The 288358-nt window shown below is 43.0% G+C and overlaps 1 protein-coding gene across 1 annotated transcript; it reads right to left on the reverse strand.

The window, feature by feature from the left end:
* Nucleotides 1-459: 459 nt before the first annotated feature.
* IL17REL (interleukin 17 receptor E like) lies at nucleotides 460-175393 on the reverse strand. The gene is made up of 18 exons (XM_077473408.1): nucleotides 175169-175393; nucleotides 154517-154544; nucleotides 152496-152645; nucleotides 149739-149848; nucleotides 146125-146239; nucleotides 143677-143721; nucleotides 138258-138397; nucleotides 131659-131730; nucleotides 129547-129601; nucleotides 102313-102476; nucleotides 77672-77716; nucleotides 73766-73823; nucleotides 73437-73582; nucleotides 66900-66965; nucleotides 35761-35818; nucleotides 29359-29472; nucleotides 11095-11160; nucleotides 460-1416 (listed from the first exon to the last, which is right to left on the reverse strand). Exons 1-18 carry the CDS (start codon nucleotides 175376-175378, stop codon nucleotides 1349-1351), a joined length of 1710 nt encoding a protein of 569 aa, XP_077329534.1. The 5' UTR covers nucleotides 175379-175393; the 3' UTR covers nucleotides 460-1348.
* Nucleotides 175394-288358: the final 112965 nt, after the last annotated feature.

Consider the following 288358-nt stretch of genomic DNA (forward strand, 5'->3'; position numbering starts at 1 on the left):
AAGGTTTAGTTAAAATTGCGGTACATCATATGGAAATGAGTACATAAAAAAACTGGTGATCACATTTTTGATCCGCACCATACGGAGCTTTTTCCTTTTTTTCCCATTTTCACCTTGGTCTGACTGACCCCTGCTCATATTCCGACCTCCTGAGGGCCTCCACACTGGGTGGAGGTTTTTGATATACACCGTTGAACAACAAGGATTGAGGAACCCTGCCGGGACTATCACTGTTGAAAAGTGGTTGCATCCTGTCTGGAGTGATCCCTCTCCTGCTCAAGCTAAAACCGCATGGCATTCGGCCCACATAAGCTCGATTGGCCCACTACCGCTGGTAAGTGGGTCCACCACATCTGGTAAGAGTATCCATCTATATATTCCTATGACAGAGGATTTCTTCACAACTTACAACTTCACTAACAGTTTATTTTATCTACACCATTTATATTTCTTGTTTGAAGACTCACCATTTTATTTTTGATGGACACTCTTTATTTCCTTTTGTTCATAACAGTGAACTCAGGATCTCATGTTTATTCTTCACATTTGTTATATGTCAGGTATACTGTATATTTCTCTCTGAGCGCTACACTATATCCCCTTCACTAATGTTAAATGAGCTGTTGTGTTTCAACAAATCTGAAAACACACTGCAAAATGCATAGACGTGAACCTAGCCTTAGGGTGTCTCCACTCCACTGGAGGAGTAACAAAAACACCTTTGAACAGCAGTATTATCAATCTGGGAGAAGGTAGAGTTAGATGTACTTAGCGGATTTAGGTGGACTTGACTAACAAGCCAAAGTCAAACGCCAGCTAACACATTAAAAGCAGTTACAGCAACACATTTTTTACCTTTTGAACTAAAGGTTTAATTATACAAACCTGACCATTATAAACACCCCTGTCAATGTTAAATGGTTTGTTCCAACCTTCTAACTGCTACTTATCTAGACAGCTTGGTTTTCTAAAGTTGAAAACAACAGACTGGTTGGATCACAAGGTGAAAATAATGGGGGGGGGGGAGTCTTAAAAAGGAAACTAATGCAACCACCACATCTAAGAATTGGTAAGTTGCAATTTAATAAAATGTTGTTTTGGATTTTAATAGAGCTTTAATGCAAACTATACTCGTAGGTCATTACCAACACACTGAGTTTACCCCTTCATATTTGTTCTTTATGTCTGGGTAAACCCGTTTCAGTGAATTTAAGCTTTTTGCTAAATGTACCATATCACATTGTATTTTACACTATGTATACAAATGCTTTATACTAATAGAATTGTGCTGCCCCTTTAAGATGACAATTCTCTAAAGTCTGTAAACTTGCTTGCAGAATGATATCTCTTAGTATGCCACGTATCTGTCACCTTCTGCTTTAGTTGACAAAAGAGTAATTTGTTCCAGTGAAGAAGCTAGTGAAGGAAGATAATAAAGGACAAATAGCAGTAAATGTAAATAACATCAATACATTTTTTCAGGATATATTTTGTTAAACTCATTTAAATAAAAAAAAATATATATATATACTAAATAATATGTGACTGGTTCAGGGCTGTTCCTATTTTGAGGTAAAAATGAGATCAAACCTTAACAGAAATGTATCCAAGGCTTCTCAGCTTGCTTTTTTTTTTTCTATCCTCCAGAAATGCACCCCACAAGCTACACACTTGAAGCACTTGAGAAAATAAACAAAGATTTTATCCTTTACATACTATTTAGCCCACTTCAGTAATTGCTAGATAAAATGCCAACAAATTTTACTTAAATTAGAAATAAAGGCAGAACTTTATTTTTCATTTTGGATAGGCTAAATGAGGGTTGTAACCCCTGTCAGTTTATTTTTTGCCATCTGTGTCCCATTGGGGAGATTTCCCTTTGCTATCTATCCCATAGCCAAAACAGGCAGTGAGAAGAAATCCCTGCAAGTTAAGGGAATCCCTTGGGGACCCCCCAGGTCACTAGACCTAGTGTCCCCATTGGAAGATTTCCCCCTCTATTACTCTTTTGGGGACAACGCAACATTTGTGATTTTCTTTTACTTTCACTTTCAATTATAATGGTAAATAGGACAAATAGTTCTAATCCATCTCCGCTGTATCCAAAACTCAAAAAAAAAAAAGTTTTGTACTTTAAAGCAAAATAAAAGAATAATTCCATCATACCCATGATGCAAATTAATAGTGAAGGGTGTTAAAGTGGTTGTAAACCCTCCCCCACAACTTTGTCCCATGTAAATCAGCATAAAAAACCCTAATGAACCCTGCTTGTAGATATCGCCTTACTTGCTTAGTATTGTTGTAATCCTTGTTGTTCTGTAGAATGAAGTCACTGAGCATGCCCAGATCTCCCCTGATTTAAGGCACACTCTCTATGTCTTATCCATCTGTTATCAGGACTTCCAATGGCACAACACTGAACTCTGCTAATCACTCAGAGCTTCCTCCTACACACCATGTGACCATGTGACCTCAAATACAGTCTAAACTTGGCCATTACTGCAGTCTTATCAGCTAAAGCTGATAAGTCTAACAAAGGGAAACATTAGACATCGGCACAAGTGAATACTATGAAATAAACAAGTAAGCTATGAACAGGGAAGCAGGGTTTCCATAGAAACGTTGGATTGAGAAGGAGGCTTGGTTAACAGTACAGGAAGTGCTCAATGTAAGGGCGGAAATAAATTCCACTGTGGACTCAGAAAGCAATACTTAAGATGGTGCTGTCTAACCCCTGGAAACAAGTTTTTTAAAGTTTCTTTAAGCAGTAAGTAATATGTGATTTGGGCTGGATTACAGCGGCTATAGTCTGATAATTACTTATTATATTGGACTAAATGAAAAGAAGCATCAGAGTGGGAGAGTTTGCTTCCTCTTTAAGAGGAGCAAAATGGAAATTTACGCTGAGTAATGTTGTTTTCTGGTCAAAAACAGTAGTTTGCCTAATTCTGCTTTATCTATAAGTAAAGAGGGTCATTCATGTGACTTAGCAGTAAAGCTCCCCATTCCAGGGACGTCATAGAGCCAGGCACCCCAAACCCACAGGAGCTTAATAAACGCCTGTGCTGAAAGGCCATTAAGCAACAGGAGTGCATCAAATTTATTGTTGTAAAAGTTGTATGTTTGATCTTCTGATCAAGATACTGTATAATTTTTTATACATTTCCTGAGCATTTAGATGTTTCTGCTTCCATATCAATGTCCATACCAAAAGGATGAATAGGGAAGGGAAGGGAAGAATAGGCACTATGGGGGTTTATGCAATACTTCACTATGTAGCCCCATTTGTTTTTCTCCTCTTGCTGGGTGCTATTTATAGTTGCTGGCTGAGGCTGGTGTTAGTTTAAAGCCACATCCAGGCTGTACCCAGATTAGATCATATGATATTACCTTTACTGATGTGCTGAAGACCTGAAGTGGTCACAATTTTCTGAATGATACTGGTGCACAGATTTTGTCTGATATAGGCATATTTTTATTATACCACAGAGTTTTCACTAGCTGATGCTGGACTATATATCAGGTTATATTGCTGTTCACAATGCAATCACGTAGGAGCTTATTGTTAATTACTTTATATGATTGATGCACTTTTTTCATTTAATTTAAAGCAGAGCTCCACCCAAAAAGGGAAGCTCTGCTTATCTGTTCCCTCTCTCCTTTTGATAAGTAACCGTCCCCACTTCTGGGAGACCTGGGTGCGGCAAGATGTGACGAGATCCCCAGAAGTTCGGCCCTCCTCCTCCTTCCCCAACCACCAGTCCATTCACAGAGTGCAGTGGGCTTCGCGCATGCGCAGTAGGGAACTGGCTGTGAATCTGAAGGCTTCATTGCCGGTTTCCTTACAGGAAATGGTTGTGACAGCAGCCAAGACCTGATGCAAACAATCGCTGGATTCCAGGACAGGTAAGTGTCCTAATATTAAAGTCATCAGTTACAGTATTTTTTCATGGGGGGGCTGGACCTCCTTTTTAACTACTTCCCACCTGGCCTATAGCAGAATTATGGCCGGAAAGTGGTTCAGATATCCTCACTGGGCGTCATATGATGTCCAGCAGGATAACAAGCCTGCGCACGCCCGTAGGGCCACACTGTTGTCAGTCTGACACACCCTATCTCCGATCTAGGTAAAGAGCCTCTGACAGAGGTTCTTTACCACGTGATCAGCTGAGTCCGATCACAGCTGATCATAGTGTAAACTGGAAAAGCCATGTATCAGCTTTTCTTCTACTCGTACTGACAGACGCGAGTAGAGGAGAGCCGATTGGCTGCTCTCCTGACAGAGGGGTCTGCACTGATTGATTAGTGCAGCCCTCTTGGATGCCCCCGGGACCACCAGGAATGCCCATCCATGGCCAGCAAGGATGCCCACCCATGGCCACCAGGGATGCCCACCCATGACCACCAGATAAGCCCACTAGAGTCCACCAGTGATGGCAATCATCGCCCATTAGGTATGGCACTCTGTGCCCATCAGTGATGCCTGCCAGCGCCTCTGATCAGGGCTGCCTAACAGTACCATCTATCAGTGCCGCCCATCAGTGCCCATCAGTGCTGCCTATATGTGCTCTTCAGTTCTACCCATGAGTGCCCATCAGTGCCACCTATCAGTGTCCATCAGAGCTGCCTATGAGTGCCCATCAGTGCAGCCTATGAGTGCCCAGTGCCACCTAGCAGTGCTGTATGTATGTGCCACCTATCAGTGCCCATCAGTACTGCCTCATCAGTGTCCATCAGTGAAGGAGAAAACGTATTTACAAAGTTTTGTAACAGAAATAAAGTAACAGTTTTTTTTCACAATTGTAGTTCTTTTTTTATTTGTAATGCAAAAATAAAAAACCCAGGAGGTGATCAAATACCACAAAAAGAAAGCTCTATTTGTGGGGGAAAAAATGATAAAAATTTTGTTTGGGTACAGTGTTGGATGACCACACAATTGTCATTCAAAATGTGAGTGCTCTGAAAGCTGAAAATTGGTCTGGGCAGGAAGGTGTATAAGTGCCAAGCATTGAAGTGGTTAAAGATAGCACAATACTACTTTTTCAATGGTGTCCTGTATTCAGATATAGGTATAGGTGCAGTTTTCAAGGCCGTTTTTTTTTTATGTTTGTATTTTGTACTTAGCACAGAGGTTTACACGTTTATATGTCTTTAGTTACCCCGAATAAAGACCATTTTGCATATGTCGTTCAGGAAAAAGAGACAGAGTCCTGTTTCAATTTTTCTAAAACATTTACGAAACTTCTTTGCAGCAACACACGGAAGCCCAAAGTTAGATTTCATAAGTCCAAAGATATGCTAAGCAAATCCAAAGACACAATAATAATAACACAACAAGCAATGGACAATAGACACGTGCATTTCGTTTCATTCCGAATCGAAATTCGGACGAATTTTCATTATTCGGACATTCGGATGCATCCAAATTACCGAATTACAGTGCTAACGAATTCAAACGAAATTCGAATCAAATTCGAAAAATGACATTTTGCGACCCGACTTTGGGGCCATGTATCTCGGGGCCACTTATAGCTAGGAACCCCAAATTTGGTACGCAAACACAGTAGAACTAGCACTACAACATATCATTCTCTCCTGCAGAAAAGTGCTTGACATTTTGCGACCCGACTTTGGGGCCCCGTAACTCGGGGTCACTTGGTGCTAGAAAACTTGGTGCTAGTTCTACTGTGTTTGCATACCAAATTTGGGGTTCCTAGCTATAAGTGGCCCCAAATTGGGGTCTCAAAATGTCATTCTCTTCTGCAGAAAAGTAATATAAATGAAATAAGATGTGTGTGTTTTTTTTTCACTGGTACACTGCAAGTATGAGAAGTTGATGTGACAGATGTATATAAGTAAGTAACTAACCATCTTCCAAAATTTCTAATTCAAATAGAAAAGATTAGAAAAAAATATAATTTAATAGAATAAAATAGAAAGAATATACAACCATCTTCTGAAATTCAAATTTCAAATAGAATAAATTTGAATTTCGAATAGTATGAATTCGAAAATTTTAATTAATTAATTTTAATTTTGGATAGAAAAGATTATATTAAAATAGAAAATAGACTAGAAAAATTATAGAACAGAACAGAATAGAATATATTATATTTTATTCTGTTCTATTGTCTTTTCTATTAAAATCGAAATCATTATATACTAAATTCGAATTTCGGAAGATGGTGGTTTTATAATATATATATATATATATTTCTTACCGACATTCGAATTTTGTATAGAATGAATTCGAATTTGAATAGAAAAGATTAGAATGGAAATAGAGAATAGACTAGAAAAACAATAGAACAGAATAGAATATAAATACTATCTAATTTTTTATTTCTTTTGCAGATTACTATTTGTTTCCATAAGATCTCCTGCAGACTATTAGCATCTATTTAATTTTTTTGCAGATCTCCTGCAGACTATTAGTATCTATTTTGTTTTCTAACCAGATCTCCTGCAGACTATTAGCATCTATTTTTTTAGCAGATCTCCTGTAGACCATTAACAGCCATTTCACTTCTTTTTTTTTGCAGATCTCCTGCAGACTGTTAGACTCAATTTCATATTTTTTGGAGATTACTATTTATTTCCATCAGATTTCCTGCAGTATAATAACATATATTTCATTGTTTGCAGATCTCCTGCAGACTATTAGCATCTATATCTAAAGGAAATGGCTGTTCTAATGCAAAAAAATAAAAATAAAAATGAAATAGATGCTAATAGTCTGCAGGAGAGCTGCAAAAAATGAAATAGATGTTAATATACCGCAGGAGAAATTATGGAAATAAATAGTAATCTGCAAAAAAAAAGAAAAATTTAATTAATTCTAACAGTCTGCAGGAGATCTTCAAAAAAAGACGTGAAATGTCTGTTAATAGTCTGCATGAGATCTGCTAAAAAAAGAAATAGATGCTAATGGTCTGGAGGAGAGCTGCAAAAAAATGAAATAGATGCTAATAGTCTGCAGGAGATCTGCAAAAAAATGAAATAGATGCTAATAGTCTGCAGGATATCTGGTGAAAAAACGAAATAGATACTAATAGTCCGCAGGAGATCTGCAAAAAATGAAATAGATGCTAATAGTCTGCAGGAGATCTTATTAAAACAAATGGTAATCTGCAAAAAAAATTAAAATAAAATAGATAGTATCTATATTCTATTCTGTTCTATTGTTCTAGTCTATTCTCTATTTCTATTCTAATCTTTTCTATTCAAATTCGAATTCATTCTATACGAAATTCAAACGTCGGAAATAGATATATCTCTGCCCATTTCAGAAGATCTTACACGGCCATGGCTCGCCTTGCTGACATTCAGCGGCGACACAATCTGCCGGTCAGACGTCTTATTTGCGATTGCCCGACGCGATGGAACTCAACCTTCTATATGCTTGATAGGCTGCTCCAGCAGAAACGTGCAGGTAACGTCCACCTGTATGAACTCTGCTGGAGCTGGGTTTTTTTTCACCGCGCCAGTGGCTGCTCATGCGTGACGCATGCAGACTTCTGCGGCCATTTGAGGAGATCACCAAACTGGTCAGTCGCAGCCATGGCGCCATCAGTGACATCGTACCTTATGCCTTCTTTATGGAGCGTGCATTGCGTCGTGTCATTGATCAAGCTGTGGAGGAGCAGGAGCGGGAAGATGAGGAAGTTGCAATGCTGGATGAATTCCCAGGGGGGGCTACTCCTATCTGAGACAAGTCAACAACAGGAGTCTGAAGAGGAGTCAGAGGAGGATGGTGCTGGGGCGGATGAGGAGGAGCAAGAAGAGCATGCTTTAAACCTTTCTGGGATCCCTGTTGTGCGTGGATGGGGAGAGGAGAATGAAGAGGACGACATTATCCTGGATGATGAGCAGGAGCCAGGCCACCACACCGCTTCCACTTTAGTGCAAATGGGGTCCTTCATGCTCCAGTGTTTTAATAGGGACCCCCGTATAAAAAGCATAAGGGTCAAGGACCAGTACTGGGTGGCAACGTACTTAGACCCCCGGTACAAACACAAAATGGTGGAAATGTTACTGCCGTCACAGAGGGCTGTCAGAATGCAGCACTTCCAGGCCTTGCTTCGAGAAATGCTGCATTCTGCTTTTGCGTGCGCTGGCAGAGGAGCAATTCCCACTCCCATTGAAGGAGTTGCGGGGTACCAATCCAACAGCGCCTGCAAGAAGAGGCCGGTTTGAAGATGTGTTGGTGACTTCGGATATGAGGTCATTCTTTCAGCCGACCCATCGACAGGTGTCATCCGGATCCAGCATCAGGGAACGCCTAGACCGTCAGGTGTCCGACTACATCGGGTTAACGGCCGATGTGGACGCTCTGAGGAGTGATGAACCCCTGGACTACTGGGTGGGCAGGCTTGACCTCTGGCCAGAGCTTGCCCAATTTGCAATCGAACTGTTGGCTTGCCCCTCATCCAGTGTCCTGTCCGAAAGGACGTTCAGCGCAGCAGGGGGGATCGTGACCGATAAGCGTACTCGCCTAGCTCACGACAGTGTTAACTACCTCACATTTCTAAAAATGAATGAGGCATGGATCTCGGAGGAATTCAACACATGTGACCAGTAGACCATGTATATGTCTATAAACTATTTTTTTAATCAAGCACAGAGACCTTCTTTCTTCATTTGGCTCACTTCCTTGTCCAAAAAAAGCACACCGTACTATATGCCCGTACCCTCCTCTTTGAAGAGGTTGAGCGGTGTCATATTTCTACTGGGGCTGCTTATTATGAGGGGCTCCCACCTTCCCTGTGCTGTGCTGACATGCTCCTGGGGCTGTACCTCTGCTGTGCATATTATGAGGGGCTCCCACCATCCCTGTGCTGTGCTGACTTCCTCCTGGGGCTGTACCTCTACTGTGCATATTTTGAGGTGCTCCCACCATCCCTGTGCTATGCTCATTATGAGGGGCTCCCACCATCCCTGTGCTGTGCTGACTTACTCCTGGGGCTGCTTATTATGAGTGGCTCCCACCATCCCTGTGCTATGCTGACATCCTCCTGGGGCTGCTTATTATGAGGGGCTCCCACCATCCCTGTGCTATGCTGACATCCTCCTGGGGCTGCTTATTATGAGGGGCTCCCACCATCCCTGTGCTATGCTCATTATGAGAGGCTTCCACAATCCCTGTGCTATGCTGACTTCCTCCTGGGGCTGTTTACGGTGCAGGTGTCAGTGCTGTATATCACGGAGCTGATGTCAGTGCTCTCTGTCACGGTGCTGCTGTCAGTGCTGTATATCACGGTGCTGGTGTGAGTGCTTTATGTCACGCTGCTGATGTCAGTGCTCTCTATCACGGTGCTGTTGTCAGATGACTCTATCATGGTGCAGGTGTCATTGCTATATGTCACGCTGCTGATGTCAGTGCTCTCTATCACGGTGCTGCTGTCAGATGACTCTATCACGGTGCAGGTGTCATTGCTGTATGTCACGCTGCTGGTGATCATCTCCTGCACCCTCTTCTTTGCCTACCCTGGTCCCTGACCTTCCCTCTCCTCCATTGCCTTCATGCGCTCCACAGTCCTGAATTGTCACAACAATTTCCCATATAAAAAAAGAATGCTTGTAGTTGTCGATCCCAGATTCCCCTCATACATGGATTATGTCATTGGCCATGTGGTGGGACTATGTTTGCACAGCTATTAATTATTTTGTGGCTGCAAATTTGACCTGTAGGTTTGCGAAGTTTGCCTCCCATTGAAGTCAATGGGGCCCGCCGCGAATGTTCCGGTTCGCGAACTATCGCCCGCGTTCGCGGTCCGCGTTTGCGAAACATCCCGTCGGAAGTTCGTCCATCACTACTGGCAATACACTAGACAGTTTTATATTATTTGTAAACAATTTCATCCAACTCCAACTGTGATCAAATGGATCTTCTATCCTACCACCAACAATTTTGTGTTTTTAATCATTACATTACAGAGAATACAGGTGATAAGTTTACCTTAAACCATTTGCCCATTTTTTTATAGTCAAAAGCTGATTAAAAAGACAAGCAAGGGACTTTAATTGGGCAAGGGTCTAGCAGGGGGCAGAGCTTAGAGATCTTGAGTCTCAAATTGGGGATTGAGTCTCAATAGTAAACGGAAACCACTCTGAGGGGCTTCTCTGGACAAGGGTGCTCTAGGGCCAAACCTTTTCGTTTTGTCAAGCCAGAGTTTCAGGACAGGGCCACTTTCAGTGAATATTGGCCCTTAACATCACTTTGCCGAAGTGCAAAATGTAAAACTGTCTTGTGATTCCTTAAAGGAAATTTACACTTTTGCAGTCATATTTTTGAGGGAGTGGACACCTAGTTTAAGCAGGTATCCCTTCCCACTTCTGCTTCAAACACCTAGGCATTGCAAGTGGAAGTTCTCCCCAAGCCCGTGACATGTCACAGGTCATGCAGGTCCTGGGAGGCTGCGAGTCCATTCACAAAATGCAGTGCGACTCGTGCATGCAAAATGGGAAGCTGGCTCTGAGGCTGCAAGGAACCACAGATGGATTCCCTTAAAGGGGTTGTAAAGGTAATTTTTTTATTTTCTACATAGGTTCCTTTAAGCTAGTGCATTGTTGGTTCACTTATCTTTTCCTTCGATTTCCCTTCTAAATGTTTTTTTTCTTTGTTTTCTTTGTCTAAATTTCTCACTTCCTGTTTCACCCCAGTAAGCTGTTCAGTAAGCTGTTCTGGCTGACTAACCACCGGCTCGGATGATGGTGAGAAGTTTACTGAGGAGAAACAGGAAGTGAGATATTCAGACAAAGAAAAAAAACATCAGGTTTACCAAAACCATGTAGTGCAAGGGCCTGCCTGATTGCATACACATTGAAACTCCTAAGGTTTGACCTCATATTATATGGTTTTGGTAAATCTGAAGGAAAAACTCAGCAGAAAAACTGATAGTGTGTATGGGGCTTAAGTAAACATTTTAGCGCTGGAGACCCGAAGATGGGTGAAAAATCCGCCCAGGCGAGGACGGCACTGGATCCTTGTCCAGCAGCTACAGTATTTGTAGTTGCTAACTTTTATTTATATTTTTTGAAGATCCTCTTTAAGGTTATACTGAAGTGTATATTTAAATATAACCTTATGCTCACCTATTTCTGACGTTTCTTTGATCTGAGACTTCAGTAAACGTTTTTGTTCTCTCTTTTGATGGCAAACTAGAAAGGAAATGTTAAACAGTAAGAGCAAGGAAAAAAAAAAAGCGAAAAGAGATACTAAATGTACAAATATAATACATACATGTACAAAAAAACAAGAGAAAATACTGCGCTAAAAATAGTATAAAAATGAAAAAAACTAATCCAAATACCTAAAAGCAGCGATTAATATGATGTGATACACACCCATAAACCATATAAATCAGAAAATTATAACCGCGCTCTCCCATATAACAAATTCTAGTGAGAAAAATTAACCCCTAAAGGTTATAAGAAAAAAAATAGAAAGTGAAAAAATAATAATAACCATAACGTGTAGACAAAAAACTGTGTATGAACATTTACAATCTAGTGAAAAAATATATACAGTATAAATTAATAAATAAATGAAATAAGAAATAAGTTGAAATAATTATAAATTCATGCAATCCATAAAGTGCATTAAATATACAAAACAGTCACAGGCACCATAGATAATACACAAAGTGCTCAAAGAAAATGTTTTTCATAGAAGTGTAGTCATAAACGTGAGTCCAATGAGCAAAAATATATCTCCAAAGGAAATCCAGTACAGGTGCAGTAACAAGCTTCCTTCACCAACACCGTGCTGATAAATAGTAAGAATGCGTGCTTACCAAATCCCAAATCAAATAGGCATATATTATCAGGGATCTCAAAGGGTCATCACACTGAAATCTTTTATTCAATCGTAGAAAACATACTCACAACATACTCACAAGCATAAAAGGTCAAATCAGCGTTAAAATGCCGGCCGACATTAAAGCTTTGTTAAATCCGAGTCCTACTGGTTTACAACATATATTTTGTAACATTATCTTCCTGTAATGTAACTCATGTAATATAAAGCACATGTTTGCATGACTAAACCAGAACAACACTGGACAGAGAATGATTGTGTACTCTGTGAAACCACTAAAGACATTCTTCACTGTTAGATCAAATAGATAAGACGGAGGAATGAATTGATGTTTGTTTTCTACGCATCTGTACAATTGTGTGTACCCTGTCTGAGTTGGAAAAAGTTTACAAAATCACTTTAAACACAGCAACCCACGAGTATAAGAGGCTCATACACAGGGGTTACCTTCCTCCATATCCCTAGAGGATGTATAAGCATTGCATGTTTGCAGGACAATTTTTTTTACCAGTGCCTCCAACAGGTGACATTGTAGAGGCAATAAGTTGCAGTCCAATTAATGTCTTACACTGCCCCCCAGAGACTGCCTTCTTTGTGTTATACTGCATTTTCAGAAAGAGTACCTCCTTAAAAAGCCTGCCATTTAGCTCAAGTGCCCACATCATTGGTGGTCCAGTGAGTAGCAATACAGTTTTCTCTACAGCAGTCATTATCATATTTACAGAGCTGTGCATTCAATCTCTCTCTTATTTCTTCACCAATGGCTTCACTTTGGCACTTCTCCTGGCGAGGTCATAGAAATCACATCATAAACAACATGCTAAGCTAGAGGATTCCTTAGAGGAAGCCATAACATGTAGCGTGGGGGTCAGCAACCTGTAGATCGCAGACAGGGGACTGGTAGTTCGGGGTCTGGGCTTGTTGACCCGCCATCCCAGAGCATCAAACAGAGTGCAATTCAGAGGGACTACAGTACTTGTAAAGTTGGAGCTGTGGTAAGTAGCAAGAGCCACATAAGCCAATGGAAAGAAGAGAGCTTCACGTCAGTGTGAAGCAATACACTGGGAATAATAGTATAGAGCTGCTTTATAGATACATAAATTCCATTACTATGCCAGAAAAATCTACACCAATGGTACACTGGGAGACAGAGTTAGAATACTCTTTTACCACCAAAATATGGAACGAAATGATGGACACCTTCTGAAAAAGCAAATCGCTTTTAGGGAATCCCCAATTAAATTGTGCTCAAGATGGTACATGGTACATGACCCCTACCAAAATACATTCCTTCTACCCTGAAACATCCCCCGACTGTTTTAGGAGCTGCTCAGAACTCACAACTCAAACCAATCTGGCAAGCCGCTATAGCCAGAATAGAAGAATCTTCCAAACAAAAAATTTCCCTTACCCCACAAACATGCATTCTATTTGCCAATATGCCAAACATACCAGTACCTTGCATCACACTGCTGCATTCATTGATCAGTTCAATCCAATGGATTATAGCATTTAATTGGAGAACAAACAAACTATCGTGGACACAGGTCCTGTCCTGGATGAAAATGCTTAGACTTTCCGAAAGGATACACCATACGCTTCATGATAACATGCATATCTTCAACAAAAAATTGAACTATTGGATCTTACCATAATTCCTCTCTGATACAAAAATTCCTTGATTTATCTTTTAAGAGATAGCATTGTTGTTACCTCTGAAAACTCAAATGATAACTATAATCCCTATCTCTTATTCATTATTCAGAATGATGTACTTCTCTCTCTCTATATATCTTTATCTATATCTATATCTGTAAATCCTCTACCAACGATTTTATATGATCAATTTTTACTTTTTGACTGTATTATCCACGTTTTATCCGCATACCACACTGTATTGTCATATGAAACTTCCTTTACTGCATTGAAAATGTATGTTCAAATTTTAAAATAAACTTTTGTAAACAAGTAAAGTGCTGCTTGCACACTAAGGAGCTGTTCCCTTTTGTGGGAACAGTTTGGCCCCTTCCTGTTGCAACATGACTGCACACCAGTGCATAAAGAAAGGTCCATAAAGACATGGATGAGCGAGTTTGGGGTGGAGAAACCTCACTGGCCTGCACAGAGTCCTGACCTCAACCTGATAGTACACCTTTGGGATGAATTAGAGCAGAGACTGCGAGCCAGGCCTTCCCATCCACATCAGTGCCTGGCCTTACTAATGCGCTTCTGGAAGAATGGGCAAACATTGCCACAGACACACTCCTAAACCTTGTGGACAGCCTTCTCAGAAGAGTTAAAGCTGTTATAGCTGCAAAGGGTGGGCCAACTCAATATTGAACCCTACAGATTAAGACTGGGATGCCATTAAAGTTCATGTGTGTAAAGGCAGGTGTCCCAATAGTTTTGACAATATAATGTTTATGTTTAGGGTATTATTTGTATATGCTTATAAGTCAAAAGTTTAGTTTTTTGTAAGTGTGGATATATATTTATTTCTGTGGTTGCTTAACTGGACACTTTTTGTTAACTTTTTATATATATTTTTTAAAACCTGTGCAACCTAGCGTTTTGTTTTTTTTCCCGTTTCAGGTGGATGCAGAATGTTGGGAAATTATAAAAAGACAAACTATATTCTGTACACTATTGTATTTGATTTTCTAAATATATGATTTATTGTGCCACGTATGATGGGAGGTATACATACTAAACCAAGCAGGTGCAAGGTGTCCTATTTTCTATAGATCCTCCACTTTTGTGGGAAAATAATAGCAAATAAAAAAAATGTATATAGCATATACAATTGCTGCCCAAGCCATACTAGTAATTGAATGTCATTCATATTACCTTTCCTCTTCAATCTTGTAATTTACTGCAAAATTGAATGCAACATGGCAACCTGAAGGCCTTCTGTACACAGTTGGTGTACAAAACTTCCCCAGAAATGTCATTTGCTGTGTGTGTGTGATTGGTTTGCTGATTTTCCCAGAAATCTGCACTAAGATACAAGTCAGATATTAGGCATTCTCTGCAGCAAAAATGTGATACGCCTAAAGGGTTAATAATTTCTAAAGGGATGTAGACACTGCACCTTCTCGTTAGTGCATCAGCTGATTAATAATGAAAAGATTACTCCCATTCAGATTCCATGATTCCTTCAGGGCAGGGCTGTGCAACAAACTTTGTTAACCTGTTCAGATCTGCACTGTAGTCAAATGATGGCTACAGTGCAGATCTGCTTTTCCAGGAGGCCGTCTATTGACGTCCTCCCCTTTCAAAGCTGGCCACGCCCCGCTGAAGGGGGCGCACGGTGCGTGCTGTCATCACCCGAGTCAATGAGACTCGGGTGATCACAGATCCGAATAAGAGGCCGATCCTAGCCCCTTACCACGTGATCAGCTGTCAGCCAAAGACAGCTGGTCACGTGATGTAAACACCAATGCCACCTATTAGTGCCACCAGTCCTGCCTTATCAGTGCAGCCTATCAGTGCTCATCAGTGTAGCCTCATCAGCGTACATCAATGAAGGAGAAAAATGACCTAACAAAATATAAAACGGCTTTGTATTTTTTTTTTTAAATCTGTATTTTTTTTAAAAATATTAACAAAAAATGAAAACCTAGAGGGGATCAAATACCACCAAAAGAAAGCTCTATTTGTTGGAAAAAAAATGATAAAAGTTTCATTTGGATACAGTGTTGTATGACCGCGCAATTGTTGTTCAAAGAGTGACAGTGCTAAAAGCTGAAAATAGGTCTGGGCGGGGGGCGGTTTAGGTGCCCAGTAAACAAGTGGTTAAAATCTACGCAATTTAATCTGATCACCCAGAGTGTATTTCTTTTCTTTTTTCCTCTACAAAAGTGGAGTTACTGTTTAAACCTTTACCTGGCCTTTGTCCATTGTCTCAAGTCCTAAGCCCACGTACACAGGGTCAGAGATTTTGCCAACCAAATCTGGGATTGTGTCCGAAACTGTTGCATACACACGGTCGGGCCAAGTTGTCTGATTTAGCGGTTGCCAAGAACGCGGTGATGTAATTTCGTTACGATGGGTCTACATTCAGGCTAGTAGCCAATAGCTTTGATGTAGGAATTTGATCTGAGCATGCGTGGCACTTGGTCCGATCAAAATTCGCTACACATGATCGGATTAGGTCCGACCGGCCCAGTTGGTCGGGAAATATTTCCAACATGTTGGAAAATTGGGTCCGACGGAGATTCGGACGGAATCAGTCCGATGCATACCACACACAGTCGGATTATCTGACGACACAGTCCGATAAGACGCATTTCGACGGATTCTCCGACCGTGTGTACACGGCATAAGACTTCCTGCTCCTGAAGATATCTAAATATGTAAAAAGCTATTTAAATATAAGTGGCGCACCTCCCTAATCTGTGACTTTCATTTCTGTGATTCAGGAAACAAAAGGGGTGAAGGTTTGATCTTGAATGCTCTCCTGGCCAGCCAGGTCAGGAGTCAGGAGAAATCTAACACAGTAACCGCAATAAGAAATTGCACAAGAATACAATTAAACATGGCTATGAGTAATAAAGGTAACGCATTGCTAGTTGTGCTGTCCAACAATGAGCAAGATTTTCCAACCATTTGTATTTCTTGCAACGATTGGGTTCCTTTATGCCAGGGATATGCAATTAGCAGACCTCCAGCTGTTGCAGAACTACAAGTCCCATGAGGCATAGCAAGACTCTGATAGCCACAAGCATGACACCCAGAAGCAGAGGCATGATGGGACTTGTAGTTTTGCAACAGCTGGAGGTCCGCGAATTGCATATCCCTGCTTTATGCAAAATACCTTTCCATAGTCAGCATGTTTTTTGTGTTACATAAGGATTCAATGACTACTGGTGCTGCAGGTTTAGTTTTGACAGTTTGATTGTTTTATCGTGAGAAAGAGAAGAACTTTTACAGCATTCATTAAAGAGGAAGGTGGAGTATGGGAGTCCCCTATCTGTGCTTGTGTTTAGGGAAGAATGGGGGTTCCCAGACTCTTGGTAAAAATGGAAAGCCCCTTTACAAGAGAACAGACAATCGTGTTGTGTGATGCAAAACTGTAAAATTGGAATTGTAATCTATAATTACCTATACCGTTCTAGTACCTGAATTCTCTTTACACAATTACAATACAGCTCCAATGATGTTTAATTGTTGTGAAAATTTCCATTTGCAGTTTACATATTTATGGTGTGCAAGTACTTAGGAACTAGGACAAAGTTCAGGCTATTAACATTGCTGGTGTTGTGTAGATTGGTATCTGTAATAATAAAGCAGGTGCTTCTGTTGCTGAAGGGAAACAAGCAATACATTGTGTGTTTTGTGACATAGGGAATTTCCCTGTGCTGGTTCATGCAAAATTGCTGTATCACAAAACAGGTAATCCTAGGTACATTTTTTCTAACACACCACAGGTAATCAGACACACCCATTACATATTTTAATGTAGATTAAAAAACAAACTGATTGGGAAAAAAATATGAGTTAAAATGTAATTTATAATCATCACAATGCTATTCTAATCACTAGTAGGAAGCTCAGCTGTACAGTGAAATATAGAAGCACGGGCTACCGATCTTTGTTATGGCTCTAGTAATTTTTATTGAAATCCATTAGTAGAGTAGTCGAGGAGCTAAAAGAAAACATTTCAAAACAAATTACACTATAAAGTAATTTTTATCATGTAGACAGCCCCAACATGCCTAGGTGTAAATTGCAATTGTAGCATCCTTGTCCTAAACAGGGCTGCTAGTAAATTTAGTTGTGCTGGGTGGTATTCAGTCTGGCTAATTTGTAGTCTTTGATCAAATGGGTCTTTCTAAACTTGGGTTTGACTGTGATTTCTCCCTTTTGTCAATAGGTGGCACTGTTGCCTTTGGCATTAGTATAATGAATTACAGTGAATTCAGGTTATGAGCGAGTATACTTCTCTCAGCCTATCAGCAGGAGTTTCTTTGGCCACTGAAAATGCTGGGTAAAGGTATTAAAGCGGTAGTAAACCCGCTAATGTTTTTTTTTTTCTCCCACCTGCAAAGGAAAAAAGGCATAATGATCTAGTATGCACCGCATACTAGCTCATTATGAAATACTTACCTTAGAACGAGGCCACGCCGAGGGAGCTGACATGCTCCCTCTGCGTTTCTTCCGGGTATCGCGGCTCCGACGCTGTGAGTGGCTATCGTCACTCCCGCACATGCGCGCGGGAGATTTCATCCCGGCCGAGTCCGGCCACTGCCGGACTTTCAGCCAAGAATCCCCTTGTGCGCATGCGCCGCTGCAGTCAGCGGCGCATACGGAGGGGAATACCTGTACGGTTTAGGAGATATTTTTTTTTACCTACAGGTAAGCCTTATTATGGGCTTTCCTGTAGGTAAAAGTAAAAAAAAATGAGTATACAACCACTTTAATTCAAAGGAGTTCAGATGATCTGGGTTCTTTCCACCCAGGCCGCAGCCTGGGTGGGTGGGTGTGTGTGGAGCAGCGGCAGAGGTGTAGGCCTGAAGCCTGAGGCCTAACAACGTGTAAAGGAGCTCAGCCCAAGGGGAGCCTGATTGTTGCTGGGTGGCATGGGAGTTGCCAGAGGGTCAACCACTCTTGTTGCCGAAGGCAGATGTAAAGGGATGGAGTTCTGAATGAGTGCCAGCCGGGGAATGTAAAGTGGCTGGGAAAGCTTCAGGAGAGAACTCATCCAAAGAGGTACAGCAGATCAGAGGCGGCTCTTTAATTAGGCAAATTAGGCGATTGCCTTAGGCCTCGCCCACAGGAAGGGCCTCGCCATCGAGCGATTGCCTAATTTGTCTCTGAGGTGTTGTGCTGCACTGTCTGCTGCTGTGTGGAGTGTCTCTCAAACGGCGGGGTGAGCGAGCGGCGGGCGCGCTGCACACAGCTGCAGACAGAGTGAGCTCCGCGGCGGTGGATGAGGGGGGTGATAAGAGTATGTCCGACTGTCTAATATGCATGGCTTAGGCTGCCTGTGTGTCCAATAGCAGCAGCGCTGTCCTCCGAGTCCTAGCCCTTCCTTCCCCTAACGGCGGCCCCATTGCATGCCGGGAATTGTAGTTCTCCCACAGAGCACAGGCACATAGACTTTAACATGGCCGTCTGGTGCCTGTGCTCTGCAGAGACTACAACTCCCAGATTGCACTGCAGGGCAGAGCTAGAACATCATGTGTTGCTTCTCCAACTGAGTCCTGCTGCCTTTACCAATTTGTCACCAAGGCGAGGAGCAGGATCATCAGGTACAGTTTATATATAGGTTTTTCATATATATATATATATATATATATATATATATGAAAAACCTAACAACAATGCACCCCCACCAAATCTAAGAGTCCAAAGGCCATATTAACTCTGCATTGACAAGACAGTTTTATTTTCACACATTCTAAAAATAACTTTTCATCTGCTTTACTGAGGATGCTTTACAGTGGCTGTGTTTGATGGCATGGTGGCTGCAATTGATGGCACAGTGGCTGGGTTTAATGGCACAGTGGCTGCAATTATTGAGCACAGTGGCTGCGTTTGATGGCACAGTGGCTGCATTTGATGGGCACGGTGGCTGTGTTTGATGGCACAGTGGCTGCGTTTGATGGCACAGTGGCTGAGTTTGATGGGCACAGTGGCTGCGTTTGATGGCACAGTGGCTGCGTTTGATGGGCACAGTGGCTGCGTTTGCTGGCACAGTGGCTGCATTTGATGGCGCAGTGACTGCATTTGATGGGCACAGTGGCTGAGTTTGATGGCACGGTGGCTGCAATTGATGGCACAGTGGCTGCATTTGATGGGCACAGTGGCTGAGTTTGATGACACGGTGGCTGCATTTGATGGGCACGGTGGCTGTGTTTGATGGCACAGTGGCTGCAATTGATGGGCACAGTGGCTGCGTTTGATGGCACAGTGGCGGCGTTTGATGGCACAGTGGCTGCGTTTGATGGCGCAATGACTGCATTTGATGGGTACAGTGGCTGAGTTTGATGGCACGGTGGCTGCAATTGATGGGCACAGTGGCTGAGTTTGATGGCACGGTGGCTGCAATTGATGGGCACAGTGGCTGAGTTTGATGGCACGGTGGCTGCAATTGATGGGCACGGTGGCTGCAATTGATGGGCACAGTGGCTGCATTTGATGGGCACGGTGGCTGTGTTTGATGGCACAGTGGCTGCGTTTGATGGCACAGTGGCTGCATTTGATGGCACAGTGGCTGCGTTTGATGGGCACAGTGGCTACGTTTGATGGCGCAGTGACTGCATTTGATGGGCACAGTGGCTGAGTTTGATGGCACGGTGGCTGCAATTGATGGCGCAGTGGCTGCATTTGATGGGCACGGTGGCTGCATTTGATGGGCACAGTGGCTGAGTTTGATGGCACAGTGGCTGCAATTGATGGGCACAGTGGCTGTGTTTGATGGCACGGTGGCTGCTTTTGTTGGCACGGTGGCTGCGTTTGATGTCGCAGTGGCTGCGTTTGATGGGCACAGTGGCTGCGTTTGATGGGCACAGTGGCTGCGTTTGATGGCACAGTGGCTGTGTTTGATGGCGCAGTGGCTGCAATTGATGGGCACAGTGGCTGCGTTTGAGGGCACAGTGGCTGCGTTTGAGGGCACAGTGGCTGCGTTTGAGGGCACAGTGGCTGCATTTGATGGCACAGTGGCTGCATTTGATGGCGCAGTGGCTGCATTTGATGGGCACAGTGGCTGAGTTTGATGGCATGGTGGTTGCAATTGATGGTGCAGTGGCTGCATTTGATGGGCACAGTGGCTGAGTTTGATGGCACAGTGGCTGCAATTGATGGGCACAGTGGCTGTGTTTGATGGCACGGTGGCTGCTTTTGTTGGCACGGTGGCTGCGTTTGATGTCGCAGTGGCTGCGTTTGATGGGCACAGTGGCTGCGTTTGATGGCACAGTGGATGCGTTTGATGGCACAGTGGCTGTGTTTGATGGCGCAGTGGCTGCATTTGATGGGCACAGTGGCTGCAATTGATGAGCACAGTGGCTGCGTTTGAGGGCACAGTCGCTGCGTTTGAGGGCACAGTGGCTGCGTTTGAGGGCACAGTGGCTGCGTTTGATGGCACAGTGGTTGCGTTTGATGGCACAGTGGCTGCGTTTGATGGCGCAGTGGCTGCATTTGATGGGCACAGTGGCTGAGTTTGATGGGCACAGTGGCTGAGTTTGATGGGCACAGTGGCTGCAATTGATGGGCACAGTGGCTGCGTTTTGGCACAGTGGCTGCGTTTGAGGGCACAGTGGCTGCGTTTGATGACACAGTGGCTGTGTTTGATGACACAGTGGCTGCGATTACTGGCACGGTGGCTGCTTTTGATGGCACAGTGGCTCCTGTATCATTGTCCGCCCACAGTCTCTGACCATTTCCTGTATCATTATCTGCGCACAGTATCTGACCATCTCCTGCATCTTTGTGGCATGATTGTCTGTCAGCACCCTGTCAGTGGCTCCAACTTTTCATACCGTGTTAGCCAGGTAAGAGTTTGCTTGTTATTACCATAATAAAACCGTCTCCTGTATCATTGTCTCTGCAAGTCTCTGACCGTCTCCTGTATCCTTGTCCACACACAGTCTCTGACCGTCTCCTGTATCCTTGTCCACACACAGTCTCTGACCGTCTCCTGTATCATTGTCCACACACAGTCTCTGACCGTCTCCTGTATCATTGTCCACACACAGTCTCTGGCCATCTCCTTATTCATTGTCCACACACAGTCTCTGACCATCTCCTGATTCATTGTCCACACACAGTCTCTGACCATCTCCTGATTCATTGTCCACACACAGTCTCTGACCATCTCCTGTATAATTTTCCGCAGTCTATGACCATCTCCTGCATGATTGTCTGTCAGCACCCTGTCAGTGGCTCCAACGTTTGATACCATGTTAGCCAGGTAAGAGTTTGCTTGTCATTACCATAATAAAACCATCTCCTGTATCATTGTCCACAGTCTCTGACCCTTGCCTGTATCATTGTCTGCACAGTCTCTGACCGTCTCCTGTATAATTGTCTGCATAGACTCTGACCATCTCCTGTATCATTGTCCACACACAGTCTCTGACCATCTCCTGTATCATTGTCCACACACAGTCTCTGACCATCTCCTGTATTATTGCCCGTACACAGTCTCTGACCATCTCTTGTATCATGGATGTGAGGTCGGTGACTGTCCTTTAGCTGGATTGGACTGTCTCTTAGCTGGGCTGTCTCTTATCTGGGACTGTCCCTTAGCTGGATTGGATGGGTCGGACTATGTCTATCAGCTGGGTTGGACTATGACTATATCCCTCAGCTGGGACTGCTCCTTAGCTGGATTGGACTTGTTGCATTAAACAGGTTATGTTTTAGAATATGTTGTAAAATTACTTTTTTTTTTGTTTTATACTTTGTTGACAAATTAATTTCACATTTATGAGACAGCACAAAGGATAATGAGTAGGCAGCTGCACAATTTGATCTATATCTGTGTGCGTGTAACATATATACCCACCCACCCTATGTTTAATGATATTTGATTAAAGAATAATTGGCTAGAGAAATTTATAGAAACGGTGAATTCATAGTTCATAGGAATTAAGTTAATATATGCATTCATACAGTTAATTTTTATCATTTTTATAATATTTTTCCCATTATGGGCGTGAGTGGGGCCTCATGTCTAAGTTTTGCCTAAGGCCTCAGAAAGTCTAGAGCCGCCTCTGCAGCAGATAGCTGTTAGAAAAGCTTGAGAAATCCAGTGGGTAGCTCTGAGCTAACCTTGAAGAAGTACAGCGGGTAGCTGTGAGAAAAGCTTGAGGAATCCAGCAGGTAGCTGTGAGCTAAGCTTGAAGAAGTACAGCGTGTAGCTGTGAGTAAAGCTTGAGGAATCCAGCAGGTTGCTGTGAGCTAAGCTTGAAGAAGTACAGAGGGTAGCTGTGAGTAAAGCTTGAGAAATCCAGTAGGTAGTTGTGAGCTAAGCTTGAAGTACAGAGGGTAGCTGTGAGTAAAGCTTAAGGAATCCACTAGGTAGTTCTGAGCTAAGCTTGAAGTACAGAGGGTAGCTGTGAGTAAAGCTTGAGGAATCCAGTAGGTAGCTGTGAGCTAAGCTTGAAGAAGTACAGAGGGTAGCTGTGAGTAAAGCTTGAGGAATCCAGTAGGTAGCTGTGAGCTAAGCTTGAAGAAGTACAGAGGGTAGCTGTGAGTAAAGCTTGAGGAATCCAGTAGGTAGCTGTGAGCTAAGCTTGAAGAAGTACAGAGGGTAGCTGTGGTTGTGTTGAGCTTGCCGCTATAGGAGACAACATTTGCTATGAAATACAGATTGCTACATTCAGCTTAAAGTTCATTTTTCTGTATTGCTGTCTGCCTAGTTCTATTTTTGTCTAAGGTCTAAGGAGTCTGCCTATTTGCTATTATATTTGCCTAGGGGTGTACTGTGCCCTACCCCTGTCTCCCACAGTTCCTGTTAAGAGAAATAAAACTCTTTTTGTTCATTTTTAAAAGTGACTGGCGCACATCCTTCCACCTTGCCTAGTAACCTGCACTCTGAAGAGGAATATCAGCTCTCCCTGACTCTGGGGTCACCACCAGGCCTCTGCAGGTCATGGAGAGCGCTACACAATAAAGAAAGTGGAGGTGTTATAACAGCTAAGCAAATGCTTCTATTCATTTTCAGTGAACAGTGAAAATTATTAGTTCCATAAACAAGGTTTGTTATAAATGGAGATATTTTTTATATAATTAAGCATTCATTTAAATGTTTTCCCCAGTTGCTCACATAAGGAGTGTTTCAAATGTGAAGTATATCTAGTACCATCTACAGTATACATACAGTAGCTGTGTCCTAGGTTTTTTATGGCTTGTACTTGCAGTCCCTGAGATCAGGGCCATCTTTAAGGCAGGGCAAAATGGGCAGCTGCCCTGGGCCCTGTCATTGTTTTGGGGCCCAAAGCAGCTGCCTCATACTTGCCAACTATCCCAGTTTAAATTCCCTTGTTCCTTGAAGTTTTAGTCCTGTGCTGTGTCCCAATATCTCAGTATTAAGTGCTGGTACTAATGCTGCCCAGCTCTGCCCTATTGCTGTGTACAGATGACTCACCTGCAGATCCTGCATTTACATGTAAATAACCAGCATTCATATGTAAATAGCGGCGGCATTACTGAGTAAATAGCCGCGGCCAGCGACATTGATATGTAAATAAAGGCGGCATTCATATGTATATCATGCTCCCCTGCTGTGAGAAGATGATGTACTGTATCTCTAGCAACCAATTAACAAGCAGACATCATTTGCTGTAACCTCTAGCAACTAATCAGTGAGCCATAATGTGTACTGTAACCTCTAGCAACCAGTCAGTAAGCAGTAATGATATGCTGCAACCGCTGGCAACCAATCGCAATTGCTGCCTGATCTAATACAGTAAAGTGATTTTAAGTCTAGCTGCTATTTATTGTATGTCTCAGAGCAGGTGGAGAGTGAAATTGCATGCCCCCAAGAACATTTTTGCCTAGGGTCCAATAAATATTAAAGCTGGCCCTGCCTGAGATATAAGTAAAACCCATACTGTATCTGGAAATTTTACAGCATAATCCAATGCATCTTTCCACAAATTAAAAGGTGATGTGAACCTATTATGTGCCTGTACTTAACAAAGTAACAGGTTTGTTTTACTGGGGGACATTTAAGCAGGTTGTCATTGCCTTTCCAGCACCTTAGCCAATCTGATCTATGGCCAAAGCCATCTCCTTTTCCTGCACCTTAGCCAAACTGATCTATGGCCAAGGCCATCTACCTTTCCTGTACCCTAGCCAACCTGATCTATGGCCAAAGCCATTTGCCTATCCTGTACCCTAGCCAACCTGATCTATGGCCAAAGCCATCTCCTTTTCCTGCACCTTAGCCAAACTGATCTATGGCCAAGGCCATCTACTTTTCCTGTACCCTAGCCAACCTGATCTATGGCCAAAGCCATTTGCCTATCCTGTACCCTAGCCAACCTGATCTATGGCCAAAGCCATCTGCCTATCCTGTACCCTAGCCAACCTGATCTATGGCCAAAGCCATCTACCTTTCCAGCACCCTAGCCAACCGGACCTATGGCCAAAGTCATCTGAGACCCCTGAGTTTTGAACTGCTGAGCTCACAAGGCTAAACACACTTCCCCAGCTCACCTGACACAGTGCTCCTAACCCCCCTGAACCACCCGCCTGAACAAGAGCTGAGGTACTGCCATCTAATGTGATCCATTCAAGTGATTGGGGTCATGCCCTTCAGCTGCCTACAATGCACTTGGTGTGGCTATGTGGTATTTTGATAGGTAAAACAGGAAGTGAGTCAATGACATATCATATCCTCATACCCTGTGAAATGCCCTGTTAAAGAAAGAATTTACAATGAATTGTTAAATTTTGAATCTGTTATTTTGTTGGATAGTGGCAAAGTACAGATTCACTAGAAGCTGTAGCGCACCTATGCCAAATCCAGTAGAAGCTCACTGATTAGTTATGTTTGGTGTTTGGATGTTCTCTTTAACCACTTGACCACTGGGCACTTAAACACCCTTAATAACCAGACCAATTTTCAGCTTTTGGTGCTCTCACATTTTGAATGACAATTACTCAGTCATGCAACACTGTACCTATATGAAATTTTTGTCCTTTTTTTCACACAAATAGAGCTTTCTTTTGGTGGTATTTAATCACCTCTCAGTTTTTTATTTTTTGTGCTATAAAAGAAAAAAGACCGAAAATTCTGCGAAAAAAATAATTTTTCTTCGTTTCTGTTATAAAATTTAGCAGATTAGTAATTTTTTCTTCATAAATTTTGGCCAAAATTTATACTACTACATATCTTTGGTAAAAATAAGTACAAATTGGTGGATATTATTTGGTCTTTGTGAAAGTTATAGAGTCCACAAGCTATGGTGCCAATATCTGAAAATTGATCACACCTGAAGGACTGACGGCCTATTTCAATTCTTGAGACCCTAACATGCCAGAAAAGTACAGATACCCCCCAAATGACCCCTTTTTGGAAAGAAAACATTCCAATGTATTTAGTAAGAGGCATGATGAGTTTTTTGAAGTTGTCATTTTTTCCCACAATTCTTTGCAAAATCAAGATTTTTTTTCCTTTTTTTTTTTTCCCACAAAATTGTCATATTATCAGGTTATTTCTCACACACAGCATATGCATACCACAAATTACACCCCAAAACACATTCTGCTATTACTCCCGAGTACTGCGATACCACATGTGTGAGACTTTTACACAGTGTGGCCACATACAGAGGCCCAACATGCAGGGAGCGCCATCAGGCGTTCTGGAGCACCCAGGACAATTCTGACATTTCTCTCCTACATGTAAAAATCATCATTTATTTGCTAGAAAATTACAGAGAACCCCAAAACATTATATATTTTTTTTAGCAAAGACCCTGGAGAATACAATGGTGGTCGTTGCAAATTTTTATCTCACACGGTATTTGCGCAGCAATTTTTCGAACGCGTTTTTTTGGGGGGAAAAAACAGTTTTGTGCTTAAAAAAAACAAAAAAAAACAGTAAAGTTAGCCCATTTTTTGCATAAAGTGAAAGATGAAGTTATGCTTAGTAAATAGATATCAAACATGTCACTCTTCAAAATTGCACATGCCCGTGGAATGGCGCCAAACGTCGCTACTTAAAAAATCCCCATAGGCGATGCTTTAAATTTTTTTTACTGGTTACATGTTTTGAGTTGCAGAGGAGGTCTAGGGCTAGAATTATTGCTCTTGCTCTAATGTTCGCGGCGATACCTCACATGTGTGGTTTGAACACCGTTTTCATATGTGGGCGGGGCTTACGTATGCGTTCGCTTCTGCATGCGAGCACATGGGGACAGGGGCACTTTAAATTTTTTTTTTTTTTATTGTTCATTTTACTTTATTTATTTTAGTTTGACATTTTTTTCCCCAAAAATAAATTTTTGATCACTTTTATTTCTATTACAAGGAATGTAAACATCCCTTGTAATAGGAATATGGGGTGACAGGTCCTCTTTACAGTGAAATCTGGGGGTCAATATGACCCCACATCTCACCTCTAGGCTGGGAAGCCTGAAATAAAAAAAATAAAAAAAAAGACTGCAGAGTATTGGGGGGTACTGCAGAGTAATGGCAGGGTACTGCAGAGTAATGGCAAGGTACTGCAGAGTAATGGCAGGGTACTGCAGAGTATTGGGGGGTACTGCAGAGTAATGGCAGGGTACTGCAGAGTATTGGGGGGTACTGCAGAGTAATGGCAGGGTACTGCAGAGTATTGGGGGGTACTGCAGAGTCATGGCAGGGTACTGCAGAGTAATGGCGGGGTACTGCAGAGTAATGGGGGAGTAATGAAGAGTAATGGGGAGTAATGAAGAGTAATGGCGGGTACTGCAGAGTAATGGTGGGTACTGCATAGTAATGGCGGGTACTGCATAGTAATGGCGGGTACTGCAGAGTATTGGGGGGTACTGCAGAGTATTGGGGGTACTGCAGAGTAATGGCAGGGTACTGCAGAGTAATGGGGGGTACTGCAGAGTAATGGCAGGGTACTGCAAAGTAATGGCAGGGTACTGCAGAGTATTGCAGGGTATTGCAGAGTATTGGCAGGGAATTGAGGGGTTAAATTCGGTGAGCAGCGATGTGGGCACTGCAGATGCAGCCCACATCGCTGCTGACACCGATCTCTTTCCCCTCCGCTGTACCGATCGGTATAGAGAGGGGGAGGGAGGAACTGGCGTCATAACATGACGCCGGTTTGTTTACAAGTGATCACTCCGTCATTTGACGGAGCGATCACGTGGTAAACGTTCGCGACGAGCGGCCTTTTGCCGTGATCCGTGATGCGCCGAGTCCACTGGAACCGGCGGTCACGGATGATCTCGTGTGCACGCCCCAGGGGGCGCGCGAGAGCAGAATTCTGGGAGGCCGTTAATTAACGGCCTCTCAGAGTTAAACAACCGCCCTGAAGCCGTTAATCGGCAATGGGCGGTTGTTAAGTGGTTAAAGGGATTTGTAAAGCTTGGTTTTTTTTTTTTTTTAATAAATGTCACCCGCTGTCTTAGCCACGCAAGCTATTGGCTACTAGCCTGAACGTAGTCCCGTCGTAATGAAATACCGTCATCACGTTATGTACAATCGGATTTTCCGACAACTTGGTCCGACCGTGTGTACTCAACAGTTTCGGACAAAATCCGTCGGACAAAATCCAATGGATTTGGTTGTCAGAATGTCCGACCGTGTGTACAAGGGCTTACTGTTTTCAAACTATAGTTTGACTTTGTGGCTATTTGCCAGCATTTACACTGAACTATTCAGATGTTGTGCGTTAATGCTTTTAGATACATTTGCTGACTGTTATCCTTGCACTGAGCTAGGAATTGTTTTATTTATTTAGTAAACGATCTATTAAGGCTACACTTAGATCGTTGTTTTCTTTGTTTATGCTGGTGGTTCCCTATTGCCGGATTGGTGCCACTGGATTTACACGTCAATCTCACCCCATGTGCAGTACAAGTGTATTTGACCACCAGAATATACAGTGGTTCATCGGATCTCATGGTTCCATGCTGTTGGAGGGATTTATCTGACTATATCCTGTCCATCCACATCCAATCTGTGGATTGATGCTGCTGGTCCATTCATCACCCTATGTGTGGTAATAAGCCTATCTGATCATTTGATTACTCAGTGGTCCATCAGATTATCTGTATCAGATATAAGTACCTTATACTGACGGTGGAAGGATTTGTCACTTTGAATATTGTATATCAGTTGAAGATCTCTTTCATGACGTGGTGGCTTCATCTCTCTTTTTCTGCACAACATCTTATTGTATATTGTATGGACTCATTTTGCGCTGCACCATTTTTTATATTTCTTGCTATATTCAGAGGTGTTGTGATTTTCTTCTTTTAGGTGTCCAGCTTGCAATCATTTGTTGTTTATGCATGTGCACTGATTGTCTTTCTTCTTCAATAACAAACATGTCATACTTACCTCCACTGTGCAGGTCGTTTTGCACAGAGTGTCCCCGAACATCCTCTTCTGGGGTCCCTCAGTGGCGCTCCTGGCTCCTCCCCGCATTGAGTGTCCATGTTGGAGAAACTCTCTCCTACAATGGACACCCATGTGGGCGCGCTCCCGAGTCCTGCATCTGTCCATTCACAGAATGCAGGACTCGATCCCACCCCCCAGTGCCACGTCATTGGATTTGATTGACAGCAGCGGGAGCCTATGGCACAATCAGGACACAAGACACCAGTTAGAGATTGTGTGCTTGTTCCTGGCAGGCGAAGGATCGGGATCAAGTAAGTAAAACGGGGGGTGGGGGGGGGGGCTGCAGCACCACAGGAGGTTTTTCACCTTAATGCATTCTATGCATTAAGGTGAAAAACCATGAGGGTTTACAACCCCTTTAAGGTTACAGCGTATACCTACATCAATATTTGCAATAAACCTTTGTAGTAACAAAAGAGGTATTGTCCACGTTGTGGTCTATATTTGTAATATGTTCAAAAAAATACCTTTAAATATTTTATATCCAATATAGGTAAAGATAGCCGCAGATAGAACCTGGACAGCTGTAACTATGATCATCTGCAAAAAGTTGTCTTCTTTGGACCCAGGGTCTTGTGAAACTGTTTGAAGGGAAATAGAGACATTCATTATTTGTTCTCTTCACATACCTTACAGAATTCTTGCAAAATGCAGGTCATACTTAAAATATAGCACAGCCTTTTTTACATCATCAAGGAATATAACTTCAGGGAATTTAGGTGTAGTGTTTGTTTTAGCTAAATGGCACATTTTTTACACATAATAATAAGATTTAGTCATGTTGACATGTGCCCAGTTGACTAACGTGAAATGCGAATTTTAATGACAATATAGAAATAAGTTGTTGAAGTCATTAAAGAAACTTAACAACTTAAAGCGAAGCTCCACCCAAAAGTGGAAGCTCCACTTGTCTGCTTTCTCCCTCCAACCACATTTGGCACTTTTTGGGGGGAGTGGGTTCCTAGTTCTGACAGGTACTTCCGATTCAGTTTGCCGTGGTGTACTGACCCAGAAGTTCAGCCCCCTTCCTTCCCCCACAGCCACCTGGGACACTTTACCGGTCCCAGATGACTGCGGTCCATTCACAAAGTAAAGGGCGTTTTGTGCATGCGCAGTAAGAAACTGGCCATGGAGCTTCACTGTCGGTTTCCCTTAGTTAAGATGGCAGCGCCAGCACTAGATAGGCGATTAAAGAATCAGTCCGGGTGAGGACACCTGGACAGGTAAGTGCCCTTATATTAAAAGTCTGCAGCTACAGTATTTGTAGCTGCTGACTTTTATTTTTTTGGGGGGAGAAACTCCTCTCTAACAATTGTAAGATAAAGCACAGGAAAATTGTGGCATAATCCCCTCCCTCCTTGCATGTCAAAGCCCTCTTGTTTTGTGGGAGTGTCTAATTTCTGTCTGTGCTGGCCCGTCATGGCTTTTTGATGTATACACAAGGGTGGCTTTTACAGTTAAACAACATGCATAAAATACATCAAATACAGAATACATTTTTTTTTGTTTACAAACTTTTATTTGAAGAAAAATTGTCCGATAGAGCCTACACACGATCAGATTTTCTGACAATATAATCCGATTGGACCTTTTCCATCTGAATTTCCAACCGTGTGTACAGGGCATTACATAGAGGTTTACAAAAAACAGAACAAAATAATGTCGTTCGTTTAAGCAATGAATTGCAGCACAAGGCAGCACACATTCACACATCACACCAGCGCACACGTGTTATGCACACAATAAAGCACACTGCTTAAACAAGCCTATAGAGGCATAGGAAATATGGCTGCTATAGACAAGTATTTTTAAAGTACAAAGTTATGCTTTTTTATGCCTTATACATTTCTTAGAAATAGTTCTGAAACACACGTTTATACACAAAGTTACAAGCCAATGAAAAATGAACTATTGTAACTCAAATTCTTTCTTCTGAGACATTTACCTTAGTAAGGCCTCTAAATGTTGATCTCATGTATTTTACAATAGCCTTTACCTTATAGCGTGTCAAGAAAAGATTGTTTTTTTTATGTGTATACTTGGATTGGAGCACAAAGATGTTATCGCTTAAGCCTAAGCAGTTAAAGAGCTATAGTCGAATATAAAAGTTTAATAATGTACAATTTAAGAGCTTAAAATGATATTAAAGTGTTTTTTTTGTTTTGTTTTTTAAATAAAAAACATGTCATACTTACCTCTTCTGTGCAATGATTTTGCACAGAGCAGCCCAGACCCTCCTCTTATTGAGTTCTTTGTGGGCACTCTTGGTAGGGTTGCCTCCTTTTCTTCAAGCCAAACCCAAACACTTTCACAGCGCATGGCAATTTTTTTGCAGTACACGCTATAGGATTGTAAAATACCTGGGACACCTTTTGGGTTACCCAAAGAGAGTAGTAAAGAGGTTTGCTACGGTAAACAGTGGCTGTGGCCAAATTGCATTAACAGTGGGGGGGGGGGGGGGGACTTAAAGGGTCATGGTTAAATAAAACAAAAGCATTTGTGTACCCATAAAATATGATTTTATTAATAAAAGAAATGTCAGTTAAAATATGAATAGTGGATGGTGTCAGTAGGGCAGTGGGCGGTGTCGGTAGAGCAGTGGACGGTGTCAGTAGGGCAGAGAATGGTGTCAGTAGGGCAGAGAATGGTGTCAGTAGGGCAGCGGTGGACGGCGTCAGTAGGGCAGTAATTGCTGAAATGATGTGTGTGTGAACCTGTTAGGGGGCAGAGTCTTTCTCCTGCAAAAGTGTCCCTGGTTGCTAGGACACCAGTCCAGTGGCCCTCCATTCACTGTCTCTGTTGGCATTGGTGCTGGCGGCTGGGTGGGAGAGAGAGAGAGAAAGTGCACAGATAGTGCAGTGTGACCCGGCTGCGGGATATTAGCCCTGCTAGAGTGGGGGAAGAGAGGGTGGGGTTTGCATGCTGTCTGGGGGTATCTGACAGAGGAGGGGGTGGCTTACAGAGAAGGGGAGGTTGCTGTCAGAGAGGGGGCTGACAGAAGGGGAGGGTTGCTGACAAAGTGGGGGCTGACAGAGGAGGGGGCTGGCTGACAGAGAAGGGGGCTGGCTGACAGAGGAGGGGGCTGGCTGACAGAGGGGGGCAGACAAGGGGGGGTTGATGAAAGATAGGGGGGCTGACAGGAGGTTGCTGACAGAGAGGGGGGCTCAGAGAGGGGGGCTGACAGACGGGTGGCTGAAAGAGAGGGGGCTGACGGGGGGATTGCTGACAGAGAGGGGGGATGACAGTGAGGGGGGTGGCTGACAGAGAGGGTGGCTGACAGGGGGGTTTACTGATAGAAGGGGGGTTGCTGACAGAGGGGGGTAGCTTACAGAGAAGGGGGGTTGCTGACAGATAGAGGGGCTCAGAGAGGGGGGCTGACAGACGGGTGGCTGAAAGAGAGGGGGCTGACGGGGGGATTGCTGACAGAGAGGGGGGCTGACAGTGAGGGGGGGTTGGCTGACAGAGAGGGTGGCTGACAGAGAGGGTGGCTGATGGGGGGATTTGCTGATAGAAGGGGGGTTGCTGACAGAGGGGGGCAGCTTACAGAGAAGGGCAGGCTGACAGAGGGGGGTAGCTTATAGAAAGGGGCGGCTGACAGAGGAGGTGGCTTACAGAGAGGGGCGGGCTGACAGAAGGGGGCTGACGGGAGGATTGCTGACAGAGAGGGGCTGACGGGAGGGTTGCTGACAGAGAGGGGCTGACGGGAGGGTTGCTGACAGAGAGGGGCTGATGGGAGGGTTGCTGACAGAAAGGGGGGCTGAGAGAAAGGGTGACTGATAGAGGGGGGTTGCTGACAGATGGGGGTGGCTTACAGAGAGGGGCAGGCTGGCGGGGGGGTTGCTGACAGGGGGGTTGCTGACAGAGAGGGGGGCTGAGAGAGAGGGGGCGGCTTACAGAGAAGGACGGGCTGACAAAAGGGGCTGATGGGGGGTTGCTGACAGAGAGGGGGGCTGAGAGAGAGGGGGCAGCTTACAGAGAAGGACGAGCTGACAAAAGGAGCTGATGGGGGGTTGCTGACAGAGAGGGGGGCTGACAGACTGGGGGTGCTGCTGACAGAGAGGGGGGCTGACAGGGGGGGTTGCTGACAGACTGGGGGGGCTGCTGACAGAGAGGGGGGCTGACAGGGGGGGTTGCTGACAGACTGGGGGGCTGCTGACAGAGAGGGGGGTTGATGGAGGTTGCTGACAGAGAGGGATGGCTTACAGAGAAGGGCGGGCTGACAGAAGGGGGCTGACAGAGAGGGGGGCAGACGGGGGGTTGGTGACAGAGGGAGTTGGTGACAGAGGGGTGGCACAGAGAAGGGTGGGCTGACAGGGGGGGTTGCTAACAGAGAGGGGCAGCTTGACAGGGGGGTTGCTGAGAGAGGGGGGTGGCTTACAGAGAAGGGCAGGTGGAAGAGCGGATGGCAGAGAGACCTTACCTCAGTCGGGACTCAGGAGAAACACAGTGCACCAGGCAGGGAGGCGGGACTACGGGGGCTGCGATCACCCCCGGTCCAGCCCCGCCTCCACATGTGACCACTTACCAGCTCCACCAAGCCAATCACAGACCTGAGCGTTGCACACACATAACTCATTCAGCCAGTCACAGGGAGCTGGCTGCCCAGCTCTCGCACAAGCAGTCTACCATCTGACGGTGTACATTGATGGCGGCGGGCTCGGGAATCGATGCGCCGCTCTAGATGTTGTGCCGGGGCCACCACAGGACAGTTGAACTGTTGCTATTATGTGTCTGGGTTTCAGGCGGGTTGAAACCCGGGCACATGTGTCAAAACCCGGACTGTCTGGGTCAAAACCGGACAGATGGCAACCCTAACTCTTGGTCCCTCCCTCCTCCTGAATGTCCCCACAGCAAGCAGCTTTCTATGGGGGGGGGGGGAACCGAAGCTCTGTGTGTCCATTCAGAAATAACCGTGGTTTGGCCCTGTCCCCTCTCTCTAATCATTGGCTCACCGACTTTGATCGACAGCAGCGGGAGCAAACTTTGCCCGCTGCTGTGCCTCAGCTAATCAGGAGCTAGAGTCATGGACAGCCGAGGCTCTCGTGCAACATTGCTGGATCAAGATGATGCTCAGGTTAGTATTAATGGGGCTGAGAGGGGCTGCTGCACATGGAAGTTTTTTTTATATTAATGCAAAAAAAGGAATTAAGATAGAAAACCTTCTGCCTTTAGAACTACTTTACACACAAACATTCTGTGCTTCAAGCTGCTCTTCTCCATGGCCACTTTAAGCCCAAATGTTGGGGCAATAAAAAATGTCCCAGCTCACAGGTTAGATGCTGCAAAAAGGAAGCTACCACACACTGAATGAATCACTAATGTCCTCATTTATTGCAGGGACTACCCACAAGCATGGCTTTGACAGTCCCTGCCCTAGGACCTCTCATCTAATGTGTTTCACTAAGTACTGTAGATTCTCTACAACTAAGCCTTGTTAGGTGAAATGTGTTAGAGGGGCAGTCATAAGGCGGGGACTGTCAAAGCCATGCTTGTGGATCTCCCATGCAATACATGAAAACATTAGTGATCCTACCAGTGTGTGGTGACTTCCATTTTCAGCATCTAATGCACATGTGTCAAACACAAGGCCCGTGGGCCGAATCTGGCCCACCAGGCCATTTCATGTGGCACTCGCTCCTCTCCTGCAGCTGTGGCATCCCCTTGTCTCTGCCCCCACCTTGTCTCAGCAGTCAGCAGCAACGAGGAGGACTCCTCCACCAGATGCTGTGCTCTTCCATGCAGCCACAGTGAGGATCATCTCTGCCCCCATCTCAGTGGATGGCAGCAGAGAGGACAGAACTCCTCCTACAGATCCTGCGCTTCTCTGTATAGCCACAGCACCCCCTTGTCTCCTCCTCCTGTGGTCTCAGCATTCAGCAGCTTCTTCCTGGCAGCATCACAAGGTAAGGGTTGTGCATTGTAGTGCAGGGAATGGTGGGGAACACTTGACTTCTGAAGATCTGACCTCAAGATGAGGGGGCTCTTGACATCTGATGCAAGGGGAGGTGGGGTGCGCTGGACACCTAGTCTTATAGATACAACTAATACAACTTTGAGGGAAACTGTAATGTTGATGTGAACCACAATATAATTGAGTTTGGTATCCCAGATCTAATATATAATTGAATACATAATTTTAATGCATTTTTTTTTTGTAGTTCAGTGATTACACCATGTACTAAATGCCCAGTGATCATGTCAGTGAAAGGACCTTTCTTCTCCAATGTGATAAGGCTAAATACCCAGTAGTAAAATCACTGCAGTGTTGTTATTCTTTGCAGACACTGTAGCCACAAGGACTAAAGAGCTACATGATTACATAGGTTGAGGTGGATGTTTGTCAACATTGCCACTTTTGCCTACACTTCCTGCACACAAAATGAGTTTGTAGGTTAGGACTCGTGGGAACTGTAGTCCCGTGGGGATACCTGTGTCCGCAGAAAGTGACATAGGGAACCTCCTTAGATCCCTCCTCCTGGCCCAAGTTGCATGAAGAGCCCTGCTGCATGAGGATGATATTGTAGCATCCTCTTGGACCCCCCCTCATGGCCCAAGCTGCATGAAAGTCCTGCTGCAGGGGGATGATATTGTAGAGTAAAAATAACATAAAAAGATACAATAAAATATTTACAAAAATGTGAGGGGTGTACTTACTTTTGTGAGATAATGTATGTTTATTGTCTCTACAGTATGTAATATAACAATATGTTATTTACCGTACTTTTAAAAAGGGTTGTAATTAGCACATCATATCTAAAGACAACTGTAAATGTTATGCCTTTTTCAGAACAAAAAAAATGCCTATAAGTTCTTATTATAACATTATTTGGAGCTTATTTTTATAATAAATTCATGTCACAAAAACTTACTGCAGGGAATGTCACAGATCTGGATAGGAAATGAGTAATTCACATCCTCTCTTATGCCCTGTGAAGTAAAGAAGTCAAGGAAATTTAGAAATGTATTGTATTAATGTATGCATAAAGACAAAGCCTAAACAGGCACATTGCTTATTTTCAGTACATTGTATTAATCTACAATGCATCCGGTAAGTATTCACAGAGCTTCACTTTTTCCATATTTTGTTAGGTTACAGCTTTATTTAAAAATGAATTAAATTTATTATTTTCCTCAAAATACTACAAACAATACCCCATAATGACAACGTGAAAGACGTTTGGTTGAATTCTTTGCAAATTTAAAAATTCAAAATTCAAAATAAAAAACCAAAGAAATCACATGTACATAAGTATTCACTGTCTTTGCCATGCCACTCATAATTTAGCTCAGGTGCATCCTGTTTCCATTGATCATCCTTGAGATGTTTCTGCAACTTGATTGGAGTCCACCTGTGATAAATCCAGTTGATTGGACATGAATTGGAAAGGCATACGCCTGTCTATATAAAATCACACAATTAACAGTGAAAGTTAAAGCACAAACAAAGCCATGAAGTCCAAGGACTTGTCTGTAGACCTCTGAGACAGGATTGTATCGAGGCACAGATCTGGGAAGGGTACAGAAAAAATGTCTGCAGCATTGAAGGTCCCAATGAGCACAGTGGCCTCCATCATCTATAAATGGAAGACAATTGGAACCACCAGGACTCTTCCTAGAGTGGGCACAGCACAGGGATGGTGGGAGCCCCTCATAATGATAAATTTATCATAACCAACTTTTGTTATTGTTACGAAAGTTGACGAAACTTAAGCCTCATACACACGATTGGACTTTGTACAAACTTTCCTGTGGATTTTTGTACAAAGGGCGTCGGCTGAGAACTTGTATTGCATACACACGGCAGGACTTTTTCAGCCAACTTTCACCAAATCATGTGTTTTTTCTGCTCTTTACCGCCACCTTTGGTCAACATCTGTATTGTTGTCTGATCTTTTGCATTGGTTCTGAGCATGTGTGTTTGTACTTTCTACAAAAGTCCTATGGTTTTCTGTACACACGATCAGACTTTGCTCCATCGGACTTTTGTTGCCAGAAAGTTTGTCCGTTCGCACAGCCAACAAAAGTCTGATGAAAACCGAAAAAGTTTGTCCGATGGAGCGTACACACGGTCGGATGTTTCTCCAAAACAGCTAATTTGCATGTTTGTTGTCAAAAAGTCTGATCGTGTGTATGGGCCTTACAGGCTACAAACCCAGGAAGTCAGCACAGTACAGGGATGGTGGGAGCTCCCTTATAATGATACATTTATCATAACGAACTTTCGTTATTGTTACATAAAGTTTACGAACCTTCGTAATTTTCCTATGAATCCGAATTGAATTTCGGACATGAATTACAAATTCATTTTAATACAAAACGGAACGAAACAAAACAAATTTATTGACGGCACACATGTCTAAAGGCCAGGGGCGGACTGACAACTCATGGCTCCCCCGGGCAATAGGAGATCATGGGGCCCCCCCTGTGTCCCAGCCACACTGCCCACATTACATACATTGGTCTCTACCCCCTTTAGCTGCAGAGGCAGCAGCTGAGGATGTACACATGCTGCGGCAGGAATTATACCCCCTGTTGCTTTTGGTGGATGATCATGACCCAATCAAGTGAATAGGGTCACTCTGCAAACACCCAGCAACAATGTGTAATGCACGCAGTAGCATCATGCTAGTGTGAGATCCAAGGGGTTAAAGCAGGTTAACCCCTCCTTATAGCCTGCTTTAGCCACTTGGTCGCTGTACTGGATAAGGTTGCACAACCTTTGCAGAGCAAGCCCCATGCCAAGCGTGGCAGGGTGTATAATTTCTGCTGAGGCTGCAACATGTGTAAACCCCTGGACCCCTAGGATGGAAGCAGAGAGGGATCCCTGGGATGGGGGCCAGAGGGGGATCCCTGGGATGGGGGACAGAGGTTGCGGACATACTGCAGGAGGTGGACAGAGGTTGCGGACATACTGCAGGAGGTGGACAGAGGTTGCGGACATACTGCAGGAGGTGGACAGAGGTTGCGGACATACTGCAGGAGGTGGACAGAGGTTGCGGACATACTGCAGGAGGTGGACAGAGGTTGCGGACATACTGCAGGAGGTGGACAGAGGTTGCGGACATACTGCAGGAGGTGGACAGAGGTTGCGGACATACTGCAGGAGGTGGACAGAGGCTACGGACATACTGCAGGAGGGGGACAGAGGTTGTGGACATACTGCAGGAGGGGGACAGAGGTTGCGGACATACTGCAGGAGGGGGACAGAGGTTGAAGACATGATCCTCACAGTAGCCTCCTCCTCTGTCCACCATCACTACTTCTCCACATGATCAGTGTGCTGTGTCCTCCTCCTGTGCCCCTTTCACCTCTCCACGGGTCAGGGCAGCACAGTGCTTCTCTGACCTGTGGAGAGGTGAAAGGGGCACAGGAGGAAGACACAGCACTGATGATGTGGAGAAGTAATATGATAGTTGACAGAACACATTAGTCTCTGTCCCTCCCCTGCATGCCACAGCTTCACCCTCCGCCACCTCCGGGCTCCCAGCGATGTCCTCCGCTCTCACTCACAGAGTTTACCCACAGATTTACTCTCCTCTTCCCTCCTCAGTACTCACCCCTGCTCGGCTCCTCTGCCAGTGTCCCAATCGTCTATTCGAAAATGGCGCCGGGAGGCGCCATTACGTTACTGCGCATGCGCCGCCCAGCCGAGCGCGTACGAACTTTCCCGAGCCCGGTCGGCTTTGGAACAGCGCATGCACCATTCCATGGTCGGCTCGCAGACATCTTTTTTGCGGGCACCGATGCCCATAATAGATTTTAATGGCCAGCTCCAAAAAGGGGTTAACTCTACGGGCGGTTGCAAACACCGTGGGGGCCCCTGCTGGACACCGGGCCCTCGGTCCGCGCCCGACTGCCCTAATGGTCAGTCCGCCCCTGCTAAAGGCCCATACACACGATCAGACTTTTTGACAACAAACATGCAAATTAGCTGTTTTGGAGCAACTTCCGACCGTGTGTACGCTCCATCGGACAAACTTTTTTGGTTTTCATCGGACTTTTGTTGGCTGTGCGAATGGATAAACTTTCTGGCAACAAAAGTCAGATGGAGCAAAGTCTGATCGTGTGTACAGAAAACCATAGGACTTTTGTACAAAGTACAAACAGGCATGCTCAGAACCATTGCAAAAGATCAGACAACAATACAGAAGTTGACCAAAGGTGGCGGTAAAGAGCAGAAAAAACACATCATTTGGTGAAAATTGGCTGAAAAAGTCCTGCTGCGTGTATGCAATACAAGTTCAGGGCCGACGCTCTTTGTACAAAAATCCAAGGGAAAGTTTGTACAAAGTCCTATCGTGTGTATGAGGCTTTACAGTGAAGCATGGTGGTGGCAGCATCATGCTGTGAGGATGTTTTTCAGTGGCAGGAACTGGGAGACTACTCAGGATTGAGGGAAAAATGAATGCAGCAATGTACAGAGACATCCTTGATGAGAACATGCTCCAGAGCGCTCTGGACCTCAGACTGGGGCAGAGGTTCATCTTCCAACAGCACAACGACCCTAAGCACACAGCCAACATAGCAAAGGAGTATCTAGCTCAGATTTGAACCCTATTGAACATCTCTGGAGAGATCTGAAAATGGCTGTGCTCCGACACTCCCCATCCAACCTGATGAAGCTTGAGAGGTCCTGCAAAGAAGAATGGGAGAAACTGCCCAAAAATAGGTGTGCCAAGCTTGTAGCATCATACTCAAAAAAGACTTGAGGCTGTAATAGGTGGTAAAGGTGCTTCAACAAAAGTATTGAGCAAAGGCTGTAAATATTTATGTTTTTTGGATTTTTTTTTTCATTTTTCTATTTTTAATAAGCTAGCAAAGAATTTAAACAAACTGCTTTCATGTAGCCATTATGGGGTATTGTTTGTAGAACTTTGAGGAAAATAATGAATGTAATTAATTTTGGAATAAGTCTGTAACGAAATTTGGAAAAAGTGAAGCGCTGTAAATACTTTCCAGATGCACTGTATCTTTATAAACTCAGCTGCCATTTTTCTTCTACAGCAATCTTGCTTGGCCCCACTGTTCAAATATCTCTTTACAAATATTACAACATTTAGCTTATATTTTCCATTTATTTTCAGAAATTCACCTGAGATGCCTTTCTATGATAAAAGCTGTTTTTCTCTTTGAAATTGGCAAACAATGCTTGCAAACATGCTTCTTACACATGTCTGCGTGACTCATAAAGGACAGATTCAGATGTGGTTGCATACCATTCATTCAGTCTCATTAGCAATGAAGGTAAAATTACAAATATTCAATATGTATTCGTGCAACTTTGACATTTGTTGACCTTGGCTCCAACCAAGTTTTTCAAGGCACTGGAACAAAGCAGTTGCCTATAAAGCACTTCCAGCTAGACTGGGTCCAAAGTAGAGCCAAAATCCTAAATGTAGGCATCGGTCATTTTAATCAAGTCATTTTGTAATGTACAAAAACTATAGGAGAATCGGGAGCCCCATTCTGCAGTCCAAAAAGATATTTATTTATTGATAGACGTTTGAAGAAAAAAAAAAGAACAACTTTGGATTTTGTTTGGACTTTTACAAATAAAAAAGGGCTTGTTCACACGTGACTAAAATTCTAATGCTTAACAAACGCTCCTATAGCATTAGCATGGGTTAGACTCATGTTAATGAGCTTTAGCATGGGCCTTAGGCCGCGTACACACGGGCGGACTGTCTGACGGACTTGGTCCGCTGAAACGTGTTTCAGCGGACAATCCGCTCGTGTGTGGGCTTCAGCGGACTTTTTCGGCGGACAGTCTGGCGGACTAAGTCTTTCGGAATTTCCGTAATATTGTCCGTCCAAACTTGGTTTCAGCGGACAGTCCGCTCGTGAGTAGGCTAGTTCGACGGACTAAGTATGGCGCATGCTCAGAAAGGATTTACATGGCGAAAGGTTGCATTGCAGTGTATTGGACGTCGTATTTCTAGTCCCGTCGTACGTGCTGTACACGTCATCGCGCAAGCTTTCGGCGGACTGTCTGTTCATCGTGTGTGGTCAAGTCCGTTCATTCGAAAGTAGGACGGACTGTCTGTCGGATTGTCTGACGGACTTAGTTGGCCAGACAGTCCGCCCGTGTGTACGCGGCCTTAGACTGGCGTTTTGCCAGCATTAATGATGAGTTAAAAACGCTTCCCAAATACCCTATCTGCAGTTTTGAAGCCTTTGACGAGAGTTAAGGCGTGTTAAACTGCTCCAATATGGAAAGTAATATTACAGGAAATAAACATTTTAATGTCCTGCAACCACACCGCAACCGCAGTGAATATGCCTGCCAGAGGGTTTGCGAGGCATTACCATAGAATTTAATGAGTGGCGTTGAAAGGCTTCAAATGCCTCCTGACTCGACATGAGGCTTCAATTTTGAAGTGAAGCGACGCTAAAGCCGCGTACACACGGGCGGACTGTATGGCCTACTTAGTCCGCCAAAACACATTTCAGCGGAGAGTCCGCTCGTGTGTGGGCTTCAGCTGACTTTTTCAGCGTGCAGTCTGGCGTACTAAGTATTTCGGAATTTCCGTAATATTGTCCGTCATACTTTGGTTTCAGCGGACAATCCGCTCGTGAGTAGGCTAGTTCGACGGACTAAGAATGGCGCATGCTCAGAAAGGATTTACACGGCGGAAGGTTGCATTGCTGTGTATTGGACTTCCTATTTCTAGTCCCGTCGTACGTGCTGTACACGTCATCGCGCAAGCTTTCGACGGACTGTTTGTGCATCCGTGTGTGGTCAAGTCCGTTCATTCGAAAGTATGACGGACTGTCCGTCGGATTGTATGATGGACTAAGTAGGCCATACAATCCGCCCGTGTGTACGCGGCCTAATGCTTCATGTTTTGATAATGTGAACAGCACTGTGTGCTGTCCATTGTACCATTTGCATAGGCGTTTGAGGGATATTTTTGTGAACTAAGGCCAAGTCCCCCTTATAGCCCACATCCAAGGAATGCAGTGTTGTCTGCTAAACATGCATTGTTTTAAGCAGCCAATACTTGGATTCAGCAGCCAAAGCTCCACAATAAACTGTCTGACTTCACACTAATGCATTTGTGTTTCAGCTCATTTTTAGGTGCATTTTTTGATGTATCGATGTGCCTTACCATAATATCAAAGCCTTTACAATGTGCATCGAAAGACGAAAACACAGACATGTTCTTTTTTGGCCAATGCATGTCAACACACTGTATGTACAAAGGGTCTTCAAAAAGTTTCTGCACTTTTATATTTTCCTTAGAAGCTGTGAGGGCGGGAGGAGTAGTAATTGCCCGTGTCTGAGAGTGTCATGTGACTTGTCTGTATTGCAAGCCAGCTGACCTTGCAGTTTAGTATGATTAGTGTAATTTGGTTTTGAATTTCTTAAAGTGGACCTTCAGTCATTTTTTCATCTCTCCATCTATTATACTGCCCTAGTTGTTTTAACTTTGGATAGTGAAACATTTTTTTTCTGGAAGTAAATACCTTATACAGCCCACTTTCTTTTTCTTGTCTGGTAAAAAGCCTAGGCCTATGACATCATACACAGCTCTCTCACCTGAGAGAGTTTTCCAGGAAGGGAGTGGGAATGAGTCATAAGAGAGCCAATGATAGCTGCAGGGCTGCAGAGTTGGAGGTGTGCCTCTGTGTGTCTGTGTAAATCCAGGAAGTGAACAGGAAGCAGCTTCAGCTGCCCATAGTTAAAATGGCTGCAGCCAGACTAAGTGGAGAGAGATTTCTGCAGCATATTTGCAAAGTACAGAATCACAGTATATATAAAATAATATGCAAAGTGCTTGAAGGGAAGCTTCAGAATCGCAAAGATGTTTTTATTACAAATTATGAGAGCAGACTGCAGTTCCTCATTTAAAAAAGTGTGGGAAATTATAAGAACCCTGGTATATGTACTAGCACCATAAAAGCCATGGCATACCTCTGCACAAGTGCATATTAACACCAATGCATGAAATCACATGTCAGTATATGGGTGCTAAAACCAGACATGCAACTTTTTTTTTTATTGCAGCAGACCGCAATGCACAGTTGTACAAATGTGAACCATCTGTGCATTGTGGTATGCTACACTTTGCTACCTCCCAACATTTTGAGTTGGGAATGAGGGACACCTATTAGCAAAAGTATGTAGGCATAGGACACACCCCTTGTTGCACCCCCTTAAAGGAGAATTATACAAAAAAAAATATTAGTTAAACCCACAAGTGTTTTTTTTACCACTATTATTCATTTATACTGGCTTCAAAATTTACAAATGCAGTCATTTAGAATTTGGGTGAAAGGTTTAGCACTGGGGAGCACTTTTTAAAAGATAAAAAGGACATTTTATATACAACTATATAGATCAGACCAAAATGAGGGACAAATGAGGAGGAAAGAGGGACAGAGGGACTTTGTTCCAAATCAGGGACAGTCCCTCAAAATCAGGGACAGTTGGGAGCTCTGCACTTTGCTATACATTGTGTTGTGCCATTCAAAAGGAACCTTATCTGTGTCTTACCACCCTGTGCCACAACCAATTAGGGGGAGTTGAGACATTACACATGACATAGACATGAAAGCAATGCAGGGCTTGTTTTTATACATCATCATCTTCAGACCTCAAAAAATCAATCCTAGGCCTCTTTCACACAAACGATCCGTTCAGGTCCACCTAAAAAAGATGCTCTATGGAGCGTCGGAATGTCAGCGGTGACATGTCCGATGACATCTAACCTGCTACGATCTGAATTAGTGTGACGGAGGAAAAATCTACTTTTCCATCCGTCATCGGATCGGGTGACGACGGACTCTGCGGTCCATCATCATCCGATCTTCCATAGGGGAGAACGGCGCTCTGACAGGTCCATCCCGCAGTGTGCAGAGACGGACCTGTCATCTTCCTGCTCAGCGGGGATCGATGGAGCGATGCCCACTGAGCAAGCGGATGTTCACGGGGCGGATCATCACGGATCTGTCCCGTGTGAAAGAGGCCTTATACCTTAGAGACTTCATCATCCTCAATGTAAAATATTAGTCTCGCTACTTATAGAGACTTAATCATCTTTTGATCTCAACATGAATATCAGTCAAGCTGCACATAGACGTCATAACTACTAGTGGCATCATTTTAATATATTATTCTTATTTTTTTACCCAAAAAGATCACATTTTAATAGGGGGATCATAGTGCTACACTAATTGTATTCAAGCAGAATAATTCAGATATTGGTCATAAATTCTTAATTAGAAATAATAATAGAAATGGTATGAAGAAAAGGGACCTTTCTATTTCCTTATATCATGCTAAATTATTTTGAAGTAAAGTAATGAAGTGGAAAATGGAAAAATGGAAGAAGAAAAAGAGAAAAGAGTAGGAAAGGAAAGGAAGGAAAATAGTGAAAAAAGGAGTGACTGTGTTTCCAAAGATCCACAGTACTTTTTAATCTTAGTTATCTATATCCCCATCTTCATCATTTATAGTCATAATAAATGTTCAAACTGCTGAAGCAGTGCTGGTCAGCAGTTCACTATCACTAATCAAATACAGTGCTGTTTACTTCTTATTATCTTCAGTGCATTGGCAATGAATTTCTGTGTTTAGCATATGTTACTGTTTTTCTTACAATTAAAATTCCAGGCATATCCATATTCATTTTGCTTATCTCATTTTATGGGATGTGAATGACATGTCATTGTCACACATGTGTGTTATCCATTTTAGGGTCTACTTAGTCAGTGATGCTCCAAAAAATATTTGAAGTAGCAGGGACATGGCTATCTGCCAAAATGTGTCTATGAATCCTGTTCTGGTGATGCTAAAATAGGTGCCTAGTATTACCGTTAACAATAAGAATAACATAGGTGTGCACAGCAAAGTGACATGGGGGGAAGCCCGGGTAGCAGGGGAGAGTCAGTACTGCGTGATTAGAGTGTGCCCAGCAGTGGCGGCTCGTCCATACGCACCTCATTTCATGCACCCAGCCCCTAATTAGAGCCTGAAGCTCTAATTGGCTTTAAAAAATGGTGGGCTCGGGGAGCAGAGCACTGCAACACAAGCCCACCCACTTATGTGACAATAGCAAATGAATATTCGCTATTGTCTTCCTGATTCTCCTCCTGGCTAATCGGGAAGCAGCTCCTGAGACCTGATTGGCCAGGGAGTCTTCTTAGGACTCCAAATCGTGTCTCAGGACACACTGTCCAATCGTTTCTCAGGACACACTTTGTGTAGAGAAGAATGTCTCGGCTTTTCATTCCCCCTGCCTCCTATGTGAAGGTTAGTCTCTACCGCCGCTTTCTTGCCTGTCTAACGCCCGAGGGAGGGGGCACTGGTGTGCTTGTGGTGATCGCTGCCTTCTTATTCACGATTCGTCTCCTGTGGGGGGGTTTCTTTCAGCGATCGTCCGGGGGGTGGATGGAATTAGTTCCCCCCAAAAAATATTTAGCAAAAGCCACCACTGGCGACCGGGCACACCTGTCACCAAAGCCCCCCCACCCTCCCACGTGCTCGTGCACGTCTATGAATAATTACAATCAAATGCACCACTGTCTTAATAGAAATACATAATCCTATGCTTAAACAACTCTCCAAACACTGGGCATAAGTGAAAATCAATACAGTATATTACTATAATAAACCTCAAACAAAGGAAACTCAATGTGCATAAAACATGTCTTGTTCAGGATATATTCATGAAGAAACAAAGCAAAACAAAAATGAACTGAATGAACCGCGACAGTTCAGAAATGTGCAATGAATCAGTATTCTATTGGGTTGTTTTACTAAAACTGGAAAGCGCTAGAAACCAATCAGCTTCCAGGTTTAAAAGCTTAAATGAACAAGCTGAAGTTAGAAGCTGATTGGCTATCATGCACAACTGCACCAGATTTTGTACTCTCCAGATTTAATAAATCAACCCCAATATGTCTCTTCTTTAAATCACAAAATACAGTACAAAATACAGTACCTTCACAATGATGAGAAACAAGCTGTCCTTTTCCCTCTGTGTACACAAACCAGCAGAACGATTGTGACTTCCATGGTATAAAGTCTAGATCATATTCATCATTCTCCATTCTTAGTCAGCAACAATTAAAAAACACACGGTCATAACATTTAACCCCCCTGGCGGTATTCCTAAGTCTGGCTCGGGGTGAAAATTTTGTACCATCAGTGGTAACCCCGAGCCAGACTCGGGGACGCATCGCTGAATCCAGGGAGAGCTTACTTACCTTGTCCCCTGGATCCAGCGATGTCCCCCCGCTGTACGAGCGAGCCGTCCTCCGCTCGATCTATCACGGAGCCGAGCTCTGTTCCCTGCGAGTGTTGTGACGCACGGGGACAGAGAACGGTGCCAAATTCAAAAAGTGAAACACACACATTACATACAGTATAATGTAATCTTACAGATTACATTGCTGTATGTAATTATTTCACATCCCCTTTGTCCCTAGTGGTCTGCCCAGTGTCCTGCATGCAGTTTTATAATATATAAACTGTTCTTTATGCCTGGAAACTGTAGATTGTCCATAGCAACCAAAACTGTCCCTTTACATCAAAAATGGTTTTAGACCAGCTAGAAAACAATGATAATAAATTGGAATCACTCACAGAATTGAGCGATAGCGATATGTGGGGAGATCCGTCATCAAATATTGAAAATGGTAATGACAGTGACAATTCTGCAACTGAGCAAATTTCAGTGTTTTTGATTTGATTACATTATTGAATATTTTTTATTATTGTTATATTATTATTTGGTATAATTATTTATAGTTATTATATTATAATTTATGATTTCATTTTTCAAACTTTATCATACCTGGGATGTCTGCTAGACTCTGGTTTGGACAGATTTAAGTGAGTTATTCCTAAGAATTACAGGACTGCAATATAAAACGCCAAATTTCCATGCAAAATAATGGTGCCGCTTTCAGCACCTAAAATCTGAAATAATCATACCGCCAGGGAGGTTAAAAAATGTTTAAGATCAGTAGCCGAGATACACCCACTTAGGCCCCATACACATTATTACATTTTCTGCAGATTTTTGTCTTCAGATTTACGAAAACCATATAATATGAGGTCAAACCTTAAGGCTACTTTCACACTATTTTTAGCAGTGCTCAACCATAGTTTTAGTTGTGCTATTCGGCCACTAGCGGGGCGCTTTTAACCCCCACTAATGGCCAAAAAAGGGTTAAAACTGCCAGCAAAGGTTTGTCGGATTTTCACAATTCTCTTCTCCTTTAATGGGATAGTAATGAAGCTGCTTTTCTGGCAATACTGATGGAATTATTGCAAACACATTTTAAAAGGCTTTTTTTTCTAGTGATATCAATAATATATATATATATATATATATATATATATATATATATATATATATATATATATATATATATAGTACTAGATTAATAAGTGGTGTTGCACTCCAAATAAATAATCAGTAAATAGATATATAAATAAATAAACTGAATAAATTATCTTAGTGCCAATAAATAGATAAATAAATAAATGAATAAATAAGTTACATACAATAACTAAGTGCCAGTGAATGCATAAGTGCTCAAAAAACTCAGGGTAATATATATATCCACTCACAATTAATTAAATCAAGATGTGCACCTTCTCGGTGCTAGCGATATCCAATCAAGTGCAATGTGAATAATTAGTAATCCAAGCATAAGAGCATAAAATAAAGTGCAGAAAATGTGCAAAATGAATAAATAAATAAATAATTGCAATGCAATAAAAAGTCCAATGTGTCTTAATCCATAAAGTGCATGGAGTGTAAAATAGATAATCAAAGTCCAAACAAGCATCCAATGTGTCTCAGAACTACAGCATCAGAAACAACTGTATTCAATCGTGCAGTCTGTGAATCTATACACAGCTGTAACTTCCTTATCTACTAGAGGGTTAAAAATCTGTTGAGCTATCTCTCCCAGGGCGGAACCGTTATGTGACTCCGGGAGACCTTTTATCCGTATGTTCTTCCTCCTACTTCTATTTTCTTGATCCTCCAACTTATATCTAATTGATCTATTTGACCTACGGAGGGCTGTTATCTGTTCTACAATTCCGTCTATCTTACGCTCTTGGTTCTCAACTCTATTTTGCACTAGAAGCCCCAATATCAAGAGGGGAAGTTGAGAGGGCGATTAAAAATACAGCTAAGGGAGGCTGCCCGGGGCCCGATGGTTTCCCGATCTCATACTATAAGCAATTCCAAAAACAGCTAGTCCCAAAACTATGCGACTATTTTAACGCAGTAGGGAAGGGCGGGGAATTCCGTGAGGAAACACTTTTGACGCATGTGGTCCTGATCCTCAAAGAGGGAAAGGACCCAACGGCAGTGGAGAGCTATAGGCCAATTTCCTTGCTAAACTCAGATATCAAACTGTTCGCAAAAATTATTGCTGAAAGATTAGGACCGCACGTGTCGGAGTGGATCCTGCGGGATCAGGTTGGATTTATTGAAGGGAGGGAGGGTCGGGATAACACACTAAAGACCATCATGTTATGCCAAGAAGCGGTAAGACGGGGAGCCCCCACGGTACTCATGTCAATAGATGCGGAAAAGGCATTTGACAGAGTGGGGTGGGGGTTCCTGTTTGAAGTGCTGGAAAGGTATGGATTAGGGGAGAGGATGAGGGGCTGGATAGAGGCCCTATACACCCACCCGAAAGCTAAAATAAGAATAAACGGAGCCCTGTCTCGCCCCCTTGAGTTGCTCAATGGGACAAGACAGGGCTGCCCGCTATCCCCATTATTATTTATATTGTCGCTTGAACCCCTGCTGATGGCCATTAGGAAAAATCGGAACATTCATGGGATATTGGCGGCCGAGAGGGAGTTCAAGGTCACGGCGTTTGCGGATGATCTTTTGCTCTATGTTTCTAACCCTGGGGCTTCTATACCAGCAATAATGGAAGAATTATTAAAATATGGGAAGGTCTCTAATTTCAAGGTTAATATATCTAAATCGGAAATTTTGAATTTAAATACGCCAATAATAGAGCAAAACATCCTCCAATCTAAATTTCCCTTTAGATGGTGTGGGAGGGAATTGGCCTATTTGGGAATAAGGTTGACAGCAAAGATGAGTGATCTGTTTGAGGCCAACTATATGCCCATACTAAATAAAATTAAACAACATTTGGAAAGGTGTCAATATAGAGCTCTATCATGGACAGGTAGAATAAACATAGTCAAAATGTTTATTTTACCAATCTTCACCTATACGTGCCAAATGATCCCAATAGTGTTACCACAGGCTTATTTAAATAAACTAAAAACTTTGATTAATAGGTTTATATGGAAAAAAAAAGCGGCGAGGGTGGCACTGAATACCCTGATAAGAAGTAAAGACAGGGGAGGGTTGGCAATGCCGGATTTTAAAAAGTATTATGAGGCCATAGCAATTTCACGAATCCCGGATTGGATACACAATAAAAAGGGAAAGGATTGGGTTGAATTAGAAATTAAGTTAAGCAGTAGGGAATTAGGGGAAATAGTATGGATACCTGCAAAACATAGAGAATTAGGCCATAGCACAAACACACTGACAAAAAATTTACTTCAGATATGGGACACAATAAATAAGAGACATAACTGGGGACATAACTCACCACTAATGCCACTATTGGACACTAAATTTTTTATCCCAGGGCAAGAGGAATACTTATATTATAGTAGATGGGTTAAGAAAAATAACATTAAATTACAGGAGGTGATGGAAGGAAATAGGATGTGCACATACGAGGAAATTATAGGGAAATGGGGTCACAAACCATTAGATAAATGGAGATATCATCAATTATATTATTTTATTCGGTCTCTACCACAGCCACTACGGGGTAAGGAACAACTCAGACCACTGGAGAAGCTATTAGTGAACCGTCAGTGCCTCGAAAAAAGGATCTCAAAACTTTATAAAATCCTAATAGAAAGAATAGAGCAAAATTACCCCCCCTGTCTAGAAAAATGGGAAAGTGAAATCGGGTTCTTAAGTAACGATTATCATAGAAATAAGATAATTAGACGTACCTACTCGGTTGCCGTAGACTCACAAACACGAGAGATGTCATATAAACTTTTAACAAGATGGTACATAACCCCACAACAAGGAAACAAAATATGTAGTGCGACCCCCCGGGCATGCTGGAGAGGCTGCTTGGGGGAGGGCTCATTTGCTCATATATGGTGGCTTTGCCCTAAGATACAGACATTCTGGGGTAAAGTAATTGAAACTATTTTTGAAATAACTGGGGAAAGGATCAGGAGGGATCCATGGGTATGTCTATTTCATGATATAGAAAAAGGGGAGAGGGAGTATGGGAATTCCTTGATCCCCTGTTTATTAAATGCTGCTAAATCACTGATACCGCTAAGATGGAAAAGATCGGATCCCCCCTCAATGAGGGAATGGGCAGAAAGACTAGAAAGGATACGAATTATTGAAGAGTCAATGTATAAACTGGATAATATGGAGGAGAGGTACCAGAATAAATGGCATCTCTGGGTATTATTTGGTAAAACTGAAAATTATTTGAAGATGGTGGAAGGTTAATTAAAAGAAATCCCATGGAGCAGGATCGAGTGAGAGAGGGGAGGGGGGGGGGGGGAGGGAGGGTAAAGGAAGATAACCTTTATAAGCACTGATGCTGTATTTATTATTATGTGGAATGGTTTATATATGTTTTATAGCTGTTTGTAAATTTTGGATAACTTCAAAAATAAAGAATTAAAAAAAAAAAGTACCGTATATACTCGAGTATAAGCCGAGATTTTCAGCCTCTTTTTTGAGGCTGAAAGTGCCCCCCTCGGCTTATACTCGAGTCATCGCTGTCTGCCTGCTCGATCAGCGTGTCGAGCAGACAGACAGCGGCCATTCTATCCTTCAAACGCCGCGCCTCCGCCTCCGCCTTCGCCTGTGATAGGCGGAACACTGAATTTCCCAGCAGCCTGTGTTCCGCCTATCACGGACATCGTCTCATCCTCGTACTACGGACGAGGATGAGACGATGTCCGTGATAGGCGGAACACAGGCTGCTGGGAAATTCAGTGTTCCGCCTATCACAGGCGAAGGCGGAGGCGCGGCGTTTGAAGGATAGAATGGCCGCCGAGGCGCCGACGAAGAGCGGCGATCCTGGCAAGGCACGGGACGGAGGCAAGGCACGACACGGGACGGGACGGGACGGAGGCACGGGACGGAGGCAAGGAGGCAAGGCACGGGACGGAGGCAAGGAGGCAAGGCACGGGCTCGGGACACAGGTAGGCTGGACACACACACACACACACACACACACACACACACACACACACACACACACACGGACACACACACACACAGGGATGGATGGATGGATGGAGACACACACACACAGGGATGGATGGATGGAGACACACACACACAGGGATGGATGGATGGATGGAGACACACACACAGGGATGGATGGATGGATGGACACACACACACACAGGGATGGATGGATGGATGGACACACACACACACAGGGATGGATGGATGGATGGACACACACACACACAGGGATGGATGGATGGATGGACACACACACACACAGGGATGGATGGACGGACACACAGGGATGGACGGACACACAGGGATGGACGGACACACAGGGATGGACGGACACACACACAGGGATGGACAGGCATGTCTCACCCTCGGCTTATACACGAGTCAATAAGTTTGCCAGTTTTTTTGGGGGTAAATTGGGGGCCTCGGCTTATATTCGGGTCGGCCTATACTCGAGTATATACGGTATGTATATGGCCTAAATGGGATGCTCAAACCACACCACTTAATAATCTGACTTCACCTACAGAATACGCTCAGTACTCCAGCACCTTCTTCTCTGACATGTAGGGATATCCATGTTTGCTTTTAGTTCCTCCCTAACAGGTTTCATTATAGGAGACTTTGTCACGGCATGTTATGTCATGTTGGCCAACAGCACGATATATTGAGCAATTTAGAGATTATCATAGCACAGAAAAACAAGAATAACTGCACTTTCAGAAAAGAAGCACAGAAGACGTCTATTTACCTACATGCCATATCTATGGCCAGCCAGCAGTTCCTAGCTGGGGGATGGTCCATAGGAATATTTGAAGATCAGTTGTATAGGTGCATACACATTAACTCTTTTCCTTAGGCACTCATACTGTATGTAATAGCATCCATCTGTATACCTACTCTGGAACCTGTAAATTGGGGACAGAGCTCTTCCTCCATGCATCAATCAGAACATGTTCTTTTTTGGCATCTTGTAACAGGATTTCTCCTACCTGCTCTTCCCACATGGAAGAGAAATATATTTCCAATATATTTAGATTTTTTTTATATACAGGTCCTTCTCAAAAAATTAGCATATTGTGATAAAGTTCATTATTTTCTGTAATGTACTGATAAACATTAGACTTTCATATATTTTAGATTCATTACACACAACTGAAGTAGTTCAAGCCTTTTCTTGTTTTAATATTGATGATTTTGGCATACAGCTCCTGAAAACCCAAAAATCCTATCTCAAAAAATTAGCATATTTCATCCGACCAATAAAAGAAAAGTGTTTTTAATACAAAAAAAGTCAACCTTCAAATAATTATGTTCAGTTATGCACTCAATACTTGGTCGGGAATCCTTTTGCAGAAATGACTGCTTCAATGCGGCGTGGCATGGAGGCAACCAGCCTGTGGCACTGCTGAGGTGTTATGGAGGCCCAGGATGCTTCGATAGCGGCCTTAAGCTCATCCAGAGTGTTGGGTCTTGCGTCTCTCAACTTTCTCTTCCCAATATCCCACAGATTCTCTATGGGGTTCAGGTCAGGAGAGTTGGCAGGCCAATTGAGCACAGTAATACCATGGTCAGTAAACCATTTACCAGTGGTTTTGGCACTGTGAGCAGGTGCCAGGTCGTGCTGAAAAATGAAATCTTCATCTCCATAAAGCTTTTCAGCAGATGGAAGCATGAAGTGCTCCAAAATCTCCTGATAGCTAGCTGCATTGACCCTGCCCTTGATAAAACACAGAGCACCAACACCAGCAGCTGACATGGCACCCCAGTCCATCACTGACTGTGGGTACTTGACACTGGACCTCAGGCATTTTGGCATTTCCCTCTCCCCAGTCTTCCTCCAGACTCTGGCACCTTGATTTCCGAATGACATGCAAAATTTGCTTTCATCCGAAAAAAGTACTTTGGACCACTGAGCAACAGTCCAGTGCTGCTTCTCTGTAGCCCAGGTCAGGCGCTTCTGCCGCTGTTTCTGGTTCAAAAGTGGCTTGACCTGTGGAATGCGGCACCTGTAGCCCATTTCCTGCACACGCCTGTTCACGGTGGCTCTGGATGTTTCTACTCCAGACTCAGTCCACTGCTTCCGCAGGTCCTCCAAGGTCTGGAATCGGTCCTTCTCCACAATCTTCTTCAGGGTCCGGTCACCTCTTCTCGTTGTGCAGCGTTTTCTGCCACACTTTTTCCTTCCCACAGACTTCCCACTGAGGTGCCTTGATACAGCACTCTGGGAACAGCCTATTCGTTCAGAAATTTCTTTCTGTGTCTTACCCTCTTGCTTGAGGGTGTCAATGATGGCCTTCTGGACAGCAGTCAGGTCGGCAGTCTTACCCATGATTGCGGTTTTGAGTAATGAACCAGGCTGGGAGTTTTTAAAAGCCTCAGGAATCTTTTGCAGGTGTTTAGAGTTAATTAGTTGATTCAGATGATTAGGTTAATAGCTTGTTTAGAGAACCTTTTCATGATATGCTAATTTTTTGAGATAGGAATTTTGGGTTTTCATGAGCTGTATGCCAAAATCATCAATATTAAAACAAGAAAAGGCTTGAACTACTTCAGTTGTGTGTAATGAATCTAAAATATATGAAAGTCTAATGTTTATCAGTACATTACAGAAAATAATGAACTTTATCACAATATGCTAATTTTTTGAGAAGGACCTGTATGTGACATACAGTATATTTACAATATATTGTAAATATGTGTGACATATAGGGATGGGCCAAACACCCCCCTGTTTGGTTAGGATCTAGCATCAATCTTCCAAACAGAAAAAACGTTTTGACCCACACGGCAAACCCTAATAAAGTATATGGGACCAGAACTTGAAAAATCAAAAGTCCCTATGCAAGTAATTGACCATAAAAATGTATCAATGCAAAAAATGTTTTCCCCCAAAATTATCATGATTGTAATGATGCTAAAAGTGCAAAAATAAAAATAAAAAACTCCTTTAAATATAGTGACAGGGTTTGGGGGGGGAGGGGGGGGGGGTCCCCTTAGTCTTTGTGTAAAGTGACGCATCTGTAGCTGCAGCAAAAATTAAATTTTAAACCACTTGCACACTGGGCACTTAAACCCCCTTCCTAAACAGACCAATTTTCAGCTTTCAGTGGTCTCACATTTTGAATGACAACTACTCAGTCATGCAACACTATACCCATGTGAAATGATTTTGATTTTGTGGGAATTTCAGAGACTTGGTTCAACAGCTCTCATTATTGGCTGACAACCATAAAAGGGTATTCCCTTTATTGCAGGGGTAGAGAGGGTAAAAAGGGGGAGGGGAATGCCTATATATCAAGAATAATGTACAAGTTAATGTGAGAGATGACATCACTAAGGGAGCTAGGGAGGAGGTGGAATCCTTATGGGTAGAGCTCCAAAGGGATGAAACTAAGGGGAAAATAATACTAGGAGTATGCTATAGACCCCCTAACCTGAGGGAGAACGGGGAGACATGCATAAAAAAAATGCATATAAAAGCAAAGGAGAAGGCCTTCAAAAAATACAAGGCTGAGGAATCAACATCAGCATTCAGAATTTAAAAGAATGCAATGAGATATGTAAGGGTGCAATTAGGGCGGCTAAGATAGAACATTAAAGACACGAAGCGGAGGAGAGCAAAAAAAAAATCCCAAGAAATTCTTTATTTACATAAAGAATGAGGAAGGAAATCTGGTTACAAAGGATGGGGAGATGGTGAAGGTATTGAATTTATTCCTCTCCTCAGTCTTCACGACAGAATTGGGGGGCTTCAGTAACCAAAACTGCAGTATTTATCCTCATGACACATCACAGATAGCACCCTCTTGGCTAGTGATGGACGAACTTCCGACGGGACGTTTTGCGAATGGCAGGTGAACCTTAAAAACCTCCAGGTCATATTTTCAGCCACAAAATACTTACTAGCTGTGCAGACATAGTCCAACAACATGGACACTGACATAACAAACGTATTAAGTGAATCTGGGAATCGACAACGACAAGCATTCTTTTATTATCTGTGACATTTTTACAATTCAGGAGCGCATGAAGGCCATGGAGGAGAGGCAAGGTCAGGCCAGGCTATGAAGGGGGTGCAGGAGATGATCAGTGCCACAGTCAGGGCAGCGCAGTCCTGTGCCAGTGTCCCAGTGTGCCAACCTGTGCTTGAGCCCCTGACCCCTCCCTCTGCCCAGCCCTTACCCCCACCTATGCAGGGCTCCACTGTGGTGGTCCGGAGGTGCCAGTCTAGTGCTGATCCTCAGCCATGGTGCTTGTACTGCTTGCTGATTTACTTCTCCGCTGCTATCTCCCTCACTGAAACCAGCACCACGATAGAGACTGAGCATTGACACCAGCACCGTGATAGAGAGCACTGACACCAGCACCATGACAGAGAGCACTGACACCAGCACCGTGAGAGCACTGACAGCAGCACCATGATAGAGAGCACTGAGACCACACAAGCACCGAGATAGAGAGCACTGACACCAGCACTGAGATAGAGAGCACTGACACCAGCACCGAGATAGAGAGCACTGACACCAGCACCGAGATAGAGAGCACTGACACCAGCGCCATGATAGAGAGCACTGACACCAGCACCGAGATAGAGAGCACTGACACCAGCACCATGATAGCGAGCACTGACACCAGCACTGTGAGAGCACTGACACCAGCACCGTGATAGAGAGCACTGAGACCACACCAGCACCGAGATAGAGAGCACTGACACCAGCACTAGGCTTGTGAAATTCGTTTCGTAACGAATCGAAATATGGCAGAATTTTGCATCTTTCGGGCATTCGGATGCATCCGAATGTCCGAATAAAAAAATAACAAATTACAACGAATACGAAAGAAATATAACGAATGAATTCGAATTAATTCGACATGATTCTAAATTATTTCAACCGCATTCGAAATTATTTCAACATGATTTGACATTATTTCAACTGCATTCGAAATGGTTTCAACATGATTCGACATTATTTCAACCGCATTCGAAAATATTTTGTGACCCAAATTTAGGGCCATGTATTTCGGGGTCACTTGGTGCTAGACACTTCAAATTTGGATATGTTGTAGTGCTAGTATTATTGTGTTTGCATACCAAATTTGGGGTTTCTAGCTATAAGTGACCCCGAGATATGTGGCCCCAAAATCGGGTCGCAAAATGTTATTAGTTATTAAAGCAGAGAATGACATTTTGCGACCCGATTTTGGGGCCACATATCTCGGGGTCACCTATAGCTAGAAACCCCAATTTGGTATGCAAACACAATAGTACTAGCACTACAACATATTCAAATTTGGAGTTTCTAGCACCAAGTGACCCCGAGATACATGGCCCTAAATTCGGGTCACAAAATATTTTCGAATGTGCTTGAAATAATGTCGAATCATGTTGAAATAATTTCGAATGCATTCGAAATAATTTCAACATGATTCGACATTATTTCAACTGCATTCGAAATGATTTCAACATGATTCGACATTATTTCAACCGCATTCGAAAATATTTTGTGACCCGAATTTAGGGCCATGTATCTCGGGGTCACTTGGTGCTAGACACTTCAAATTTGGATATGTTGTAGTGCTAGTATTATTGTGTTTGTGTCCCCGAGATACATGGCCCTAAATTCGGGTCACAAAATATTTTCGAATGTGGTTGAAATAATGTCGAATCATGTTGAAATCATTTCGAATGCGGTTGAAATAATGTTGAATCATGTTGAAATCATTTCGAATCCGGTAGAAATATTTTCGAATTTGGTTGAAATCATTTCGAATGTGGCCGATTTTTCGAATTTGGTAGAAAACTAAAAAAAAAAAAAAAACGAATTTAAGGAAGTTAACGAATATAACTAAACGAAATTAATGAATTAACGTATTAAAACGAAACGAAACTAAACAAATTTTTTCCTTTTGCACATGTCTAACCAGCACCAAGAGAGAGAGCACTGACACCAGCACCGAGATAGAGAGCACTGACACCAGCACCGTGATAGAGAGCACTGACACCAGCACTGAGATAGAGAGCACTGACGCCAGCACTGTGATAGAGAGCACTGACACCAGCACTGAGATAGAGAGCACTGATACCAGCAACTCGTTGTAGGACCCAAAAATATGACACCACTCAACCTCTTCAAACAGTAGGGTATGGGCATATAGTATGGTGTGCTTTTTTTGTACAAGGAAGTGAGCCAAAGGTAGAAAAAAGGTCCGTGTGCTAGATTAAATAAATCGTTTATAGAGTTATGCATATACATGGTCTACTGGTCACATGTGTTGAATTCCCCCGAGATCCATGCTTCATTCATTTTTATAAATGTGAGGTAGTCAACACTGTCGTGAGATTGCGCTTATCGGTCACGATACCCCCTGCTGCTCTGAATGACAGGACACTGGACAAGGGGCAAGCCAACAGTTCCATTGCAAATTGGGCAAGTTTTGGCCAGAGGTCAAGCCTGCCCACCCAGTAGTCCAGGGGTTCATCACTTCTCAGAGCGTCCACATCGGCCATTAACCCGATGTAGTCGGACACCTGTCGGTCTAGGCGTTCCCTAATGCTGGATCCGGATGAAACCTGTCGATGGGTTGGCTGAAAGAATGACCTCATATCAGTAGTCACCAACACATCTTCAAACCGCCCTCTTCTTGCAGGCGCTGTTGGATTGGTACCCGCAACTCTTTCTCTGGGAGTGGGAATTCCTCTTCTGCCAGTGCACACAAAAGCAGAATGCAGCATTTCTCGAAGCAAGGCCTGTAAGTGCCCCATCCTGACAGCCCTCTGTGATGGTGGTAACATTTCTGCCATTTTGTGTTTGTACCGGGGGTCAAACTACGTTGCCACCCAGTACTGGTCCTTGACCTTTATGCTTTTTATACGGGGGTCCCTGTTAAAACACTCGAGCATGGAGGCCCCCATTTGCACTAAACTGGAAGCGGTGTGGTGGCCTGGCTCCTGCTCATCATCCAGGATAATGTCGTCCTCCTCGTTCTCCTCTCCACATCCACGCACAACAACAGGGATCCCAGAAAGATTTAAAGCATGCTCTTCTTGCTCCTCCTCATCCACCCTGGCACCATCCTCCTCTGACTCCTCTTCAGACTCCTGATGTTGACTTGTCTCAGATAGAGTAGCCCCCCCCGAGAATTCATCCAGCATTGCGACTTCCTCATCTTCCTGCTCCTGCTCCTCCACGGCTTGATCAATGACACAACGCAATGCATGCTCCATAAAGAAGGCATAAGGTACGATGTCACTGATGGCGCCATGGCTGCGACTGACCAGTTTGGTGATCTCATCAAATGGCCGCAGAAGTCTGCATGCATCGTGCATTAGCAGCCACTGCCGCGGTGAAAAAAACTGCACGTTTCTGCTGGAGCAGCCTATCAAGCATATAGAAGGTTGAGTTCCATTGCAACGGCAATCCCAAATAAGACGTCTGACTGGCAGATTGTGTCGCTGCTGAATGTCAGCAAGGCGAGCCATGGCCATGTAAGATCTTCTGAAATGGGCCGAGATTTTCCTTGCCTGCTGCAAGATGTCCTGGACCATAGGGTATTTGACAACGAATCGCTGCACGACCAGACGTGTGCCATGCACGGCATGTGTGTAATTTTGCCCTGTTTCAATGCGCTAAGCAGATTGGCACCGTGGTCACACACCACTTTACCAACTGTGAAATTGCGCGGTGTTAGCCACTGATCTGCCTGTGAACGCAAAGCTGAAAGGAGTGCAGGGCCAGTGTGGCTCTTGGCTTCCAGGCACAACAGATGCAGCACAGCATGGCACCGTCTCACCTGGCATGTCGAATCGGTTCTTGGGATCTTGGGCGGCGCAGCGGAAGAGAGGCTAGCAGTGGGAAAGGAGGAGTCAGCCGAGGAGGAGAGGGAGGATGGAGTAGGAGGAGGAGAAGAAGAGGCAGGCCTGCATGCAATCCATGGCGGTAAAACCAAATCTACACAGGTGCCACGGTTTACATGCTTGACGGCCGTCAGAAGGTTCACCCAGTGGGCAGTAAAAGTTATATACCTTCCCTGCCCGTGTTTGCTAGACCACGTGTCTGTGGTCAGATGTATCTTGGCACCGACACTGTGTGCCAGAGATACATACACTTGCCGCTGAACATGGCCATATAGCTCTGGGATGCCCTTCTGTGAGAAATACTTCCTTCCTGGGACCTTCCATTGTGGTGTTCCAATGGCCACAAATTTCCGAAAGGCCTCCGAGTCCACCAGTTTATAAGGCAGTAGTTGGCGGACTATCAGTTCTGACAAGCCAGCCGTCAACTGTTGGGCAAGAGGGTTATCTGGCATCATCATTTTTTTATGCTCGAACATTTGGCCCACGGAAGCCTGCCTTTTTCCAGAAAAATGTGAGGATGGCATGATGGAAGGTGGAGTGGAGGACAATTGTGAGGAGAGAGGAGAAGGAGAAGTAGAAGACGAGGCTGGACGGTGAGAGCCTGGAGTGTGGCTTTGTTGGTTCTGTTGCTCCCACTGGGCTCGGTGATGGCTGCTCATGTGCCTTCTTAAGGCGGTCGTCTCTAGGTGAGTGTTGGGCTTACCGCGACTTATGCGTTGACTGCAAAGATTGCAGATGGCAACACTATTGTCAGCAGCGGACACGTTAAAAAAAGCCCACATTGAGGAGCCATGTGCCGGCGTCCTGGGAGCGCCAGATGTGACCATACATGGTTGATGCCTCGCTCCTGATGCATTAGCAGTCTGCTTTGTCCCTCCTGTGCAATCTAAGTTCCACCTGCCTTTCCTCCCTATCTGCTGGTCCATATCTCCCTCTGAACTCCCCTCCTCTTCCTCTCTTGTGGGCACCCACGTGACATCACTAGACACGTCATCATCAACATCACCTTCCCCACTGCTATAATTAGAGATCTTGGAGTAGGCAGCAACACCGGGGACCAACCTCCTCCTTGGGCTGATCTGGGTACTGTCGTCAGACTGCTGAGTGGTGGTTGTTGCTACCTCCTCTTCCTGATCCAATGCCAAGCAGGGCTGTGCATCGGCAATGTCTTGTGATGGATCAGAAAATAATTCCTGTGACTCAAGCGGAGGGTATATGGTGGTGGTGGTGGTGTTGGTGGCAGTGTCTTTGGGGGTGCACACAGCAGAGAGTGAAGAAGAGGGTGCAGATCAAGAGGATGAGGAGGGTGCAGAAGAGTAAGGCTGAGGGAGCCACTCAACCATGTCTGGTGCATCCTTTGACGTAATCGAACGCACCTTCTGCAATTTCCCACTTTGGCTCAAGCTTGCCTCTTCCTCTGCCTGTCATTTTTTAAATGACCCTGTGACAAAAGCCTCTAGAGAAGTGCAGTATGTATGTGGAAGAAGGTATATAACACCCCGCTTCAATTGGTCATTTTGGGGGGCCACTGGTCTATCACACCAGTTATAATTCTTTTTTTTTTATTGCGTTTGTCACTCTTTGTAGTATCGCTGCAGAACCGCTCAGCAGTCACAATGCTGCACAGTGGAAATGCACTATACTATGCTTTCTATATTTGCAAGTATTTTATACGTGTATTACACCCCTATATACTGCACACCAAATAGTACACCTATACCAGTCCTTAAAAAGATCTTTGTGGACCTAATAGTAGCTAGCTAGTAGCTAGTGAATTGCAGACTGTCCCTGCTCCAAACACCAAGCTGTCCCTCCCTACACCGAGAAACGTCAGCTGCAGAATCGGTCAGCAGCACAGCAGCGCAGTGTATTATAATATGCTTTCTATATTTGAAAGAAAGTATATTATACGTGTACAACCCTATATAATGTACACCTATACCAGTCCTTAAAAGGACCTTTTTGGAGTGATTTGCACACTGTCCCTGCTCCAAACACCAAACTGTCCCTCAGTCCCTACACTGATAAAGGACAGCTGTCAGCAGTGCACCATAATATACTTTCTATATTTGAAAGAAAGTATATTATACGTGTACAGCCCTATATACTGTACACCTATATCTGTCCTTAAAAGGACCTTTGTGGACCTAGTAGCTAGTAATGTGCAGACTGTCCCTGCTCCAAACACCAAACTGTCCCTCTGTCCCTGCACTGATAAAAGACAGCTGCAGAATCGGTCAGCACTCAGCAGCACAGCAGTCAGCAGTGCACCATAATATACTTTCTATATTTGAAAGAAAGTATATTATACGTGTACAACCCTATATACTGTACACCTATACCAGTCCTTAAAAGGACCTTTGTGGGCCTAATAGTAATAGCTAGTGATTAAACTGACTGTCCCTGCTCCACACAGCGTCCTTTCCCTACACTGACAAAAGACAGCTGCAGAATCGGTCAGCAGTGCACTCAGCAGCACAGCAGTCAGCAGCAGGGCACCAGAATATACTTTGTATATTTGAAAGAAAGTATATTCTAAGTGTATTACAACCCTATATACTGTACACCTATACCAGTCCTAAAAAAGGACTTTTGTGGAACTAATAGTAATAGCTAGTGATTAAACTGACTGGCCGCCAGATCAGGTCTATTTATAAGGTAGGGGGTATGTCCAATTGTCCATGTGCTGAAATGTCTCAATTGGCTGTCCTGTACCCCATGATGGATGTGTCATCATGGGTCAAAGTTCTTCACAATGTAAACGCATATGTCCGCCGCGCGAACAGCGCCAGAAGTCCACCGGTTTGGCGAATGGTGAACGAGCAAAATTTGCCACAAACCGACCGCCGGGCGAACCACAAGGCCATCTCTACTCTTGGCTAACAGAGGACAGAATTAGAGATAGACTTGGAAAACTTAACATTAATAAGTCACCTGGACCAGATGGCTTGCACCCGAGGGTCCTTAGGGAACTCAGTCAAGTAATTGCCAGACCATTGTTCCTAATTTTTACTGACAGTCTACTAACAGGAATGGTACCAGCTGATTAGAGAAAAGCCAATGTAGCATCGATATTTAAAAAAAGGGCCAAAATACATCCCTAGGAATTACAGACCAGTTAGCCTAACATCAATAGTATGCAAGCTCCTGGAGGGGATGATAAGGGACTATATACACGATTTTAGTAATGAAAACTGTATCATTAGCAGTAATCAGCGTGGATTCATGAAGAATCATTCTTGCCAAACCAATCTATTAACCTTCTTTAAGGAGTTGAGCTTCTATCTAGATAAAGGAAGGCCCGTAGACATGGTGTATCTGGATTTTGCAAAAGCATTTGACACAGTTCCCCATAAACGTTTACTGTACACAGTAAGGTCCGTTGGCATGGACCATAGGGTGAGTACATAGATTGAAAACTGGCTACAAGGGCGAGTTCAGATGGTTGTGATAAATGGGGAGTACTCAGAATGGTCCGGTGTGGAAAGTGGGGTCCACCAGGGTTCTGTCCTGGGACCAATCCTATTTAATTTGTTTATAAATGACCTGGAGGATTGGATAAACAGTTTGATCTCTGTATTTGTGGACGATACTAAGCTAAGCAGGGCAATAACTTCTCCACAGAATGTGGAAACCCTGCGAGAAGATCTGAACAAATTAATGGGGTGGGCAACTACACAGCAAATGAGGTTTAATATGGAAAAATGGAAAATAATGCATTTGGGTGGCAAAAATATGAATGCAATCTACTCACTAGGGGAGAACCTCTGGGGGAATCTAAGATGGAAAAGGACCTGGGGGCCCTAGTAGAAGACAGGCTCAGCGATGGCATGCAATGCTAAGCTGCTACTAACAAAGCAAACAGAATATTGGCATGCATTAAAAAGGGGATTAACTCCAGCGAAAAAGCGATATTTCTCCCACTCTACAAGACTCTGGTCTGGCCTCACCTGGAGTATGCTGTCCAGTTCTGGGCACCAGTCTTCAGGAAGGATTTACTGGAAATGGAGCGAGTATAGAGAAGGGCCAACAAAGCTAATAAAGGGACTGGATAATAATAGTTATGAAGAAAGGTTGCGAGAACTGAACTTATTCTCTCTGGGGAAGAGACGCTTGAGAGTGGATATGATTTCAATTTACATATACCACACTGGTGAAATCACGATAGTGATAAAACTTTTCTGCGGAAGGGAGTTTAATAAGACACATAGCCACCCATTAAAATGAGAAGAAATGAGATTTAACCTTAAACTACGTAGAGGATTCTTTACTGTAAGAGCAGCAAGGATGTGGAATTCCCTTCCACAGGCAGTGGTTTCAGCGGGGAGCATTGATAGTTTCAAAAAACTATTAAATAAACACCTGAATGACCCACAACATACAATATTATTCTTGATATCACTAGAAAAAAAAAGCCTTTGAAAATGTGTTTGCAATAACTCCATCAGTATCACCAGCAAAGCTTCTTCTTATTATCCCATTGAAGAAGAATTGTGCTTTGCATTTTGAGTTTTCATAATTTGCCATGTCACGAATGTTAATTCTGCATTACAAACGCTAGTTTACAAGACTGACCGCTTCTGGCTCGTCCTTGCTTCCGCGCATGCGTGTTTGTACTTTAGACTTTTGTCCGATGGACTTGTGTACACACGCTGGCAAAATCCATCAATAGACATTTCTCCGCGGAAAATATTAAAGCCTGCCATCCAGCATTTGGCCACAGAAAATATGACAACAATTGTCCGATGGAGCATACAAATGGTTGGATTTTCTGCCAACAGCCTGTCATCACACAATTCCCGTCAGGAAATTCCGATTGTGTGTACACAGAACAACAGAATGGGAATTCTTCAAAAAGACTGTATGCAAACTTACTGAAAAGTATATTCCCATGGGCAATATTTTTAAAAGGCTAAAAATAGAACCTATGTGGCTCTAGGCCAAAGTTAAAATGGTTATAAATAATAAGAAAATAACTTAAAATATAAAAATGAAGGAATGCTATCATTGTTTAAATGCTACAAAGAATATAACAGAATATGTAAAAACGAAATCAAGGATGTAAAAATTCAAAACGAACGGCAGATTGCAAAAGATAGTAGAACAAACCCCAAAAAATGTTTCAAATATATTAATAGTAAAAGGGTCAGGTCTGAACATATAGGCCCTTTCCATAATAATAATGAGTGGGTGACTGGGGACAAAGAGAAGGCAAATGTATTGAATACTTTCTTCAGCTCTTTGTATACAAAGGAGAAAGGGGGAGCTCATGTACATAATGGGGGTGGTATTGACACAGCCTCAAATGATCCAAAATGGCTCAAAAGTTACAAAGGTAGTAGGTGAGCCTGAAAAAAGACATCAAGTCCAACATATGGGTGTGATTATATGTCAGTATTACATTGTATATCCCTATATATTGCAGCCGTTCAGGTGCTTATCTAATAGTTTTTTGAAACTATCAATACTCCGCACTGAGACCATCCTGACCATTGTTGTCCGTTTTCATCCGATCTCCATAAAGGAGAGCGGGGCTTTGACAGGTCAATCTCTGTACAGTGAGCAGAGATGGACCTGTCATCTGCCTGCTCAGTGGGGATTAGCAGAGCAATCCCTGTTGAGCAAAGTGGAAGCCCATGTGAAAGGGGCCTTACTCACAAAAGTTAGTACACCCCTCACATTTTTCATTTTTGTAAATATTTTATTATATCTTTTCATGTGACAACACCTTTTACACTTTTCTACAATGTAAAGTAGTGAGTGTGCAGCTTGTATAAAAGTGTAAATGTATAAAAGTGCTGCCAGCATTGCTGCAGAGGTTGAAGGGATGGGGGGTCAGCCTGTCAGTGCTCAGACCATATGCTGCACACCACATCAAATTGATCTGCATGACTGTCCTCCCAGAAGGAAGCCTCTTCTAAAGATGATGCACAAGAAAGCAAGCAAACACTTTGTTGAAGAAAAGTGGACTAAGAACATGGATTACTGGAACCATGTCCTGTGGTCTGATGAGACCAAGATAAACGTATTTGGTTCAGATGGTGTCAAGTGTGTGTGTTGGCAACCAGCTGAGTAGTATAAAGACAAGTGTGACTTTCCTACAGTCAAGCATGGTGGTGGGAGTGTCATGGTCTGGGGCTGCATGAGTGCTCCCAGCACTGGGGAGCTACAATTCATTGAGGGAACCATGAATGCCAACATGTACTGTGACATACTGAAGCAGAGCATGATCCCCTCCCTTTGGAGACTGGGCCGCAGGGCAGTATTCCAACATGATAACAACCCCAAACATACCCCCAAGAGTACCCCTGCCTTGCTAAAGAAGCTGAGGGTAAAAGCGAGGGACTGGCCAAGCATGTTTCCAGACCTAAACCCTATTGAGCATCTGTAGGAGGAGACCAAGGTCTCTAACATCCACCAGCTCTGTGATGTCATCATGGAGGAGTGGAAGAGGACTCCAGTGGCAACCTGTGAAGCTCTGGTGAATTCCATGACCAAGAGGGTTAAGGCAGTGCTGGAAAATAATGGTGGCCACACAAAATATTGACAACTTGGGCCCAATTTGCACATTTTCACTTAGGGGTGTACTCACTTTTGTTGCCAGCGGTTTAGACATTAATGGCTGTGTGTTGAGTTATTTTGAGGGGACAGCAAATGTACACTGTTATACAAGCTGTACACTCACTACTTTACATTGTAGCAAAGTGTCATTTCTTCAGTGTTGTCACATGAAAAGGTATAATAAAATATTTACAAAAATGTGAGGGGCGTACTCGCTTTTGTGAGCTATTGTGCATGAAACTGGACCCCGCCTAACATGGTTTTACTTCAACTAACATGTTTTCAAAATTCAAAGATTGCGTTATGAAGATTAAGATAATATCTGTAATTATTTAGATCTCTGGTATCCATGTTGTATGAATGCATTTTATGAGGTGTACCCAACTACAACTTTAATGTATTTTTTTATTTTATTCCTGCTATTATCTAGTAATGTGTGCAGACATGCACATGGCTGATTATATATATATATATATATATATATATATTGCAATCCAACTTTGTACTTTTTTACCAACTAACATGTTTTATTTTATTCTGCTACACCACTAAAATTCATATAAAATAACAAATTGTTCTAATGTTGGTGAAATGTATTATGACCATTTACAATTTGTGGAAAATGCCATCATACACAGGTTGACAATTATTTTTAAAAGCAATCAATATTTGATCAGTGGGGTTAAGGCAAAGCAGTGATTAGTGATAATCAAAGTGCAGTGTTTAATCCAGTTTAGGGAATCTTGCTCAAATTTCAGGGAACATTAACCTTGAAGCAAACCCCATTGAAGTCTATAGGGGGTAGACACATGATTTAATTGATTAAAACTTTGTTAGTGCTCCCGCCGCGAGATGATAGGGCACACTAGCAGCCACTGATTAACATGCAAACTGCTTTAAAATTTTGGTACTAATTACTTTTTTCAAAAAATCCTTAGTAGAGGTCACATATCTTTTTTTCTTTTCTCCATCAACACGTCATTGGGCTGGGGGAAGGAACTAAGCCGGAGCAGGCCACGTGTCCTGTGATATCGTCTCAGTATTTTGAGGCCCTTGCCCCAGACTATGCAAAGCAGAGTGGAAGTATGAGTCAAGGATCCGATCCACCCACCAACGACTTCGGGTTGGTGGGTCAACTCAGTTTATCTCAGGTTCATGTCCAGCCCCCTATATGTAATGAAGTACTCAAATGCAATGATGCACAGTACATATTAAGTCCTTAAAAATATTCTGCATCATAAGGTCATTTGGGTGTACTAGTGCTTCTTAAGTGCTCCAAGCTTACCTGGATGCAAATATTGGAGCCGCAAATCTCTCTGGACATATTCAGTGTCACGGTCTCCAGTGCTTCCTTGTGACATGAGATAAAACAAAGCACAGAATATGTAGAAAACAACATTCCTCTTTCTTTTACATTTCATGTTAAACATTAGGCTCAATTCACATAGCTAGTTTTCTCTTGTTCTGTTATTTCCTTAATACCAGACCTTCTTTACTTCCTACCTCTCAAATTTTAACCCTTTAGAGCCTGAGCTTGCTGGCCCTTTAAGGGGTTTAGAATGTTGGGAGGTGGGACGGAGCTTATGGGTGTGTTACTGCTGTGATTGGCTGTCACAGTGGTCACATGATCGGAAAGTTCCTTATTGCAAACAGCGAATGGGAGCTTTCCATTAGCCTCAGGGTGGTGATAACTGGGAGAGGTAATATCTGTGTGTCCTTGGAATTGACAAAATAACACTTTCTGAGACAAACAAATAAAATAGAACTAAAGGCACATTTTTTATTTTTTTTTACCTTTTGGATAGAGTTTTAAAACCATTGACTTGTTATTTTTTTGCCATCTATGTCCCATTGGGGAGATTTCTCTTCTTTTCCTGTAACATAGCCAAAACAGAAAGGGAGAGAAAATCCCTCCAATGTGAGGGAATCCTAAGTTGTCACCAGGGTCACCAGAACTAGTGAAAAAAAAAACAGCATAAGGGATCTAAGTGTAATAAAAACAACAGGTGTTTATTCAAAATTGAATAAAAAACAGATGCACTCACACAAGGACAGAGGTTGCAGAAGCTGTGGGTATAACGAGACAGTGAGCCATTGTACCTCCCATCCAGCTGATCCAATGGTGAACTGTCCAGCCAGGCTGTGGATTGAGCCGCACTGCTCTCCTGCTGGAAGCGGCTGACAGAAGCCAGTTCTGACACTTGTAAAGCCGCCCTCTGGGATGTCATCTTCTGATGGTATGTGTCCATAACAGAGCGCGTCTCTGGGGGGAATTCCTCTTTCCTCAGCCTAACTAAAAACCTACCCGTGGTCTGATTTAAACTAACAGCAGTGACTAAATACCTGTTAAATGATTGATGAGCAATGCTACTCAACCAATAGAAGTGGGCAGGATCGCTGCTCAAAAGGAGCAACATAATAGAAATATATAGAAATATAATGTATATAAAAGATATATATGATAGATTCAATATTTAATAAATTCATATATCATGCAAAATTGTGATAAAAAGTCAGACGTTTACAAAAACCACACAATCGTGAGACTACCGGCATTATGCATTAGATCATGACTCTAATAAATTGTTTGTTAATAGTACTGGTAGTGGTAGTAATAGATTAAAAAAGCTCTAATACTAACAGTGGTAGAAATGATGATGATAGTAAAAAATAATAATAGGGTGTATCTGTGTGTGTGTACTATATGTTGTCCTGGTAAAAGAATGGTAACAAATCAAATTACAAAGGATGAAGTGTGTACCATATTGTATATGGATGTATAAAGGTTGTGTCTAAGCAGTAACAAACCCCTAAGGGACAAGAAATGGTGTATAGGGTAGCCACTAGCCAATCCAGAAGTGATGTATCTGGAAAGACTCCCTGTATGCCAATATATATAGAAACTATTGCTGAAAAGTGGAGAATGATGCCTGAATTGGACTTGTAAACTCTAAAATGTTGTTATTAGTGATTCATTGTGTCCAAGGGGAACCTCATACGTATGGGGGGGGGGAACTAGATGACCGGAAACCTAGATGTAATATCAGAGAATTCTAGGGGTGGAAAAGAATAGAAAACAGAATTAAGAATTAATTTATGGTATAAAATCTAGTTCTTCATTCAAACCATTGGGGTTAAACAGTCCAACTAAATATACAGAATGTTTCCTGTGCACACAACCTTTTAAAGCATTCTCCTTCCCGCAAGGACAAATGGCACACTCTCATTTTACCTTCAACCTCTGCAACTGGTTCTTTGTGAGTGCATCTGCTTTTTAGTCAACTTTCATTAACAAATATTGTTTTTATTACACTTAGATCCCCAGCGCTGATTTCTCTTTGTTTTATCTTTGCATGTATGCAGAGCTTCCCCCTCTGTTTCTCTGGCAGCATGGAACTTTCAGGGTGGCAAGATGTCTGACGCTTCTATTTAGCATTTAACCACCCATGCGCATTAATGTCTTCCATCACTTGCTATTGTATATATTGCCAATATTGTTTGCAGTTTATATAGACACACACATACATATCACCTACCACACATGCTAGTATCTCTTAGGTGTATGCCCTTTTATGAATAGCACACATTTTGAGGATTTGTGTTTATTTTTCAATTATTATTATCAATAAATTATTTATTAATTTACCATATTGAATTTATTTTCCTTTCCCCCTGTGTTTTGGAGCTTTCACAATTGTGTTGAGCGCTTAGGAAAGTTTTTACTTCGTTTTGTTCTTCCTATTCTGATGTCAATCCAATATGTGTGGTTTTCTTTTACTGTCATGTTCAATGTTAATGGTAAGAAAGACAAATAGAGAGGGTGAATCTTCATAATAGGGGCACAGGCAGCAATAAAAGGCTGATAGTGGTTTAATCCCCCTCTACTTTGCCCAAAATTAAAAAGGATGTGTTGCCTTTAGATATACTTTTTTGAGAAAATAGGGCTTTCACAGAGCAGCCCAGGTCCTCCTCTTCCCGGGTCCCTCCCTGGTGCTCCTGGCTTCTCCCTTCTGCCGAGTACCCCCACAGTAAGCTGCTTGCACCCAAGCAGGAGTGTCCATTCACACACGAAGTCGCCCCCTCCATCTTCTGATTGGCTCACTGGCTGTGATTGACAGCAGCAGGAACCAATGGCTTTTGTTGATGCCAAAATCCAATCAGGAGTGCAATTCCCAAGAGAGGCAAGGCACTCGTGGACATGGCTGGATTGAGAGGGGGCTCAGGTAAGTGTTAGGGGTGGGCTGGGAAGGCTGCTACACACAAAATGTTTTTAACCTTCATGCATCTGCCTTTACAGCCACTTTAAAGTAGTTGTAAAGGCAGAAGATTTTTTTTAATCTTAATGCATTATATGGCTTGGCTTATATGGATTGGCTGAGGCACATCAGCGGCGCCATTTGCTCCTGCTGCCATCAATCAAAGTCAGCGAGCCAATGAGAAGAGAGAAAGAATTGGGCCAAATTGCGGTTCCACGTCTGAATGGACACACAGAGCTGCAGCTTGGCTTGGGTGGCTCCATAGCAAGCTGCTTGCTATGGGGCATTCAACAGGAGGGTGGCGCCAGGAGCACCGAGGAGGGACCCAAGAAGAGGAGGATCTGGGCTGCTCTGTGTGAAACCACTTCACAGAGCAAGTAAGTATACTATATATGAATTTTTCAAAGAAAGAATAAAAAGAGATTTTATTATCACTTTTAGTTGAGATCAAATACGTTTTGGTGTTATAATAACTCCAGCTTAGTAAAATGAGCCCACACTATATGATTAATAATGAAATGCAGGATCCTTGTGTTTTTGTAACCCTGAGGACAATAGATACAGTTTTTAACAAACCCGGCTAATTGCTGTCAGGGTATATCATTGTCATATGTTCTGGTATTTATAATTCACCTCAATAAAACGTGGAAAATTTGCTTAAAAAAATCCATTACCACAATGTTACTACATTATTATAAGAAATGTTCACATGTTTACACCATACGCAATTATTTCTATCACTGCAGGAGATATCTGAATACATACTAGTGTAAATCTTACATCTAGCATTTTTCAACAAAAAGCCTTAATCATAGCTATGTGAATCTAGTGTAAATCCTACATCAATCAGGAGCTAGTCATAAAATGTTAAATTAAATTAGTATGTATCTTTGCAGTCATTAAATTCCTGATGATGATGTTATATGCCAGCCTCCGGTGTTCAGCCCTCTAATACAAATCCAACCAAAGAGGAGCCAGCAACTTTATAACATCTTTGGTAATAATTCCTTTATTGGCTAACATGGAGAGATCAAATCCAACAAAAAGAGGCAAACGCATTTCAGCAAAAACCTTTAATCATAGCAATAATGAAGGCTTTTTGCTGAAACACGTTAGTATCCTTTCTTGGGATGTTATCTTACTATGTAAGCCAATAAAGGAACTATTGCTGCGGACATTACCAGGTTCTCGGTTCCTCTTTGGTTGGATTTGTATTTGAGGGCTGAACTGCAATCCCTGCTTGTGTACCGGATTATTCCTTTATACCAGAACTAGGAGGTTGAGAACAGTTGTTCCTTCTATTAGCCTCTGTTGTGTGCTATTTTACATTCCTTAAGCCGCGTACACACGGGCGGACTGTCTGGCCAACTTAGTCCGCCGAAACACATTTCAGCAGACAGTCCGCTCGTGTGTGGGCTTCAGCTGACTTTTTCAGCGTGCAGTCTGGCGGACTAAGTATTTTGGAATTTCCGTAATACTGTCCGTCGGACTCGCATTTCGGCGGACAATCCGCCCGTGTGTATACCAGTCCGCCGTACTTTTGAAATGAGCGGACTTTTCCCACCCGGAGAAAAGTCCGCTCATTTCGAGCGGGTATCCAGGTAGGCGGGGCCCGCGAAGGAGACGTCGCTGGCCCCGCCGCCTGGTATGGACTTAAAGGGGAACCCCAACGCCAAAAAAAATCAGCGTGGGGGTTCCCCCAAGTCCACAACAGACCCTTGTCCGAGCACGCTACCCGGCCGGCCAGGAAAGGGGGGCGAGCGAGCGCCCCCCCTCCTGAGCCGTACCAGGCCGCATGCCCTCAACACCCCAAAGCACCTTGTCCCCATGTTGATGAGGACAAGGGCCTCTTCCCGACAACCCTGGCCGTTGGTTGTCGGGGTCTGCGGACGGGGGGCTTATCGGAATCCGGGAGCCCCCTTTAATAAGGGGGCCCCCGGATACCGGCCCCCCACCCTATGTGAATGAGTATGGGGTACAATGTAGGGTACAGCTCCGGAGGTCTTCCGTCTTTGGGGGTCTTCTCGCCAGACTCCTCCGCTATCTTCTTGTAGCTCTTTTGCTAGCGGAGGAGTCCGGCTTTCTTCCTCGCCGCCAGCCTCTTCTCCCGACTTCGGGGGTCTTGTCCCCCTCTTCGGTTCTTCTGCCGGGCCACCGCGCCTTCTTATAGCTCTTTTACAGGCGGTGGCCCGGTCTTCTGTCGCCGCCGCTGCCGCCGCCTTCCATTCTTCTTCTTCTTCTTCTCCAGGAGATGTTGCCTCGACGATCTCTCCGGCCGGAATGCCAGGGACGCACTGCGCGGCCACTTATATAGGACAATGGGGCGGTGTCACATGGCTTTATGTCACATGGGTTGGTGTCACATGGTGACCCCGCCCCCTTACGATGTCATAGTCCCCATGTGACATCAACCCATGTGACCAACCCATGTGACATAAAGCCACGTGACACCGCCCCTTGTCCCTATATAAGTTGCCGCGCAGTGCGTCCCTGGCATTCCGGCCGGAGAGATCGTCGAGGCAACATCTCCTGGAGAAGAAGAAGAAGAAGAAGAACGGAAGGCGGCGGCGGCGGCGGCGGCGACAGAAGACCGGGCCACCGCCTGTAAAAGAGCTATAAGAAGGCGCGGTGGCCCGGCAGAAGAACCGAAGAGGGGGACAAGACCCCCGAAGTCGGGAGAAGAGGCCGGCGGCGAGGAAGAAAGCCGGACTCCTCCGCTAGCAAAAGAGCTCGAAGACGGAAGACCCCCGGAGCTGTGCAATAAAGTATTTTATCTCGTGTGTTGTGTTTTTTTTGTACTTTTATTTTACAGGTGAATGGGTAGGGGTACATTGTACCCCATACTCATTCACATAGGGTGGGGGGCCGGTATCCGGGGGCCCCCTTATTAAAGGGGGCTCCCGGATTCCGATAAGCCCCTCGCCCGCAGACCCCGACAACCAACGGCCAGGGTTGTCGGGAAGAGGCCCTTGTCCTCATCAACATGGGGACAAGGTGCTTTGGGGTGGGGGGGCCGCGCGGCCCCCCCTTCCCCAAGGCACCCCCCCATGTTGAGGGCACGCGGCCTGGTACGGTTTAGGAGGGGGGGGGCGCTCGCTCGCCCCCTCTCCTGGCCGGCCGGGTAGCGTGCTCGGACAAGGGTCTGTTGTGGCCTTGGGGGGGACCCCCACGCTGATTTTTTTCGGCGTTGGGGTTCCCCTTTAAGTCCATACCAGGCGGCGGGGTCAGCGACGTCTCCTTCGTGGGCCCCGCCTACCTGGAGACGCGCTCGAAATGAGCGGACTTTCCTCCGCGTGTGTGGGCGAGTCCGTTCATTTCAAAAGTAGGGCGGATAGTATGGCGGACTTAGTACGCCGTATTAGTCCGCTCAAAAAGTGGTGTGTGTGGTCAAGTCCGTTCATTCGAAAGTATGACGGACTGTCCGTCGGATTGTCTGACGGACTAAGTTGGCCAGACAGTCTGCCCGTGTGTACGCGGCTTTATTATGTTTACCAGTAGGAAGGTCTGTATTGCTTTGAATCTAAGTAAGAAAATACATGTATGTTGCAGCCTTTCTGTACACTCACCACATACACCAAAGTGTACTTCTGAAGGGGCTCACATGAATTAAAGTTTGTCCGGTTACAAATAAACACAGAGAACTTAGCCTTAGTTGGTGATGTCAGTCTGATTTCCATTGATTTAGCCATAAGATATGTTTTCATATGCCAAGCTGCAAATATTAGAACAGAAAGTATACATTATGAATTACGTATTTACTTGTATCTAGAAGGTTAAAAATACTTTAAACATTACCCCCCCACCCCAAATCCCCCCACCCACACACACATCCTGAATGCAATGAACAAAATGTGCGACTTCTGTAATTGCGACATATAATACGTTTTTCTATTACCAGAAAATGGTCCAGAAGTAAAGGGACATTTCACCCAAGAGCCTGTTTCTGTAGCAAACTGTGAATAAAAAAAAAAAGAAATTAGTTATGTAATATATTATATGTTTAATACTTGTCATTTATTAAATATATATCAAGTTAATTAGAAAATAAAAGTTGCATAGGGTTTTTCAGAATAAACATTTGCAACTAGGACAAATTCCGGTATAACATAGTTACATAGTTAGTAAGGTTGAATAAAGACACCAGTCCATCCAGTTCAACCTGAGTGAGTGTCCACAATTGTCCCTAACCCTGCACATTGCATCTCATCAAAATGTTCCTCCATTTTATGTATATATATATATATATTTTTTTTTTTAAGGTACCCATATAGCACCATCAATTTATGCAGCGCACCAAACACATTGGTCCCCACACCCAAGGAGCCCACAATCCAAGGTCCATAACTCACATTCATATACTTGGGCCAATTTTGGACAGAAGCCAATTAACCTACCAGCATGTCTTTGGTGTGTGGGAGGGAACCCACAAAAGCACAGGGAGAACATGCAAACTTCAGGCAGGTAGTGTCATGGTTGGGATATGAACCAGCTACCCTTTTTACTGCTAGGTGAGAGTGCTAACCACTACACCACTGTGCTTCCCAGTTTGGCATACCCTGTTTCCCCCAAAATAAGACCTAGCGTGATTGTCGGTGATGGCTGCAATATAAGCCATACCCCCCAAATAAGCCCTACCCCGTTTCCCCGAAAATAAGCCCTACCCTGAAAATAAGACCTACAAAGACTTTAACTAGAGCTTATTTGGGGGGTAGGGCTTATATTACAGCCATCACCGACAATCACGCTAGGTCTTATTTTCGGGGAAACAGGGTAGTTGTATATTGGGTTTTAATACACACAGAGGAAAGGTAATTCCATGCAAATTTATTAAAATACTACAAGGTAAATCATTTCCCATGATTAATGACCAAAGCAATTTAGAAAATATTTAAGCCAAAACTTGCATATAATTTATTAGTAAAATGTTTAGCACGTTAGACAACATTGGTAAGCAGTTAGCATGTTCATTGAATTAGACTTGCCTTATTCTGTGATAAAAGAGGCAAGAAAATAATAACTCTAATAATAAACAATATGGATAATTTAAATGAGTGTTTCTAGTAAACTAAAATGATCACTAAGGGCCGGTTCACACAGCGAGGCGCGGCGAGGCGTCTCCAACTTACCTCGCCGCGACCTGCGGGGAGCTCAGCGGCGACTTGCAGAGGACTTCTGTATAGAAGTCAATGCAAGTCGCCCCCGAAGTCGCCCCGAAGTAGTACAGGAACCTTTTTTCTGAGTCGGAGCGACTCGAGTCGCTCCTCTCAGAACGGTTCCATTGTACAGAACGGGGGCGACTTGCGGGAGCGAGGCGAGGCGAGCCGTGTCGCCTCGCCTCGCCTCGCTGTGTGAACCGGCCCTTACACGCACTTCTATGCCCTCCTTTTCTCAGACCCAAGAGTCCAATCTCTTTGCAAGTTCCATGTCAAATAGTATTAAAGCTTACAGAGGGTTAACTATGAAAATTGGGTGCTTAGGATCAACCATTGCATTATGGAAAGAGATTACATGCTGTTCCATACCATCATGAAGGGCCTGATATCTATCAAGGGCTCCAACAGAGCAGCGGTGGAGAACTGCAAAGGTGGGCAACATTGTGTATTCCCCCAGAAACAACAAAATGACAGATTCTCAGTGAAGGATATAAAAAAGCCAGGAGTTTAGGTAACATGTTACTTATTTTGCAAAGCAAAGATACATATCTATACCTGTAGATTTCATAGATGCCATATCTAAAATAGTTTCTACATAAATTAAATACTCAAATTATATTGATGCAAGACGGATTCTTGACAGATGCCTCAATCCTCATTAAACTTGACATTACAATCAGCAGTCCCTGCCTCACACTCACTGCAAAGCAATTCTTCCTTTTAGTGAAAAAAAAATGCAAAGTATTCCAAATCCTGCAAGAGGGCCCTGCAGCACAGTGCTCAGAGCATCTTCTCAGTGAAGTTTGGGAGAACATATATTCTCCTCCAGTTTTGGCCAGACGGAGAATAATGTCGCTCTTGCCTTGAACCATAGACGGAAGCTGATTAAAATGTAATTATACTATCTACCCCCCCCCCCCCCCCACCCCCAGACATTGCATTTTAGTCTGAGGTTATGTTTGGAAGTTTACCATAATTAAAATTATAGTTCAGCCAAAACATTTCCTCTAGTTGTGGATAGAGAAGGAAGTGTTAGAATCCCTGTCTCATTTTCATTGCACTGAAGATATTTGCCAGCACACCACAGATCTCAATTTTTTTTTATTAAAGAAAGAGATGGCAACACTCACTTGGGTATAATTAGAACGTAGTGCAGCGCTCTACTACTACTACTAAGAATCTTATATAGTATATATAGTAACAATCATGTATAAATACAACAGTGCAAAATTCTACCAATGTGCTTAAAATGTAAAGAAAAAAATATATATATACTAATGAGCAAATATGTTTATTTGTCTATTTATTTGTCTATTTACTCATCTTCTGAACACAGCTAAGGCCTGTATCCCAGCTCTATGGAAGCAGGAATCACCCCCCTCGATCTCGCTGTGTCTTAAAAAAATAGCCGCCATATATGCTATGGAAAAAGCCACTGCAACCATGTTAGGTAAAGAGGAGAAATTCAATAAAAAATTGATACAATGGTCTCTTTTTGCCAGTATCAGGGAATATGGCTGTGCACTTGAAGAGGGGGATCAGGCGGGATAATTAAGGGAGGGATTTTCTTTTTTTTGTTTTGTTTTTTGTTTTGTTTGTTCGTTTTTATTATATATGTGTATAGGATGGACGTGAAGGTAAAACGTATATAAATGTTGTAATATATAAAATATAAGAAATGTGAAATTTCAAGACTTTATATATCTGCCAAAAATAGAATTGATCTATGTTAAAGATATAATTTGTGATACGCATGCAATTGAATTGTGTTTGTCTATATGTAAAAAAAAAATTGAAAAATAAAATATAGAATAAAAAAAAAAAAAAAAAAAGAACTTGTGGCTGCCAACTGCTGTGAATGATGCAATTATAAAATGTTCCCGGGAATAATTTGTGATTGCAGAATTCACAACTTCTCCCTCCGGCATTGTAATGGTGAGCAATCAAAGCACTATCTGACATTGATGCTGTGCCAAAGCACATAAAACTGGCAACTGCAGTGCTCTGCCATGTTTAAATATATTGGTTGTAGCAACAAGGTGCCATGTAGGACACATTTATTAATTAATGTGGAAAATAGAAGATGATAGCAGAATTCTCCCCCACTTTGTGCTATGTAATAGAAGAGATCTGAAGCATTTTTTGAAATATATTAATTGAAAAGTACAAAATAGTAACTGATGTACTGTGCTATGTGCTACATCTCAATTTAAATGGCTGCTTCAAAGGGCTAAAATCATGAGGTATCTGCTAAGTGTCCTCACTAGAGATGAGCATTGGCCTCCTCCTAAGTCATCTCTATCTGAACTCCAAAGTCACACTCCTATATTTTTACTCCAATAAGCTGTGGACCTGGTAATTCCTGCTGTTGGAAATCACTCAGTCCACAGGTCACTGGAGTAAAGAAAAAGAAAAAAAAAGCACAAGTTTGGAGTTTGAGTAGAGATGAGCCATGCTACACGCATTAAAACAAAGGGGTTGATTTAAGTAGTCTGTTCCCTTTGAAAGGGGAAAACAGCACTGAATTGTCATGTGCAGAGTCCAGAATACCATCACTTCTAAAATACTGTATATTATATCCAATAGTTTTTTTTAATATTTAGTATTTTTTACCTATGTTGTTTTTTTAGAAACATAAATATACTTACCTTCATGCAAAGTCTGGGGTGTGTATCTACATGAGAATATGAAACCTGAATTATGAATAAAAAAATAAAAATAAATCATAAACAAAAAAGTATAAAACATATAATTGTATTTACATCATAATTAAATTGCTGTAATAACAATGTGTTACTTGAACTTGAAATTATAAAATATTTTTAATTTTTTTTACAAACCAAACTGTTCCTTTATTGAAACTTTGGCATGGTACAGAGTTCAAATACACTCAATGGCACAGTAACAGTATAGATAGTGACAGTTAAGGATGAGCCGACCCCCCCCCCCCCCCCCCCAGTTCGGTTTGCACCAGAACATACGTGCTGGCAAAAAATTCGGACAAACACGCGAACACCGTTAAAGTCTATGGGGCACGAACATGGAAAATCAAAAGTGCTCATTTTAAAGGCTTATATGCAAGCTATTGTCACAAAAAGTGTTTGGGGACCTGGGTCCTGCCCCAGGAGACATGTATCAATGCAAAAAAAGTTTTAAAAACTGCAGTTTTTTCAGGAGCAGTGATTTTAGTAATGCTTAAAGTGAAACAATAAAAATGAAAAATTCCTTTAAATATCATGTCTGTGAGGTGTCTATAGTATGCCTGTAAAGTAGCACAGTTTTCCCGTGTTTAGAACAATGCCACAGCAAAATGAAATTTCTAAAGGAAAAAAGTAATTTAAAACTGATTGTGGCTGTAATGAACTGTCGGGTCCCGGGAATATAGATAAAACTCTTTGAAAAAAAAATGCGTGGGGGGTCCCTCCAAAATCCATACCACACCCTTATTCGAGCACGCAAACCTGCAGGCCGCAGGAAAAGAGAGAGAGTGCCCCCCTCCTGAACCATACCAGACCACATGCCCTCAACATGGGGAGGATGCTTTCTGGTTAAAGGGGGCTTCCAGATTCTAATAAGCCCCCCGCCCACAGTCCCCCTCAACCACCGGGCAAGCGTTGTGGGGAGAAGGCTCTTGCCCCCATCAACAAGGTGCTTTGGGGGCTACTCCAAAGCATCCTCCCCATGTGGAGGCCATGTAGCCTGATATGGTTCGGGGGTGCTCTCTTATCCCCTCCCTATTTTCCTGCAGCCTGGCAAGTTGTGTGCTCAGATAAGGGTCTGGTATGGATTTTGGGGGGCCTGTCCCAATTTTTTTTTTAAATGTGCACAGGGTTCCCCTTGACATCAGGTCTGGTATGGATTTTAGGGAGTCCCCTATGCCATTTTTTTTTTTAAATTGGCGCAGGGTTTCCCTTAATATCTATACCAGACCTGAAAGGCCTGGTATGGATTATGGGGGGGGGACCCCCACACAATAAAAAAAAATGGTTCAGGTTTCCCCTTAATATTCATACCAGACCCAAAGAGCCTGGTAATGGACTGGGGGGGACCCAACAATTCATTACAACCGCGATCAGTTTCAAATGACTTTCTTTCCTTACTAAGGACACCCCCGAGGCACGATATTTAAAGGGGTCAGAAACCATAAAATCAGACCAAGACAGAAGTACAGTTAAATCACACTTGTTTAATAATAAAAGTACATAGAACAAATGTAGTCAAACATAGCCAGAGTCCAGGAAATGGAACAGATATTCAGACAAGTCAAGCATCAGGGAGCCGGAGATGAGCGTAGTAAAACAGCAAGCAGGATCTGGAGCCAGAAGGGATGTCAGCCAAGCAAGTCTTTTAACAGGAATGCAGGAGAGCATCTCTGTGATGTTGGCAAAGGCAAAGCTCCTCTGGACTGGATGGCTTAAGTAGGCAGGACTGATGAGCAGGATATCAGCAACAGCTGAGTAACTGTGGAGAGAGATTGGAGCTGGCAATTAGCCAACAGCTGACCGTTTTTAAAACTTTTTTTTTGCATTGATACATGTCCCCTGGGGCAGGTCTTGGGTGCCCAAATACTTTTTATGGCTTTTGAATTTGCAGCGAACACTGCATAATATTCGCTGTTCAGCGAACAGGTGAACACCAGATGTTTGGGCTCATCCCTAGTGACAGTATTGACAGTACAATGTCTGCTCGGAATAAACAGAATTAACCCGATCCTACACAAATGCTAAATCAAGGCCCTCAGCCAAAGATAAGTCTTGAATCAAACAAGATAGGGCAGCACAGCCACCCAGCACCCAGTAGTCAAGATAGCCAGGTGAAAAAGAGCTCTGCCGGGGGGGCGCATGAGCAGACTCTGACAGGACGGACATGAACTGTTAGAACTAAGCTCTGTGTAAAGAGAAAAGCTGCCATATACATCAAGCCCACAGGCTTCAGACCCACTGGCTTCAGACCCACCCTAACACCAGAGACCCTGAAGCTTGGTTTGGACAGACAAATATGGTGCTGGGAGGCACCCGCACCAAAACAAAAAGCTCCTCCATTACTGAAGCACAGGCACGGGCCGCAGCTAAAATGGCACTGGTCCCTTCCTCCAACACCTCAGCATGCTCCCACAAAAAAAAAGCTTATCCCGCCAGACTCCACAGGTGAGTCAGACTCAGAATTATGCCTCTTTACAAGACTTTCCTACTCCCCCAGCTTTACTAAAGCAATTTGAACGAATGCTTCATAAAGCTCTGAGGCAGACATCTGAGCATATAACTAACAGCCTCACAAAACAATTAAGGGAGCTGGGTAACCACACAGAAGTGTTAGAACTAAGGTGTCCTTTTATGAAACTGTGGTAAAATACCGCTATTCAGTTCTCAGGCATTCTCAGAGGAGATCGCTCTCCTCTGAGTGCCTGTTTATGATGATCTGTAGATTGCTTCTCATGTTGAGTTGAGAAGCGAGCTACAAACGCCGGGAACTCCTGAGAACGGCTCCTCTCACTGTAATCTCGCGTGATGTAGCGGGATTACAGTATGAGGAGGTGTAAAATACAAACGTTGAACACAAATCAGCACACATTATTCCCCAACATATTAATAAAGTTAAATCCCCCCTACACACTATACTTATATATTTAAATGTGAATGGTGTAATATAACATAATTTTAATAAAGTGTACAAGTATAAATATTTATTAATAAATTAAAATAAAATATATTTCATAATTGAGAAACCCCCGTATAACTGTAATAGATCATGCCATAGGTAAAACCATATTTCAGTGTTTACAAAATTGCATTTACTAATAAATTAAAAAAGATATAAAAATGACATTAATAATAGCATTTAAATGCAGGTAGAATAATATATATACACATATATATATATATATATATATATATATATATATATATATATATATATATATATATATATATATATATATACATATATATATATACACATATATATATATATATATATACATACATATATATATATATATATATATATATATATATATATATAGACATACATACATACATATATATATATATATATATATATATATATATATATATATATAAAGAATTGTTAACAGTTATTTACAATACCTCACATTTTTGTAAATATTTTATTCTATCTTTTCATGTGACAACACTGAATAAATGACACTTTGCTACAAAGTAAAGTAGTGAGTGCACAGCTTTTATAACAGTGTAAATTTACTGTCCCCTCAAAATAACTCAACACACCACGCCATTAATGTCTAAACTGCTGAAAACTAAAGTGAGTACACCCCTAATTGAAAATTTCCAAATTGGGCCCAAAGTGTCAGAATTTTGTGTGGCTACCATTATTTTCCAGCACTGCCTTAACCCTCTTGGGCATGGAGCTTACCAGAGCTTCACAGGTTGCCACTGGAGTCCTCTTCCACTCCTCCATGACGATATCACGGAGCTGGTGGATGTTAGAGACCTTGCGCTTCTCTACCTTCTGTTTGAGGATACCCCACAGATGCACAATAGGGTTTAGGTCTGGAGACATGCTTGGCCAGTCCATCACCTTTACCCTCAGCTTCTTTAGCAAGGCAGTGATCATCTTGGAGGTGTGTTTGGGGTTGTTATCATGTTGGAATACTGCCCTGCGACCCAGTTTCTGAAGGGAGGGGATCATGCTCTGCTTCAGTACATGTTGGCATTCATGGTTCCCTCAATGAACTGTAGCTCCCCAGTGCCGGCAGCAGACCATGACACTCCCATCACCATGCTTGACTGTAGGCAATATACACTTGTCTTTGTACTCCTGACCTGGTTGCCACCACACACGCTTGACACCATCTGAACCAAATACGTTTATCTTGGTCTCATCAGACCACAGGACATGGTTCCAGTAATCCATGTCCTTAGTCTGCGTGTCCATAGGCTTTCTTATGCATCATCTTTAGAAGAGGCTTCTTTCTGGGACGAAAGCAATGCAAACCAATTTGATGCACTGTGCGGCGTATGGTCTGAGCACTGACAGGCTGACCCCCCCACCCCCACCCCTTCAACCTTTGCAGAAATGCTGGCAGCACTCATACTTCTATTTCCCAAAGACAACTTCTGCATATGACGTTGAGCATGTGCACTCAACTTCTTTGGTAGACCATGGCGAGGCCTGTTCTGAGTGGAACCTGTCCTGTTAAACCGCTGTATGGTCTTGGCCACTGTGCTGCAGCTCAGTTTACGAGTCTTGGAAATCTTTTTATAGCCTAGGCCATCTTTATGTAGAGCAACAATTCCTTTTTTTCACATCCTCAGAGAGTTTGTTGCCATGAGGTGCCATGTTGAACTTCCAGTGACCAGTATGAGAGAGTGAGAGCGATAACACACCTGCTCCCCATTCACATCTGAGACCTTGTAACACCAACAAATCACAGGGCATCGGGAAGGAAAATGGCTAATTGGGCCCAATCTGGACATTTTCACTTAAGGGTGTATTCACTTTTGTTGCCAGCGGTTTAGACATTAATGGCTGTGTGTTGAGTTATTTTGAGGGGACAGCAAATTTACACTGTTATACAAGCTGTACATTCACTACTTTACATTGTAGCAAAGTGTCATTTCTTCAGTGTTGTCACATGAAAAGATAGAAGAAAATGTTTACAAAAATGTGAGGGGTGTGTACTCACTTTTGTGAGATACTGTAAATAGAGAGAGAGGGAAAGAGACTGGCATCACAATTGTGCAATCACATGCTTGTGATACATTGCTGTGCATGCAATGTAAATTTAAATCAAATTGCATTTGCACCAAAATGGTGCAGGACCCTTTATTTGGTCTGTACTGGAATCGGATCACATGGGTGTTCACACCCATGCTATTCAATTCCTGCACCATTTCACGTTCACACTGCGATCTGTGAAATGATCTAGGGGTGTCATTAACTTTACATTGACACCAGCAGCGGTGCACAGAACCCACACAGGAATCACGCTGGTTCACGCATCACACAAGCGTGAACCCAGCCAGAGACATAAACATCTACAATATATATATATACATATATATACATATTGTAGACATGTCACTGGAGAAGTGGTTGAGGGGGTGTACATCTCACCTAGGTTGCTACACAGTGTGAGATGGTAAGTCCAGGATGGATCAGTTTCTCAGCAGCAATATGCTGCTGAGTTGTTATTTAATCTTGCCGGGCCTGGGTTTATATGGAATGGCAGGTAGGTTTGGTAGAGGGACCTGTCATTCCACACCCCCCATCCCTTGTTCCAGTTCTGGGTTTTGGATCAGGTGAGCTTTGATCCTAATTAGCCTGGGAAGGTAAAGGCTCTGCGGGCCTGCAGGTGTTCGCTCTCAGCCAGGGAAACGAACAGTCTGTGTGTTTGAGGAAGCTGCAAGCACAGCCACTGCTGGAGCTAAAATCCACCCTGCGATATCCAGGCGAAAGACGCTGTGTTTATAAGTGTCAGATAGGTGAGAAGAACCTGTTTAGTAAGCGCCCAGCCGGGCTAGGTTGTTTGTTTTTGTTATTATTTTGTTCCTGTTATACACAAGAAGCACGGTGTTGCTGTATATTTTGTTTGTTGGACTGTTTGTACCACGAATAAACGCCAAGGTCTGCTTTATCAAGTCCAAGTCTGCTGTGAACTGTCTCCAAACACACCCTACCCCGGGAAGATCCCTTACAATTGGTGGAGGTAGCGGGCAACACGGTTGCTAGGGGCAACGGTGTGGACAGACTTGGCTACAGCTGCTGATGTCCTGGGTGAAAGCTGCAACTACACTCCAAGAACAGTCCAGCAACATGGAGGAGATGCTGAAGCAGTTTATGCAAGTGAGTTTGCAACAACAGCAGGCGCAGACAGAGGCCAATAGACGACATGAACAGTCCATGGCTGCATAACAGCAGATGCATAAGGAAGAGTTGCAAGCTTTGCGCCAAAGCCAACAACAACTTATCGAGCACCTGATAGTAAATCGAGAGGCGCCTGTGGTTGCTAATCCACCCACAGTGATGGGAGCCGCTCCAGAGATTTTTTTTGGGAGAAGGACTGTGCAGAAAGCGCTGCAAAAGATGACTGCTGAGGACGATGTTGAGGCCTATCTAACAGTATTTGAGCGCGTGGCTGAGCGAGAGAAGTTACCAGCCGCTGAGTGGGCAGAGGTAATTGCGCCCTATTTAACAGGTGAACCTCAAAAGGCCTACTATGACCTCAGTGAGCAAGAGGTTAAGGACTATACTCGGCTAAAAGAGGAGATACTTGCCCGACTAGGAGTTACTACTGCAGTCCGTGCCCGGAGGGTACGCAACTGGAGCTACAGTCTGGACAAATCAGCGAGGTCCCAGATGTATGACCTAATCCATTTGGCAAGAAAGTGGTTGGAGCCAGACACTTCTACTCCTGCACAAATCCTAGAGAAGGTCGTGATGGATCGCTACCTCCGAGCGCTTCCTACTGACCTGCAACGCTGGGTGGGACAAGGTGATCCTAAGAATGCAAACGAACTTGTCAACCTTGTGGAGAGGTTCCAGGCGACTGAGGACTACCTCCGTGATGTTCCTGCAGCATCTTCACCTCCCCGGAGCGCCAGATCTGTGCCGTCAGCTGGTAAGAGACTTCCATCTATTGGGGGAGTGTGGAGGGGTGCTGATGGAGGGAAAAGGGCTCAAGTGGTGTCTCAGGGACAAAAGACTGGTGATGGTCCCGGGTGGCTAAGGGGCTCTGAAAAGGACTCCTTGCCAAAGAGACCAGGCCCTATCCAGTGTTGGAGATGCCATGAGGCGGGACACGTGTCTGCCCATTGCCCTCTTACCACTGAACCCATGGAGTGTGACGCTAGCCGGCGTCAGTCGCTGTTTGCGGAACCATCTTGTGCTGCAGTTCCTGGACTAGAGACTGAACCGCAAATCTGCAATATTACCATCAATGACCTTCCCGTTGAGGCGTTAATGGACTCGGGAAGCCTTGTAACCTTGGTGCATGCTAGCCTGGTGGCTGGGGACTTAGAGTCTAAAAAGCATATGAGTGTTGTGTGCATACATGGTGATACCAAAGTGTACCCTATAGTGCTGGCTAAAGTCGGGACTGAACAAGGCACCGTACAATATGAAGTGGGTGTGGTAAAAAACCTCATGCATAATGTAATATTGGGGCGCGATTTTCCATTATTCTGGGCTCTCTGGGAAAAAAGAAAAATACCCAAAAGGAGTGGGGATACCTCTAAGGGGGTTGCTTTGTCCCCTGTGAATGATAGAAGTGTGCAGGATGAAAATGATTGTTCTCCTTTGCAGGTCCTGGCTGGGGAGGAGGAGGCTCCTCCCACTGAGCAAAATATACTAGACTTAGAGGTGTCTAGGGATAATTTTGGCGCTGCACAATTACAGGACCCCACTCTCAAAAATGCGAGAGAGCAGGTTGCTGTTATGAATGGGGTACCTCAGGAACCAGATGCTGAAAAAAGATTTCCACATTTTTCGGTGACTAATGATCTTTTCTATAGAGTCAATAAGGTTAAGGATGAGATTGTGGAACAGCTTCTGGTACCTAAGCCGTACCGGCGTCAGGTGCTTGACATGGCACATAACCATGTTCTTGGGGGACACTTGGGGACTGACAAAACGCGAGAGAGGGTTCTCCAGAGGTTTTTTTGGCCGGCGATATATGATGACATTAAAAAATACTGCGAGTCGTGCCCCACATGTCAGGTTAGTGCCCCAGTGTCACATTTTCACAGTCCTTTGGTTTCGCTCCCTATTATAGAGGTGCCTTTTGAGCGTATTGCCATGGATTTAGTGGGTCCCGTGGTAAAGTCAGCTAGAGGACACCAGTATATTTTGGTAGTCATAGATTATGCGACCCGCTATCCTGAGGCTGTACCCTTAAGAAACACTGCATCTAAAACAATTGCACGTGAGTTGTTTTATATGTTCTCTAGGACTGGGATCCCCAAAGAAATCCTAACTGACCAAGGTACGCCATTTATGTCAAAACTGATGAAGGAATTATGCAAACTATTTAAAGTCTCACACATCCGTACCTCTGTATACCACCCCCAGACGGACGGATTGGTGGAGAGATTTAATAAAACTTTGAAACATATGTTGAAGAAAGTGGTGGGAAAAGATGGTCGTGACTGGGATCATTCATTGCCCTACCTCATGTTTGCTATTAGGGAGGTGCCCCAAGCATCCACAGGGTTCTCACCATTCGAGTTGGTCTATGGTCGTCACCCTAGGGGTCTACTGGACATTGCAAAAGAGACATGGGAGAGTGAGTCCACCCCATACAAGAGTGTTATTGAGCATGTAGCACAAATGCAGGACCGTATAGCCACTGTAATGCCCCTGGTAAGGGAACACCTCCAGAGAGCTCAAGAGGCCCAAAGTAGAATTTACAACCGGTCCGCAAGAATCAGGACATTCAACCCAGGCGATAGGGTCCTTATACTAGTCCCCACTGTTGAGAGTAAATTCTTAGCGAAGTGGCAAGGTCCTTATGAAATTGTTGAAAAGATCAGTGAGGTGAACTACAAGGTGCACCAACCAGGTAGAAGGAAGCCTTTCCAAGTTTATCACATAAACTTGATCAAGCCCTGGAAAGACAGGGAATCCTTGGTGGCGACAAATACTGTTAATAATTTGTCACCACCAATCCCTCCAGTCAAGGTAGGTGATGCTCTATCAGTGTCACAGAAACAGGAGGCTCTGGAATTTTTACAGAAAAACAAAAACAAGTTCTCTGACCTCCCAGGGCGTACCCACCTCATCCATCATCACATTGAAACTGAGCCTAGAAGCAGAGTAAACCTAAAGCCCTATAGGATACCGGAGGCACGTAGGAAAGCCGTATCTGCCGAGGTAAAACGTATGCTTGATCTGGGGGTAATTGAGGTGTCACAGAGTGAATGGTCCAGCCCGATTGTGCTAATCCCAAAGCCCAATGGAACTTGGAGGTTCTGTAACGATTTCAGAAAGTTGAATGAGATCTCCAAGTTCGATGCTTATCCTATGCCCAGGGTAGATGAGTTGATTGAGAAGTTAGGTAACGCCAGGTACATAACCACCCTCGATCTCACAAAGGGCTACTGGCAGATTCCACTTTCTGGCGAGGCTAAAAAGAAAACTGCATTCTCCACCCCTGATGGGCTATTCCAGTATGTAGTGATGCCATTCGGGTTACATGGAGCGCCTGCAATTTTCCAGAGGTTGATGGACTTGATTCTGCGACCACATCGGGATTACTCAGCCGCCTACCTCGATGATGTGGTCATTTTTAGCCCTGATTGGGAAAGTCACCTCTGTAAGGTACAGGCCGTGTTGGATACCATAAGTGATGCAGGGTTGACCATAAATGCCGAGAAGTGTGCTCTAGCCCTAGAAGAGGCCAAATATCTGGGCTACATTGTTGGGAGAGGATTGATTAAGCCACAGCTAAATAAAATTGAGGCAATACAGAATTGGCCTAGACCCCTGACAAGGAAACAGGTTAGAGCTTTCCTGGGTATTACCGGTTATTACCGTAGATTTGTGCCGAACTTTGCCTCAGTTGCTGCTCCACTAACTGACTTGACAAAGGGCGGAAAGACAGCAATGGTCACGTGGACCCCAGAGGCCGAGAAGGCTTTCCAAAGCCTTAAGTCTGCCTTGTGCCAACCACCTGTGTTAGTTACCCCCAATTTCAGGCGAGAATTTCTGGTCCAGACAGATGCCTCTAACACAGGCTTAGGTGCAGTACTCTCACAAGTAGTGAATGGTGAGGAGCATCCGGTGACGTACTTGAGTAGAAAACTAACCCCGGCCGAAAAAAATTATGCCATTGTGGAGCGAGAATGTTTGGCAGTGAAGTGGGCCCTAGAATCTTTAAAGTATTACTTGCTAGGCAGGAAATTCAAGTTGGTGACAGACCATGCCCCCCTAACATGGATGAAGTTAAACAAGGAGAGAAATGCAAGAGTGACTAGATGGTTTCTGTCCTTACAAAACTTTAATTTCACTGTGGAACACAGGCCAGGGAAATTACAGGCAAATGCTGACGCATTGTCGAGGGTGAGTTGTCTGTGGGGACAAAAGGCTCAGCCCTCCGGTCTGAAAAAGAGGGGGGGGATATGTAGACATGTCACTGGAGAAGTGGTTGAGGGGGTGTACATCTCACCTAGGTTGCTACACAGTGTGAGATGGTAAGTCCAGGATGGATCAGTTTCTCAGCAGCAATATGCTGCTGAGTTGTTATTTAATCTTGCCGGGCCTGGGTTTATATGGAATGGCAGGTAGGTTTGGTAGAGGGACCTGTCATTCCACACCCCCCATCCCTTGTTCCAGTTCTGGGTTTTGGATAAGGTGAGCTTTGATCCTAATTAGCCTGGGAAGGTAAAGGCTCTGCGGGCCTGCAGGTGTTCGCTCTCAGCCAGGGAAACGAACAGTCTGTGTGTTTGAGGAAGCTGCAAGCACAGCCACTGCTGGAGCTAAAATCCACCCTGCGATATCCAGGCGAAAGACGCTGTGTTTATAAGTGTCAGATAGGTGAGAAGAACCTGTTTAGTAAGCGCCCAGCCGGGCTAGGTTGTTTGTTTTTGTTATTATTTTGTTCCTGTTATACACAAGAAGCACGGTGTTGCTGTATATTTTGTTTGTTGGACTGTTTGTACCACGAATAAACGCCAAGGTCTGCTTTATCAAGTCCAAGTCTGCTGTGAACTGTCTCCAAACACACCCTACCCCGGGAAGATCCCTTACAATATATATATATATATATATATATATATATATATATATATATATATATATATATATATATATATATATTTATAGTCGGAGCCCTCCGCTCTAAGACATATGAAAGAACACATAAACACGTCACAAGACTAACAACATAAAACAGACCTGAAGTGTGCCCTGTCCTACTGTAAGGTAAGCCCTGGTGAACTGGGCGGTAAGCCCTGGTCTGCTGGGCGATATGCCAAGAGAAGGGCGCAAAAGATTAGGTTAGGGAGGTAATTATTCATTTATGTAGAATAAGACACTACAGGGCAAGGTTGCTGAACTGGGGATGTATCGAGCGAAGCAGGTGAATTTCCACCTGCCCACCTTTTTGATCACGTGGTCTGGGACCCCGTTTCGTGAGGCTGCTGGTGCTGCTCCAATGCTAAAGATTGTCCAGGAAAACGGCCTGGGTCAAGACCTAAGTTGCTCAAAAGGATCCTGACATGACTATTGAACTGGTTGCTGCTTATGGGGCTAATCTGGAATGGTAGTAATGGGCTGTCCTGCGAGGGATTGGACAGATGAGCTAATAACTGATCTAGAACAGACGTGGGGCACCGGGCGTTGAGAGTTTGGAAAGTTTGATATCAACCCCGGACTGGACTGTTGTGTTTTGGACACCCTGAGGTGCAAGATGAAGTAAGTCTGATGGCGTGTGAGGTGGCGACTACATAACAGCTTACCACTGGGACGGTGACTGGTGACTGGAGTTCACTGGGGCATAAGAAGCCGTAGAAAGCCAGGTAGATGGCTGCTTGAATGACCAAGCTGAAATTAACCGCAAGGATAATGTAACAGAATGAAAGACATGTCTTGGAATATGGCACTAGTGACAGGTAGCCGTTTACTACTGATTTGGGATTGTGCCTGTGAACACCATGCAGGATGGTCTTGAACGTATGGGCAGCAAACAAGATGGTTTGTTAGGATCTCGTAAGGGGATGAAATACTTGATGTCAGCTAAGCAGAGTCTAATGGTATTGTGTGGCAATGCCAACTGTGTGTGGCGGCATGACATGAAGGCCAGGATGTGATAGAGATCTCCTGATATTGCCCTGGGGTTTGAGGCTAGTAACCTGTCATAGACCTCCCAGGCTGTATGGTAGGCCGTCAGGGTGTTGTGAGATAATGATAGATTAACCCCTTCAGCTCCGGACCAATAAACACCTTAAGGACCAGAGGTCTTTTTGCAATTTCGGACTGCGCTGCTTTAACTGGTAATTGCGCGGTCATGCAATATTGCACCCAAACGAAATTTGCGTCCTTTTCTTCCCACAAATAGAGCTTTCTTTTGATGGTATTTGATTGCCTCTGCGATTTTTTTTTTTTGCGATATAAATGAAAAAAGAGCGAAAATTTTGAAAAAAAAAGATATTTTCTTCTTTTTGTTATAAGAAAAATCGAATAAACTAAATTTTAGTCATACATTGAGGGCAAAATTTATTCAGCCACATGTCTTTAGTAAAAAAAATGTCAATAAGCGTATATTTTTTGGTTTGCGCAAAAGTTATAGCGTCTACAAACTAGAGTACATTTTCTCACACATGCTCACACATGCCATGGTTATATGTGGAATTGCACCCCAAAATATATTCCGCTACTTCTCCCGAGTACGGGGATACCACATGTGTGGGACTTTTTGGGAGTCTAGTCGCGCACGGCACCCCGAAAACCAATCACCACCTTCAGGATTTCTAAGGGTGCAAATTTTTGATTTAACTCCTCACTACCTATCACAGTTTCGAAGGCCATAAAATGCCAAAATAGCACAAAACCCCCCAAAATGACCCCATTTTGGAAAGTAGACACCCCAAGCTATTTACTGAGAGGCATGTTGAGTCCATGGAATATTTTATATTTTGCCACAAGTTGCGGGAATATTACAAACTTTTTTTTTGTTGCACCAAGTTGTCACTAAATGATATATTGCTCACACATGCTATGGGCATATGTGAAATGACACCCCAAAATACATTCTGCTGCTTCTCCTGAGTACGGGGATACCACATGTGTGGGACTTTTTGGGAGTCTAGTCGCGCACGGCACCCCGAAAACCAATCACCACCTTCAGGATTTCTAAGGGTGCAAATTTTTGATTTAACTCCTCACTACCTATCACAGTTTCGAAGGCCATAAAATGCCAAAATAGCACAAAACCCCCCCAAATGACCCCATTTTGGAAAGTAGACACCCCAAGCTATTTACTGAGAGGCATGTTGAGTCCATGGAATATTTTATATTTTGCCAAAAGTTGCGGGAATATTACAAACTTTTTTTTTTTTTGCACAAAGTTGTCACTAAATGATATATTGCTCACACATGCTATGGGCAGAAGTCAAATTACACCCCAAAATAAATTCTGCTGCTTCTCCCGAGTACGGGGATACCACATGTGGGGGACTTTTTGGGAGCCTAGCCACGTACGGGACCCCGAAAACCAAGCACTGCCTTCCGGATTTGAATATAAAATGCTACCAAAAAACCTGTTAGCGATGGTAGGGATCAGGCCTGACTCTGCGATCGCTGCAGTTATGTGTTTAGTGTTTTGTAAGTGACAGTGATCGATCGATACTGCACTTGGGTGGGCTGGGCAGAGGGGCAAAACGCAGGTGCTAGCAGGTATTTGGGCTGATTCCGCTAACAATGCGTTTTTTTGGAACCCTAAACTGCTGGGGACGCTAGTATAGATCTGATCAGATCAGATATTGATCTGTTCAGATTCTATACCACTACGGGAGGTGTATGCTTTGCGTGTGGGTGTTAGCGGTACTGGCACTAACCTAGCGCTGCCTGGGGCGACGCAGACCCTGACCCTAAAACCTAATTGATATCACCCGCCGGGTGATCAGGGGGTTAAACCTTTATTGGGTAATAAATGGTGGGTGCCCTGATGCTATAAAAAACAAACTAACCAGAGTCACCCGTAACACTTATACGGTGATCAGTGGTGAAAGGGTTAACTAGGGGCAATCAGGGGGTTCAAATTTTTATTAGGTAGTATATGGGGGTCCCTGGCGCTATATAAAAACCTGACGGGGAACCTAAATAACTAACTGGCTAACCAGCGTCACCAGTGACACTTATACTGTGATCGCTGGTGAAAGGGGGTGAAAGGGTTAACTAGCAGCAATCAGGGGGTTAAAACCATTATTGGGTAGTATATCGGGGTACCTAGCGCTATAAAAACCTGGCGGTGAACCTAAAAAAATAACTAGCTACCTAGTGACACATGCAGCGATCAGAAAAATGATCGCTTAGTGACACTGGCAAAAGGGGGTGAAAGGGTTAACTAGCGGCAATCAGGGGGTTAAAACCATTATTGGGTAGTATATCGGGGTACCTAGCGCTATAAAAACCTGGCGGTGAACCTAAAAAAATAACTAGCTACCTAGCGACTGTAGCGACACTAATGCAGCGATCAGAAAAACGATCGCTTAGTGACACTGGCAAAAGGGGGTGAAAGGGTTAACTAGCAGCAATCAGGGGGTTAAAACCATTATTGGGTAGTATATCGGGGTACCTAGCGATATAAAAACCTGGCGGTGAACCTAAAAAAATAACTAGCTACCTAGCGACACATGCAGCGATCAGAAAAATGATCGCTTAGTGACACTGGCAAAAGGGGGTGAAAGGGTTAACTCTAGGGGCAATCAGGGGGTTAAATCTTTATTGGGGGGTGATAGGGGGCTACCCTGGACCTAACACTAACTGTCCTGACAGTTTTTACTGTCACAACTGACACTGAATGCATTGATCAGTAAAGAAATGATCAATGCAATCAGTGACACTGTGACTGGGGGGGGGGGGGGGCGGGGGGGATCGGGGGGCGATCGGGGGGGGGGGGATCTGGGGGGTTTGTGTGCCTGTGTGTACCTACATGTCAGTGTAGTGTTGGTGCACACTTACTATTAGTCTTCTCCTCGTAGTAAACAATACACAGTGGGAGGAAGCTTCTCATTGGCCAGGAGCGATCCAGAGGGGGTGGCCGAAAACCAACGGCCATCCCCTCATCACGGAGCGCTCCTGGAGCGAACCGGACCGCCGTAACCAGCGGGAGGGGGTCCGATCGGACCCCCCACCCGCTGGAAGGCAATCACGTAGATCTACGTGATTGTGCCTGCCTGTGCCATTGTGCCATTGTGTTGACGTACATTGGCAATACGGCGGTCCTGAAGTGGTTAATAAGGTAGGTAGCATTGTGAAGGTGTTGTTTGAATCCGAGGTTAGCTACGACCAATGTGGTCGGGTCTGTTCCAGGTTCCTGCGAAAAGAACGACGCAACGTTAAAACAGGCAGTGTGTCGGCCAGAGTATTGCATTGCCTGGGATGTAGCCGCGGAGGACATTAGATTGGTGCTGTGGGGATAGTCGCACCAGTCTGCGCCGGAAGGCTATGATGGCCAGCGACTTGGGCCTGCTTTATTTGTAATATTGGCTGTGGCTTGGTTGTCTGTGGCAACGTCATTGTTTGTCCTGCCCAGTTGCTGCACCAGACTTGAGCTGCTGCCACAATGGGATAGAGTTTGAACAAAGAGGAGGACTAACTGAACCCGGGAATCAAGAGGATTTCTGACGGCAATGGCCCTGTAAACCAAAGATGGCCCAAAATTGAGGCAAGGACCTGTGGAGGCTGTGGCATCCATGACTACCTGAGGTGAAAGAGGGAGATGCTGACAGAAAGAACATTGGAATGCCATTCTAGTACGTTAGAAATCCGTCTCACATGGGCAGATCTGTTGTTGCTGGCACATCTAATTTAAGGGTTTAGACAGGGTCTTGTACCTGGGAGAGAAACACTAAGAAGTAGGAGATAACGGATCACCCTGAGTCTGGCACAATACTGAGCAAATTGGTGGAGGGGATTGTGTATGATCATGCATGGATAGACTGAGAAAGTGAAACGTAAGTACTGCTGAATTCGTACTGTCGATGTGACTACTTTGAATCGGGCTGGGTGCAAGCACCGGTGGAATAGTCTGTGAAGGATTTGACTCATTTGAGTCGGTGATCCAACAGGATTCGGCTCGGTTGTTAGAGTTTGTGTTTGGTAAGGACTTGAATCATTGCGCCGATGCTGTGACTAGACTCTAATCCTCCGTAGATGTGACTGAGAGGCTCGTATGTCGGATCCGACTGTATCGCCGATGATATGGCTGGGTTCGGATTGATTGAATTGTGATAGTGGTTGAAGGGGCTTGTGATTGCCGAGGATCCGAAACATAGAAGCAAAGTTGCGACTAGATTTGAATCGGCCGTAGATGCGAGGTGACTAAGGGGCTCGAATGTCGGATCTGACCGTATCGACCGTGAAGTGAACTTTTCGTAGGGGTTGCAACTGGCTTGAGTAAACCTGCATTGGGTAGAAAGTATGAAATACATGAAAGAAAACTTACGGAGGCGTAAGTGCAACTTTTGCAAAACGAACATGATAACATAACGATTCGAGTTTAGCGACAGCGAGTGTATAGCGGTCCGAGCGTGGGACAACCAATGAAAATATACGACCGATCTCGAAAGTACAACTACGCAGACACGCAGTGAGTTGGCAGAGTCAACCTCTGCAATGCACCTGATATGAATCAGTTTGAAAAATGTATGAGATGAATCCGATATAAATTGGTAGTAAGAAGTATCTGATACGAATTGGTTGTAGAGTGTATGCCATTCCTTACTGTGAAACCGAACACCTATTAACCACCCATCCCCCCAGGCTAGTCAAGTGCAGGAAAGGCACCAGGTGGGTTTAATTACACTTCAATCAGTCAACCCCATGGACAGTGAAATTTATAACCAGTGAAGCCTATGGCAAGTGATATCGGAGAATGACCGACAGCGGCTCGGAGGCTTGGATCTATGAATGAATCGTATGTTTGGTAGAAGGAACTTACAAATGTACTACCTGTGCCGAATGATGTTGAGCGTTAACAATTCAGAGGCAGGTTTTTGTGAAAGGGGTGCAGGATAGTAAGCATAATAAACCGCAAGTTTGCACATGATACAAAAAGGTTCGGATACTACCTGCGACCGTAAGTGGGAACCGCCGACGAAGAGCATGAACGAAGAAGCCGGGTCTGCGATTGAATACACAGTCTGATGAACACGAGGTGAGCTGAGAAGAGTCAGCCCCCAGACATGCAATACCGTGCACTGGAACCGACACAGACCGTTGTGGGTGGTCTGGTTAAATACCCTCCGGGCTCCTCCCATAATTACAGGCCACCATACTGGCCTTCTTATATATATCTAGATAGATATATATCTATATATACAGATATATACGATATATATATATCCACTATAGGTTCCTAACCTGCTTGTTTTGAGGTGTGTAATGGTGGGGAAGAAGGAAATCAAAAAGACTTCCTGCTTTCTTCAGAATACTCAGCCAGCTTCATGCTTCTCTCTCTGATTCTCCACCTCTGAGATGGTGAATCAGAAAGTAAGAATTCTGTCACAGATCACCAGTGAGGCGCAGAGATCGCACCTTCATACACTGGCCGTTTCTGTGACACTCAGTTACAGATTCTCACTGTGCTGAGATAATCAGCGGAGAACATGTTCTCCGCTGATTACCTCAGTTTCATAAACTGGTAATGACCTGAGATCAGCTGTGAGACTTGGGATCGCAGCTGATCTCAGTTTTATAAAAGGACACCATAGAGTGGATGACGATGAGAATTATGCACATGATTATGTGGCTGAAATGGAAAATCTTAAAGAAGAAAATTTAACCTTACAATCTAGATTGGAAAATGATGACAACAGAGCCAGACGCTCCAACCTTCACATTAGGGGCATTCCAGAGACAGTAATTGATTTCCTTATTTCCGTAACTCCAACTGGCAAAAGTTAGTGCTTTGTCCCCTATTTCCACTGCAAGTAGCCTAAGACCCCTGATTACATAGGCTTGTCATAATATCAGACATATTGCTCTTTAATGTCTAAAGAGCATAGCTCACTGTCCTATCCAGAAAAATTGTTCTACCTAACCACAAATCTACTACATCTGTTCAAAATTTCAGTTGTGCTTTTTGAAAAGTTATGTTAGGGTTATTATTTTTCTTAAATGCACTGACCTATCTTATTAATCACAACTGACTAGCATATATGACACTTTATTGCTCCTGTATTAATCCACTAGTGTGATGTTACTAATTTAAGTAGATCCTTACATACCCAGACAAATAGAGTCTCAAGTGTTCCCCCTCCCCTTACCTGATTCCCACCCCTCTTTCTTTCCCCTCCCCTCATATAGTTTGCTATAAGTCCCCGCCCCCCCCAATCCTCTTTAGTCCAACTGGACTTAGTGAAATGACGGTTTCATATAAGCCTTACATTTTTAATTTCAAGAACAACCAGTGTAATAAGTTTAGCATTTATCTAATGTCTAGTAGTGGGTTGTATTAGTAAATATTCATCACAAAGATGTTTTATTAGGGCCTTTCTCCTGCACATGGAAGTTTAGTGTGTCCCAATCCACCTTCCTTGATCGCCCACCCATAATATGTGGACAATTGATGATGGCTCCATCTCCATTGATCGTTTCCTGCACTACAGGAAATTTTTGAATCTCTTAATAAGCTATTTCAAATAATAATTTATCTTACCTCTTATGTTTTCAGTTTTTCCTGTCTTTCCTTTATTTTAGACTGTCATGGACTCTCTTCCTATTCTTCCTCTTCCTCCTTCTTCAGGTCCACACAGGTTGATCCATCCAACCAGATATTCAGATATTAGCGGATAACAGTAAGTACCATTTTTCTAATCAAATACCATGGCACCTTTAAACATTCTTTCCCTGAATGTTCAGGGTATTAATGTACCGCAGAAACGAACTAAGGTATTCCGTTCCTTTCAGGCTCGGAAAGTGCACATGATATGCTTACAGGAAACTCATTTTACAGTGAGCTCCACTCCTAAATATATGAGCCCTTTTTATCCAAAAATGTTTACGGCCTCAGCTACTACCAAACAATGAGGAACCCTCATAGCTTTTCACCGCTCTATCCCATTCATCCTTCAATCTGAAATTAAGGACCTTGAGGGGCGATATTTAATTCTCACAGATCACATCATGGACACAGCAGTTACCGTTGTCTCATATTATGCTCTGAACAAACAACCAATACCTTTTTTATCGCATGTCTTGCAGGTAATATCTGCACATAAGATGGGAACAATTATCATATGTGGTGACTCAAACCAGGTCCTCCTCCCAGTTCTAGATAAATTACCCTACTCAAAGTTCAAATAATCAATCCTTATCTAAGCTTCTTTCCCAATACAATCTAGTATATTTTTGGAGAGGATGTAATCCAACTAAAAGAAGCTAACACCTATTACTCACATCCACATCAGACCTCCATTCGTATCAATCACATATTCCTAACTACTGGTATGATACCTGAGTTACATCAAGCATAATCCCAATCCCTTGGTCAGATCACGACACGGTCTATAACACCATAACTTCTACTATCCCTAAAGCTCATGACCCAACGTGGTACCTCCCTGACATAATGCTCAAAAACCTGCCCCATCGTCTAATAATCGAACAAGCCATAAATGATTATTTGACACATAATACCAGTCCAGATATTTCCCCATTAACCCTTTGGGAAGCACACAAGCCTCTGCTGCACAGAGTAATTCAACAACAATCTGCATTGATTAAACGCGAACATAAAATTCTTGCTCGCAAATTAGAATCTGAATTTAGCACTGCCTTCGCAACCTTCCACGCTAACCCCACTCCAACTGCAAAAACATTTAGAAAAGGCCCGCCTGAAATATGATTTATTCCTTACGAAATCCACTGACAAATCCCTGCGTGGATCAAGACACGCTTTCCCTTTCCATATGAAATCTAACAAACCAAACACCTTTCTGGCACGTGCACTAAAGTCCATAGACAAACAAATCAAACCTATTTGACTACTATCAAATGATATTTACACTAGCAATCCTCCTAAAATTGTCCACAAATTCCATACACACTTAACCTCTTTATACTCAGCATCAAAAGAATTTAACCATACTGAAGCTGACATCTTCTTTTCTTGATTAAACCTTCCTATATTAACACACACCCAAAGAAGCCTACTTGAAGAACCCATCACAACTGACGATGTTTCTAAAATAATTAAAGAGCTAAAATTGAACAAAAGTCCTGGCCCAGATGGCTGCTTATATTACGGAACATTCTCAGAGACCCTCTCTCCTATCCTAGCATCTGCATCTGATACAATACTAGATGGATATTCCTTCAGACAAGAATTACTAACGTCAATTATCTGTATGATTCCTAAGCCTGACTCCGAAAATACATCTTGCACAAATTATTGCCCCATTTCCCTTCTGAATCAAGATATTAAAATTCTAGCAAAAATGTTAGCAACTTGCCTTAACAAAATCATAGGCAACCTGATACATCATGATCAAGTAGGTTTTATGCCTACAAGGCAAGCAAGTGACAACGTGCACCAGGCAGTCCTTTTGGCACATATAGCTAAAACCCGTTGCTTTCCTTCTTGCTTCCTCTCTCTTGATATGAGAAGGCCTTTGATTTTGTGTATAGGCTTTATTTACAACACACCCTCCAGATATGGGGTTTTGGCCCCCGCTTCACTAATTGGATAGCAGCAAGCTACGATAAACCTCAATCTATGTAAAGTACGTGGGTTATAAATCCGACTCTTTCAACACAGGAAAAGGCACACATCAGGGCTGCCCACTTTCCCCCTTATTATTTGCCCTTTTAATAGAACCACTTGCTCAATTTATTAGATTGGACCCGGCAATAACCGGAATAGAACTCAATTCTGCATATTCGCAGAGCATATTTTACTATTTCTATCATCCCCTCAAGTTTCAGTTTGCCAGTATCTTCAGACTAATAATTAATCCAAATAAATGTTTAGCATTGAATATATCCCTCTCTAACACAGAACTTAGTTCAGCAAAAATAGCACTCCCCTTAATTTGGGCTGAGAAATCAATCCCATATTTAGGGATTCACCTTACTGCCTCAACCCTGAAACTTATCACATATCTAATGAAACATGGGTCCCATCTCCCACTATCCTGGCTAGGTAAAATAAACGACTTGTACAAAAAAGAGCAACAAAAAAATTCAGGAGGCCTCGGCGTACCCAATTTTGCTACGTACTACAGAGCAGCACAAATTGCTAGTTTATCCAAATATCATGCCACACAGGAAACTCCATTGTGGGTAATGATAGAAGAAAGTGAATGTAATCCTTTATCGGTTTCTAATTTATTATGGCTTCATCCCAAAGACCTCCCAGGCTTACGCAACCCTATAACAAAACACTTTCTAACCCTTTGGGATAGATTTAGGCCCCTTTCACACTAACGTCCCGTTCAGGCCCGCCTGTCAGTTTTTCAGGCGGACCTGAACGGGTGCTCCATAGAGCTCTATGGAGCGTCGGATGTCAGCGGTGACATGTCCGCTGACATCCGACCCGCTCCGATCCGAAAAAGTGTGACGGAGGAAAAAGCTATTTTTCCATCCGTCTGCGGATCGGATCGGACGACGACGGGCACTGCGGTCCGTCGTCATCCGATCTCCCATAGGGGAGAGCGGCGCTGTGACAGGTCCGTCCCTGCACAGTGTGCGGAGACAGACCTGTCATCTCCCTGCTCAGCGGGGATCGGCGGAGTGATCCCCGCTGAGCAAACGGACATCCACGGGGCGGATCAGAACTGATCCGCCCCGTGTGAAAGGACCCTTAAATTTAAATTTAAATTTAAATTTAAATGCAAATAGATTTAAATGTAAATGTCATCACTTACAATCTCCACACATCCCTCTTCTCTCCTTCCTTAAAAATCTTGCTTTATACCCTGCATGGATTTACCCCTTAAAGGTGTGGTCAACCTTGGACGTACTGAGATTGTACAAATTCATCACCTCTTCATCCTTTATCCCCTTCCTGACATTCTGCGAGACTCTAGGACTACTTCAATCACAATTGTTCTGGTATCTCAAAATTAAACACCCAATTTTTACATCCAATACAAATACTGATATACCCCTGAATCACTTAAATAGTTTTGAATCCATATGCAAGAATGACCCGCATGCTGAAGGGCTAATTTCTTCCCTCTAGTCCCAACTTCTAGTTAAATCCGACACAGATAAACCAATTTACACTCAGAAATAGGAGGAGAATCTGGGACACACCCTGGATATTACAGACTGTTCAAAAATTTGGTCAACAACGAAATAATCCTCCCCTAACATTATAGCGGTTGAAACCAACTATAAAGTGTTGACCCGCTGGTACTTTGTACCACCTAGAATAGCTAAATACATAACTACCTACTCTGCTCTATGTTTCCACGGTTGTTCAAATTTGGGTACGCTCATGCATATATGGTGGTCCTGCCCAATAGCCCAAACCTTCTGGAAAGAAATCTTTACATTCGCCTCCAAAATGTTTGTAGTACCCATGCAACCTGACCCTACCATCGAACGACTCAACCTAATACCAGATTATCTGACACACGCCCAAGTCAAGATCTTTATCCAACTCCTCACAGCAGCAAAACAAACATTGGCAAAAGCTTTGAAGGCCCCTTGATTGGCAGTAGCTGAGACAAAACACAGAATGAACAGTACCATGATTCACGCTGAAATGACAGCTATTGAACGTAATCAAATTCCCAAATTCCATAAAATATGGCATCGTTGGATTAAACATTACTTACTGTCATCCTTTAATGACTCTGTCCTAATGTCATGGTAGCTGATTTCTATTTATCTATCTTGGATCAACCTCGTGGACCCCACTCTGCTCTTTACTTATCTTCTCTGTATCCTTTATTTTAATCTCTTTTATGATTTTGAAGCTCTCTATTTTATATAATATAGCCTTCTTCCTTGGAGTTACATTATTAACTCTTGTTGGTTCAGACAAATATCTAATTTCAGAAAGTATTTTCTTAAAATGTTCTTACAATACATCAGATTCTATATAATTATCTATCATATGTTTTGTACTCAAACCAACTTATGTAATAATGAGCTTCACTGCCTTTGTCATTTTATGTTCTATAACGTATCTGTTATGTCTATTTTATTGTACTAAATAGAATCTTTTTGACAAGGAAAAAGAGGTCCGCCACTAGGCTGTCCATGACTGCCATACCCTATCAAACTTTTTAGAGCAATTCCAAACAATATAAGTCAACTTGTACAATGGAAGAACAGCATCAACAGAATTTTCCCATGAGACCAAGGAGGAAGGAGAATGGACATTCCATTTAAGTATGATTTCTTTCATGGCTTAACATAACAAATATGAGATTAAGAGTTTTGTACATCTATGTCTTTGTTCATCATCTGAAATACCCAACAATTCCAAGTGGGGGAAATCGGGAGGGCCTTCTGCAGATGGAAGTTAATTATACAAACATAACCAAGCCACCCCTGGACAGCTCCAAAATATGTGGAAGTATGTGCGAGTACTCGTCAAACAACGGGTGCAGTCCGGAGATCTGAGGGTAAATTCTATGTAACCTCTGGGGGGTATAGTACACTCTATGTAAGAATTTTGTCTGAATGGACCTGGCTCTAGAGGAAATCATCAATCTTGTGCTGTCTTCAAAACAGTCCTCCTAGTCTTCTCTGTGGAAGGTCAGGCAGATCTGCTCTCTACGCCTCCCATAGTCTAGGACTCCTGGATGAGAAGTTCCTCAATATCCATGGCTAATGTCAGGGGTCAGGGGGTCAGAAAATTGGGCTCCTCTAGCCGCAGTTGCAGGTAGCGCCGAGGTATTCAGAATTTTTGTCGAAGCTCAGGAAAGGAGAGCAGGGACCTCGCAGGAAGTATGTCTTGCAGGGTTTTCACACCAAAACGGTCCCAGGAATACATTTTTATTCAAATTATAGTATTTACATTATAATGAGGCTGAGTATTAATAATTAACAGAAAAATAAATGTTTTTGTTTTCCTGTGTTTGACCTGGGATTTATTCAGGAGTCAAGAGCTGTCTGCCACTCACTATTGCTGTGTGGGGGTGCACAGGTAAGTCTTTGAAGCTTCCAATTCCACAACGGAGGTTAGTACAAATGCTTTGTTAGCAGAATAACTTTATGGTATTGGATACAATAAGTTCATAGCCTCCAAATATGATGGCATCATGTGGTTATGTCACCTTGTGTACAGAGTACTTCTCAATAACCCACAACATTTACAGATTTCATCAAACATTACACTCAGGACTTCTTATGCTATACTGATGTAGACGTTTTGGCATTTCTTTCAAACAACTTCCCAAAATGACAACATGCTTATAACTGAGACCATTGCAGACATCTTTTGCACAGAGAGGCAGATCGCTTATCAATGATGATAAAGGATCTAATAATTATCTATTCTCCAAATAAACCCTAAAGTCTGGTACACACTATTAGCTTTTTTTTTTCCCGTCTTTTACAGTTACTCCTAAAAACCCTGTCAGTATTGATAAGTGATTTATTTTTTTTGCTCACTGATATTTTATTTGCTTACTTGATTATGAGCAGCACTTAATGAGTCTGGAATGTTTACGCATTTCTGTTTGTCATCTGTCATCCAACACAGATGGACCTTGGCATTCACTGGGCAGAGTGGCACCCAGGCTAATACTTGTTTTGTAGGATTATATGCAATATTGTCCCAAAGAGTGGAAATATCTGTGAAAAAATTAAAACAGTTGTTTATGTAGTATATAGCACTTTACTTGGTACTTGAAATAAGTCATTGGTAAATTAAGACATAATTTAGTGTTCAAGATTTGACATTTTGAGAATAATTGTAATATAAAAACACTTGTTTTAAAATATTGAAAAACCTTTATAATCAATACTGCCTAGAGGAAAGAAGATATCAAGCCTACCAAATCCACTAGTTGATCCAACAGTATTTCTTTCTTTTCCATTGGCCAGTGCTTTATGATGATCCAGTGTCTTTAACCACTTCCCGACCAGCGCACGACGATGTATGTCGACAGAATGGCACGGGCAGGCATATTGGCGTACAGGTACGTCCAATATTCAATGCCGCCCTGCCATCGGGAGCGCGCCGCCGGCGGTGCGCTCCCACGCTGGTTCGGGACCCCCGTCAGTCCGGTCGCGGGACCCGCGGACTCGATCGCCGCGGGCATCCCCACGATCGTCTCATGGAGCGGCCGAATGGAGGAAATGCCGTGTAAACAGCATTTCTCCATTCTGCCTAGCAACTAGTGACGCTGATCTCTGCTCCATGTGATTGGAGCAGAGATCAGTGTTCACTAAATGAAAGCCCAACCCCCCCACAGTTAGTAACACACCCCTAGGAACACTTAACCCCTACACTGCCACCCACTGGTTAACCCCTTCACTGCCAGTGTCATTTACACAGGAATCACTGCATTTATATAGCAGTGATTACTGTATAAATGACAATGGTCCCAAAAATGTGTCAAAAATGTCCGATGGGTCTCCCACAATGTCGCAGACACAATAAAAATCGCTGATCGCCGCCATTACTAGTAAAAAAAAAAAGAATAAAAAATTATTAATAAAAATGCTATAAAACTATCCCTATTTTGTAAACGCTATAACTTTTGCGCAAACCAATCAATAATCGCTTATTGGGATTTCTTTTACCAAAAATATGTAGAAGAATACGTATCGGCCTAAACTGAGGGAAAAATAATTTTTTTTATATATTTTTGGGGGATATTTATTATAACAAAAAGTAAAAAAATAATGCGTTTTTTTCAAAATTGTCGCTCTATTTTTGTTTATAGCGCAAAAAATAAAAACCGCAGGGGTGATCAAATACCACCAAAAGAAAGCTCTATTTGTGGGAAAAAAAGGACGTCAATTTTGTTTGGGAGCCACGTCGCACGACCGCGCAATTGTCAGTTAAAGCGATGCAGTGCCGAATCGCAAAAAGTGGTCTGGTCTTTGACCAGCAAAATGGTCCGGTCTGCAAGTGGTTAATGTACTTTTCAGAAAACTAAGCCTGACATAAGGGGATTAAACTTACGGATGCCAAGATTCACCCAAATTCAACAAACCTATTTTCTGCATAGAGATCCTTCATATATGAATAACAATGACACAGAAAATCTTTCAAACCAACTATTCAGTATTTTTATGAGCATTTCCAATATCATTTTTCTTTCATGTTATTCCAGATGTTTCATCCCCATAGGAAAATATTTTGTGTCAATGATTAAAGCCATCCTAATAGACAAGCGAAGCTTTGAATAGTGATGTTTAGATTAGAAACAGATGCAGTGTGTGGAGATTCCTGCACCATCAGGGTATTTAGGTATTGGAACAGTAGTTGCAATTAAACAAAAAAAAAAAACACATTTATTGTAACACTGGAACTACATTAAATATAATTTGTTTTGGCTGTAATAAAGCCTAGTTACTAAAATGTATCACCCTGTACTGTTTAACATTTTAACACTAATTAAAACCTGATAAAATCTGTACTTAGGCCATAACATTTCTTCTCTTTTCTTAGCTTCGTTTTTTATGCTGAAAATAAGCCTGCCTAGATTAGAGCCTAGTATTCTCCCCATACCTATCAGCACCAATCAGCTATGGACTGAAGAGCAGAGAAGCAGATTGACTCAACTGCCAGCAGAGCAGATTTTGAATTATTCGTTCATTTGTTATTTGAAGGTGGTTTAATATGACAGTGATGCCAGAAGACATTCTTTATATTAGTATTTATTTTTTGTTTTTTTTATTGCATACGTTTGCCTCATTTTAGTTCCTCATGAAACCCAATGCAAACCAATAGAAGAAAAAAATGTACACGTTATACCCAAAACCCAAAGGAAAAAAATTGTTTGCCACCGCACGCCACCTTCTACTACAAATCCTACATTCTACTAAAAATCCTACATCAATTCCCATACATTTCAAATAATTATTCAATTATGCCCCTTTCCACGTGTACTGATCTCTTTCTCCATTACTAAGAATTAACTATTAATTCGGCCATCTACCGGTATCCCAGATTTTATAATACTTCTGAGGAGTTCCTCTATGTTCATACATTCGTTTCTCATATAGAAGTATTTAATTAGCAGCTTTACACCATTAAGCACTCAGGGTAGGTACAGATTGGTAGGTATAGACTGCATCAATCTAAGCCCAATTTGTTTACGTGCAAAAAAGGTCTTTGGATATCCAGGCCAAGTCCCAACCAACCCCAGTAAACATACTTCTGGGGTTAATGAAATAGGGCCTTTCAACATAGCTAAAAATATATCTAAAACCGGGTATCTGTTGATGCCTGGACAAGACCACATCAGCTGCATAAATAAATTACACCAAGTCTGTGCTAACATAAGGAACTCCTCTTGGGGGTATTCTCATCTTGTCAGTATAATGGATTATTTTTACGTTACTTAATAAAACTTGGTCAGTGCGCCTTCTTTTTATTTTCCATTTTAAGACTGATACACCATACTAAAAAGGTAAGAATATGAAGGTGTTTGGGGTTTTCATTTCTTGGGGGGGTGTACACTTGTTTTAAAAAAAAACTGTATTTAAGCATTGTGTGAACCTAAGTCACTTCACATTAGATCAATCACATTCAGCACACACCAATTTCTTTATAGATAGATGAAAGCTAGACATACACAAGTTGGGCATATTTTGCCTGATTAAATCTATCCTGCTGCTTGCCAATATTACTGTGCTGTACCCACTGCAGTATTTTATTTCTTTTAGTAAAGCCTAGGCCTGTGATCTTTATTTCTATAAATGTGGACCTATATTACAACAAACCTAGTGAACAGACATCAAAGCCCCAAATCAAAAAACGCCATACATACAGTATATGGAAAAATGTAGACCCCCCCCCTCAAACAAAAACTACAACCAGAGCCCAAAGTAGAAAAACTCTAGAAATAACTATTGTAAAAAGATCCACTTTGTGGGGCTATCAAGGGAGGTAAAATATAAACAAAAAATACACAAAACACATATCAAAAACATAGGTATACCTGTTAAAAACAAACTCCACCCTAATTGGTGCTTCTAATAAATAAGGTACATCTATACATCCTGGAGCAGGGACATATACATAGTAATAAATGTGTTGTACATAGATATAAGGGATAATGAGTGGATGTATAAATTTCACACAAATAGTGGTGGTTCTCTCTCAGGATACAAAAGTTGCTTGGATACTTTTATGGAGGATACTATTGATCTTTACGGGAATAGAGATGACTGTGAAACATTAAGTAAATGTATAGGGTCATCCACTTAATCAATAGAGGCACTGCATTTTGAACTTCCAGGATCAATCAAAGGAAGGGCTCGCCAACACTTTCATGCACTTCTTAAAAACTAAGGAAATCCTCAGAAGCAGATACAGTATATAGAGCCATTTGATAGACCCTTTGGTGATATGGTCTTCCAGGCATGATGACTGTATAAGTAAACCAGGTCCAACACATTTGGGTGATATAGCCAAACTACGAATTCAGGAATACTATTACTATGCAAAAGTTTTCTAGGAGCCCTTGATACTCTATGTATTCAAAGGTCTCAAGGAGGATTTAACCTGTTATCTGTAGTAGAAAGGGAATGTACACACATAGGTTTTTACAGGGATCACCAAGACCACAAATATATGGATCGGGATATAGAGAATTGCTACCAATTTTCTAGTGTTTATAATTCAGCAATAATAACATCTGCTGTGCTTTTTTTGAATGACATTTTTTGCAAAAAAAATATTTAAAGGTATAATATGTAAAGGATAGCATGATATTGATCCAACTGCTTTTGGAGGTCAAGAAGTCTCTGTAGGCCAAAATATATAATAGTTACTAGATAGGATTTATGAAGCTATCTTTTACTACCTTTTGTTACAGGAAAACATAAATGCAACCAGTTTTTCCTAGATATTTGTTTGTTTGAATTTAGCATTATCTATGTGATATTCTCATTGAACTTAGCTGAAAATAGTGTTATTTCTGTAAGCACATATTTTGATGAATTATTGTGATGTTTACCCTAAAGTAAATTTTCATATGACTTTCATATTTTAGGTGCCTGCCCTTCCTTATATTTGTTATATTAAATATCAATATATTTAAAATGGTAAAAAATTATATATATTTCCGATAATTTACACATTAAAATTATCCTGTGGTTACTTTAAAAGGATAAAACAGCATGAGTGGGTACTTAAAGTAGGCACCCAGCAGCGTATGCTTACAAATTATACACAGAAGACATTGGCAAATGGTCAATAATATCATAGTTTTATCGAGAAAGCATGCATCATGCATGTTTCATTTTATGTTCTATTAATGACCAAATTAGCACAGCTCTGGCAACTTGCCTTAGTATCATGGCAAGAGAAAAGAAATCTAATGGGTATGCAATGTCATAATAAGAGAAAGCATCCAGGTATTCATTTGAGGAGTCATGTGTTTTTTTTGTTTGTTATTAGACACATTGGCAAATGTAGCACAAACTGCGGTGCATTTCCCAACTCTATGTACCTGAAACAATATAATTTCCTGTTTGATATAATTAAGATAATGGGAATGAGGTGAATGTTAAAATTGACTGTGTATTATTTCTACTGGTAGTAAATCTGGAAGTTAGGTTAGGGTGAAAGAAAACATCCCAAACACTATAAAAATAGTTATACCTTATTCATTTTATAATAAAGTGACCAGATTTGTAAAAGGAAATCCAGGGACATATTTTTTTTATTGGCAAATGTTAAACTATTTTATAAGCATATTTTCCTCAAAGTATATATATGCAGTGTATGTGGTATGTGTTTATGGAATGATTGTATGATATATACATTATTTCTCACATTTTGTCCATAAGATAAAAAATATATACTTCTTAGAATTTTTTGAGATATGACTACCAAATGTTAAGAAGATAAGATAGAGAAAAAACTTTTCAATGTATATTTTGTATTTTATTCCTACTAAAAAAGCGCAGAGGTGCGCTACGTACAGATTTCAGGGGTGTGCCAAGAGATGGTTAGAATCTTAGCTGGTTCCTGCTAAACCAGGCAAGATTCTAATCATCTATGGCTTGCTTAACTCACTAACTGACACTGACATCAACAGTGACACTAATTTAATCATTATCTAAGGGAGAGGAATGCAGAGTATATGGCAGCGGGTAGTATTTTTTTTTTTGGTTTATTATTTTATTTTTTTATTATTTTTACAACGTTATTTTTGTATTGTTTTTTACAAACATTTTGTGAGGGAAGTGGACATTGTCAGTATTTTTTTTTTACTTTCATTAATGTATTTGTTATTATTTTTAAAACATTTTTTGTTTTGAATTTTTTACAGTGCTTAGGGTGTAGGGGCGGAGGGCTGGAGACAGTTATGGCTGGACGGTGTCAGTAGAGCAGTGGACAGTGTCAGCTGTTTTTAATTGTTTTTATTTATTTATACATTTTTTACAAATATATATATATATATATATATATATATATATATATATATATATATATATTTCTTTATTTACAATTTCATTTATTATTTCTTTTTTTGGGGCTGTGGAGGGGACGATTGGACAGTGTCAGTGGTTATTTTATGTTTTATTATTTTTACAACACAGATTCCCCAGTCCAATTCTCTGCAGCCTCAGCTGTACTGAAATTGAATGAACAGGAGACAGAGACGCCTGTTCGTTCATAAAGTGAAGCATCATAAACACAGTTTACAATGCTCAGTTATGAATGGACAGAGGCAGTGATCAGCATTCAGAAAAGAAAGGAGCTAGTAAATGACAGATTTAACGGCTCCTTCCTTTCGCTCTCCATCCTGACAGACCAGGGATTGGGGGGCGGAGGAGCACAGAGGCGGCCAGAGCAGGACCCGAGGAGCCGGAGGAGGATGTCAGGAGCCAGAATAGCACAGAGGGGGATCAGAAGAGGACCCAGGGAGCCAGAAGAGGACATGGGGAAGCAGAGGCCCAGAGATTAGGGACATTTGATGGGCAGTCGGGGATGATCGGTGCGGTAGTGGGGGCAGTTACAATCACGAATCTCCTTGTATGGCTTTCAATGAAGCAGCTGAGAGCAGCAGGAGGAGAAGCAGCTGTCAGCTACTTCATGGAAAGCCATACAGCGAGACTTTGATTGTAACTCCCCCCACCCTCCCCCACCCTCATTTTTGGTGTTTGTTAAAAGTCAACAGCTACAAAAAGTGTAGCTGTTGACTTTTAATAAACAGCCACCTATCTCATGATCCAGCGTTGCACGTACTCCAGTCATTTTCACCCTGTGTCCTCCTTCGGCGGCACTGGCATCTTCACTATGGGCACCTGGCTGTGACAGCTTGCAGCTTCACAGCCGGGCGCCCACTGGACATACGCGAGCGGGACTGCACTCTGTGACTGGTCCTGAAGACTTCTGGGACCTGTCATGTGTCCCAGAAGACTTTGAGAAGGAGAACTTTTGCTTCCAATCACCTAAGGTGACCAGAACAGAAGTGGGAGCGGGTACCTGTCAAAATTGAGCACTCGCTCCCTGTCACATACCTGGTGGTTGAGCCCACGGATGCTGGGAGTGGCTTCTCGTATTCCTCTGGCTTAAGAACTCCTGGTAGAGCAGACAGATGTTCAGGAGCACAGAAGGGGCAAAAGTGCCTGGCAGGTCACAGATGCAAGGGCTGGTCCGGACTCCAAGAAGCAGACGGGTAACTGGATGCAGGCTGGAACTGGGGTCAGCGGTGAGCAGGAGCAGCAGGAACACTTACACCGGATCAAAGTGGAAGGTGTCTTGTAGATCAGGACACTCAGTGGATCTTCAAGCAGGCCAGGTTGGACACTGGTAGGCAGGAACAGCACCAAGGCGGCAGGCAAAGTGTAGTCGTAGTCAAGCCGGGTTAAACAGGGGCGGGCAGGTATGGTACCAAGACAGCAGGCAGAAAAATAGTCAGACAAGCCGGGGTCGTTGGCAGGTGGCAAACAGGGAGTAGTCAGAGGCAACAGGGGGTCTCTCGGGAACGCTGTAGACCGGACAGCAGGGAGGCAAGGTGACAGGTCCCTTTAAATAACTCCTTTGGCGCCAAGATTTATCATACTGCGCATCTGCGTGCGTTCAAGCGCACACGTGCATACTCATGCACGTACACGCGCCTACATTAACTTTACTGTGCACCCGCGTGTGCCCATCAGCATTAGCGTGCACCCACGTGCGCCAGACAGCGTTAGCACGCACCCGCGTGCGCCCAATGGTGTTAGTGCTCACCCGCGTGTGCCCGAAAGCATTATCGCACACCCGCGTACGCCAGTTGGCTCTTCTCCTGGGGATTCCGCAGGTAAGACTTCTGGGAACAGCTGGGTGTTCAGAACCTCCTTCTTGACATTACCCCCCCCCCCCCAAGGGGCAGCCTCCAGATGCTCAATTGAGCCATCTTAGTTGGGTGCGCTCTCTTGAAAGCCGAGATCAGTCTTTCAGCACGAATGTTGGATTCCGGCTCCCATGAATTATCTTCTGGGCCGTACCCTTTCCACTTCACCAGGTAGTGAACCTGACCACGTCTCTTTCTGCAGTCCAGAATTGATTTCACCTCAAACCCAACCTCTCCATCAATCAGAACAGGCTCGGGCGGACCAGTATTTCTGCCAATGAAGGGATCTGGGACAGTGGGCTTGAGTAGAGCCACGTGGAAAACCGGATGAATTCGGAATGACTCTGGCAACTGCAGTTCATAAGTCACACTGTTGATCTTCCTCTTCACAGGAAAAGGACCAACGAACTTAGGGCCCAACTTCCTGGAAGGACATGCCAGCTTTAGGTTCAGAGTTGATAACCACACTTGATCTCCAGGCTCCAAGTTAAGTTCCCCTCTCTTCTTCTTGTCAAAGATTTCCTTATAGTATTTCTGGGTCCTGGACATTGTTTCCTGGAGAAGTTTATTGTTGGCACTAAAAAAGGCTAATGTCTCTTGAACAGCAGGTACTGAGCATTCCAGAAGGTTATTTGACAGGAACAAGGGATGAAATCCATAGTTTGAAAAGAATGGAGTTTGCTTGGTGGCAGAGTGGACAGAATTATTATATGAAAGCTCAGCGAGAGGTAGGAGAGGAACCCAATCATCCTGGGAGAAAGAGGAAAAACATTGCAAGTACTGTTCCAGTGTTCGGTTCGTTCTCTCTGTCTGGCCATTTGTCTGAGGATGGTAGGCTGAAGAAAAGGAGAGGTTAATCTCCAGGGAACCACATAACGCCCTCCAGAATAAAGTGCACCCCTCGATTGGAAACAATATCTACAGAGATCCCATGAAGTCTCACAATCTCTCTGATGAAGACCTTGGCCTTCTTGGCAGCAGAAGGGGTACCCTTCATAAGGAGAAAATGCGCCATCTTAGAGAGTCTGTCCACAACCACAAAGATGGCAGAGTGGTTTTCAGAAGGAGGCAGCTCGACGATAAAATCCATGGAGATCATCCTCCATGGTATTTCAGGAAGGGGCAGAGGCTTCAGCAGACAACAGGCCTTGGATCTGCTGCCCTTGTTCTGAGTGCAGACAGTGCAAGACTCCACGTAATTATTGCAGTCCTTCGCCAACCGCGGCCACCAAAACGTACGCTGGAGAAGTTCAGATGTCTTGTGCACCCCAAAATGGCTGGCTAACTTGTGGTCATGGCAGGCACTGAGAACCGCAACTCGTACCTCCTGGGGTACAAAAATTTTATCCTGATGCCACAACAGATCACCCCTCACTTGCAGAGTGACATCAGATGGAGGAGAAGCTCGTTTGATCTGGGCCAGCAAGTCTTCCTGGAGCAAAAGGAAGTTTCCTGGAGACAGGATGGTGTCTGGGGATGAAGAGGCCTCGGAACATCCTTGAGAGGGCATCTGGCTTGATGTTCTTTGACCCTGGTCTGTAAGTAATGTGAAAAGAAAATCGAGTAAAGAAGAGTGTTCACCTGGCCTGACGTGGTTTCAATCTCTTTGCGACTTTCAAATACTCGAGATTCTTGTGGTCAGTGTAGATAAGGATTGGATGTGCTGCCCCCTCCAGAAGGTACTTCCATTCCTCAAGTGCTGACTCGATGGCCAATAGTTCCCGGTCCCCCACATCGTAGTTCCTCTCAGCTTCAGATAGTTTATGGGAAAAGAACGCAACTGGGTGTAAGAGAGCCTTGGATCCCTGTCTCTAAGAAAGTACTGCCCCTATTGCAATTTCAGAAGCGTCCACCTCTAGAATGTAAGGTAATGCCAGGTCAGGATGCTTCAGGACCGATGCAGAGCTAAACATGTTCTTGAGTGTTACAAAGGCTTTCTGGGCTTCAGATGACCAACGGAAACGACTGTCTTGCTTCATGAGTTCTGTAATGGGAGAGATGATAGTAGAAAATCCCTTAATAAACTTCCGGTAAAAGTTTGCAAAACCCATGAAACGCTGAACGCCCTTCTTATCCGTAGGGGCAGGCCAGTCCAAAATGGCAGAAACTTTCTGAGAGTCCATCTGGATGCCTTCCACAGAGATGATTAATCCCAGGAACTGAATGCTCTGCTGCTCGAACACACATTTTTCGGGTTTAGTGTATAAGCCATGGCATCGCAGTCTTGTTAACACTTTCTTAACGTGTTCACGGTGCTCGGGCAGAGAAGGGGAGAAAATCAGAATATCGTCTAGGTAAACGATAACGAACAGATCGAGGTAGTCTCTGAAAATATCGTTCACAAAGTGCTGGAATGTTCTCAAAGTGCTGAAAATTGCACAGTCCAAAGGGCATGACCAGGTACTCGAAATGCCCGAACCGGGTGCGAAAGGCAGTCTTCCACTCGTCACCACTCCGGATGTGGACTGGGTTGTAGGCCCCGCGAAGATCCAGTTTGGTGAACACTGCTGCCGTCCCCAGTCTTTGGAATAGTTCGGGTACCAAGGGTAGAGGATACCGATTCTTGATTGTAATTTTGTTGAGCTCCCGATAATCTACGCAGGGACGCAGCGAGTGGTTCTTCTTCTCTACAAAGAATATTCCGGCTCCTGCAGGGGAAGTAGAAGGCCAAATGAATCCCTTCTCTAGGTTTTCGTCAATATAAGTCCTTAGGGTCCCCAACTCCAGCTCTGTTAAGGGGAAGATTCTCCCAAAGGGAATTTCGGCTCCAGGGAGGAGCTCAATCAGGCAGTCGTATGGCCTGTGAGGAGGGAGAGTATCTGCACCTTTCTCGTTGAAACCATCCAGGAAACCGTGATAAACTTCGGGAACAGATTGGCGGATCTCCTTGTCTGCTTCCAAGCATAACAAAGACGGGGGGTCTTCAGCAGTCTTTACCAGGCAGTGTTGGTTACAGTAGGGGGAAGGGAAGCTGATTCTCCCAGTAGACCAGTCAATCTGTGGGTTATGGGCCCTCAGCCAGGGCATGCCAAGGATGATGGGAAATAAAGGGGATTCAATAATGTCTAGGCATAACAGCTCCTGATGGTTCTTGGAGATGGTGGTTAACAGAAGCATTGTTTCCTGCATGACTGGCCCAGATTTAAGAGCAGAACCATCGGCCAAGTGAACTGAAAGTCCTCTCGCTCTGGACCGCAAAGGAATATGGTGTCCGGTGGCAAAAGTCAAGTCCATAAAACCGCTGCAGGCTCCGGAGTCAATAATTGCGGTGACCTGGATATTTCCTCCTGGGAGCTGTAAGAGAGCAGAGACAGCCAGGTAAGAAGCATTGTCAGACAAAGCGGAAACAGGAACAGAGGTAGTGGTGAGGCACTTACAGAGCTTGGCGGGGCAGGTCATCACATAGTGCCCAGGTTCTCCACAGTAAAGGCAAAGATTGTTAGTTCTCCTGCGTTGCCATTCCTCTGATGTGAGAGAAGGACACAGAAGGCCTAGCTGCATAGGCTCGGAAGAGTCTGCAGTTGAAGTCACTGAAGCAGGAGGAGCCAACTGAGGGTAACTGGTTACACGGGGAAGCATCCAGACTGGGCGAGAAGGACCAGCAGAACGTTCTGATCTTCGCTCCCTTAGTCACCTATCTATCTGGATGGATAGGTTAATGAGGGCATCTAAAGTCTCTGGAATACACACTCGGCTAGTTCATCCTTCAGGGATTCAGAAAGACCCATGCGAAATTGGTAGCGCAGGGCGGCGTTGTTCCAGTTAGTATTGGAACTCCAACGTCTAAATTCTGATACATAGTCCTCCACTGGTCTGCGGCCCTGCTGTAAGGAGTGCAGAGCTGCCTCCGCAGTGGCTGTCAGTTGTGGGTCTTCGTAGAGCTGAGACATGGCTTGGAAAAAGGAGTCCAGATCGTTAAGTGAAGCATGCTTCTGCTCCAGAAGGTGGTGGGCCCAAGACTATGGTTCTCCCAGCAGCAACGAGATGACAAATCCCACTTTAGTAGATTCAAGTGAAAAAGTCCGAGGCTGCAGGGCAAAGAATAGTTCACAGGCATTACGAAAAGTCCTGAATTTACTTAGGTCCCCCGTAAACCTCTCGGGTGTGGGGACCCTTGGCTCGGGTGGCAGCATTACTACTGTGGGAGCGGAGGCAGTTCCCGATGAAGAAGGTGAAGGTGCAGACAGGGCCTGAACTTGCTCTTCCAGTCGGTTGTAACCTTCTTGCAGGCTTTTCACAGCTTGGGTAAGTCCAGCAAGATGGCGGCAAAGTTCGTCCATTGGAGAGGCTCCCTGCATGGGCTCAGACATGGCTGTCCGGTACTGTCACGTACCTGGTGGTTGAGCCCATGGATGCTGGGAGCGGCTTCTCGTATTCCGCTGGCTCAAGAACTCCTGGTAGAGCAGACAGATGTTCAGGAGCACAGAAGAGGCACACGTGCCTGGCAGGTCACAGATGCAAGGGCTGGTCCGGACTCCAAGAAGCAGACGGGTAACTGGATGCAGGCTGGAACTGGGGTCAGTGGTGAGCAGGAGCAGCAGGAACACTCACAGCGGATCAAAGAGGAAGGTATCTTGTAGATCAGGACACTCAGTGGATCTTCAAGCAGGCTGGGTTGGACACTGGTAGGCAGGAACAGCACCAAGGTGGCAGGCAAAGCGTAGTCGTAGTCAAGCCGGGTCAAACATTGGTGGGCAGGTATGGTACCAAGACAGCAGGAACAACAGGAATCAGGTAGCAAACAAGGTAGTAACAGGGGGTCTCACACGCCTGTGCGCACACGCACATACTTGTGCGCGTACTCGCACCTACATTAACTTCACCACACACCCGTGTGCGCCCATCAGCATTAGTGCGCACACGTGTGCACCCGACAGCGTTAGCACACACCCGCTCGTGCCTGACAGCGTTAGCGTGCACCCGCGTGCGCCCATCAGCGTTAGTGCACACCCGCGTGTGCCGGTTGGCTCTTCTGCTGGGGATTCCGCAGGTAAAGAGTCCCTTGCAATTCTACTTCCTCCTCTCCTCTTCCTTTCTCCGTCAGGGTCGCCCAAGGTTCTGTTCTAGGAACACTCCTATTTTTAATCTACACCTCCTCCCTTGGTCAGCTGATAGCCTCCCATGGCTTTCAATATCATTTCTACCCTGACGACACCCAAATCTATATCTCCACCCCTTTGCTCACTCCATCAGTCTTCTCACGCATCACTTATTTACTAACAGACATATCTGTCTGGATGTCATACCACTTCCTCAAACTCAACTTCTCCAAAACCGAGCTCATATTATTTTTCTCCCCCAAGTGCCTCTTCCTCTGACTTCTCTGTCAAGAGCATTGGAACAACCATCCACCCTTCCCCGCATGCCAGATTGCTATATATTATCCTGAACTCTGAACGCTCCTTTTGGCCCCACATCCAATCACTCTCCAAAATATGTCCCTGACTAATCCAATGAAACCACAAAGCTCCTGAATCACTCCATGGTTATCTCTCACCTTGACTACTGCAACTCCCTTTTCATCGGCTTACCTTTAAATAGGTTATCCCCCTTCAGTCCATCATGAATACTGCTGCCAGACTCATCTACCTTTTATACTGCTCAGTGTCTGATACCCCTCTCTGCCAATCCCTCCATTGGCTGCCACTCTCCCAACTAATTAAATTCAAAATACTAACAATAACGTAACAAAATCCACAACTCTTCTCCCAGCAACATCACTAACCTAGTCTCTAAGTACCAACCGAATCATCCTCTTCGTTCCTCCCAAGACCTCCTGCTCTCTAGCTCCCTTGTCACCTCTTCCCATATTTACATCCAGGACTTTCCCATCTTTTGGAATTCCCCACCCCAGTCTGACTATCTCCAACTCTATCCACTTTTAGGCAATCCCTGAAAACTTTTCTCTTCAGAGAAGCCTATCCTGCTTCTACCTAACAATTGTACTTTCATTTTCTTCATCAGCTCATCCCCCTAATGAGCAGGGCCCTCTGATTCTTCCTGTATTGAATTATATTGTAACTGTACTGTCTGTCCTAATGTTGTAACGCGCTGCGCAAACTGTTGGTGCTATATAAATCCTGTATAATAATAATATTGGCAAAATGATACTCTACATATGAACTGCTAATACTGCACCAGGATTTGGAGCCAAAATAATGCACAGTAGTATACTGTGAAATATACTATTGTTCTCAATAAAGAAGGGAAATGGAGCGTGTCACTGGAAATCATGATTTGTGGAATTCACTCTCTCAGAAGGTGTCCATTACCAATGCATGGGCGCCATAAGGAAGGGTTCTCAGACATATAAGAAAGCTCAGGGGGAATTCTGGTAGTTTCTGTCATGCAATTATGTCAGAGACAAACACTGCTTTGCTCCTGGTGCATGCATGAGGCACCAGACCAATAACACTGGACACGTTGATGCTAAATCTCATTACCAAATTCACAGTGTCAGAAAACATAGTAGACCATGGCTGTAACCCCTGAATGCCAATCAGTACCGAATAATGGGCCATAAAAACTTGATAACAGCACAATTTATTCACTTTGTTTGCTTTTCCTCATCCAGCCAGGCAAATTTCACAAATATGGATTGTATCTGAAGTCATTTAAAATCTTCTAAAGGAACTATCCCTAGGTTTCTTCAGTTAAGTATTCTTAAAATGTATCCTGAGATTTTTTTTATCTTTGGTCCCTGTGGCATGCATTACCTCCAATGATCGAGTTAATGCCCCCTCACCCTGCAAGCAACTCACTATGGGCCCGTGACTGAAGGTTGGCTTTAACAGTTGATAGTGGGTCAATGGAAGTGGGAGGCAACAGAATTAGGTTCACATGTGTAGCCATATAATTGGGCTACAATAATATGGAGAAGGAAACACTGCTCTTTATTTACTCTGCCCCTCTGTGTTGTTAATGTTGAACTATACAACTGTCCTCTGGCCAGCAGGGGGACATCCAGGTCCAGTGAACTATAATGACTATAGATTATAATGTGACACACTTAGAGCCCTAAGAGTTGTAATTCAAGGCAGCAACCATGTGTGGACACAACCAGATTTCTAAACTACAGGTCCAAGACCCTGTGTAAGCAGGAGGAGCCTGAGATAATTTTTATTGAAATGCTTGGGAAAGCCTGCTCTCTTGGCACCGCAGGAGTCAGAGCATGCAGACCTGTTGGAGTGATCGGGGGAAAAGAGACAGCCCATGAAAACCTGGGGTGGAAAGGAGATTGCTGGGATCAGCAACACTGTACACCCGGTCCACTTTTTAGGGCTGCCTCCAGGAGACCAGAGCATTAGCCAGACCCTCTGTTCCTGCTGTTCAAGTTACAGCTACACCAGAGCCAGACCAAAGGGGTCCCTTCCATTGCAAGATTTTATCACCATATCGGAGAGTTGGTGAGAGGGCCGCCAGCCCACCATGTGCTGTTAGCAGTAGATAAGCAACTGAGAGCAGGACAACTATAGCTTCCAACCCACATTTTCCCATAGCAATCGGGTACTCTGACATACTCGAGCCCATAACGCACCTCTACACTAGACTGTGGTCATACTGAATCATTATTCTTACCTTCTGCCTGCTTCTATTCCACCTTGCACTGAATTGTACTGCCCCTCTGGTTATCCTACTGCTCGCAGGATTAAAGGATTATCAAAAGTGATGCATGGCTCAGGTAAAGAGCACTCATGTAAGCCGGCAGAAGACTAACTTAAAGGACTGCCCCTACCATTCTCCCCACCAGGCCACACCCCCAAAGATTACTCATTGGGAACGGATCCTTAAAGTCTGTAAATCTTTTTTATTTTTTGGATATTCAATGTTGTTAATGGTTTGGTAGTAGCGTGGCCCCTATCTAATATATACATATTTCTATGTGGTCAATAATACAAAAGCACTACTCAATATTATCAACTGGTAATATCTTCAAAATCTCCACAAGGAATACATCCACTTTACTGCCAAGAAAAGGGTTTATTCCACAAATGTGGGAAATGAGGCTTAGCAATCAGGGGCAATAATTATTAGACATCCTCTTAAAGTGGTATTCCACTCAAAAGTGGAAGTTCTGCTTTAAGCACTTCTCACCCTCTTTTATGAGGGTTTTTTTTTGGGGGGGGGAGCAGGTACCTAGCTTTTACAGGTACCTGCACCCACGTCTGGTCACCTAGGCAACTCGAGCAGAAGTTCTCCTCTCCCCCGCCCTCACTGCAATCTTCTGGGACACTAAGATCCCAGACAGGTCCCAGACAATTGCCCGGCCATTCAGGAGGCACGGCATGACACTTGTAATACTGGCACCGGGGAGAGACGAGGGAGAGAAGCGAGTGTTCAGGTGGCTGCATCGGTGGATCTTGGATCGTGGGACAGGTGAGTGTGTGTTTATTAAAAGTCTGCAGCTACACTTTTTGTAGCTGCTGACTTTTTAATAAACACAAAAAACACTGGAACTTCACTTTTACTGAGGTGCCCATTACTTGATGCAAGAACGTGCTAGAAATTCTGAACTGTTTCATGAATTTACCATATTTAGGAACAAATGGATTAATCTGCTGGAAAAACTACTGGAATACCACTAAGAAGAAACAGAAAACGGGAGCTGTAACACTAAAATGATTTAATATTTAGTTAGTAATAGTTTGCAGCTAGCAGTAGGTGTTGATTCATGGTATAGTCAAACAATAACCCATGACTTACTGACATCATCAGGAGGGTAGATATGATCACATGGGCACTATAGTAATGGTAATATTATCCATATGCATGGATTCAAAAGTGGCCACAACAAGCCTAAAGTAACTCAGCTCGAATAGGACTTCAAGTTCTCAATGGGAAAAAAAAACGTGAGCACCCAAGAATTAACAGGGGGAAGCACATTCTGCAGCATGTGACCTGATCCCATCAGACCTCCTGTGTTGTCACCCAGTCATATTCACATCTCCTGGAGGCTGCAAGCTACTACACTTACACATTACCAATTTTGTCACTATCGGAAAGCAGGTCTAAGGCACTAGTGTGCAGCCCAATCTTAAGCAAGTTGTAGCAGATGGACAAGAAGTTAATTTAAAAGAAGCCAGAGGAGATCAACAGAACTGAGATGCAAAATAAAAGAAAAGAAAAAGCAGAACATGCAAAAACAGTGATTTATGGATGAAGAAAAATGACAATTGTTTAATAGGCAGTGTTTTAGCCTGCTAAATGGCATCTGATTTTATATGTACTTTAAGTGGGGGGGGGGGGACAAAAAGTGAACATCATGGCAAAAAACTGTAATGAGAAGTTGAACAATAATGTAACATTGTAATGTAAAAACATTGTCTGTCTGATGCACTAACAATTTTTGGGGGGTTTCTACAACTTGTAACACTGGCCTCCATTCTCTGAACATTGTCTATCATTAGTTGTAAGTTTGCTGACTTCAAACCCTGCTGAGTAAAAACAAACATGAATGTCAGGTATTTGGCCCATTAGGCAGAACTGGACTCCAATAATATTACAAATTTATGCTGCGGTCCTGTGTATCTGTGAATGAGTTATGTAAATTTTGATGTGCAAGTGTGAAAACATTGTATGTATTGTTCAGGGCTTAAAATGCTGTCATGGCAATGAATTGTTGTACCAGTTATAAGCTAATAAAAATGGTCACGGTGATCCAAAACTTGTTTATTTATGTGTTGCTTTCTTGTATCCTAAATGTGTGTTTTTTTAGATTGCTTTATTGTATGCTGTTGCTGTCGTAAGACTCTGATGGCATGCAATAGGAGTGTAAGTGATAATAACAGAGTTACGCTTGGTTAATGAAAGATAACTGTTAGATACAACATCAGCCCTGCTTGCTTATGTAAATTAAATATATTTATGTTTTACGTATTAAGTAAAAAAGTATTCTTCTAAAATTCTAATAAATAACACTAACAAAAAGATAGAAAGAATTTATTAATTTAAAATTCTGAATGTCAAAATCCTATTATTTACAATTTTACAGCAAAAAAACAGGCACAATTACTATTTACATTTTTACAGTGAAGGAGCAAACATATACAAATAAATATGTACAAAAATATATACAAGTGCTAGTGCAAACAGCTCCAATCAGGCACACAGATGGGACTCTGGCTGGATGAAATTCACAGGATCATTGAAATTACCTGCACCTAAAATAAGAGGAGACATTATTCTAAACATTTATTGTACCAGAAACAGTTTGTCTACAAAGAGGAAGCCACATTGCATTTCCATCTCTAGAAGTAATGTGGAAGTAATTCAGTGGCCATCCTTTATTAGGTGTCAGAACCATAAAGACCAATGGTGAAGCATAATAAGTGCTCGGTAAAATACTTTAAAATGGTAGACATTCAGAACACGAAAAGGGACACGACTGCTACTTACACTGTATGTTAATTCCATGAAAATATCTATTTTCAGTGAATTTTCTATTTCAAGTTTTAAGCAAATGTAAACTCAAGAACAATGATGTAATATATTACAGTTTACAAGTCCCTACATGAGTTAGCTGCATTTTTTTCTTAGTTCAGGCTAAGAATATTTTTAGCGAGTACAGAAAATACCTGCAGATCTTGCCAGAAATGCAGTGTCGCTTTCTGTGAGCAGGAAAGAAAGTGCAACCACCATTATCTTTATTGTGTAAACTACTTGTCCCAGCCATCTACCATAGAATGAAGATAAATATGGACAGAGATGTTTGAAATCCAGTCTGTGTGGCTCTCCTTTCATAGATACCATGGGAAAGTGACTTTAGCTTTGTAGGGATAGGATGTGTACTATTTGTAACATAATTAGTTGAACAGAAACAAAAAAGAAATCTGAACAAATTAATGCAGCTACTAGATCTAAGGACTAGTAAGCTTTTGGTTTTGAGTTTAGATATGCTTTATTAACAACATTTTAAAATACAGTTGTAATACTTGGCATCAATGCCTCCATTGATTCAAATCTTAAAGAGATAAAACCACTTCTGGAATCTTTGGGCTGCAACACTTTTAGGTGTATCACATGCCGCATCTCCCTGCCGCTTGCTGTGGGCCCTCATTGGCTACTATTGACCACTAGTTTGTCCCTGCAATTCTAAAAGGCTGCACTAGTGATGCAGCAATTAGAGGGTGGACCTTAGAAGAGAGAAGATTTTAGCAGCAACTCTATCTCACGGAAGGCATAGATTGCAAGTATTATAGTATTTTGAAATTATGTTTTCAATAATACTTTATTTTTAGGATGACCGTGTCTCTATCAAATCAATTTGTCATCTAGCTAAATGTTTATTTGATAGACATTGTCTGGGTCACAAAGGGCATACAAGTTCTATGGCAGTCATCTCATTTATGGTGATCCTGGACAAATGTTTCAACCCATTAACTAGAAACCTTCATCTGACAACTCTTTTTCTCAGTAACAGATTCTTCTAATATCTAATTTATTTCCCATGTGTCAAATAAGCCAGACTGATGTGACTAAAGCTGTCTTTTTTTTTTTTCTAATCCAAACTTTAGTTTTAATTTTTAATTTAATTTTTTTTTTATTAGTTTGTTTTGAACCCAGCTGAAGGAAGTTAAATTACATTTTCTCTGATCATAGTTTTGCCAGCTGACAGGGAAAATTTGTATATTTTACAGCTACCTAAAAGGTTACTTCCTAATCCTGTTTTTTGTGGCTTGTATAAACCTAGACAACAAGTGTAAAAGCTGTGTTCTTTGTTTCTGCATTCCGATGAGGTTCTTGTTAACCATTTTGTTACGAGAGCAATATTTGCTACTTTGTGGAGTTTAGGTTTAACTGCTAAAACAGACACTGGTCATTTCAAAAGCCAGTTTATTTTTATGATACAAGAGTTTGTAAAGGGTCATTCTTCTGCCCACTGACCATCAATTTGAGGGAGCATTCTGCTTCCAGCCGATATATAGTATCTCACAAAAGTGAGTACACCTCTCACATTTTTGCAAATATTGTATTATATCTTTTCATGTGACAACTGGGAAATGTCACTTTGCTACAATGTAAAGTAGTGAGTGTACAGCTTGTATAACAGTGTCAATTTGCTGTCCCCTCAAAATTACTCAACACACAGTCATTAATGTCTAAACCGCTGGCAACAAAAGTGAGTCAATAAACAATCATAAGTTATTTTTTTGTGAAAAAAAGGGAATGCTCATTAAAAAATCCTAGGAATTGCTTTTCTGTGAAAAAAAAAGGAAATGCTCATTAAACAATCGATCACTATATGCAGTTTAAAACGCTTCCATATGTTGTATGTTCTCATTATTGTTTTGCAGATTTGTTGCAAGACACGCTCAAACTTGTTGCATCTCTTAAAAATAATAGAAAGTAAATGAGCGATCTATAGCCCTCAGAAGGCCGTATATCAGGAACCCAAAAAAAATCAGTTCCAGTATCTCACAAAATTGAGTAGACCCCTCACATTTTTGTAATATTTCATTATATCTTTTCAAGTGAAAACACAAAAGAAATGGCACTTTGATACAATGTAAAGTAGTGAGTGTACAGCTTGTATGACAGTGCAAATTTGCTGTCCCCTCAAAATAACTCAGCACACAGCCATTCATATCTAAACCACTGGCAACAAAAGTGAGTACACCCCTAAGTGAAAATGTCCAAATTGGGCCCAATTAGCCATTTTCCCTCCCTGGTGCCATGTGACTCATTAGTGTTACATGGTCTCAGGTGTAAATAGGGAGGAGGTGTTTTAAATATGGTGTTATCACTCTCACTCTCTCATACTGGTCACTGGAAGTTCAATGAGGCACCTCGTGGCAAAGAACTCTCTGAGGATCTGAAAAAAAGAATTGTTGCTCTACATAAAGATGGTCTAGGCTATAAGAAGTTTACCAAGACCCTGAAACTGAGCTGCAGGTGGCCAAGACCATATAGCGTTTCAACAGGACAGGTTCCACTCAGAACAGGCCTCGCCATGGTTGACGAAAGAAGTTGAGTGTACGTGCTCAGCGTCATATCCAGAGGTTGTCTTTTGGAAATAGATGCATGAGTGCTGCAAGCATTGCTGCAGAGGTTGAAGGGGTGGGGGTTCAGCCTGTCAGTGTCCAGACCATATGCCACACACTGCATCTAATTGGTCTGCATGGCTGTCATCAGAAGGAAGCCTCTTCTAAAGATGATTCACATGAAAGCCTGCAACCAGTTTTCTGAAGACAAGCAGACTAAAGACATGGATTACTGGAACCATGTCCTGTGGTCTGATGAGACCAAGATAAACTTATTTGGTTCAGATGGTGTCAAGCGCGTGTGGTGGCAATCAGGTGAGGAGTACAAAGATAAGCATGTCTTGCCTACAGTCGATTTTTTTCATGTTTATTTGAAGTAATATCTAGTTTTGTTTCTGCTTTTACGATCTGAGAAAAGTAATCCAATGTTTAGCTCAGGGTCTATGCCACATGTACAATACTTTTTGTAGGGGAAGGGTTAGGAGGAGGCCATGAAGACCTAAGGGATCCTGCAGTCACTTAAGCCCCATACACTCTATCAGTTTTTCTGTTGAGTTTTTCCTTCAGATTTACCAAATCCATATAATATGAGGTCAAACCATAGGAGTTTCAATTTGTATGCAATCAGGCAGGCCCTTGTACTACATGGTTTTGGTAAACCTGAAGGAAAAACTCAGCAGAAAAACTGATAGAGTGTATGGGGCTTAAGTGACTGCAGGATCCCATGGGCTTTAGAGGTTAAAATAGACAGAGCTGAAACAAACAGGTACACCCTAGTTCTGTACTGCAGAATTTCCTGCACCATTGTTCTTATCATTTACACATACACACGTGAGACAGGCTAGTTCACACTATTGCATGCCGGGAAAGCGCACAAAATCGCAAAAGGTCCTGACAATGAGAGAAACCAACTACTGATAAGCAGACAGGCGGAGTGCCATTCATTCTTAATGCATCAACAAAATGCCTGCAGTTTCCGATGTGCAAAGCTGCAAAACTGCAATTCCGTGCAGCTTGATATTTGAAAAGCCTCTGGAAATGGTTCCCCATTTTTGTGCAGGTAGGGTCCATTCACACAGGGGCAACACGACTTTCAACACGACTTTTGGAGGCAACTTGGACATGACCTGAACATGACTTGGGGCGACTTACAACGCGACTTTAAGTCGCCCCAGGCCAGGCGACTTTTGCCGCGGCCAATCAGAGAATGAGCTCTCAAGAGAGAACTCCACTCCAAATTGATGAAAAAAATTTGGCATGAGTTCCCCCTCCGAGAGCATACCTTAGGTCTGGTATGGATATTAAGGGGAACCCCCTACACCAAAAAAACGGTGTGGGGGTCCCCCCAGATCCATACCAGACCCTTATCCGAGCACGCTACCCGGCCGGCCAGGAAAGGGAGTGGGGACGAGCGTGTGCCCCCCTCCTGAGCCGTACCAGGCCGCGTACCCGCGGCCCCCCCACCCTAAAGCACCTTGTGCCCATGTTGATGAGGACAAGGGCCTCTTCCCGACAACCTTGGCCGTTGGTTGTCGGGGTCTGCAGGCAGGGGGCTTATCGGAATCTGGGAGCCCCCTTTAATAGCCCCCTCGGCCCCCCTTTCCCAAGGCACCCCCCCATGTTGAGGGCACACGGCCTGGTACGGCTCAACCCCACCCCCTTTCCTGGCCGGCCGGGTAGCGTGCTCGGATAAGGGTCTGGTATGGATCTGGGGGGGGCCCACGCCGTTTTTTTGGCGTAGGGGGTTCCCCTTAATATCCATACCAGACCTAAGGGCCTGGTATGCTCTCGGAGGGGGAACCCACGCCAAATTTTTCAAAAATTTGGCGTGATGTTCCCTCTTGAGAGCTTATAATTCTGTCCGAGTCGCCTCCGTATAGACGGAGATACGACTTGGAGGCGACCTCCATTGAAATCAATGGGTACCAGTCGCCTACAAGTCAGATTCAAGTAGTACAGGAACCTTTTCTGAAGTGTGGAGCGACTTCAGTAGTGTGCATTAAGACGGCTCTCATTCACTTACATTGATTTTTAAATGTTGTCCGACTAGGGGCCTCCTGAAGTCGGATCTGAGTTGCCCCTGTGTGAACGGACCCGTAGGGCAGCCCACTGAAATGAATTGGGCTGCCCTACCCACAGAATTCTGCCCACACAAGTGTGACCTGGGCCTTAATGTGGTTTTAATGACAGGCCACCTGCTTTCACAGGTGCGGACAAGCACATGATATATATAAAAAAGCTCCTAAAATACAGTAGATATTTAACCACTTCCATATCGGGCCTATTCTGGCACTCCTCTCCTACTTGTAAAAATCATAATTTATTTGCTAGAAAATTACTCAGAACCCCCAAACATTATACATGTTTTTTTTTAGCAGACACCCTAGGGAATAAAATCACAGTCATTGCAACTTTTTATGTCACACGGTATTTGTGCAACAATTTTTTAAACACTTTTTTGGGGAAAAAAAAACAGTTTCATGAATTAAAAAATAACAAATCAGTAAAGTTAGCCCATTTTTTTTGTATAATGTGAAAGATGATGTTATGCCAAGTAAATTGATACCCAATATATCACGCTTTAAAATTTCGCACACTCAAATTTCAGTACTTAAAAATCTCCATAGGCGACGCTTTACATTTTTTTGCAGGTTACATGTTTCGAGTTACAGAGGAGGTCTACTGCTAGAATTCTTGCTCTCACTCTAACGCATGGAGAAGCACCAGAGGGTGGTGGGAAAGGGGGATGTCCCCTTCCCGTCGTCTGTAAGAATGAGCAAGCGCTATGATCGTTCTTACTGTGCACAGAAACGCAGACAGAAAAGAATGATAGCTGCAGGCATCATTCAGATATCCCCACTGAAAGTCAAGGACGTCATATGACGTGCTGCAGACGGGAAGTGGTTAAATCTACACTCTTTACTAGAAAACTATAACCTAACTTTCTCTCATGTAACAGATAACAAGCAATACATGGACTTTGCTGTAGTATAGCCCTGAAAATAACATACAAAAATAGATATTTCATATGAAAATGTTCTGAATTTTCCAAAAAGGCAAAAAGTATAATACAGTCAAGCTAAAATTGGATAACTTTTGATGTTTTAAGCCACAAAAATATAAATGGTTTCAATCACAAGATTACAAGCAAAAATATCTAAATTGTTAGTAAACCTTTTTTATTTTGGATAGCGTAGGGTCTGGTTAAAACCTCTTTGTCTGTTTTTTTTTGTCTTCAGATGGGAAAAATAATCTCTCTAATAATCTCTCTAAAGTGAGAGAAAATTACTCTTAGACAGTTGTTACTAGAAGTGTTGCCTCCATGGGAAGCAATACTCTCTATTCTTCACACTATTTCTCCCTTTTTTCCCTCAAATTAAGTCATTTTGCTTTGAACAGTGTTATCTGCAAAGAGCTTTGTGACCTCGCTGTACTCTCTGGCAGGGTGGCTGCATTACAAGACAGGTTAAACAAAATTGCAAATCCTTCCAATTGCAAATAAGACAAGTCATATGCCTGGTGAGGGTTCTGGAATCCATAGGCTTTACAGAGTACTGGACAGGATGTAGCTTCTAACCCTGGGTCTATATTTAGTGGTGACCAACACTTGCTTATTGTGCAACTGTGTACAGCCCTGGAATGGGTGCTGACTAGTGTTCCGGGCTCCACCCTCCCCAGAAGAATATGTGGCTACAAAGGAGCAGCCAGAGGTGCATGCATGCAACAGGGTTTGAACAGGAACAAATAGAGATGCTAAGTCTGAAATCCAGAGATGTGGCATGAGAAGCCAGGAGTCTCAGGAAGTACTTGCATCAGAAAAATGCCCAACAACCCATGCAAGGGTAACTAAAAAAAAAAAAAAACGGGTAAGAGAGTCCTAAAACAAAGATTTTGGAGAATGGCCTGTACCCTTCAAGTGCTATACTTGTGCTAATTCCTACGTATGATGGTGGATGTAATGGGCATAAATGGAGACTCCCTGCTAAAGAAGTTCAACTGTGTGAACTGTGTATCTGTCTGTTAGATAGAACACTTTGTGTGTATGCGGGTGAGCAGAGCCTACAGGAGAGAAAACTAGAAGTCCTTTAAGGAACAGCGCTTCATTTTTATTGGTAAACTGTGCAAAGTTGTCGTGGTCTGTGCAATGGAGTGACTGCAAGTGTGGGACGAACAAAGAGGACTATTTTGTGTTGAAAGTTTGGTGTTTAGAGGGGTGGTCACCACCTGTAAAAGCCCTAGGGGTGTTCAAAAAAATTGACACTTTTGGAGTCTGTCAGGGAAAAGTGCAAAGGTCTTTTGGCAGCAGTCATACTAGCTACTGCAACTGCAGAACTGTGAAGGAGCAAGTGGTCTACCAGCAGGTCAAGAGGGGTCCCTTTGCCCATGAGGTCAGGCCTGCTGGCCATGTGACAAAGATATTTGCCTACAGAGGATTGTGGCAAGGCAGAGATGTGAAGAGCAAAGATTCTTGGGTACTTTTGGAGGGAAGTCTCTATGAAAAGTCGCCCACTTCCTCGCTTGGCATGTGGAAAATTGGGGCAGGGTATAGTGATTTTCCCTGTTAGGTGGAATACCTCTGGAGATAATGTTGCTGACAACAAACCTGCAAGCCCAGTTTGTTGTGTAAAAGTGTCTGGTGTTGCCCCTGACAACAGTAGGGACATTTCATGTGAGCTTGCAGGGGTGCCAAAAGCCTGAGGTGAAAATGACTGTGTTGTTCTAGAACCAGCACATTCAAATGAGGATGGCAACATCTATAGTGATGGTAGGTAAGACTTAACTTAATGAGTTGTTTGCTGGGTCAGTCAATATAGTCAATAAAGAGACTAACAGTAGGTCTGTGAGGTGGGAGTGACCCTGAGTTAGAAGATCCCCTGTGTATCTTGAGAGAGATTTACCTCCTTACAATGCACTGTATAGCAGAGAGGCAAAATGTTGCTCCAAAGTAATGTTTAGTAGTGATGATCAGAATGTCAGTGTGAGGTTCACTGCTATTTTGGTGACCACTAAGCAAAATGTATTGTCTTAGCTAGCAACTGTGTCTAAGGATCCAGAGGTTTCCAAAAAAAAAAACTGCATTGGTGGATGAGAGTTTTTCTACACTTAGTAAAATTAATGTGTTACTGCAGTCTGTTAAAATTGAATATGTAATGGATGAAGATGTTCATGTGTTTATTGAGGCACCAACAGTCCAGATAAGGCTGTGGCATTGCAGCTTTACTGTATGTAAAAATGGGTTATAGCAATCTGGAATGGAGTTGGGGTACAGTGAGGTTGCCGCAGGAGATAAACACTTTGCTATGCACGATTCCCACACTTTAATGAGCTCCAGGGAGGTAGAAAAGGGCCAATCTGACCCCAAGTAAACGGTGCTTGTGGAAGTGTACTCAGAAATAGACTTGGGTAAGTCTTTTTTTGGACCCCAGACAGTTTAAAAGGGATAAAAAGAAAAAGTTCCCTGAGGCATGAAGAAAAAAGTCATGACAGGCAGGAAGGTACTCATGTAGGTGACAGTTGGCATAGAGGCTCCATAGCAAAGGTTACAAGTGTAGGTATTCCTTCCCCCACTTTAGAACAGGAGTGATATAATGACAAGGCTACACCAGGTCATGAGATAAAATGGCAGTCAATGTGCCGATCTGCAGGTAAAAATAGGATTTGGTGTCACCCAGGGTGTTTGTTCTGACCAGAGAAAACATAATTGCCCGTTTTCTCCAGTCTTGATAAAGCCTGGTCAGGGTCCTGGAGTATGGACAATTTGCAGCGTATAACGCACGATGAAGCTTCCAACGTTGAGTCTACATTTTGGTGGTGACCAGTGGACCTGTGTAGGTGTTGATACAAGGGAGAAATTGCTAAAATGACAACCCTGAGAGTTTCTTGGCTATAGTGCGCTTTCTCTTATTAACAGAATCACTTATGAAACAAAATAATTATTCAAATACTAATACTAGCATGATGTGCAGAAGGAGAGCATAGTGAACATGTTTTCCCCATCAAAAAATTTGATTCCAATTTAAGTATGTGCTTGCATAATCAATAGTCAACATTTATGCTACTGTGCTTTTTATAAATAATCACCATTGTTTACGTTTTCTATTTCACTCATGTGTACTGCTTACACTCCTTCCCATGTAGCCCAAACTTTTCAGTTTTGGATGGAGTATGGAAGGGATAAACCCCTATCAGTTTATTTTTTGCTGTCGGTGTCCTGTTGAGGTTTCCCTTCACCTCCTTTGCCAGAGAGACAACAATAAAGCAATTATCTAAAAAGTGAAGGGAGCTCCTCTCGATAAGACAAATGTCATCAAAGTAGGTGTTTCTACAGAAAGATTTCCCCTCACCTGAGGTGCAATTAAGCAATGTCTGAACAGGGTTAAAATATCATGGACAAACAATTTAACAATGCCTACTTGCCATCTTTAAAGGGGCAGAGCCGGGTCCTTCGTGCATCAGGAATTGCTGACCATCCCTTTAAGAGAAAAATTAGCACAAATTTTAAATTGTAAATTGTAGATAGAAAGACAAATAGGTAAATAAAGCAATTATATATATATATATATATATATATATATATACACACACACACTATTGGTACACCTGCCTTTACACGCACATGGAATTTAATGGCATCCAAGTTTTAGTCCGTAAGGTTCAATATCGAGTTATTTTTATTGTTTCACTCTGAGCATCATTAAAATTACTGCTCCTTTAAAAATGATCTTTTTAAATGTTTTTTTTTCATTGGTACACGTCCCCTAGGGCAGTAACCGGGCCCCCCATACCCTTTTTATGGGCATTAACTTGCATATAAGCCTTCAAAATGAGGACTTTTGATTTTTCAAGTTGGGGTCCCATAGACTTCAATGGGGTTCGCGGTTTAGGTCCAAACTTTTGAGATGTTAGAGTTTTGGCACGAATCGAAGCAGGGAGGTGTTTGGCCCATCTCTACTAATTACTACTAATGATACTGTTTTCCTCAGCAATGGTCTGGCTATCACCTGATTGAGTTCCTTAAGGGCTCTCGGGTCTAAGCCATCTGGTCCTGGTGGTTTGTTTATGTTAAGTTTTTCAAGTCTATTTCTGACACTGGCTTCTGTTAGCCACAAGGGCACATTCTGTGACGTGTTATTAACATTACAGTCTTGGTTACTATCTCCCCCTTTTCCTTTGTAAAAACCGAGGAGAATAATGCATTTAAAACCATCGCCTTCTTATTGTCGTTTCTAACTAAATTGCCCTGATCATCCTTTATGGTGCCAATATGTTCTAAAACTCGCTTTCTTACTGTTAATATATTTAAAAAATGCCTTGGGATTTCTTTTACTCTCCTCCGCTATGTGCCTTTTGTGGTCTATTTTAATGACCCTGATTGTGCCCTTACACTTCTTATTGCATTTTTTGTAGTGTTGGAATGTTGGAATGCTGACAATAACTCCTCAACCTTATATTTTTTAAGGCCATTTTTTTCTATTTTATATGCATTTTTACATTATAGTTTAGCCACCCAGGTTTAATCTTAGCTTTTTTACATTTATTACCCACTGGAATGCACTGTATAATACCTACAGCATATGTTGTCAATAAAGATGGTGTTATGTGAGGCAAAGTTTATTTTTGTAGCTGAATAGTTTTGTTTAATGTAAGTTTTGTTTTTCATCTGCAGTGGTGATTGAATGAGAGGAAGATGTGAAAAGTTAGCAGATAATCCCTATGACACTATATGTGGTTTGGAGTATTGAGTTATAGTTAATAGGGTCATTTTGATACATTATAGGGAATGTATCAAAACTGGAGCAGGCAGAATCCAGAATATGGCAACTAATCAGTTTCTATCTTTAGCTTGTTCAGTTACACTTTGAAAATGACAGATAGAAGCCTATTGGTTTCCATGTACATAGATACATAGTTAGTCAGGTTGAAAAAAGACACAAGTCCACAAAAAAAACACAAAAAAATTAAAATAATATCATACAATCCCATTACCCAGTTCTATACCCACAGTGGATCCAGAGAAAGGTGAAAAACCCCAGCAGAGCATGATCCAATTTGCTATAGCAGGGGAAAAAAAATCCTTCCTGATCCCCCGAGAGGCAATCAGATTTTCACCGGGTCAACTTTACCAAACCAACTTTACCATGTACATCTGCTCCATATTCTATCTGCTCGAGTTCTGATACATGCCACTCATTATGAAGAGTTAAAATATACACCTCTGAATGCATAATTTAACACCCACAATATAGAAGCAGGAAGAAGTTGTGTATGGTGGCAATATCGTATAACCATAAAGACAGTGAAAGATATAAACAGAGGTTCAATTTCCATTTTACATATTGTAAGACACAATATATGATTTCAATTGGATGTTTTAAGAGCTTGTGCATAGAACTGAACTACATAAAAAAAATGTAGGGTTTTGTAATAGAATATATCTCCTAAAACAAATATGTCTGGATGGCTCTGATAAACACAAGATAATAAAGAAAATTTGTATAAAAGTAGTGTAACAATCCACATATAACTTACCTCAATACATAAACAAGGTAACATCTCTGAATATGGCAGTGTAACAGATTTGGTTGGATCTTCCTTTCTGATCTATAACACATTATAAATATATAAATGGACTGACCTACATTTGATAATCATAATAGTAATACAATTTTTCCATTTATAAATAATGTGTATGGTCTTTTGAAAGGCAGAAGATCTGTAAGTTATACAAAGGGTTAATTATATTGGGGCCAGACACAGGTTAAATATCTATATAGACATACAGTACATTAGAAACTAATAACAGCTCTTGTAGCTTATCAGACAACAAAATGCTTCTTTGTGCATGTCACCTCTAGACCCCTTTCACACTGAGGCGCTTTTCAGCCATTTTAGCATTAAAAACAACACCCCCGTAAAGTGCCTAAAAAAAAAAAAACACAAAATTCCATAGCTCAGCTCACCAACCAGTCTGCTGACAAACCAAATTAACCTGTCCAACAGTCTGCGTTAAAAACAGGGGTTTAGTTAGCACGCATTTGCAAACGCATGTGTAAGCTGCAAGGCCTCTTCACGCCACCCTGTGTATGCTTTCAGTTGTAAACGCTACTGAATTCATGAGCGTCTCCACAGTAGGAGCACATGCATTCAATGGATAGATGAGGGGCAGGTGGGCTGAAGGCAGCCCAATCCCCCTTAAAGGAACAGTATCACACTGGACATCAAGCATGTAGCACAGTGGCAGCCAAGGTGCCCAGTGTGTCCCCAGACCATATTTACACCAGTGACAAACAGATGGCCCCTGCCCCCACCTATAACTGGCCTTTACATGGAAGGGCAAATGCATAAAAGACAAAAACAGAACATTCCATAGCTCAACTCACCAACCAGTCTGCTGAGCAACCAAATTAACCTGTCCAACAGTCTGCATTAAAAACCCCACTGTGAAAGGTGAAGTGCTTTCACACTGGGGTGGTGCGCTTGCGGGACGGGAAAAAAAGTCCTGCAAGCAGCATCTTTGGGGCCCATTGAAATGAATGGGCAGCGCTGCCAAAGCACCTGCAAAGTGTTTTGGCAGTGCCGCAACACAAGCTTTTAGCCCTTTCTTCAGCCGCTAGTGGGAGTTAAAAGTACCCAGTTAGCGACCGAAAAAGCGCCATTAAAACAATGGTAAATCTCAGCTAAAACTAGTGGCGCTTTACCGCTAATGCACCCCTGCCCCAGTGTGGAAGAAGCCTTAATGAGAAAAGACTGAGTTGCCAGAATACCGGTTCAGGGCTAGAAATGGGACAATTCATAAAGCATTTTTGTAACCCTTAGTAGAGAATAGAAACTTTTTTATTTTGATAGAAGCCGCCTGATTTCCAGATTTCCGGGCTGTATGTTGTCAAAACTAAGGGGGGTGGGGATTTTTTACTGAACATTTGTCAAACAAAATTGATTTCACCACTATTTGTATTTGTTTAAATGAGCTGATCCATAATATTATGTTTTTCTTAGATTTTTATTTGCCTGGCAGGGACAAATAGTTTTGGTCTAGTGCAGGGGTGTCCAAACTTTTTTCAAAGAGGGCCAGATTCGATGAAGTGAACATGTGTGAGGGCCGACCATTTTGCCTGACATTCTTTGAACCATTAAAATTCGGTCATTCGAGCACTCATACCTGGCCCAACAAAAATTCTCGTGCCTTTGTCGCGCTCGTTTGCCCGACACACAGACGAATGCTCTGTTCTTTAGGGGTACCGTTAAGTCTTAATGGTACCCCACACATTGGAAACATGGGGTGCTTTTGGTGCAGCGCAATAAAAAAAAAAAAAAAAAAAGCTCTGGGACTTCTTTCCCTGCATTTTTGTGGGTATGGAAGCCCATTGAAATGCATGGGCTGCCCTACACACAGCATGCAGCCATGCAGATGTGAACCAAGGGCTTATTGGAGGGGCAGTAAAACTACATGGTTAAGCTGTTTTTACCACCCCCAACTTCTCCCCCTTTAGCTGCAGAGGGAGCAGCTGGGGGTGTACACATGCTGTGGCTGCAGGTGGAGGTATGCTCAGGGTGAATGGGCCTGCACTGCAACTACCCCGCAACTGTGTGGACTGCACAGTTGCGGTATAGTGATGCTACATTTACGGGCTTAAAACAGGTGGTGAGGAAGCAAAATAATGCCTCTTTACCACCTTTCAAATGCCTCTGAAAAGCGATCTGTATATGGATTGCTTTTCAGAGGAGCAGCAATCCTGGCTGCTATCACACACACAAGCACCACAAAAGCAGTTCTGATGGTACAAGAATGGGGGGGGGGGGGGGGTCTGGATTAAAAGTAACACACATGCATACACATACACACAGACATACACACATACAGACACATGCATATACTTACATACATACAGACACATGCACACACACACACATACAGACACATGCACACACGTACATACATACATACATACAGGCACATACATACATACATACATACACGCACATACATACACGCACATACAGACATATACATACACACACACACACACACACACACACACACACACACACACACACACACACACACACACACACACACACACATACATGCACACACATACATACAGACACACATGCTGCACACACATACAGACACACATACAGACAGACATACACGCACATACATACAGACACACATGCACATACGCATACATACAGACATACATGGACACACACATGCAATCATACATGCACAGACACACACACACATGCACACACACACACAGACAGACACACATGCACATACAGACACACATACACACACATACATACATACATACAGACAGACATGCACACACACACACATATAGACACACATGCACACACATATGCACAGACACACATACATGCAGACACACATACATACAGACACACATACATACATACAGACACACATGCACACACACACACATGCACACATGCACACATACATACAGACAGACATGCACACACATACATACATACATACATACAGACACACATGCATACAGACAGACATACACACACACACATACAGACAGACATGCACACACACACATACAGACACACATGCACACACACACATACAGACACACATACACATACAGACACACATACATACAGACACACATACACATACATACAGACACACATGCACATACATACAGACACACATGCACACACACACACATACACATAAATAAAGCCTTTTTAAAACGAATCTAGCTTGTAGTACAGTACCTTTCCATTCCATTTCCTCATTCAGCCGGGTACTGCACTGTAGGGGGAAGCAGAGAGCACAGCACACTCCTCTGCACTTTACTTTCACTTTTGAAGCCGACGGAGCTTCACACAGTGCCGGGGATCGGCTCATTTGACAGCCCTGATCCCGCAGCACACCAGGCGAGCCGCTCAAAACTGGACTGCGGGCCGCGATTGGCCCGCGGGCCGGACTTTGGACATGCCTGGTCTAGTGGCACCAGTGCTAAAGACCTTATTATTTAAAGACACATATATAACTAGTGTTACGTGTGATTCTTTTAGCAGCTGGTGATAGGCATTAGGATGGCTGACCAATACTCAAGAGACCTAAGCCTGCCATGAAACACATGGGGTGGCAGTGTTTGGCATTGTTATTTAAAGCCAAATCGCAGACTTAAGCTGGCCATACACTATACAATTTCCTTATTCAATTTTATTTAGATTTACCTTTAACTATGTAGTGCAAGAGCCTGCCTGATTGCATACAAATTTAAAGTGTTTGGGTTTGACCTCATATTATATGGTTTTGGTAACTAATGGATGGTTGTACAAGACTATTGTATAATCTATGGCCAGCATTATTCTAGGTACTTATTATTTTGTCTTCTGACACATAGAGCAGCTCAACATTAACTTTAGTCTACCAGTTCTTCTAGCAAATTATAGCACTGCCAGACTACCGGTCTAAGTGTGCTCGGTTACCTATACGGGTGGGCGAACGGTTCGTCTCGAGCATAAGTTCGGGCCGAACTTTTGCTGTTTGGACGTTCGATGAACAGCCAAACATTGTGGTGGTAAACAGTTCATTGCAAGCCCTAATTGGCTGAAGCAGTGAAAGATTCAGCCAATCAGGATACAGAGCACTGTCAGAGTCATGATTGGACACTGTCATCATGACTTTATCCAATCATGGCTCATTTCCATCCCACAGTATAAAAGTATACTTTCAATGGCAGGCATTTTCAGTGTGATTTTAGCATGGAGAGAGATAGACCACTGCTCTGTTCAGTGCTATCAGTTAGTAATGCCCCGTACACACGAGCGGACTTTTCAACATCCAAAGTCCGAAGGACCGAGTCCGTCAGACTATCCGATCGTGTGTGGGCTGCAACGGACTTTTGATTCGCCAAAGTCTGACGGACTTTAGAAATGAAGCATGCTTCAAATTTTCCCGACGGAACTCCGCCGGACCCGGTCCCCTTCGAAAACTCCGCTCGTGTGTATGCTACTCCGACGGACTAAAACCGACGCTAGGGCAGCTATTGGCTACTGGCTATGAACTTCCTTATTCGAGTCCAGTCGTACGTCATCACGTTCGAATCCGTCGGAGTTTAGTGTGATTGTGTGTGGCCAAGTCCGTTTGGCCGAAAAGTCTGTCAGAACTCCTTTGGAAGTCTGTCGGACTTAAGTCCGCTCGTGTGTACGGGGCATAAGTGTGCTATACTGTGCTATTTTGCCTCAAGTGTGAGTGTAGTGAGAAGGACCATCATTCAGCTTTGCATAGTGTGCAGCTAGAGTAGGGACAGCTCAGATGGTCTCACTACACTACAGTGAAACTATGTCAGACTGTGACCGTAATCTTTACATTAGTGTATAGCTAAACTAGGGACAGTTCAGATAGCATCAGTGCAGTGATTATTTGATTGTGTTACTGACAGTTTAATGCCATTTACTTCTGTGTGCGTTAAATCTCTAATCTTGTTCCCAGTGCACTACTTTGTGGCCTCATCATACACACCGGCTCCCCAGCTGTTGCTGAGCAAAATAAAGGCAGCTTGCAGGGAAAATGTCATTTTTGTTGGCTTTATAAATGCAATTATTGTTGCAGCAGATTCTAGACATGGTACAGATCTGTCATTATACAGGTAGACTAAAGAGAACCCCCCCCCCCCCCCGGCACTATAATGGAAGTTTTTTTTTTTTTCACTTTTAGGCTTTAACTTCAAAAATCAAAAAATCACTGCTCATTTAAAAATTTTATTTTTCACAAACTTTCTTTATTGATACATGACCCCCAAGAGCAGGACTCTGACCCCTATAACCATTGTATGCCCAATTACTTGCATATAAGCCTTCAAAATGGCCACTTTTGATTTTTGACATTCTGGTCCCATTGACTTTAATGGGGTTTGTTATTCGGGTCCCAACTTTTGCAGTGTTCGGAAGTTCTGGTGCGAACCAAACAGGGGTCTGTTTGGCCCATTCCTAGTTACCTAATACGATTATGTAACTTAGCAGTGTCCAACTAATAATGCGTATGTTTCAGTTCCCTTTACAGATTTACAGGTTAGAGCTATAGATGGGCATACATTAAAGGTACTGACAGTTTGTCTAGTGTCGCTTTTTTACAATGCTTACATGCCTGTTTTTGGTTTATGTAGAATGAGTTGAGTAATGCAGTTGCATCAATTTGAAAGCAGATCATTTTCCCAGGTATCTTTTTGCAAAATAGATAACTATAGGGGGCAACTTCCTAAGACCCTGTGGGGTTAATTTACTGAAACTGTAGAGTACAAAATCTGGTGCAGATGTGCATGGTCCCCAATCATCCTCCAACTTAAGGTAGTTCAATTAAACTGACAAAACAAAACTGGAAGCTGATAGGTTTCTATGCAGAGCTGTACCAGATTTTGCACTCTTTTCGGTTTTAGTAAATCAACCCTTTGTAGTCCTGGGACCAAATTATAACCGACCCTCCCATCTACTGTTTGTTCCAGCTCTGTGCACACATTACATTTTGCACATACTTAAATACTGTATCATCCATGTGTCCTCCACATACACTTTTCAGTTTTGGTACCAAATAGTCCAGCTGCTACTAGAGTTATTGCCCATTATGAAAAAGAAGAAAGTGTACACTAATGTATAAACAATTTCTATCCCAGAGATTGAATATGAATATTAAGGGTTGTGATTTGGAATATAAGGAATATGGTATCCATTCCCATGTTACAACAGCCTTCCTATTAAATGTGGTCCCTGTTCTCTATTTAGTGGTCTTCAATCTAGCACTGTATATATGTGCATAGAGGAATAAAGTAATGTAGAACATTCTTTTTTAGTCTGAAACTCAAGTAAGATTTTTTTTTTAAGTTCAATGCATTTTCTTGACATCTTCTATTAATGTAAACAGTGATCTGTGTTGCCATGCTTTACAATCACAGTGCCCAGGCTAATCTCTTCATCAACTCCAGCTACAACTGCACTTTGCATAGCTAGAGTTCCAAAGGGCCTCACCGTGGTCTCAATATAATGTTACATCTGCTCTGAATTATGATTTATCAGTGACGTTAAAGGCAATAAAACCAATTTATAAAAGTACCTCTAGCACTATAATATATCATACTTACTACCGCATGAGCTCCAGTGTCATGACAGACAAAATGTTTCTTACAAAGGCGTACATTGTAATCATAGTCCTGAAGAATATTTGAAACATTGACAGTTATAAGTTTATTCTCCTTGTTGACCACGTAATCTAGTTTTCCAGCTGAAAAACGAAAAAATATATATTTGTGATGCAATCATTTTCTTCTTTTTTTTTCCTTGCTTGTTGTTTCATTTGTGTTACTTTGCATATGCCTCCATTTGTTACTCCTAATCTTAAAAATCCTAGTTGTACACACCAGCTTTGTGACATGTGTGTAATTACTGGCTTTGGTAGCTTAATTTCTAGAAAAATAATGAAGATATTCTATATTAGATATTTTATTTGGTTAAATAGAGAAAAAAGGATGTTCAGAATAACTTATTTGTACTTTGCTATCCTGTTAGTGATTTGTAAAAAAAACAAAAAAAAAAAATTGGCCAATATATGTATCCTTTTTGGTACTCATTTAAAATTGGTAGTAAATAGATAAATGGGTAAAACAGGGGATCATATGTATCATGCTTGACCCCCTGTTTATCCTGCCTGTAAATCAGCCTTGACCATATGCATGATGTTGGCAATGTTAAGGGTAGATCAGGTGCAAGACTGTTTGTAATTAGATGTAGGAAGATCTGTGTGAATATAATTGTGCAGTATTTGTATTTTTTTTTTAAGCAAAATTTCTGTCGGTGAGTTCTGGGTCAGTTTATGGTGGGTCACCACTGGGAATCAGCTAAAGGACTCATCTATCCAGTGGATCCTAAGGTTGTAGCATTACACTGTTATGCCAAAGGTTTCTTAGAATTGTAACTCATTCAACAGCAATATCACTACTGTCTATAGAAAATCTGTTCACAGCAAATTAGGAGGTAGATATGTCCTTTGCAGCACTGGGAGAGGTTTTTCTACATATTTTTCTGTAATTATATATATATATATATATATATATATATATATATATATATATATATATATCAGGAGAAAGTGAGCACTATTCACTCTGGATACTAAAAACTTGACTATAACAATACTCCTAGATCTGCTGCTGTCTTTTTTTTTCTATATTTGTCATTGTTAAATCTGCCCATGGTATTAAGTTTTTCTCCTAACCCTCTGGGCTGGTGACACCAATGTTAAGGTGTCACTTGCCCCTTAGTGTGCTTTCCATAAAAATATAGGGAGAATTCCCTGTAGAGAGAAGACTATAAACGTCTAGATCACAAAAGAGCCATGCCTGAACAATAGCACTACACTAAAGAACACTCTTCGTACCCATGATAATTTTAATGTTTATGTTATTGTGTCTTTGCCCCCATAGTCCTAGTGTACTGTGTGATATTTTCACTATAACATATTCAAGCCATAAGAAGTCATTGCATTTTCAGAACTGGTATAGCATTGCAGTTTATACAGCAGAAAGCCAGCATTGTGTAAGAAAGCTTTTTATATTAAGATGAATATACTACAGGAAATATAGAAATATAGGTACAACTATGACATAACAACTTTTAACATAAATTCCAGAACAATTAATATTTTTAGCTCAAAGCCAATATTTTGTTATAGAACATCAAAGATTGCATCTAAAAAGGTAATTATAATTGAATGGCCAAACTCAATAAAATAAATTTGACTGATTTATAAAAACTGGTTGTGCAGCTATTTTCAAACAAAAGCTATTACTGGAAAATTACTCAGTATAAAAAACAACTCTGGAAAACATAGTGGAACCTGTTGTAACAAGTGTAGTGAACATGCTTTATTATGCCAGGTAGAAACTGAAAACAAAACATTCACGTTGAGACTTCAAAGAGATTTCCAGTTTAAATTAAAAAAAAAACGTGTTGGGAATCCCTTTGTACAGTAAGAAATACTTGGGCTCACACAACCTGTAACAGCCTTGTTAACTACAAAAGAAGCCTATCTTTCTATTTTTGGTTTTCTTTTTTCTTTTTTAATTGACAAAGTCCAGATAAAACCTTACTGTATCTGTATGCCATACTGTGATACCAAATATAATTTTACATGAATGAGTTCATAAAAATCAAGAATATATATATATATATATATATATATATATATATATATATATATATATATATATATATATATATATATATATATATATATATATATGTGCACGTTGATGCAGTCACATTCATGCAAACTCTGTTTTTCATAAACACTGCATTGCAACACAGAGATATAAGCAAGTCTTACTGACTTCTATGACAAATCTTTGTTGCAGTTTCGTTTCAGTGTTAGTTTCTACTTTAAATGTAAATGCAGCTTAAACATGAGATTCTGGATAATTACCTTTGAATTTTACATTCTGCGTCAAACATGTTTTTTTTCTGTATTTATGTGTCCTGTATTTGATATGCAGATGCACTAATAATTTGAATGTAATTATCCATTGATATTCTTATGTTGCATGTAAATGTGTACACTGTATGCTTTACATACAGTGCCTTGAAAAAGTATTCATACCCCTTGAAATTTTCCACATTTTGTCATGTTACAACCAAAAATGTAAATGTGTTTGCAGCAAAGTCTCTGACATTGTCCAGTCTAATGAGAACTTTCCAAGCCAAAGATAGCTGACATCCTTCTGTATGTGGTGGGCTGTGAGGTATAGTGGGTGCAAGGTGAACACAGTTATTGGGCGCCAGACACTTCCTGGATGTAAAAGAGGTTTTTATTTCTCTTAAAAGGCCTTTTTGTATTTATGGGGGAAAGAGGGTTAGGGCCTGGACACCCTTAGATAGTTGCTAATTCAATTGGCAGACTCCAAGACTTTAATAAGAGAACAGCCATGCAGGCCCCAACAAGAAGCTACATCTGCATTTGCAGGAATGCTGCCTCCTATGGCAACAGTCTTTAACAGTTCTTTCAGCTCCACTACAACTGCCTCTTTTAGTTCAACACTGAGCTCCCGGGCTCTCACTAGACCCTCTGATTCACTGAATCTGAATCCCTTGAGCTCCCCCAAGGTTTGAGGTGGTATCTTCCTCAAGCGTCACCCCTGCTTCTCTGCTGGGTCCCTAGCTTGGCACTCCAGATACTTCTCAAGCTTCACCCCTGCTAACTGGGAATGTCCCTGGCTTGACTCATAAGGCTGCTCTTCAAGCATCTCCTCCGCTGTTTGGGTCCCTGACTTAATCACTGTCTGAAGTTTCCCGATTCTCCGCCATGCCCTTTCGGTGAGAATGTGATGTGGGTACTTGCTTCAGTTACTCCCTGTGGTCCCTAGTAAAGGTGGTCGGTCCCTTTGTGGCGACAGCTTCGCTTCTACCTCTGACCACTGACAGGTTCTCTGGCTAGCAGAACCGTTACTTCTGGTTCGGACTGCAAGCCACAATCCCAACCCTGCGCTGCTCTCTTTACTTCTGGATAGGCCCTCACACAGCCTAGCAGCCAGATGCCCTGGGATAGGCCCAATCTCTCGCCTAGCAGCCCAGGGCGTACAACATATGTTAACCCAGACAGCCATCCAGGTGGCACAGAACATAGATCACCTGACCTTACCCAAATATATAGGTTCTCCCAGTAGGGCAAGGAATTCAAGAAAACACTTGTCCATTGGCTGAGATATCCCATATACTCATAACCTGACCTTGGGTTGCCCTTCTCATATCTAGTACCACCAAGTACCCGGCCACCTAGTGGTAGAAGAGAAATGTGCAAAAAGGCCAAACTTGGAGGGAGAACTCAATAGATCTCTATCAACTAGTCTTGGCAAGTAAATTTGTGAGGAGCTCCCTGACTAAACCCCAGGGTGCTACATATTTTATTGAAATTTTATGTGATAGACCAACACAGAGCGGCACATAATTATAAAGTGGAAGGAATATGATAAATAGTTTTCCAAAATGTTTACAAATTAATATCTGAGAAGTGTTGCACGCATTTGTTTTCAGACCCTTTTTCTCTGATACCCATAACTAAAATCGAATGGAACCAATTGCCTAAGAAGTCACCTAATTACTTAATAGAGTCCACCTGTGTGTAATTTAATCTCAGTAGAAATACAGCTGTTCTGTGAAGCACTAAGAGGTTTGTTAGAGAACCTTAGTGAACAAACAGCATCATGAAGATTAAGAAACACACACCACACAGGTCAGGGATAAAGTTGTGATGAAGTTTAAAGCAGGGTTAGATTATAAAAAAATATCCCAAGCTTTAACCATCTCACAGAGCACTGTTCAATCCATCATGTGAAAATGGAAAAAGTATTACACAACTGCAAACCTACCAAGACATGGCCGTCCACCTAAACTGACAGGCCAGGCAAAGAGAGCATTAAGCAGAGAAGCCGCCAAGAGGCCCATGGTAACTCTGGAGGAGCTGCAGAGATCCACAGCTCAGGTGGGTGAATCTGTCCACAGAACATCTATTAGTCATGCACTCCACAAATCTGGCCTTTATGGAAGAGGCCAGAAGAAAGCCATTGTTGAAAGAAAGCCATAAGTCCTGTTTGCAGTTTGTGAGAAGCCATGTGGGGGACACAGAAAACATGTAGAAGAAGGTGCTCTGGTTAGATGAGAACAGAATTAAAATTTTTGGCCTAAAAACAAAACGCTATATGTGGTGGAAAACTAACACTGCACATCACTAGGGATGGGCTTTATGTTTGAGTTGAGCATGAGTTTACCGAACAACAAACAATTTTAGGTGTTCTCGGCAAATTTGAAAGCCACGGAACACCCTTTAAAAGTCTATGGGAGAAATCAAAAGTGCTAGTTTTAAAGGCTTATATGCATGGTATAGTCATGAAAAGTGTTTGGGGATCTGGGTCCTGCCCCCAGGGACATGTATCAATGCAAAAAAAAGTTTATAAAAAGGCAGTTTTTTTGGGAGCTGTGATTTTAATAATGCTTAAAGGGAAACAATAAAAGTGTAATATTTATTTAAATTTCATACCTGGGGGGTGTCTAAAGTATGCCTGTAAAGTGGAGGATGTTTCCCCTGTTTAGAACAGTCTGACAGCAAAATGAAATTTCGAAAGGAAAAAAGGTAATTTAAAACTTGTGGCTATAATGAATTGTCGGTCCAACAATACACATAAAAGTTCATGATAAAAACGGCATGGAATTTCCCCACAGGGGAACCCCAAACCAAAATTTAAAAAAAATGTGTGGGGGTCCCCCTAAATTCCATACCAGGCCCTTCAGGTCTGGTATGGATATTAAGGGCAACCCTGCGCCAATTTAAAAAAAAAAAATGCCGTGGGGGGCTATCACATAAAATCCCAATAAAATATATCTATATATTTATAATATATAACGTTTTTGGTTGTAGCATGACAAAATGTGGAAAATTTCAAGGGGTGTGAATACTTTTGCAAGGCACTGTATATATATATTTTTTCTTAGTAATTATATAATATTGTGACTTACTTAGACAGGACCATATGTGTCTTCCCACGTCCCTATTGTTACAATCTGAAAATAAAACATAAGTAAAAGTCAACAGAAATTCTAGACAATAATCTACTGTCTCTATTGTTGGCATAAACATTGCCTGATTATCTTACAGAAGCATATACATTGATTAACTTTAAATGTTGATTTTATTCATTGAAGAAGTAGGGAATGTGTACTTAGCAAAATGAAGCCGTGTTTACTTTAAAGTGATAAGTTATTTATTTATTTATTTTTTTCAAAAGAGGAGGTGCATTCATACCATAGATGATAGTTCTTGTTTCTAAAATGTGTCCCTTTTGGTCTTCTCCAGCCAGTCCTCGTGGCTGCTACACCCCCCCCCCCCCGCTCAATTGCCGGTGTCTACTTTAGCTGGTTGGGTGCTAAGGGGACTGCTGCTTGTGCCCTTTGCCCTTTGCTGATCTGTGTGCATCCATAGACACACACAGTGTCCAGCAAGTCATGCCCCTGCTCATTTCTCCTCTCAGTAATTTGACTGACATCAACAGGAGTCCATCGGTTCTCTACCCTCAGGACCCTCCTCTACAACCCATGGAAGTGGCATGGATGGTTCTGGAGCCAGAAGTGGTGAACATGAACCACAAATAAGTGTTTGGGAACTAGAATTGCCATCAAAGAGTATTCCATCTAAATGAACATCCGTAAACTGAAATATTAACATATGGACCTTCCCACAGCTATTACAGTCAGAAGTTTGTCTGTATTATACAGACATTTGGCTTCCTGTGTGTGCCAATATATTGTTGTGGTTTCTGCAAACTAAAAACAGCAATACAATCATTTTGAAATTAGGAAATCCACTCACGTAATAGCATGTGATACAAATAATGTAAATAAATGGTCTACTTCTATGCAATTGCTATGTGGTACTACATATTTGGTTGGGGTAGTAAAAACCACCTGAATGTAAATATACAGTATAATCATGGACTGTCTATTACTGGTACTGCTATTTGTTTGTATTAAGTGTAAGAATCCCTAAGTGTTTCCAAGCTTGAGGCTAATCACTCATTGTCAGTAGTATCCAAACAGGATGTTTTTGTGTTTTTGATCCATTATTCTTGAAAAGAAAATAAATTACTACCATCTCTGAAAAATGTGTTTGCCAGCAATGAGCTTAGTGACTAAAGACATCTGCATAGCATAAAAAAAAAATCCCTCAATGAATAAGTATATTTTCATATTAGGGGTGCACCATTGGAGTGTTGGCACAGTTAATGTGACAAAGTTTTGCCAATTTACTCTTCCAGTAAATGTCATATTGAATTTAAATACAACTATATTGTGGTTAATTGTAAGGTGACTCTCTCTTTCTGCTCCCTAATGCCCTAAAATGTGCATAAAATATATAGAAGCCAATTACATTGCAGCATTCACCATAGTTATGTTTCCTAAAGCATGTGCTTAATCCCTTCCTGCCTTAGGGAAAAACAAATGTTAATGCCTAAGCATAATTTTGCAACTTTGACACCTGTTAATAAACATACATCTGTTAAAGTTAAGAAAAATCGTACATATCATCAAAACTACTTTGTGCATTTAGGTGGATTATACCTTTTTTCAGGACAAATTGGGCTTTCATATTTTGGTAAATAGTAACGGATACCTCCTGTTTTTTTTTTTTATTATCGAAAAAAAAAACTGGCACAAAATACATTTTATTTTTAAATTTAGCTGTTTATTTCTTGCTATAGCCTACCACCAAAGAACAACCCAAAATATATTCTCCTGCTCCCAACAATTGCAGCGATAATACTATATTAGTTGTATGTACCCCTGGTACAGCCCAGAAACAGTAATGCGCATTTTGCTTTTTTGTTTAACCTACCTAAAACGCGTTGACACTAACTGATACTGATACTAATTAAAAAAAAAATAGGGCTCAAAATATACTGACTGTGAACTTTGACCCTGACCTTGATCTTTTACCCTTACTTGACTCGAACATTAACCGTGGCACTGACCTAGATCACACCTGACTAACTATGTAACACCTTGATGTAGATTTCTTTTTTTCACACACAGTTATGTTTTTTTTCTCTCTGCAAGGAACAAGAAAGATAAAGTATATCTTGTCTCCATTCAGAGAGAGAGAGAGATAACACAGGGTGATTGATCACTGTGATAGCCAATCAGAGGCTATTACAGCAATCAGGTGACTGGGAACCAAGTGTTTCAGTCCTGATCAGTAGTTTGGCACTCTCCTAGCACAAAGACAGATATGCATACAGTATATGCAGCCCCACAGGAAAAAAAACCCCAATCCAGTGAGGCCGAATATATATGCGTACTGTCAGCGTGAAGGGATTAAGCTACAGCATACCATTGTTATTTACATAATTTTGAGTTAGATAATTACATAGCATACAGTACTAAATGGTGGATTCATAGCTACATTCTTACCTTCTACATAATAATGTTCCTTTAACTGAATGCCACAAAAATCTGGGAATGTCTTCATTGATACATATACTTGTTCAGATACACCAACTTCAAAAACGTTAGCTTGAACCTGTATCTGTAGTAAAGAAAAAAACAAAAGAAAAAACACAACAATTAAGTTTGAGAATTACAGTTTTTCTGCTAAAATTTTTATATATGCCAACTAATGTGTAAGTTCAAAAGGACCACAGTTAGGACGGCCGAGGGGGACCAGGTTCTGGGACTGGGAGGTTTTATTTAACAGCTGTATGCTCACATTATATTTGCAACATATTATCAGATCTCTGTTTTCCTGATATTCCTTGTCAGCTGTTTGAACTGTACTGTTATTCAAATGTATCACAAAAAATACAACATTGAGGAACAACCACCCAAATGAACTAGACAATGCAGAAGTAACTTCCCTCTAGGCCCAGGTGGATTTTGCACATCTATGTGCCAACGATGATGTGATAATATGAGCAGAAGTGCCAGCTGTACACCAGTAAAAACGTGATCAAAATTAGGTTTATTTCCCAATATTAGCTACAACTGGGATTTCCCAAACCACAGCTTCCAAAAGACACTTCCTTAATTAGAAAACAAGAGGTAGAAGAACTTTTGTATTTTGAAATACATCATACATTTTTAAATATGTCATGTATTTACACACCCAAAAGCAGAAACGTCTACCATACATAAAAGAATATAATTCATTTAAATTGAATTGAAAAGACTTTATGTTATTACATTAAAGTGTATGTCAAGCCAAAGTGTTTTTTAGTTTTAGATAGATTGCAGAATATCTGGGTTAAACTGCTATCTGGGGCTCTGTTAGGGAAAATTACCCTTTCCTTCTATCCCTGTGACAACAGTTTTACCAGACAGGAAGTGGAGGAAAATCTGTAATGAGGACACAGAGCGAGATAAAAATCCCCAACTGTATACAGCTTTCCTTTATAGCGTTATGAAAATGTAAAATGTTAATTTCTGATATAAATGAGAGCAAGAACTTAATAAAATCAATATATGCATTTATTCTGCTTGTAACTGTGATTCTATGAGACAACATTGCATGACAATTCAGAAATCAGATATAAACTATATAATAGGTTTCATTATTAATTTACAATACATTATTTTTAAAAACATTTACAGCTTTTGATAATGCATATTCTTAATGTTCAAGGAGGTAACTTACTAAAGGTTCATTAACATCTTTATATCAAACCTTAATGGGTTAAAGCTTACCTGTTGTCGCTTGAGTAAGTTATATATATATATATATATATATATATATATATCTCTGATGCCTAGCTATGTTGTGAAGCTATTTTGTTACCTGTGAGTTACAAAGCTTTAAAATAATTACTTTTAGTTTCTCTTAAAGACAGTCCACGTAGGGCAGGAGTTTCTGTGGCCACCGTATGCTAAGTAACACTTCCATACATAAAATTGCAGCTCAATACTCATGAGATGTTTTATGGTCTCTTCCTATGGATTTTAATATTGTAAGCTGTGTATTTTATTATAATGTTAAGTTCAGAAGTGATATTATATTATATTATAAAAAGACATAATGCAGCTTGTAGCAGATATAAGGTAATCATAATAAGGGATCTCTGTTTCATCTGAGTTTTACAAGTCTGATGTGGCAGGTCCTACTTAGTTGGCATAGCATGTTTTCCTGTATCCCTCCCCAAGACCAGTGCCTGTATAACCAATTTGCAGCCAAACAGCTTGGCAACTCTAGGCATTTAAAAATAGATGGCTATAGTTAAACTATAGAAATATTCCTTTAATTGCAAGTTCTCAAACACTGTTACCTATATTCTTATAAATACTTTTTAGTAGATATGAGTTGGTAAAGAGCTAAATCCCAAGGTAGATTGAAGGCAGAAGCAAGAATCTAGATCAATGATGGCGAACCTTGGCACCCCAGATGTTTCCATGATGCTTAACTACACTGCAGAGTGCATAAGCATCATGGGAAATGTAGTTCCAAAACATCTTGTGTGCCAAGGTTCGCCATCACTGATTTAGACCCATCACCCAAACACAAACAAAACAGCCTCTTGACTAATAAATGGCTCAACACTCTCACCCTTCTAATGTTCCATATATACCTTTTGACAGGCAGTGTTATAGATCTTTTTAAAACTAAAAATATTTATGAATAACTAGGAGACCTACATGCTTGTACATGTTCCTTGAAATATATAAATGTATACTGTACATATCAATGATTATTCACAATAAGACTTGCCACACCAATGGATACTTAGTAAACCTTGGCTTTTTTAAAGTTACATCCTTTAATGTGGAAAAATTTTGCCTTAAGTCAACCACCTTTTGGAAGGAAATGTGATTTTTCTGGTCTATGAAATATTTCAATAATGCCGCGTACACACGATCAAACAATCCGGTGGAAAAGTCAATCCCCCCGTGTGTGGGCTCCGGCGGACTTTTTTTACCCAAAAGTCCGGCGGACTAAGAAAGTAGTTTTGCACCAAAATATGTCCGCCGGACTCGCAGTCCGGTGGACAATACGGCCGTGTGTGTGCTAGTCCACCGTACTTTTGAAATGAACAGACTTTTCCCGCTCTCAAGAAGAGAAGAAGAGAACAGAAGAACAGAAGAACAGAAGGCGGCAACAGAAGACTGGGCCACTGCTTGTAAAAGAGCTAGAAGAAGGCGCGGAGGCCCGCAAGAAGAACCGAAGAGGGGGACAAGACCCCCGAAGTCGGAAGAAGAGGGCGGCGGCGCCGAAGAAGAATGCCGGGCTCCTCCGCTAGTAAAAGAGCTAGCAAAAGAGCAGAAGATAGCAGAGGAGTCCAGCGAGAAGACCCCCGAAGACGAAAGAAGACCCCCGGAGCTGTGCAATAAACTATTTTAACCCTTGTGTGTTGTGTTTTTTTTTAAATTTTTGCACAGGTGAATGGGTAGGGGTACATTGTACCCCATACTCATGCACATAGGGTGGGGGGGCGGTATCCGGGGGGGCCCTTATTAAAGGGGGCTCCTGGATTCCGATAAGCCCCCTGCCCGCAGACCCCGACAACCAACGGCCAGGGTTGTCGGGAAGAGGCCCTTGTTCTCATTAACATGGGGACAAGGTGCTCCCCCCATGTTGAGGGCACGCAGCCTGGTACGGCTCAGGAGAGGAGGCGCTCGCTCGTCCCCACCCACTTTCCTGACCGGCCAGGTTGCGTGCTCGGATAAGGGTCTGATATGGACCTAGGGGGGACCCCCACGCCGTTTTTTCGATGCCTCCTTCACTAGTCCCGGCTACCTGGAGCCGCGCTCAAAATGAACGGACTTTCCTCCGTGTGTGTGGGCAAGTCCGTTCATTTCAAAAGTACGGCAGATAATCCGGCGGACTATGTGGGCATGTCCTCTCGTTGGGACAGTCCGGCAGACTTTATGGCGTTTTGTCCGCCAGACTAAATCCGCCGGATAGTCTGATCTTGTGTACACGGCATAAGTTATCTCCATATATAGAAGCAATACAATATTAAATACATATCCAATACCCAATATACAGTACAATGTATGGGTGAATGCTGTAAATAGTTGTCAATATAATATTTCTTTACTTTATGCATAAGGAATTTCTTTCGTTTAATTTTGGTAAACCTGATAGTCACGCACTGAGTCCGCTGTGTGCTTAATGTCATAGAGCAGATTTCAACTCCACGGATGTGTACTGAAAAGAAACAAACATTTGTTACTCACAAATATTTAGTAATCAACCTAAATATGTTATGTACATTTTCTTCATGCATCACAAAACTATGACTGAGTTTAAGGGAAATTATTATCTGCAATGATTAATTACAAATTAGATGTGCATGACATAAATGTTAGGTCTCCCTAAAATGGATATTTCAGGTTTAAGTATGGTAGATACTGGAAAGTTAAAACGAAACTTCACCTAAAAAGTGAAGTTCCATTTATTTTCCTCCTCTCTTATTATTACTGTTTTTTTAGGAAGTAGGTACCTAGTTCTGACAGGTAAGTGCTCCCACTTCTGCTCGGCGGATCTAGCCAAGAAGAGCAGACATTCGGGCCCCTTCTTCCTGCCTACAACCTTCAGGGACACTTCACATGTCCCAGGAGGCTGCCGGTCTATTCAGAAAGCACAGAGCAACTCATGCATGCATAGTGGGAAGCCAACTGTGAGGCCGCAGGAAGTCACAGCTGGCTTCCCACAAGCAAGATGGCGATGCCCGGGGACCTGAAGACTGGCAAAACCAGGACTGATACGTGTCTGTATATTAAAAAGGCATCAGATACAACACGTGTAACTGCTGACTTTTAATTTTTTCACAATGACCAGCGCTAAATAATTTTATGTCTCTGCAGCAGTGAGACTTCTGCATTTGAGTTCCTAGGTTGCACACCTTTCTTGTCATCTGTGATTGGATCCTGCTCCCTCTGTATATTTTTTGCTCTGTTTTATTGCTCTATGCAGGAGTAGCATGATGACATAGTGGTTAGAAATTTAGCCCTGCAATGTTAGCATCCTAAATTCAATTCCTTCCAAGAACTTTATTCACATGAAGGTTGTATGTTCTGCTGTGTTTTTTTTACTAATAGGTTAATTAACCTCCCTGGTGGTATGATTCAGTCTGGATTTAGGTGCTGAAAGCGGTACAATTATTTTGCATGGAAATTTGGCTTCTTATATTGTAGTCCTGTAATTCTTAGGAATAACTCTCTTAAATATGTTCAAACCAGAGTCTAGCAGACATCCCGGGTATAATAAAGTTTATAATATAATAAAGAATAATAAAAAATATTCAATAATGTAATCAAATCCTAAAACACTGAAAAAGGGACACTTTTTGGTTGCTATGGGAAATCTCCAAATTCCAGCCATAAAAAAAAACAGTATTTATAATATAAAAGTGCATGCAGGGCACTGCACAGACCACTAGGGACAAAGGGGGTGTGTAATTTTGTAATACAGCACTGTAATCTGTAAGATTACAGTGCTGTGCGTGTTTTGTGTACTTTTACTTTTTTGAATTTGCCGCCGTTCTCCGTCCCCGTGCGCCGTAACGCCGCAGAGAACGGAGCTCGGCAGCATTCGGCACTGTGAATCGAGCGGAGGACGGCTCGCTCACACAGCGCGGCGGCCATTGCTGGATCCAGGGGACAAGGTAAGTAAGTCTCACTGTGTCCTCCCCTGCATCCAGCGAAGCGATCCCGAGTCTGGCTCGGGATTACCGCTCCTATCAGTAAATTCCTAACCCGAGCCAGACTCGGGATTACCGCTAGGGGGGTTAAAGCCTCATACACACGATCGGACTTTCCTGTGGACTTTTGTACAAAGGGCGTTGGCCGGAAGTTTGTATTGCATACACACAATCTGACTTTTTAGGCAACAAACACGAACATAGTGGCGTTTCAACGTACTGACGACACTTCAAAAGAGGACGTTCAATTACTCCAGCGCCACCTTTGGTCAACTTCTGTATTGTTGTCTGATCTTTTGCATTGGTTCTGAGCATGCGTGTATGTACCTTGTACAAAAGTCTCATGGTTTTGCGTACACACGATCGGACTTTGCTCCATCGGACTTATGTTGTCAAAAAGTTTGTCCTTTCGCACAGCCAACAAAAGTCAGATGAAAACCAAAAAAGTTTGTCCGATGGAGCGTACACACGGTCGGATGTTGTTCCAAAACAGCTAATTTGCATGTTTGTTGTCAAAAAGTCAGATCGTGTGTACAGGCCTTAAGAGTCACCATGAGCAGATATTTGGGTTTATTTAGGAGTACATTCTTAAAATATCTCAATAAAGCTGTATTCGCTTTAGTAATCCAACCCCATGCATAGGAAATTACTTTATTTTGGTGTTTTTTCTTTATGATTTATTCAAGTATTGTACACTTTTAGTAGATTAATGACTTGGTCACTAGTATTCAGCACTAGACAGCGGGAATTAGTATACACAGAGAAAACAGAGCAACAAACTGGCAGGAAACTCTCTGATAAGGATCTCAAGATATATATATATATATATATATATATATATATATATACAGTATATAACAGGTCAGTGGGTGACTGAGCCTATCAGGTTCAACCCTTTAACTGAAATAGTACTTTACCCTTTAAGACTGGCCATGGCCAGTTCTTGAATCAGTCATGGCAATTGTGTGTGTGCACCATTTTACAGTTGAATATTGCCCATGAAACTGAATCATAAGAATCTTAGGGTAGCACATGCTTAGTCTATATATGCTGGGGTATTAAAATTAAATGAATGTATTTACTAAAATTAATCAATTTACTTAAATTGAAACAATAAAAATATATTTTAGTTGGTAAAGTCTACATTCATACCATCATAAATTACTGTTCCGATTATATTTAAATGAAGTGAGCATTGACTGGCTGGTGAACATTTCATAACTGTTGTAATTTTCATGTTCTCCAGAACATTAGGGTGTAAAGATTCAGGAGCATCTCGGCAAAACCTACTAAACAGATCATCTAAAAGAAAGAATGTGGAAACAGTAGTTGTTAAAAAAAAATCAGCACTAGTAAATGCCACGATTTTTAAATAAATAAGATACAAATTAACAAATAAAAAGTATACAGAGGAGTTTGTGTTTAAAAAGTTAAAAAAAAGTGTAGATTTGACACTTTTAGGGTGCCAATGTAAACATATTTGCTGAGAAGTTAGAAAATGCACAATCTAGTAAAGAAGTAATAAAAATCTCTGGCTTCCTAATACTGCACTGAATATAATCATGTATACCAGGTACATAAAGGGTATCATCGTTTTTTGCTGTAAAATAGATGTGTCTGGATTCTTTAATTGCTAGCATAGTGGTGGATGTGGATATGAGTGAAGACATTTCCAGGATCATCTTAGTAAATGGGCAAAATAGAAACACAAAAACATGTTGGCTGGGTTTTCTAAATTACTTGTAAATGCTATCATTATCTTCACATATAACCCAAAAGTACCTTTATCTCTAGGTAAAGGATAGTGGACCTAGAAACCATTGGTTATCAGTGCACCCAGAATATTGTGTATAGCACAACTCCAGGCTAACATGCAGGATACAGTTCTTTTTTTTCAGTTCAAGAAAAGGAAACCATGGTTGTGTAGGACTTGGGGAGCAATGGGACATGATATGGTGAGAGGTCTATAATGACATTGTATTTTCCTCTGGCTCCCTTGCCACATTAGAAAAGACAAAACATGCATTTAGACCACTTAAAATCAGGCCCACCAGGTAAATAAAATGATATTTTGCAAATCGTGGGATGCTGATATCAGCAACAGTCCTGAGCTGTGTGAACCACCTCCATTGAGAACCAGTCACACTCTCCTGTCATGCGAAATTGGATGCGGAGAAATCCACATTCAATTTGCATATAAGTGAACCCAGCATTAGGGTGCCTACACTCTGGATGAAGGAGCACAGGGCCACCTTTGGGCAGCAGCATTCTTAATCTGGGGGTAGGGGAGAGCTGGATGAACTAGCAAATTTAGATATACTAAATCATTTAAGCCAAGCTCCAGCTAACACGTCTTATGCAGTTACAACAAACTATTTTTTTCCTTTGGGGATAAAGGTTTTACATAAACAAATATACATAAAACTGAACACTGTAAGCTCCCCTGCCAGGGCTGAATGGTTTATCTCAACCCTCTAACTCCTATTTCTGCAGGGTGACTTGTTCTTTTGAAAAAACAAAAGACTTAGTGGCAGGATCAACAGGTGAAAATAAAAGAAAGGAATCCTAAAAACTTAACTATTGCACCCTTAGTTTCTAAGTATTGGTAAGCTGCAATATAATAAATGTTTGCTTTTGGCTTTAATACCACTAAATACATTTCAGCATACAAATTACATTCCTTTAACCACAGCTATGCAGACCTTCAGACCAATACTAGCCTGTTCCAATAAAGTTTGACATAATCTTCAGGATTACATCATAAGGTGCGTGTGTTTTATTACAATATAAACATTACAAATCACTCTCCATCACCTTACCTATCGTATTGCAGAATAGTCATAATAAATAGATAGGAACAAACTTTGACGTAGAGAGACTGGAAACAACTAATTATACCATCACATGAGAAAAGTAAATAGCCCAGGGAGTTCCCTTCCATTTACTGCATAGTTGTAACCTTTTCAATAAATCCGTCAAAGCCAACACATTCTATTTATAAACCAGTAAAAGACTGCTATATATAGATGTACAGTGCGCATGTGGCACGTTTATCTAGATAAGGGTAATTATATTCAATTACTTATTTATTTTTCCACATGGCCTGATAGTAATATGTTGTTACATAAATCAAAGATAAAAAAAAACAATTGAATTACAAAGATAATACTTACCAGTTTGTTTTCTTTCGCATTGAACACCCTAAAATGAAAATATTTTAATTTATGTTACTTTTGGATTTCAAAACATGTGCTTCTGCATGCAGAAAATGTCATAGAGAGTTCCAAGAAATATTTAATTAGGCACACATAATATACTTTGATTATTTAAAAAAATCTAAAGAATGAAAGAGCAATGTCAAACTGTTATTAATTCTTAATCTAAAGAAATATAATGTTAAGTAAATAAAATAAAAAAATAAGGGATCATGAAAGCAGATTTTTGGTTCTTCTCTTTCTTCATGTGTGTTAGTTCTCTTTTACAGTCTGAAGAATAACGATAGTGAACGCCGTGCATACTAAATGTATCTTATGGTTATTTGGCCATTTCAATGGACTTAAATGGGTCTTTTTCTTGTTATTATGCTTAAACATTTTTTCTTCTTCTATTTTGGAGTATTATACATCGCTGTCCTATAAACATCATATACATACAAACAAATCCCCTGAAGAAGTGGAGTACTGTCCACGAAACATGTCGAGCATGCTAATATGATTACTACGGGGTGAACTGGTATCACTACTTCTCTCAGTTATATCCCTTTTCTCAGAGTTTTAAAATTATATGTTTTAAATACTGTATGTTGTTGTAAAACGCAATAAAATTCATCTCTTTTTATCAATATGTGTGTATCCCAAGTATTATGGTACCATTAAAGTCCACTTCAGCCTTACAACCATTTGCTTCGATAGTGAATGTGAAGTCAAAAAAAAGTTTTTCTTCATTTTAAATGAGGGGAGGTTGGTAAGGATTAGAAACACTGTCTGGTTTTTACTGCTAGTTGGGATTCTGTTAAAGCGCAACTAAACCCTTCTATCCTTTTCAGCCATGGAAAGTTTTACCTGCAACTGCCATGGTGCTGCACATGTGATCAGTTATGTGATCAGTTATGACACCAGTCATTTGATGGTTTGACAAATTGCACAAGCAAATGTGACTGTTAGTGTTCCCGGCATGCCGAGAATGTTAAATTTTTTTTGAACTGTTAAATCGATGGGTTTAGTTGTGCATTAAACCAGACATGATGCTGGTTTCATGAGGAGACTTGAGGATACCTCCACAGCAAAGGTACATACTCTGTTACTGTTCCAAGCTCCTGGTCCTGCCCTCCATTCAGCACCATGTAGCTTATCCCTCCTGTGTGATGTACAGATGCTGTAAGGTAGGAGAGAGCTACCTACAGCTGTGTGTTGGGAGCGACTGGGGAAACGGCTATAGAGGGGCAGAGGACACTACTGGGGGGATAGACATAGAGGATAGTGCTATGCGGGGGGGGGGGGCAAAGGAAACTGCTATGGGGGAGGCAGAGGACACTAATTGGGGGGTTTGGTGCAGAGGACATTGCTATGGGGTGGCAGAGGGCACTACAAGGGGGGGGGGGCAGAGGAAACTATTGTGGGGGAGTAGAGGGCTGCAGAGGACACTGCTGTGGGAGGCACTACAGAGGGGGACAGAGGACACTACTGTGGGAGGGGATGCAGAGGACACTGCTATAGGGGGGCAGAGGGCACTACAGTGGAGGGGAATGGAAGAGGACACTGCTATGGGGGGGCAAAGGGCACTAGAATGGCGGAGGGGTAGAGGACACAGCTTTGGGAAGGGGGCACAGGACACTATGGTTGGGAGGGACAGAAGACACTACCATGTGTGTTTATGGGGGGAGGGGGGCATAGTATATTACTATGATGATGCGAAATGGGGCAGAAGACACTGCTGTGGAGGAGGGGATGGCAGAGGATAATACTGAGGTGGGGGTGAGTGATTTGAAGTGGGGCAGAAGACATTACTGTGACACACTATGGCTCGGTTCACAATGTAAAGATGCAGGAACCCGGCAAATCCAGTAGGGTTCCCGCATCGCATGTCTCCCGCCGGTGGTTCACACTGCCCTATGCAAACCGCTGGGAGTGTCAAAACAAAGTTAATGAGACCCTGAGATTGGTTCCATAACGCAGTGCGAACTGTCAATTCAGACAGGAATCGGATTACATGGGTGTTCTAGTGCGGATCAAAGAAAGGGTCCTGCACAAGTTTGGTTTGAATACGATGTAAATTCAGGCATACAATCTGTATGGCTGAATTTGCATTGCACAGACATTGCATGTGATTTGCACAGTAATCGCATGTGATGTCTGACATCACAGCAGTGGGAACTGACCCTTAGTGTTTTTATTGAATGCTTTATTTTTATTTTTTGAAGGATGACGCCAAAGCCCCAACCCCCCCTCCTGTCGGGGATCTTTGATTTCCTGCAAGTTGCCCAGGTAGATCTAAACCTCTGAAAGGTTGCCTACCTCTGATCTATACTCTCTAATTTGCATGAGCCACACACTGTTTTTTACCATGGGAGTGGGGGATTTACTAAAACTGGACAATACAAAATCTGGTGCAGCTCTGCATAGAAACCAATCAGCTTCTATTTTTTTTTCTGCCAAAGCTTAATTAAACAAGCTGAAGTTAGAAGACGATTGGCTACCATGCACAGCTGCATCAGATTCTAAATGCTGCAGTTTTTTTTAGTAAATCTCTCCCCTCTTCGTTTTGTTTTTGGCTTGACATACATACACTTTAACATAAAGCTATGCCAGTGATGGTGAACCTCGGCACCCCAGATGTTTTGGAACTACATTTCCCATGATGCTCATACACTCTGCAGTGTACTTGAGCATCATGGGAAATGTAGTTCCAAAACATCTGGGGTGCCAAGGTTCGCCATCACTGAGCTATGCTATCAGTTTTAGGCCCCTTTCACGCATGCAGACTGTTCATTTTATCAGTTCACTCATGTCAAAACTGCTGTTCTTCGGTTTTTCATCAAAACAGATGGAAAACAGACCAGTTTACATACATTTTATGGCCGATCCACTTTTTTTTTTTAAATGGAAGAAAAATAGAGGTTTGATCCGTTTAAAAAAAACAGATGTTGGCCGATGCGTATGTATACTGATGTAAATGAATGATCATCCATTTAAATACGTTTTTCCATAGAGATGCATTGATGTCCATTTTTCATCTGCCAATGGATGAAAGAAAAACAGACAAATGGGGGGTTATTTACGAAAGGCAAATCCACTTTGCACTGAAAGTGCACTAGGAAGTGCAGTCACTCTAAATCTAAGGGGTAGATCTGAAATCAGTGGAGGCTCTGCTGATTTTATCATCCAATCATGTGCAAGCTAAAATGCTGTTTTTTATTTTCCTTGCATGTCCCCCTCAGATGTAAAGTGACTGCACTTCCAAGTGCACTTGCAGTGCAAAGTGGATTTTCCTTTAGTAAATAACCCCCATGGTCTGCATGTGTGAAAGGGGCCTTACTGTGTTAGATAAATAAAGAGTAATGGAAATGCTGACTTTCTTGCTTCTTCTGGAGAACCTTCTGCTCTAGGTTCTCTTTAGTGCTAGCCACATGTCCACAGACCGGGAAGATTAGTAGAAATAATCAGCAAATGTGCGCTTGGATCCTTCAGTTAGGGTAATGGGGTTGATTTACTAAAGCCAAATAGGTTGTTCACTTTGAAAGGGAATTTTCTGCTAACTTTCATCGTCCAATCATGTGCAAGCACGAATGCTGTTTTTTTCTTTGCACAATATTGGGTATTCTTTGCAAAGCTTCAGCATATTCCCTCTGGGGAAAATTCCATAGTAAATTGAACACCCTATTTGTCTTTAGTAAATGACCCGAACAATTGAATTGCTTCCCAAACCAGTTATATTCAAAGCATGCTGTGAATGATAACTGTCACGGCTGCTTTTGCTCTTAACCAAACTGTCAAGCTATCAACTTACTGATGTCACAATTGATCACATGTGCAGCAACATGGTAACAGCAGGTCAAAAAGAGGCTAATATGGCAGCTTTCTTGGCTGTAAACAATATAAGGGTTTAGTTCCACTTTAAGTGATAACTTTTTCTCTTTAAGAAACAGTTAAAAAAAAATGAGAATTTTTGAAGTACTTTGTCATAAATAGTCAGTGATGATTTTTTCCAAGTACCACACTCATATCTAGAGTTACGTAAGCAGTCCCCTTACTACACAGCTACAAGGAAACATGCCTTTAGGAAACAGAGAGAGCTATTTGTTCCAGTTAATCTTGGCTTCCTCATTTCTTGGTCTGGCTCGTAGCCACTGTTAATCATGTTTTCAGTAAAACAATGTAACAAAAGTATATGCTGAAAGGAATACTTTTTTATGATGTATTTCCTCTAGCAGGATAGTACAGTTTGCCATGCATTACAAAAAGAATAACTCTAAAGAATAGCTTTTAGTCAAGTAAAGATTAATTTAGAAAGTTACCTTAAAAGAATAATTTATTTATCTCTGTATAAGGGTTTAGTATATGATATAATTAAATGCATCTACTTTGGTATGGACTGTGTAGCTGGCAATCCACTGGCAATCTGATGTATTACAAGGTTGTGACTGTGGGGTTGATTTACTAAAACTGGAGAGTGCAAAATCTGGTGCAGCTCTGCATAGTAAACCAATCAGCTTCTAGTTTTTTTTTTGTAAGCTTAATTGAACAAGCTAAAGTTAGAAGCTGATTGGCTACCATACACAGCTGCACCAGATTTTCACTCTCCAGGTTCAGTAAATTAACCCCTATATGTCATGGAGACCCATTGCAAGACCATTAGAAGGCTTTCTGCCCCTCTAATCTCCATCTAAAATGCCAACAGATATTGATAACTTCATAAGTCACTGTGTAGCCAGACAGCTCTGGCTCCCTGTGCTTCTGCCCCCCTTGCAGTTGTATGGTCTTCTATGGCTATAGTTACACCCTTTATTTGGAAACAGTCTTTGCATTAAAAACTAAAATATTAATTTAATGCCATTGAAAACTAATCTATCATTGGATACTTACTGCTACTTCACCATTACTTTTATGGCCCAGCACCACAATGAAATGTATTTTTGAAGGTGTTTAGTATGATTTGAATTGCATGTACAGAATTTATTCATAGGAATCATGATTTGAAAGCAAATAATCATTTCCATCAAATGTCTTGCCAATTTGGAAATTGGTTCTGTGAAGCATTTATGCCCAAACAGCAATGCAGAGTTTATGCATCTACCAAGTCTGGAGGCCTGAACATAATTCTTAAGCCTCGTATACACAATCGGATTTTCAGACGAGAAATGTGTGATGACAGGCTGTTGGCGGAAAATCCAACCATTTGTATGCTCCATCAGAGAATTGTTGTTGGATTTTCTGTGGACAAATGTTGGATAGTAGGTTTTAAAAGTTTCTGTTGTTGGATTTTCTGAGCGTGTGTACACAAGTCCGTCGGACAAAAGTCCAAAGTGCAAACATGGATGCTCGGAAGCAAGGACGAGCCAGAAGTCTTGTAAACTAGTGTTCGTAATGGAGAATTAACATTCATGAGGCGGAAAACTATGAAATATCTAAATGCAGCACACAATTCTCTTCATCTTTAATGGGATAATAATGAAGCTGCTTTGCTGGTGATACTGATGGATTTATTGCAAACTAGTTTTCAAGGCTTTTTTTTCTAGTGATATCAAGAATAATATTATAATGCTTTTTTTTGGGGGGGGGGGGGGCAAGTTACCACAACACCATTATCCCGTAGTTTTTAAGATCAAAGATACAACCATGTTGGTGTCCCGTGTCAATTTTTCTAAATGTAATTGCCTACTAACACTGCCTACTAATGATAGTGTTTTATGGCCATTTGTAGTAAAAGACATAGCCAAGTATTATTCTACACAATTTTTTTATTATACATTAAAAAAGGAAAATAAATAAAAATAGACATGCTATCTGCCAATAGAACTTAACCATAAAGTGCATTCTATGCATCCAAAAATATAGAAGATATACCAAATCAAATCATTATTATCATTATATCATTAATATTCAACCAAAAAAATAAAATAAAATAAATGAAAGCCTCATGCATGTGTCCTGCTTCTTAATATAGGGGGCGAACAATGCCAAGAGTTGGTGAAAGCAGGGGTCCGTCAACTGGAGATAATTCCGAAAATCATCTGGATTATTCTCCTGGAGCTCCCGCAGCAAAGGTATATGATATACTTGGTCACGATTAATCAAGCAACCAATTTTTGGTCCAAGAACTCCTCCTCCCCCTGTTCTAGAACTGGACTTGGGTCAAAGCAATAACTCCAAGGCCAATAACAAATAAAACATTATCTCCTCTGATTCCGCAACATGTGTGATTGACGAACGGCCGTTCAAAAATGAACTGAAAAGCATGAAATGAAAAGCGCGCACTGAAAACCACAAAATGAAAAGCGCGAAATGAAAAGCAGGAAATGAAAATCGAGAATCAACACTCACCAAATATCTACAAACACAAAATTACCAGAAGGAGCCCAAAGGGTGGTGCTAAAGAGCTGAAAAACCATGTAGTACGTCAGTACGTTCGTGTTTGTTGACTGTCAATTCCTTGCCATTTGTATGCAAGACAAAATCCAGGCACACGCCTTCTGACACAAGTCAGAGGTTTTGTCTGCGGAAAATCTTATCGTGTGTATGAGGCTTAAGTGTGCAGTATTCTGATATATCCTACAAACAAATAACCTTGGAAAGTAAATATACTGTATAGGAATAGTACCTTTTTGTCAATGCCACACGATAATTCGAGGTTGGAGCTTGTTTATAGTTTTGTGTGATTTGACTTTGATATTGGTGAATTGTGACACTGAGATGTTGTGGCTGTAAAATACAGTAGACTAACATATAAGTAAGCTCCAAAATCTTTCAAAGACTTTCATGTCTTTTGTGTCATGAATTATTAGAGTGTGACAAACCGCTGGAGTAATTTTATGTGTGTGGTCGACCCCAAGAAAACAATCACAATCTAGCTTATAATGTCTTTACTATGCTAAAAAAAACATCTAGGTCAGATTAGTTGTCATGGAGTGCTTTGAGGTTTTACATATGTTAGGAAACATTCAAAGGGACCATATCAACATTATCATTATTATTGTTCATGATTTATATAGTGCCAACAGTTTGCACCGCGCTTTAGAAAATAAAGAAAGGCAGTACAGTTACAATGCAAGATAACAGAGCTAAGACAGTTCTTCTCAGAAGAGCTTACAATCTAAAAGAGAGTGCCTCTTGCCTAAGTGATACAAAAGGTAGTAACTGTCGAAGATGAATCAATGGAGAAGATGAAAGTTTTGTCTTTAGATGGAGGAGGGGCAATCTACCCCAAAGAGATATGTTTTCAGGGATTGCTTAAAAGTGGACAGAGTAAGAGACAGCCAGAGAGATCGGGGTAAGGAGCTCAGGAGGGTGGCAAAGGCTCTTGAGAAGTCCTGGAGGTGAGCATGGGAAGAGGTAATGTGGGAGCTAGAGAGAAGGTGGTCTTGGGAAGAGCAAAGAGAACAGTTTGAGTCATATCGAGGCTGGTAATGGAGCTCAGGGCAGAGTTGTGGATAAATTTGTATATTGTTAATATTGTTAATAGTTTATATTTGTTTTACTTAAATTTTACCAATATTTACTTTTTTCGCATTTTCTTTGCAACTACATTATAATTCCTGCATAACAAATCTTTTTCTTTTTTACAGCAGTAAAGGCTGATAGAATTGGAAGGCTACTACTTTATTCAGTTCAGGCAGTTTTGTTTGCAAATAATTTTGCTATTTGCGCATAGGGCCGAAGCCATGTAATATTGTCACATGGCCCCTCACAATATAATTCAAATCTGGTATGAAAATTGTGTACACAGTGAGACGGTGTTATCATTTAAAATGAAGTCTTCATTCTGCTATCTGTGTGGACAACAGAAAAGCAGGAAAGTGGGTAAGACCCATACATGAGATGATCATTTATAATAGGCCATTGTCTCATTGGTAACAACTACGTTGAGGGTACTCCACGATCAGAGGTCATATTCCCGTAAAAGGGATTCTTCAGGTTCAGTGAAGTATTTACAGATAACAGTCTAAGCCTGTAGCAAGTAGCTTACCAATATTTGTTTTGTCAGCTAGTAAACCCTTCCTCTACCATCCTTGTCATAATGGCAATTATTTCCCTTTGGTTATCACATAGCTTCCTCCAGGACATACCGCTAACACTTTCCTGGTTGCTATACCCTGGAAAACTCCTTATCTAGAAAGATAAACAATGTCTTATAAATTAAGCCTAGACAGCTCTTCGTCATTCATATTCCTCTATTGCTTGGTGAGTCACTGATATGGAACAAGCATTTGCATATCAGGTGTTAAAACAACTGATATGATCATGCGTGTTCTGGGTGATTGATTCACAACTCCGAAGATTGTATCTTAGAAAATAAGTCAGCAGTGGAAGCTGCCATATTCCTATCCTGAATATGATGAAGGCCTGGGATATAGAGATAGGTAGCACTAGTAAGAAGGGGTACCATCATCCTACACCTACATGAAAACGGCTGAAGATTCGGACACGATCCAGGCAGGGAGGGGGCAGAGATGACTGAGCACCAGTCAGACCACCCTCATACCTTAGGGGAACACATGTCCCCCCCCCCCCCACCATCTCTTGGTTCCCTCTTCCCCTCCTTCCCCCCTTTCCCTTTCCCTTCTCTACCTCTTTTGCCTTAAATTTTTCTCTCTTCCCTTTTTCCTGGTGTAGTGGGAGACAATACCCTAATAAATAATGCACATACACCTTTTAATTTATAATATTTATTTTCAGTACCTGATCACACGTGTCTGCTTATTACCCCCTGTGCTCGCCGTGGGGGAGACCATTCGGGGCACTCCTTATCCTCGCTGTCCCTATTCTTTTGTTCCTTCTGGTTAAGCAACTATGAGACTCTTTCCCCTCCTATATCATGTTTTGGTATATATTATTTACATTATGGTGATTGAAAATCGTATCGTTGTAGATTAATTATATTTAGCTCCTCCTGATGTAGCGTTTTTCACCGTGTAGAGGACCCAGTTGTATCCAAAGAGAAACCACATTTCCTCAACGAATACCATTTTAGAATATTAAGGATCTTTGAAATGTTTTGTAACTGATGTAACTGATGTATTTAACTTTTTTTTAGACATGCACTATATTGCCTTTACACACACATGAACTTTATTGGCACCCCAGTCTTAGTCTGTAAGGTTCAATATTAAATTGGTCCACCTTTTGCAGCTATAACAGCTTCAACTCTTCTGGAAAGGCTGTCCACAAGGTTTAGGAGTGTGTCTATGAAAACGTTTGACCATTCTTCCAGCAGCGCATTTGTGAGGTCAGGCACTGATGTGGACGAGAATGCCTGGTTTGCAGTCTCCACTCTAATTCATCCCCAATGGGTTCTATGGGGTTTAGGTTTTTTGGGTCAGGACTCTGTGCAGGCCAGTCAAGTTCCTCCACCCCAAACTGTATTTTAAGTCAATGTCATTAGAGGACCATTTTACAGGGGGGCAGATGTGCATGTGGTAATAAGAGGGTGCATGTGTGTACATGTGTGTGTCATCCCGCAATTTGCAAACTGAATTTATATTTCTGTCACTCTTGCCCTACATGTTTTGTGAGCTCTTTGACAAGTATCTGAAATATAGAAATTCTGCACCTTGGGTAACTCAGTACATCAGGTTTTTGTGTTTGTTTGGTTACACTAAAATGGTGTTTGCTATTAAAAGGAGATCAGTCAAACAGGGGGAAGAAAAAAGGTAACATGCAAATGACATTGTGAAGCAGAGAAGGTAAACATTTCTAATACAAGGAAATGGTGTATAAGGAAATACAAAAATAGCTTGTGCTTCTTCCTTAATCATAGCTTTTAAAGGCACGAAAGTGCCTATTGCAAAATACAATAAAGAACATCAGACAGACAGTTCTATAGATAACCGAATGGCTCACTTACCGTAGTATTTCAAACTAGTTCCTTTATTTGAATAATGTTAAGTATTGTTTGTAACGTAGAGGAAGACAAAATTAGAAATATGTATTCTTACGCAGTTCTATTATAATGGGTATAATACCCTTCTTGAGCAAATACTCTTATATCTGTGAATTACTCTCATACTGCCGCCTGTGGCTGTTATTTAATTCTTTCCTTCATGGATGATTTCCATTTAATGGATTCTACAGTGACTGCAATTACACTTTATGTATAGTGGGAAATACATCTTGCCTGGTTGTATAGTAGCATTAGAACAAAAAAATGTGTGCCTATATAATTTAAAGCTGAACTCTAGGCAAATGCCAGACACAAATTAATTCACTTATGTAATCATTAACCACATCAATACTGAGGACTTTCTGCCCCTTCCTTCCCAGGCCGATTTTCAGCTTTCAGCGCTCTCGCATTTTCAATGGTCATGCTACGCTGCACCCAAATGAAATTTTTATCATTTTGTTCACTCAAATAGGGCTTTCTTTGGTGGTATTTATTCACAACTCCGTTTTTTATTTTTTGCGATATATACAAAAAAAAGAGCGTAAATTTGGAAAAAAAAACAATATTTTCTTTATTTTATTTAAAAAGAAATCCAATAAAATCAAATTTTGTCATAAATTTAAGCCAAAATGTATTCCGCTACATGTCCTTGGTAAAAAAAAAATCAGTTAAGTGTATAATAATTGGTTCGTGTGATCACAGACTGATGTACGCAAATGATCATGTACAGATGTGTGCAGGTGATCAAGGACCTATGTGTGCAGATTATCATTGGGACATGTGATTTTAGTGGGACAGGTGTTTTTACTATGTGGGGACGTGTGTTTTGGGGATATGTGTTTTGGGGACATGTGTTTTACACTGTGTGTTACTATGCTGGTGATCAGTGTGTAAAAAGCTGTAAAGAACAGCTCATACACACTTATCACCAACCGGCTGCAGCGATCCACTCTCCTCTCCTCACCAACAACTTATTTGTGAGGAGAGGAGAGCCGATCGCCTAGCAACCGTCTCTGGGTTTACATCACATGATGGCTGTGATTGGCACACGGCCGTCATGTGATCAGGAGGATCAATCACAGAGCCTTCCTGCCGATCTGAAATGCGCCATGTCCGGGTGACATAAGCACATTGGGATTGCACCACGTTCCTCAACGTCCACTCAGAAGGAGGGAGCGCCCACCCGGCGGTACATATGCAGTGGCCGGGTGGAAAATGGGTATTATATCTTTAAATGTGTTTTTTTTTATATAATGCAAACAGTGTAAGTATCTGGATTTGACCTGGTATCAGCCTGTTGTAGCCCTTGTACAGCAAGGTTTGAGTGTGAGAAGTGTGAGAAGGAGCAGTACAAGAAAAACAATTAGTTAATGTATCATAGTATTATAGTAGGTAAGGATAAATAACAACAATAGTCCATCCAGTTCAACCTGTGAAGGTGCATGTGTGTCAATGTTGGTAATCATTTTCCATAACCTTGCACGTTGTGGTCACTGTTGTGTTAAAAACTTCTCCAATCTCATTGTGTGGCCCCGTGTCCTCTTAGCCCTTGTACACACGGTCGGACATTCCGACAACAAAAGCCGTAGGATTTTGTCCGACGGATTTTGTCTGAAACTGGTGTTGCATACACACAGTCGGACAAAGTTGTCGGAAAATCCGATCATTCAGAACGTGATATTGTTATTTCCTTACGACGAGACTACGTTCAGGCTAGTAGCCAATAGCTTTGGTCTTGTAATTTGAGCATGTGTGGAACTTTGTCCGATCGGAATTCTCTACTAATAAACGGACAAAGTCCAATCGCCCAGCTCTAAAACTTTGTCGATTGGATATTCTGACGGAAACAGTCTAATGGAGCCCACACATGGTCGGATTATCTGACAACACTGTCAATGGGACATTTTCCGTCGGAATGTCCGACCATGTGTACAAGGGCTTACACTCACTGAGACTGAAAAGTTTTCTTCCTACGCTGGGATTATCATTGAGGTATTTTTATACCGCTATCATATCTCCTCTCGAGCGTCTCTCCCTCAACCAGCATGCTGACAGAAGCATGCTGATAGGAAGAGATAGCAGAGTGACAGAGAGATGAGCTCATCGCTGTGTTGCTTCTTTCACTGCCCATTTATGGACTGGGGTGGATCCAAGATTACCTGGGCTCATAAGAAGATGGTATGATGCTGGCAATCTGATTGAGGTGAAAGACAAAATACTATAGCGAAGATTTCTGGATTGAGAGTAAATTTTGTAGACAAAAAAAAGCTGTTTCTCATATTTTACCTTTTATCGGGCTATTATTATTATTATTATTGAACACAGACCTGTGTGTCAAAATGTACATTTATATCTGCCTGAAGTTCAATATTAAAATGCCAGTGCATAGAGAATATCAATACTGCCTCATAACTGTAAGCAAAGTTAGGCAATGCTAAATCTTGCGGCAGCTTCAAGAAGTGATTGGCTCAGCGCGGTATGGCTACAGCTCCAACAAGAAGAAGGAAATATAGGAAGTATGAAGCCTCGGAAGGGGGGTCGTTTTATACAGAGAGTATAGGCATGCCTGGTCACCTTATACACCAGAAAGTACGGTATATTTATGTTTTCAATATACTGTAAACTACCCTGTGTGGTGTATATGGATTCTATTTTTCCTACAAACCTTTCACTCTCCTACTGCAGCCCTTTGTCTTTGAATAGTCTTGAAGGCTCATGGTAATGAAAAGGATTAAATTGCACTAATGCAAACTCCTGATGGCTCCCTTTTTAGTTTTTCAGCAATTTACAAACTGCAGTCATGAAAATACATGTTTCATGAGATTTGGATTTGGATTGACCGTTCAAATGGGTTTGGATCCCATAGAAAAAACTTTTTCCGATAATGACACCCACCCTGTAAGGAGAACTCCTAAAGGTCAAAGAAAAATTCACCAAAATTTTGAAATTTCTATTTAATCTCCAAGGACACCAAGCATTTGATTCATTTCTGACAGGTGGCCCTGTTGTGGGTTAAAACCACTTTTTTATTTCTGTTAATACTGGCTACTGGATACCTGTCTGAAATATGTCTCTAATATGCTAAGAATATCCATCAGAGCGTGAAGGAATCTTCTAATAGATGGACATTTCATGAAGTTCTCATTACTCAACTCTCTAATGTACTAGTGAATGCTTGCATAGGGTCAGAGGATCAATTGCTATTGGGAAGCTGCTACTAATGTACTGCAATTCTCTTAAAGGACCCACTATCAATGGGAGACTGCTAGTGAAGAAATTAGGACCACTGGGAGGATACTACTAAAATATTAGAGCCATAAAAAGTCAAGAACCCACCAAGAGATGTTAAAATGCTAGTCTCCCAAGTCGTTTGGGAGTTATTCCACACTAACCACAGGTATATGGGGTGCTACAAAGTCTATTGAGAAAACTCTGAACTTTAAAGCCTAATCATCTGTGCAGATTTCACAACTATTTTCTGAGAGCAATTATTTTGTAAATTATGAGTGGATGAGGTTACAAGCAAAATGTCCGTGGCTCATCTAACTAATTTGCAAAACAATCTTGACTTACAGTGACTGTCAAAATTAAAACAAAAATGAAAGGGTTCCAAAAGAAAAAAAAGTTGAAAGTTTACCTAACATAAGGGGTTGAAATCATGAGGAAAAATAGTGAAATTGTACCGGCATACTGCATAATACTGACCATCCACTGAGCGTCACACAATACAAATGATTTTAGGAAAACTATACAACAGAACTTGCCAGATCAGGAAAAGAATAGAAAGAAAAATAAAATAATTTCTGTTTAATAAGCAATGATAGGCTAGCAAAATATGCAAAACTACCTACTGGTATGAGCTCCCCAAACTACTACATAACTATAAAGTCATGTTTTTTAGATTTGGATAGATTGGTATGAGGTTAGAACTTTTTTCAGGGTTTTAGTTTTTTTTTTTTTTTGCCCTACTTTATTCAAAATCAAAACAAAAAGTTTGGACATTAGATAATACACCTACATACTGTATATTGATTCTAAACAAACCTCTGTAACCCCCCTCTCCATGTCTTTTTTTTTCATTTGCTATCTTTAGCCTACTCACAGACATAAGATATTAATTAATGTATGGTGGACACATTTATTATCTGTCAAACTTTCTGTATGTATTTTGCCTTTTGACATTTTTCTCACCCTTTCTCTTAGGATGCACTCCCACTGGGTACAGTTGAACTAAACCCTGCCTAAGTTCAATTGTCAACGCTCCCTAATTCTCACTCTGGTCTGCATTAACATTGGGCTATAAGCAAGTGTTCCTGGGCACACATACATAATTACCTCTGCCAACCAAATCACAGTGATCCCTGTTTCTGTGCCCAGTTATCTATGCAAAGATCTGTGCTCAGGCACAGTTTGCACTCACACTGAGGGAAACTGTACTGGACTACAAGTGAACTATGTCTGGGACCACCTCTTTCCAATAGCCACAGGCACGGTATACTTAACCATTTACTGCCACACTTACAAGCATTCACACAGCACAACCAAACTGAACCAAGGACATTAAAACTGCCAGTATGTCAATCACCAGTCAATAGCCTTCCTGCAAATATTTTCACCCATTGCCCTTTTTTACACATACTTCTCAATATAGTAATGCATTTAGTGCCCAATAGATTGCTATGGAATCAAAGAAAAAATAATTATGTTGTTTTAAAACAGGTTTGCTTTAAAATGAAATCCATAAGGATGATCTGCATAACCAATTGTTGCTCTTAAAAATTCATCATATTTATTCAGAAACCACGGTGTACAAATGCAGATCAGTTGACGTGTTTCAGCCTACAAGGCCCTAGTCATAAATACATATATATATATATATATATATATATATATATATATATATACTGTAATTTTTTTTGTATTTACTACTAATGACGGTGATCAGAGACTTATAGTGGGACTGCGATAGTGCAGCAGGAAATCTGACACTAACTAAGGCTGGGTGGGAACTGACTAACTGCCATCACCAGTGACACTGGCTGGGAAGGAGTTAAAATCTAGGGAGATCAAAGAGGTAACTGTGTGCCTAACAGGTGTTAAAGCGGAGCTCCAAGGAAAAGGGAAAGCTCTGCTTGTTCTCACCCCCCCCCCCCTGCCAAATTTGGCTATTTTTTGGGGGGGCGGGTACATGGTTTTGACAGGTAGCAGCTCCCACTTCCGGGTAAGATCACTGCGGCAATGTACGAGCATTTCCAACACCTCCTCCTTCTCCCTGCTGCCTTCTGAGACACACACAGGTCCCAGAAGACAGCGAGACCATCTATACCACCTAGACCCAAAGCTGATTGACAAATAAGCTTGGGGTACCGACATCGTGGGATTCCTTTTGCAGGCTGGAGCTCCTCTTTAATGTGCACAATGTGTGCTGCTTTTTACTAATAATCTTTTTGTTTCTTATCCTGTTTTGTAGGGATAAGTAACAGATTTTGTTCTCTCTGTACAAAGCCATGTGTTGATTGTCAACACAGGGCTCTGAGAGCTGTGATTGGACACAGCTGATCAGCAGCCATGAATCATTGCCGGGTACCTGCTGACATGTGTGTGCCCTAAACCCAGAAATGTGCAGCGAAGTACCAGTAGTTAGCTTTGCCTGTGCAGGTCACCCATCTGTAGTACAATCTGTGGGGTTGGCAAGTAGTTAAAATGTATGTTAAGCCAGGTGTGAGTGTGTAAGGGTTATAAAACTGGTCACATATTTACTGTAATCCGAAGGACACAGACCAAAATAAAAGTCTGATAGGGGATCTAGCCTTAACCCGCTTAGCTAAAAAAAAACACATTTGTATTTGTGTCTGTTTTGCTGTTAAAGAGTTCCCATCACTTCTTGCCAGCTAAAATGTTGTCAGTGGAACAGTAAGTAAGACCCCTTTCACACTGGGGCGTTTTTCAGGCGTTTTTCATGCGCTTTAGCGTCAAAAAAAGCACCTGAAAGAAGCTGCAACTGCAATCCCAATGTAAAAGCCAGAGTGCTTTCACACTGATGCGCTGCGCTGGCAGAGCGTCAAAAAAAGTCCTGCAAGCAGCTTCTTTGCAGCGCTTTTGGAGCGGTGAATACAACGCTCCTAAAACGCCCCTTCCCATTGAAATCAATGGGAAGCGCTTGTAAAACGCCCGAAAAACGCCTGAAAAACACTTTGTGGGCGCTTTTACCCTTTATTTGGCCACTAGCAGGGGTTAAAAGTGCCCCATTAACGCTCGAAAAACGCTGGTAAAGCGCTGCTAGTTTAAGCGGCGCTTTACGAGGATTTTTCGGGCCCTGTCATTTCACATTGGGACTGCAGATGAGGCTTCTTTCAAGCGCTTTACAGGCGCTTTTTTTAACGCTAAAGCGCTTGAAAAACGCCCCAGTGTGAAAGGGTCTAAGGGTAATTCTCTCTAATGCCACGTACACACGATTGGAATTCTCGTCGCAAAAAGCTCTGATGGTTTTCCGGACAGAATTCCGCTCAAGCTATCATGCCTACACACGATCACACCAAATTCCGATCGTTTAGAACGCGGTGACGTACAACACGTACGATGGGACTAGAAAAAGGAAGTTCAATAGCCAGTAGCCAATAGCTTCCGTCTCGTAATTGAATCTGAGCATGCGTGATTTTTGGCGTGTCGGAATTGCATACACACGATCGGAATTTTCCGAAAGTTTTTCCGTCTGGAAAATTGAGAACATGCTATAAATTTTTGGCTGGCGGAAATTCAGACAGCTAAATTCCGATGGAGCATACACACAGTCGCATTTTCCGATGAAAATCTCTCATCAGTCTTTTTCTGGCCGGAATTCCAATAGTGTGTACGCGGCATAAGAGCCCCATTTAGCAGTAAAAACCTTACAAGGATTCTACATTTTCCATACACTATCCAAACTAAGAAAAACATTTTGGCTGAACATAGACTTTAATAGATAAGAACTGCCTGGAACGCAGGTAATCCTACAAAATGACCCAACAATCCCAGTGGAAAACAGACATCCTAAAGCCCCATACACACTATCAGATTTTCTGCTGATTTTTGTCTTCAGATTCACCAAAACCATGTAGTGTAAGGGCCTGCCTGATTGCATACACATTAAAACTCCTAAGGTTTGACCTCATATTATATGGTTTTGGTAAATCTGAAGACAAAAATCTGTAGAAAATCTGATAGTGTGTATGGGGCTTTATATACCCTCATCATCAAGCAAATGTGTATATAAACTCCAATAAATTTAACCAGGTCCTTACAGACATAAGCAGAGTAAATTTGAAAATCCCCCAGACTTTTACCAGATTATCTATTAAAACCAAAAAGGGTGTGAAAGACTTGACCAATGTAGGGGATTTCACTTTATAAATGTCATTTTTAAAAAGTACCAGCTGCATAACAATAGCTGTAGCAGCCCATGTGGCTGCTATGAGGCCTGGGGTGGCAGGGGGTCCCATTGGCCTGTGGAGATAGTTTAAACATAGAAAATCTGTGTGCATGTGAAGGTAGCTCACTTTTTGTTTTTGAAGGATTGCAGAAGTTGTTGCCGTAGCTAAAATGGGCAGGTGTTTGGAATACCCTCCACAGAAGTTTGCATTAGCCCTGGTTCAGACCAATGCAGCTTTTGGAGTCATGCTACTTCAGAGCGACTTTAAAGCCGACTATCAGTACGATTTCATGTGCGGTTTTCTGACATTTGTATGACTTCTTTTAACAGATGTCAATGCAAGCAGCACTGAAATCACATAGAAATAGTGCAGAAATCTATTTCAAAGTTGGGTCGCAGTGATCAGAAGGATTCCATTGCTACATATTGGGTGCAACTTGTCATGCAACTTTGAACTGTCAAGTTGCATGACAAGTTGCACTGGTGAGGACCAAGGCTTAGGGATATAGAGTAATAATATTGGATTGTATGCGGTCATTATTATTATTATTGCTACTCCAATCTTTTTTTTGTTTTTTGTTTTTCAGCACTTTCTGTAATAGTGGAAGGTGTTGAGCTGGTGGGCTACTGAGAACAGATTAGTTAGCTGGAAAAACTGAAAACCGTATACTCACCTTTCCGTAATTTTCCTTTCCTGGCGCATCTCCATGGCAGCACACACTGACAGGATTGGTCACGCAGAACCAGAGGTAATCATATCAGATACCAGCCAGACAGGATGGGGGGCCCATTATCAGAACCAGGTGGTTCAGGGTCAATGGCAATTTCATGAGGAGGGTCTAGTATTGATTATTCTCAAGCTCAGCATGGGATTTATCAGTAGTCCTGATTTCACTATAAAGTTCACCTTTCCATCCAGCTGACTCGATTACGTTGTGGGACTTAATACAAACATTTACATTTCTTATCGCCATCACTGCAGCTAAAAGAGTCTCAGAGATAAAGGCGTTAATGATTTCAGAACCCTACATGGTCTTTTACCCAGACAGAGTGGTACTGAAACCCTCAGACCACTTTACTCCAAAGGTGACATCATCCTTTCACTACAATCAGGAAATCAACCTTCCATCATTTACCGACAATCAAGGGTAATCACATGCCTTGGACATTAAGACCACTATTCAGAAACTATCTGTCAGCTACAGCCTCTTTCAGCAAGACCGATAACCTATTGGTGATTCCTCACGGAGGAAGAAGAGGCCACATGGCATCATCTCGCACCATTACATCTTGGCTGGTCAAGGACATCAAGAAAGCCTACGACACTCAGAATCTGCCGGTACCTGAAGGCATAAGGGCTCACCCAACAAGGGCAGTGGCAACCTTCTGGGCAGTGTATTGTAGGGTATTACAAGAGACAATCTTCAGGGCAGCAACTTGGTATTTCAGACATACATGCATGTCCCACTACAGTGTACCCTCGGCTCAGTTATCAATGGTAGATTTTGTAAGATCCGTTATTCGGGCCAATTCTACAGCCATATGATAAATAAATACTACTACTTTACTTGCACCCACCTGACTGGTGAGTTATTTCCCAGTGTGTGCTGCCATGATGCATCAGGAAAATTGTATACTCGTCTTTCCGTAATTTTCCTTTCATCTCCATGGCAGCACATGGCATCCCACCCTTCCTGAGATGATAGTTACAGAGAATGAAGGGGGGTGCCCCTTCTTCAAATTTATAATTAACCAATCCTGTCAGGTTGGGGGTGCGGAGTCACATCCCAGTGTGTGCTGCCATGATGCCACCCTCCTCTGTCTACAGCTCTGGTGTTGAGTAATGTACAGACAATGCTGACAGCTCTCCTGCTATCAAAATTTTTCTATGGGGCCCATGATCTGTATATAACTCCTGTAAACTACAACAGATATATGCCTTTGGAATTGGAACTACTAAAGGGGTTTGAACTCTGAGGTTTTGCTTCCAAGGTAAGGTTAGTTATTGGGGTCCTATCACTTTGGGGTTCTGGAAGAGACACTACAGCAACATACCATAGGAAGCTGGAGAGTGTTAATACAGCCTTCTTTTAGCTAGATAACACATTACTAATTTGCATACAAAAACAGTAGTCGGCAGTAGCAAAATTCCCCTTCCGAAAAGATCAAACATAAGATAAGTATTATTCATCAAGGGTTACAACATAAAAGAAGAACATTGTCCAAGCACAAGACAGCACTTTGCAGAATGTTTTTTTTAAAGGGATTAAAAACGGATGTTTCCATTCTTGGTATATGGTAGACTAAACCACCTGACAATTTCTTATACCTCTTAGGAAGTCTATTGGTGAGATATCTGCACTTGGATTATTATTCTGCATTCTTGCAGTGGCTTTTATGAAGGAGTCCTAAATCTACCTGCTGCATTTTTTTAAATTATTTTATGGAAAGTTCAACAAGATATTCTAAACACACAAAAGTGACAGAAAACCCCAAAATGTCAAAGTAGACCCAAACAGATTTGGTAATTATAGATATTGGGTTATGCAAGTCATATCTGACTCCACTTTCCAGGCTTCACCTTCAACGAAAATATCACTTTTGGGTGGACTAGACCTTGCACAATATCAATGTCTAATAATCTGTCAATACTAAAATATAGTTCTACTATGTGTTCACAGGCCAGAGCTATTGCAGCAACAAAACAAAAAAAAAATATTATTTGGTCATTGTTAAGGTGTCATAGCAGGGATGAGTTTTGCCATATCTAGAGATGATTTATAAAATATGTTGTCTGTTTAGCACATGGCAACCAATCAGATTATTTCTTTCACCACCTCTCCTATTAGAAAACAAACACTTATAAGAAAGGTCACTAAAGGCAAATCATCCCTTTTTTCTTAGATTTTATAAAAATGTATTACTCATGATAAAAATAATAATAATAATAATAAGAATAATAATAATAAAAAACAACAACAATAATAATAGTAGTAATAATAATAATAAAAGCAATAATATTAATAATACACAACAATGTGCATCAATATGAAAACATACATTTTATTAAGACATACCTTTTTATTCACATTAATGTCTTTTATATCATATGGTAGATCTACCTCTGTCACGCTCTTACATTTTAAACATACAACATTTACAAGTATTATAAAAAAAAAAAAACACTACCTACAGAAAAGTCTAAATAAGCCAGCAAATAAAATCAGTATCTGGAGAATGAAAATCTACTAGTGTCAAGCTGAAATAAAAATTGTGACATTTAGGTAAGGAATATAAAATTGATACTAAAACATCAGCTTACCTGTGAACATGTAATTTCACATTCTTTAATTCTCTGTATGGAGTGACAGTTAGCAATTCCACAGAATAAAATGATGAGCAAAGGACAGCCTGAGGTTCCCCAGCACAGAAAGCAGCACTCTCTATTGTGGAATTTCATTGCTACTCTTAATGTCAGTGATAGCTTGTGTACATCAGAAAGCCAATGTGTGCCTTTAAGTAGTGGATTCATACCCGCCCCCTTTTAACTCATTGGTGAAAATCTATGAATCATAGTAGGACTTTCCCTGTCATTACAACTAGATCAGTAAAGATTTGCAACAGTGGAAATGTGCGGTAGCTGCCTGCAGGTATCATAAAACGTGGCTGGATAGGGCAGACAACACAGGATTACGTAATGCCACTCCGGTTACAACTATGTTTTTTTTCTCAGCATTTAAAGGTCATTACAACATTCATTTTTTCTGCACTGTCATTAATTGTTTGCATTCCTAAATCACATGCTTTTCCACATATCATATCATTTAAGTGAATGTGAAGCTGATTAATTGATGTTTCTGATGACTCAGATGCAGGGCTGTCTTTAATATTGATTGGACCCTGGGCAAACATTTTCTTGGGCCCCCCCTACATGCAATTTTGCTCTCCACCTGCTCTGAGACTTAAAATCAGTTTACTGAAATGGATCAGGCAGAGATTGGGATTGGTTGCCAGAGGTTACAGCGCAAATTACGGCATACTGGTTAGTTGCTAGAGGTTACAGCACATGATTTATGCTTGTCGATTGGTTGCTAGAGATTACTGTACATCAATACTGATCACTTATTGGTTGCTGGAGGTTACTGCACATCATTACTGCTCACTGATCGGTTGCTAGAGGTTACAGCACATCATATCCTCACTGCCTGCACATAATGTATTGGGTCAATGAGGGGACCTATCAATAAATAGAGAACTCCTAGGGATCCTAGAACTCTTGGGATCAGTGGCAGTGCTGGGGGCAGGAGAGGGTGTGATCAATGGCAATGGCAATGGCAATTTATATTGACTACCAAGATAAAGAGGAGCTTCAACACTGATCACCAATGTAATATGGGTTTAAACTGACCACTAATGTAAGGGCAGCCTTCACACTGGCCACTAGTGTGAATGAAAGGATTGTACACCAAGCCCCAATGTAATGAGAAGGTTTACACGGACACCAATGTGACTGAGACATTTAGCCTGCGTTCACATTTGTGTGTGTCGGGCACGTATGCAAAATCGCTTTCCTGACACCACAGAAACGTGCTGCCCTTTATCAGACACACAGCAGTGCCATCAATTGTTAATGGCACCGTCACGCATCTGCTGACATGTGCTGTAGAACTATGTGATTTTGAAAAAGTGTTAGGGACTTTCTTCCACATAGCACATACTACCCTGTCAGTACACCTTTGCATCCTAAAACCCCTGCCAATCTCTGCACCCCAAACCTCCTCCATCTTCTCCACTCAAACCCTCCGACCGTTTAACTCTACCTACCTCCTCTGCTCATCTTTGCACCCATCCTCCTTACCGCTACATGTCCCCTCCTTGCTCACCTGAGCACACCAAACTGTAATTCCTTCTCTGGCTACCTCTGCACACCCCACAAGTACTTTTTCTTCTTTACTGATGCGCCATCATTAGGCTGCACTGATGGGCACTGATGAGGCTGCACTGATGGGCACTGATGAGGTGGCACTGATGGGAACTGATGAGGGGGCAAGGATAGGCAAAGTTTTTCTTATTTTTAGAATTTTATAACAGAAACTAAAGTGGTTTGATTGTTGGCAGGGGATTGTCTGTTCACAGACTGTTTTCCTAAAATAATACTGTTAGTACGCTCGTTTTGACAATTGTAGTCCAATTTTCTGCCAACAAATGTTGGATAACAGGCTAGTAAATTTTTTCGGCAGACAGCGTTTTGACATCAGATTTTCGTATAGTACACAAATCCGTCACACACAAAAGTCAAAAGTACAAACACGAATGCTCGGAATCAATGCTAACCAAACACGAAATTTACAGAAGGGGCCCAAAGGGTGGCGCTCAAGAGCTGAAATTCCTCGTAGTGCATCACTGGAATACTACTGTGTTTGTGGTACGACAATTGTGTACTGTTATGCCGCGTACACACGATCGGAATTTCCGACAACAAACACACGTCCTTTTGACAAAAAGAATAATTTTTTGGGGATTTGTATGTACATATTAAGCAGCTATAATGAATCATTTATGTCTTCCTGCTAAGTAATATTGTTAAGTGAGTAAATACTACGCCGTGCTGTAAATATGATCTCATCAAAAATATAAAAATATTTAAAAGGTAATAGGATCAATATAACAAACAGCAGCTAAAATCTGAACAAATTGTAAAATAAATGAATTGAAAAGTGCTGTGCTATGTGATATGTACTATACACCCAATAATTGTATACCAAATGTATATATAACATAGAAACACACAAATATTGACCAATGATGAAGTGCCAATAAATAATAAATAAATAAATATATATATAAGGGAATGGAAACTCAAATGCACAGTAAGTATATAGTGCTCATGTGAAAAAAAATATAGATTCGTAAAATTCATAAAGTTCATAGAAGTCCATAACATATATGCGAGAAAAAAAATGATATATGTATATATAGCAAGTAATAAAGTGCTCGTGTGCAAACAGAGTGTCCTGTTGTGTTTCTAATCAAGACGCTGAGTAGTCCATGCAATCATAAAACAGCTTGGTAGGTGTTCAAATGTGCCAAGGTGTCCTCCCTCCAGTGATCCCCTAGGTATTGAACGCTCACCTTAGAGTGTGCGACTTAGAGATTAAGCCAAGTCTAAACACGCATTAGACCCTCCTCTGGGCTCAGAAGGGAAAAACTGCATCCAGGGCTCCTCAGTGAAATACCTCAGTTTATGCAAAAATGAAAGCGCTTGATAGTGTAGTAGGTTTAAACAATTAATGCACACAAGCAAACAAACCCTAATACAGGGTACTCACATTTATAAAGTGCGTCTAGTGCACCACTCTATTGCCAGCAATAACCAATAAGATTAGACACCGCAAAGGTATAGGGGTGATGTGCGTTTCCTCCTGTGGCAGGTATACTGCTCCTTGTGCCATCCTGTCCTGTCCCCTCTCCAACGCATATTCAATAAAGGGAATTCGTATCTATTTCCCCCTAGTATGTGTCACTTTTGAACTGCTTTTGCTGTACTAACAGGTCATGGTTGATTATATTTGTAATAATATATGATCCCTTTTTTTTTATTATATTTTGGAATTCAGGTGTTAGCTAGCAGCTGTGGAGGTTGGTGGTGATGCTCTGGGCAGGTGTGCAGCTTTAGGATGTTGCGGGGCACTTTCTTTGGTTATTTATTTATTTTATTTATTAAAATGCTTAACCTATGCAGTCTTACCCGAAGGCCTTGATGCGCAAAAACAAAAGAACATTGACATTAAAAGAAAACCAACAAATCAGCATAGCAAGATACAGAATAAAAGCCAGGGAGTCTGTTCATCACACCCCAATTAAAAATTAGGCGACTCCAAAAGATTGTACAAAAAGTATGGTTTTCAATTTCTTTTGAAATTTCAAAAAGTCATTTCTTATATCTCAGTTTCAGAGGCAAGGAGTTACAAAATACAGCTCCTTGTATTTCACTAGTTCTCCCTCCACGTGATTTCTTTCTAAATTTTCGAACGTGGCTGGATAGGGATGACAACACAGGATTACGCAATGTCACTCCGGTTACAACTATGTTTTTTTTTCTCAGCATTTAAAAGCCTTGACATTTATAGTCTGTCATTACAACATTCATTTTTTTCTGTACTGTCATTAATTGTTTGGATTCCTAAATCACATGCTTTTCCACATATCATAGAAATCTGCTTTGGAATATTTAAGTGAATGTGAAGCTGATTAATTGATGTTTTAATATTGTCTTTAATATTGATTGGACCCTGGGCAAACATTTTCTTGCCCCCCCCCCCCCCCAAATGCATTTTGCTCTCCATCTGCTCTGAGACTTAAAAATAAATAGCAGCTAGACTTAAAATCAGTTTACTGAAATGGATCAGGCAGAGATTGGGATTGGTTGCCAGAGGTTACAGAACAAATTATGGCACCGTGGTTAGTTGCTAGAGGTTACAGCACATGATTTATGCTTGTCGATTGGTTGCTAGAGATTACTGTACATCAATACTGCTCACTGATTGGTCGATGGAGGTTACTGCACATCATTACTGCTCACTGATTGGTTGCTAGAGGTTACAGCACATCATTTCCTCACTGCCTGCACACCATGGACTGGGTCAATGAGGGGACCTATCAATAGACAGAGAACTCCTAGGGATCCTAGAACTCTTGGGATCAGTGGCAGTGCTGGGGGCAGGAGAGGGTGTGATCAATGGCAATGGCAATTTATATTGACTACCAAGATAAAGAGGAATTTCAACACTGATCACCAATGTAATATGGGTTTAAACTGACCACTAATGTAAGGGCCGCCTTCACACTGGCCACTAGTGTGAATGAAAGGATTGTACACCAAGCCCCAATGTAATGAGAAGGTTTACATGGACACCAATGTGACTGAGACATTTAGCCTGCATCCACATTTGCGTGTGTCGGGAACGTATGCAAAATCGCTTTCCTGACACCACAGAAACGTGCTGCCCTTTATCAGAAACACAGGCAGTGCCATCAATTGTTAATGGCACCATCACGCATCTGCTGACATGTGCTGTAGAACTATGTGATTTTGAAAAAGCGTTAGGGACTTTCTTCCGCATAGCACATAGAGCAACCAATTGAAATTATAGGGCTACCCGACATGTGACCTACAGCTTTATCCACCCTGTCAGTACACCTTTGCATCCTAAAACCCCTGCCAATCTCTGCACCCCAAACCTCCTCCATCTTCTCCACTCAAACCCTCCGACCGTTTAACTCTACCTACCTCCTCTGCTCATCTTTGCACCCATCCTCCTTACCGCTACATATCCCCTTCTTGCTCACCAAACTGTAATTCCTTCTCTGGCTACCTCTGCACACCCCACAAGTACTTTTTCTTCTTTACTGATGTGCTATCATGAGGCTGCACTGATGGGCACTGATGAGGCTGCGCTGATGGGCACTGGTGAGGTGGCACTGATGGGAACTGATGAGGGGGCAAGGATAGGCAAAGTTTCTCTTATTTTTAGAATTTTATAACAGAAACTAAAGCGGTTTGATTGTTGGCAGGGGATTGTCTGTTCACAGACTGTTTTCCTAAAATGTTACTGTTAGTACGCTCGTTTTGACAATTGTAGTCCAATTTTCTGCCAACAAATGTTGGATGACAGGCTAGTATATTTTTTCGGTGGACATCGCTTTGACGTCAGATTTTCGTATAGTACACAAATCCGTCACACAAAAGTCGAAAGTACAAACACGCATGCTCGGAATCAATGCTAACCAAACACGAAATTTACAGAAGGGGCCCAAAGGGTGGCGCCCAAGAGCTGAAATTCCTCATAGTGCATCACTCGACTACTACTGTGTTTGTGGTACGACAATTGTGTACTGTTATGCCGCGTACACACGATCGGAATTTCTGAAACAAATGTTCGATGTGAGCTTGTTGTTGGAAATTCCGACTGTGTGTAGGCTCCATTGGACATTTTCTGTCGGAATTTCCGACAACAAAAATTTGAGAGCTGGATCTCAAATTTTCCGACAACAAAATTCGTTGTCATATATTCTGATCGTGTGTACGCGATCCGACACACAAATTTCCACATATGCTCGGAATCAAGCAGAAGAGCCGCACTGGCTATTAAACTTCCTTTTCCTAGTAACATCGTACGTGTTGTACGTCAGCACGTTCTTGTCGATCAGAATTTCCGAAAACATTTGTGCGACCGTGTGTATACAAGACAAATTTCAGCCAACATACGTCGGAACTAAATCCACGGTTTGGTTGTCAGAAATTTTGATCGTCTGTAGTATGCAAGACAAGATCCTGGCACACGTCCTTTTGACAAAAAGAACAATTTTTTGAGGATTTGTATGTACATATTAAGCAGCTCTAATGAATCATTTATGTCTTCCTGCTAAGTAATATTGTTAAGTGAGTAAATACTACGCCGTGCTGTAAATATGATCTCATCAAAAATATAAAAATATTTAAAAGCTAATAGGATCAATATAAGAAAAAGCAGCTAAAATCTGAACAAATTGTAAAATAAATGAATTGAAAAGTGCTGTGCTATGTAATATGTACTATACACCCAATAATTGGATACCAAATGTATATATAACATAGAAACACACAAATATTCAATACAGGGAATTCGTATCTATTTCCCCCTAGTATGTGTCACTTTTGAACTGCTTGTGCTGTACTAACAGGTCATGGTTGATTACATTTGTAATACTATATGATGCCTTTATTTTAATTATATTTTGGAATTCAGGTGTTAGCTAGCAGCTGTGGAGGTTGGTGGTGATGCTCTGGGCAGGTGTGCAGCTTTAGGATGTTGTGGGGCACTTTCTTTGGTTATTTATTTATTTTATTTATTAAAATGCTTAACCTCTGCAGTCTTACTCGAAGGCCTCGATGCGCAAAAACAAAAGAACATTGACATTAAAAGAAAACCAACAAATCAGCATAGCAAGATACAGAATAAAAGCCAGGGAGTCTGTTCATCACACCCCAATTAAAAATTAGGTGACTCCAAAAGCTTGTACAAAAAGTATGGTTTTCAATTTCTTTAAAAATTTCAAAAAGTCATTCTTAAGTCTCAGTTTCAGAGGCAAGGAGTTCCAAAATACAGCTCCTTGTACTTCACTAGTTCTCCCTCCACGTGATTTCTTTCTAAATTTTGGAATCTTCAGTATGGTCAAGTTTTCTGATCTCAAGGATCGGGTAGGCACAGACAAATTTTTCCTTCAGATACTCTGGGCCACGTCCATGCAGTGCCTTATGGACAAGACATCCAGTTTTTAACAGAATCCATTCTTTCACGGGCAGCCAATGCAGGGTTCCATGGGATGGAGTGATGTGGTCACGGCGACCAACACCTGTCAGTAACCTTGCTGCGGCATTCTGAATCAACTGGAGCTTGTAAATGGTACAAGCAGGCAAACCCAAATACAGGGCATTACAGTAGTCCAATCAACTGCTGATGGTGTTGACCATGGCGATCTTAACAGAATCTGTGATATAGTGAAAAGTCGACCTCAGGAGTCTCAGGTAGAAGTGACATGAACTCACCACCTGATTTACCTGAGGGCGCAAGTTCAACCTAGAGTCAAATATGACACCCAGGTCCCTGACCTGAGTGGCCGGATTCGGAAAAGGTTTGAAAGATTCCTGCCATAACAGAAACAAGTTGGAATACACCTGGTTACTAAAGATGATACATTCAGTTTTGGTGCCATTTAAATTTTGATAATTGCCACCCATCCAGGACTGAATTTCCTTCAGACAGGAGGGCAGCATCACCCGATCCTCCCCTTTCTTGGATAGTTTGAAGTAGATCTGGGTGTCGTCAGCATAGACATGGAACGGGAGATTGTGACGGCGAATGATGTACAGCAGCGGCCTCATATAGATGTTAAAAAGGATCAGAGCTAAAGCTAATCCTTGTGGGACCCCGCAAGACAGGGGACTATCGGAGGAATAAAATGGTCCCAACTTTACCATCTAAACCCTGTCTCGCAGGAACAAGGCTTCCCATGTCAGAGCTATACCATCCATTCCTGCCCCCATCTTCAACCTATCCACAAGTATAGAGTGGTCGATGGTATCAAAAGCTGCCAACAGATCCAGAAGTACCAAGCCTGAAGCTTGATTCTCATCCAAGGCCCAGAGCAAATCATCCTGGACTTTTACCAGGGCTGTTTCCGAACCTCTCCCAGGACGAAATCCTGACTGGAAGTCATTAAAATTTTATTAGACTCCAGGTGAGGTTGAAGTTGCCATACCGCAGCACGCTCCATGATTTTTGCCAAAAACGGCAAGGTGAAAATAGGGCGATTGTTGCTCAACATGGTGTGCTCCACGTTAGCTTTCTTTAGCAGGGGTATAACCACCGCCTGCTTCAGAATACATGGAACGACACCGGTAGCAAAAGACATGCTGACAATGTCTGCAATAAAAAGCGCCAGAGCATCTGAGGAGTCCTTCACCAACTGCGCAATGCAGGGATCAAGTGATAAGGACGAGACGCTGTGAGACTTGAGAATGGTTTTAATATCTTCTGGAGTCATCAAATAAAATACCAAAAAGCAGGTCCCTACATATGGTGGGCCTGTTTCTTCCACCTCCACATATGAAATGTTTTTTCTAATAATTTCTATTTTTTCTTTACAATAGCAAGATAAAATGTCGCACAATTTAGCAGAGTTTCAGGTTGACCACACGTGGAGTTAGCCAATCACCTGGCCACCCTGAAGAACTCCGCCGATGAGTTAGACGCATTTTTTATTTTGCTTGTAAAAAATTATTTCTTGGCACTTTCCTTATAATTTTTTTTAATTAACCATTTGGAGATTTTCTCCATGCTCTTTCAGCAGCCCTACATTTTAATTCTCTTGTCTCCTGAGAGAACCAGAGCTGATTTTTCTCAGGTTCCCTTACGATGGAGATTTTTTTTGAAGGAGCTAGGAAATCAAGGGTTTTTATAATAGCAGCATTGAAAAAATCTATTTTTTCAGCAACCGACTAAGATTTAAAAAAGCTTAGATTATCTATATTTTTCACAAAGTGTCTGCCAAAATCATCTGCAGACACTTTGGATATATTCAGTATTATTTTTACAGGGATGTTTCTATTAGGAATATGAGGTTCCTTTTTATTCATTTTTACATCATGGGTAAACCAGCCCACCATATAAAACCCAATCCAGGGTGTGGCCTGCCGAATGAGTGGGACCACTAACACCCTGGGTATAACCCACACTTGCTGCAAAATGTATCAGCTACTGGGCAACTAGATGATCAACATCCAAGCACATCCAATCTCCAAGCACAATGTTTTTATTATAGCACAAGGACTGGTTAATGAGTACTTGGCACATCTCCTCTAGGAAATCAGCTGTTTTACCAGGGGGGGTTATAAATGATCATTAACCCCATGGTTTCTTCAGGTCCTAGTTTGCACTGAAAGAGGCAAATTCAAACAAAGTTTCCTCTGGAACAATTTTAGTGAACATCAACTGGGAGGGAAATATGAGAGCCACTGCTCCCCCTCTCCCTACTACTCCATCATGATTTATGATGCTAGGACCATTAGGGACTAGTTCATCCATTCCAGGGGGAGTGGTAGAGGAAAACCTATAGCTGAGCAAGCATTAATTAATCCTTCCACTAACCTAAGTATTTTTTTTTTTTAAAAACTTGCCTGTGCCGCTTTCAGCTACTTCTAGAGCATTATTTAAAGATTTTAGGCATGTAGGCTCAAGGGCTATGTATAAACCAAATTTCTGTAGTTTGTCAACTACCCTCTGTGAAATCTGACCAGTTGTATTTAACATCTTTGGCTGACCATATGAATAAACAATCATGATTAGAAACTGCACTCAGAATAGGTTACCTATAATAGACTACTAAGGTGCCCTCCTGACCCGCTACGGACGGGCACAGACGGGCTTCCCTCTGGCATGCCTCCGGCACACCTTTGCACAGTGGCATCAGGAGGATATAGCAGCCAGATTACGCCCAGAGAAGAGTTAGGCTGAGACAGCTGAATGCGGCTTAATGCTGGATTGCACTTGTCCAGGAGGGACTTTGAAAGCTCTATTTGCATACATTTTTTTTTTTAAAGTCAATTACGTACAGTGTTGCATGACCACACAATTGCCAGTTAATGTAGTGCCATGCTGAATAGCAAATGATGCCCTGGTCATTTAAACCTTCCAGAGCTCAAGTGGTTAAGAAACACCAACTTATAGTACAAGGCAGTTGCTGCATCACATAGGAAGGAATAAAGTATATTAAAGGTGATCAATTTTTAAATCCCATCACCTATACTTGCATTACAGAAATAGATTGTCACAATAAACAGTATATATTCATATTAATAATATCAATGTATAAGCAATATCAGGATTGAGATATACATACTCACACAGAGTCGGTATAGTTTACAAGCTATTTTTGCATATGGTGAAGAATGGAGTTCAGGTTGCGGAGCATGATTGGCAGCAGAACCTGAAGGAGTTTAACTACACCTGATAATGTAGTGTTGATGATGCATTCTAATAATAACACTTCCTTCTTCATATGAATCGTTTCCTGGTTCATTTTATGCCAATGACTGAAAGTAGTCCTAAAGTCTCATTTCACATTTGCAGCCAACTTGGCATAACCCTTACTTTATATTTGTCTTCCCATTCACACAGCATACCTTAAGAACAATATTGAAAAATTGCAACTTACCTTTTTATTTGTTCTATTCTGTGAAATCCAGCACTGTGAAATTGCCGTATTAGTTCTCTTTGTTTGTGAGGGGGCTGGGCAGCTGGTTTGCCATAATTAATATTATTATTATCAGTTGTGAACTAGATGAACACTCTCTGTCCTAACAAAAGGTTAGAACAGGGATCTGCAAATAGCGGACCTCCAGCTGTTGCAAAACTACAAGTCCCATCATGCCTCTGCCTTTGGGTGTCATGCTTGTGGCTGTCAGAATCTTGCTATGCCTCCTGGGATTTGTAGTTCTGCAACAGCTGGAGGTCCGCTAATTGCATATCCCTGGGTTAGAGGATTGGAAGCTTGGCTTCTGGGTATGTTAATAACAGGAAACCTACAGACTTAAGCCTCATACACACGATCAGATTTTCCGACGGGAAATGTGTGATGACAGGCTGTTGGCGGAAAATCCGACCGTTTGTTGGTTCCATCAGACAATTGTTGGATGGCAGGTTTTAAAATTTTCCATGGACAGCGGTCTGTTGTCTGATTTTCCAAGCGTGTGTACGCAAGTCCGTCGGACAAAAGTTCAAAGTACAAACACGCATGGCTCGGAAGCAAGGAAGAGCCAGAAGCGGTTGGTCTTGTAAACTAGCGTTTGTAATGGAGAATTAATATTTGTGTTGTGGCAAATTATGAAATCTTGAAATGCAGCACTCATTCTCTTCTTCTTTAACCACTTGCCTACAGGGCACGTACACCCCATTCCTGCCCAAGGCATTTTTCAGCTTTCAGAGCTGTTGCACTTTGAATGACAATTGCACGGTCATGCTACACTGTACCCAAACACATTTTTTTATCATTTTCTTCACACAAATATAGCTTTCTTTTGGTGGTTTTTAATCACTGCTGGGTTTTCTATTTTGCCCAAAAAAAAAAAAAAAGACCAAAAATTTTGAAAAAAAATGTTTTTTACTTTTTCTGTCAGTAAATAGGCTGAACTGGTGGGTATTGATGAGGTGGCACTTATGGGCACTGATGAGGCGGCACTTATGGGCATTGATTAGGTGGCCCTGATATGCCACACTTATGGGCACTGATAGGTGGCATTGATATGTGGCATTAATGAGCACTGATAGGAAGCACTGATGGGCACCGTTAGGTGGCACTGATTAATAGGTGGCACTGGTGGGCACTGATAGGCAGCACGGATAGGTGGTACTGATGGGCATTGATGGGTGGCACTGATGGGTGACACTAATGGGCATTACTGATAGGCATTGATTGACAGCAGTGATGGGTATTGATGGGCAGCACTGATAGGCGGCACTGATTGCCAGCACTGACTGGCATAGCTAATGGGCACTGATTGGTAGCACTTGTGGGCAGTAGTGGGCACTGATTGCTGCCACTGATGGGCACTGCTAGCTAGCATTGGTGGGCACTGATTTGTGACACTATTTTACATTATTGTAATCAGGGCACTGATGATCAGTGCCCTGATTACATTCCTAACTGTCCCCTGTGAGGAGATGCCGCTGATCCAATCTCCTCTCCTCACACTCTGTCAGTGTGGGGTGAGGAGCGCCGATTATGGCATTTCCTTGTTTACATGTGACCGGCTGTGATTGGACACAGCCGATTACATGGTTGAAGAGCCGCGCATGCGGCTCTTTCCAGAGATCGGGGTCGCACCGTGTCCTAGCAACACAGGCACGATTGCTACACTGCATGCCCCCAAGGATACGCGAGAGCAGATGTTCTGGGTCGCCGTCATATGACGTCTTCCCAGAGTGAAAGCCGCACCGATGGGCACCGGTTTGATGGTGGGCAGGTGGCAAGCAGTTAATGGAATAATAATGAAGCTGTTTTGCTGGTGATACTGATGGAGGTATTGCAAACAAATTTTCAAAGGCTTTTTTCTTCTAGTGATATCAAGAATAATGTTATTATGCTTTTCTTTTTTTTGTGGGCAAGTTACCACAGTACCATTATCTCATAGTTTTTTAAGATCTTTTAAGACAAGATACAACTGTTGGTGTCCCTTGTCAATTTTAGTTAGTATTTTTTTAAATGTAACAGCCTACTCCCAAACTGTCAATTGAAGTAAAACACATAGCCAAGTATTATTCTACACAATTTTTTATTGTGCATTAAAAAAAGAAAACAAATAAAATTAGACATGCTATCTGCCAATAGAACTTAACCAAAAGGATGCATTCTATGCATACAAAAATATAGAAAATATACCAAATCAAATTATTATTATTCAACCAAAAAATAAAATAAAAGCCTCATGCATGTGTCCTGCGTCTTATTATAGGGGGTCAACAATGCCAAGAGTTGGTAAAAGCAGGGATCCGTCATCCGGAGATAATTCCGAAAATCATCTGGATTATTCTCCTGGAGCTCCCTCAGCAAAGGCATATGACATAATTCGTCATGATTAATAAAGCAACCAATTTTTGGTCCAAGAACTCCTCCCCCTCCTGTTCCTGGACTGGATTTGGGTCAAAGTAATAACTCCAAGGCCAATAATAAATAACACGTTATCTCCTCCGATTCCGCAACATGTCTGATTTAACTGAAAAGCACAAAATGAAAAGCGTGAAATGAAAAGTGTAAAATGAAAAGCGCGAATCAACACTCACAAAACTTCTACTAACACGAAATTAGCAGGAGCCCAAAGGGTGGCGCTAAAGAGCTGAAAAACCACGTAGTACGACAGTACGTTTGTGTTTGTTGGCAAACAATTCCTTGCCGTTTGTATGTAAGACAAAATCCAGGCACACGCCTTAGGACAAAAGTCTGAGGTTTTGTCTGCGTACAAGGCTTTACTCCAACATTGTTCAAAAATCCTTGAAGTCAGCCATGAGGCTTTCTCATGAGAAACATCTAAAATAAATATTTAAAAATATTTTTTTGGGTATGCTATGTGAATGAGAACAAATGATAAACATATAGTGTGATTTTTTTGTCCAAAAAAAGTGAAAATACAATTAACTAGACAATTTTTAATTTATTTTTTGGCTAGCGTATGGGTGGGTTATAACCCGTCAGTTTTTTTTTTTTCTTTGTGCCATCTGTGTCCCATTGAGGAGATTTCCTTTCACTTCCTGTCCTATAGCCAAAGAAGGGATTGCAGGGAAATCCTCCATAGTGAGGGAACCCCAGTTTGTCCCCAGGGTCACCAGAACTAGTGTTCCCATTGGAAGATTTCCCCTCTGTGTTCTGATATCAACCCAAAATTTTGAGTTTTTTTTATTTTCACTTTTGATGCTAACAATAGACAGGACAAATAGTGAATCTCCCTAATGGGGGCACAGACTGCAATAAAAACTCACTGGTGTTCTAATCTCTCTCTTACATCATTTACTTAGATGTATGCAGGTTTATTGAGTCGCAATATACCTAATTTGCAAATCAGTGTACCCAACTTGCAAAATATGGAGCAGATGGGAGTTGTTTCCAACTGCCCCTGAACTCTCATCTATGTTATCTTATCTGTCCAAGTACACAAGGTCGTTTACAGTAGTTTCTAGGCAGTTAAGTTTAGAGGCATTTTTTGGAATGCAACAAAATGCGTTTAGAAGCTGAGTTTACAGGCACGTCAAGTGCCCAACGCTTCTAAACGCGTTTAGCTGTGTTTAGTTTGCAGGCATTTTTAATTTTTGGCTATTTTGAAAAAAACATAAAACAAAAAACGATTCTGAATGCTAAAGACAGCTAAACGCTAATGCGGGAAAAACTCTGCTAAATGCGGCATGTAAACGTGGCAGAACAGACGTTTTAAACATGGGTTACTATCTAAAACGTCCCGTGTACATGAAGCTTACAACTCATGTTGATATATAGGATTTAGGGATTTACACAAACATTATGGAAAAGTTTTTCAAGCTTGATAAATGTAATACCTACTGTTGTATACTTCCTATTGTATCAGTATTATTTCCTTGCTTACATGTGTAACAGAACAAGAGAATCACACAGCAGCCTTGCTCTTTATTAGGAATGAGCTTTGGGGAGGACCATGTCCATGATCACAGAAGCAGGGAAAATCAGGTAGGAAAACCAAGAAGAAGTTCCATGACAGAAGATGTCTTCAGGGAAATCTGGTTACATGATTTTCTAAGGGTTCCTTGGCATCCCAGAGGCACAATTTTACACACAAGTGCTAGTGACTTCACTCTTAGGAGTTTGTATCCATTCGGTAAGGAGGACATGTGTATTGTGGTAACTGAACACAACTGAACTGAATACAGCTTCTTGAGTTAAGTGTCAGCATGTGTTTTTCATATGACGTGGACTTTTTGATGTTTATTTTAATGTAATTTGAGAATGAGAATATGTGTGATTATGGTATGAAAACAGACTCTTGGGAGCTGCGGTTCTTTCCACCATGTCAATGGCTCATAATTCAGGACACCTCTAGCATTTACACGCCATTTAAAGCAACGACCAAAAAACGGTGAGCCGAAACTAAGCAGGGATTAATTATACTATCCCTCCCCTGGAGCACAAAATCCAGAACCTGAAAGACTGGGAGGAGGAGGACAAGCTTCAAGGGGGATATTTCATCACTCCCAAATCTTGGGAGTTGTGCATGGGAGGGGTGAGATTGTTGATTGTTGTCCTCAGTGATCCTCAGATGAAGTACTTACTGCATGCAGTTTGTGGAAAATGGAGTCTATTATGCTCAAATATCTTTGCAAGGGCAAGAGATTTAAGTCATCAGATAGAGGCACTACTATTGGGTGGTCACCCTGTTAGATCTCCATTACAAGGGTTAGATGGCTGATCTACAGTATCTCACAAAAGTGAGTACACCCCTCACAATTTAGTAAATATCTTATTATATCTTTTCATATGAGAACACTGAAGAAATTACACTTTGCTACAATGTAAAGTAGTAAGTGTACAGCTTGCATAACAGTGTAAATTTGCTGTCCCCTCAAAATAACTCAACACACAGCCATTCATGTCTAAACTGCTGACAACAAAAGTGAGTATACCCCTAAGTGAAAATGTCCAAATTGGGCCCACAAGTGTCAATATTTTGTGTGGCCACCATTATTTTCCAGCACTGCCTAAACCCTCTTGGGCATAGAGTTCACCAGAGCTTCAGAGGTTGTCACTGGAGTCTTCTTTCACTCCTCCATGACGATATCATGGAGCTGGTGGATATTAGAGACTTTGCGCTCCTCCACCTTCTGTTTTGAGGATGCCCTACAGATGCTTAATAGGGTTTAGGTCTGGAGACATGCTTGGCCGGTCCATCACCTTTACCCTCAGCTTCTTTAGCAAGACAGTGGTCATCTTGGAGGTGTGTTTGGGGTCGTTAACATGTTGTAATACTGCCCTGCGCCCCGGTCTCAGAAGGGAGGGTCATGTACATGGTGTACATCATGCTCTGCTTCAGTATGACACAGTACATGTTGCCATTCATGGTTCCCTCAATGAACTGTAGCTCCCCAGTGGCACTCGTGCAGCCCCAGACCATGACACTCTCACCACCATGCTTGACTGTAGGCAAGACACACTTGTCTTTGTACTACTCATCTGGTTGCCACCACACATGCTTGATACCATCTGAACCAAATACGTTTATCTTGGTCTCATCAGACCACAGGACATGGTTCCAGTAATCCGGGTCCTTAGTCTGCTTGTCTATTTGCAAGATTTCTTGTGTATCATCTTTAGAAGATGCTTCCTTCTGGGACAACAGCCATGCAGACCAATTTGATGCAGTGTGCGGCGTATGGCCTGGGCACTGACAGGCTGACCCCCCACCCCTTCAAACTCTGTAGCAATGCTGGCAGCACTCATACGTCTATTTCCCAAAGACAACCTCTGGCTATGACGCAGTGCAGTCAACTTCTTTGGGCGACCATAGCCAGGCCTGTTCTGAGTGGAATCTGTTCTGTTGAACTGCTGTATGGTCTTGGCCACCATGCTGCAGCTCAGTTTCAAGGTCTTGGCAATCTTCTTAAAGCTTAGGCCATCTTTATGTAGAGCGACAATTCTTTTCTTCAAATCCTCAGAGAGTTCTCTGCCATGAGGTGCCATGTTGAACTTCTAGTTACCAGTATGAGAGAGTGGGAGCGATAATACCACATTTAATACACCTGCTCCCAATTCACACCTGAGACCTTGTAACACTAATAAGTCACATGACACCGGGGAGGGAAAATGGCTAATTGGGCCCAGTTTGGACATTTTCACTTAGGGGTGTACTCACTTTTGTTGCCAGCGGTTTAGACATTTATACAAGCTGTGCACTCATTACTTTACATTGTAGCAAAGTGTCATTTCTGCAGTGTTGTGACATGAAAAGATATAATAAAATATTAACAAAAATGTGAGGGGCGTCATATTATGTCCTCCCATGAACGTGCTTCCGGCATGTCCCCTATGGCACACATCGGCAGTGATCTGTGATTGCTGTGTCCTTTGGACTCAGGGCAAGCAGCTCTTTACCATGTGACCAGCTGTGTCCAATCCCAGCTGATCACAGTGTAAACTGGATATGCCAGTTATCGGTATTCCTCTCCTCACGCTGACAGCACGTGAGGAGAGGAGAGCCAATAACCATCAAATCCACACAGGGGACACTAATAATCAAGGCACCGACCATCAGTGTCCTGATTATCAGTGCAGCCTCAACATTGCCCACCCATACTTCCAAACATAGCCCACCAGTGCTGCCAATCAGCATCCACCAGTGCTGCCAATCGGTGTCCACCAGTGCTGCCAATCAGTGACCATCAGAGCTGACAATCAGTGACCACCAGTGCTGCATGTCAGTGCCTAACAGTGATTCCTATCAGTGCTGTCTATCATTGCTGTCTATCAATGCCCATCAGCACTGCCTATCAGTGCCCATAATTGCTGCCCATCAGCAGAGCCTATTAGTACCCATCAGTGCAGCCTCATCGGTGCCTCCTCATCAGTGTTGCCTCATCATTGCCATTAGGGATGAGCCGAACACCCCCCGGTTCGGTTCGCACCAGAACTTTCGAACGGACCCCAAATTCGTACGAACGTTAGAACCCCATTGAAGTCTATGGGACTCGAACGTTCGAAATTAAAAGTGCTAATTTTAACGGCTAATATGCAAGATACTGTCCTAAAAAGGGTTTGGGGACCTGGCTCCTGCCCCAGGGGACATGGGTCAATGCCTAAAATGTTTTTAAAAATGGCAGTTTTGGCGAGAGTACTGATTTTAATGACGATTAAAGTGAAAAAAAAAGTGAAATATTCCTTTAAATATGGTGCCTGGGGGGTGTCTGTAGTATGCCTGTGAAGTGCCACGTGTTTCCCGTGTTTAGAACAGTCCCTGCACAAAATGACATTAAACGGAAATAACACCATTTAAAACTGCTTGCGGTTTTAATCTTATATCTGGTTCCTGCAATATGTTTGAAAATCATTGAGAAAAATGGCATGGGTAGCCCTCCCTGCCCATTACCAGCCTATTTGGATCTTGTACGCATATTAAGGGGAACCCTGTACCCATATTAAAAAAAGGAAATGCGTGTGGCCTCCAGGCCCTATATACTCAGAACAGCAGTATACAGGCGGTGCAAACAAGACAGGGACTGTGTAGGTTTGTTGTGTTAAGTTGAATCTGTTTGTAATTTTCAACTGGTACATTTTTAAAGTGTAGCTCCAGTCCAAAAAACGATTTTTAAGCTTTTTGGAAAACATAGGGAAGGGTTATCACCCCTGTATCATTTGTTTTGTCGTCCATCTTTTTTCATCTCACTTGCTGTTGTCTCCTTCCGTTTGCAAGTAGGAGATGTTTGTAAGTTGGATGTTTGAAAGTAGGGGCCTGCCCTATATGCTCTGCAGAAATGGCGGAACAAGGTGTTGGTTTTGCCACAACATTGTAAGCCCTCAAAGTGACTCTTGGTGGGCGCTGGAGCGCCCTGCTGTGAACGATTATATCAAGAATTGTAATTACATGCCATTGTTGAACAGTGGTAGAAAAATTGACCTTTGGTGGTTGTGGTGCTGGTGCCACAACACTATAAGTCCTCACCGTTACTCTGGGTGGGCACAGGAAGGGGCCCTCCGGTGAAATATTATATCAAGAATTGTAATTACATGTCCCTGTTAAACAGGGGCAGAAAAATTTGGCCTTAGGCACTGGTGCTGGTGCCACGACACTGCAACCTCTCCCAGATACTCTTGTTTGATTGCAGGAATTAGCCCTGCTGCAAAGCATTGCATGAAAAATTGTACTTAAACACCCCTGTTAAACAGGGGCAGAAAAATTGGGCTGATGGCATCACCCAGAACCAGAAATGTTCTTCCAACATATCAGTGGAGGAGGAAGAGGATAGACAATCAACATAACAGGACAGTCACTCAGCATCAGCATAGGCAGTCTTGAAGGGATGTGATATTTCAAAAAAAAATATTCTGTTACATCAGCTTCAGGTGCTTGGTAGCTGTGGGTGATCCAAGACTGATTCATCTTGATGAAGGTCAGTCCATCAACTGATTCGGTGGACAGGCACACCCTGTGATCGGTAACAAAGCCACCAGCAGCACTGAAGGTGCATTCCGAAAGAACGCTGGATGCAGGACAGGCCAGTAGCTCAATTGCATACTGTGCAAGCTCTGGCCAGTGATCCATCCTCAAGACCCAGTAAGCCAGAGGATTTTCGGTGGGAAAGGTGTCCAAGTCTGACCTTGCCCCTAGGTATTCCTGCACCATGTAAATCAGACGCTGGCGATGGGTGCTGGAACCGATCATACCTTGGGGCTGCGGACTAAAAAATTGTCTGAAAGCATCAGTCAGACGGCCACCTTCTCCACCGCTCCTTCTGACCGATGCCTCAGCAACACGTTGTCCAGGACCAGGAGTTTGTAACCTCCCAGCCTCTGGGAACGCGTTGCACAGACCTTTCTGCAAGGCCTCCTGGAGATGTCTCATCCTCTGCTCCCTCTGCGATGGCAAGATAAGGTCGGCAACCTTACCCTTGTACCGTGGATCAAGGAGAGTGGCCAGCCAGTAATGGTTCCTCTCCTTGATCCGAAGAATACGAGGATCCTTCCGCAGGCTTTGCAGGATCAGGGAGGCCATGCAGCGTAGGTTAGCTGAGGCATTCGGTCCGGAGTCCTCTGGGTCACTAAGGACAACATGATCCGCAGCTACCTCCACCCAGCCACTTACAAGTTCACGTGTTTCTTGGGATTGTAAATCATCCCTACAAGACTGCTACTGCTGCTGCTGCTGATGCTGAGTGCCAGCCTCCACCTCCATGCTGACACAATCATCCTCCTCCTCCTCTTCCTCCTCCTCATCCTCTTTCTGTGTGATGGGTGGCACAGCAGGAACACTGTCTGGATAAAGGGGGCCTTGAGAGGCAAGGAAGTCCTCCTCTTCCTGCCTCTGTTCTGCCTCAAGTGCCCTGTCCATTATTCCACGCAGCGTATGCTCCAAAAGGTGGACAAGAGGTACAGTGTCACTGATGCATGCACTGTCACTGCTCACCATCCTTGTGGCCTCCTCAAACGGTGACAGGACAGTGCATGCATCCCTGATCATGCCCCACTGGCGTGGTGAGAAAAAACCGAGCTCCCCTGACCCTGTCCTGGTGCCGTAGTCGCACAGGTACTCATTAATGGCCCTCTGCTGCGTGTGCAGCCGCTGCAGCATGGCCAACGTTGAGTTCCATCTGGTGGGCATGTCACATATAAGGCGGTTCTTGGGCAGGTTCAACTCCTTTTGGAGCTCAGCCAGCCGAGCACAGGCATTAAATGATCGGCGGAAATAAACACAGACTTTCCTGGCCTGCTTCAGGACATCCTGTAAGCTGGGGTACCTGCCCAAGAACCGCTGCACCACCAGGTTAAGGACGTGAGCTACACAGGGCACATGGCTCAGTTGTCCCTGTCGGAGGGCGGAGAGGAGGTTGGTGCCATTGTCACAAACCACCATTCCTGGCTTAAGCTGGCGTGGCGTCAACCACCTCTCGGCCTGCCCCTGCAGAGCTGACAAAACACCCGCCCCAGTGTGGCTCCTGTCCCCCAAACAAACCAGCGCAAGCACGGCATGGCATCGTTTTGCCTGCGTACTTGCGTAGCCCCTGGAACGCCTACGAAGCACCGCTGGTTCTGAGGACAGAGCACTGGAAGAGGCCATGGAGGAAGAAGAAGAGGAGGGGGTGGAGGAGAGAGGTGTGTCACAACCAATAGTAGCATTTTGGAGGCGTGGTGGCGGAACAACCTCCAACACTACTGCACCTTGTCCTGCATCCTTCCCAGCTGCCAGAAGAGTGACCCAATGGGCTGTGAAAGACAGGTAACGTCCCTGTCCATGCCTGCTGGACCATGAGTCAGCGGTAATATGCACCTTACCGCTGACCGCCCTGTCCAGCGAGGCAAGGACATTGCCTTCCACATGCCGGTAGAGAGCCGGAATCGCCTTCCGTGAGAAAAAGTGGCGTTTGGGGACCTGCCACTGAGGAACCGCACATTGTACAAACTCACGGAAGGGGGCCGAGTCTACCAACTGAAAAGGCAGCAGTTGAAGTGCTAGCAATTTAGCCAAGCTAGCATTCAACCGTTGGACATGTGGATGGCTGGGAGTGAACTTCTTTCGCTGGTCCAGCAGCTGGGGCAGGGACATTTGCCTGCTATAATCGGACGTGGGTGTACTGCTAGCAGAGTGCCCGGAAGCACTGGGCTGTGACACACCTAATTCTACACCTTCATTCCTCTCAGAGCAGGTTTCAGAGAGGACTGAAGGTCTAGTGGGGTTGGAGATGCCAGCTGATGAGGAGCAAGGAGAGGTCCGCTTTGTTCTTTGGTGTGGGTCTTTGAGGTACGCTTGCCAACGAGCTGCATGGAAGGTCAACATATGTCTGGTCAAGCATGTGGTGCCCAAGCGGCTGATGTTTTGGCAACGCGAGATACGCTTGAGACATATGTTGCAAATAGCAGCGGTGCGATCTGATGCACTCGTCTCAAAAAGGCCCACACCAAAGAACTTTTAGAATAACGCGCAGAGGCAGCGCCCTGCACAGGCGGAGCTCTGCGGTGTGATTCAGTCGGTGTGCTGCCCCTAAGCTGGCCCCCGGAGGGCATCCTGCCTCGTTGGACTTGTGCCTCCTCCTCCTCCTCCTCCTCCTCCTCCTCCTCTCTCCTTTCAGGCACCCACGTGGAGTCAGTGCCCTCATCATCCCCTCCCTCTTCATCGCTGTAGCAAACCTGGCAGTATGCTGCAGCTTGTGGAACATGACTGCCAGATTGCTGTCCTTCTTGAGCATCCCCTCTCTCTGCGCTCACGCTACTGCCTTCCTCTAGCTGAGTGTCATCATCAGAGCCCACAAAACACTGGGCATCCTCCTGGAGCATGTACCAAACACTGTGCTCAAAGAGTTCAGGAGACTCCTCAGGAGGACGTGGTGGGTCTAGGAAAGGAGTCACTGGTGATGACATTGAGAGGAGGGAAGACGATGCGTTGGCAGCTGCTTTGCTAGTACCCTGAGACTGGGTGAGAGAGGATGAGGAGGATGAAGAGGGCTTGGTCATCCACTCTACCAAGTCGTTGGCATGTTGCGGTTCAACATGTCCAGCTGCCGAAAAGAAGGACAAGCGTGTCCCATGGCCACGTGCTGATGACAATGCACCGCGTCCACGACCAGCACTGTTGTCTCTAGACACAGAGCCTGCTTGCCCTCTTTTATCGGCTCGCGCCTGTCTGCCTCTCCTTGCTGGCCTTCCAGACATGGTAATGGCCTGAAGGGAGTTGGGTAAAACAGCAGTGTAATGGAGTCACACAACACCCACTAAGCCCTGCAGATGGCTCTATTAGAGAACAGCAATAAACGGTAGATACAGGTGTATATTGTGCTGGAGTCACACAACACCCACTAACTCCTGCAGATGCCTTTATTATAGAACACCAGAGATAAAGGGGTATACTGTAATTGAGTCACACAACACCCACTAAGCCCTGCAGATGGCTCTATTAGAGAACAGCAATAAAGGGTAGATACAGGTGTATATTGTGCTGGAGGCACAAAAAACCCACTAACTCCTGCAGATGCCTTTTTTATAGAACACCAGAGATAAAGGGGTATATACAGATGTATACTGTGCTGTGCTGGAGGCACACACAACTTCCAATTACTCCTGCAGATGGCAAGTGGGCTCAAATAGAGAAGAGCTATGTAGGTGGATATAGCGGTGTGTACTGGGTACAGAGCACGCAGACAGCACCCACAAGCTCCTAACACTACTGACTGCAAGCTCTATTATAAAAGATAGATCACTAGCTATATAGGTGAGGTGAATATAGCGGTGTATACTGAGGTCAGGGCACACAGACAACAACCACTACACAACAGCAAGATCGAAAATCGTCCGAAAACGATCGGTGTGTACTGTGTTGAAGGTACACAGAACACCCACTAACTGCTTCAGACGCCAACATACTACACTAGGCCGCCGCGCTGGCGGCCTTATATAGTGTGGGGCATGTACTACACAGCCTGAGCTATGATTGGCCACAGGCATCCTGCCTGTGGCCAATCATGGCTCTCCTCGCTGCTGGCGCTGTGATTGGCCAAGCATGCGGGGTCACAGTGCATGCTTGGCCAATCATGAGCCAGCAATGCACTGCGATGATGCAGTGCATTGTGGGCCGTGAGCGCCACACGAATTTGGCGCGAACGGCCCATAACGTTCGGAATTCGCCGAACGGGCGAACAGCCGATGTTCGAGTCGAACGTATGTTCGACTCGAACACGAAGCTCATCCCTAATTGCCATCAGTGTTGCCTCATCAGTGCAGATTATCAGTGCTCATCATTGCCCATCAGTACAGCCTCATTAGTGCACATCAGTGAAGGTGAAAAATTACTTATTTACAAAATTTTAGAACAGAAACTAAGAACCCTTTATTTTTACATGTTTGTTCTTTCTTTGTTTGTTTAGCAAAAAAACAAAAAAACAAAGGCAATTAAATACTACCAAGAGAAAGCTGTCTCAAAAAATTATAAAAAATTTGTTTGGGTGCAGTCTTGCATGACTGTGGTATTGTCATTCAAAATGCGACAGCACTGAAGGCTGAAAATTGGCCTGGGCAGGAAAAGGCTGAAAGTGGCCAGTAGGCAAGTGGTTAAAAGAACCTGTCTGGATTACCTATGACTACAAAACTCTTGCTGCTGTTTAAACTATTAATTCTTCTAGGCCTCCAAAAAAAGATACCTACCGCCATTACCACCTTCTGCCACCTGTCCTGGCCTATTCTGGTGCTCCGACAAAGTAAATGTGCAACACAACGTTTCCACAGTTGATCCTCAGCTAAAAAATTTTGAATGTTTGCTACAGGTTAAATCCTGTATTACACATTGAAGTTATTCTGGTGCTGTGGCACTGTAAACGTGCCAAACAATGATCAACTTCAGCTTGCCGCATGGACTATTCTGTGTTGCACCTGAAAGTTTGCAGGCTATTTCTATGCTGTGGCACTGAGAAAATATTTGTGGCTATTGTCTCTCAGATAATGCACTCTATTGCTTATTTCAAGATAAAACATGCGTTGTCTCTCCCTCTTATACTACAGCCTAGCCATCTGTTTATAAACTGTCCAGCTACTGATCAATATTTGTGACTATTGTCTCTCAAATAATACACTCTGTTTATGTCAAGATAAAAACCTGCCTTGTCTCTACTTTTTATATTGCTGGCTAACCAAGCAGATTCCTACGTACTGTTCTGGTACTGAACAGTATTTTTGGCTATTTTCTCTCAGTGAAAATACTTAAAGTGTAGCTAAACCCACATCATAAAAAACTATCAATAAATGCTGTATTGCATGCTGTTCATATTCACTCAGTCACTATGAGATTCGTTTTCTGTATTCTGCAAAAAAACTGGTAGATCCTGCTGCTCTCTATCTCCACCTTCTGTTAATGTCCCCAGTTCAGCTATGGATTTTACTTCTGTTAGGGCTCCGTTTTCAGTGAGTTTTTATGCTGAGCATTTCCTCCCTATTACATCTGAGCAGCCTGTGTGACTATAGAGTCCCACATGTGGGTGTATACACAGTGGTAAATGACAGCCCAGTCCCTCTCTCCTTCTCCATGCCCACTCACCAGACAATGGGGTGGGACATTACATATAGAATAATGGTGGCTTCACCTCCACTTTCTAAGACACAGGCTGGATGGGGAGGGACACATCCTGTGACTTGCAGAAATCTGCCCACAAAATGTTATTTCCACAAAATAATAAAGATTTGATTTCAATTATATATTTGTATGGCAATTTAAAACAGTTTATTTAGAATATTTATTTATTTTTACTCTGTATTTTTTTTAACATGCGACCAGCAGCAGATGACTAGAAGCTCCTCCTGATTTTGTTACCCTGCAGACAGGCTGGGAAAGATCTGGGTCAAGTGACAGCTGTATATCGATGTATATCGATAAAAAACAAAACAAAAAAAAACATCTAAGTACCCTTTTTCCTTTTTAAAATAATTACAGTGCCATCATCCCCATACAGAAATAGAAGGGACAATATAAATATAACAGTGTGTGTTTAGTATCACTTTAATACAATGTTTATTTCAAGATAAAAAATACTTTGTCTCTTATATTGCTTCTTAACCAATGTGGCCATATACTGTTCAGCCACTGTACAATATTTGTTGCTATTGTCTCTCAAAAATACACTCTAATGCCGCATACACACGACCGGACTTTTCGAGGGACTAGGTCCGACAGACTTTCGACAGAGTTCTGACGGAGTTCTGACAGAGTTCTGATGGACTTTCCGAATGAACGGACTTGGCCACACACAATCACACCAAAGTCCGACGGATTCGAACGTGATGACGTACGACTGGACTAGAATAAGGAAGTTCATAGCCAGTAGCCAATAGCTGCCCTCGCGTCGGTTTTTGTCCGTCGGACTAGCATACACACTAATGGATTTCTCGGTAGGAACTGGGTCCGGCGGAGTTCTGTCAGAAAAATTTGAAACATGTTCCATTTCTAAAGTCTGTCGGACTTTTGCAAATCAAAAGTCCGCTGCAGCCCACACACGATCGAATGGTCTGCCGGAATCATTCCGTCGGACTTTTGATGTTGAAAAGTTTGGTTGTGTGTACGCGGCATTAGGTTTATTTCAAGCCTAAATCCTTCGAGTCTCTGTCTCTCTTACATTATGGATACACCAAGCTGCTTACATACTGTTCCAGTGTGGAAGGGGGAAGAGGTCAATAGTACACATTTCACAGTAAAGGGGCCATAACTGCCTAACACACAAATAGCAAGGGTCAGAGGTGCATAACATACAGTGTACAGGGGGCAGGATGTGCAATGAACAGATTGCAGGGTTCAGCTCCTGCCCCTCCAGCACAGCTCTCCCAAGTACAGCTATTTCCCCACCAGTACAGCTATACCCCCTCCAGAAAAGCTCTCCTTCCCCCAGTACAACTCTTCCCCAGTTCAGCCACTGAATACAGCCCCCCCTCCCCCAGTACAGCTCCTCCACAGTACAGTCTTTCCCCACCAGTACAGCTCTCTCCCCTTCCAGTACAGTTCTGCCCTCTTAGTACAGCTTTCCCCCATCAGTACAACTTTCTCCCCTCAGTGCAGCCTTGTCCCTCAGTTAAGCTCTCCCCTCCAGTACAACTCCCCCCCCCCCCCCCTCAGTGCAGCCTTCCACCCCCAGTGCAACTCTCTTCCCCTTCCAGGACAGTTATGTCTCCTTAGTACAGGTTTATGCCTCAATACAGCTTTCCTCCCTTCAATACAGCTTTACCTGCTCAGTTAAGCTTTATCCTCTCAGTGCAGCTCTTCCCCTCCAAAAAACACACTGCGCAGTTCAGAGTAGGGAAGTCCTCTATTGGCTGGGTCAAGTCAGGGAGCAGCAGCCTCCAGCACTAGCTGCTATCATATGCCATTGCTGCTCTCTTGTCTTTCCCCCAGTACAGCTTTCCTTCTCAGAACAGTTCTCTCCTCTAGTAGAGTGCCCCTCCCCCCCCCCCAGTACAGTTTGCCACCCTCAATACAGCTCTCTCCCCCTTTCAGTACAGTTTTGCCCACTCAGTACAGTTGTTCCATGTCAGTACAGTTCTTTCCCACCATAAAGCACACTAATCAGACCAGGGCAGAGTATGGAGAGTCCTCCATCAGCTGGGTGGCCTGATTGGTGGAGGCGGGAAGCCGAGGAGGTGTGGCTTCCCTCACACTAAACTGATAGGCTGCAGAAGCAGCTCCAGCACTAGCTGTTGTGCTGGGCCACAGATGCCACAGGGGGGGGGGGGGTTGTACCATCTATTTCTCCTTATCTACTCCTCTGTACTGTCCAGGCGCTGAACTAAGTATGTGGCTATTGTCTCTCAGATAATGTTTTCATTTTTATTGCAAGATAAAACTTGCCTGTCTCTTTCTATTTGCTGTCTATTCAAGTGGTTGTGTACTGTCCTATGAATATGGCTGTAGGTTGTGGTTTTGAATAGTCAAAAAGTAGCTGCCAAATTATTGTAATAAACAACTTTGCACTAAAATGTTTACCAAAAAGTGTTTAGTGTATAGTGTATGCATAGTGTGTGTATACTGTATACTGTACATGCTATCAATAGCTGCAGCTACCCATTTGTTCACTTTCAACTTTGCACGGGTAGTTTGATTATTACAAATAACCTATTTTGCCACTGGTCAATTTATATAAATTTGTGGGCTTTAGCTTTATTTCACCACTTGGTAAAATTGCAGGTATCACAGTCAAAACTATCTGAAAATTGGAGTTGAATGTATTTACACAACCAAAATATGTAATGCCAGTGTCTGTAAAAATCGGTCTGTGCCATTATATACAGCTTAAAGGCATCTCCTAAACATGTCATTTAAAGAGTAACTCAACTTTTTTTTAGAGAAAAAAATAAATTCCCTCCATTATAAATGTACATTTCTGGGATTTTAACAAATCTGGTAGCAGATTCCTACCTATTTTTGTTTTGCTCTGAAGAAATCGTTGTTTGTACTGTCCCTGGTTTTACTAAGGCTGGCAACCCTGATGGGGCCCCCTAGTGGCTCGGGGCCATTGGGCAATGCCCGAGTGGCCCAATGGTCAGTCCGCCCCTGCTTAGGAGTATACTTACATGGATCCAGCCATTCCTTTTTCCATATAGGACTGGTGCAACAATTTATAGTGGTATCTTATCCCTGAAGAACATAATTGCTATAAATGGTAAATAAGGGGTAATTGTGGTTAGCCTTACCTGCTCAGATGGCTAGTCTATTATATTTAGTCTGAGAGCTGCTCGTTATATAGGCAAAGTGGCCCGCAAATGTGCAAAAAGAAATTAATAAAATATATTAACTGAACTGTGCTCTCTGTTAAATGTGTGCTATGCACTAAACATACAAACGGTGTGTGCAGTAACAAACCAATGAGTGACAATCGCCAAAAATCATCCAATGACAAATAATGAAATCATACAATAAAGTGCAAGTGCATACTTATAAATTGTCAATAATATTAAAGTGTCGAATATAAATCATTAAAGTGCAATATCCATAAGGTGCAATGTCCAAAGAAATACAGGTGATACTCAAAAATTTGAATATCGTGCAATAGTTCATTTATTTCACTAATGCAACTGAAAAGGTGAAAAGAATATATGAGATAGACTCATTACATGGAAAGCAAGATAGTTCAAGCCGTGATTTGTCATAATTTTGATGATTATGGCTTACAGCTCATGAAAACCCCAAATCCGCAATCTCAGAAAATTAGAATATTACATGCAATCGATAAAACAAGGATTGTACATAGAACAATATCGGACCTCTGAAAAGTATAAGCATGCATATGTACTCAGTACTTGGTTTGGGCCCCTTTTGCAGCAATTGCTGCCTCAATGCGGCGTGGCATGAAAGCTATCAGCCTGTGGCACTGCTGAGGTGTTATGGAAGACCAGGATGCTTCAATAGTGGCCTTTAGCTCTTCTGCATTGTTCGGTCTCATGTCTCTCATCTTTCTCTTGGCAATGCTCCATAGATTCTCTATGGGGTCCAGGGCAGGCGAGTTTGCTGGCCAATCAAGCACAGAAATCCCACAGTCATTGAACCAGGTTTTGGTGCTTTTGGCAGTGTGGGCAGGTGCCAAGTCCTACTGGAAAATTAAGTCAAAGCTCATCTGCGGAAGGAAGCATGAAGTGCTCCAAAATCTCCTGGTAGACGGCTGCGTTGGCCCTGGACTTTATGAAGCACAGTGGACAAACACCAGCAGATGACATGGCTTCCAAAATCAACACAGACTGTGGAAACTTCACACTGGACTTGAAGCCTCTTGCAATGTGTGCCTCTCCATTCTTCCTCCATACTCTGGGTCCTTGGTTTCCAAATTAGATGCAAAATTTGCTCTCATCAGAAAAGAGGACTTTGCGCCACTGAGCAACAGACCAGGTCTATTTTTCTTCATCCCAGGTAAGACGCTTCTGAAATTTGTTGTTCAGGAGTGGTTTGACAAGAGGAATACGACATTTGAAGCCCATGTCCAGGATCCATCTGTGTGTGATGGTTCTTGATGCACTGACTCCAGCCTAAGTCCTTGTGAAAGTCCCCAACACTTTTGAATGGCCTTTTTCTGACAATCCTCTTCAGGCTGCGGTCATCCCTGCTGCTTGTGCACCTTTTTCTTCCAAACTTTTCCCTTCCACATAACTTTCTATTATTGTGTTTTGATACAGCACTTTGGGAACATCCAACTTCTTTTGCAATTACCTTTTGAGGCTTCCCCTCCTTATGGGGGGTGTCAATGATGGTTTTCTGCACAATTGTCAGGTCAGCAGTCTTTCCCATGATTGTGATTCCTACTGAACCAGACTGAGAGACCATTTAAAGGCTCAGGAACCCTTTGCAGTTGTTATGACTTAATTAGCTGATTAGAGTGGGACACTTTGAGCCAGGAATATTGCACCTTTTCACAATATTCTAATTTTCTGATATTGTGGATTTGGGATTTTCATGAGCTGTAAGCCATAATCATCACAATTATGACAAATCACGGCTTGATCTTACTATGCATTTAATGAGTCTATCTCATATATTAGTTTCACCTTTTAAGTTGCATTAGTGAAATAAATGAACTTTTGCACGATATTCAAATTTTTCAAGTATTACCAGTATAAATATAAATATTTTGAAACGCTTTGGAGTCCCTAAGCTGAGTGGGTCAACCAGTAATTCAATAACTGCAAGCTAAATCATCAGCTGTGGAGGATACAATTTGGATCACAATTCTTGATGTTGTAATCCAATTTTTTACAATTATTTTATACAATATTTTATACTATGTAACATGTGATTTAATATATGTGGTACAAACCTTTTAAATCGAGAAAATAAATGTTATTATATCTTATTTTTTGGTTAGAAGTTGCATTCAAAGTCCTATAAAGGGCAATTGTGTTTTTTCAGATGTAATTAATAAGGATGGTGACAACCACGCCCAGAGTCACATACAATAATTGTAACATTTCTAGAAATAATAAATTGCTTGACTGTAATGATTATTATTTATTAGTCATTAATACATATGCTATTTAATATCAATAATATGAAAATACGAGTTAATATGAACATTCTACCACAGACCCCCCCCCCCCCTTCCCCTTGAGGCATCTCACAAACTTCACAGCGATTTCAATACAGATCACCCATCATGCCATTCAGAGATCCAATGCACCCAAAACTTCTTGCAAATAGTCCAGCGAAAATCAGACTGATCAAAAACACTCAGTATCTTCTGTAGTTGTAGACACTTCTTGCAACAGTTACTCAGCTAACAGCATCTCAACACAAACAATTACATAGTTTCTCTTGTCAGTAAAACTTTATCAATTTAAGATTACAACTTATAATTAAAACTAATACCTGATGTATGGTGGCACGGTAATGGGGGCACCTGATGTAAAGGGGCACTCTGATGTGGACACCTGATGTAAAGGGGCACTCTGATGGGGACACCTGATGTAAGGGGGCACTCTGATGGGAATACCTAATGTGTGGTGGCACTGTGATGGGGGCACCTGATGTAATGGGGCACTCTGATGGGCACACCTGATGTGATGGGGACACCTGATGTAAAGGGGCACTCTGACAGGAATACCTGATATAAGGTGGCACTGTGATGGGGACACCTGATGTAAAGGGACACCTGATGTAAGGAGGCACTCTGATGGGGACACCTCATGTAAAAGAGGCACACCTGATGGGCACACCTGATGTGATGGGGACACCTGATTTAAAGGAGCATTCTGAAGATTGCAACTAATGTAAGGGGGCACACTGATGGGAGAAACCTGATATAAGAGGGTGCCCTGATGGTGGCAACAGATTTATGGGGGTAGTCTGATGGGGGCACCGAATGTAATAAATAACTCTGGTAAGGGCACTCGATGAAGGGGGAACACTACTGGGGACATTTACAGAGTATAACCAGAGTATGTGGAGGAAACAATAATAAAAGCACCAGAGAGTGCGGCAAAAAAGGAAAGAAGACACGTACAATCTTTCATGGCACAGACTTGTGATTCGGACCTCGGCTGGAAATAAATATTAGTGACCAGGCCTCCTTGAATTTCAATTCACTACCCTGGTATACATAACACTTTACAATAAGATAGGGACATGGCAAAATAATAGACACAAAAACTACAAGGATGAATAAGGACCCTACCTACAAGAGTGTTACACTGAATATAAAATGCCCCTTTAACCACTTAATGACCGGGCCATAGCAGAATGACGGCTACAGCGCGGCTTAATAACTCTGGGAGGGCATACATGGACGTCCTCCCAGAATTGCGTACCCAGGAATACCGCTGACCGCTGGGCCCGGATCACGGTAAATGGCTGCTGACAGCAGATCACTTGTAAACAAACCGGCGTCACGTCCGGTTCCTCTCGCCCCTTTCTGTACCGATCACTACAGTGCGAGGGGAGAGATTGAGTGCTGCAGCACTGTGGATTGGATGTCTAGTGCCTAAAGTGCTCATATGTGCCCATTCCTGCACTCAGCCATCCATACCCAGCCATCCATACTCAGCCATCCATACCCAGCCACCCATACTCAGCCATCCATAACCAGCCATACATGCCCAGCCATCCATGCGCAGCCAGCCATCCCTAATCAGTAATACTCATCCATGCTCATCCATCCATCCATACTCAGCAACATTCATCCATCCTTCCATGCTCAGCCATCCCATTCACCCCCATCAATACTCAGCCGTACTCAGCCATACCCAGCCATACCCAGCTGTACCCAGCCGTATCCAGCCATACTCAGCCATACCCAGCCATACTCAGTAATAACCAGCCGTACTCAGTAATAACCAGTCATACCCAGCAATACCCAGCCATACCCAGCAATATCCAGCCATACTCAGCCATACTCAACCATACTCAGCCATACCCAGCAATACAAAGCCATACTCAGCCGTACCCACCCATCCTAAGCAGTACCCAGCCATCCCATCCATACTCAGCCATGCTCAGCCATGCTCAGCCATACCCAGCAGTACCCAGCATACTTAGTTATACCTGGTCGTACTCAGCCATACTCATTCATGCTCAGTCATCCCATCCATACTCAGCCATCCCCATCCATGGCTCATCCATCCCCATTCATGCTCATCCATGCCACTAGAGTGCCTCACAAAAGTGCAATAGGTGGTCAAATTAGATTTGAAACGTATGACCCTAGAACACCTGATGGTTCTCCATGCATGTTGGGCCTCTCTATGTGGCCAGACCGTGTAAAAGTCTCCCATATGTGGTATCGCCGTACTCAGGAGGAGTAGGAGAATCTATTTTGGGGTGTCATTTTTGGTATGTACATGCTATGTGTTAGAAATATTGTATAAATGGACAACTTTGTGTAAAAAAAAATGCCTTTTCATTTTCTTTACACATTTTACAAAAAACTTGTAGAAAAAAATAACATATTCAAAAGACTCATCATGCCTCACAGATTATACATTGGCTTGTTTTCTTTCCAAAATGGGGTCATTTTTGGGGTGTTTCCATTGTCGTGGTTCTCCAGGGCCTTCAAAACTGTAAGGCCGCGTACACACGCTCGGACTGTTTGCCCAACCTTGTTCGTCAAACAGTTTCGGCAAACAGTCCGCTCAAAATTTGCATGAGCGGACTTGCCCACACACGAGCGGACTGTTTCAGCAAACTGTTTGCCAAACAGTTCGCTCAACTTTTGAAATGAACGGACTCGCCCACGTAAGGCGGAGGCAAGTCCGCCCATTTCGAGCGCGTGTACAGGTAGGCGGGGCCCGCGACGGAGACGTCGCGGGCTCCGCCGCCTGGAATGGGCTTAAAGGGGAACCCCAACGCCGAAAAAAATTGGCGTGGGGGTTCCCCCAAAGTCCACAACAGACCCTTGTCCGAGCACGCTACCCGGTCGGCCAGGAAAGGGGGGCGAGCGAGCGCGCCCCCCCTCCTGAGCCGTACCAGGCCGCGTGCCCTCAACATGGGGGGTGCCTTGGGGAAGGGGGGGCCGCGCGGTCCCCCCACCCCAAAGCACCTTGTCCCCATGTTGATGAGGACAAGGGCCTCTTCCCGACAACCCTGGCCGTTGGTTGTCGGGGTCTGCGGGCGGGGGGCTTATCGGAATCCGGGAGCCCCCTTTAAGAAGGGGGCCCCCGGATACCGGCCCCCCACCCTATGTGAATGAGTATGGGGTACAATGTACCCCTACCCATTCACCTGTAAAATAAAAGTACCCAAAAAAAAAAAACACAACACACGAGAAAAAATATTTTATTGCACAGCTCCGGGGGTCTTCCGTCTTCGGGGGTCTTCTCGCCGGACTCCTCCGCTATCTTCTTGTAGCTCTTTTACTAGCGGAGGAGTTCGGCTTTCTTCCTCCCCACCGCCGGCCTCTTCTCCCGACTTCGGGGGTCTTGTCCCCCTCTTCGATTCTTCTGCCGGGCCACCGCGCCTTCTTGTAGCTCTTTTACAGGCGGTGGCCCGTTCTTCTTTCGCCGCCGCCTTCCGTTCTTCTGCCGGGCCACCGCGCCTTCTTATAGCTCTTTTGCAGGCGGTGGCCCGGTCTTCTGTCGCCGCTGTCGCCGTCGCCTTCCGTTCTTCTTCTTCTTCTTCTTCTTCTTCTCCAGGAGATGTTGACACGACGATCTCTCCGGCCGGAATGCCAGAGCCGCCCTGCGCTGCCACTTATATAGTGACAATGGGGCGGTGTCACATGGTATATGTCACATGGGTTGGTCACATGGGTTGATGTCACATGGGGACTATGACATCGTAAGGGGGCGGGGTCACCATGTGACATCAACCCATGTGACCAACCCATGTGACATATACCATGTGACACCGCCCCATTGTCACTATATAAGTGGCAGCGCAGGGCGGCTCTGGCATTCCGGCCGGAGAGATCGTCGTGTCAACATCTCCTGGAGAAGAAGAAGAAGAAGAAGAAGAAGAAGAACGGAAGGCGACGGCGACAGCGGCGACAGAAGACCGGGCCACCGCCTGCAAAAGAGCTATAAGAAGGCGCGGTGGCCCGGCAGAAGAACGGAAGGCGGCGGCGAAAGAAGACCGGGCCACCGCCTGTAAAAGAGCTACAAGAAGGCGCGGTGGCCCGGCAGAAGAACCGAAGAGGGGGACAAGACCCCCGAAGTCGGGAGAAGAGGCCGGCGGCGGGGAGGAAGAAAGCCGGACTCCTCCGCTAGTAAAAGAGCTACAAGAAGATAGCGGAGGAGTCCGGCGAGAAGACCCCCGAAGACGGAAGACCCCCGGAGCTGTGCAATAAAATATTTTTTCTCGTGTGTTGTGTTTTTTTTTTGGGTACTTTTATTTTACAGGTGAATGGGTAGGGGTACATTGTACCCCATACTCATTCACATAGGGTGGGGGGCCGGTATCCGGGGGCCCCCTTCTTAAAGGGGGCTCCCGGATTCCGATAAGCCCCCCGCCCGCAGACCCCGACAACCAACGGCCAGGGTTGTCGGGAAGAGGCCCTTGTCCTCATCAACATGGGGACAAGGTGCTTTGGGGTGGGGGGGCCGCGCGGCCCCCCCTTCCCCAAGGCACCCCCCATGTTGAGGGCACGCGGCCTGGTACGGCTCAGGAGGGGGGGCGCGCTCGCTCGCCCCCCTTTCCTGGCCGGCCGGGTAGCGTGCTCGGACAAGGGTCTGTTGTGGACTTTGGGGGGACCCCCACGCCGATTTTTTTCGGCGTTGGGGTTCCCCTTTAAGTCCATTCCAGGCGGCGGAGCCCGCGACGTCTCCGTCGCGGGCCCCGCCTACCTGCACACGCGCTCGTAATGAGCAGACTTCCCTCCGAGCGGGAACAGTTTGCTCATTTCGAAAGTAGCCTACACACGGGCGGACTGTTCGCTCAAACAAAGTTTCAGCGGACAGTTTTTCGGAATTTCCGAAAGACTTTGTCCGTCAAACTGTCCGCTGAAACTGTCCGCTGAAAGCCCACACACGAGCGGACTGTCCGCCCAAACACTGTTCAGCGGACAAAGTTGGGCGAACAGTCCGCCCGTGTGTACGCGGCCTAAGAGGTTGTCAAGAAATTTTATGTGTAATTTATGCTCCAAGAACGCCTGATGGTGCTCCTGACATATTGGGCCTCTGTATGTGGCTACGCTGTGTAAAAGTCTCGCACATGTGGTATCTTCATACTCAGGAGGAGGAGTAGAATGTGTTTTGGGGTGTAATTTGTGCTATGCATATGCTGTGTGAGAGAAATAATCTGCTATTATAACAATTTTGTGAAAAAAAAATCTAGATTTTGCAAAGAATTGTGGGAAAAAAATACAACTTCAAAAACTCACCATGCCTCTTACTAAATATCTTGGAATGTCTACTATCCAAAAAGGGGTCATTTGTGGGATATTTGTACTTTCCTGGTTTGTTAGGGTCTCAAGAAATGAGATAGGCCATCAGTATATCAGGTAAGATCAATTTTCAGAGATTGGTACCATAGCTTGTGGACTCTCTAACTTTCACAAAGACCAAATTATTTACACCAATTTGGGTTATTTTTACCAAAGATATGTAGCAGTATAAATTTTGGCCAAGATTTATGAAGAAAAATTACTAATTTGCAACATCTTATAACAAAAACTAAGAAAAATGTCTTTTTTTTTTACAGAATTTTCTGTCTTTTTTCTTTTATAAAAAATAAAAAACCCAGAGGTGATTAAATACCACCAAAAGAAAGCTCTATTTGTGTGAAAAAAGGGTCAAAAATTTCATATAGGTACAGTGTTGCACGATTGAGTAATTGTCATTCAAAATGTGGGTAATTGGTTAAAAAAACTTTTTTGCTGTAGCAGGTAAAGTTTCGTTTAACACATATCCAAGAATAACAAATCATTCTGAGAGATTTTTTGCGCACTCATCAACTGTTAAAGGCAGAACATGAAAATAATAGAGAAAATACATCTTCTAAGTTTCTGTCCAAGGACTTTCAACACCCCCCCACTTAACTGTACCCATTAGAGAAATACAGAGTACTGAGAGGAACTGAAGTCTGAAGTGATTTAACCAGTTGAGATCCGCGCTATAGCCGAATGACGGCTACAGCGCGGGTCTCCTTTGCCGGGACTACGTCTATTGACGTAGTCCCATGCACGAGAGGCCTGCGCGCCCCCTGAGGGGCGCGCGCGGCGCGCTCTGTGACCGGCGAGTCTATGAGACTCGCCTGATCACCGATCCGAGCAAGGGGTCGATCCCGACCCCTTATCACGTGATCAGCTGTCAGCCAATGACAGCTGATCATGTTATATAACGGAGCCGGTAACTGACAGCGCGAGGAGAAAAAAAAAAGAGCCGATCACCGGCGGCCATGATCGGGACATAAGTCCCGATCACGGCCAGCCCTGCCAGTACCCACCTGCCCCCTGCCAGTGCCCACCTGCCCCCTGCTTTGCCACATCAATAAAAAATGTGTCCCCCCTGTCAGTGCCACCCAGCAGTGCCCATAGTGCCACCCAGCAGTGCCCACAGTGCCACCCAGCAGTGCCCACAATGCCACCCAGCAGTGCCACCCAGCAGTGCCCACAGTGCCACCCAGCAGAGCCCACAATCTGCCTCAACAAAGGTGCTGCACCCCAGTGCCACATATCCGTGCCCAGCAGTGCCCAGCAGTGCCGCTCATCAGTGCCCAGCAGTACCACCTATCAGAGCCACCTATCAGTGCCACCTATCAGTGCCCATCAGTCCCATCTATCAGTGGTACCTATCAGTGCCACTTAGTGCCACCCATCCGTGCCACCCATCTGTGCCACCCATCCGTGCCATCTTATCTGTGCCCATCTTTGCCCATCAGTGCCGCCTTATCTGTGCCCATCGGTGCCGCCTTATCTGTGCCTATTAGTGCCGCCTTAACTATGCCTATCAGTGCCCACCAGTGCAGTCTATCAGTGCCCACCAATGCAGCCTATCAGTGCCCACCAATGCAGCCTATCAGTGCCCACCAGTGCAGCCTATCAGTGCCGCCTCATCAGCGCACTTCAATGAAGGAGAAAAATTACCTGTTTGCAAAATTTTATAACAAACTATTAAACATGATTTTTATTTTTTTTTGCATCTTTTTTTGTTTGTTTAGCAAAAAATAAAACTCCGAGCTGTAACTAAATACCACCAAAAGAAAGCTCTATTTGTGGGAAAAAAATGATAAAAATTTCATTTGGGTACAGTGTTGTATGCCCGCGCAATTGTCATTCAAAGTGCATCAGCGCTGAAAGCTGAAAATTGGTCTGGGACTGAGGGGGGTTTAAGTGCCCAGTAAGCAAGTGGTTAATGCTGTTTTGTAGTCGGTGTACGTGCAAAGAATGATGTCAAATAATGGTGACTATATCTGCCACAAAAAGGCAGAAATAATTTCATCTCTCAGTAATATGAAAGCAAAATCCTTTTAAAAATATGATTTTCACAATTTCTTATTACCGGTCACTTGGCATTTTTATCATCTTATATTGTATGTAAAAGTGGTAAACAAATTAACCAATTACATTTTATCATTTTTAAATAGCTGAGTTTAGACTGATATCTGATCTCAAACAATTAATACATGTGGCAGTATTATGCAATGCATAGGGCAAACAATAATTGTCTTAAATCCAAATAAGGCTATTTACAGTGGTACAATACTTATCTGTGCTTTGAATCTTATCTGGCACTATTCCAGACAACTTTCTGTGTCTCTGTCTCTCATTCTCCTACGCAAGCAAAACTTACAAATATAAAAATCTTTTTCTCATGATTAGGGGTCAGGTTCACAGACCAGTTGTTATAGCAGTAGCGGAACCACCACCGACCAGCAAGATAAGTAAACAGGCAGTCACCCTGGCAGATGACGCGGGCTGATCTGAGGTGCCGAGTCTAAGCACTAACCGGGGTTCACCAGAGCTCCTGATGGTAGAGATGGATTTTGCCATGTGTTAGTACCAAGTCGTGGTCCTCAGGACCTTGCTCCACCAGGAAGTGAGCAAGCCAGGGTCCAGTAGGTAGCAGATACTGGCTGAAAGTCAGCAGAAGTCAAGGTACAAGGTAGGGTTGTCCAATGCATCAGACAGAGTGCTGTCCAGCATTTCAGGTAGCTAAGTGAGAAGAGTCATTACCAGACACAGCAGAGGTCTCAGGTTCAAGTTTAGGCCCTGTCACTTTTTAAGGAATGTCATATATTTATTTTGTGATCTTTTACATTTGCAAGAACAGCAGGGAATTTATTTACACATTTAAGTTATTCTGAGACTTGTGGTTTCACAACAGATGGTGCAATATTATAAAGTGTATTTAAAGAGGGATTCCACCAAAAAAAAATAATTAAAAGCCAGCAGCTATAAATACTACAGCTGCTGACTTTTAATAAATGGACACTCACCTGTCCCGGGTTCCAGCGATGCCGGCAGCCGAGGCCGATCGATCGCTCGGCTCTCGGCTGCTGCCGCCACCATTCTAGGTGAGGGAATCAGGAAGTGAAGCGAATCGGCTTCACTTCCCGGTTCCCTACTGCGCATGCGGGAGCCGCGCCACGCAATAGGAAATCTCTGCGCTGTCACTGGGACCCGTGTGTGTCCCAGCAGACAGCGCGGCAGGGCAGGAAATGGCGTAGACTCCCACGGGAGTCTATGCCCGGAAGTGGGTGAAAATACCTGTCTTTGACAGGTATCTCCACCCCCCTCCCCCCTGAAAGGTGTCAATTGTGACACCGGAGGGGGGGGAGGGATCCGATCAGCGGAGGATCCACTTTAGGGTGGAATCCCGCTTTAAATAAATTATAAGGGGAGAGATCATTACTGTCAGCTGCACCATCAAAAACTTCTAATAATATTATTTCAGAGAAAAGGTTGTACATTAATTCTTTACTTTGGGGGTTATTTATTAAAGGCAAATCCATTTTTCACTGAAAGTGCACTTGGAAGTGCAGTCACTCTAAATTTAAGGGTTTGATCTAAAATGAGGGGAAGCTCTGCTGATTTTAACATCCAATGATGTGCGAGCTAACCACTTGACAACTGGGCACTTAAACCCCTCATGACCTGGTCAATTTTCAGCTTTCAGTGCTCTCACACTTTGAATGACAATTACTCAGTCATGCAATACTATACCTAAATGATTTTTTGTCTTTTTTTTCATACAAATAGAGCTTTCTTTTGGTGGTATTTGATCACCTCTGGGTTTTTTATTTTTTGCGCTAGAAATGAAAAAAGACCGGAATTTTTTTTAAAAAGAACGCATATTTCCTTGCTTCTGTGACAAAATTTTGCAAATTATTCATTTTTCTTCATAAATTTTGGCCACAATTTATACTTCTACATATCTTTGTTAAAAATAACCCAAATTAGTGGATATTATTTGGTCTGTGTGAACGTTATAGAGTATACAAGTTGTGGTGCAAATCATAAAAAATTGATCACACCTGATGTACTGGTGGCCTATTTCCTTTCTTGCGACCCGAACAAGCCAGGAAAGTACAAATATCCCCCAAATGACCCTTTTTTTGAAAGTAGACATTCTAAGGTATTTAGTAAGATGTATGGTGAGGTGTTTGATGTTGTTCTAGGAGCATAAATGACACATCTAACTTGTTGACTACCTATTACACTTTTGAAGGGCCTGGAGCACCAGGACAATGGAAATGCCCACAAAATGACCCAATTTTGGAAAGCTAACACCCCAACGTATAATCTATGAGGCTTAATGAGTATTTTTTTTTCAATTTCTTTATTTTTCTCTTTTTCTTTTAAACAAGGACAGAAAACTTACATGAACAATCTTTCTAAATGTTTTACATTACATTTCCATATATATACATAAAATAAATCAATTCGTTCTATTTCCTTCGTCTCTGACCTTCCTTATAATTCTGTGTATAAATCTAAGGAAACAGCTAAATTGGCAAGTGAGGGATGTAGAGTATGGGGTCAATAATGAGGTAACACCTTCCTCTGAATTTGGCCCCCCGTACCCTGTGTCTGACCCTGGGTTGGCGCTATCCCCCAACCTGGCTAAGACATGACTATCACCTTCTAGTTTATCATCCACTTCCCTTAATAACAGATAGATTCCCTCCTTGCTTTTCCCAAAATTAACAATTGACAAACCAACAAAAAACAAAACAAAACAAAAAAAAGGGGAGAAGGAACCAGGGGGGGAGGTTTCCTTCTCCACCCATATCTCCTCCTCTAAATCGCATCAATCTGTTTTTTCCTTCCTCTGAAGAAATGTAGCAATTCCATGGTGTCCAAATTTCTAAGTACATTTTTCTTCTTTTCCTGGCTGTCCATACTAGGTCTTCCATCCTGTTCACCCCCTCTACTTTCTTAAGCCACATGCTCAGATTAGGAGGTTGTGTCTGTTTCCACTTAAGTGTTATGCATGCCTTAGCTGTATTCACCAAGTGACACAGGATAGAATTCCTGTAGGTTTTCCTCTGGATCTCTGACAGATGCAAAAGGAATACCGCTGGATCCTCACGTATTTCTACCTCACTACATTTTTGAATGATCTCTCGTACCTCCTTCCAGTATTTCTTAATTCTTGGGCATGACCAGAATATATATAAAAAATGTCCCTGCTCCTTCTGACATCTCCAGCACTCACTTGATGTATCCAGGAAATATTTTTGAAGTTTTTCTGGTGTTCTGTACCATTGTGAAATAATTTTATAATTCGTTTCTTGTCATTTTGTGCATGTCGCTGTTTTAAATATGGATTGTATCGTGTTTTTTTTTCTGTTCCTCAGAAAAGGTCCTTCCCAAATCTGTTTCCCATTTTTGGAAGAAACGTAAGTGAAAATTCTCTGGTGGTTTAGTCAGTAACACCTACATTTTAGAAATTATATGTGTGATTGGCTCCTTTTCCATACAAAGTTTCTCAAATGGCATATAACCACAATCTAATAACACTGGCGCTGTCCCTGTGCTTAAAAAATGTCCTAATTGGGCCGCCTGCCAGAAATCGAAATGAAAGGGGCCTTTTCTATCCATCAGCTCCTGCAATGTTGGCCATTTGCCTGATTTTATGAAATGCGAGGCTTGATATATTCCTCTTTTAATAAGTGCATTGAAAGGTCCTTTCTGTATGCCTGGTATAAATCATGGGTTTCCTAATATGGGGACCAAGGGGGAGTTCTGTGTAGATAGCTTATTCTTAACTACTGTAAAAGATTGTAGCATATCTGTAGTGTAGGTCTTATTGTAGGATGCAACCTGGTATCAAATGTCAGGTTTCTATAGCACTAAGGTGCTCTATGTAATAGCTCCCTACACTGTGCCTGCTTTAGATTAGGCCAGATTTCCTGGTCTCCATGTCGGCACCAGTCCAGCAATCGGCCCAGATGTACAGCCTGATAATACTTATACATGTCCGGTGTTGCCAACCCCCCATATTGTTTCAGGAGTGTCAATAATGTCCTCCTTATCCTTGGTTGTTTATCTGCCCATATAAATTTCATAAATAATGTTTGAATATTTCTGAAAAATTTCCTTGGTATTAGAATTGGGACTGCCTGGAGGAGGTATAGGAGCTTTGGCAGGATATTCACCTTAATTATGTTATTTCTTCCAAACCGGGAATATATTCCCCAATGCCATCTCTCCAGGTGTCCAAGTACCATTTATAGTGTAGGCAAAAAAATTAAATTCATATATTTTATTGGGGTATACTGTAATAAATGTACCTAAATATTTCAGACCTTGGTCCGCCCATTTAAATTTATAATTTGATTTTATTAATCTCATCATTTCCTTTGGGACTGCTACCATCAAGGCCTCTGGCTTGGAACAGTTTATTTTAAAATAGGATATTCATATATCATATATGCATATGCTGCCACTTTATTATGGATTTCTCCTATGGTTATTCCTTGAATGTCCCTATTAACCACTTCCCGCCCGGCGCACGCCGATGTACGTCGGCAGAATGGCACGGGCAGGCATATTGGCGTACAGGTACGTCCAATCTTAAATGCCGCCGCCAGCCCCTGTGAGTCCGATCGCGGGTCCCGCGGACTCGATCGCCGCGGGCTTACCCCCGATCGTTTCACGGGCCGGCTGAACTGGGAGATGCCGTTGTAAACAGCATCTCCCCATTCTGCCTAGCAACAAGTGACGCTGATCTCTGCTCCATGTGATTGGAGCAGAGATCAGTGTTCACTAACAGAAAGCCCAGCCCCCCACAGTTAGTAACACACCCCTAGGAACACTTAACCCCTACACTGCCACCCACTGGTTAACCCCTTCACTGCAAGTGTCATTTACACAGGAATCACTGCATTTGTATAGCAGTGATTGCTGTATAAATGACAATGGTCCCAAAAATGTGTCAAAAATGTCCAATGTGGCTGCCCCAAATGTCGCAGTCACAATAAGAAATGCTGATCGCCACCATTACTAGTAAAAAAAAAATTATTAATAAAAATGTCATAAAACTATCCCCTATTTTGTAAACGCTATGACTTTTGCGCAAACAAATCAATAATCGCTTATTGTGATTTTTTTTACCAAAAATTTGTAGAAGAATACGTATCGGCCTAAACTGAGGGAAAAAAAATGTTTTTTTTATATATTTTTGGGGGATATTTATTTTAACAAAAAGTAAAAAATAATGTGTTTTTTTCAAAATTGTCGCTCTATTTTTATTTTTAGTGCAAAAAATAAAAACCGCAGGGGTGATCAAATACCACCAAAAGAAAGCTCTATTTGTGCGGAAAAAAAGGACGTCAATTTTCTTTGGGAGCCACGTCGCATGACCGCGCAATTATCAGTTAAAGCGACGCAGTGCCGAATCGCAAAAAGTGGTCTGGTCTTTGGCTAGCAAAATGGTCCGGGCTGAAGTGGTTAAGCCTTATTCTACATAACAATGGTTCGAGGGTCAAAGCGAATAACAAAGGGGACAATGAACATCCCTGTCTTGTCCCATTTGTTATCGCAAAGGGTGGAGATACAACTCCATTTACCTTTACTTGAGCTGTGGGTCTTTTATACATACTTGCTATCCAGCCAATCATTTCCCCCCCTAGCTTTATATGTTGAAGCACCGAAAACATAAACCCCCATCCTACCCGATCAAAAGCCTTCTCTACATCAGTTCCTAAGAATATGCAAATTAGGCCGATAGTAGCTTCCTTAACTGAGAGTAATTGTTTATGCGGGACAAAAAATACATCTATCCGTGAGTACACTCGGTGCAGATTAGAAAAGAAAGAATAATCTCTTTCCTTGGGGTGTAATAGTTGCCATATATCTACCAATCTTGCTTCTAGATTAAAAAAAGGAAAGCAATGTTGCTTCTAGGGAAAAAAAAGGGAAAAAAGAAAACCAACTCCCTCCCACCCACCTCCCATCCTACTTCCCCCTATCGGTCCCTGGGTCAGTCATTATCTACGGCCTCCCCAAGGTTCCTAAAGCTACTCTGCTTTTACCACTCAACTTCGGATCCCCCCGGACTATGAGTGTTGGCCTATTGGGTGTTTGTAGTTGAGCATGGCTGCTCGAGGCCGAGCTTCGCCAGCGCATTCCGCCAGTCTTTTATAATAGCATACTTTATAATGACATATTTTACATAAAGTACATATATATATATATATATATATATATATATATATATACAGTGGTGTGAAAAAGTGTTTGCCCGCTTCCTCATTTCCTGTTCCTTTGCATGTTTGTCACACTTAAGTGTTTCGGAACATCAAACCAATTTAAACAATAGTCAAGGACGACACAAGTAAACACAAAATGCAATTTGTAAATGAAGGTGTTTATTATTAAAGGTGAAAAAAAATCCAAACCATCATGGCCCTGTGTGAAAAAGTGATTGCCCCCCTTGTTAAAACATACTATAACTGTGGTTGTCCACACCTAAGTTCAATTTCTCTAGCCACACCCAGGCCTGATTATTGCCACACCTGTTCACAATCAAGGCATCACTTAAATAGGAGCTGCTTGACACAGTAAGGTCCACCAGAAGATCCTTAAAAGCTACACATCATGCCGAGACCCAAAGAAATTCAGGAACAATTGAGAAAGAAAGTAATTGAGATCTATCAGTCTGGAAAGGGTTATAAAGCCATTTCCAAAGCTTTGGGAATCCAGCGAACCACAGGGAGAGCCATTATCCACAAATGGCGAAGACATGGAACAGTGGTGAACCTTCCCAGGAGTGGCCGGCCGCCCAAAATTACCCCAAGAGCGCAGCGACGACTCATCCAAGAGGTCACAAAAGACCCCACAACAACGTCCAAGGAACTGCAGGCCTCACTTGCCTCAGTTAAGGTCAGCGTTCATGCCTCCACCATCAGGAAAAGACTGGGCAAAAATGGCCTGCATGGCAGAGTTCCAAGGAGAAAACCACTGCTGAGCAAAAAGAACATCAAAGCTCGTCTCAATTTCTCCACAACACATCTTGATGATCCCCAAGACTTTTGGGACAACATTCTGTGGACCGATGAGACAAAAGTGGAACTCTTTGGAAGGTGTGTGTCCAAGTATATCTTGCGTAGAAGGAACACTGCATTTCATAAAAAGAACATTATACCAACAGTAAAATATGGTGGTGGTAGTGTGATGGTCTGGGGCTGTTTTGCTGCTTCAGGACCTGGAAGACTTGCCATGATAAAAGGAACTATGAATTCTGCTGTCTACCAAGAGATCCTGAAGGAGAATGTCCGACCATCTGTTCGTGTACTCAAGCTGAAATGAGCTTGGGTTCTGCAGCAGGACAATGATCCTAAACACACCAGCAAGTCCACCACCGAATGGCTGAAGAAAAACAAAATGAAGACTTTGGAGTGGCCTAGCCAAAGTCCTGACCTGAATCCTATTGAGATGTTGTGGTATGACCTTAAAAAGGCCGTTCATGCTCGAAAACCCTCTAATGTAACTCTCCAGGACGCTGTAAAAGCCTCATTGCACGTTATCGCAAACGCTTGGTTGCAGTTGTTGCTGCTAAGGGTGGCCCAACCAGTTATTAGGTTTAGGGGGCAATCACTTTTTCACACAGGGCCATGATGGTTTGGATTTTTTTTCACCTTTAATAATAAACACCTTCATTTACTAATGGAAAAAATTATGCCGCGCTAGGAAAAAACATGAAAACAAATAAACTATATGTGAAACAGGCAGCAGTAATAGATGTGATATAACACCAAAACAGATATGCAAAAATGGAAAACTGCGCCAACCCTATACTAAAATAAATAACAAAAAATAGTGACAAAATATAAGTAGTTATCATTAAATAATTATAACGACAAAAATACACCTTAAGTGCAAAAAACACAGTATTACATAAAATAAAATAAAAATATCATAAACAAAAGTCCAATCATGGAAAGTTCATAAGTGAGTCCGGATAAACGTTTGTGACACCACAGTGATTCAACACAATCCAAAAAGCGCATAAAGTGCCCGTCACCGTATATTCAATGCGCTTACCAGAAAATAAACAAATTAGGGCGTTTGTATATATTCGATGGGTCCCATCAAAAGATATCCTCCTTTTTAGTAGGTCAGCTCTCCATCTCCTAATAGTGCCTTCTAGATACCAATCTATTTCGTGGTCCCAATAAGGAGCTCAGTAATTCCCAAAAAAGAAAGGAGCTCGAGACTGCAAATGTGTTACTTGCAGGATTACCAAAAGAACAGAAAACTAAATCCTTCTTTTTTTCCTGTACCTGAATCACGTACAGGTACAGGAAAAAAAGAAGGATTTAGTTTTCTGTTCTTTTGGTAATCCTGCAAGTAACACATTTGCAGTCTCGAGCTCCTTTCTTTTTTGGGAATTACTGAGCTCCTTATTGGGACCACGAAATAGATTGGTATCTAGAAGGCACTATTAGGAGATGGAGAGCTGACCTACTAAAAAGGAGGATATCTTTTGATGGGACCCATCGAATATATACAAACGCCCTAATTTGTTTATTTTCTGGTAAGCGCATTGAATATACGGTGACGGGCACTTTATGCGCTTTTTGGATTGTGTTGAATCACTGTGGTGTCACAAACGTTTATCCGGACTCACTTATGAACTTTCCATGATTGGACTTTTGTTTATGATATTTTTATTTTATTTTATGTAATACTGTGTTTTTTGCACTTAAGGTGTATTTTTGTCGTTATAATTATTTAATGATAACTACTTATATTTTGTCACTATTTTTTGTTATTTATTTTAGTATAGGGTTGGCGCAGTTTTCCATTTTTGCATACCTTCATTTACTAATTGCATTTTGTGTTTACTTGTGTTGTCCTTGACTATTGTTTAAATTGGTTTGATGTTCCGAAACACTTAAGTGTGACAAACATGCAAAGGAACAGGAAATGAGGAAGGGGGCAAACACTTTTTCACACCACTGTATATATATATATACGAAAATATTTAAGCTTCTCAAGCTTCTCAGACCCCCTACATTTGTATTGATTATCCCATCTTATTCACCCATCCTCCATATCCCCTTTCCATATCCCTCCCTATACTCTATTTCTCTCTTCTTTATTTGCATGAGAGTCTTATTATACATCCACATTGCTCCTACAATACAGTACAGTACATTCTTCACTGTGTTTCAATAATTCCTTATAACCCTTTATTATAAAAACAACTCATGGAGGTATTCTTATTCATCTTTTGGTAATTTTTTGTTCAGGTGGGGGAGTCATAACTCGTGGAATCATAATTGGGCTATACTATTCCCAATCAAAATGTTATATTGGTTGTGTCCACCTTCCCTACTCCCTACTCCGCCCTCCCCTTCTCATCTTCCTCCCCCCTCCCCCCTAAATCCTAGTCCACTCTTGTGCTACCTTCCTATATATTCATTAATCAATTAAATGACCCCTTTTTTGAAAGTAGACATTCCAAGGTATTTAGTAAGATGTATGGTGAGGCGTTTGATGTTGTTCTAGGGCATAAATGACACATCTAACTTGTTGACTACCTATTACAAAGCTTATAAAGCTAACACTCCAACGTATAATCTATGAGGCATAATGAGTCTTTTGAATGGTTCATTATTTTCCAGAAGTTTTTGGAAAATGTGAAAAAAAATTAAAATACATTTTTTTTTACACAAAGTTGTCAATTTATAAGATATTTCCTACACATAGCATGTACATACAAAAAATGACACCCAAAAACACATTCTGCTACTCCTCCTGAGTATGGCAATACCACATGTGTGAGACTTTTAAACAGACTGGCCACGTACAAGGAACACCGTTAGGTGTTCTAGGGACACATAGCATGCACATACCAAGAATTATACCCCAAAATACATTCTGCTGTGCAAAGGGTAAAAAAAAGATTACCTGTGGTTTTAGTAGCACAGTTGTCCACAGGAGGATAGCACTGGTCCAGGCAGCAGGCAGGGACTTGGTCAGCAAAAGCAAAGGCAATTGTCCAGGCAACAGGCAGGAACAATGTCCATAGTCAGTACAGGCAGCAGGCAGGGATACTGTCCATATACAGTCCAGGGTCAGTGCAGGCAGAGATTTCAGCAGTGCCAAAATATTGATCCTGGTAGTAGGCAGGAACATGGTCAATTCATGTGGTGTGGTTAGTTCATGTGACAGGGAGAGGCCTGATGGCATAGGTCCCACAGGCAGCAGACAGAAGTATGGTCTCATTCAGGACAGAATGGGGACAGCTTAGAGTAGAGGCTTCTCCCACCCAAATCTCTTTGAAGCCTCCGAGTCTCCAGACCCTAATCTAGGAATGAGAAAACAAAAAAAAAGTTTTCTTCATCCAGAAAAACAATTTTAGAGCCCCTCACATATTTGATACCCCTGTATTATGAATCCCACTAGTCCAGTGGCAGGGTACAAGATCAGTCCAAGAGGCAGGCAAAAGGGATAGTCAAACAGTCCAGGGTCTGTTCCAGATCAGTCAGGGGTATATACAGAATTGGTAGGCAGAAGCGTGGTCAAATAACAAGCCAGGGTCAGTTCCAGATCAGGCAGAGGTATGAACAGAATCGGTAGGCAGAAGCATGGTCGAATAACAAGCCAGGGTCAGTTACAGAGCAAGTAGAAGCATAAGGGGTGTGAAGGTAAATGGCAGGAAGTGAGGGTTATGTTTACCATACTTCACTAATAATTTAGTGAAGTATGGTAACGGCGGAAACAGTCAACTATGCAGAGGCCTGGTTGGGAAGGGCATTGGGGACAATAAAAAGTGGTGTCTCTTCTCACTCCTTCTTTTGTGCACACCCGGCATTTTTTCTGCCGTTTTTGGCCTGTTGGTCTGGGAGGGATTTTTTCATGAAAGTGGTGTTCAGAGAGTCTGCTAATCACATCGAATCGAATGGTTTCTGGTGGGCCGTTTGGGATTACAATGACAGTGGTGATTTCCTCCTGGTAGCCAAGGAAGAATTTGGGGGTTTCAGTGGATTTGTGATAAATAACGTAGCTTTTGTATATGGCCAAATCAAACAAATAAATTGAATTTTTTTTATATCACTGGTATGTTCATCTTGTGCCGAGATAGGGTTCGAGCATTTGGTTGTTGAAGTCGACACACCCCATGAACATGTTGTATTCGTGAATACATGTTGGCTTTTGAAATCGGCCATTCCTCCTGGTGATTGCCACAAAGGTATTATTGTGGATCGATGAAAGAATGTATACATCCCTTCTGTCCCTCCACTTCACAGCCAGAATTTCCTCATTCCGTAAGCTTGCCGTCTCCTCTTCTGACAAGGCTTTGAGGAAATCCCTTCCAGATCTTCCTTACGGTGCCAGATGCTGGAGTGTTCTTTCTGTGAAGGTTGTAGAACAGGGGCAAATTAGTATAAAAATTGTCCACATACAAATGGTAGCCTTTCTCCAGGAGTGGGTTTATGAGTTCCCAAATTACTTTTACACTCGATCCAATGTATTCTGGGCAATTAGGGGGATGTAGCTGGGTGTCCTTCCCTTTGTATACCATGAAGGCATAGGTATACCCTGTAGCTCGGTTGCACAATTTATACATCTTCACCGCATGGAAAAAAAAATGTTAAACTCCTCCACTGGTAGGGACGGGCATGTTAGGGCTCTCCACTCGTAGGGATGGGCATAATAGGACATTGGGTTACTTGCTATGAATTGTTGGGCATATAGGTTGCACTGGGCCACAACTGAGGCAAGCATGTCCCCAGTAAAAATAAGGTTGAAAAAATAGATTGGTGAAAACTTTTCTGTGTCCACCTGTTTCTCCTGAAGCCATAAGGGGTTCTGAAGGGAATAGGGAAGCCTGGCATGCGACCTAACCCTTTGGGACTGAGGTGAAACCCCAATGGTACGTGGCCTTTACCTAGGTACTGCAGTGCTGGTGGATGGCACTGCGGTGCTGGTGGATGGCATTGCGGTGCTGGTGGATGGCATTGCGGTGCTGGTGGATGGCACTGCCTCCTCACAAGTATGCCTTCGTCTGGCGGGCGGACTCTCATCAGTGTGAAAGGGCTCTTAAAGCACTTGGGCTTTCACATTGGGATTGCAGATGAGGCTTCTTTCAAGCACTTTACAGGCGCTTTTTTTAACGCTAAAGCGCCTGAAAAACACCCCAGTGTGAAAGGGGTCTAACTCAGTTAGTACACAGACAGCACAGACAGTTATAACACATACAGTGCCTTGAAAATGTATTCGTACCCCTTGAAATTTTCCACATTTTGTCATGTTACAACCAAAAACGTAAATGTATTTTATTGGGATTTTATGTGATAGACCAACACAAAGGGAGTTATTTACTAATGGAAAATCCACTTTGCATTGCAAGTGCACGTTAAAGTGCACTTGGAAGTAAAGTCACTGTAGATCCGAGAGGGACATGCAAGAAAAGTAAAAAAACAGCATTTTAGCTTGCACAGGATTGGATGATAAAATCAGCAGAGCTTCCGCTCATTTCAGATCTACCCCTTAGATTTAGAGCGACTGCACTTTCAAATGCACTTGCAGTGCAAAGTGGATTTGCTTTTCGTAAATAGCCACCAAAGTGGCACATAATTGTGAAGTGGAAAGAAAATTAGTTGTTACATAGTAGGGGAGATTGAAAAAAGACACAAGTCCATCAAGTCCAGCCTATGTGTATGATCACATGTCAGTATTACATTGTATATCCCTGTATGTTGTGGTCATTCTACACTGAGCAAAATTATAAACGCAACACTTTTGCGTTTGCCTCTATTTATCATGAGCTAAATGCAAAGATCTACGACTTTTTCTATGTACACAAAAGACCTATTTCTCTCAGATATTGTTCTAAATTGTTCTATTGTTCTGTCTAAAGTTGTGTTAGTGAGCACTTCTCCTTTGCCAAGATAATCCATCCACCTCACCGATGTGGCATATCAAGATACTGATTAGACAGCATGATTATTGCAGAGGTGTGCCTTAGGCTGGCTACAATTAGGGATGAGCCGAACACCCCCTGGTTCGGTTTGCACCAGAACTTTCCAACCAACTGAAAATTCGTACGAACTTTAGAACCCCATTGAAGTCTACGGGACTCGAACATTCGAAATAAAAAGTGCTAATTTTAATGGCTACTATGCAAGATATTGTCCTAAAAAGGGTTTGGGGACCCGGCTCCTGCCCAGGGAACATGCACTGATTTTAATGATGATTAAAGTGAAAAAAAAGTGAAATTTTCCTTTAAATATCGTACCTGGGGGGTGTCTATAGTATGCCTGTGAAGTGGCACGTGTTTCCCATGTTTAGAACAGTCCCTGCACAAAATGACATTTAACGGAAAAAAAGTCATTTAAAACTACTTGCGGTTTTAATGTAATATCTGGTTCCGGCAATAAAGATGAAAATCATTGAGAAAAAAATGGCATGGGTAGCCCCCCTTCCCATTACCAGCCCCTTTGGGTCTTGTACGGATATTAAGGGGAACCCCGTACCCAAATTAAAAACAAGGAAATGCTTGAAGCCCCCAGGCCCTATATACTTAGAATAGCAGTATGCAGGCGGGGAAAACAAGACAGGGACTGTGAAGGTTTGTTGTGTTAAGTAGAATCTGTTTGTAATTTTGAACTGGTACATTTTTAAAGTATAGCTCCAGTCAAAAAATCTATTTTTAAGCTTTTTGGAAAGCAAAGGGAAGGGTTATCACCCTTGTATCATTTTTTCAGCCATCCATCTTTTTTCATCTCACTTCCTGTTGTCTCCTTCCGTTTGCAAGTAGGAGACGTTTGTAAGTTGGATGTTTGAAAGTAGGGGCCTGTCCTATAAACTCTGCAGAAATGTAGGCCTAAGGTGTTGGTGTTGCCACAACATTGTAAGCCTTCAAAGTGACTCTTGGTGGGCGCTGGAGCACCCTGCTGTGAACGATTATATCAAGAATTGTAATTACATGCCATTGTTGAACAGTGGTAGAAAAATTGGGCCTTTTGTGGTTGTGGTTGTGGTGGTGGTGCTGGTGCCACAACACTATAAGTCCTCACTGTTACTCTCAGGAATGGGCCCTGCTGTTAAATATTATATCAAGAATTGTTCAATCAAGAACACCAGCAATAAGTGGTATCTTCAGGTGTATACTGTGCTGGAGGCACACAACACCCAATTTAACTGCTGCAGATGCCTGTATTACAGAACACCAGTAATAAAGGGTAGCTTCAGGTGTATATTGTGGTGGAGGCACACAACGCCCAATTTAACTGCTGCAGATGCCTGTATTACAGAACACCAGTAATAAAGGGTAGCTTCAGGTCTATATTGTGCTGGAGGCACACAACACCCAATTTAACTTCTGCGGATGCCTGTATTACAGAACACCAGTAATAAAGGGTAGCGTCAGGTGTATATTGTGCTGGAGGCACACAACACCCACTTTAACTGCTGCAGATGCCTTTATTACAGAACACCAGCAATAAGGGGTATCTTCAGGTGTATACTGTGCTGGAGGCACACAACACCCACTTTAACTGCTGCAGATGCCTGTATTACAGAACACCAGCAATAAAGGGTATCTTCAGGTGTAAGAAAAGTATAAAAAATCTGCGCTTAGTAACAAAATTTTAAAAAAACAGCAGCTGAACACTATAACCAAGATACTAGGCACCACAAAAAAAAAAAAAGATAAAAGTGCAGCGCTTAACCTGTGAAAATGAAAATGTGACTTAATGCAAAAATTGATAAACTTTGGTAGAAAACCTAAATAATGAAAATCCAAGTATTAGTGAATCCAAATAAAGTGAAAATTAATAGTGAAAATGAATAGTGACGACGCTGGCGGATGTGTGACGAGAGGACGTAGCGTCCGCCCGAGGGGAGGGGCCTGCCAGCGCTAAGCACACCGCACCGACGAACAAGAAGCAGGACATGGCTTGGAGCGGGGAGGTGAGAGATCCCAGCCCAGCCATGCGGGAGCCCACGGGGCGGTAGTTCGGTGCGGTGTTGCAAACATCCCGCAGTCCTTGGAACAGAGCACTTCCCAGCCTCCACAGCACTTCGGTCAGCCCCCCCCCCCGTTCCCCCGTACAGCTGATACCCCCGTCCATGCATCAGGACTTCGGAGGCATCCGGAGGAGATTCTCTGGAGCCCGGAACCAGCAGGAAACCAGCAGGAGAGAGACACAGCAGAGAAAAGGACGGTAACATTATCAATCTCACAACGTCGCTGCTGTGTAATATACATTTATATAGGGGAAAGCAAACAATGTGAAGGTGGGGACAAACATAAGCTGGTAAGGGGAGTCTCGCATAGATAGATGATGAAGCCTCTGATGTTTGGTGTGTACTCTGTGGCTGTGTGTTCCCTGAGCAGATTTGAACTTAAAGTGTCCACAGAGGGAAGCTATTGCATGGTTGAATAAACTATAATAGGATTGTAGTCTTATCACATATGCCCATGTTGAATGCATTGCTAGGTACATCTGAGGTGGGAACTCGGAAGGTACCTTCCCAAGATAGTGATGGATCCGCTGGGTAGACACACATTATCTCCGCAAGATAAACTGAATAATATATCACAGACTATCTCAATTGCATACGATATTTGCACATGTGAAACAGCACGCTGGAAAAGTCGCATGGTTCAAAAATGTGGGGATAAACACATGCCGGCAAGGAGAGTCTCGCATAGATAGGTGGAGGAAGCCTTTGATGTTTTGCTTTTATCCTGTGTTTCCATCTGTGAGCAACATTGATTATAGAATCAGTCTACACACACTAGAGCACGGATATAATGGAATGAGACAGAAAAAGCATTTTTCCTTGCTCTCTTTCTTTCCCTGGCATGCACGGAGTCGATCAGATAAGTAGATCTGATTTAAAGAATCCTAGAGGAGAAGCTATAGCAGGATGAATAAATCGTAAGGGGACTGTATTGCTACCACACATCCTTATGTCTAAACGCATGGCTTGATATATCTGGCGTAGGAATTTTAAAGGTACAGCCCTAAGATATTGACAGATCCGTTGGATAGATACACACTGTCTCCGCAACAGAAAAACTGAATAATACAAGACAGACTACCTCAATTGCACATGACATTGCACATATTAAACAGCACGATGAAAAGTCGCATGTTCTGATTCTAGGGATTTGTTCTCAGATCAATACGTATTTTCCCCCGGACTTAGCATATCTTTTATCCTTTTTTTAAGGGATCTGTCTGTCCTTAGCGGAGAATAGAGATGAGTTTCCAAATGGTTGTATGTACCCCCCCCCCCCCCCCCCCCCCCGGATAGATATAGATATTTCTATTTTTTTTTTTTTCCCCTTTTTGTGATGCACGTTTAAATAAGACACAGTGGCCAATTCCCACAGCCTGTCTATTATTTCTCCCCGTACTAGGCCTGGCACATAAAGATAGCACGGTGCTAAAGACTCTCGATAACATATCAGGGCGATTCTTCAGTTCCCAGGTTCCACAGGCCTCTGCCTAGGGGAGGGTCGGCGCACCCAAAGGTTGCCCTTCGTCTGAGCAAAACGCCTCCCCAGGATATGTATTCCTACCATTTAGAGGGGGTAATAACTTGGGGAAGCTGTTAAAGAAAAAATAACGGGGTACAGTATTAAATTTACTGAGAGAGGAAGTTAGCTTCGAGGGACCCCCGGGCGGTTTGCCAGTGGAACACAGGTATATAGTAGGAGGTAAGGCTGATAACCCCTAAGTAAAATTGGGGAGCAAAGAGATAAACAGGATTAACAGCCACATAGAAGGAGGAAGCGACTTCAACGAGGATCTAGGACTAAAGGGAAAGAGTCATCGGGGTGCTAGGTTCCATATAAGTTTGAAATAGATTGAAACATGAGTAAATCAGCGAATAAGATGGCGAAAAGTGGAGCCTCACGAAATTTAAAAGATAAGAGCCTTGATACGACGATTCAACAGTATATGACACAAGGAGCAAGCCCCAAAGAATCGGGATCGGATAAAAGACAACCAGCCATTCTAGATTACAAGAAGGGATCAGGCAAACACAAGGGCGGAGGAGCACAACAAGCCAGTGAGGACACAATAACAGATAGTGACTGGGAGAGTAGCAAAATGGAAGAACTAAGGACAGAAGATCTCCCACCCTCAAAAGGAGAAATGGCGGAGATGCTCTTAAAACTAGAGAATGCAGATAAAACAGATATTAGGGGACTTCGAGAAGATCTAGGAGGACTATTAGAGAGAGTAGAAGCTACAGAAAATCGTATAGACCTCCAAGCCTTAGAGCTAAACAAAGTTAAAGATCAACTAAAAATATTACAACAAACACAAAGGAACACGCTCTATAAATTGGAAGACCAGGAGAACAGAAGCAGAAGGCAAAACTTGAAATTTCGCTCGATCCCGGAAACAAAAGGTGAAGATTTAAGATCAATACTAAATAGCATTCTCTCCCCCTGCTGGGGAAATGAAACAGGAGCCCCCCTAAGGATCGATAGAATTCATAGAATCGGTAAAGCAAGATTCGGAGATATGGACAGACCGAGAGATATAATAGTGCGGTTCACATTTTTTGATGAAAAAGAAGTAATATGGAAAAAGTTAAGGGGAAAAACCCCACTTGTATATGAAGGTAGAGAAATACAGATATTTCCGGACATTGCACCCAAGACGCTTTTAAGGAAAAAACTTCTGAAACCCCTGTTAGTCGAATTGCAAGCTCAGAACATTAAATATTGATGGGGTTTTCCTGCTTGCTTAATAGGGAACAAAGATGGTAAATCGGCGAAGCTGAGTTTCCCGGAAGATCTGGAAGATTTCTGCGAGAAATTGGGAGTACGCCCACCTGCACTTCCGGGTTGGCAAGAAGAAATAATTGGTCCAATGTAGTGGGGGGGGGGGGGAAAGGGTCCGGGGAAAGGAAGGGGGGTAAAGGGGAAGGAAATAAGGAAAGATATAAATTAAAATAAGGATGTGGAATATAATACCTCCCGTCTTATGGGAAGAGGCGGGAGAGGCGCAGGCGGAAAAGCCCCAGACCCTCATAACAAATAGATTAGGAGATGGTAGGGGTATGTACGACCATTAACCTAACAAGGGCCGAAAATAGGCCATTGGGGTTGGGGGGAGGGGGGGTTGGTGTGGGTAGTAAGGGTGGGGGGGTGGGAGGTGAGGATGGGGGGGGGGAGGGAAGGTGTAAGGTTGGGGAAGGGAAGTAAAGTGGAAAGAGGGGTTAGGGAGGAAAGAGAAAGAAAAATAAAGTGGACCACCCAAGTAAACAGGATAAAAAGTACCTATGTAGGGCAGGGGAGTTTTAGGACAAATAGATGGGCAACAGTAAAATAGACGGCTTGAAATTTATGTCCTATAACGTTAAGGGTATGAACACCCCAACAAAAAGACATAAGATCCTAGCAGAACTGAAACGGTATGAGGCCGACGTTATATCTCTCCAGGAGACTCATATCTCCCTCGCATCAAACACAAGATTATACTCCAACAACTACCCGGTCTGGTATTATAGCGATACCATATCAGCCAGAAGTAGAGGGGTAGCGATAGGGTTCTCTAAAAGAATAAGATTTCAGTTAAATGAAAAAATGTGCGATGCAGAGGGAAGATATCTGTTTCTAAAGGGTACATTAGAGGAACTGGAATGTACTTTAGTAAATATATATGCTCCCAATAGCAACCCAATCAGCTTTTTAAATAAGACACTAAATAAACTTATGAATTTTAAAACAGGATATGTAATTATGATGGGAGATATGAACTTCGGCCTCAATCCGGAAGTAGATAGTTCATCGGAGGTAAAGAAGGTGAGAAGCTCTGCACACAAAAATATACTACAAAAGCTATATAACAATCAACTAGTAGATATATGGAGAGTAAAGAATCCTCTGGTACGCGATTATTCTTTCTATTCAACAGTCCATGGGACGTACTCACGTATCGACTACATATTTATAGACCATGGGCTGTTGGAATATGTGACGGACACGGGGATAGAAGTTATGACCCTCTCGGACCATGCTCCGGTAAAACTATGCCTGAATATCTCAAGGATAGGGAGGAATCCCTCTATATGGCGGTTGAATGAAGAGTTGCTACTCGGGGAGGAGGATAGGATAAAAATCGCGAGTGAGATCGAACAGTATTTTACATATAACGATACAGAGGGAATTAAAAGCCACACGTTGTGGGATGCGCATAAGGCCTACATAAGGGGAATACTGATATCTATGGGATCTAAAAAGAAAAAAATGAGAGCTGAAAAAATCAGCAAATTAATGAGAGAGATACACTGTTTGGAACAAGACCATAAAAAAAGTTTGTCACAAAAAGATCTGGTACTTAAAAAGTTATTAACGGCAAGGATGGAGCTGAAGGACCTTCTAGACCAAGAAGCCAGGATGGCGTTTAAAGGGTTGGCCAAGGAACAGTATATATGGGGAGATAAATCAAGTAAGTTTCTAGCTAGAATGTTAAAAAAGAAAAAAGGAAAAAATTTCATTGGGGAAATTAAGAATAAAAATGGAAAAATGTTCCATACTACCAAGGATATAGCAGAAACCTTCAGATTATACTTTGAGGGGATATTCACAGATGGCAATATAGGTGTAAAAAATGGAGAAAAAGAGAAGAAGATCAGGGAATTTTTGGGAAAAACCATACTGACTAAAATTACCCCTACTGAAAGGGAGATGCTCGAAAGGCCAGTTTCGGAAGAAGAAATAGTTAGAGCACTATTAAAATCAGCCACAGGAAAATCTCCGGGACCAGACGGTTTCACAACATTTTATTACAAGACATTTAGAGAGGCCCTTGTCCCCCAAATGTGCCGGTATATGAATGGTCTAGGAGAAGAGTATAGAATGAGTAAGGAAGACCTAATGGCAACAATTACATTAATCCAGAAAGAAGGCAAAGATCCCATACAGTGTACCAGCTATAGGCCGATTTCGCTGTTAAACGCAGATACAAAACTCTATGCTAAAGTATTAGCAGAGCGAATGAAGGATTTAATGACAACACTGGTTCACCCAGATCAGACAGGATTTATAGGTGGTCGGGAGGGAAAGGACAACGGAATAAAGACACTTCTCCTGCTCTAGAAGATGCGACAGGGTGGAACCCCCAGTCTGCTTCTGTCGTTGGACGCACAGAAAGCCTTCGACAGAGTAGACTGGGGGTTTATGTTTAAGACACTGGAGAAGATGGGGTTAGGACCAAAGATGATACAGAGGGTGAAGGTATTGTACGACCATCCAAAGACACGTATAAAAGTTAACGGGTATGAGTCGGAGTCTTTCGAGATGGAGAGGGGTACAAGGCAGGGTTGCCCGCTTTCACCCCTCCTGTTTGTGCTCACCTTGGAACCACTCCTAGCAGCAATAAGGGGAGACCCTGAAATAGAAGGGGTGAAAGTGGAAAAAGTTGAATACAAATATTCCGCTTTTGCGGACGATATATTATTGTACTTAAACAACCCAAGGACATCTATGCCAGAATTATTAAATTTACTAGACCAGTATGGGGAGGTTTCAAATTTTAAAATAAATAGGGCAAAATCGGAGATAATGAATATTAATATTAGCAAGCGAGAGGCACAAAGTATGCAACAGAATTGGAAATTCCCGTGGAGGAGTGAACTCAAATATTTAGGGATAAAGTTAGCAAAAACAGAGAGAAAAATGTACCGTTGTAATTACATTCCGTTATTAGATGAGATACAGGCAGAATGTAAAAGGTGTAGCTATAGACCACTATCATGGCTGGGGAGAATAAACTCATTAAAGATGATAATATTTCCTAACATCCTATATAGGTTTCAGATGCTCCCAATACCTTTGTCCAATGTTTACTTGTCAAAATTAAAAACCATCCTAATGAAATTTGTGTGGAAAAACAAAAAAGCCAGGGTGGCCTTCGCGACACTTCGACAACCAAAGAATAGGGGTGGAGTAGCAATGCCAGACGCGCAGACTTATTATGAAGCAGTTGTAGTGTCTAGAGTGAGTGAATGGAGCATAAGGGACAACACAGAGAAAAGATGGGTGAGATTGGAACACGAGTTATGTAGAACAAAATTGGAGAAGCAAATTTGGAATCCCCCACACGAGAGAAGTGTATTTTTGGAAGGGAATAATATTACACGAAACACTTTGCGGATATGGGATAAGATATATAGGCAATTCAATGGGAAATACAATTCACCACTTATAGCATTAAAGAACAATAATTTCTTTTTACCAGGGTGTCAGGAGATAGGAGGAAATTGGGTCAAGGAGGAGGTAAAATTAAAAGATGTAATGAAAGGGGAGGGGTTAGCACAATATCACGAGTTGGCACAAAAAAAAGAGATGTTGATAATTGATGAGTGGAGGTACGCACAGCTTTCGAGTTTTATTAAAAAACTCCCCTCACGGATTAGAACAGCGGAAGATTTAACTCCTTTGGAACAGCTATGTACATTAAAGACGTCAAAGAAAATTGTTTCGAGATGGTACGGAACGCTGTTGGAGGGAGTAGAGCTGGGGGTACCTGCGTACATCAAAAAATGGGAGAGGGAATTAGGAACACAACTAGATAACACAATATTAAGGAAAATATTTAAATTAGTGCATGGCTCGGCGGTAGACCCTAGAACGGCGGAAATGAGCTTCAAATGTTTGACGAGATGGTACTACACCCCAGAAAAGAAAAGCAAATTTCAGCGGGATGGCGCCAGGGAATGTTGGTGGGGATGTAGAGTGTTGGGCACGATGACACATCTGTGGTGGAGCTGTCCAAAAATAAAACCGTACTGGAACCAAATTCTAGCCTTCATTAAAGAGATTACAAACAAAGAGATGAAAGCTGATCCCTGGGTAGTGTTATTCCATGGGACAAGAACTGGGTTCAGACAATACAAGGAATCGGTGATCCCCCATCTGCTGAACGCAGGTAAAAAATTAATACCGAAAAAATGGCAAGAGAAGGAGGCCCCGTCAATGTGGGAATGGGTGGATTCGGTAGAAAAGACCTATAAGATGGAGTGTTTGAGAGGTAGCTTGGAAGAGCGGAGCATTACACCAATCACAGAGAAATGGAAGTGCTGGGTAGATTTTAGGAAGAAATGGCTCATCTCAGAGGGGTTGAGGAGGCCCTAAAATAGGTACAGAAAAGACACAACAAGGTACAAACTAGATAGACATTAAAGTATTTACAGGAAAAACAGGATAAGGTGGTCCACAGAAAGGCAGGAGGGGGGGGGGGGGGGTTGAGGCAAGAGGGGGGATAAGAGGGGAGTGTGAGACTGAGAGGGATGATAAGGTTAATATGTAAAGTAGTAAGCCTGGTATTAACATTCTCAAAAAAAAAAAAAAAAAAAACTTGCCACTATGATGTGACTGCATGGAAGGGACGCTGAGCTGAAAGCTGAGGTGGTCCCATGGCTATTAAATTGATTTCACTGAGTGGTAAAAAAAAAAAAAGAAAGAAAATGAATAGTGAAAATTATTTTCAAAAATTAATTATCAAATAAAAAACATTCATCAGTAACTCAAAAGTCCAATACATTTGAAAAAAGTTGTGAAAAAATTCAAAAGTGTGTAGTGGGACTACACAGTATAAATAATGTCCTATGTGTGTGAACAACAAAAAGTGTGGTTGATCATTGTTTGTTCAAACAGAAAATAGTGCTTGACCACGTGGACCCTTCACTGCTATAGGTCAGTAATGAATGGAGGCTTACCAGATCAACGGTCGGTATACGCAAATACGGACATCCAAACGATTCGAAGCGGAAAGCTGGAAAACGACCAGGTCCCTCAGATGTTCCACAATCACCGAATCAGCTCGAATCCTCTCGTGAGCCGGTCTGCGCGGCTGCAAACACGTAGGGGCCTCGATACAGGAAGCCGGAAAACAACCCACACCCTCGAATGTCTCGTAGTCACCAAGTCCGTTCTGGTCCTCTCAAAAGTCTCGGAGTATCATATCATCATAAAAACAGAAATAAAAGTGCGCCAAATCGTGTGATAAAGTTTAAACACGTAAATCTTTATTCCACCGAATAATTCTAAGCGCTAAAAAATGACTCCACCGAGCCGTACAAAAATACACGTATCATTAAAAATAGACAGTTTGCTAGCAAAAAATATATACGAATGCTGAAGCACAAAGGGTGAGCGTGGCTACCCGACGATCGTTTCGTCAAAATCTGACGTCATCAATCATTTTTTTATCTTCAGGTGTATACTGTGCTAGAGGCACACAACACCCACTTTAACTGCTGCAGATGCCTGTATTACAGAACACCAGCAATAAGGGGTATCTTCAGGTGTATACTGTGCGGGAGGCACACAACACCCACTTTAACTGCTGCAGATGCCTGTATTACAGAACACCAGCAATAAAGGGTAGCTTCAGGTGTATACTGTGCTGGAGGCACACAACACCCATTTTAACAGCGCTAGGTTCTCAAGAAAAGAACACACTGTCCCTGCCTATCTTGCTCTTTCCCTGAACACCGCAACACACTACACAAGACCGCTGCGCTGGTGGCCTTATATAGTGTGGGGCGTGTACTAAACGCCCTGAGCTATAATTGGCCACAGACATCCTGCCAATTATGGCTCTCCTCGCTGCTGGTGCTGTGATTGACCAAGCATGAGGGGTCACAGTGCATGCTTGGCCAATAATGAGCCAGCAATGCACTGCTATGGCGTAGTGCATTGTGGGCCATTCGCACCACACGAATATGGTGCGAACGGTCCACAAAGTTCTGATTTCGCTGAACAGACGTATGGCTGATGTTCAAGTCAAACATGCATTCGACTCGAACACTGAGCTCATCCCTAGCCACAATAAAAGGCCACGCTAAAATGTGCAGTTTTACTGTATTGGGGGGTCAGGGGTCCAAAAACCAGTCAGTAACTGGTGTGATCACCATTTGCCTCATGCAGTGCAGCACATCTCCATTGCATAGAGTTGATGATGATCAGGTTGTTGATTGTGGCCTTTGGAATGTTGGTCCATTAATCTTCAATGGCTGTGCGATGTTGCTTGTATATTGGCAGGAACTTGAACACGCTGTCGTATACGCCAATCCAGAGCACCCTAAAATGCTCAATGGGTGATATGTCCGGTGGGTATGCTGGCCATCCAAGAACTGGGATGTTTTCAGCTTACAGGAATTGTGTATAGATCCTTGCAACATGAGGCCATGCATTATCATGCTACAACATGAGGTGATGGTCATGGATGAATGGCACAACAATAGGCCTCAGGATCTCGACAAAGGTATCTCTGTTCTTTCAAAATGCCATCAATAAAATGCACCTGTATTTGTTATCCATAGCATATGCCTGCCCATACCATAACCCCATCACCACCATGGACCACTCGATCCACAACGTTGACATCAGCAAACCACTCACCCACACAGCACCATTCACGCTGTCTGCCATCTGCCCTGTACAGTGAAAACTGTGATTCATCCGTGAAAAGAAAACCTCTCCAAAGTGCCAGATGCCAACGAATGTGAGCATTTGCCCACTCAAGTCGGTTACGATGATGAACTGCAGTCAGGTCGAGACCCTGAAGAGGACGATGAGCATGCAGGTGAGCTTCCCTGAGATGGTTTCTAACAGTTTGTGCAGAAATTCTTTGGTTATGCAAACCGATTGTTGCAGCAGCTGTATGCATGTCTGGTCTCAAATGATCTTGGAGGTAAAGATGCTCAATGTATACAAAAAACACAGGAAGTTTCCCCAGAGGTTTTTTAGCAGCAGAGAATTTAAAAATATATAGTATAAAAATGGTTGATGTAAAAAAAAATCATTTATTTAACAGACAGTAATAATTTCAAATGAACAATGATAAATCATCCATATAGGTAGTGTGACAAAAAAACAAACATCGAACATCACTTATAGCAAAAATCACTCTATGTACAAGCATGGTTTGCCAATCGTATTTGTAACATATGTATCCGCATGAAAAACCCTGATGCATTTTAACCCTTGCGATTTCCGAACTCTTCAAGGGGATTTATATTCAATGGGTGGATGAAGACATGAGGATGTATCCCACAAACCAGAATTGCAGGATTGTAGTTGTCCAGTGATCTCATCGCTACTGCATGTCGCCCCCCCCCCCCCCCCGAGCGCCACATTCTGGGACTCAGAGAGGAGGATGGGGGTTAAAACACCAAGTACTCCATCAGTCTTGTATTAGTGTATGACAGCATTACCAGGGTATGAGCTTCCCTGAGACGATTTCTGACAGTTTGGTTATGCAAACCGATTGTTGCAGCAGCTGTATGCGTGTCTGGTCTCAAATGATCCTGGATGTAAAGATGCTCAATGTAGAGGTCCTGGGCTGGTGTGGTTAAACGTGGTCTTCAGTTTTGAGGCTGGTTGGATGTACTGCCAAGTTCTCTGAAACGCCTTTGAAACCAGCTTATGGTAGAGAAATTAACTTTCTATTCAAGGGCAACAGCTATGGTGGAATTCCTGCAGTCAGCATTACAATTGCATGCTTCCTCAAAACTTGCAACATCTGTGGCATTGTGCTGTGTGATAAAACTGCACATTTTAGAGTGGCCTTTTATTGTGGCTAGCCTAAAGCACACCTGTGCAATAATCATGCGGTCTAATCAGCATCTTGATATGCCCCACCTGTGAGGTGGATGAATTATCTTGGCAAAAGAGAAGAGCTCACTAACACAGATTTAGACAGATTTGTGAACAATATTTGAGAGAAATAGGCCTTTTGTCTACATGGAAAAAGTGGTAGATCTTTGCGTTCAGCTCCTGATAAATTGGGAAAACACAAAAGTGTTGCGTTTATAATTTTGCTCAGTGTAATAGTTTTTTTGAAATTATCAATGCTCCCCATTGAAACCACTGCCTGTGGAAGAAAATTCCACATCCAATTCCTAACCGCTCTTGCAGTAAAGAACCCTCTACGCAGTAACTCTGTAGAGGAGTGGAGGTATCTTTTGTAAGGAGCTACACACCCTATTATGATGTTCACTGACCATAAAAATCTGGAATATCTTCGAACAGCCAAACGTCTAAGACCCCGACAGGCTCGTTGGGCATTGTTTTTCTCCAGATTGTATTTCCACATTACCTATCGGCCAGGGTCAAAGATGCTCTATCACTGATGTTTCCCGACACCTCAGAGGTAATAATACCTGACACAATTCTGCCAAACCAGAACTTCTTGTTACTTCAACATAATTTAAGAGCATCAATTGAACAAGCCTCCGTCCAATGCACAAAATCAGAGGCTTCTCTAAGAAGGCAAGAAGCGTTCTTGTAGCATCAGGATAAGATCTTTTTCCCTCAAAAAAACAGGTTACAGGTTTTGAAGACCTTCCACGATCATCAACTTGCTGGGCATTTCGGGGTTCGAAAGACAACAGAACTCATTCAGTGGTCCTTTTGGTGGCCCACCTTGGATTGTAGGAGGCATGTGAAGTCCTGTGCAATCTGACAGTGTAACAAGGGGTCCAATGTCAAGGCTTGGGGTTTGTTGAGGCCATTACCAGTCCCAGAACAGCCATGGAAGAACATTTCAATGGACTTTATAGTGGATTTACCCCCATCAGAAGGGTACACATTTATTTTTGTAGTAGTGGAACGCCTGTCTAAAATGGCTCACTTCCTGCCTATGATAGGCACACTATGGATACAGTAAATATCATATCTTCATTAGAGAGGTACTCAGACTACACGGCCTTCCTGATAGCATTGTTTCAGATAGAGGTGTCCAGTTTACCTCAAGATTTTGGAGAAGTCTTTGCAGAAGTTTGGCAATAGATGTTTCCTTGTCCCCCGCCTATCATCCACAAAGAAATGGACAAACCGAGAGAACCAACCAACCTCTAGAACAGTATCTAAGGTGCTTTTGTTCTTTTTCCCAAGATGATTGGCTTTCCTTACTTCCATGTGCTGAATTTGCATACAATAATTCTATGCATGCAGCAACCAATCAGTCACCCTTTTGGGCAAACTATGGATTTCATCTTTCATTCCTGCAAAACACCATACCTGAAGCCTCAGTACTAGCAGTCCAAGATCGCGTAACATTTATCCAGACTAATTACCAGACCCTCTGATAAACAATGCAGAAAGCTCAAGAGGACTTCAAGAGACAATCTGATTCCAGCTTGGGGACAAGGTATGGCTCTCTTCTGTTAACCTCAAATTGTCTTGTCCTTACAGAAAATTGGAGCCAAAGTTTGTCAGGTCATTGGGGGGTCAAGAGGGAAGTTAATCCTGTGGAATTTGAAATGGCACTGCCAACATCGTATCCGATTCATCCGGTGTTTCATGTCTCGTTGCTTAAACCAGTCATGTCAAGCCCTTTTCCTGGGAGAGATGAAGTGCCACCTCCTCCAATCTCTGTGGATGATTAACCAGAATTTGAGGTAGAAGCTATCCTGGACTGTCAGAAGAGAGGTAGGCAAAACTAATTTCTTATTAACTGGAAAGGGTATTCAGCAGAGGAGAACTCTTGGGAGCCAGCGAGTAAAATATATGCCTCTAGACTACTAAAGGAGTCACTGGATAGACATCCTGAAAAATGGGCTTGTTTAGGCATCCGGAGGCTGTCCCTTGGGGGGGGGGGGGCACTGTCATGGAAATGGCTGAAGAAGGGCTGGTAATTCCGCCCAAGACAATCATGGCTGCCATGGTGCACAGTGTGACTAATGTCGGCGGTACTTTTTCCTTGTAACCTGAACAGATCACATGACTTACTTCCTGGTCAATTTAAGCCTGCCACTGGAGCTGCTCATTGCTGGATTTTCTTCTTGATCCTGTGTATCCTGATTGAACTTCTGTTATTGACCTGGCTTGCTCTGACTTGTGATCCTGATCTCCTGATTTACCCTTGGCTTGTACTTCTGACTTCTCTCTGGCTTGCTCCACTGTGTCTGACCTTGGGTTGGCATGCAGAGTAGTTGGTGGACTGGCTTGCTAAACCATCCTTATCCTCTGTCACCCAAGCAGAGACTAATGAGCAGTTCAGCTGCCAGAGTGGCTAAACCAGCCTCCTTGTCCACAGCCATTGCTGCCATAGCCCCAGCATCAAATACGGAGGAGTCAGCTGAATTATTTGAACTCATCGTCAGCCTCTTGCTCCTTGACGATGCACAGCCATTACTTGATTCAGATGTTGGTTCTGAGGTTGAGGTAGGCAGGAACATTAACCACTTCAGCCCCGGAAGATTTGGCTGCTGAATAAACGGGCCATTTTTTTGCGATTCGACACTGAGTCTCTTTAACTGACAATTGCACAGTTGTGCAACGCTGCACTCAAACAAAATTTAGGTCCCTTTTTTCCCCACAACTAGAGCTTTCTTTACGTTGTATTTGATCGCTTGCAGTTTTTATTTTTTTGCGCTAGAAACAAAAAAAGAGCAACAATTTTTAAAAAAAACACAATATTTTGTACTTTTTCTATAATAAATATCCCAATTTTTTAAAAGAAAAAGCTAATTTTTTCTCAGTTTAGGCCAACATGTATTCTTCTACATATTTTTGGTATAAAAAAATCGCAATAAGTGTATATGTGCAAAAGCTATAGTGTCTACAAAATAGGGGATAGATTTCCAGCATTTTTATTATTATTATTTTTTTCACTAGTAATGATGGCGATCTGTGATTTTTATCGGGACTGCAACATTATGGCGGACACACTTTTGACACATTTTTTGTGCTATAAAAATGCACTAATTACTGCAAAAATGTCACTGGCAGGGAAAGGGTTAACACTAAGGGGTGACCAATGGGTTAACTGTGTTCCCTGTGTGTGTTTCTAACTGTAGGGGGAGAGGACTGACCTAGAGGAAATGACAGATCGTGGTTTCTAGCTATTAGGAACACACGATCTGTCTCTCCTCACAGAGCAGAACAGCGATTTGTGTTTACACACACACACTTCCATGTTCTGCCTCTCGTGTCCGTGATCGCTCTTGGCCAGCAATCATCGCGACCATCGGCCACAAGCATCGGCTCCCCCGCAGTGCAGCAGGTGCACCTGTCATCCCGATCACATGAGCTGACGTATAGCTGCGACAGCTCTTGGGATCATGCCGACCTGCTGCAGTAAAATAACGACGGCTGGTAGGCAAGTGGTTAACCTACAGAGAGGGGAGAACACTGGTACACAAATTTGCAGTCATGTTCCCCCAGCTACAGCGTATTGACAAGTTTTCTCCAGTGGTAATGAGGATGAAGGAGATGATGATGATGATGCAACTTGGGTGCCAGATAGAGCAAAGGAGGAAAGTGAGGGTGAGGCACAAACCCAATGAGGTTCATGGAAGAGTAGAGAGCAGCCTCCCTATTTCATCACATTGTGGAGCTGTTATCTCCCGGATGACATCCCACAGCTCAGCTGATCGCTGGGCTGATCGCAATGTTGCAATTTGCAAACTTTGTCTCAAGCACGTCAAGCTTGGCAAAAACACCAGCGATTTGGGTACCACATGCTTGAGAAGGCATTTAAGCTTCCACCACTCAGCCAGTTGGCAAGTGCATGTGAAAGCCACACAAAAGGGGAGCAAATGTGTTCTTCCTCCTTAATCACCTCAGTCTGCCCCCACTATACCTCATGACCTCTCAGCAGCCTCCACTGACAGGGATAATGGTATAGTGGAGGGTGTCCCAGGTCCTTGCAGCACATCTGCCAGCAGCATACCACAAGCTATAGACTATAGCCAGCTAATTTTTCCGCCCCATCTGCTGCAGCGAAAAAAAAAAACAGTCACTGCCACCCACATGCCCAGCGTCTAAATGCAAGCTTGTCAAAGCTGCTGGCTCTACAACTTCCGCCTTTCCATCTGGTGGATCCTGCCCCCTTCCGTGAACTTTCACAATGTGCTGTACCACAATGGCAGGTTCCCAATTGCTATTACTTTTCACGTAAGGCCATTCCAGCTCTTTATCATCACATGAAAGGCAATGTTGGGGCATCGTTGGGTAAAGCAGTCAGCCGCAAAGTCGATGTTACTGCTGACACGTGGTCCCGCAAGTATGGTCAGGGATGATATATTTCATTCACAGTATACTAGGTAACTCTGCTTGCAACTCAGAAGGATGCAGGACAGGGCTCCGTGCTGCAGCTTGTAGTGCCCCCATGTCTCCATACAGCCAGTGGTGATAATGCAAGATTTGTCAGCTCTACCCCCTCCTCCTCCTCTTTCATGCCCTCTTCTGCTGAATTGTCCTATGAACCACAATTACCCCCTAAGCATTCAAGGGGCTATTCAATAAGTCAGGCTAAAAGGTGCCATGCAGTGCTTCAGCTGGTGTGTCTAGGGGACAGGAACCACAACAGAGCAGAGATTCTTGCAGCTCTTCATGGGCAGGCCCAGAGGGGGTTCACGCCACACCAGCTGGAGTCAGGAATGGTGGTGTGCGATAATGGCACAAACCTCCCGTCCACCCTTAGACAGGGAAAGTTGACACGTGTGCCATGCCTGGCACATGTCCTCAATTTGGTGGTGCGGAATTATGTAAATAGGTACCCAGGGTTGGTAGATTTGCTAAAGCAGGCCAGAGGAGTCTGTAGTCATTTCAGGAGGTCATATACAGCCAGTACTCGGTTGGCTGAAATTCAGCGGGAATTCAACCTGCCTGTAAACCACCTGATTTGTAACATGCTCACCAGGTGGAACTCAACTTTGGCAATGCTGCAGCAGCTGTACATGCAGCAGAGGACAATCAATGAGTGAGTATGGCACAATGACAGGCTCAGGCTGGCTCAGCTTTTCTTTTCCCCATGCGTGTGGCTGCTCCCAAAGGATGCATGCACTGTACTGTAACCATTTGAGGAGGCCACAAGGATGGTGAGCCGTTACAATCCATGCATCAGTGACACAATCCCTGTTGTGTTCCTGCTGGAGCAGACTCTGGGTGGCATTATGAACAGGGCACTTGATGTAGAGCATCAGGAGGAAGAGGAGGATTTCCTTTCTTCTCAAAGACCACTTTATGCAGACATCATTATTCCTACACCACAGAACACACAAGAGAAGAGGGAGGAGGAGAAGGATGAAAAGGATTCTGTCAGTTTTGGAGGCATTGAAGCAGAGGAAGACATATGTCAAATAGTAAGAGATGCTTTTCCATCCCCAGAACCCTTGGGAGTAGTATGTGCCTGGGAGGAGGCAGTTCCAGATACTATAATCCTTAGTGACCCAGAGGAGTCTGCTTCTTATTCCTCTGCATGGGCTTCCTCATGCTTCAAAGCCTGTGAAAGGACCCAAGAATACGTAGCATAAAGGAGAAGGATCACTATTGGTTGGCAACCCTCCTTGACCACCGTTAAAAGGGGAAAGTCTCAGAACTCAGGCTGTCCCCCACAGAGAGCGCAGAAGATGAAATCTCTTGAGAACACCTCAAACTATGGTAGGTTACAGTGTCGTGGAAAATGTAGTTTTGAGGCTTCTATTTGCAAAGAGAGGAGTGGTGGAGAAAGCGGCTGCCTAAGTGATGCATTTCACAATTTTTTTAGTCCTCACCACCCAGGGCTGTCAGCTTCCACATCCTATTGGCAGCGTCTGCATCACATGGTGGACGATTATCTAGTGGCGAAAACAGAGATGGAAAGCTTTCCAGTTGATGATCCACTAGCTTACTGCGTTATGAGAATAGACCACTGGCCAGAACAGCCCAGTATGCAATTGAGCTGCTGGGTTGCGCTGTGTCCAGCATGCTTTCCGAATGGGCATTCAGTGCTGCTGGAGATTTTGTTACTGATATTAGAACGTGTCTGTCCACAGACTCCGTGGACCTTCTGACATTGATCAAAATTAATCAATCATTTATTGCCAGCACCTATGAAGTCCCCAATGCCGATGTCACCGATTAAGTGTTTTTGGGATGTGGAAACTCTGCAGGACTTCTAGGCTGCCTAGCGCTGTGGGTGTTGATTTCATCTGGAGGAATGTTTTTGGTGTAGGTTTCATGGGCACAATTAACACCCAAAGACCAATTTTTTCACACCTGTTTGACAGGTGCATATCATTGCAAATTTTGACAGCAAGGCCAATTATTGCTTTCATCAAGAGTACCTCTTATAGGGTTACGGTGTGAAGGCACCACTGACACCCAAAGACCAATTTTTTTTAAGCACCTGTTTGACAGGTACATATCATTGCAATTTTTGACAGCAAGGCCATTTCTTGCTTTCATCAAGAGTACCTCTTATAGGGTTATGGTGCAAAGGTGCCACCGACACCCAAAGACAAATTTTTCCACACCGTTACTTCTATCCAAAGTCTGTGGAAGAGACACCAGAATTTATCCAAAATATCTCTAATCTTGTTCCCAGTGCACTACATTGTGGCCTTATCATACAGATTGGCTCCCCAAGCCATTGCTTACAAAATAAAGAAAGCTTGTGGGGAAAATGTCATTTGTTTAGCTTTATAAATGCAATTATTGCTTACAGGTTGACTAAGGGGACCCCCAGGGACTATATTGAAAGGAATTTTTCATTTTTATGCTTTCACTTTAAGCATCAATATATTACTGCTCATTTAAAAATTATATTTTTTACAAACTTTTTTTTCATTGATACATGTCCCCCTCCCAGGGCAATACCCAGACCCCCATAACCATTGTATGCCCAATTACATGCATATAAGGCTTCAAAATGGGCACTTTTGATTTTTCAAGCTCATTATTCAGTTCTTGTCAGAAACCATGAATCAGACCAAGACAGAAGTACAATTAAATCACACTTGTTTATTAAATAAAAATAAAAAGGTAAATAGAAAAAGCGTAGTCAAAGCATAGCCAGAGTCCAGTAACCGGATCGACTAGTCAGCCAGGCCAGAGTTCAATAACCAGATTGGGTAATCAGTCAGGCCAGAAGTCAGGGATCCAAGTAGAGCAACAGCAAGCAGGATAAGGAGCCAGAAGGGATGTCAGCAAGCCAGTCTTTAAACAGAACCGCAGGAGATGGTGTCTTATGATGTGACCAAGGCAAAGGCAGAGGTGAATTGTGCAGGACAGCTTTAAGTAGGCAGGTCAGACGAGCATGATCAGGAACAGCTGGTAACTGTGGAGAGAGATGAGAGCTGGCAATTAGGTGACAGCTAAGCAGCCAGCCCAGAGAAGTAAGGGCTAAGCCAGCCCTGACAGTTCTGAACTTTTGCGATGTTCGAAAGTTCTGGTGCAAATGGAACAGGGGGTCATTTGGCCCATCCCTAATACTGTATATTATCACTTATGGGGCATACCTTTACTAATGTGAGGCAATCAGAGAGTTTGTGGAAAACATAAGTCCTTCAGTACAATAATGCACTATGGTCGATTTTAGGTGAAGGAAACATGTCAGTGAATATACCATGTTTATTCTTTATATGTATATTGGATTAGAACATCTCCCTTTATTATATATTCACTCTTCATTTTATTAGTAAGGTGATTTAGATCTGTTATAGTAATTTACGATAAGACGTTGTGTATTTTTTGGGTATTCCTTTTTCTATTTCTTTGATTATGTATATCAGACTTTGACTGGTGTTGACATGTCCTCTTAGTCTGTATAGTTTGCTGATGGACTAAATAAAAATCTTAAAGTTCTATAATAGAGTTCATGAAACAGAGTGAGGTTGTCAACAGCAATGTTCTTTGTCTAGATGGGTGCATATAGATGCATAGGTAAAGTCAGTGGCTTGGTGCCAACTTTTGAATCTAAATATAGTCCAGATTATATAGTTTTAAGCAAATGTTTGAATATCTAAAGTATTGAGAGTCAAAGTAACTATATAAGGCAAACCATGGAAGAAAGTGGCCATTAAAAGAAAATATAATTTCCTATCACTGTCATGTCATTATGTTAAAAAGATTGTTAGGTCTTGTAAATTGTTCTTGGGAAATAATTGAGAATTTTGCTGAGAGAGCTACACCCTTTATGAATTGTTGAGACATACAGAGGCACACATTAGAAAATGGTATACTTAAAACACAAAATACAAGTAAAGGCGCAAAGACTTGGAATCAAAAATTACCCAGTGACAACAAAAAATCTGTAATAAGGTGCACAGTCTATTTTAGTCCATGTGCAGAGTGATACGTAAGGGTTAAAATGTCCAAAGCATTCAGGGCTGCCATCATATAGGAACAGAAACCAGATTCCAAGGAGTTGCAGGGGGGGGGGGATTTATTCAGCCAGACGGGTGAAGAACACCATAAATAACCAAGATGTGCCCATGAAACTGACACTACAGTTATATAATATAATACCATAATAAATCTAAAATCTAAAAAAGGGTCATATACATATACACGATATGTGGAACATAACAAAAAAATATATATAAAGATTATACAAATACCTCTAACACATATTGCTAGCGATACTTACAAAGTAAGATCCCGCATCCCCCATGAAATGAAAACCTGAAGTAAAATAGCTAAAAATTAGGAAATGGACTAATAACTTATACTATAATGAGGGAGAATTAAAATATGTTATTATATATTATATTTATAGTATGTATATTGTTTATAAAATGTATATAAAATGTTTATAGGAGGGTGGAGATTTAGATGCCTTGGTTGATACCAACAGGCAAAAGGACGTTGAGATTACAAATCCAGAATGTTTCTCTGGCACAGAGTTTTTTAAAACGTTCGACCACAGGGAGAGAACTAGATATCTGTTCAATCACCCAAACCTGTAGGCCGCTTGTAGAATGTTCATGAGCTTCGGCGAAATGTCTCGGGATACTATGTGGATCAGTCCCGCCTTCAATCAGTCTCCTGTGTTCACCGAATCTTGTTCTCAGGGCTCGTATAGTGCAGCCCACATAGATTAGGCCGCACAAGCAACTGAGCCCATATACCACAAAATCCGATGAACAATTGAAGAATTCTTTCAATTAGTAAGATTTTCCTTTCACTTTACATATTTACAAGTCTTACAGAGGGTCTTACAACACTGGTACATTCCTACAAGTGGTATGAAGACTGGCTTAACAGTGGGGACTAGACTAGGTCTCACTTTACTAGGGGCAATTCTATTTTTCAAATTGGGCACTAAGTGACCCCCGGATACTCAGGAATGATGGACTTAAGAAGTGGGTCCTGTTGTAGGATGTTCCAATGTTAAGCCAATATTTTCTCCATCTTTTTAAATTGGAAATGAAAGTGGTGGTGAACCGAAACTGAATGATCTCCTAGTTCACAAACCATTTTATGGGGTTTCCCTTTGAGGTAGTATTGGAAAGCTTGGTCTATTAGGGTCTCGGTATTCTTTATCACTGAATTTCTTCTTTAATAGGGCACTTTGGTAATGTAAATGTAATCACTGTCTCTAGTGCAATTCTGTCGCAATCAACATAATTGTCCTTTAGGGATGTTGTCAATCCATTTAGGGAGATGACAGCTTTTGTGATGTAAATAGGAACTACCAGCAGTTGGTTTAATATGATTTTTGGCAAAAATAGTAATAGTACCTTCACCATGGCCTAGTTCCAGATCTAAAAAGGCCAGGGTATTTGGATCAGTGAAGAACGTAAAAGACAAGCCATACTAATTATCATTACAATAATCTAAAAAATTGGTTAATAGTGTTGGGGTACCATCCCAAATGATGATTATGTCATCTATATTACACCACAAAAATACAATGTTGGTCAAGAAAGGGTTATTTTTAGGATGTGTTGATTCTCACAGAATCTTATTGCTAGGTTCGCATACGACAGGGCAAAATTAGCCCCCATCGCAGTTCCCTGTAGTTGTAAATAGAAGTCTCCATCAAAATTAAAATAATTGTGCGTAAGACAAAAAAGTGTATCATAGCATATCTTAGCATCTAAGATGAAAGTAGCCTGATGAGATTTGATTAACGGATCCTGAGCCAAGAAATGTTCTAGGGCCATTAATCCAAAGGTGTGGGGGATCGATGTGTATAAAGAACTTGCATCAATACATAAGTAGGCTCCCGCTCATATGAAGACAAAAGTTCCAGCAGATGCGTCCCATCTCTGATGTACGAATGCAAATAATGCACGATAGGCTGTAGAAACTGATCGATGTAGAGTCTCAGCCCTGTGGTTACGCCATCCATCGCAGCCACAATGGGTCTGCCGGGAGGGGATTCTAAATTTTTGAGGAGCTTCGGAAGGTGGTAAAAATAAGGTACCTGGTAAAAGTCCTTAAGAAGGAAAGATTTTTCCATTTTGTTAATGATACCATTTTGAAATGCTATTGGTACTAGGAGGTCAACTTCTTTAGCATATTCAGATGTGGGATCTTGTGCAATTTTCATGGGGTACCATCAGAAAGTAGTCCCTTTGCCTAATTCACATAATCTACTTTATTTTATATTACAATCCCTCCCCTCTTGTCAGTCAGTTTGATGACTATATCTTTTTGCCTCAGTCAGAAATTTGAGTGGTCTGATCTCAGATGGGGAGAGATTGTTGGTTTTGGAAATATTGGAAGACTGGCACAATTTTTTTAAATCTGCATATACCACCCTATAGAAGCTCTCTAAATAAGGGCTCTTAGCATGTGATGGATTAAAGATTGATTTAGGCCTAAAAGATGTATGAATGATGGGAGGTGAGATGGCAGGATGTTGTGTAAAAGGCTCATGAGATCCTCAAATAATGAAGTGTCTATAACATTGATCAGGCTAGTGTCAGACTCAAACAGATCAGTAACCGTAAAAGATGGAAATTGTACAGGGGGAACAACACTTGACAGCAAATTCTTTTTTTCTTTAAGGTGATAAATTCTTTTCAGTGTAAGGTTACGTACATACCTGTACCGGTCTTTAAAAAGAAGGAATGGATTTGATTTGTTCAGGGGAGCAAAATTAAATCCTCTACTTAAAAGAGAGGTATCTGCGGTTGAGAGAATATGTGAAGATAAATTGAATATCCTTACAGTTCCCTGATTTTTATGCCATTTGGGTTGTTTCTTGCTTCGTCCTCCTCTGCAACCTCTCCTGTGAGTTTTCTTTTTTTGGAGGTTGTCAGAGGACTGGGCATTAAAAAAGGAGTGGAAGAAGAAGGTAAAGAGGGCAAATCTATAATAGTGGCAGGTGGTGAGGAATCATCGTTGGGCATGGATGAAGCCATATTGGTGACCACAGTTGGAAGTTCAGTGGCATCAATAGTACTGGGGACATTGGTGCAGATGTCTACATCCCTCGATGGTGCATGGTCCCCAAATGGAGAAATAGGAGATGGTGCAGGGAGAGGACATTGGGCTGGGACTGGCTAGGCCTGGTAAAACTGTCAGAGGTATTTTTTTCAGGTGGTCTATTATAGAACTGATTTAAGGCATTCAGCAAGCTAGTGTTATTATATTTATTAGTAATAGTCCTAGGATTCCTATCTTTATTAATGCTTCTGTTCTTATTATTACAAGAACCTGAATGTAGACTTTCCGACCTCTGACGCTTGTTAGAAGTGGCTAGACCAGGTTGTGGTATGCTCATAAGAGGAAGTGGAGAGCAGAAACCAGATGGCTGGTAAGATGGCTGAGGTTGCGAGAGAGGGGATGGGAAATAATTTTTGTGTAACAGAAAAATTATTATTAGAATAGTTTTTCTTTTTCTTGTTCCAGGAAAAACCTTTGTCATGATTAAAATCATCTAGATCATGTCTAAATTTCCCAAGTTTCATGCGTATAAGGTCGTCTTCATCTATTTTTGTATTCTTCTTTAACACATCTAACCACGAGGATGGAATGAGTGTGTCCTGACTAATAATATCCTGTACCAATTGTTGAATTTGTTGCTTTAATTAATCAAACCTATATGTCCTGTTGGTAATGAGTATAGTCATCCATTTAGAGAACTCTGCAATATCTGCCCATTCTTTTTTATTGTCAGCTTCAAGGAAGGGACATTCCTTCATCACGCTTAATTGCCTAGGTGAAATTTTTTTATTGATGTATTTTTCTAGAAAGAGTTTATCCCACCACTGCTGATTAGTGGTCTGGATAATCCTTTCAATTTGCTTGAATTTACCACATAGCGAGTGGCGTTTTTTAGCCGTCAAAACCACATCTTGTTTAAAAATAGACGAGGGTAGTACTGTGTATAAATGATCTAAAACTGCATGTCTATGGGTTTCTATATCATTAATAAGATCCATGGTGAGGATAATAATATGTGGACATTTTATCAATGTTTACCAATATAATCAAATATAATAAGGATAAAAATTGATCAGAGCATGTACTAAAGGGGAAAGGGGGGGCATAAGAAAACAATCATAGCATGTACTCGAGGGGGAAGAGAAACATACAGATATGAAGGGGGATATGAACCAAGTATGCAGCACAAAGGCTTTTGCTGCAGACAAAAAATACAAGTATACGCTGGCCTTTTTAGATCTGGAACTAAGCCATGATGAAGGTACTACTACTATTTTTGCCAAAAAATTATATTAAACCAACCGCTGATTCCTAATTTACATCATAATAGCTGTCATCTCTCTAAATGGATTGACAATATCCCTAAAGGACAATTCTGTAGATTGCGACAGAATTGCACTAGAGACAGTGATTACATCAACCAAAGTACTCTACTAAAGAAGAAATTCAGTGATAAAGAATACCCCGAGACCCTAATAGATCAAGCTTTCCAATACTACCTCAAAGGGAAACCCCCTAAAATGGTTTGTGAACCAGAAGATCATTCAGTTTGGTTCACCACCACTTTTCATTTTCAGTTTAAAAAGATGGAGAACATATTGGCTAAACATTGGAACATCCTACAACAGAACCCACTTCTTAAGTCCATCATTCCCGAACATCCAAGGGACACTTACCTTAGAGTGCCCAATTTGAAAAATAGAATTGCCCCTAGTAAAGTGAGACATACTCTAGTTCCCCCTGTTAAGCCAGTGCTCATACCACTTGTATGAATGTACCAGTGTCATAAGGCCCTCTGTAAGACTTTTAAATATATTAAGCATGGCCAGAAATCGTTCAGCATGAAAGGAAAAACGTACCAATTGAAAGAATTCTTCAATTGTTCATCGGATTTCATGGTATATGGGCTCAGTTGCCTGTGCGGCCTAATCTATGTGGGCCGCACTATACGAGGCCTGAGAATGAGATTCGGTGAACACAGGAGACTGATCGAAAATGGGACTGATCCACAGTGTCCCGAGACATTTCGTCAAAGCTCATCAACATTCTATAAATGGCCTACAAGTTTGGATGATTGAACAAATGTCTAGTTTTCTCCCTGTGGTCGAATGTTTTAAAAAACTATGTGCCAGAGAAACATTCTGGATCTGTAATCTCAACGTCCTTTCACTTGTTGGTATCAACAAAGGCATCTAAATCTCTACCATCCTATAAACATTTTATATACAATATACATGCTATAAATATAATATATAATAATATCTTTTAATTCTCCCTCATTATAGTATAAGTTATTAATCCATTTCCTAATTTTTATCTATTTTACTTCAGGTTTTCATTTCATGGGGGATGCGGGATCTTACTTTGTAAATATCGCTAGCAATATGTGTTAGAGGTATTTGTATAATCTTTATATAGTTTTTTTGTTATGATCCACATATTGTGAATATGTATATGACCCTTTTTTATATTTTAGATGTTATTATGGTATTATATTATATAATTGTAGTGTCAGTTTTATGGGCACATCCTGGGTATTTATGGTGTTCTTCACCCGTCTGGCTGAATAAATTCTCTCCCCCTCCTCCCCCGCAACTCCTTGGAACCTGGTTTCTGTTCCTATATGATGGCAGCACTGAATGCTTTGGACATTTTAACCCTTACGTATCACTCTGCATATGGACTAAAATAGACTGTGCACCTTATTACAGATTTTTTGTTGTCACTGGGTAATTTTTGATTCCAAGTCTTTGCGCCTTTACTTATATTTTGTGTTTTAAGTATACCATTACCTAATGTGGGCCTCTGTATGTCTCAACAATTCATAAAGGGTGTGGCTCTCTCAGAAAAATTATCAATTATTTCCTGAGAAAAATTTACAAGACCTAACAATCTTTTTAACATAATGACATGTCAGTGATAGGAAATTATATTTTCTTTTTAACGGCCTTTACACTTTCTTCCATAGTTTGCCTTACATAGTTACTTTGACTCATAATACTTTAGACATTCAAACATCTGCTTAAGACTAGGGAAGAGCTTCGTGTTCGAGTCAAACCCATGTTCGACTTGAACATCGGCTGTTCGATCGTTTGGCGAATTCCGAACATTGCTGTTCGTGCCAAATTCGAGTGGCGTGTCACTGCGTGGCATGGCATTGCTGGCTGATGATTGGCCAAGCATGCACTATGACCCACATGATTGGCCAATCACAGCTCCGTCTGTACAGCGAGCTGTAATTGGCCAAAGCCCGGGTGGCTTTGGCCAATTATGGCTCGGGGGTTTAGTACACACCCCACACTATATAAGGCCACCTGCGCGGCGGCCTTGTGTAGTGTGTTGCGTCAGCGGAGAGAGATAGATGAAGAGACAGTGTCTTTGAATATCATTTGAAGCTGTTGCAATTACAGTCGTTGTATTGTGCCACCTGCACAGTGTACACCTAAAGCTACCCCAATTGCTGGTGTTCTGCTGAACCAATACCACAAGCAGGCAGCTGCTACAGCAATTACATTCGGTGTATTGCGCCACCTGCACAGTGTACACCTAAAGCTACCCCAATTGCTGGTGTTCTGCTGGTCCTATACCACAGGCAGCTGTAGCAATTACAGTCAGTGTATTGTGACACCTGCACAGTATACACCTAAAGCTACCCCAGTTGCTGGTGTTCTGCTGATCCTATACCACAGGCAGGCAGCTGCAGCAATTACAGTCAGTGTATTTTGCCACCTGCACAGTGTACACCTAAAGCTACCCCACTTGCTTGTGTTCTGCTGATCCTATCCGCAGGCAGCTGTAGAAATTACAGTCGGTGTATTGTGCCATCTGCATAGTCTACGCCTAAAGCTACCCCAATTGCTGGTGTTCTGCTGATCCTATCCGCAGGAAACTGTAGCCATTAGAATCTGTGCATTGTGCCATCTGCACAGTGTGCACCTAAAGCTACCCCAATTGCTGGTGTTCTGCTAATCCTATACCACAGGCAGGCAGCTGCAGCAATTACATTTGGTGTATTGCGCCACCTGCACAGTGTACACCTAAAGCTACCCCAATTGCTGGTGTTCTGCTGGTCCTATACCACAGGCAGCTGTAGCAATTACAGTCAGTGTATTGTGACACCTGCACAGTGTACACCTAAAGCTACCCCAGTTGCTGGTGTTCTGCTGATCCTATACCACAGGCAGGCAGCTGCAGCAATTACAGTCAGTGTATTTTGCCACCTGCACAGTGTACACCTAAAGCTACCCCACTTGCTTGTGTTCTGCTGATCCTATCCGCAGGCAGCTGTAGCAATTACAGTCGGTGTATTGTGCCATCTGCATAGTGTACGTCTAAAGCTACCCCAATTGCTGGTGTTCTGCTGATCCTATCCGCAGGCAACTGTAGCCATTAGAGTCGGTGCATTGTTCCATCTGCATAGTGTACGCCTAAAGCTACCCCAATTGCTGGTGTTCTGCTTATCCTATACCGCAGGCAGGCAGCTGCAGCAATTACATTTGGTGTATTGCGCCACCTGCACAGTGTACACCTAAAGCTACCCCAATTGCTGGTGTTCTGCTGGTCCTATACCACAGGCAGCTGTAGCAATTACAGTCGGTGCATTGCGCCACCTGCACAGTGTACACCTAAAGCTACCCCAATTGCTGGTGTTCTGCTGATCCTATCCGCAGGCAACTGTAGTTATTAGAGTCAGTGCATTGTGCCATCTGCACAGTGTGCACCTAAAGCTACCCCAATTGCTGGGGTTCTGATGATCCTATACCGCAGGCAGGCAGCTGCAGCAATTACATTATGTGTATTGTGCCACCTGCACAGTGTACACCTAAAGCTACCCCAATTGCTGGTGTTCTGCTGGTCATATACCACAGGCAGCTGTAGCAATTACAGGCGGTATATTGTGCCACCTGCACAGTGTACACCTAAAGCTACCCCAGTTGCTGGTGTTCTGCTGATCCTATACCACAGGCAGGCAGCTGCAGCAATTACAGTCAGTGTATTGTGCCACCTGCATAGTGTACGCCTAAAGCTACCCCACTTGCTTGTGTTCTGCTGATCCTATCTGCAGGCAGCTGTAGCAATTACAGTCGGTGTATTGTGCCATCTGCATAGTGTACGCCTAAAGCTACCCCAATTGCTGGTGTTCTGCTGATCCTATCCGCAGGCAACTGTAGCCATTAGAGTCGCTGCATGGTGCCATCTGCACAGTGTGCACCTAAATCTACCCCAATTGCTGGTGTTCTGCTGATCCTATACCGCAGGCAGGCAGCTGCAGTAATTACAGTCGGTGTATTGTGTCATCTGCACAGTGTGCACCTAAAGCTACCCCAATTGCTGGTGTTCTTCTGATCCTATACCGCAGGCAGGCAGCTGCAGTAATTGCCGTCAGTGTATTGTGTCATCTGCACAGTGTGCACTTAAAGTTACCCCAATTGTTGGTGTTCTGCTGATCCTATACCGCAGGCAGCTGCAGTAATTCCAGTCGGTGTAATGTGTCATCTGCACAGTGTTCACTTAAAGCTACCCCCATTGCTGGTGTTCTTCCGATCCTATACCACAGGCAGGCAGCTGCAGTAATTACAGTCAGTGTATTGTGTCATCTGCACAGTGTATGCCTAAAGCTACCCCAATTGCTGGTGTTCTGCTGATCCTATCTGCAAGCACCTGTAGCAATTACAGTCAGTGTACTGTGTTACCTGCACAGTGTGCACTTAAAGCTACCTCAATTGCTGGTGTTCTTCTGATCCTATACCACAGGCAGGCAACTGCAGTAATTAGAGTTGGTGTATTGTGTCATTTGCACAGTGTGCACCTAAAGCTACCCAATTGCTGAAGTTCTTATGATCCTATACCACAGGCAGGCAGCTGCAGTAATTACAGTCTGTGTATTGTGCCATCTGCACAGTGTGCACCTAAAGCTACCCCAATTGCTGGTGTTCTGCTGATCCTATACCACAGGCAGCTGCAGTAATTCCAGTTGGTGTACTGTGTCATCTGCACAGTGTGCACTTAAAGCTACCCCAATTGCTGTTGTTCTCATAGTAATAATACTACAGGCAGGCAGTTGATTCTTCTAGCTGCAGTATAATCGGTATATACGTCCCAGGTTTGTGCAGCCATTAGTATGTCTGGAAGGCCAAAAAGGAGAGGCAAACAGTACACGAGCCAATAAAAGAGGGCAAGCAGACTTTGTGTCTAGAGGCAACAGTGCTGGTCGTGGACACGGTGCATCCTCATCAGCATGTGGACATGGGACACGCTTGTCCTTATTTTCGGCAGCTGGATGTTTTGAGCCGCAACATGCCGAAGACTTGGTAGAGTGGATGACCAAGCCATCCTCATCCTCCTCTCATCCAGGCTCAGGGTACTGGAAAAGCAACTGCCAATGCGGCCTCTTCCCTCGTCTCAATGACATCAGTCACTCCTTCCCTAGCTCCACCATGTCCTCCTGAGGAGTCCCTCAAACTGTTTGAGAACAGTGTTGGGTACATGCTCCATGAGGAGGCCCATCTTTTTTGAAGGCTCTGATGATGATGCCCAGCTAGAGGAAGGCAGTAACGTGAGCCCAGAGAGAGGGGATGCCCCAGAAGCACAGCAATCTGGCAGTCATGTTCCCCCAGCTGCAGCTGCCAGGTTTGCTCCAGTGATGAAGAGGGAGGGGATGATGAGGTCACTGACTCTACGTGGGTGCCCGATAGGAGAGAGGAGGAGGAGGCACATCTCCAGGGGCCAGCTTAAGGGCAGCACACCGACTGCATCACACTGCAGAGCTCCGCATGTGCAGGGCGCTGCCTTTGCGCGTTATTCCAAAAGTTCTTTAGTGTGGGCCTTTTTTGAGACGAGTGCATCAGATCGCACTGCTGCTATTTGCAACATATGTCTCAAGCGTATCTCCCGTGGCCAAAACATCAGCCGCTTGGGCACCACATGCTTGACCAGACATATGTCGACCTGCCATGCAATTCGTTGGCAAGCGTACCTAAAAGACCCACACCAAAGAACAAACCGGACCTCTTCTTGCTCCTCATCAGCTGGGATCTCCAACCCCTCTATACCTTCAGTCCTCTCTGAAACCTGCACTGAGAGGAATAAAGGTGTATATTTAGGTGTGCCACAGCCAAGTACTTGCGGGCACTCTGCTATTGGTACACCGACGTCCGATTGTACCAGGCAAATTTCCCTACCCCACCTACTGCACCATTGAAAGAAGTTCACTTCCTGGCTTCCACATGCCCAGCGGTTGAATGCTAGCTTGGCTAAATTGCTAGCACTTCAACTGCTGCCTTTTCAGGTGGTAGACTCTGCCCCCTTCTGTGAGTTTGTGCAATGTGCGGTTCCTCAGTGGCAGGTTCCCAAATGCCACTTTTTCTCACGGAAGGCGATTCCGGCTCTCTACCGGCATGTGGAAGGTAATGTCTTGGCATCGCTGGACAGGGAGGTCAGTGGTAAGGTGCATATTACCACTGACTCATGGTCCAGCGGGCATGGACAGGAACGTTATCTATCTTTCATGGCGCATTGGGTGACTCATCTGGCAGCTGGGAAGGATGTAGGACAAGGTGCAGTAGTGTTGGAGGTTGTTCCGCCACCACGCCTCCAAAATGCTACTACTGGTGATTCTGACACACCTCTCTCCTCCACCCTCTCCTCTTCTTCTTCCTCCATGGCCTCTTCCTGTGCTTTGTCCTTGGAACCAGTGGTGCTTCGTAGGCATTCAAGGGGCTACGCAAGTACCTAGGCAAAAAGATGGCATGCGGTGCTTGTGCTGGTGTGCTTGGGGGACAGGAGCCACACTGGGGCAGAGATTCTGTCAGCTCTGCAGGGGCAGGCTGAGAGGTAGTTGACACCACGCCAGCTTAAGCCAGGAAGGATGGTTTGCGACAATGGCACCAACCTCCTCTCCGCCCTCCGACAGGGACAACTGACCCATGTGCCCTGACTGGCTCACATCCTTAACTTGGTGGTGCAGCGGTTCTTGGGTGGGTACCTGGGCTTACAGGATGTCCTGAGGCAGGCCAGGAAAGTCTATTTGCATTTCCTCCACTCATATAATGCCAGTGCTCGGCTGGCTGACCTCCAAAAGGAATTGAACCTGCCCAAGAACCGCCTAATATGTGACATGCCCACCAGGTGGAACTCAACAATGGCCATGCTGCAGAGGCTGCACACGCAGCAGAGGGCCATCAATGAATACCTGTGCAACTACAGCACCAAGTCAGGGTCAGGGGAGCTTGTTTTTTTTCCCTACACCAGTGGGCCATGATCAGGGATGCAGGCACTGTCCTGTCACCATTTGAGGAGGTCACGAGGATGGGGAGCAGTAACAGTGCATGCATAAGTGACACTGTCCCTCTTGTCCACTTGTTGGAGCACACGCTGTGTGGAATAATGGACAGGCCACTTGAGGCAGAACAGAGGCAGGAAGAGGAGGACTTCCTTGCCTCTCAAGGCCCCCTTTATCCAGACAGTGTTCCTGCTGGCCCACCGATCACACAGGAAGAGGAGGAGGATTGTGTCAGCATGGAGGTGGAGCCTGGAACTCAGCATCAGCAGCAGTCTTTTAGGGATCATTTACAGTCCCAAAAAACCCATGGACTTGTACGTGGCTGGGAGGAGGTGGCTGTGGATTATATCATCCTTAGTGACCCAGAGGACTCCGGACCGAATGCCTCAGCTAACCTATGCTGCATGGCCTGCCTGATCCTGCAAATCCTGCGGAAGGATCCTCATATTCATCAGATCAAGGAGAGGGATCATTACTGGCTGGCAACTCTCCTTGATCCACGTTACAAGGGTAAGGTTGTGGACCTTATCTTGCCGTCGTAGAGGGAGCAGAGGATGAAACATCTTCGGGAAACCTTGCAGAAAGGTCTGTGCAACGCGTTCCCAGAGACTAGGAGGTTACAAATTCTTGGTCCTGGACAATGTGTTGCTGAGGCTTCGGTCAGTCACAGAAGAAGCGGTAGAGAAGGTGTCCATCTGACTGATGTGTTCAGACAATTTTTTAGTCCTCAGCCCCAAGGTATGATCGGTTCCAGTAACCATTGCCAACGTCTGATTTACATGGTGCAGGAATACCTAGGGACAAGATCAGACTTGGACACCTTTCCCACCGAAAATCCTCTGGGTTATTGGGTCTTGAGGATGGATCACTGGCCAGAGCTTGCACAGTATGCAATTGAGCTACTGGCCTGTCCTGCATCCAGCGTTCTTTTGGAACGCACATTCAGTGCTGCTGGAGACTTTGTAATCAATCACAGGGTGCACCTGTCCACCGACTCGGTCGAGCGACTGACCTTCATAAAAATGAATCAGTCTTGGATCACCAGCAGCTACCAAACACCTGATGCTGATGTAACCGAATCATTTTTTTTTTTAAATGTCAGATCCCTTCAAGACTGCCTATGCTGATGCTGAGTGACTATCCTGTTATGCTGAGTGACTATCCTCTTCCTCCTCAATGATCATGCTGATAGCTTGGAAGAACATTTTTAGTTCTGGGAGCCGCCACCAGTGGATAAGGCCCAATTTTTTAGCCCCTGTTTAACAGGGGTGTGTAATTATAATTTTTGATGCAATATTTTGCAGGAAGGTTCGTTGCTGCTCTCAACTACAATATTTGTGAGTGGTTGCAGTGTTGTGGCACCAGCACTAGTGCCTAAGGCCCAATTTTTCAGCCCTTGTTTAACAGGGGCATGTAATTACAATTTTTGATCCAATACTTTGCAGCAGGGCTCATTCCTGCTCTCCAACTAGAGTTTCTGTGAGGTGTTGCAGTGTTGTGGCACCAGTGCCTAAGGCCAACTTTTTTTGCCCCTGTTTAACAGGTGCATGTAATTACAATTCTTGATATAATATTTCACAGCAGGGCCCGTTCCAGCTCCCACCAAGGGTAACTGTGAGGACTTACAGTGTTGTGGCAACACCAACACCTTAGGCCCAAGTTTCTGCAGAGCGTGTAGGGCAGGCCCCTACTTTCAAACATCCAACTTACAAATGTCTCCTACGTGCAAACAGAAGGAGACAACAGGAAGTGAGGTGAAATCTACCCCTAGGAAGGGAAATTCTCTCCTGTAAGAGTTGATATGGGAAAAAAGTGTCTCCTCTTCACTGATGCTTTATCCCAATCCTTGTTTTACTAAAAAAAACAAATTTTCAAAAAACATTTGTTATTGGGACAGAAGAGGCGCACAAACAGCAGAAAAAGGTTACAGGGGTGATAACCCTTCCCTATGTTTTCCAAAAATCTTAAAAACAGATTTTTTGACTGGAGCTACACTTTAACCACTTTCAGACCGGACCATTTTGCTGGTAAATGACCAGAGGTCTTTTTACACTTTGGCACTGCGCTGCTTTAACTGGTAATTGCGCGGTCATGCAATGTTGTACCCAAACAAAATTTGCGTCCTTTTCTTCCCACAAATAGAGCTTTCTTTTGATGGTATTTGATTGCCTCTGCGATTTTTATTTTTTGCGATATAAACGTAAAAAGACCGCAAATTTTGAAAAAAAATGATATTTTCTACTTTTTGTTATTAGAAAAATCCAATAAACTCAATTTTAGTCATACATTTAGGCCAAAATGTATTCAGCCACATGTCTTTGGTAAAAAAAAAGTCAATAATTGTATATTTATTGGTTTGCGCAAAAGTTGTCACATCTACAAACTAAGGTACGTTTTCTGGAATTTACGCAGCTTTTAGTTTACGACTGCCTATCTCATTTCTTGAGGTGCTAAAATGGCAGGGCAGTACAAAACCCCCCCAAATGACCCCATTTTGGAAAGTAGACCCCCTAAGGAAATTGATAAGAGGCATGTTGAGCCCATTGAATATTTTATTTTTTTGCCTCAAGCGATTGAATAATGACAAAAAAAAAATTATTTTTTTTTTTTTACACAAAGTTGTCACTAAATGATATATTGCTCACACATGCTATGGGCGTATGTGAAATGACACCCCAAAATAAATTCTGCTGCTTCTCCTGAGTACGGGGATACCACATATGTGGGACTTTTTGGGAGCCTAGCCGCGTACGGGGCCCCGAAAACCAAGCACCGCCTTCAGGCTTTCTAAGGGCGTAAATTTTTGAGTTCACTTCTCACTACCTATTACAGTTTTGAAGGCCATAAAATGCCAAGATGGCACAAAACCCCCACAAATGACCCCATTTTAGAAAGTAGACACCCCAAGCTATTTGCTGAGAGGCATGTTGAGTTCATGGAATATTTTATATTTTGCCACAAGTTGCGGGAAAATTACAAACTTTTTTTTTTTTTTTTTTTTTTTCACAAAGTTGTCACTAAATGATATATTGCTCACACATGCCATGGGCATATGTGAAATGACACGCCAAAATAAATTCTGCTGCTTCTCCTGAGTACGGGGATACCACATATGTGGGACTTTTTGGGAGCCTAGCCGCGTACGGGGCCCCGAAAACCAAGCACCGCCTTCAGGCTTTCTAAGGGCGTAAATATTTGACTTCACTCCTCACTACCTATTACAGTTTTGAAGGCCATAAAATGCCAAGATGGCACAAAACCCCCACAAATGACCCCATTTTAGAAAGTAGACACCCCAAGCTATTTGCTGAGAGGCATGTTGAGTCCATGGAATATTTTATATTTTGCCACAAGTTGCGGGAAAATTACAAACTTTTTTTTTTTTTTTTTTTTTTTCACAAAGTTGTCACTAAATGATATATTGCTCACGCATGCCATGGGCATATGTGAAATGACACCCCAAAATAAATTCTGCTGCTTCTCCTGAGTACGGGGATACCACATATGTGGGACTTTTTGGGAGCCTAGCCGCGTACGGGGCCCCGAAAACCAAGCACCGCCTTCAGGCTTTCTAAGGGCGTTACAGTTTTGAAGGCCATAAAATGCCAAGATGGCACAAACCCCCCCCAAATGACCCCATTTTGGAAAGTAGACACCCCTAAATTTAGGGGTACACTAGTGAGACTAGGTAATAAATGGCGGGTGCCCTGAAACTATAAAAAAATAACTAACCAACCAGCGTCACCTGTAACAGTTATATGGTGATCACTGGTGAAAGGGTTAACTAGGGGGCAATCAGGGGGCTTTATGCGGTAGTATATGGGGGTCCCTGGCGCTATAAAAAGCTGCGGCGAACCTAAATACCTACCTGCCTAACTAGCGTCACCTGTGACACTAATACAGCGATCAGAAAAACGATCGCTTATTAGGCTGGGTTCACACTGGAGCGATGCGGGAACGCCACGAATGCGCGGCGGGTTCCCGCATCGCATGCCTCCCGGCGGCAGTTCACACTGCCCTATGCGAACTGCTGGGAGTGTCAGTGAAATGTTACTGACACCCCCAGATCAGTTCGCATATCGCAGTGCGATCTGCAAACTCGGATCGCATGGTGTGAACACCCATGCGATCCGATTCTGCTGCGGGCCAAAAAAAGGGTCCCGTGCGAATTTGCGGCGGGTGCGGCGTGTGCGGCGGGTGCGGCGAATGGCTGAACTCGAATCGCACAGAGATCGGATGTGATTTGCACTGCAGTGCGGTGCGAATCACATCCGTTCTCAAACCGCTGCAATCTGAACCCAGCCTTAGTGACACTGGCGACGGGGGGTGATCACGGGGTTAAACCTTTATTGGGGGGGTTAGGGGGGTACCTTAGAACTAAAGGGGGCTAACCCTAACTGCCCTAACAGTTATTAGGCACGGCACAGGACGGAGGCAAGGAGGCAAGGCACGGGACGGAGGCTCGGGACACAGGTAGGCTGGACACACACACACACACACACACACACCCGCGGGCAGGCAGGGACTTATATATACGCCCATATGCCTGCCCGTGCCATTCTGCCGACGTATATCGTCGTGCGGCGGTCGGCAAGTGGTTAAAAATGTACCAGTTCAAAATTACAAACAGATTCTACTTAACAACAAACCTACACAGTCCCTGTCTTGTTTGCACCGCCTGTATACTGCTGTTCTGAGTATATAGGGCCTGGGGGCCCCACGCCTTTCCTTTTTTTAATTTGGGTATGGGGTTCCCCTTAATATCCGTACAAGACCCAAATGGGCTGATAATGGGCAGAGGGGGTACCCATGCCATTTTTCTCAATGATTTTCATCCATATTGCCAGGAGCAGACATTACATTAAAACCACAAGCAGTTTTAAATTACTTTTTTTGCGTTAGAAATGTAATTTTGTGCGGGGACTGTTCTAAACACGGGAAACACATGCCACTTCACAGGCATACTATTTTTAAGGAATATTTCACTTTTTTTTTCACTTTAAGAATTTTTTTTTGCATTGATACATGTCCAATGGGGCAGGAGCCGGGTCCCCAAACCCTTTTTAGGTCAATAACTGGCATATTAGCCTTTAAAATGAGCACTTTTGATTTTGAACGTTCAAGTCCCATAGACTTTAACGGGTTTCTAAAGTTTGTGCAAATTTTCGGTCTGTTCGCTGGTTCTGGTGCGAACCGAACCAGGGGGGTGTTTGGCTCATCCCTTTTTAAGTAAAACTATGCTGCGGTATACAAATATTCTAGATGAACGTATACAAATACATGAAATTGGTCTATATGAGGACCTGTTGGAAGCTGCAGCTTAACTGTATCACATAACTACAGAAAATAACAAGGGGAAATAAATAAACTGCGCTAAACCAATAACACACAAAAAATGAATAAGTGTTATAAAATCGCCTATGTGTTGAGCCGCAAATAAAGCCGGAAACAAAATGTCCAGAGCAATTCAAATGCAACAAAGACCACTCTGTGATAGATCCAGTATATGTGTTAGACAATAGATCTAAACTTAAATAAAATTAATAATGATGTGAATAATAAATTATAAATGAACATCAAAATAAATGTAAAAAATACGTGCAAAAATTAAAAGGTGATAACTATTAAAATAAAGTCCAATTGCAGGTGATTGGAAGAATGAGGCTTACACCCGTGCACAACTAACAACAAATCAGATAAAAGCAAAAGTCCTTCCATAGAGGAAAAACAACAGATTCTTCAACTTGTGAGCTGTATGCAATCCCCCACCAATGTGAAAGATTCACTTCTTACCAGAAGTCTATGACCCCCCCGTTACAGAAGGTCACAGAAAGCATGTGTAAATAATATGTTTCCCGAGCTTTCAGACGGTCCTGCTGATCTCCTTATTATACCATCTCCATCATATAAGCAGCATGCCCAAAAATCTTCAGTTTATCTCATATAACACAAGGCTCATAGAGGAGTATGTGCAACATGAAAGAAATAATGGTTCCAATAGTGTAAGACCTTTGATTTATTAAAACGTAAAATACAATAATGCACTTACAATGCACAAAGAAAACGGAAGCCTTAAGTCCGGTGCGCCGGCTGGCATACACGCGGACAAACTCGTCCTTCCTGGATCCTTCCAACAACAAAATCCTCTGATAAATTCCGACAGATTTAATCCAGAAGTGGTGTTGCATACACGCAGTTGGACAAAGTTGTCGGAATTTCCGATTGACAAGAACACGGTGACGTAAACCGGGTACGACGGGACTAGAAAAGGGAAGTTCAGCACCACGTCCGGCACCCTTTGGGCTCCTTCTGCTGATCTCGTGTTTATCGCGTGTTAGTAGAAGTTTGGTAAGAGACGATTCAAGCTTTTCCGATTTGTGCTTCAGATCGTTACTGCTCTTCAGTTTGTGCTTGTCGGTGCGTATCTGATTATCAGTGCGTGTAGTCAGTTTGCATTTGTTGGTCATTGCGGACTGTATCTTGGTATATAGTACGCTTTGATCTACAGTGCTTATTGTCCACTCATTTCTGGTTTTCAGTTCGTTCGTTCAGGCCTTGTTGTTTATCGGTGCCTTCTGTTGTCCGTTCTGACCAGCCGGCCGTTTTAAGCCATGTTTTGTAGAGGAAAAACAACAGATTCTTCAACTCGTCGTAGAGTTCGTGCTGTGCAGGGGCTTGGTGTTGGGCTTTTAGCTTTGACACAAGACCAGTCCATGAACAGGGCAAGGAGGAGTTCATGGACCAAGAATTGGTTGCTCCAGCATGACCAGTTCTCGCACATGCCTTTGCTTCATGAGATCCGGGAGAATAATCCTGATGATTTCAGGAATTATCTCCGGATGACGGACCCCTGGGAATCATTATTCCAAAGACCTGTTCTGCCATCATACGGGTCCTACAGAAGGACTATATTAAGGTAAGTTTTCTCCTTTAATATCACATTCTATGTATTTAATGTTTGCTAATTGGATTTCTTTCCTCATTCCCTAATTACCATGATTGCTGTAATGCTGTAATGCTGTAATTGATATGCTGTGCCCTTTTGTCCTCCTGCATGCTGGAAGCTTTTCAAGTTCCTTTTTTGTCCTTTATGCATATTTGCCTTCACTAATTTCCCCAGCATGCTCTTCTGGGCCAATAAACCTATAGCCTAGTCACTTAGCAATGTATTTTGTCAGCTCCATAGTATTGCTTTCCCCTAAACACCCCCTAAAATGTGTACACATGTTATGTGTGTGCTTAAATTCATGCAGAGTGCCAGATATATATATATTTTTTTTTGGTGGGCCAAACTCATTAGAAACCCCCCTCCCCCCAACTGCTAGGTCAGCTGATAGCAATCCTCTATCTGCTGACTTTGCCAAACCCAATACACACTATACCTACCTTTTTCTGATTTATGGATGAATTCACCAAAGCATGCAGTGCAAGGGCCTGCCTCAATATTTTCAAATACTACTGTTTAAAGTTTTTTTTCTCCTATTATTATCTTGATAGGTAATAGCAGAATGTCAAAATGTGCATCCATTTGTTCCTTTTTTTTGTATTATGACACTTCTTACCTGTCTGGTGTGCTGCCAATAGTGTAAGTAAGGAGGGGCTGCCCAAAGTATCACACATTATTTATGCATTCAGCTCTCCATGAAGTGGAGAGGTGTCCAAAACATCCCCCCCCCCCAATTTTTTGCAATGGGCCATCAGATGGAGGGTGAGGAATCTTATAAGGGGACCTTATACTTTAGGCTTTAAATACTAATTTCCAAAAATGTTATACTGATCTTGGCCAAAAATGTTTGTGTCTACCGTATATACTCGAGTATAAGCCGAGATTTTCAGCCTCTTTTTTGAGGCTGAAAGTGCCCCCCTCGGCTTATACTCGAGTCATCGCCGTCTGACTGCTCGATCAGCGTATCGAGCAGACAGACGGCGGACATACTACAATTCGAAAGCCGCGCCTCCGCCTCCGCCTCCGCCTGTGATAGGCGGAACACTGAATTTCCCAGCAGCCTGTGTTCCGCCTATCACGGACATCGTCTCATCCTCGTCCGTAGTACGAGGATGAGACGATGTCCGTGATAGGCGGAACACAGGCTGCTGGGAAATTCAGTGTTCCGCCTATCACAGGCGAAGGAGGAGGCGCGGCTTTTGAATTTTAGAATGGCCGCCGAGGCGCCGACGAAGAGCGGCGATCCTGGCACGGGACGGGACGGAGGCAAGGCAAGGCACGGCACGGGACGGGACGGAGGCAAGGCACGACACGGGACGGAGGCAAGGAGGCAAGGCACGGCACGGGACGGAGGCAAGGAGGCAAGGCACGGCACAGGACGGAGGCAAGGAGGCAAGGCACGGGACGGAGGCTCGGGACACAGGTAGGCTGGACACACACACACACACACACACACACACACACACACATGGACACACACACACAGGGATGGATGGATGGAGACACACACACACAGGGATGGATGGATGGATGGAGACACACACACACAGGGATGGATGGATGGATGGAGACACACACACACAGGGATGGATGGATGGATGGAGACACACACACACAGGGATGGATGGATGGATGGACACACACACACACAGGGATGGATGGATGGATGGACACACACACACACAGGGATGGATGGATGGATGGACACACACACACACAGGGATGGACGGACACACAGGGATGGACGGACACACAGGGACGGACACACACACAGGGATGGACAGGCATGTCTCACCCTCGGCTTATACACGAGTCAATAAGTTTGCCAGTTTTTTTGGGGGTAAATTGGGGGCCTCGGCTTATATTCGGGTCGGCCTATACTCGAGTATATACGGTAATCTTCTTCCAATGTTAATGTGCAAAATAAAAAAATAAAATAAAATAAAAATAGTGTAAGTAAGGAGGGGCTGCCCAAAGTATCACACATTATTTATGCATTCAGCTCTCCATGAAGTGGAGAGGTGTCCAAAACATCCCCCCCCCCCCAATTTTTTGCAATGGGCCATCAGATGGAGGGTGAGGAATCTTATAAGGGGACCTTATACTTTAGGCTTTAAATACTAATTTCCAAAAATGTTATACTGATCTTGGCCAAAAATGTTTGTGTCTACCGTATATACTCGAGTATAAGCCGAGATTTTCAGCCTCTTTTTTGAGGCTGAAAGTGCCCCCCTCGGCTTATACTCGAGTCATCGCCGTCTGACTGCTCGATCAGCGTATCGAGCAGACAGACGGCGGACATACTACAATTCGAAAGCCGCGCCTCCGCCTCCGCCTCCGCCTGTGATAGGCGGAACACTGAATTTCCCAGCAGCCTGTGTTCCGCCTATCACGGACATCGTCTCATCCTCGTCCGTAGTACGAGGATGAGACGATGTCTGTGATAGGCGGAACACAGGCTGCTGGGAAATTCAGTGTTCCGCCTATCACAGGCGAAGGAGGAGGCGCGGCTTTTGAATTTTAGAATGGCCGCCGAGGCGCCGACGAAGAGCGGCGATCCTGGCACGGGACGGGACGGAGGCAAGGCAAGGCACGGCACGGGACGGGACGGAGGCAAGGCACGACACGGGACGGAGGCAAGGAGGCAAGGCACGGCACGGGACGGAGGCAAGGAGGCAAGGCACGGCACAGGACGGAGGCAAGGAGGCAAGGCACGGGACGGAGGCTCGGGACACAGGTAGGCTGGACACACACACACACACACACACACACACACACACACATGGACACACACACACAGGGATGGATGGATGGAGACACACACACACAGGGATGGATGGATGGATGGAGACACACACACACAGGGATGGATGGATGGATGGAGACACACACACACAGGGATGGATGGATGGATGGAGACACACACACACAGGGATGGATGGATGGATGGACACACACACACACAGGGATGGATGGATGGATGGACACACACACACACAGGGATGGATGGATGGATGGACACACACACACACAGGGATGGACGGACACACAGGGATGGACGGACACACAGGGACGGACACACACACAGGGATGGACAGGCATGTCTCACCCTCGGCTTATACACGAGTCAATAAGTTTGCCAGTTTTTTTGGGGGTAAATTGGGGGCCTCGGCTTATATTCGGGTCGGCCTATACTCGAGTATATACGGTAATCTTCTTCCAATGTTAATGTGCAAAATAAAAAAAATAAATAAAATAAAAATGTTCTTGTTTGACTCCACAGTTTCCTTCAACGCGACAGGAATGGCAGACTGTGGCCTCCCACTTTGCCAGTCATTGGGACTTTCCCAATTGTGCAGGTGCAATTGATGGGAAACACGTCCACATCGTCCCACCCCCCCAACTCGGGGTCCTACTATTATAATTACAAGGGGTATAATAGTATCGTGATGTTGGCGGTGGTGTCAGCGGCGTATGACTTCCTGTATGTGGACGTGGGGAAAAATGACCGTATGTCGGATGGTGGACTGTTCGCGCGGACGGAGTTCTACTGCGTCTCCAGATTGGCAGTCTGGGCTTGCCATCTCCAAAAGAGAATTTCGAAGGACTCCCCTTCGTTTTCATCGCGGATGAGGCGTTTGCTCTGGCAAATCATCTAATGTGGCCTTTCTGATGAGGACCCTCACCCCAGATCAGAGGATCTTTAATGTGCGGCTAACCAGAGCCAGAAGAGTAGTGGAGAACACTTTCGGGATAATGGCCAGCCGGTTCTGCCTTTTTTTGACTCCAATCCACATGGCGGAATATAAACTAAATCATATTGTGTTTTCGTGCTGCGTTCTGCACAATTTTTGGAAAAAACATTCAGCAAACTATATGGCCTCAGTTGGGCCTGATGCAGACTTGCTGGAAAATGTCAACCTCACGGCCCTTGAAGCTGCTCGTCCTGGCTTGCCCCCTCCCCCCAAAGCGCCCGTGAGGTCAGATCCAGATATGTGGAGTACTTTGTGGGTAGGGGGGTCATTGATATGCCAGACAATATCTGAGAGGCATTTTTTTAATACATTTTTCTTTGAAACTCCAATAATCTTTGTTTTCATTTACTGCTTGGCTTTGTTTTAGGTGTCTCCAAGGTTTTATTTGTGTTTTTTTTGGGGTCTTTTTCTACAACAGTGCAAACCCAATTTCAGAGAGAGATGAGGTGACAGTCTCTTCTTCAGATAATGTTATTATGTTGTGGGTCTGCTACACACACACCTTGTTTTTGTTGATAATGTATGTAGTGCATTACTGACAAAAATATTGATCATTTTTAGCACCATGGCAGAAATATGTGGGGTCATGAAAATGGCGAGATTGGGGAAATTTAAACATCACTGTGGGTGTTATTTACTAAAGGCAAACCCACTATGCACTACAAGTGCACTGCAAAAGTGCACCTGAAACTGCACTTGGAGTGCAAAGTGGAGTTGCTTTTAGTAAATAACACCCATTGTCACAGAAAACAACAACTTTACTACAAATACTGCTTTTTCGCATTGAAAAAGGAAGCCACACATTGTTGATAATTTAACTTTTTACTCAAAGCACATTCACATGTGCGTTTAGAAAAGGGTTTTACAACAAACCAACATATTTGGTTTATATAAAACATTATTTTGGGTAACATTTTTCTAACTTGCCGTTTTTGTGTAAACAGTAGACATGGGCATTCGTTTTCGTCCGAATGCATTTTCGTCCGAATTTCAGCTATTTTCGTTTTCGTTTTGACAAACGATAACGAAAGCACAAAATCCGAAAAACGAAAGATCCGACATAAATAAATGCTTTATTTTCGTTTTCATTGTTACAACAGTTCGATATAGAATAGGAGATTCGACATGACTCCGACAACAATCTGTGTCTATAGAACCTGTGGTCGAATGTGCCTAACCTTACCTCTATTAGTTCAAGATTATATAGAGAAAATATTCGACAGAGAAAAAAGATTTGACAGAGAGAAAAGATTCTGCAAGTTACTGTCCTAAAAAGTGTTTGGGGACCCGGGTCCTGCCCCAGGGGACATGTATCAATGCAAAAAAAAGTTTTAAAAACGGCCGTTTTTTCGGGAGCAGTGATTTTAATAATGATTAAAGTGAAACAATAAAAGTGTAATATTTCTTTAAATTTCGTAGGGGGGGTTGTCTATAGTATGCCTGTGAAGGGGCGCATGTTTCCCGTGCTTAGAACTGTCCCTGCACAAAGTGTCATTTATGCAGGAAAAAAAGTCCTTTAAAATCACTCGCAGCTATTATGAATTGTCGGCTCCGTAATACAGAGCACACTCATTGAAAGTCATTGATAAAAAAAAAAAAAAAAAAAAAAAAAAGCGTGGGGGTCCCCCAAATTCAATTACCAGGCCCTTCAGGTCTGGTATGGATATTAAGGGGAACCCTGCCTCAAATTTAAGAAAAAATTTGACGTGGGGTTCCCCCTAAATATCCATAACCAGACCCTTCAGGTCTGGTATGGATATTAAGGGGAACCCCGCCTCAAATTTAAAAAAAAATTGACGTGGGGTTCCCCCTAAAAATCCATACCAGACCCTTTATCTGAGCACGCAACCTGGCAGGCCGCAGGAAAAGAGGGGGGGACGAGAGAGCGGCCCCCCCTCCCTCCTGAACCATACCAGGCCACATGCCCTCAACATTGGGAGGATGCTTTGGGGGTCTGTGACCCCTCAAAGCACCTTGTCCCCATGTTGATGAGGACAAGGGCCTCATCCCCACAACCCTGGCCGGTGGTTGTGGAGGTCTGCGGGCGGGGGGCTTATCAGAATCTGGAAGCCCCCTTTAACAAGGGGACCCCCAGATCCCGGCCCCCCCCTGTTTGAAATGGTAAGGGGGTACAAAAGTACCCCTGCCATTTCACAAAGAAAGTGTAAAAAATGGTTAAATAAGACAAACACACTTTTGAAAAATTCCTTTATTAAAAATGAAAAAATAAAAAAAAGATTCCAGCGGCGGTAATCCACTCTTGCTATCCAGCGACGGATGGTCATCTCTCCAGCGATGGCTCATCTCATCCAGCGCAGCGAATCCATCCTTCTTCTGTCTCTGTGGAGGAGACACTGCAGGCATTCCGGCGGCTGACGTTTCTTATATACGGAGGGCGGGGCCACCCGTCACCTGACCCCGCCCCCCTCTGACGCAAGGGGAAACCCGGGGTTCCCTGTGACGTATGGGTGACCCCGCACCCCTCTGATGTAACACAGGCAGGTTTCCGTTACATCAGAGGGGGCGGGGTCACCCATACGTCACGGGGAACCCCGGGTTTCCCCTTGCGTCAGAGGGGGGCGGGGTCAAAGTGACGGGTGGCCCCGCCCTCCGTATATAAGAAACGTCAGCCGCCGGAATGCCTGCAGTGTCTCCTCCACGGAGACAGAAGAAGGATGTATTCGCTGCGCTGGATGAGATGAGCCATCGCTGGAGAGATGACCGTCCGTCGCTGGATAGCAAGAGTGGATTACCGCCGCTGGAATCTTTTTTTTATTTTTTTATTTTTAATAAAGGAATTTTTCAAAAGTGTGTTTGTTTTATTTAACCATTTTTTACACTTTCTTTGTGAAATGGTAGGGGTACTTTTGTACCCCCTTACCATTTCAAACAGGGGGGGGCCGGGATCTGGGGGTCCCCTTGTTAAAGGGGGCTTCCAGATTCTGATAAGCCCCCCGCCCGCAGACCTCCACAACCACCGGCCAGGGTTGTGGGGATGAGGCCCTTGTCCTCATCAACATGGGGACAAGGTGCTTTGAGGGGTCACAGACCCCCAAAGCATCCTCCCAATGTTGAGGGCTTGTGGCCTGGTACGGTTCAGGAGGGAGGGGGGGCCGCTCTCTCGCCCCCCCCCCCCCCTCTTTTCCTGCGGCCTGCCAGGTTGCGTGCTCGGATAAAGGGTCTGGTATGGATTTTTAGGGGGAACCCCACGTCAATTTTTTTTTAAATTTGACACGGGGTTCCCCTTAATATCCATACCAGACCTGAAGGGTCTGGTTATGGATATTTACGGGGAACCCCACGTCAATTTTTTTCTTAAATTTGAGGCAGGGTTCCCCTTAATATCCATACCAGACCTGAAGGGCCTGGTAATTGAATTTGGGGGACCCCCACGCTTTTTATTTTTTTATTTTTTTATTTTTTTATCAATGACTTTCAATGAGTGTTCTCTGTATTACAGAGCCGACAATTCATAATAGCTGCGAGTGATTTTAAAGGACTTTTTTTCCTGCATAAATGACACTTTGTGCAGGGACAGTTCTAAGCACGGGAAACATGCGCCCCTTCACAGGCATACTATAGACAACCCCCCCCCCCCTACGAAATCTAAAGGAATATTACACTTTTATTTTTATCACTTTAATCATTATTAAAATCACTGCTCCCGAAAAAACGGCCGTTTTTAAAACTTTTTTTTGCATTGATACATGTCCCCTGGGGCAGGACCCGGGTCCCCAAACACTTTTTAGGACAGTAACTTGCAAATTAGCCTTTAAAATTAGCACTTTAGATTTTGAACGTTGGAGTCCCATAGACTTTAATAGGGTTCTAAAGTATGCTATATACTAGCTCCGTCGAATCTTCTTTATACATTCGACAGACACCATAAGCTTTCAAAGACAGATTTGACCGTAATTCATGTGGATTTTCGGACGAATGCAATTTTTGAACGAAAAACGAAATAAATAAAAACGAATTTCGGGAGTAACTAAATAAATTAAGTTTTCGGACGAAAACGAAATTTCCGAAACTAAATATTTTACTCTGCACATGTCTAGTAAACAGGCATGTATCAAAGCATAACATACAGAACACAGGAACTTACAAAGTTCAACTTTGAAAAGTGAAGACAATATCATATGAGTATGTACAAACTGTGCTGATATTGTCTTCATCAGATGGGGTGACAAGCCAAATTTTGAAGATGCACACAAATTGAGAATCAAAAAGTGGCCAGTTTCCTCCTGTTCCCATGCCTAATGTCAACATGTGCCATCTCCCATCATGGGGTATCAATGTACGTGTTTTGGGGGTGCAACCCCTTCATCTCAGCCACTTTAGTAGGAAGGAAGGGGTTGCACCCACAAAACGCGTACATTAATCCCCCATGATGGGAGATAATACATGTTGACACACTGTGTGCATCTTCCAAATTTGGCTTTTCTAAAAATATAAAAGTGTTTTTTAAAATTTAAAATGGATGCTAGCTAGTTTCGGGTGTTTCAGACTTTCCCTAAAACATCAATGATATTCTTCATTTTTTGTTGAAGATCACTGATGTTTTTATGGATATTCTCTAAATCGCGATTGCACCCCATTATCTCCCCAATGAGGATCTGGGCACTTTCACTGGTAAAATGTGATTCTTCTTCCACAGCATCCACATCACCTAAAAGAAACCAAAGAAAAACACACCATGTATTATAAATATTCAGGCATTCATTGATTAGCTTACCTGAAGCTGTGGTCTCCGACACTCACCTGTTGTGGTGACAATTTCACCACTTTCGACCATCTTTCCTTCCTCCTCCTCCTCTGCTTCTGGTGTTGGTATTTCCCCTTCTTTGGGAGGTGTGGGGTCCCTGGTGTCCTCAGACGTCCCCGAGTCTTCTCTCCCCTATGAGAATGTAAAAAAGGAATACTTAGCACACAGATATTTGAGGGCAGAAATAGGAATATGAAACATTGCTTGTAAGTGTCATACAATTGTGTTTTTTGGCAGAGTTCAAAGGTGAAAACATAATTTTTGACACTTTCTAAAGCTGGAATACTTACCTGTTGTGTGAACAAATGTAGTCAAGTGCAAGTTGCCAAAACATTGTTTTGGAGTGGGCTAACGAACAATGTTTATTACGAACGATTCAATCCATGAACATGAAAGTGGCCATTTTAAACTGTACAACATTAAATCAAAGCACATGGAGCAGTATGCAAGCAATAATAATAATATGAACACACAACAACTACTTACTTTTTTGAAGAACTCACTTTATCCTTCTGTACTGATCGTGCTCCCTCAGTTTCAGGTCTGACCAGCGCTTTCTCGGTTGATCCTTGGTTCGCCATACCCCAAAATCCTTCTGAAGACTCGTCACAACTTTAGTCATGATCTTGGCCTTTCTGATATTTGGGTTTGGGTAAGGTCCATACTTCCCATCATAGTCGTTCCTCTTCAATATATCCACCATCTCCAACATCTCAACAAAATACATATTCGAGGCCTTAAATCTCCTCACCTCCTGTGTCTCCGCCATGTGTTCTCCCCACTGCGCCGAAAGAGAAGGGGCGGGGAATAGTCTAGAAAGAACATCAGGGGCGGGCGGAGTTTCACGCATGCGCACTGTATATAAAACGCAACGCACGTGTGTCGTACGTACGATCTGTGAGCAGAGGGAGAAGCTGACGCGCCGATCATTCAAACAAAGGTACAATTTTAACTTGGTACATGACTAGCCTATACTGCTTCTACATTGAGGCCTGTATTGGGACAAGATTAGGAGAGTTTAGCCTGACAATAGGGTTTGTCTTGTGTTGTGTCTTGCAGATAATATGGATGGGTTTAACGACCATAGCTTTCTGCCCTTGTTCATCGACAAGTACAGGGAGCTGCCCTGTCTGTGGCAAGCTACACATCCCCACTACAGTAACAAATTAAAGAGGCAGGCAGCGAAGGAGAAACTGCTGGAGTTGGTGAAGCCAGTGGTCCCCAGGGCAGACATCAACTATTTAAAAAATAAAATTGGTGGCCTGAGAAGTACATATCTGAGGGAGTGCAAGAAGGTGCTGGAGTCCACGAAAACTGGAGCAGCAACAGATGAAATTTATGTCCCCAGGCTGTGGTACTATGAGAGGATGCATTTTCTGTCAGACCAGGCTGAGGTCGTGGAATCCCTCTCCACTCTTTCTTCCACGCGTCCTTCTACGCTTCATTCCACTCCTGCTGAGTCTTCCGATGCCCAACCTGGGCCTTCCAGACAGGAAGAACGGGAGGAGCCTAGCTTGAGCCAGGTATAGTATTGTTATACATATTTTGGGAGTAAAAATGAATGATGTTAACCTGATTGTTGCTCACTAATTGCTAATTTTAGAAAGTGTTTTACATATCAATAGACAGTAGTGGCCAAAACATTTGGGCCAAGAATGAAAAATGCTGGGCTCAGAATGATAGTCTTTTCTATTTGTTAACAATTTGCAACAATCTTGAGCTGAAAATTGTGTGTGTTTGATGAACCAAAAACTAAAACTATGTCCCTTTTTCATACACAGGAAGACCTCAGCCAGGAAGAGGCTGTGGAATGCAGCAGCCAGGAGGTGGCTGTGGAACGTGGCAGCCAGGAGGAGGCTGGGGTAAGCGGCAGCCAAGAGGTGGGCAGGTGGAGGAGCCTGACTCAGTCCCAGGTCCCTCCCCTCCGCCTTCCACCCAAAAGGGCCAGAAAGGGGGGAATGTGGAGGAGTCGGCTCTGAAGCTAATTGGGGAGGCTTCAGCGGTCCTCAAAGCCACCCCCACATATCAAGAGGCCTTTGCCGCCTTGGTTGCCTGCAAACTCCAGCAAATGCAGGAGGGGCAACACCTCTTGTGTGAGGAGCTCATTATCCACACCCTCAACAAGGGGTTGTTGGGCCAAATCACACAAACAACACACTTGTGTGATTTGGACCATGTGCCTCCTCCTGCCACACCTCCAGCACCACAGCCACAGCCTTGAAGGAAGCGTGGAAGGAAGACCAGAGAGTGATGGCCTGGGTTCAGTCTGGTCTGACAGAAGATGCAACTTTTTTGGCAGTAGGGGGCAGGGCATGCGGTTATAGGTGGGGCATAGGAAAAGGTAGAAATGCGGCGCGCTTCATCCAGACTCTGACTGGCCCCCCCGACATCCAGACTCTGACTGGCCCCCCCGACATCCAGACTCTCACTGGCCCCCCCGACATCCAGACTCTCACTGGCCCCCCCGACATCCAGACTCTCACTGGCGCCCCCGACATCCAGACTCTCACTGGCGCCCCCGACATCCAGACTCACTGGTGCCCCAACATCCATACTCACTGGCGCCCCCGACATCCATACTCACTGGCGCCCCCGACATCCAGACTCACTGGCGCCCCCCGACATCCAGACTCACTGGCCCCGACATACACAGACTGGCCCCCGACATACATAGACTGGCCCCCGACATACATAGACTGGCCCCAACATACACAGACTGGCCCCTGACATACACAGACTGGCCCCCAACATCCACAGACTGGCCCCCGACATCCAGACTGGCCCCGAGAAGCAGCACGCCTTCGTTGCCGCGCTGAGACTTTGAACTGCGGTGCCGCCCACTGCACTTCACACACTGGCAGCGGGGGTGGGTGGCACCACAGCATCTCTATTGAACACCAGCTTCTGGTCTTCATTAAAATGGCGGTGGCAGAGACATTGTCTCCGCCAGCCGCGGACCTCTGGCGGCCGGCGGCGAAAAAAAAGGGGAATTTGAAGTTCCCGGGACATTTCCCGGGGCAAAATCAATTCGGGACAATTGTCCTAATCCCGGGAATGTCCCGGGAAATTCGGGACCGTTGGCAACTATGCATACACAGACTGGCCCCCACATACACAGACTGGCCCCCGACATACATAGACTGGCCCCCGACATCCACAGACTGGCCCCCGACATACACAGACTGGCCCCCGACATCCAGACTGGTCCCCGACATCCAGACTGACCCCGAGATGTGGCACGCCGTCGTTGCCGCGTGGAGACTTTGAACTGCGGCGCCGCCCACTGCACTTCACACACACTGGCAGCATGGGTGGGTGCGCGGCAGCATCTCTATTGAAGACCAGAACGGGGAATTTGAATTTCCCGGAACAAACCAAATTTCCAGGGACATTTCCCGGGAAACAAAATTAATTCGGGACAAATGTCCTAATCCCGGGAATGTCCCGGGAAATTCGGGACCGTTGGCAACTATGCAAACAATCTCCTCGAGATTAAAAAAGAAAACAATAAAATAAAAAGATAATAATGGTGTTGTGGTAAGTTGACACACAAAACACACCAAAAAAATTCGGAAGAAAAAAACCAACCACAAAATAAAAATAAAAAAATTATTGGGGGGGATGTGACGAATTAAAATATTGTATTCATGAAATGAGGAAAAAGAATAAAGAAATAAGTTTGGGAGAAATGTGTGTGAATATGAGCAGCAAAACAATTTCATTCTTGTAGCATTCTAAAGAAAAAGAGAATGCGCTGCATTAAAGAATTTTTAACATTGCAGAGTGACGAATGAATGTGCTATATCGATTACGAGCGGTAGTTTTAACTGACCAAGCTCTTCCATCTCAGAATTTATTCTGAGCATTCGTGGCACCTTGTCCGTCGGACTAGGCTACACACAATCGGAACTGATGCGCATCGGATCATGTTGTGGGAAAATTTTATAGCCAGCTCTCAACCTTTTTTGGTCGGATATTCCGACGGAAACAGTCTGATGGAGCCCACACACTGTCGGATTATCCAACAACACGGTCCGATCGGACATTTTCCATCGGATTTTCCGACTCTGTGTACAAGGGCTTACACATATATTGAATCTATCACAGAGTGGTCTTTGTTGCATTTGAATTGCTCTGGACATTTTGTTGCCACTCAACACATACGCGATTTTATAACACTTATTCATTTTTTGTGTGTTATTGCTTTAGCGCAGTTTATTTATTTTCCCAAGACTATATAACCGCTTGTAGGAATGAACCAGTGTCGTAAGGCCCTCTGTAAGACTTAAATATGTTAAGTATGGCAAATATGTTAAGCATGGCCAGAAATCGTTCAGCACGGAAGGAAAAAACATACCAATTGAAAGAATTCTTCAATTGTTCATTGGATTTTGTGGTATATGGGCTCAGTTGCCCGTGCGGCCTAATCTATGTGGGCCGAACTATACGAGCCCTGAGAATGAGATTCGGTGAACACAGGAGACTGATCGAAGGCGGGACTGATCCACATAGTGTAACAATCTACAAACGGCCTACATGTTTGGGTGATTGAACAGATATCTAGTTCTCTCCCGGCAGCCGAAGGTTTTAAAAAACTCTGTGCCAGAAAAACATTCTGAATTTATAATCTCAACGTCCTTTCGCCTGGTGGTATCAACGAAGGCATCAAAATTTCCACCATCCTATCGACATTTTATACAAATTTTTAAACAATAGGCATACTATAAATATAATATATTATAATATATTTTAATTCACCTTCATTATAGTATAAGTTATTAGTCCATTCCCTAATTTTTATCTATTTTACTTCAGGTTTTCATTTCATGGGGGAGGCGGGATCTTACTTTGTTTTGTATTGTACTTACTTACTAAGAATTGCTAGCAACATGTGTTAGAGGTATTTGTATAATCTTTATATCGTTTTTTATTATGTTCCAAATATCATGTATATGTATATGACCCTTTTTGTTTTAGATTTTAGATGTTATTATGGTACATCTTGGTTATTTATGGTGTTCTTCACCCGTCAGGCTGAATAACCTCTTTCTTCACCCCTTAACCCCCTAACCCCCAGCCAACAACACCCCCCCCCCCTTTCCTTACCTCTAATATCTGAGCTATTCGACAGGTTGAAGGGGGTTTCCATTTTCACTAAGTTGGATCTCAGAGGTGCATACAATCTCATTCAAATACGGGAAGGTGATGAATGGAAGACTGCATTTAACACTAGGAACGGGCTTTACGAATACCTGGTTATGCCTTTTGCTTTGTGTAATGCTCCAGCTGTGTTCCAGAACTTTGTCAAAGAAATATTCAGGGATCTACTGTACCAGTTTGTTGTCATCTATCTGGATGATATTCTCATCTTTTCCGAAAATCTGCCTGCTCACAGAAACCATGTCCGCACCGTACTTCAGTGCCTTAGAGAGAACAATCTCTATGCCAAGTTTGAGAAATGTTCCTTTGAATGTTCTGAGGTCCTGTTTCTGAGATGTTTTGTTTCTAGTTCGGGTCTTCGCATGGATCCCAAAAAGGTCTCAGCCATTACTAACTGGTCCCTTCCCGCTAGCCTCAAGGCCACACAGCGCTTTCTTGGCTTCACAAATTATTATAAGCAGTTCATAAGGAATTACTCTTCCATTGCCGTGCCTATTATCGCTTTGACCAAGAAGGGTGCGAATGCCAAAGACTGGCCTCCTGAGGCTGTCTCTGCGTTTCACGATCTGAAACAGGCCTTTGTCTCTGGACCTCTCTTGAGGAGACCAAATCCTGGGGACCCATTTTTTATTGAAGTAGACGCTTCTTCGATGGGGGCGGGAGCTGTGCTTCTTCAGTTCTTTGAGAAGAAACATCAACCATGTGCGTTCTCCAAAAAATTTTCTCAGGCAGAGAGAAATTATGCTATTGGTGGTCGGGAATTTCTCACAAATAATTGGCGTTGGAGGAGTGGCGTCATCTCTTGGAAGGTTCCCCTCACTCCATAACAATCTTTACTGATCACAAGAATCTACAATACCTACCCGTTTTAAATTCACGATTACGTACAAACCTGGTTCCTGCAACGGTCGAGCTGATGTGCTCTCTAGGTCATTTAACACTTTGGACAAGGAGTCCACCCCTGATCCTGAGCCGATCATTCCTACCTCATTCCTACCTGATGATCAAAGCTCGTTACAGCGCCTTGAGGCGATTCAGTTTGCGTTGTGTGCTACACAAAATATTTCATTCATTCATTCATGCATTGTTGCCCATTCTACCACCCTGGAATCAAAAATTCCTCCTGGCAAGACCTTTTTTCCCACGAAGCTAAGAGTGGGGACATGATTCCAAGGTGGCAGGTCATGCTGGGTTCCTCCGATCCTTCCTGCACATCAGTCGTCATTACTGGTGGCCTAATCTCCGCTTGGATGTTAAAGACTACGTTAAGGCCTGTCATTTCTGTGCTTAGTCTAAATCTTCCACTCAAGCCCCTGCTGGTCTTCTCATGCCCTTTCCCTTTCCTAAGGAGCCCTGGTCTCATATCACCATAGATTTTATCACTGATCTTCCACGTTCAGAGAATAATACAGCCATTTGGGTTGTAATTGATCGGTTCTCCAAGATGGCTCATTTTGTTCCCCTTCCTGGTCTCCCATCTGCCCCTGCCTTGGTTCCCTGGTTTTTTGTACGAGAGATATTCTGCCTTCATGGTGTTCCTTACCATGTCGTTTCGGACAGGGGTGTGCAGTTTACTCCTCATTTTTGGAGAGCCTTTTGCCAATCCCTCGGCATTACCTTGGATTTTACCTCTTCTTACCATCCCCAATCCAATGGCCAGACTGAGAGGGTTAATCAGGAGTTGGAGGTCTTTCTCCGTACCTTGGTCTCGGCCCATCATGATGATTGAGCATCACTATTACCATGGGCTGAGTTCTCCCACAATAATCATGTCAACGTCAGTTCTCAGAAAACACCCTTTGTCACTGTTTATGGAAGACATCCTCAACTCCCTCTTCCTATGACTTGTTCTTCTGACATTCCAGCTTTGGCTACTGTTCAGAAATCATTCAATTCCATGTGGGCTGATGTTCATGATTCCCTCCAGAAAGATGCCAACAAATTCAAGAGTTTTGCTGACCGTCGCAGGCGTAAGCCGCCTTCTCTTCAGTCAGGAGACAAAGTCTGCCTCTCCACCAGGAACATCAAACTCCAGGTTCCTTCTCAAATTTGCCCCAAGATTCATTGGTCCGTACACCATAACTTCTAAACTGAATCTGGTTTGTTTCAAGCTCCAGATTCCCAAAAGCCTCAAAATCTCTAACTTCTTCCATGTTGCCCTTCTGAAGCCTTTAGTCCTCAATAAATTCTCTCGTCCTCTCTCTACCGTAGCACCGGTTTCTGAGAATGATCAGGAGTATGAGGTTAGCCAAATTTTGGATTCCCAACTCTGTAGAGGCATTCTCCAGTACCTCGTGGGAGACACGCAGGAGACACGTGCATGGATGTGTATGTATTGCAGCCGCATATCCGCAATGCGGGCATGCAATTCAAATAAAGCTGGAAATACAACCAGAACTAGACATATTTACTTCCAGTGGGCGGAAAAACGTAATTTAGCACCATAACAAAAATCCTAATGGAACCACATTTGTGGCTATCGTTTTAACCCTCATTGGTGCGGTAGTGTATCCAAGCGAGAAATTTCTAAACTTGAAACTCGCTGGATATATGACTTGAAGTGCTACACCCCCTTCGGCATGAATGTCGAATGGGATGTAAATGGTTATATTAATAATAACTAGTGACATTTTATTTTTAATTTTTAAATATTTTACTAGTTTTTTATCATGTATGTATTTTCCCCTCTGGGCACCATTGGGCAGTGTTCATGGCTGGTTATTTCCTATATAAAATGTTAATACAATTTGATACATAATTTGTGTGAATATATATAGGATTCCAATATGAGAATTGTATTTTGGGATATTGATTACATATATAGTTTTATATTGTATTTTATATTCTGTTGACTTACAGTGGGGTGAGCCTCCTTATCCTCCACTATAGACCGTTTATTCATATTTTTTAATTTTGGTATTTTGATATAGTAATCCATGAAAATAATTTTGTTAGATTATTTTCATTGCAGCTGCATTTTTGTTTTTACTTCCTCTGGTTTTTGCCATGGGATGTTGTGCGCATGAGCTGCTTTGGATATGATACTTCCGGTCCGCGATGATGTTTTCTGCCCACCGGAAGTAAATATGTCTAGTTCTGATTGTATTTCCAACTTTATTTGAATTGCATGCCCGCATTGCGCATATGCGGCCGCAATACATACACATCCATGCGCGTGTCTGCATTGCGCATATGGGGCTGCAATATAGGTATATCTATGTGCGTCTCCGCATTGCGCATTTGTGTCCGCAATATATGTGCATCTATGCGTGTGTTTGTTTTGCACATATGTGGCCATAGTATTTCCTATCCATTCGCTGGCGTGTCCGTAATGCGCATGTGCGGCCGGCTATTATGACCTTTGTCAGCTGTCTTTGTTTGTCATGCTGTCCCAGCATCGGGCAGCTTTTTTAGACATTTTGCTATAAATTTGGTGTGCTTGTATCAATGGCCATGCCTCTGATGATATCCACATAGGATGAAACATGTCAGGTTGGCTGATGCAAGCACGTTATATACCGCAGATTTTTATGTGTTCTGATGTTGCTAAATCCATTCCCTGATGTGAGTCTTGATGTTCCATCTGACACTGATGCACCTGGTTAACCCTGTGATCCATCTATCAAGTCTGGAGGGGGCCATCCAAGTTTGTTTTTCCCTCCAGATTGCATGATTATACGCCTGTTTTCTTTTCATTCTGGTAAGTAGATTGAGAGCACGAGGGTGTAGTGTACTTCATATATGCACTCTGAATCTTGGTGGAAGAATTCCGTTACCTGTCTATGGACAATCACGTTTAAAATTGTTTTATTCACATTTGCTTTTTGGACAATCATTGTCTCTATTCACATTTGTTTTTTATGGACAATCAAATTTAAAACTGTTGTGTAGCGCTGCACTATTGGACTTTATACTATTGTTTGATGAATCAGAAAACTGTGCTGGCCGCTGTGTGTGTTTTTTTTGGGTTAGCGCAGATATTTGTTCACCCAGTTATATATTGTACTTTATGATCTATAGCCCATCCTCTGAATGATTCAAATCAGTAAGTGTGCCAATAATAATAATAATATGTTTTAAAACTGCATCTCCGTCCATAGTAATAAGCACTGCCCACATTCCTTTGTCCTTGTTCCCTCCCCTTCCCTGTCCATCCCCCTTATAATGGCACTGTATAATCCTTTCATTAATGTCCATTGAAAAAGGAGTGCGGCTTGCCAGAACACTGCAGCGCACATGCCCACGAAACGCGTTCATTACTAGTGGCGTCATACTTACCTTCACTGTGCCGCTAGGCTGTTACCTTGCGGGCGTGCTCCCGAGCCCAGCATTCAACGTCCATAGAGGCCGAATACAGGATTGAAAGCAATTTGGAACCAATGACTATGCTGCAATCAATCTATCCAATCAAGAGCAAGGAACCTGTGGAGAGAGGGACACGCTGACGGAAATTCAGGGCTCAGGTAAGTAAAACAGGGGGGCTAGGGGGCCAGTGACTGCAAGGTGTTTTTTCACCTTAATACATAGGATGCATTAAGGTGAAAAAACACAAGCCTTTACACCCCTTTAAATTACAAAGATCTGCACAATGACAGCTAGATTTTGTGGAACGTTTAAGACGGTAAAATAATAACAATGAATAACAAAGATCTTATGGATTTTTGGTTGCCAATCATAACAATAACCTGTAATGTAGCCTATTACATACCAATTTATATAAATGTAGCACTGACCCCCGAAGGAGCTGCTGGTTTTATTGGGCTTACCGTTACCTTCTTGAGTGCTTCTCCGTCTAGGATTTCCCATGGTAGAGGGCCCAAAGAACTGTGGAAACTGGCACTGAATCTTCTTTTGGGTTATTTATTTGAAGCAGAGACAGAGTCTCACAGGTTAGGGTAGAGGGTTAGGAATAAGTTCAGGTACTTTGGACTGCAAAAAAATAGAAAGTCTCTTATAGAAAAAATCCAGAGAATAGCAACTGTTTCACAGCTGGATTTTACAACCCCCGGATAGACCTCCTCTCACTAGGCCCAGCAGCTGGCAGGGTGCTAAGGAAAGTCTCTGCCACAGACTTAAACGTAGAATACTTGAGTAAAAGTCTCTGTCACAGACTTGAGTAATAGAGGGACATAGAAAAATTTAAAGAGCTATCATACGGTACCAATATCTCTCAGCCGATCCGGTGATACTGTATGAGTGTAGATCCATGAAGTGTCCTTCAACTGAGCCTCCAGGCTCCTTCAAAGAAGCCAGCCTTGTGCAAGGCTTTCTCCTAAAGAGTCCTCCCCTGGGGTTTCTCCAGTTGCTGAGCCTCTCCCTTAGAAGACCACCTTTCAACCAATTCAACCAATCCATTCAGGCCTGTCCCTGCAGTTGCGTTGCCTCGGGCTAGCCAGTCCCGAGATTTGGAAATGCATGGTCCCGCACCCCAGGCCAGGAGGGCCTTGGGGCTGGTCAGGAGGACCAAAACCAAACAGACAGAAAATAATCTCTGGAACCCCGAACACGTGATGTCGGTACCTTAAATACCACCTCCCAGAATGCGCAGCAGGAGAACACTCCCACTGGGCTGGTTCCAAAAGAAACGTAGCATTCAATACACCCAGCTAGACTGCGTTCTTGATCTTGCCCGGCGGTGACAGCAACACCTGCGGCCAAGGAGAAACCCAGTGCAACCCAGCTTGACTGGTACTAAAACCATAAATTTTGTAAATTAGCCCCAAAACCAAACTGGGGTTTCAGGAAAGTTAACTTTGGAAAAATCATAGCGCCTGCTCGTCAGGAGCCAGCGCTACATAAATCACTTTTTTTTGCAAATTGCAATATGCTATATCTGTTGGATATGCTGCATGCATGAAAGAAACATGAAAACATGGAGCTGCTGGTGAAGCACATCCAGTACACCAAGTACAACTGTAATATATGTGGAGATATGAAAGTAGTGGCTTTGCTGTTTGGAATGCCAATACTTGCATGCAGATCGCAAAGGTAATGTAGTCACCTGCAGTGAAGGGAGGGGACTATCTAAATAAGACTGCTGAAGATATGTAGCACATCGCAGGAAATAGTCATAAAGGAACCCCTATATAAATTAGACATGTGCGATTAGTTTCGTATGAATCTCAAATTCGTATGAATTTAGGGAAATTCGTATTTCGGGAGGAGCCGAAATACGAATTGCCATGCGTCCGAATTTTGTACGCAATACGAACTTTTGTTTACGAATTTCGGCTCAGTTGTCATCGCATTGACTACTCAGTCATTATGCTTATTATGAGGGGCTCCCACCATCCCTGTGCTATGTTGACTTCCTCCTGGGGCTGTACCTCTGCTATGCTCATTATGAGGGGTTTCCACCATCCCTGTGCTTTGCTGACATACTGAGCACAGCAGGGGTACAGCCCCAGGAGGAAGTCAGCACAGCACAGGGATGGTGGGAGCCCCTCATAATGAGCACATGGCTGCCATGCACAGCTGCTCCAGTTTTTGCCTGCTCCAGTTTTGATCCCCCACACTGGACGGGGTCACCGGGGATGTGCGGGGGTCACTGGAAATTGTTTGGTTTTACCAAGCATGGGCTCTCCGCACATCCCCGGTGACCCCAAACAGTGTGGGGGGGATCTATCTAAACTAGAGCAGGCGAAAACTGGACCAGCGGTGCATGGCAGACAATCCGCTTCTCTCTTTCATTTTCAAATCTTAACGGAACGAACTGAAGAGAAGCTGATTGGTTGCCATGGGCAACTGCTCCAGATTCTGTTTGCTCCAATTTTGATCAATTTCCCTAAATGTCTTTTTGTCTGTTCTAGCAGTCATATGTGTAAATGAAAAGAATGGTGGGGGCACATCAGGGCACATTGGAGCACATCAGGGCACATTGGGGCACATCAGGGCATATTGGAGCACATTGGGGCACATCAGGGCACATCGGGGCACATCAGGGCATATTGGAGCACATTGGGACACATTGGGGAACATCAGGGCATATTGGGGAACATCAGGGCACATTGGGGAACATCAGGGCACAGCGTTTACCAGCCAGCATGCAGAGTAGCGCAGGAAGCGTGTGTAATAATTTCTCTCCACTGCTCCCTTCCTCTCTTCTCGTCCATTCCAGATGATGTCACAAGCAAATAGGGGTAGATGAGAAGCGAGGGGAGGGATTATGTGGAGGGACCAGGACCAACTACTAAGACCAAATGGCCATCTCTGCTGCAGACAGTCAGTTCAAGGAATGTTCAGAGTGAGGGAGGGGTACCCCAGCTTTGGCAAATTGATTTTCAAAAATGCTAACTGCTCCATTAGCTGGGGGGACAACTGGGATCTTTGGGGTGACAGGATTTTTCCCGTCACAGAAAACACCCGCTCACTCTGGACACTTGTCGGAGAGCAGGACAGTAGCTCCTTGGCAATATCTGCAAGGGCAGGCCACTCCTCACTCTTCTCCTGCCCAAAAAACATTGGATCTGTGGTGGGGTGCACTGGTGGGACTGACAAATAGGACATGACAACCTCCTTTGCTGATATGGGTTTCTTGGGGCGCACTATGCTGGAGGTTCCCATTAGGGTGTCAAGTGCCTCAGCCAAGACAGAAGATTCTCCGCTGGCAGGAGCTCTGCTCACTTCACTAGATGATGCATGGGAGAGGGGGTCTTCAATATCTTCTTCCTCCTCTTCCTCTTCTCCCAGCCTTACCATCTGCCTTTCCCTCTGACGCACCCTGTCGATTAGTCTGTCCCGTCATGTTGTCAGAGCACTATACTGCACAGCCATTTTGCCCTTGATGCGAGGGTCACACATGGCAGCCAGCATCAGTTCTGGGCAAGAGGCAGTCAACTCCTGCGTTCGCCTGCCCAACTCCATCAGAAATATGTTTAGCAGAGCCAACACATCAGGTTGAGGGCCACCACCAGGCAAAGGTTCCTCAGCCGACTTGAACTGCTCCAATTTGCTCTGAAGGTGGTTGAAGAGTGAGAGCACATGACCAATGCTGGCATCCTCGCGGCTTAGGTGTTCTGTGACAGAGAGGAAAGGGTTGAGGACTGCCACAATCTGCCCAATTATGGCCCAGTCCTCCCTGCCTAAAGGTCTCTCTATGCCAATGTTATGATCACAGGCCATGGCATGGAGAGCCTTCTGCTGCTCAAGGATGCGTTCCAGCATTGTTAGGGTTGAATTCCACCTAGTCCCCACATCCTGTTTTAGGCAGTGTTCTGGAAGGCCTGCCTTCCTCTGTTCCACCCTGAGGAGGAGGCTGTCCCTCACACTCCTATGGAAGTGGCTAGCCAGCTTCCGACAAGAGTCCACCACTTTGGACAGCCTTCCATCACCGCCAGAAATGGTTTCCACCAACCAAAAACTGTCAGTAACCACCTGGTGGAGAAGGTGGGCTGAGCAGCGCACACCCACAAAGCTGCCATCTCTTACAGCCTTGACCATGTTGCTGCCTCCATCAGTGACAACATAGCCAATCTGGTACTTGCTGTCTGCCTGTCCAAACCACTGCAACAACATTTTCTGCAGGGCTTGCAGGATGTTTTGCGCTTGTGCTTTTCATCAAGCACCTCAGCGTGCAGGAGGAAGGAACGGTGTCCATGTTTGTCAACTGCTGACGAGGATCCAGATGTTTGAACTACATCATGGGACACCTTGGCCTACCACCAATGTGCCGTCAGGGACAGGAAGGCATGCTGGGCACTACACGCACTCTACAGGTCAGTGGTCAGGTGCACTGCCTGTCCACCTGCCCTTCCAATCTCCTCCTTGAGCACCCCGACACAAGACCTGTATAAGGCTGGCACCACAGTTTGGCTGAAGGTCTTACGTGATGGCACACGGTACTGTGGTGCAACAGCCTGCATCAATTGCTTGAAGGGCTCACCTTCCACCATGTTGAAAGGTGCTCCTCCAACTGCAATGAGCTGGCCAATCAGGCGTGTTATTTTACGCACCTGCGCCCGAGACATACCCTTACTCTGAAAGCCACCAAAATTTTCCAGGGTGGCCTGGTTGGTATGGATTGAATGCGGGATGGTAACAGCATTCTTTTCTGCTCTATACTGGCTGGTGGTGCTGGCACTCATGGTGGCTGTGGCGGTGCCACTATTGGTTCCCCTTTTGGTGTTTGGAGGAGTGGCCATAATACTTCTCTCCCCTAACAGCACTGCATGGTGGTGCACACGCATGTGCTGGTTCATGCCACTATTACTGAGATGCCCTAAGTCTCGGCCCCAGCTGACCTCCCTGCCACAGCGATTGCATTTGGCCTTTTGACTGACACCAATTCTTTTAAAATGCTGCCAAATGCTGGAACGGCAGCCACCACCTGATGGAATCCCTTCCACTGCAGTGGTCACACTCTCATTCTGAGGTTCGGCAGGAGCAGGAGGAAGAGACCTGAACATCCCAGGTATTTTGGGTTCTGTGATGGTTTGAGGCCTTATGGTTGCATTGGCCCATTCTGACGCTGGAGACTTAGAAAGCACTTGGGCAGGGGTCTTTTCAGGAGAAAAAAGTAGTGGGGACTGAGGGGAGATACTTTCTGGGCTGTCGGTGGTGCCAACATGGGTAGAGGGCTGGAAATTTAATTTGTCTACAACAATGTCAGGAAAGCCTGCTTCCACCTCTTAACACGTTGCCAAGGGAACAGTGATCATTAGAAGCAGTAAACTCTGTCTCCTTGCTGACCACTGCCAAGCTCCCTGTAGTGCTGATGGTGATGGCACTGGCAGCAATGGTGGTGGTGACATCATAATTAGCCTCGGCCTCCTGACATGTTTCCTGCTGTATGGCCAGGATCTCCAGCTTTGGCTGCACAAATGTATGTGCACTGGGAACCCCTTTGGCCTGCCCTTTTCCAT

Source organism: Lithobates pipiens, unplaced genomic scaffold, assembly GCF_037356315.1.
Source record: "Lithobates pipiens isolate NorthernLeopardFrog02 unplaced genomic scaffold, aLitPip1_a1.2 Scaffold_8, whole genome shotgun sequence".
Taxonomy (NCBI): domain Eukaryota; kingdom Metazoa; phylum Chordata; class Amphibia; order Anura; family Ranidae; genus Lithobates; species Lithobates pipiens.

Bases quoted from the DNA above. Each gene is read 5' to 3' on its own strand.
- IL17REL (XM_077473408.1), bottom strand. From the start codon at position 175,378: ATGAATCCACTACTTAAAGGCACACATTGGCTTTCTGATGTACACAAG. The intron at 146,240-149,738 runs GTAAAGAAATAT...TCTTTACTACAG, and splicing joins AGAAATTCCTTATGCATAAA to ATACAGGTTCAAGCTAACGT. The intron at 29,473-35,760 runs GTAAGTTTTTGT...CCCTTCAAACAG, and splicing joins GATCTGTGACATTCCCTGCA to TTTCACAAGACCCTGGGTCC.